The sequence below is a fragment of the Stenella coeruleoalba genome (assembly GCF_951394435.1).
Source record: "Stenella coeruleoalba genome assembly, chromosome: 1".
Lineage (NCBI taxonomy): Eukaryota > Metazoa > Chordata > Mammalia > Artiodactyla > Delphinidae > Stenella > Stenella coeruleoalba.
In genome coordinates this window covers 104613444-104891565 of record NC_137169.1, presented here as the reverse complement: position 1 = coordinate 104891565, position 278122 = coordinate 104613444, and the positions used below count along the sequence as shown (strand labels likewise).

General features: G+C 40.9%; 1 protein-coding gene and 1 long non-coding RNA gene across 5 annotated transcripts; one reads left to right on the top strand and one right to left on the bottom strand.

Moving 5' to 3' along the window:
- Positions 1 to 40105: 40105 nt before the first annotated feature.
- Positions 40106 to 185962, bottom strand: LOC307194656. The gene is made up of 4 exons (XR_013830602.1): positions 185880 to 185962; positions 185299 to 185362; positions 113043 to 113130; positions 40106 to 40234 (listed from the first exon to the last, which is right to left on the bottom strand). It is a non-coding gene; the product is annotated as an uncharacterized lncRNA (long non-coding RNA).
- Positions 185963 to 186160: 198 nt separating this feature from the next.
- WARS2 (tryptophanyl tRNA synthetase 2, mitochondrial) lies at positions 186161 to 275926 on the top strand. Of its 4 annotated transcripts, XR_013828015.1 has the most exons (7): positions 186161 to 186263; positions 227793 to 228050; positions 252673 to 252753; positions 256417 to 256502; positions 270434 to 270552; positions 272156 to 272899; positions 273330 to 275926. XR_013828015.1 is itself a non-coding variant. In XM_079919489.1 (6 exons), the coding sequence occupies exons 1-6, from the start codon at positions 186174 to 186176 to the stop codon at positions 272602 to 272604; spliced, it is 1083 nt and encodes a 360-aa protein (XP_079775615.1). In that variant the 5' UTR covers positions 186161 to 186173; the 3' UTR covers positions 272605 to 275926. The 4 variants fall into 4 exon arrangements, 3 of the variants coding, with proteins under 3 accessions (XP_079775615.1, XP_079775617.1, XP_079775616.1); XM_079919489.1 differs by having other exon boundaries at positions 272156 to 275926; XM_079919491.1 differs by lacking the exon at positions 186161 to 186263 and adding an exon at positions 186468 to 186605 and having other exon boundaries at positions 272156 to 275926.
- Positions 275927 to 278122: the final 2196 nt, after the last annotated feature.

Genomic DNA, 278122 nt, shown 5'->3' with positions numbered 1-278122 from the left:
AGCTTCTGGGTATGGAGGTGAGCTAGGTAGCAAGAGCTGGGACTATGAACCTTACCAAGATCATGGAGAAAGTCGGGCACTGGGTACAGACAAGAGTTCAGGATCCCAGAATCTGCTGGGTGTCTGGGGTCACCGGCATGGCTGTCCACATGGGAGATGATGTGGGATCCAACAGCCCATTGATATGAGAGCCACTGGCATCTTGGGGACAATTTGTATTCTTCAGAAGGTTTATGTGGATCCAGGATCAAACATAGCTTATATATGAGTTAGGTGACAAGGGAGGGACGGTTGGCACAGGAGAGAAATCAGTAATGTCCTCCCTAAAGACACCTCATTCATGACATGGCTTTGCTCAGACACCAGGGTGTGTTACAGCTGCCCTGTGATAAGGTGTGTAAAGGGCCTCTCACTGTGCTCAGTAGCAATAAGTGCTCAATAAATGGTAGTCAGTATTATCCTCAACAATAAATAATAACATTTAGAGGACATTTACTATATGCCAAAGTGTTCTAAGGGCTTTGCATATATTAACTCATGAGGTAGGGATCATCTTTATTCCCGTTTTACAGATAAGGAAACTGAGGCACACAGAGGAAAAGCAACTTGTCCAAGATCACACAGATGGCTACCAGCAGAGTCAGGATTCAAAGGCAGGCAATCTGGCCCCAGAGTCTACACTGTTAACTATTATACTATTAATTCATACTTCAGAGAGCAGCTTATAGGAGACCAGAGGAGGAAGAGATTGGGGTGACCAAGGAAGTGGGGGACCTGAATATACAGCTGTTTCAGCTGGCCCTTCAGCATAAATTCAACTCTATTTTCTGCCCTCAAACCCAGTCCTTGGGTCTGAAATTCAGCCCACAGGTCCTGCTCCTACATGGACGGGGGTAGGGTATTCAGCTGAGGCCCCAGACTTGCTGAACCCAGAGCCAGTGGGCCAGCTAATGAGGGACTCCTAGGGAGTATCTGTGCCTTCCCAGCTCACTGGTTGACCTTTGCCCCTGCTTGCACCAAAACACGATGTTTTCATGCCTCTGCCTGTACTTGCTGTTCCTTCTTCCTGGAATAATCTTATCACTCCTGACTTGTCCTTATGATTCAGTTGCTGTGTCTTCCCAACCATGAAGCCTCCCCCAGTGCTGTCAGGCAGAGCCGGCAGTGAGTGTGTGTGTGTGTGAGAAACACGTCCCACTGTATTCCTGTTGGTCCATTATGGTGGTGGCTTTTGCAGGACCTTCAGTTCCTTGAGGCCAGGAACTGTGTTGTATCCACTCTTGAAACCCACTGCCCAGCAGACCCTGGTGCCTAGTAGGCCCATGACTAGTATTTGTTGTAGAATTAGAGAACAGATACTGATATTAAAATCTGCAATCTCAGACGGAGAAGCAGGTATAGAATGCAGTCAGCATCATCCCTTCCCATCTCTACCCAGTGTCTCCCTCCTCTCTCCTTTCCATCATCTGTCTTACCGGAAGAGCACGGCCAATTTAATGCAAAGGTCAGGACAACTTTGGTTCCTGGACTGTTGACTGACGTTCACATTTCTGAAGCTGCAATGACCTCAGTAGATCTAGGGCCAAACTCCACGTGAACACCCTGGGTTATGTTGGGACAACCGGCTTCACGAGGTGGTAGCTTTATTTGGTCCTAAGATTCTGATCAGCCCTCCAGCCCCTTGCCCACAGACAGTACCGCTGACTCCCGTTAGAGCCCGACGTTTTGGTTGCCAAATGAGCTGCACCAGGTCCAAATGGACTAACTAGCCTGCTATGTCACTATGGGTAAGAGGAGTCCCTAGAGCCTCTGAAAGCAGCAGCCTGAATCTGCCCTTCTCCTTCCCCCTTCGTACACTGAGTTTGTAGGTTCTCCTTCCCTGAAAGTCTTCAGCACGTGCTCAGGACTCATTCCTTGAACAAGGCATATTCAGGACAGGCATATTCAGGTTCCCTGAATGGGCTGCCTGGTTGTTCTTATATTTTGCTGGGAGGTGGCAGCAATCACTTGCTGTGCTTCAGAAATATCTGATCTTTGAATGGATAAAGACGATGTGGTACATATATACAATGGAATACGACTCAGCCATAAAAAAGAATGAAATAATGCTATTTGCAGCAACATGGATGGACCTTGAGATTATCATACTAAGTGAAGTAAGCCAGACAAATATCATGATATCCCTTATATGTAAAGCCAAAAAAAATGATACAAATGAACTTATTTACAAAACAGAAAGAGACTCACAGACACAGAAAACAAACTTATGGTTATCCAAGGGGAAAGTCGGGGGAGGGATAAATTAGGAGTTTGGGATTAACATATACACACTACTACGTATAAAGTAGATAACCAACAAGGACCTACTGTATAGCACTATACTTAATATTTTGTAATAACTTATCAGGGAAAAGAATCTGAAAAAGAATATATACGTGTGTGTGTGTGTGTGTGTGTGTATGTATATATATAACTGAATCACTTTGTTGCACACCTGAAACCAACACAACATTATAAATTAACTCTACTCCAGTAAAAAAAATCAGACCCACAAGCTGCTGAACCTACTTCCTAGAATCATGGGTTGACTATCACTTTAACCACGAGACTACAGCTGACCCCATTGTCCCAGCCCCCCCCCCCAATTATTTCTACTAAGGATTGACTGTATGATTCTTGATGATTTAAGACCTAAGGCATAAAAAAAAAGAAGTGGAAGAGAAGGCAGGAGTGGAAACCGAACACAGTTATGGTCTCCCAGTAGCTGAAACAATCTTAGGTTTCATTTTTTAAAAAATTAGAATATAGTTTACACACAATAAAACAAACTCGTTTTAAGTGTACAGTGTGATGGGTTTTGACACAACTGGTGTAACCCCTGCCAGTGTCAAGATATTGAACATTTTCATCACCACAGAAAATGTCCTTGTTTCTTTCCAGTCAATGCCCTCTCACCCACAGCAGAGATCACTGCTCTTATTTCTATCACTGTAGCTTAGTTTTGCCTGTTCTAGAACTTTAAATTATTGGAATCAATTAAATGATTGTTTATGGATGGATAGCTTCTTTTACTCAACAAAGTGCTGTTGAGATACATTTATGTTGTTGCTTGTAATGAGTAGCTTATTCTTTTTTTTACTGCCAAGTATTGCTCTTTTGTATTAATATAATACAAATTTGCTTATCCATTCACCTGTTGGTGGGCATTCGAGCTGCTCCCAGTTTTGGGATTATTATGAATAGAATTGCTGAGAATGTTCTTTTACAATCCTTTTTGTGAACATGTTTTCATTTCTCTTGGAAAGATGCCCAGGAGTAAAACTGCTGAATAACAGAGTGGGTGCATTTTTAACTTTGTAAGAAAAAGTTCTCCAGAGGGGTCATGCCCTTTCACACTCCCACCGCCAGATATGAGAGTTTTGGTTACCACCTAGTCTTCATTCTATTAGCTTGTAGTCACTACTCAGAGAAACAGGTCAAAGAACCATAACACTGGTTCTTACAAACAGATTTCAGAGAGTGTTCTGTTCCCAAGAACTTGAATACCCTCGATAAGAAAAAGGTCTTCCACTCATTGGGACCTTAGACCCAGCATGCAAACTTAGGAAGGATGCTCAAGGAGCAGTGAAAGGGGAAGGTCATAGAGCTCAGCCCACCATGCAGGATCAACCCAGCAATCAATCTGATGACAGATGTTCAAGCCAGATCACCCTCATCTCCAAGAGTGATCTTTGTAACAAGTTACTCTCCCATCCCTGCGTAATCAGAGAATTTATTTGTAATCTGTTAGCTAATTGTTCCCATACTGAGCACAGATCTTAACTAAATGCCAAAGTGACGTTTAAATTTCTGGTCTCCATTATGAAACAGCTGATAAATTACCATGCTTATATCCTGCCAGTAGCGTTTAATTTGATTTGCTTAAGATTGCAACTGATTTCTAAGATCCCTAAACAAGATATGAAGTAAATATCCCAAGATACGATGTAAAAGCTATAGGAGATATGGATTTGCAGCAAGGACAGGGGCATTGCACTCCAGATGCAGAGTATTTAGCAAGTCACATCACTTCTGTTGGCTTCAGTTCCCTCAAAAGCAAAGTGGAAACAATTCCTATTTCTACCCACCTACCTGGTAGGTGTGGGTTTGAGATTCAAATGAGATACAGCTGCATCCCTGTAAAGTGAGTTTGATCAATCAATCCCTTACAGAGTTGTTATAAGAATTAGGTCATGTACATAAAGCACCTATGGGTAATGAGAGCCCCAATATTAAGCAGACTACTTGTTTGAGTTGTCCATCAACCAGATGGTAGTTTTCTCAAATGGCAGATTTACTCATTTGCCAATCAACCCTTGTTGAACTAGGCACCACGTCCTGCTGATAAAGCTCACACAGTGCCAGCAACAGTACCTGGGCTGTGATTTGTAACCCAGTTTCAGCTGTTTCCCTTTTTGTTTATTCTTCATTGACCCAAATGTAAAACACATCTTTTCTCTTTCATTAAGGTCATTTCCTCTTATCTTGTATCATATACAAATAATCAGGGTGGTCTGTTATTACTTATCTGAATAAAAGGGTTTATTCTAGTCTCTACCTGTACTTTTATATTTCTGCACTACTTGGTCAGAGTGGCTTCTGATAGTTTTACTTTTCTTAAATTCACACAATCATTTTGTGTAAGTGCAAACATGTGACCCAATTACCTGTTCTACTTTGTTCATGTGCGAATATATACATATTGAAACACATTAAAAAAATCACTGTTTTAAATATAGATCAATGGAACAGGAAAGAAAGCCCAGAGATAAACCCATGCACATATGGTCACCTTATTTTTGATAAAGGAGGCAAGAATATACAATGGAGAAAAGACAGCCTCTTCAGTAAGTGGTGCTGGGAAAACTGGACAGCTACATGTAAAAGAATGAAATGAGGGCTTCCCTGGTGGTGCAGTGGTTGAGAGTCCGCCTGCCAATGCAGGGGACATGGGTTCGTGCCCCGGTCTGGGAAGATCCCACATGCCGCGGAGAGGCTAGGCCCGTGAGCCATGGCCGCTGAGCCTGCGCATCCGGAGCCTGTGCTCCGCAACGGGAGAGGCCACAACAGTGCGAGGCCCACGTACTAAAAAAAAAAAAAAAAGCCAAAAAGGATTGAAATGAGAACACTCCCTAACACCATACACAAAAATAAACTCAAAATGGATTAAAGACCTAAATGTAAGGCCAGATACTATCAAACTCTTAGAGGAAAACATAGGCAGAACACTCTATGACATAAATCACAGCAAGATCCTTTTTGACCCACCTCCTAGAGAAATGGAAATAAAGACAAAAATAAACAAATGGGACCTGATGAAATTTAAAAACTTTTGCACAGCAAAGGAAACCATAAACAAAACGAAAAGACAACCCTCAGAATGGGAGAAAATATTTGCAAATGAAGCAACTGACAAAGGATTAATCTCCAAAATTTACAAGCAGCTCATGCAGCTCAATATCAAAAAAACAAACAACCTAATCCAAAAATGGGCAGAAGACCTAAACAGATATTTCTCCAAAGAAGATATACAGATTGCCAACAGACACATGAAAGGATGCTCAACATCACTAACCATTAGAGAAATGCAAATCAAAACTACAATGAAGTATCACCTCACACCAGTCAGAATGACCATCATCAAATAGTTTACAGACAGTAAATGCTGGAGAGGGTGTGGAGAAAAGGGAACCCTCTTGCTCTGTTGGTGGGAATGTAAATTGATAGAGCCACTATGGAGAACAGTATGGAGGTTCCTTAAAAATCTAAAAATAGAACTACTATATGACCGAGCAATCCCACTACAGGGCATATACCCTGAGAAAACCATAATTCAAAAAGAGTCATGTACCACAATGTTCACTGCAGCTCTATTTATAATAGCCAGGACATGGAAGCAACCTGAGTGTCCATTGACAGATGAATGGATAAAGAAGATGTGGCACATATATACAATAGAATATTACTCAGCCATAAAAAGAAATGAAATTGAGTTATTTGTAGTGAGGTGGATGGACCTAGGGTCTGTCATACAGAGTGAAGTAAGTCAGAAAGAGAAAAACAAATATCGTATGCTAACACATATATGTGGAATCTAAAAAAAAAAAAAAAAAAACAGGTTCTGAAGAACCTAGGGGCAGGACAGGAATAAAGACACAGACATAGAGAATGACTTGAGGACATGGGGAGGAGGAATGGTAAGCTGGGACAAAGTGAAAGAGTGACATTGACATATATACACTACCAAACGTAAAATAGATAGTTAGTGGGAAGCAGCCACATAGCACAGGGAGATCAGCTCGGTGCTTTGTGACCACCTAGAGGGGTGGGATAGGGAGGGTGGGAGGGAGACGCAAGAGGGAGGAGATATGGGGACATATGTATATGTATAGCTGATTCACTTTGTTATACAGCAGAAACTAGCACACCATTGTAAAGCAATTATACTCCAATAAAGATGTTAAAAAAATAATAAAAAATAATAAATTAATTAAAAATCAATGGAGATAAAAATAAAAAGTAAACAATCACCGTTTTCACCTTTATATTACAGTTAGGACATTATATTGATTCTCATAATAATGTGCATAACTGATTTTCTTGTCAATGAATTTAAGTTTAGAGTAGTAAAGGGGGCAAAAACTAATGTAATACAAAGAGGGCATTGGGTCTGGCGGTGCTGAGAACCTATGTTGTGGGTGAATTGGAGCGTCGTCTTTTCATTCCCATGGCTTCTCTTTTTGCAGGCACCACTCTCTTTAGAGCAGGGGCTATTGGATGCAAACCCTGCAGTACAGAGTGGGGTCTGCTTGGGACCCTCCCTCTGTCGGTGAGACCCATACAGTATTTGTATGCCAGCCACTGCCCTGTCTTTCCACTAGATGCCAGCAGTGTCCCAGGAGACTGGCTGGCTGTGCTGTGCCTCCATGGGAGTTTACAAAACAGCACAAAGTGGCTCCAAGTGCACCGCAGCCCTCCTGGAGTCGGAGGGCTGCTGAGGGCATCTTGATCACTTGGTTCCCTACCTGCTCTGATTTCAGAACAACAACAGGTCAAGTGTAGGCACATAACGACGTACCAGGTGAGATCCACAGCGTAACCACGGATGAGATCCCAGCTCCTGTGCTAAGGGCCTCTCTGACCCACCCACTCACCCACCCACCCACAGAGTACATCTGCTGGAGACTGACCGTAAATATTGACCTTTCATTAAACATGTCATCACTGCCATTCACTTAGTCTCAAGAGCACCAGCACAGAAGCCAGGGGGGCTGGAGCTCAAGATGGGAAAGAGCGAACCTGTGAATTTCCAACCCCTGGAAAACAGTGCTCTGCACTCTGCCCTGAGAGCCCAGGATAAGGCTCTGTCTGTGCTGAGAACTATCTTGGTCTTGGGTTTTGCTGAACAGACTTGAAAACAAATGAGCACTCTCTCGAAGGAAAACTATGTCTCCTCTGAATTCGCAAGGATCTGATGATAACATGTAGAGACACAGAAAGACACTGGCAAGTGATATAGGGGAGCGCCGCCCTGTGGTGCTTTAGTGATGTTCCTACAGAATACAGTAGCCACCAGTCACATGCGGCTACTGAGCAACTGAAATGTGCGATTAGGAAGTGAATTTTAAGTCTTACCTGATATTAATTAGTTAACATTTAAATTTAAATAGACATATAGGACTAGTGGCTACTGTACTGAACCAGTAGATAGAGAATACGAGACAAAGGCATTAATCAAAGGCCTCCGGAGTGTCAAGCCCTGCACTAGATGTGTTTATGTGTATGATACATAGATAACTCACACAGATGCGTAATACAGGTGTGATTACATGTAATTTAAATATATGTAAATGAGTAACAATCTCAGAGAGGTAGTTGAGGTTGGAAGTGGAACTAGAGGCTGTTGTTTTTGGGAAAGGATGAGTGGACAAAGGGGAGAACTTGCCATAAGAGAATAAGATGAGCCAACTGATTGGGGCCAGAGGTTTTCTAAGACAAAGACATGAAAAGGAGTCGCTTTCCACCAAGACGAAGAAGTCAAGGTGTAAGTGCCGAAGTAGTAATGAAAGGAGGGTGACCAAGGAAAGACTATGGAGGTTATCAAGGCCCTTTCTCTCCATCAGGAAGGGGAGGGGCAAGCACCCTGCAAAAGACCTGGTGGTGGTCAGTCCAGGAAAGGAAGAGGAACTTCTTCAGCCTGGTGGGAGGCGGGTGCAGTGCGAGTGGCTGGGAGCCAGGATCGCTGGCACAGACACCCGTGGAAGCTGCAGCATGAAGGTGTCCACTCCTCTGGCCCATGAGCGAGGAGAAAGGCATGCAGCTTGGAAGCCGGTGAGCAAGCTGACACCTGGACAGCGAGAGGAATTTTCGAAGACCATTGGAATCTGCTGGTTTAATACTTTTCCCATGCAATTTCCTTTTAATTTTTACTTACTTAAATAATTTTTATTAAGAGGGTAAGCAAGGCATTTGGGTCGCACCTCTTCCAAATTGTATCTAAGGTGCCCTGGGAGAGAATCCTTCAGTGTGGTCAGAGGAGACAGCTCATTCAAATGTCACATGCATTGTGTTACTTGATCTCCAGATCAACATTTTGTGGTTGGTATTATGGGTTTTACAGCCGAGGGAACTGAATCTGAGTGGAAGGCCCGCACCTTCCATGCGCCATTCTGCAGCATGGCTACTTATCAAATACTAATAATGATGATATTTAACTAATAATAACATAACCTTCGACAGGCCTACATCCTGATTAGACAGGTGCAGCTGTGGCCTCTACCGAACCAAAGCAGAAATGCTGTTGTGTGTACTTGGCTTTTGCTTTAACGAGGAAGTTGCTTACAGCCTTATCGCTGACGGTGAAGCAAAGAAACAAGGAGAATGGTAAGGTGAGCTCTTCATCCGACAGGTTTCTAGTGAATGCCTCATGTGTGCCAGGCACTGTTGCGGGTGTCATCCATACTCTGGTCACTCCAGGGCTCAGTGGTTCCTCAGGGCGTCCTGGGAATTTCAGAATTTCAGACTCACTAACTTGACATTTAAGGTTCTTCTATATCTAGCCTCATTCTGCCTGTGAGGGCAGCCACGTCTGTCCCTGTACACACGATCCTGGCTGAGCTGGTGTTGCTAGCTGGCTACGTGGCCGTCCCTCACTGCTTCACAGGCAGCCCTCCAAACCTGTGCAAACATCCCAGAGAGCAGGAGACCACTCTTGCATCCAGGGTGTACACGTACAAGGGTCTCACACGCAGAATTCTTTTATGACACCAAGTGGCTCTGCCTGTGGCAAAGCCTCCGGGAAACGAAACTGAGGGAAATTCCATGAAGTCTGTTGGAACTATCACAGGCAACATGAATGGCTATAAATCCTATCGGTAGCTAACAGAAACGAGAATTTGGTACCTGCTTTTTGGCAAATTGATCACTTAACAAATCAATGATTTTATAAAGCTGCATTTTTGGTTGATATGTTTTCAGCCGATTGGTTTTTGTGAATTGCTTTTTGGCAAGCTGGTTTTGCTTCCAAGTTCCTAACGTTCTCCAGTCTTCCTATCCCCTTAAATCTCCCTGCTTCCCCTCAGCCTAACCATCCTGCCACCACCAGACATGGACTATGTATCTAGGAATATACATTCCCTCTTCCTCTCCAGGGAAGCCCCTTCAGGCCTAAGGAGGAAGCATTTCATTGTCAGACTAGCTGCCTGGGACGGTGACAGTGATGGGCTGTTCCTGGTTTCATCATGGTGAGCCTGGACGCACCTGAAGATTTGGCTTCAATCTGATTGGTTGAGGTTTGTACCTTAATGGTTATGAAAAATTTTGAGTATCATCTCTGGTGACCACCATGTTGATAGCACATCCTCTTTTAAAGAGATAATCCCTGTTGTTGGTAAACGGATACTGTTTGCAGAAGCTTCCTACACTCTGCTCCCTTCTGACTGTGAGTGCCTTAGGGCAAACCCCATGTCTATATTTTTCACTGTTGCATCTCTAGTGACTGGCCCAGTGTCAGACACACAGAGGTCTAGTGGTTAAAAGTGAACTACGGCAGGTATAAAAAGAAACGAAATTGAGCTATTTGTAATGAGGTGGATGGACCTAGAGTCTGTCCTACAGAGTGAAGTAAGTCAGAAAGAGAAAGACAAATACCGTATGCTAACACATATATATGGAATTTAAGAAAAAAAAATGTCATGAAGAACCTAGGGGTAAGACAGGAATAAAGACACAGACCTACTAGAGAATGGACTTGAGGATATGGGGAGGGGGAAGGGTAAGCTGTGACAAAGCGAGAGAGAGGCATGGACATATATACACTACCAAACGTAAAATAGACAGCTAGTGGGAAGCAGCCGCATAGCACAGGGAGATCAGCTCGGTGCTCTGCAACCACCTAGAGGGGTGGGATAGGGAGGGTGGGAGGGAGGAAGACGCAAGAGGGAGGAGATATGGGAACATATGTATATGTATAACTGATTCACTTTGTTATAAAGCAGAAACTAACACACCATTGTAAATCAATTATACTCCAATAAAGATGTAAAAAAAAAAAAGTGAACTAGGACAGGTCTGGATACAAAGCCCACTAGATATGTGACATTGGTGAGTCCTTCCACCTCTCTGAGGTGTCTATCAACTGGGGAAAATGACAACAACCATCTATCTCATCAGGATGCTGGGGGAAGGCATGTCAAGTGATTTGAAAAGAGTGTGACGCAGAGTGAGCACTCAGTAAGTGTTAACTATCACTGCTGAATGCATGAATGAGAGAATGAGTGAATGCATGAATGAGTGAATGAGTGAATGAGAGCTGATTTGATCCTCACCACTATCCTGCCAGGTCAGCATGATTTATTTTTATTATTTTTTTAAATTATTATTTTTTTTTGGCTGTGCTGCGCAGCACGGGGGATCCCAGTTCCCCAACCAGGGATTGAACCTGTGCCCCCTGCAGTGAAAGTGCACAGTCTCAACTGCTGGACCACCAGGGAATTCCCCAGGTCGGCATTATTATATGCAGATAACCCATGCGTCACTTGAGCCTCCATGCCCTTTGGAGATTTAAGTAAACTGTGACTTATACCTCAATTCCAGAACTGAGTAAGCTTGATCTCTCCATAGAATTTCCTTGCTTCTTGTCCTTATATTCTTACTGTTTTCTTTTCCTGACCCTCTTGATTCCCCTCCAAGAACCCCATATCAGATCCATATTTCCATAAGAAATCCAACCATACTTAGCCTTTTCAGAAGTGGGTCATTTTACTGAAATTTTACATCAAGTCAATAGCACCCACTCACCTCCCCTGCCTGCCCCCCAAGTGTCCACCACATTTCCTGGACTTTTTGGACTCCAACACTTTTTCCACTTGACCCTCCTCCTAACACCACAACCCTGGAAAGTGCCGTCCAGTTCCCGCTCTCTGGCTGCATCATTTCTCATGGGGAGAGGTCTTGCTGGGACAGTCTGCTACTCCTCAGCCTTTCTCTCCCTCTGTCTTAGCTTCCACCCAGAATTCTGGTGAAAAATGTCCTCAATCTCAAGTCCATCTTGTTTTGAGAAAAAGATTTCTAGCTTGTTTCAGATCACATAAACAAATCCCCTTGTGCAGAGCTTAGTGAGAAGACAGTATCTGTTTTTTTTGTTTTGTTTTGTTTTAAATTTTTATTGGAGTAGAGTTGATTTACAACGTTGTGTTAGTTTCTGCTGTACGGCAAAGTGAATCAGTTTTAAATATACATATATCCACTCTTTATTAGATTCTTCTCTCATATAGATCGCTACAGAGTATTGAGTAGAGTTCCCTGTGCTATACAGTAGGTCCTTATTAGTTATTTACTTTATATATAGTGGTGTGTATGTGTCAATCCCAATCTCCCAGTTTATACCCCCCGCCTCCGCTTTCCCCCCTGGTAACCGTAAGTTTGTTTTCTACATCTGTGACTCTATTTCTGTTTTGTAAATAAGTTCATTTGTACCATTTTTTAAGATTCCACATATAAGTGATATCATGTGATATTTGTCTTTCTCTGACAGCATCTGTTTACTTGCGGCATCCAGGTTGTCAACTCACTCCTCAAGAGGTTGCTGACATGGAGAGGGTCCCTTTCACTGCCGGCTGAGACCCTAGTTCCCCACACTGGCTTCATCCAATCCCAGTCAGGCAGCAGTCCTGGGAGAATCCTGGATGGTCAGGGAACTGATCAAACATGGTGGCACGGAGGGTGAAAGGTGACCTGGATGATGGGCAGAATTCTCAGCTACATCTGCTGCTGCTCTTCCTATATCCCAACGGGGAACTCAATTAGGTGGTGGTAGGGGGATACCCCTAAAAGTCTCTGTATTCTGTAGAGAAGAGAAATGGTGCACTTTCAAGCTTTTTTGCTCTAGGGTCGGATAGCTCCTCACTCTGGCTTCTCTATTTTCCATCTGTAACTTCAGGAGGGCTCATGGATAACGTCAGTCACAAGAAGCCCATCTTACTGCAACTAAAACAATGGGTAGGCATTTCCATCTCAGAGTTTTGAGCAATTGTTTGTCTTTCTGGAATCTACCCACCTCTACCGGGGCCTGCTAGGTACTGAGGCTGGGCAGCAGGTGGTCCTACCTGAGTGGTCCCATGCAACCTGTGGGTCCTCCTGACCACAGATGGGCAAACTGGATAGGACCCAGGTCAGATAGGCTTTGATGGAGAGGGAAGAAAACATGTAGGAAGGCCCACCAGAACCACCAGAACTCCAGTCTCTGCAGGCTGAGCCCCGCATGCAACTGGCCCTCCAGCCTGCACTGGCTTCTCTTGTCTCCACACAGCCGATGGGCCTTGTTCCTATACCGACAACTTCTCCTTTCTCCCAGTCTCTGGGGAAGACTGAACCACTTCCAGAAGCTCATGTCCCACCAGACCTTGCTCCAGGAGGCCCAATTTTCCAAGGTGGCCTCTTGAACCATGTCATGTGGCTTACTCTTTGATCTTATTTATGAAAATCCTTTCTTCTTTCTAGTATTGCTTATGCTCTGCATTTTCTCCTTTTCTGAAGCTGGGTCTGGTTGAGGAGCCTTCTCTCACTCTTTTTCCCAGAAAGTCACGGCCCAGCTAGTGGGGAGGTGGAGGAGAGCTTCCCCTACCATCACTCCCAGCTTGGCTGACTTGCGGATGCACTCTCTGTTATCAGTTCATTTCCCAGGTCTCTTGAGATCACAACCCTAACTTGAGTCTCCCCCTCCTCTGCCATTGGACATACTTCAGTAGAAACATCTGAAAAGGACTGGCCCAGGAGAAAGGGGCTCACCTGGCCTGCTTTGCTCCTAAGTCTTAGGCCAGAAGCACGAACAAGACTTTGGTGCTCACACATGTTCTACCTCACCAGGAAACTTCACAGAGATGTGCGGCCCAAAGCCTCAGATCATAACAAAGTACTTTTTCAGCTGAGGCTCTGTCCCTAAATATCCCTTAGAGACTTGGACCTTGTGGGAAGGTTACAGTCATAATCTGCAGCCAACAGAATTCTCCCTCTGCTACTCACTAGCCATGGAACCCATGGCAAGTTACCCAACTTCTCTGAGCCTTGATTGCTTTATCTGTAAAAGGAGAATTATAGTTTGTATTTCAGAAGGACTCTTATGAGGATTACATAGGACAATGTGTGTGGATAACCTAATACAGCACCCACTACGTAGTAGGTCTTCTGCATTGGCTTCCTGTTTGTCTCTCGTTAGACATCACACTGCATTGTGGGCAGCAGGGCAATGCCTCATGCTCCCAGCCTCTCCTACATGTTCTCTTCCCTCCCTCGTCAAAGCCTATCTGACCTGGGACCTATCCCCTCACAGCTCTGTTCCCAGAACTGATGAAATAATTCAAGCTAGGGTGAGATGAAATTCAATGGACATCACTTTCCTGTGTTATTTTATCAGACACTGTAGGCTGCACACACCGAATTCATCTTCCCACCGCTCCCACCCCCAACTTCTTTCTTGCTAATAGAGCCCTGATTTTTTTCAGGTGTCCGTGCTCTTTCACGTAGCAGTGTGTCCAGATCCCATGCCCAGCTCAAGGGTAAAAGCTGATTAGTCTAATCAGGGGAATTCCATTCTCTAAGCCAGTGCTTAGTTTGGAGGTGGACATATAATCCTGTTCCAGTCAATGAGTGTGAGGTGATGCTTGCTGGGGGAGCTTTTTTTTTTTACAATTTTATTTATTTTTGAATTTTATTTTATTTTATTTTTTTATACAGCAGATTCTTATTAATCTATTTTATATACATCAGTGTATACATGTCAATCCCAGTCTCCCAATTCATCCCACCAGCACCACCCCGCCCCGCCACTTTCCCCCCTTGGTGTCCATACGTTTGTTCTCTACATCTGTGTCTCTATTTCTGCCTTGCAAACAGGTTCATCTGTACCACTTTTTTAGATTCCACATATATGCATTAATATACGATATTTGTTTTTCTCTTTCTGACTTACTTCACTCTGTATGACAGTCCCTAGGTCCATCCACGTCTCTACAAATGACCCAATTTCGTTCCTTCTTATGGCTGGGTAATATTCCATTGTATATATGTAGCACATCGTTTTATCCATTCGTCTGTCAACGGGCATTTAGGTTGCTTCCATGACCTGGCTATTGTAAATAGTGCTGCAATGAACCTCTCTGTGCTTCCGTTTCCTCTTCTGTGTAAGGGCTTTAATGATAGCAGTTACTTTAAAGAGCTAGAAGGATCCAATAAATGAAAAAATGTGTGTACAAGATTACAAGGGTGCCTGGCTCTGAGTTGGAGTGCAATCAACGTTAACCACTGTTGTTCTAGGAAACTGCAAACCTACTGGACTGGAGGGAGGTGATTATTCTGTACCATCAAAATGATCAGGTAATTGAGAACTTAACCTTTCAAACACTGAAAGCCTTCTTTATGTTCAAGGATTTCTTTTCAAAAGAGATGTCTATAATCATTGTCTCTACTTTTCCTTCTTTTCCAATCAGGCTCTCGTTTCTCCTCCTGCAGTTCAAATCCAAGGTTGAATTCTCAGGTCTCCTCTTGAGCTGTCAGCGGCCTTGAGGTAGGAGGTCACTAATTTCTTTAAACTCCTTCTTCCTTCTTCCTTTAGAACATAATTCACTCGCAGGTTTCCTCTTACCTCTCTGGCTACTCTTTCTCAGTCCCCTTTGCTGGTCTGTCCTCATTTTCCTGATGTTTCCATGTTGGAGCATCCCAGGAATCAACCCCGCAAATTCATCCCAGAGATGGAAATTCCATGTTTCCAGTTTCTCAGGCCACTTTCATCAGGGCTATTCCAACAATCAGTCCAAACAAGAGGAACTGACCACCGACCCATGCCCACACGTCCTCTGGATGCATGGGGCCTTTTTGTGGCTGTTCACTCTGCCTGGGCTTCATCGGGTTGCAGTGCTAGAGGAGAAGTGGGTAGCAATTGTGATGGTGTGTGGAGAAAGAGGCAACTAAACCAAGGACAGTGAGAAACACCACAAGGAGGCATGTTTAATCTCCCCTCCGCTTCCTCCTTTTCTACTTCTTTTTCTGTTCCGTATCCATCCTCTTCTGTCCTGTGGATGGACTCCTTACATACGTGCTGTGAGTTCATCTCTGAATCCCTACAACACTCACACCACTGCCTTGAGCAGAACGGTATCTGCTGAATAAATAGATGGAGATTCTTCTTCAAGGATCCATTCTTACCTAAGGCATCCAGCCCGAAAGTTTTATTTTGGTGGAAACGACAAAAGAGGCTTGGGTGAAATGACTAAACCACATCAGTCTTCTTTCAAGAAGGCATAAATGTGAAGAGGAAAAGAGATTTGAGAAGGCAGACATATGGCTTCTCTTCCTGACTCTAATCTGGTTCCACATTCTGGAAAATAACCCCAAAGTTCCTTGCCTTTATTTTTGTTTATCATGAAGAATGAAACTGAGTTTAAGTGGGTCAGGACCTCACATACCAAGTAAACAGGGAATCGGAATTAGAATGCTTGGTATTTGGGCAGGGAGATGGGGGAGGGGGGGTGTAGAGTGAGAGATCTAATGCTTACCTTTTTTTCTTTTTAATTATGAATATCACAAAGTCAGATAAAAACCCTTGCTTCTGTCCTCTTCCCAATGAAGATTTATGAGATTATCCTAGTGGTTGCTTACTGGAGCTCTGCAGAGAGAAATATTAGTTTTATAAATAGATACGATGCCCACAATTCCATATGAAAATGAATTTAAGGACCAACCGGGACAGGCCCCAAAGCTGCACAGAGCCTGATGAGTGAACAGAACCACATAATAAGGTTCTCCAGAGAGTGGGGCAAAAGGAACCGATTGTCTTCCTAAAATATACCAGCAAGAATGCAAGCCTTAATTAACAAAGCCCAAGGTTGATTTTTCTTGCTGCCTTTTTCTCCAAGAGACAAATAATAAGAAATGAATGAGGTTGAAAGCAAATGAGAACCATATTTGGAAAGCAAAGCATAGTCTAACTTTTGGCTGCGCTGGTTGCAAAGACCTAAAGTTCTTTAATCATCTCAGTGGAGATGTAGCCAAAAAATGCAATTTGACACACACACATACACACACACACATATTTCCACACCATGCCCTCCTCCTTTTTCACTGTAGATGAATCAAGATGGTGGAGACAGGATATGATGAGAACCATTCCTGCTCTCCACCTACTTTATAAAAGGCTTTGGCAATCGGTAATCTTTGCTGCCTAGGTCTGGGGAATCCATCTATCAATTCTTATTCTTTAAATGTTCATTGTGCACCATGCATTGGCTGCAAGGAGCAAACAAGCAGCTGGAATAGGTAATGTACTGTGAATATGCCAAGATGGCAAACTATTTAAGATCCAGATTCTTCTAACATGATTCTTCTAGAAGAAGATGAACCAGTTTGGCCTAAAAGAACATTACTACAATCGAAGGTGGGGACAGACTGGGAGGGGAAATGACAACTTTATGAGAAAATAGTCTCTTATTAGCTAACAAACTGAGGAAACACAGAGGGCTTTCCTTGTGTCTGGGTTAGCCAGTTCACCTTCACACAGATGCAGAACTCGTGGTTGAATATAGTGGTGTGATTTCAAGATGGTTCAGTATACAGTCCATTTCACTTCACCTCACAGTACCTCAGAGTCTGCTTTAAGGCTTGAAAAATTACTCTCATCTTTGTTAACACAGAGACAGAAGACATACCTATCTGGCTTTATGGAAGTGGGCTAAATGAGATATGGGCTTTTCTAATGAAGGCTTAGGTAAATATTAAATAAATCTGGCATATTGTAGGACCATTTTTACCCAACTCATGATGTTTCTGTTTGTTAAAGGGAGCTCATTTAGTGTAACTTTTGGCCCCGTCCTCTCAATTACTCATATTTCCCCAGGGGAGGATGGAGTATCTTAACTGACTGAAACATCTGGGCGTGCTCAGCTCAGCTCCACCCTTCTTCCTCTCAGGAGTGAGTGGCTCACATAGAGGAAGGAATCTCTTCCAATCTTCTAAGGGAGGGATCTTTTTCCTCACTGGGGTACAGGGTTGGCAGGTCTACTTGGCTAACAGGGAGCCACATCCTCCACCCTGGCCTCTATTAGAAATGAAGGATATTTTTGTCTCCATTTGCCAGACTTTCATTTTATTTGTCAATTTGTACAGAACATGGGCAGGAAAGAGGGGTGTTATATATTGGGCTCCCTCAGACACCCCAACATGTTTTAAATATAAAGAGATCTGAATGGAGAACTTAAAAATGTTAGTTCTGATCCTGGCTTTGTCTTTCCTCAGGTGTTTAAAATTAGGAAGAAAAATAACTTCTTTATACTTCAGTTTTCTTGAATGTCAAACTAGTCCATAAAATCATTACCTTATAATTATATGTGTAATAGGATGTCACCCCAAGACTTACGTCTATATAACACAGTGTACTGTTAGAGACTTTTTTTCAGCCGGAGAAGATTTCAGGGCTCTGTAAAGGCACCTCCTGAGGAATCTCTGTTAGTTACAAGAGTTTGCTGATCAGGTTATAATTTTCCAGAGAAGGATATAATTGGACCTCCTGGCTTTTCAGCCTTCATAAAACTGCCCATCTCCTTGAGAAGGGGAACTCTGGCAAGGGGTTATGAATTATTTGCAAAAGGATCCCCAGGGCCTTCTGGGAAAACATGGTCTGAGATCTCAACCTTGTGTCCCAAGAATCAAAGTTATGGTGATCCACTGGAGGTGGATCAGGCTAATCCTAACCTAGGCCAGGGATAGGGAAGATCCATGAAGTCCCTGAAAATGAAATTATCTTGAGGAAAGCGGGAATTGAAGTTGATGGCCTGAGCTCAACACAGAGCTGATGGTCCATGGGTCAGCTAACAATAACCACACTAATGCTGCGTAACAAACAACCACACACATGAGTGGCAAAACCAATAAGCACTATTTAGGTCAGGAGTCTGCTAGTCGACTATGGGTTAGTGATCTCTGCTGGGCTCAGCTGCATGGTTGTGCTGATCTCCAACAGGCTTGTTCAAGTATATATGGGTCTGTTGGAGCTCAGCTATTCTAGTCTGGCCTTGGCTGAGGTAGCCCAACTCAGTCCACAAGTGAAAATGCATGAGGCTTCTTAAGGCCTCGTCTTAGAATTGACACACTGAGATTTCCCTGGTGGTCCAGTGGTCAAGACTCTGCCCTCCCAATGCAGGGGGCCTGGGTTTGATCCCTGGTCAGGGAACTAGATCCCGCATGCCTCAACTAAGAGTTCGCATGCTGCAACGAAGATCCTGCACGTGGCAACTAAGACCTGGCACAGCCTAAACAAACAAATAAACAAGTAAATAAATAAATATTAACAAAAAAGAATTGACACACTGTCACCTCCTCCTTTTTCTGTCAGTCACGGCAAGTCACATGGACAAATCCAAATTTAAGAAGGAGGGAAATATATTCTACCCCTTTAGTGGGGCAATGACAAAGACATATGGCAAAGGATCCGGATGTAGGGAGGGGTGAAGAATTGAGACCAACGATGTGATCTGTCAGAGTGGGGTAGGAGTGCGTTTAGGCATAGTTTCATGCTGGGAGCTCCTCCAGACACAAGCACTTAGCCACCAATGTTTGCGCCCTGGAGGTTAGTGGCTGAGCTGGGACATGTGAGCTCAAAAGAGTTGTGATGGGCTTCCCTGGTGGCACAGTGGTTGAGAGTCCGCCTGCCGATGCAGGGGACACAGGTTCGTGCCCCGGTCCGGGAAGACCCCACATGCCACGGAGTGGCTGGGCTCCTGAGCCATGGCCGCTCAGCCTGCACGTCCAGAGCCTGTGCTCCGCAACGGGAGAGGCCAACAACAGTAAGAGGCCTGCGTACCACAAAAAAAAAACCCCAAAAAACAAAACAACAACAACAAAAAAGAGTTGTGATCTTTGCATGGAGGACTATAGTGACCTAGGCAAGGGCATCACAACAACAGAAGTCAAGAGTAGCCGTCAAGTCGTGAAGGACCAACAGTGATTGAGGGGGATGCTCAGTTCTTTCTCTAGAAGATAATCATAAACCTTCTTACAGCCATGTAACCTCCTGGAACTCATGGACAACCTGAGGGTGTAGGCAAGATGCTGGGGAGAGGATTAAAAAAATGAAATTCTGGACCCCCCAATAATACAACTTGCATGAGCTACTGGAAACTTAATAGAGATATAGCCATAAATGTACCCTGAATTGATGACACAAATAATTTCATGTACAAATGAAAACCACTCACACATGGATTTCTCTCTCTGCCACTCTCCTCTTCTTCCCTTCATTTTCCTTTTTATTTTCTTCTTAATTTTCCAAAGTTTATAGTTACAGATACTGAGGAAAGGGAAATCATGATTCCTATTTGGAAAATGGTCAGTGGTGTGGATCAGAGGAATTACAAGTATCATTCTTTTTCTTCTCTTCCTAAAATCTGTTTTGGAATAATCCTTTCACCTCCACTTCCAACAGTTAGGTGTGTGATGAAAATCTAACCTACAAGGCTTCATTCAACCAGGGCAATGATTTCATGTTTCCCGTCTCTTGTTCAGATGAAGTATCCTTTCTTCCTACAAGGCCATAAACAATCTGACAGGAGACCCTGGTGCTGGCTGGCTATGTGTTTGGAAAAGAGCAGAGATTTGAGAGCAGAGGATACTCTTCTGCCTGCGCTGCCCCCCCGCTTCCCCTAGTACATGGGGTCTTCCAGTACATACCTCTCCCATGTCACCACATTGTCCAAAGTCTGGAGTCACAAAGGTTAATGAGCAAACATTTTTAATGAACAAAGAAAGAATTACAGGTCTTGTTTGCTGACCAGGGCACAAGGCCATCTCAGCCTACACTGCCTGCTCATCTCTATTAAAGGAAAGGACAGCTCTGCTGCCCAGCTGAAGACTGGTTCTCAGGGGTCAGTGCTTTATTGACACTCGTAAAGAAGAGATGGAAAAGGAATTCAATGGTTTGTGAACATCAATGTGCTTTCATACAGGGAGGATACGAAGACTGGGATGAGGTATTGTAGAAAAAATATTTGCTTTACATGGACATAGAGAACAGACTTGTGATTGCCAAGGGGGAAGGGGTTGGGGAGAGGAATGGAGTGGGAGGTTGGGGTCAGCAGATGTAAGCTATCATATATAGAATGGATACACAACAAGGTCCTATTGTATAACACAGGGAATTAATAGCCTATGATAAACCATAATGGAAAAAAATATAAAAAAAGAATGTATATATGTATAACTGAATCACTTTGATATATAGCAGAAATTAACACAACATTGTAAATCAACTATACTTCAATAAACAATCATTAACAAACATTAACTTTAGTTTTGTTGTTTTAATTGTATTTATTATTACATAGGTAACAATATCGTTACATGGTTTAAAATTCAAAGGTACAAATGTTAGCCTTGATAAATTCTTCCCTCTAATCCCAAGAATGTATGTTTTAAAGTCATATAAATACAGATACAAATCCTGGCTTTACTGATGATTAGTAGGGTGAACAGGGTAGGGAACTTAATCTCTCTGGCCTTATGTAGTGGGAATAGAAACACATACATCATAGAGTTGTTATGATCAAATGAGATGACATGAATAAAGTACTTGGCATGATGTTGACACTGGATAACCATAAACAATAGCTAATGTAACAACTATTCACTTCACAAAACACAGACTCGGGTGGGCAAAAAAAAAGGACTTTTATTTTTCCTATTTCTAGGCTTACTTTCTATCTTGAGTCCTCAATCAAACTGTTACAGAAATGTTAGTGTAATTATTTTTGTGTAAAACCAGTTAAATTCAGTGATTTCCAAGCCATCCTGCGTTACAACTGAGTCACAGGTGAGATTTCCTTCTCCCTCTTTCACCTTCTCCCTGCTTGGTCTTTGTGCCAGTAGGGAGAGGGCTACCCAACCACTGCGTGGCTGCTGTCATACTTGCCAACATGGTGTTGAGGGCTGGGGAGGGGTGGAGTCTGTGCACCTACTTCTCAGCCTTGATTTGCCTTGGTGCTCTGATGGCTGGCTGCTTCAGATGGACCCTGTCCTGTAACCATCCAAGATACACTCGCACACATCAATCGTCCTCTGAGATGCAACTGCACCCTCCCAGAACTTCACAGCAGTCCTGTTCATGGGTTGCATGCTCCTGATGTGGCGTTCCTCCCATGGGCTTCCTCTCTCCCAGATATCTTTTGTATCTCCCTCAGGAGCCTTGGGTATTTTCAGATGGTCATCCACAGCCCTTCAGGGATACAGAAAACTCAGAGTAGCCTCTCACTCCATTATGTTATGCCACCATTTCTACCTCACTGTTGATACTTAACAATGGGTCATGCTTGCAGTCTCTCTCTGGACTTCATGCAGGTTGTAAGACATAGGTCCTCTCCATTCTCAGACCCCCAGTAGAGAGCATGCTGTCCAGTAATCCTGGTGAGGAGGAGTTTTTTTTTTGTTCTAACAAGGCATCTGTGGGTTAAGGAGAAGAGAATTGGCCTTGACACGAGATGACCTGGGTGAAGTCCGGACACTGCCTCTTCATTGCCTGGTCACTGAATCCCTTTGAGTCAGGGTTTTTTCATTTCAAATTAGGAACAAGGCTCATAAAAATACCTTTCTCTTAAGTTTGCTACAAAAATTGTCAGGTAATGTTTCTGAAAGTGGTTTAGTATCTGTAAAGTTGACTAAAATCTCAACTATAGTTTTCCCCAATCGTCCACCCAACTAAACTACCTTACTGTTGAAGGTCATGCAAATAAAATGGGAGGAGAAAAGTTACCAGACATTCTGATAAGATTACTCAAGCAATTATAGATGTTGAAACAAAAGCTGATCATGAAGCCAACATAAACAGGTAATTTACAAGGAGAAGAGTCTGTGAACTTCTGGTGTTTAAAGCTAAATTAAATAGGATTTCAATAATAATAGCAATCCCTTAAAGAAACTTAGAGACACTTAGCTGTGATCTGATATTTGACAAAATAATTTTATATACCTGCTACGGACTTAACTGCATCCTCCTGAAATTCGTGTGTTGAAGTCCTAAGCCCCATGTGATGATCTTTGGAGATGGGGCCTTTGGGAGATAATTAGGTTTAGATGAGGTCATGAGGGTGGGAATTAGTGCCCTTATAAGAAGAGACATTAGAGGGCCAATACGGTTATTTCTAGAAAGAATGTAGGTAAGCTTCTGCCAGTTTTCAAATATGCATATGGTAAAGAGGTGACTTTCTTCGATCTTTCTGAGAAACTCAACCAGTTCTTTTCTCATCCTCTCTAGTAAGTCATCCATTTTTTGAAAACAGCAACAATATCATCCTTCTTTTTGAACGATATGCAGACCCTAGATGAGACCTATCTAGGTTTCCATTGTTGTCTTTCAGCTATTGTTCTCTCACTCCGTATCTGCGTGACTTGGGTTTTTACCTAACTCCCCTGAGCCACCCAGTTTTCTCATCCATAAAGTAGGGAATGTGCCTGCAGGGTTGCTGTGAGTATTAAAGAGAATGTGGGAACATCTTTACCACATTGCTTGATTCTCAGTACATGCAGAAGGTATTGTTAATTTACGCAAAAGAAAATGGAGCCTCAAAGAAGTTAATCATCTGTGGCTGGTGAGAGGGAGCTGGGTTCTCCCAGGGTCTGGGAGGATCTGAACCTGTGCAGACACAGACCTGAGACTTCCAGGAACACAGCCACTTCCAGGGAAGCTCAGGGCAGTTCAGAGACGCTCAAGGACCAGCGGGACCTTGAGTCAGGGAGATAAGCAGGAAGTTGTCCTGAAGCTGTGAGCCAGTTCTCTTCTAAGACCTCTCGAGTAAAAAGGAAGGTGGTCTCATATCAGGACTCTGACTCCAGAGCCTAGAGGTCCCTCTCCTGTCCCGTACATGTCCCGAGCCCTGGTTCTGTGCACCCAGACAAGAGGCTCAGTGCTGGGACATGGCCACAAAGGAGGAAAATGAAGGCACAGATTCCTAGGAGTGTGTATGTGTGTGTTAGAGGGTGATTTCAAACCTAAGACCTTGAGAACAAAAAGAGGAGGAGGGAAACCCCAGCACAAACACCAATACCAAGGCCAAGGGCAGGAGAAGCAGCCTGAAACGAGGAGCAGTTTGCAACTGGAGGGGAGTAGGAACAGCTCTAGAATGAGGATGGGAAGGTCCCTGGCAGCTGCTGAAGGTACCACTATAGCCTTCAGGTTCCTGAGAGGTCAGCTGGAGCACAGGACACGCATATGCAGGGCTGGTTCATGCACAGGCTGAAGCCAAAATTTCATCTCTTTAGCTATCCTCATGCTGTTCCTTCTCATCTTGGCTCCTCTGTAAAACATCCAGCAGAGCAGTGCCCTGCACTTCGAAGGGATTAAGCCTTTGCTGACATGAATTGAAAGTCGTTGTTCATGGGGCTGGGGTGGGGAGGGGGGCTGGGCTTCACCTGGAGCCTCCATGGAAGGTCTGCTTTACCTTAAATTATATTCAGAACAGTAAATAATTCTTAGAATGTGTTTCACAGGAGCAGGACACTCATTTTAGTGTCCTGGACATGGTCCAAGGGATTGTAGTCCAAATCTCCACTTCATGTGTTCATGTTTCTAACATTGCTCGGAAAGGTCATTCCCGGGTTGCAATGGATTGTGAGGTAGGAAATAAGAACTCATTCTCAGCTCCACCACTGACTCCTCCTGTGGTTCTTGGTCTCTGAGCAAGTGATCTCCTGACGCTGCTCTCAGTCACTCCATCTGGGAAATGGGAAAAATAAACTCCCTCTTGAAAACATGAAGATGGATTAGAGATAATATTTTCAAAGTGATTTCCCAGATAGGAAAAAGAATGCTGCATATTTCATAGATGCTCCCAGGGACAAAAACACACACATGTAAAAGCCATCTTCTTTCCTCTGGAACTGAGAAGAATCATAGAACTTGAACTGGGCAATTTATTTCTAATGTTTGAGAGGGTGTGGCTGAGTAATCTAAACAGTTGGTCATTCCCAGTTACTATCCATAGGGGGTAAATACTAGTGGAATCAGCTGGCTTTAGAAGGAGGCAGTAAATCCCCTGATGAAATAGTTCACTCACCCCTAGTCTTGATTCTGGCTCAAGTCCCTCTGCTAGGGCTTTAAAGTCTGATGGGAAGCTTTTGGTGTTATACCTCGCACCAACACCACCTTGGGGTCCAACAGACCTTATAAAACTCTCTCACCTATGCACAAGCCTGCTTCTGCTCACCATGCAGGGAAAGCACCCACTGTGTGCTCTTCTGGTGAGCCCAGGGCTCAGTCGAGCTGGAGGTTCCATGTAACATGGTCTCCCCAAAGCCTAGCTCGAGGCTTGGTACATTGTGGGTACCCAGTGGTAACTGTTAAATGAATGAATGAATGTGCCCGCTTTGGGTAGCTGAAGGTTGGGTGAGCTCCACTTACCCTCCCCTGAGCAAAGAGACGACTGAGGGCATACTAAAGGGACACTTGGTGGGTGCCCAAAGCTGAGGAGGGGCCCTTGATAATAATGCTAACACATGTTTAGCACTTGCCGAATGTGCCATTTTTTATGTTTTAGCTCCCTTAATATTCACAACAATCCTAAGAGGTATGTACTATGAGTATGATTCCCACTTTACAGATGAGGTCAATGAGGCCCAAAGGAGGCTTGTAACTTGCCTAATGGTTCAGATAGTGGGAGAGTTTATCTGAATGTAGACATTCTCACTCCAGACCCCACCCCCTTAACCACTCAGTTCCGGTGAACATGGACCCACAGCTCTTACTGGGGAGCAGACTCCTGGAGATGACATGGTCCTGCACCGTGTCACTGCCCTCTGCGACCAGCTAGCACAAGAACAGAACTGAGCGCCACCACTCAGCTTTACGACACCCCAGGGTAAGCTGGACCTGGTGTTTCTGTTTTCAAATGGGGACCTGAGGCTGCAGAGCAATCAGATGTCTCATTCAGAGTCACCGGGTTTGGTGCGGCAGAGCCGTGATCAGAAAACAAATCTTCTGGCCTCTGACACGCAGCTCCGATCTCTGCAGTCAACCACTGGCACCAGAGATGCCCACCTGGGGCACCTCTCAGCCCCACCATCAGCAGGCCGCTCGGCCCAAAGGTGACAACCGCTGCCACACTTGGTAATCAATCGATAAACACCTGCTATGAGGGAAGGACCTCAGGCACCAGAATAAAAAGTCAGACGTGGAAGAGACTTAAGCAACGTTTAATCCAACCCTCCATTTTACCAAAAACTGCAGCAATGGAGGCCGCTTGCTCAAAGTCCCAAACTACTCGGTAGTGTGGAGAGTGGAGCCCAGGTCTCCTGACGAGATGCCTCACGTGCCTTTGCTACTCTGCCGTGCTGTGCCGGGCAGTAGCAACGGACTCTGCCAAGGGCCTCTCCTTACTGCCTGGGGAGCCGCTCTGGTCTGGGAGCAACTCCTCACCACACCCTGTGGCTGTCAGCGCACAGATCGTAAGCCCTGCCTTGTGGAGTAAGGCAACCAGCCTTAGAGAGTCTCCCCAGGCCTGTGTATAAAAATGATCCTCGGGCTTCCCTGGTGGCGCAGTGGTTGAGAGTCCGCCTGCCGATGCAGGGGACACGGGTTCGTGCCCCGGTCCGGGAAAGATCCCACATGCCGTGGAGCGGGTAGGCCCGTGAGCCATGGCCGCTGAGCCTGCGCGTCCGGAGCCTGTGCTCCGCAACGGGAGAGGCCACAGCAGTGAGAGGCCCGCGTACCGCAAAAAAAAAAAAAAATCCTCAGCAAGCCATCCGTCCCGACCATCCCCCTCCCACTCCTCACATGAAACTTAATTAATCATGTTTGCATCTGGATCCAGACAAGACAATAGCAGGGATGTGTTTTTGGTTAGGAACTGAAGCTGCATTCACAAAGGAATGTTGATTAGTTAGTGGTCGGTATCATTTTTCATGCCTTTTTAACTTACAGAAAATTTTAATATCAAAGCATTTCTCCCTGCACCGCACATATCTATTTCTCATAAGTGCATTCTGCTGGCATAATTTTCTTTTTCTTCCTGCGGGCTCTGTTTATGAGATGATCCATCAGGTTGTCTCAGAGTCTCCATCCAGCCCTTCATCAACGGGAGGCGTGCCAGGTGAGCCGTGAGCTACAGCCCACAGCCTTCCCCCATGTGGAAGGGGGAGGAGAAAGCCGGGCTTAGGCCAGGGTTGCTCCGGGAGATGACCGCCATCCACGGCAGGGACAGCAAGCTCTCCTTCTGGCCTGTCTCGGGCCAGACTGAGGCCTTATTATAAATGCTGCTGCTCTTTAGAACAGGGATGGACCCCTAAAGGGAAGAAGATGTTCCAGACTTACTCTAGACCCCCAGACGTTGAGATCAATCTGAATACCTCAATCCAGTCTTCACTGCAGCAGGAAAATATCCTCAATCCGGGAGAATCTCCTAATGCAGGAAGCGTGTCTTAGTGTGTACAACATGCCCACATGTGTGGGGCATGTCAAGTCGCAGATGATAAGTCATGGCAGCAAGTAATGTTGGAAATATGTGGCAGAGTGGGAAATCTGTCTGTCCCAGCAGCCCTCAAGCTAGATGTGCCTTTCAGGCAAAGGTGATGGAGGAGTCATGGGAGATGTGAGGCACCTCTTCCTTTTGTTAAGTGGCCTTTTCTGCTCAGTTCCAAACCTGGCTCAGGGGCCAAGAGTACAGTTGTGACAGGACTGACCAGTGGGGGCAAAAAGAATAAGATGTTCTAAGATGCTCAGATGCAGACAGACCCTCCATCTGTTTTAGAAACCATCAGCATCATATGGTCACTGATTCCCCAAATGCCATTGGCCCCAGGGGATGGGAGAGGGCTTGTCCCAGGGAAGGTTCATGGCAAGAAGATCAGGAAACTCAGTATGTGTCTGGAGCACATTGGTCCCCGAAGCAGCTGGGTTTGCTATTTGAATTGATCAGATAATAGCTCCCAGTAGTAATTGCTCTTACTACTGACTTTGGCAAAGAAGGTTGATCGTGAGGTCGGACATTGAAGCTGGTGACTGACCTGGAGACTGAGGGTACTCTTGGATAAACAAACGGCAAACTCACATTCCCAGAAATCAACCAATTAATTAAATTACTGTTTATTCAGAAAATAAATCTAAGTGCCAATTGTGTGCCAGGCATCGTGCTAGAGGTGGACCACACTGGTCCCATCTACCCCAAGGCATCTTCCTAAGGCATAACCCTGGGGTTGGACAGGGACAAGGGTGGGTGTGGAGTTGGAGCCAGCCTCAGCCATAGGAAATATTTCAGTACGTCTGTTTTTATACTAAGAGGCGCAGATGGTATGAAGCAGAGGTCTGCAAACTATAGCCCTTGAGCCAAATCTGGCCTGCTGCCTATTTTGGTAACTCGTTTTATTGGAACAAGGCCACATCCATTTGCTGTAATATCGTCGGGGCTGCTCTCACGCTACCCCAACTGAGTTGAGTAGTTGAGACAGAGACTGTGTGGCCTACGAGCCCTAAAATATTTATGATCTGGCCCTTTACAGAAAAAGATCTGCTGTTTCCATGCAGAGAATCAGTGGTTCAAGAGGAAGTATGCTCGGCTTTCCTGAGCTCCAGATCCAAACCACAGACTGGCCTCCTCATTAGAAAGTCCTTTCGTCTTTGATATTTTAAATGTCCGTGATTCCAGCCCCCTGCTGGAAAATGCCTAAAATATCAAGTGGCTGTGATAGGAAGCAAAGAAGGATAAATGTCTTAAAGTTTCTGACCCCACAATATAGTTTAGAAGCCAGGGGAAGAGTGCAGGCTCTCAAACTGCATGGGGCCTGATCTGAATTCAGAACTGTGACCCTCCTCGGTTACTGACTTAAAGACAAAGGGTAGACACTGGGGGAGGTTTGCATGGAGTCTAGACTGCATCTGTGGAACACACCAACATCAGGTAACCTACACTCATTTATCTTAGAATTTGTAAGTATTTATGTATTTGTTGATTGATTTTGACCACAGATAGAGGTAAAGCCTGCAAAAACAAAACACACATTTGGGGTATTGTGAAAATCTAAAAATGTCCTTGTGGGAAAATTAAGCATTATGTGAATACTCACTTTTATTAGCATCTGGGTAAAAAAGTAAATATTTTTTTGTGGTACTTTTGGGTCCCTGGGGCAGGTGAATAGATGAAGAATGAAGGTCAGAGGTGTTAATTTTCTTGCACAGGGTCACACCACCGTGAGTCTGGTTACCCCAAGTAAGCCTCACTTAAAAGGCCACGTCTCAAACGTTCTACTCTCAGCTTTGCTTTTCAGGAGGAAGTTTGGTGTGCTGGAAGGTTGGGTTCAGAAGGTGGCCCCAGGACGCTGCTTAGAGCTGGGCTCATGAAGACTCTCCCAGGCCACCCTCCCAGATGCCTGTGTCCTCAAATCACACATGAGGCCATTCCTGGGACTCTTCTCTGGCCCCCAGATCTTTTTCCATTCTTGCTGGGATGCTAAGTCAGAGTTTCAGAGTATCCAAGAACTTGCCAATACTGAGTGTGCCGCGGCACCTTCTCTTGGATCTCTGCCTTCTTGGACTGTACATGCCATGGTCCAGGAGGGATGGGCTGGACAAAGATGAGGAAGGTTGTGGTGTTCACACAACTCATGAAAGTCAAAGAAGAGGCAGCACCTAAATTTTCTGGGAAGATTTCCAAGCTGCCAGTGGGGTCTGCAGTAGAGTGGAGGACCGTGAGGGAACACTGACATCCCCCAAGGCTACAGTGCCACTCAGCCCAGCCCAGCACAGGTTACTGAGGGCCTGCTTGGTGACAAGCCCATGTGAGTGCTGACTGATGGGGAATTTGGGAGGAACAAGACCCCGCCTTGCCTTAGAGGCTCTCAGTGGGGACCGCTGGCCTGGCCAGCGGAGGGGCGGATGTTGCAGTGAAGCCTGTAGTAGGGGGATTTGAGGCGACACCGGAGCTCCAGTGGGCACCCACGGAGAAGTCCTGCCATTGGCAAGGCCTGACCACCTGGTATCCAATCACCCCTTCCTCACTCTTAAAGCCCCTTCCGACTCAAAGTCTTGGAATTATCTCCTAATCCTCAATCTTATAAAATGGGATTATCAATAGAAACATGAGGGGGTGGGCCTAGAATACCCAGATTATCCCTCAGAGTTATCTCTCAGAGTCAGAGTTCCCTCACAAAAGCCTTGGGAGAGAGGCAACCCTATGCCCATTTTACAAAAGGGGAAAGGAACTCAGGAAGGTGAACTGATGGGCCCCAAATCACACAGATTAGAAATGGTGGAGCTGGGAATCCCCTGGCTCTGGACCCTAGGTGTCCACAAGGAGCCCCAGGGAGGCCTGGAAGGGGAAGGCTGATCACAGAAGAGCAGCTTGGGGGCTGGGTCTCCCTCACAGTTGACCAGGATGACCCCTGTAGACAGGATCCCTCCAGCAGAGGGAACTGGTAGGGGCTGAAATTCAGACTGTGTTCTAATCCCTAAACCATGGGTCCCAGCATCCCGGGCCCTCTGGGGAAGGGCCTCTTCTCTAACATGCACAAGAGGGACACCGGGGGCTGGTGCTCGTCCCTGCTTGTGGGTGGACACATAGTGAGGTCAGGTGTGGGGAGGGATAGCAGATCCACCCCAGCGTGTAATGCAGGGAGGGCTGTGGACTGATCTCGTGCAAACCTATTTCGTTTTAGAGCTTTTCTTGTTGTGGCTTTACCTGCTTCAGTCACTTCCTCTCTTCATCACACGCCTAGATGAAGTCATCCAGCGGAACATTTACCCATAAAATATTTTTTCCAAAACCAAGGCAGGAGATGAAAAAGAGGGAAGATGAGTGACAAGCATAAAGCAGGTTGTCAATTTAGACATGTAACAAGATTGTCGCAAACACAATTTAGAATTATCCCCTTTCTACAGTTGAGGGCAGGATGAAGTTCTAGGGAAGAAGCACCCACAAGTATTTCTTGAGCATTGCGGGCTGAGTATTCATTAAGCCTGTACTCTTAAGTGACGACAGAACAATTAGTGATGAAACCACTGGAATTCATCAAAATCATAAATTTGTTTTCACCAACCTGAGGTCCCAATGAAGTTTAATATCTTTTCTTTTTCAAGTCCCTCCCACCTACTCTGTGAACAGTGAAATCCAATGTCCTCTTCTTTGCCCCCATCCTCATCCTCAATTGTCTGAGAATGCTGAGGACTCATAGTTTAAAGACAGAAGACCTGATCACTTGACTACTGCTGTTCATCTTGTTGCTTTTGACGATTCTCCAAGCTTAGGAGCTAACTTGGGTTAGGCTGGTGGTGTTCCCCCACGTGCCTGTCCTGATTATAGAGATTTTAGGTTCACATTCTCGTGTTCAGCCATCTTTCCCTTAAACGTGGCTGCTGTGTCAAGAAGTTGATTCTGGAGAAGCTTCTAGCATCAATCACACCATGCCATGTCAACACCAGACCTCCGCTGTAATTCTTTTGGCTCTTATATTGAGCAGGCTTCCCTTTTTCTTAAGTTAATTTTATTTCTGGGGCCCAAGTGTGTCTCTCTGTCCCTGGACCTTAGTTGGGGGCACCCCAGTCCCCCTCTCAGGTCTTCCTGTTTTCAAATCTTGGGAAGCAGGAGTTGGCAGCCTTAGCATCTTCTCTCCCAGAAGGTTCTTGAGCTCCTTTTACAAATGGATACAGCTCCACTTCAGGGTTGGATTTGCATGGCAGAGGATGAAGGGACTTGCAACCTTGCCCTAGTAACAGAAAGTTCTCTTATCTCCCAAGGTCAGAACATGGTAGGCCTCCAGGTTTACATAACTGAGGAAGACCTTCGAATGCCTTTTTTTCCCAGAAAAACTAAATCCCCTAGATGACCCGGAGTCTCTACTCCTAGAAATGAGAAAGTCAATTTTACCTCTGTTTTCAGAGAAGCCCTGCTACGTATACTAATAGAATACTGTGGCAAATTGGGGGACAGGACAATTGGGTGACAGTAAAATCCATACCCTGGGCTCCCAGCCTCAACTTCGCTTCCTAGCCACACCCACACTGTTCTTCTTGCCCCTTTTCCTGGCCTCTTCCTAGTAACATCATCCTTCAGAGCTGGGTTGGAACTTTACCTCCTAAATAAATCATTGCCCCACCACATTCAGTGTGTGTTATCATCATTCCCATTTTACAGATGAGGGCGCAGATCCAGGGCAATTAAGTCACTTGCTTAGCATGCCTCCGTCTAACGTGTACTAGGTCCAGGACTCCCACGCAGCTCCGAGCTCTTAAGTCCCCAGCGCCAGATGTGATTGTGAGAGACTTCAGACTGGTGTAAGGACCAGAGCGCCCAGTGTAAGGCGCCACCAGCCCCCATCCCGGCGTCGCGCTGGGGGAGGCGGGGGTGCGGGGGTGTTGCAGAGGGACCGCCGGGTCCTCAGAATCTCAGGGCACTCGGCGAAATAAAGCCCGGGCTAAGACGGCTGGGGACACCCTCGCCCGGCTCGGGCTGCCAGCCACGGGAGAGAAGGCGCTGGCAATGGCCCAGAGAGGATCCCCCGCAAGAAATATATCGCGTGCTGACATTTTTATGACCTGGGCCCGCTTACAAAACACAGCCCGGTGCACAGCTCCTCTTTCCCTGCCCAGCTTGAGATCACATGCTCGGCCCGCGGCTGCCACTTGGAGTCAGGAAAGCCCATATATTTCCCTCCTCAGATAGGCCTAGTGGTTCTCGTCAGGTGCAGAAAGCCAATAAATCACCAGCGAGGTCTCCGTGTATCTATCAGTCAGGAGGCTTGTCATCTTCCCGACCTTGATCCACAGGAAAGCCGCCAGCAGGCGGGGCGGGGCCGGGGTGCAGTGGGGGCGGAGCGAGCAGGGCCGCGGATACCTGGTGGGAGCGGGCGGGGCCCCACGAATGTTCTCAGCTCCCAGGGGCGGCGGAGATTTACACCTCCTCCCTCTCCGCACGCGCTTCCTTTGGCTTTGAAGTTCCACGGCTCCGGGTGGCGGGTAGGGAGGCCAGTCCCCCAGGCGGGGGCTTTAATATTCCCATCACGTCCTCAGTGCAGCTCCTTTGGGAGGAATGGAAGCTGTAAGGGAAGTTCTGGGCGACCTCCCCTCAAGGCTGGGGGCGTCTCACACCCACTGCCCTGTCCTGACATCCCTGCCGGACCCAGTGCGGACTGGCCAAAAACACAATGAAACAGGAGCAAAGGGCTGGAGTGCCAGGACCTCTAGCAGAGGGCCCCCTTGGGGAAGTCCCTTTCCTGTGTTCAGGTTCTTCCAGAAAGCTGTAGAGTGGATGTGGAATCTGAGGGACCTTGATTCAGATCCCACCTCTGCCACTTCCCTCTTTGGGACTTTAGCAAATGTACTTACGTGCTGTACTTTCACTTTCCTCGGTGTGTGAGTGGGAATACAAACACCTACCTCACACGGTTGCCGGCAGTTAAATGGGGCAATACATGCAAATTGCTTAGTCTGTGACCACACGTCGTAGAGCCACAAAAAGATGAGAGTTGCCTTTTTATTATTTTCTTTGCCTATAAGATGTTGATTTTGGACTACATGCACTCTAAGACCGCTTCTAGCTGTAAGTTGCACACCTGGTACTGCTCAAGCAAAGGGGGTGTTGGGCAGGGCTGCTGACCAATCCCACCCAGCCAGGAGCCGGCTCAGGCCCCCGGGATCCCCAGTTCCCACGCTGACATTTACCGTGAGGATCCCAGAGCCATAGGTCTGGGAAGTCTGACTACGTTTGATGAAGGCCTTACTTGGGAGGCATTTGGAAGGCTCCTTGTACGTCCTCATCACCTCTGGGTGAGGGGCACCACCCGGTGCTGGATGGGAGACCCTGAGTTTTGGAGGTGAACAGGGAACTGCTCTTGGCCATGTGGTCAGCTGGGCATCACAGACTGGAACCCAGTGGTGTTTTTCCTCCCAAGGCCAAACCAACATGTTCAGGGACCACATTCACCAGGTAGAGGAGTAAAAGCAGTTTTTGATCATCTCCCATGTGAAAGCCATGGAGAACCAGTCATTTAACCATTCTAGGTCTCAGTTTTTTCAACTGCAAATTGAAGAGGTAGGAATATCAGTATTTTTCAACAGGAAACTGTTGGCATCTGGGGCCAGGACTGTCCTGCACTTAGAGAATGTTTAGTACCCCAGGCTGGCCATTAGATGCCAGCAGAACCTCCAGGCACCCAGGGACAATCAAAATGCCCTCATGTTTCCAGATGCCCTGCATTGAGAACCACTGGGTGATCCCATTTCCCCTCTAGTCCTAATATTGTATCAGTTTAGGAGTTCTGCTTCAGGTACTAACCAGTTACGCCACTGTGACTTTGGCCAAACTAGTCAATTTTTTATGAAGTCAGTATTATAGGAACAATCAAACTTGTCCTGTACTGTCTATGTCACAGAGCTATGGTGAGGATATGATTTAAAAAAAAAAAGGGGTGTGAAAACACTGAAGTGGTCTCTGAAGGTAAGGAACTATTATTATTATGAGAAAATAATGATAATAGTACCTTATCAATAGGTTCTAGACACTGCATGTGTATCTATTTAATTCTAAAAGGAGTCTCTGAGGTAGGTTTTAGTATTTTCATTTTACATATGAAGAAAACAGATTAAAAGGGTAAGTGATTTGCCCAAGGCCATGCAGCTAGAATTTGAAGCCAGACTGTCTGAACACAAAACTCGTGCACTAAATAATGTCCTCTACCTCCTGTTCAGGTGGGTCAGAAAGAGCTTGTCCCAAGATCAGCAACGTTCTCTGTCCATGAGCAGTTACATAGGAGCTAGGTTGTTAGATTGTTGCTTCCAGGGATGGAATGAGAACAAGGGGAGCCAGTGATCTTAAGAAGGTCTCTCTTATAAGTCACCCTGCCCTCCTGCCTCCCTTTAGTGTGACCCTCCATTTTTTGTCTTTTGTGCCCTCCTTGCCTCCTCTGTGAGAATGAAGCTTCCTTAAAGTCACTTTAATCTTTTGTATAGCCCATCACTTCCCCACAGCTCTGTTCCTGCTGTCTACTGTACACACACACACACACACACACACACACACACCCCACAACTAGGGTTGCTAGATTTGCCAAAGAAAAATATAGGATGCCCAGTTAAATCTGCATTTCATATAGACAGTGATTTTTAAAAAATATGTGTCCCAAATATTGCACAGGTCATACTTATACTAAAATATTATTCATTGTTTATAGGAAATTCAAACTGAATTTGGTGTCCTCAATTTGTCTGACAACTCTAACCAAAATCCATCATATTCCAATGCTCCCCAGCCTTCAAGTCTGTCAGCACAGAGAGCCAGAGAGGAACAGGACTCTGCACAAGACAGGCAGAGAGACCCCAGAACACCGAAGTCTGTGTCCTAAGGGCCTTCTTGGTCTAGCTAAAAACAGAGAAATCACGAAAGTTGATCTCAGGTGGCCTCGGCCTGCAGCAGCTTGAAGCAGGATTTCGGTTCCCAGCCAGAGGCTGAGGTTGTGTCGTGGCAGTGACAGCATTGAATCCTAGCCACTAGATCACCAGGGACCCTCCGGCTTTGCAGAAAAGAATTCCCACAAAGACGGAGAATAGTGAAACAAGTAAAGTGTTTATTAGGAGGAAAAAGAGTACAGTACATGTGGATAGACACATGGGTGGTCTTAGATAGACAGTTGCACCCTTGTGGTAGTTTGAATCACGTTTATGGGGCATTTCTTCCAGGTTTCCTTTGACCAATCACCTTGCTTTGCCTGGTTCTGAGTCCGTATTTGGTATATCTCAGGGTCCTCCCCTGTGTGCGTGCTCATCTCTTAGCCAAGATGGATTCTAGCAAAGAGGCCTATGGGTAGTTGACATCATTTACTATGAGGTGGCAACCCCTCCCTTCTTGACCTCCAGGGGCCTTTTCTGCACACGTGTAGTCGGGGAAGTCTCCTTGATTTCGAGAATGAGGAATATGTGGTCCTTTATCTCTTATTTGGTCAGGGCCCAGCCTCCTCCATCATCCTGCTTTTATGGAATTTCTGCTATTATGGAATTTCTGTCCACAGGGGAGAAACTGTTCAGCCTGGGGCCCATATATCTCCTGCCTCAGAATCAGCTGTTAGACACTTGTCTTGAGTCTCAAGTCAGCACCCTCTGGAGAGTCATGCTGGACGCCGTCCTCTCTGGCCACCTGATATCCACTCATTTCCCTCCCCAGTCCGTCCTTTTCACGTTCTCTCAGGTACCCTCACTTGCCTCCATCTCCAACGTTGATCCATTTTCTCAACAATTTGCGTCTGAAGGACTGCAACAACCTCCTACCTGGGCTTTCCGTTTCCATTCTTGATTTTGACTGTCCATCCTCCACACTGATACCAGAGTGAAACTGCTTTCTTTTGAAATGAATGTTTCCTCTGATGAGCATAGTAATCCATGTTCATTGCAGAAATATTAGAAAATTCCCACAGGAATAAAGGAAAAAATTCTAATCTTCCCTGGTTATTCTTCCACTCAAAATTTGTGCCAGGTTCTCATTTTCTACGCCATATGATCCGAACTCCAATATTGAGTAATCAAGTAAGACCCTTGTGATTTAGCATCACCTGCTTCTCCTGATTCTGCCTGACACAGTCCAGCTCATACCCCAAACTCCAGCCATACAACAGCCTTCCAGTCCCCTACACAGTGACCCATGCTCTTTGTCTAGGCCTTTGCAAAACCTTTTAATTCTCCTTCCTGTAAGTGGCTTCTTCTGCTATGAACTAGCGAACTCCTATTTGTACTTCAGAACCCAGCTCCAATGTTACTTCTTGGAGCTTCGCCTCCCAAGGCAGACCTAGAAATAATCTCCTTAGTGCTCCCATAGTCATCTATGCTTTCACAGTACTTGTCAACACCTTTCTTATGGGTTTTTTAAAAAATGGTATGTTGAAATTATTTCTTTACACATATGTCATCCCATCTAAACTGTGAGGTTCTTAAGAGTAGAGACTGGACTTACCTGGTGGCGCAGTGGTTAAGAATCTGCCTGCCAGTGCAGGGACACGGGTTCCATCCCTGGTCAGGGAAGATCCCACATGCCATGGAGCAACTAAGCCCGCGTGCCACAACTACTAAGCTGGTGCTCTAGAGCCCATGAGCCACAACTACTGAGCCTGCATGCCACAACTACTGAAGCCCTTGCGCCTAGAGCCTGTGCTCAGCAACAAGAGGAGCCACCGCAATGAGAAGCCCGCACACGGCAATGAAGAGTAGCCCCCGCTCGCCGCCACTAGAGAGAGCCCACGTGCAGCAACAAAGACCCAACGCAGCCAAAAATAAACAAATGAATAAATTAATTAAAAAAAAAAAAGAAAGAGTAGAGACCTTGTATCTCTGAAGCCTAGTAAAATGCCTGACCCAATTAGGAGCTCAATAAAATGCTTGTTAATCATTAAATTACTTAATTAGTGGTGCCCTTTCCTTTCTCACATCCTTCATGCATTCCACCAATGGCCTCATACAAATTGTTCTACCAATTAAATAGCTGATTTAAAGGCTGTTGTTGCTTAACTCTTGCCAATCCAAATACAGTATAAACATTTGTAATTTTCCACAGTGGCTATTTCAGGGCTAGGCATAAATATTTGCTGAATGACTGAATAAGCTTCCCACAGACCTAGTAGGGGATGCAGCTCACAATAAATGGTAAAACATCCTGGTTAGGGATTCAGGGGTCTGGATTCCAGTCTCTGCTTTTCCAAGCTGTGTGAGTTACCATGGCTCACTGGGTCTTAGTGTCCTTGCCTATAAAATGTGGAGGTGGGTCCAGGGGTTCTCCTGGTCTTTTACATCTTTAAAGGGTAGTGAACTTATAAATAATCTTACCAGCTGGGACTGAACATGTTAGTGATGATGGCTAACATTCATTAACTAAGGGCTGTAAATGAATGCTTTCATTTGATCCCCCCAAAACCCTACTGGTTGACCACTATTATTAGCCCTGTTTTACAGGTGATACAATTAAAGCACATAGAATTTAAATACCTCTCAAGATTAATCAGTTAGTGATACTGCTGAGTATGAACTCAGTAAATCTGATTCCAGTCCTGGCTTCTTGAACAGATCTCAAAAGTCCCCGACATTCCCCAAGTCTCTAAACTCATTAACACAAAAGCATAAGTTGGGCTTCCCTGGTGGCGCAGGGGTTGAGAGTCCGCCTGCCGATGCAGGGGACACGGGTTCGCGCCCCGGTCCGGGAAGATCCCACATGCTGCGGAGCGGCTGGGCCCGTGAGCCACGACCGCTGAGCCTGCACGTCCGGAGTCTGTGCTCAGCAACGGGAGAGGCCACAGCAGTGAGAGGCCCGCGTGCCTCAAAAAAAAAAAAAAAAAAAGCATAAGTTGCCAGCCTCCACAGCTCTGTATTAGGCATGTAGGGTGTCTAAGCCCCATACTGCTGCTAGCAGGTTTCAGAGGTTACATGAGCATGACAGAGTGGGAGGAGCTTGGACCAGGAACTACAAAACCTGAAAGTGAGCCCCAGGTCTGTGTCGGGCCAGCTGTGGGAAGCTGGAGCCCCAAACTCAGTGAGTCTCAGTATTCTCCTCTCTAAAATGGTAACAATCCTAATCATGTCTGTACCTCCCACCCCACAGCACTGTTCTGAGGATCAAAAGAACAAGAGTACGTGAGAGTGCTTTGTAAATTGCAAAGTGCCACACAAATAGGAGTTATTATTATTTCCAGCTGGGGTTGTCTGGGACTACTTCAATAAGGGCATTATGAATGATTGATAAGACCTTATGTGGTATTTGTGCTTTAAGAGAGAACAAGTCTGAAGTCAAATGACTGAAACTCTGGTATGGAATGTTGGTTGCAGCATCTAGACAGCGGGATTTGGGCAAGTGAATAGGGGGTTTGGGCCCAAATCCAAAAGACCAGTCGGCTTAACTTGGATTCCAAGGTTAGGAATTGCTATTAAATGTTGATTACTATTTATTCATTGAACAGGTCAAAGAAAGTAATAATACTAGCAAATATTTATTTGAATGCTTACCTTGTATCAGGCATTATTGTAAATATTTTATATCTCTATATATTTAATTCTTAATCCAGTGAGATAAATATCTCTATGGGGAATATGACTATCCCATTTTTCCATATGAGAAAAATAAGGCTCAGAGAAGTTATGAAGCTTTTCTAGGGTCACACAGCTAATAAGTGGTGGAACTTGGATTTGAACCCAGGCTTTCTGACCCCTAAGCCAGAAGGAACAAGGAAGGGATGGAAAGAGGGAAGGAAAAAGGAAAGGAAAGAAGGAAGAAAGGAAGGATGGAAAGAAGGAAGTCTATATACTGAGTACTCCTCGGGTATATTTTTCTGAGACCCTACTAGACAGAGATCTAGAACCCAGTAATGTCCAAATGAAACATGTCCTGACGGAGTCAAAGAAAGATCTTTGGGCCTATCCTTGCCATAAGGTAGAGCGTGTTCATCTTCACATCTATGGACTGCAATGCAACCACTACCACCGTGATGAAAATACAAACTGAGCGCTGTGGAAACGCGGGGGCGGGGGCAGGCAAGGGTTGGGGACTTGGCAGAGGTGATGTCTGGGTGAGTCTTCGAGAATTCATAGGATCCAGCCAGGCAGAGCTGGGGGAGGAGGCGGGAGACCACATAACGTGGGTGGCGCTACAAGTAATCCAGTAGTATTACATGGAAAAGACAGTGGGGGAGAGGCAAGGTATGAGGCTAAAAGTGCAAGTGAGATCCAGGTCATGTGTGCCAGGAAGACTCCCTGACAAGTCAAGAAGCTTGCGCTCCATCCTGTAAATGACAGAGAGCCACAAATGTCTTAAGCAGAGTTAGGTTTTTAATTTTGATATTCACTCTGCCTAGAGTAGGGAGGCTGGATATGATGGGTAGAGGGCAGGGCAGGAGATAGCAAGAGCGTTCAAGATTCGATTCCACTACTCCAGAAAAGAGATTATGAGCTCTATAACTAGGGAAGTCACAATACAGCTGACGAAGGGACTTCCCTGGTGGTCCAGTGGGTAAGACTCCATGCTCCCAATGCAGAGGGCTTGGGTTCGATCCCTGGCTGGGGAACTAGATCCCACATGCATGCCTCAACTAAGAGTTCACATGCCACAACTAAGAAGTCCACATGCTGCAACTAAGACCTGGCACAGCCAAAATCAATCAATAAATTATAAAATAAATAGAGCTGATGAAGAGACTGAAGAGATATTTAGGAGGTAATTTTAGACGCATTTAGTGATTGGACTGGAGTGGCTGGCGCTGGAAATGTCTCCGTTGATACCTGTGTTTCTTGATTCAATGACTGGAGAAACCATGGCACTGCCAGCAGGAGTTTGGAGTGCTGGAAGAGGGGCAATTCAGAGAAGTGGATTTGTCCAGTAGCAGACTGGAAGGAATAAACGTGAAACAGTGGGAAGCAGTCTGGGCTAGAGAGATTCATTTGATTCGTTAAAAAATTATTTATTAACTACAGTGTGTCAACATTTGGCTAGGTGTTAGACTTGGAAGTCAGGCTAGAACAGGTTATGTCGCAGTGACAAATAATCCCACATCTCCGTGGCTTAAGAAAAAAAACAAAAGTTTATTTCTCAGTCATACTACATGTCAAACATGTGTTGTTCAGGGGCTGTGTTCTGCATCCTCATCCAGGGACCCAAGCTGACAAAGCTGTAGCATCTTGTAACTTCAGCTTCTAGAACACGAGTCCTCCTCAGTCACCCTGGCAAGAGAAGAGAGAGACTAAAGAATCCCACATGGCCTTCTACCCCCTGAGCTGGAAGCGACATACATCACATCTGCTCACATATCACTGCCAGAGATGGTGTCATGGCCCCACCTAAATGCAGGGGCTGGGAAATGTAAAGGAACAAATATTATTTGTGGTGAGCATGACTGTCTCTGCCACGACAGTGAGAGGCCCGCGTACCGCAAAAAAAAAAAAAGATACGAGCTAGGAGCCGATAGCCTCACTGAAACCAAAGGTCTGCAAGGAGGTCCAGGGTGACACATGTGCAGAGCAGCCGTGGGATAAAGACTGATGCTTCCTCTACATTTGGCGATCAAGAGGGGTCTGGAGAACATTTCAATAGACATGTTTCTGTGGAGTGAATATTTAACCAGATTATTGTTGTAGAAAACATGGTGACTCTAGAACTATGTGGGAAAGGGCTGTGTTCCCATAGCCCCTAGATGTATTCTAAAAGTAATGGTGGCAACTCAGGGAGTCCATCTGTATCTTGCAATATTATTTAACATGCTTGATAAATTTTTAATTGATGACTATCTAACTGGCTAAGATAAGACCTGTAAAAGTACAAGCCATGATCACTGAAACGGCCCTCAAGCTTTGTAAACTGTCAAACGAAAAGATATGTTTACCTATTATTCATTAATATCCTTGTGGAGTAGCAATATCAGCACTTGAGGAGTTTATCCAAAGTACAGTTATTGCTAACTAATAATCCCTTGGATCTAATTGGGAGCTCACATTTGTGGTTTCTTACTGTCCCAGGAGAAGAGGGTCTCATTACTTCCTTTCCTCTTAAGAAAACTGACCTAAGGAATAAATGACTAGTCCACGATTTTTTGTTGTTGTTGTACGCGGGCCTCTCACTGCTGTGGCCTCTCCCGTTGTGGAGCACAGGCTCCGGACGGGCAGGCTCAGTGGCCATGGCTCACGGGCCCAGCCGCTCCGCGGCATGTGGCATCTTCCCGGACCGGGGCACGAACCCGTGTCCTCTGCATCGGCAGGCGGACTCTCAACTACTGTGCCACCAGGGAAGCCCCATGATATTTTGACCATACAGCTGTTGAGAACTTCTGGGAAAGAGGAGCATTGAAGAGACATTTGTTGAGTACCTGTTACATGCCAGGCAATTCCCATACATAATTTCCCTCAATCTTCACAACCACTCAGGAAAAGAGATCTCTTTTAGCCTTATTTTATAGAAGTGGCAAAATTGAATAGAAGGCCCCAGTTTGCAGACTCCAGGGGCTCTGCCCCATTTGCTATCAGCTGAGTGGAGCCTGAAAGTGGGCCCCCATTTCTATTTCTCGCAGGATTTCTCAGTTCCCATCAGTCCAAAGCCAAGAGGAGGCAGATGAAAGGCATCCCGGACCTGTGGACAGCTGCTATGCCTTCCGAGGGATGGACTTGCAGCTTCTAGCCACATGCACGAAAGGGGCTGTTTCCATCTGCCCACCTGTCAGGCTTCCCCTTTGTTGGGCTTCTTTCCTCCTTCCTTGGAGTTTCTTCAATAAAACATTTCACTCCCTTGAAAAGTATCTCTCCTGGGCTTCCCTGGTGGCACAGTGGTTGAGAGTCCGCCTGCCGATTCAGGGGACACGGGTTCGTGCCCTGGTCCAGGAAGATCCCACATGCCACGGAGCGGCTGGGCCCGTGAGCCATGGCCGCTGGGCCTGCGCGCCCGGAGCCTGTGCTCCGCAACAGGAGAGGCCACAACAGAGAGGGGCCCGCGTACCGAAAAAAAAAGAAAAGAAAAGAAAAAAAGAAAAGTATCTCTCCTGTGTGGCATGAGGAGGGCCCAGTATGGTTCCATTTAGCTCACCGGGGATGAGGAGGCATCCTCCCTTCACATAACTCTCAGAGCAAGTGGTATCTGTTTCCTCTACCTCAAAACTATGAAAAAAAAAAAAAAAAAAAAAACAAGTTCTGGTTAACCTAGTCTTCCAACCCACAGATCTCTTGAGTCCCACTCCCACAGTCTCTGCATCACCCTGGATCCTTAGACTCCTGACTCCCAGAAAGGCTGAAGGGAGGGACCGAGTGTGGAGCCACCTTCTGGCCATGCATTAAATCGCACGTTTCTTAGTAGATGCTTCAGGGAGGCAAGAGGCTCCGGCCTTTCTCTCCAGCGGGCTGCTGTCACCTCCCCACAAATACTCCTGGAAGAAGCAGAATCAACTCTGCCCAAGAACCTCTGGGGTGAACGGACACATCAGTAAATCCACACGTGGGGAGGGACAGTGCCCAAGGCTGGATCCTCTCCCTGTGCCTGTTTTAGTCTTTCTTCTTTAAACTCCACCAAAGGACTGACCAGAGTCATCTGGGAGGCTGAGAAAGCACAGATTGTTGGGGCCCATGCCCAGAGTCTCTGATTTGCATTTCACTGAGAATTTACATCTTACTGAATTTCCATTGGTTCTTAACACCGGTTGCAAATTTGAATCACTGTTTAAAACTATATATATATATATATATATATATATGGCGTATATCTGTGTGTTAGGGGGGATTTCGCAGACCAATTAACACCCCCGCCCAAACCCAGGGCGATTCTAAAATGCAGTCAGGCTGAGAACCTCTGTAAATTCACACCAGATCTTCAACTCCCAGGGGTTTTTCATCCTGAATAAAGAGATTTAAGAAAATTTTCATCATAAACCAGCTAGACCATAAGAAATACATCTCTAAAGTTAAAATTTCAGGTACTTGTGCAGACTGGGGGAAAGGGTGGAAATTTATCAAAAGAAGTCAACCTCCCTGGTATCCCTCATATTACATTGCCTGCTTAAGCTGCCAGAATAATGGAGTGGTAACCAGCATGGAGCTCTGAAGACAGGTTCCAGCTCCAATCCTTCACTCACTATGTGACCTGGGCCAGCTATTTAACTTCTCTACACCTCAGTTTTCACATCTGTGAAATGGAGACAATAAGCACACTATTATATAAGGTTGTTACGAGGAATAAATGAAACAATTCAGGCTCTCACACATAATTAGAATTTCATCAAAAACAACTACTATATTACAATTACTATTGTTATCACTATTGTTCTTTTTATAACTCTTTGGAGCAGCCATGCAAGAGCTAGTAGATTCTTATCCTGACTCCAAGCCTGAGGACCCTGCTCTGTGAGTTGTAAGATGTGTGGATTTGGTGCCTGAGAACCTTTCCACTTCCAATTTCAACTCCATAACTTGTTACTGGTCTGTGATCCAACCCAACTACCATCCTTGTCAGAATGTCCACCATAATCCTTAAACGCTACCTGTCCAGACCTAACACATGACCTTGTTCCCTCACCTGCCCTCACATCCTGTGGGACCTCTCTCTAGGAATGGTACCTCCATCTACCACCTACTCAACTGCCCAAGCTAAAAACCTGGGAGTCATTTTAGGCTCCTCCCTCTTGTTCACTGCCCACCACCCACTACCAAAGCACCAACTAACCAAACAAACAATTACTTACCAGGTCCTGCCAGTTCTTCTCATTCTTAAACCAATCTTTTGTGCATGTCCTCTGCTGCTGCCCCTGTTCAGGCTCTCACACCTGGACTATTCTAACAGTCCCTTACTGGTCTCTATCACTAATTCTTAGTTCTCCTATCTCATGTACCATGTTACCACTAGGGAAAAACAAATATAATCATGCTATGCCCCTGCTCAAAACTCTCCAGTGGTTTTCTATCATCCATCAGGTTGAACTGGGCTTTCAACACAGACATCTACAGGCAACACAAACTCAGGGTATGGACCATTGGTAAAACAATATACACTCAGCTGTTTGCACTGTGACCTGCCTAGGTATGTGGCTTTTCAAACCTCTGTGCACACCAAACAAAACATCTCTTAGCTGCGAAGCCCTCAGGCCACCAGTCTGAACCACTCCTGGTCTATCATACGAATTCTAATTTCTTTGGTATGTCCTGCAAGGCCTTTCCTGGTGTGGGTCTTGTTACCTTTCTAGCCTTGTCCCAACTTCTCTCTCCTTGCACCTTATGCATGTGTAATCCTGAATTACTAGTAGTTCCCTGAATAGGTCATGTGCTCTTGCACCTCATGTTTTTGCTCATACTGTGCCTTCTAATAGAATTCCCTTCTTCTTGGTATCCTGGGCAAATCTAGTTTATATAAGATAGTTCAGTTCAAAGGTTAGCTATGCATGGTTCCCCAGACTAACTTAGTCCTCCCTCTCCTGCTCCTATCTGCTAATCTGACAATGACCACATGCGTTGAAATTACTTGTTTCATTTCATATTGATTCCCTCCACTAGTCTCATAAACACCTTAAAGCCAGGGGCTGTCTTTTAATTTAAGTATCCCCAGCTCTCAGTATGGTGCTTGGCATAGAGTCTAGTGAGTACACAAATGGAGGAATGGCATCAGCTAACATTTCAAGTGCTTCCTGAATTCCAGGTACTGACCTAAGCATCTTACATACATTATTTTGTAATCCCTGTATTGAGTATACCTAAATGGAGAGAAAAGAGGCAGGTCTAGGATGGGTTTATCTGTGTAATGTACACATGGGCTGTTCCTAAGAGCTTCATGCTCAGATGAAAGTGATTAAAAATGTCTGCAAGGGCAATGTTTGAGCATTTGGGATGCTCCAGAGTGATATATGATTACCCTCTCCTACTATATTGAAATTATTAATTTTATTCCCTATAAGGGAGTAAAGTCCATGAGGGCAAGTACTGCAGTTTCTGTCTCAAAATTCTCAGCACCTCATATCATACCTGGACACAGTGGGGCCTGTGTAAATGTTAGATAAATGAATGAATGGAAGTTCTGGTAGATCTCTTACTACATGTGTTCGGGAAGCTCTGAAATCCTGGATACAGGACTCTGGCAGGCTCAGTGTTTTCTCTGACTTTTCCCTTCAGAAATGTGCTGGGTACCTTGGGTATGTATATAGGTTATGTATTATTGATCATAAATAAATGCTGAATCTGAGAAAAAGGGAAAAAGAGAAAGATGGGCTAGAGAAAATGATATTAAATATGGCAAAGAAAGTAATAAATAGAAGAATAAGGAAATTAGAAAGCAATTGCAAACATGATTTGAAGATCAATCTTCACATTTCACTTGCCACACCAAAAAATATTCCTGCAATTAAGCTACATGGCCACGAGATGTCAGTAAAGTAATAACGTGTCTCATCAAGATTTACCAATCTCTGGAATTCCAGACTACAACATTAGGCTCAACCTCCTACAGAGGTTTATAATTACAAAGTTCCTTTGTTATAGTGATGGGGAAAAAAGTTTATTAAAACAGATAACATTAAGTAAACAAAGTAAGAATCAAACATATTACACTTTTCAAGGAAAATATAAAAGTACACAAATTCTACAAATACCTAAATGTATTTCTTGATTATGGTATAATAGCTAAAATTCCTAGCTCGAACTTCAACTGTTGTAGTCCTTTTAGCAATTTCTGTCTAAGATTAAATAGAGATATTAAAGTTGGTTCACTCACCTATTCAAACTATTATCAATTCTTTCCTTCCCACTTGTCATCCTGGCCCCCTTACCCCCAACCTCCATCCTACCCCTCACTATACACACACAGCTGCATGACACTCAGAGTTTGTTGTAGAACCTTCTGTGTAGAACATAATAAATTAATGCTTACTTCTATAGCTAATTCTCATGCAATTCCCTGAGTGAATCTCTTTTAAGTATGTCTAATTTACATCTTCTTCACATGAGGAAAATAAGATAATCCAGGTAAAGTGTTATAATTTCATTCCCCAACTGTCTGATCAATCATATTAGGCTCCCTCTCTGTCCTTCCCCAACCCCATTATGTTTTAACAACATCTTCATGCTTTAATTTTTTGGAAGCTGTACAGTGCTGAATTTTACTCATCAGCCCTAGTTCAAGGTTTGGCTTTAGTAATCCCCTTGCAGTTGACAGTGAGGTAGTGGCCAAGCTTTGACCTCTGAGCCAGACAGAACTGAATTTACGTCTTAGTTCCATCGTTTCTTTCTGCCTTTGTGAAAGGTAAGTGTATCCTTCAGAATAGGAAAGGTTATGTTGCATAACAAGCAGCTCTAAAATTTCAGTGGCTTGAAACAAAAGGGTATTTCTCACTCACACTGCATGTCCAGATCAGGTTGGCAGAAAACCTCTGCTCATTCTAGGCACTCAGGGACCCAGGTTTTTGCAGCCTCCTTCCTCTACATGGCATAAGATGTCTCAAGTTATCCACAGTCATCTCAGTTGGCAAGGAGCTGAGTCAGAGGGTTTTGTATTGTCATCTAAATACTCTGGCTCACGGTTGTTCTGGACACAATTCATTGGTCAGGGCTTATCATATGGCCGTGTCTAGCTTCGAGGGTGTGAGGAAGTACAATGTTCTATGTCTCCAAAGGAAAGGTGAGCTGAATATTGGCCAGCAGTAGAAATACCTGCTAGCGTCTGGCTTCAGTCTCCAAAATTAGTGCTGCCTTCTTAATAGGGCAGAACATACTCATCCCCTCCCCAAGGAGGCAGCTGAAATATCCCAGGTCAGGTATTAAATTCAAAGTCTAGGATCTCTGAATGAAGCATAGAAGTCCCTTCCTCATGGTATCTTACATTTTAATTTTTACGTCAGGTCTGGATGTGGCATCTTTTTATCTCAAGAGGTATGAACTAAAAATCCAAGTGATCTGTCCCCACTCCTCAATTCATAGTGATAGACTAGGGGCATGGTAACCTCAATAAACACCTCATTCAGAAAAGAAGGAAGAATGGAGACACACAGCAAATACTGGCCTGCAAAAATTCTGAACTCTATTGGGTTAACCTTTTGAGGCTCCCTGCTTGGAGTGGAAATGTACTTTGATTAATCTTTGATTCATCAGGTTGAAAGAGCTCCCCCATCCATTTTTCTCTATCCCTTCTGTATCCACCCTATGGGATGTTCTTCTTGTTCTTTTATCCCTCTGACTACATCTAAAATAGGCATTAGGGAATATGATTTCTTAGGGAACTAAGAATTTATCCCAGTCTACTTCCTGCCCTAGATGACTAGAAGCCCAGGTCTTAACAGTCACCATCTTTTTAGTCAAAGCCCATGATTCCTTGATGTATAACTCTCAAAACCTCACTGGCCTGAAACTCCCCATTTATTGGATTTCAGTTAGCTTTATGTGCTGCTAACCACACCCTCAGTCCTTTCTGAAAGATGGCTTCCATATTTGCTCTTTCTTTTCTTTCTAACTCCCATGTCTATCCCTAGACTTAAGTGTCACATCTTTATTTTTTATTTACTGGGTACCCCACCCTTCACTGAATTTTTAAGACACTCTACTCCATTCAGAGGTTTTAACAACTGTGTATCATGACCATACCTTCTATTTGATCCTTCCCATAAGGCTGAATTTTAATTAGCCTTTGTTGATCACAGACTTTCTTATCCTTATCTTTTATGGTTAAGAATTGAGAAGCAGTTGATTTTGCAACCCTCCTAGTCCCTGAAGTTTTAAGTTTTCTCTAGCACCCTGCTACATATTGCCAACTAAAACCAGCACACACTACAATATTCTGTTTTCCAACCTCTCCTCATGGATCTGAAATTAATTAGGTGCATGATATGCCTCCAAAATGACTGAAGGTGACAGTTTTATCAAATGCTTTCCCATTAAATAACATGGATTGTCAACTTCCCAGCCTCCAACATCAGTTTTCTTACCACCTACCACCTGGTCTATAAATTAGCCAATGCCACACATTTTGGGGGTCGCATTGGAGGGTTTTTTTTATTGTTGTTGTTACAATATCACCCTTCTTCCAGCTCTAACATCTATATCAGTCATAATAGTCTAGGCTATGCTTTGGTAAACAACAACCCTAGAATTTTAGTGGTTTGAAACAACAAGGTTGTGGTTACTCATATACGTTCAATGCAGATTGGCAGGGAAGCTCTGCTCATTGTAATCCCATAGAAAACCAGCTGATGGAGGCTCTGCCACCACTCCCGAAACATGGGAGGCCCTTACCCTGGGTCATAAATGCTCCAACCTAGAAGTAACTCACATGACTCCCCCCTGCAACTCAATGGACAGAAGTAGGCACGTAACCAAACTACACTCAAAGGGTCATATCCTTAATCCATTCAGTGGTTTTTGCTTTTTACTTTCTTACCATATACACAAAGCAGGGCACTGGTGACAGTGTCTGCCGTACTACATGGCTCCTCTATGCACTTCAGTTTATTCATTTATGAAAAAAGCAAGGTGATATCGCATTTGTGTTTTGGAGAGGTTCCTGCTGACTTTAGTAAGGGGAAGGGATTGGGTGTGGAATGGGGAGTGGAGCACAGGATGGAAGTAAGGAGGCCAGCTAGCTAGGAAGCTGCTGTGGTAGTCCAGACGAGAGAGGATAATACACATGAATCAATGGATTTGAAGATTATGAAGATCAGTCAAGATCGACAGCGACTAGAATAGGATAAGCTCCAACTCATAAAACAATTCCAACTGCAGGTCAACAGAAGAAGCTTATATTTTTCAGCATTGTAAGGATATCATACTCTGAATGACACCCAGGCTAAAACTGAACCACCAACCCAGAAAAAAGCAGCTTGACACACTCTAACACCAAAGAGTGAATATTTCAGACTGTGGAGAACAGCTAAAATTTTTTGTCAACTGCTCCCATTTAGTCTTGCTCATTGGGTTCTCGTTTAAACCATAGTTTGTAACCTCAGACTCCAAACCTTGCAGCTAGCTACTCATGGCTGTAATTTTTACCCTAAATTTACAGGAACAGATGCTGGATATATTTTTCTATCTCTCTATCCTTACACTGTGCTTCTTTCATTTTCCCCTCAAGGTCTCCTTTTGGGATTAATGAAAACTCTGTGTGCTGGGAAAGGAGGCCCTTTCCATTTTCTTACCCAAATTCCTCCCCTGTCAAGTTCTCTAGTTTCCTGTGAAAGAGTTATTGCCACAGAATCTTCAGATTTCATTATTAGGTTTGGTTTTGGTTAATGTCTGTTAATGGTCTTGAGAGAGGTGATAACTGCATATTAATGAGATTCACAAAGGAGCCAAATTGAAAGCTGTTGCAAACTCCAGTGGTGACAGCAATAAACTGGAGAGAACTGACAACCAGGGACAACAAAATGTGGTGAAACACACATTGTGGTACAGATACTTCAGGGGAAAGAAGTGGGAGTTCAGACATTTTTTTTTTTTTCTTTAAAGGAAAGAAGCAATGTAGAAAGCAGCAGTCAATAGAAGGTCTTAAGGATGAAATGAAAAAAACAAATGCCAAAGTTGCAAAAACTTGTCACTGAGAGGGGAAGTTGAGAAGGTTGTGGTAATTCCGCTGATATCCATCTCTGTCCTCCACCTTACATTTCTCCCCCATCAATGATGGTCACATGACCCAGGTCTAGCAAGTCAGTGTATCCTAGAACACAGTTTCTGGTTCTGGTGTAGATATGTAACTTCACTTAGTCTAACGAGACTCACTTCTGGGATAATTTTTGTTTAACTGTAAGTGATACAGGTAATATAAACCTGTAGCTGTCAGGGTACACCTAATGGAGAAGCCCTGGCTGTGACTGAAACCACAAAGAAAAAAAGCAGGGATGACAGTGGGTGTGGTGTGGGGGGAAGAAAGTGAATGAGCTTTCTGGAACCAGTCATGCCTGAAGCTGTAAACCTTGTTCAGTTATTTGTATTAACAAAGTCCTTTCTATACGGAAGCCAGAAGCCAGTTTCAATTCGTTTCTTCATCTGCAAATGAAAGGGTACTAACCCAAGATATGTTTTCAAACATATTGCCTTTCTTCCTTTATATCATTTACTCTCTAGCCATACTGGATAACTCCAATTTCCAGAGTATTTTGGAGAAGTTATTCTTTTGAGGGCTTGCTTCAAGCAGTTTCCTTCTCTTGAAATGGAATAACACCCATCTTACTAGGTTTATTTGTAGAAAACCTCCCAACTTTATGATCCAAGTAAGACCATTTCTTTTTGGACATCCCTCCTGAACACTCAGCAGAATGTCACCTTTTCTTTCTTTGCTTTACTATATGAACAGAGTAAGAGACTTTGAAAAAGAAGAACAAAGTTGGAGAATTAAAATTATTTGATTGAAAGATTTACTATAAAGCTACAGTAATCGTGTCGGTCAGGGTTCTCTAGGGAAACAAAACCAATAGGGGGACATACCTATAGATAGATAGACAGATAGATTTATACAGGAGAGAACCCTGACTGATACATATATTTTAAGGAATTAGCTCACATGATTGTGGGGACTGCAAGTATGAAATCTAAAGGGCAGGCTGGCAATTCGGGCAGGAGTTAATATTAAGTCTTGAGGCAGAATTTCCTATCCAGGAAACCTCAGTTTTTGCTCTTCAGGCCTTTCAAATGATTGGATGAGATCCACCCACATTACTGAGGGTAGTCTCCTTTACTTAAAGTCAACTGATTGTAGATGTTAACCACATCTACAAAATACCTTCACAAAAAAAAAAATCTAAAAAAAAAACCAAGAAAACAAAAAACCTTCACAGCGCCATCTAGATTAGGGTTTGTTTATATAACTGAGTACTATAGTCTAGCCAAACTGGCATGTAAAAGTAACTATCACAGTAATCAAGACAATGTGGTATTGACATGAAAACAAACAAATGGATTAATGGAATAGAACAGAGAGTCTGGAAATAGAAGTATACACATATGGATAACTGATTTTGATAGAGTTCAGGGGCAAACACAGTAGACCAATACACAAAAAATGAACCTCTCACCACATAAAAATTTAACTCAAAATGGATCATGGACCTAAATGTAAATCCTAAAACTATAAAATCATAGGAGAAATCCTTTCTTACCTTGGGTTAGGTAACTATTTCTCAGATATAATACCAAAAGAACAATCCATAAAAGGATAAGTTGATAAATTAGAGTTAATATAAAAATTTTAGACCCTATTAAGAGAATGAAAAGCTAAGTCACAGACTGCAACTGTCTGCAAAGCACAAATCTGAAAATGACTTGTGTCTAGTATTTAGAGAGAACTCTCAAAATTTAAGAATAAGAAAACAACCAACACAATTAAAAAATGGGCAAAAGGTGTTAATAGATACTTTGCCAAAGAAGATATTTAGATGGCAAATAAGCACATGAAAAGATGTTCAACATTGTTAGTCCTTAAGGAAATACAAATTAAACCCCAAACGAGATATTACCACATACCTATCAGATTGAGGAAATAAAAAGACTGATCCTACCAGTGCTGGAAAGGATGGGGAGGAACTTGAACTCTCCTACACTGCTGGTGGGATGTAATATGGCCCATCCTCTTTGGAAACAAATTTGGGAGTTTCACAGATGGTTAAACATACACCTAGCATATAATGTAAACATTCTACTCTTACATACTGGCCCAGGAGAAATGAAGTCATTTGTCTAGATAAAGAGTTGTACATGAATGTTCATAGGAGCTTTATTTGTAGTAGCCCAACACTGCTGCAAACAACCCGAATATTTATCAGCAGGTGAATGGATAAACAAACTGTGGTGTAACCATAGAACAGAATCCTTTGCAGGAAAAAAGAAAAAAAAAGAAAAAAAATATACTACAACATGAATGAATCTTATGCCAAATAAAAGAAGCCAAATTTTTAAAAAAAGTGCATTCTGTATGATCCTATTTATATAAAATTTCTAACAAATGCAAACTAATGGATTGTGACAGAAAAGCAGATCAGTGGTTGCCTGGGAGTGGTAGGGAGGAACGAAAAGGAACGGTTACAATGAAGCCCAAGGAAACTTTTGGGGGGCGATGAATAAGCTCATTATCTCAATTATAGCGCTGATTTCATGGGTATACACATATGTCAGAACGTATCAAGTTGTACACTTTAAATATGTGCAGTTTATTGTGTGTCAATTATACCTCAATAAAGACGTTAAATAGAAAGTCAATGCAGGCTAATGACAGAGAATTTCAAACAAAGTAACTAAAGAACTCTTGGAGCTGAAGCCACATATTTTTCAGCCTGCAAATTCTTTAGAGGAATTTGCAATCTCAGGTTCTGACTGTGCCACTTTTAACTCTTCTGAGTCCCATATCTATCATTTGTAAACTGGGAGTAATAATGCTTTTTACTCTGCTGCCTACCTCAAGGGGGTCATCGTGAGGGCCAAAAGCGATAACGCACGTGAAAGTGCTTTGCAAACGACAGCACACTACACAAGTGTTAGCTATTCATTTAGTTCTTATGTAGCATCTGCATGCTACATAAGCCCAATATATACGCTTCATGCCAACTCAAGTCCTAATTGCCCGTATATAAAGTGTAATTAATTGTACAAGTTACTCCAATAGCACTGAAACCCAGTATTCAGGGCATGACACACCCTAAATACATAACAGATTTTGGAAAAATTCAGTTTCAGCCTAAACTAGGATGAAGGAAACAGACAGATGCCTTCACATGTATGCCAATCAAGGGAGGCCCACCCAAACAGGATGGAGTCCAGGGCAAGGGAACACAGCCAGTATACAAGCGTTTTTTGTTTCCTGCCAGAGGCTGTTACAGGGAGCAGTGACCCCATAACACAGATGGCCCTGATGTGCTGAGAGGCTCTCTTGTATTTAGAGCCAAGCTGACAGGGAGATTAACTGCTTTATCCTTGGCTCCTCACAGTAACCAGCCAGGATAATGGGGCCACAAATCACAGTCATTTAGCTGAAGTTAAAGGATGACCATAGAAATAGATAAATAGGACTTCCCTGGTGGCGCAGTGGTTAAGAATCCGCCTGCCAATGCAGGGGACACGGGTTTGAGCCCTGGTCCAGGAAGATCGCATATGCTGAGGAGCAACTAAGCCCGTGCGTCACAACTACTGAGCCTGCGCTCTAGAGCCCGTGAGCCACAACTACTGAGCCCATGTGCCGCAACTACTGAAGACCCAGCGCCTAGAGCCCGTGCTCCACAACAAGAGAAGTCACCGCAATGAGAAGCCCACATGCATCGCAAAGAAGAGTAGCCCCCGCTCGCCGCAACTAGAGGAAGCCCGCGTGCAGCCACGAAGACCCAAGGCAGCCAAAATAAATAAATAAATAAAATTTAAAAATAAAAATAAATAGGTAAATATTCTCAGTGTCACCCTCTTATTCTCCCCCTTGGCATTGTTATTTATCTGATCTTAAATCACAGCTGGTGCTTTCCCCATAATTTGAATTCATTTGCAATTATTGAAATTTTCTCCCTAATCCTCTGCAGGGACCTTGAACATGCTGGACCCACTATTTGAGCCCAGCTTTCCACTGCCGACCGAGGGAGGGGGAAACGCTGTGGGGCTGGACTACTTGTGGGCAGGGCTGCGTAGGATCCCGCACAAAAGCAGGGTGAGCATTTCCCAAGTGAGCTAGGCCTGAAAGGAGCACCTGGGAAATAAAGCAGGAAGTTTGAGACATGACTAGATGGGAGGAAGGACGGTATGGTGGAGGTATTGTGTGTATAGAGGGGACGAGAACAGAATTAGAGGAAAAAGTGGGAAGAAATCAGAGAATTAAGTGGCCTCGAAAGCTGGGTGGCCAGTAATAAGTCAAGGAATAGACGGATGAGAAATCTTACCAACAAATGTCTCAGACTGGCACGGCCTTTTGTTTTTTGGGGGGACTCCATGAAGCTCACTGGCTGGGGCTGGTTTACTAGGAGATCAAGGGCATCCATCACCAAGGACCCCAGAGGTCCTTCAGCAGAGGCTTCTCTGGCTGGGGATTTCCTCATCCAGCCCTGAGGCTAGGAGGTTTGGGCAGGCAGTGTGTGGAAATTCATGGGTATCTTTACAAGCTCTAGTCATTGCAGCAATGACTGCATCTTGAAAGAGTAGAACTTGGCCCAAGGGATCCCTTCTGGGATTTGGAAATACATTTCTCCATCTCCTGAAATATGAATCCTGATTCAACTGAGCAATGCTGGGAGCTTGGAATGCCCGAGCAGATTTTGCTGTCAGGAAGTCCTAAAGCCCACTGAAGGGGTTCCTGGTAGGACTTGCCTTTTCCATAGGCAGAATGATGATTTGAGGGGTGCTGGGAAGGCCCACTGTAAAACAAAACAAAACAAACTCCTCTGTAGGTGCTTCAGAGTTTATCATTAAAGATTTATTTATTAGTGTTAAGTCTGCCATCCTTCTGTAATCTTCTTCTGGCAAATTTCTAAGAGGACGAAGCCACCAAGTCTGAGACCCTCAGTGTACATTCACTGTTGTTGGAGGGGTGACTGTAGGTCTGAATCACCAAAGCCCTGTGTCCAGGGAACTCCTGTGGGGGACAAAGACGTAGCTAGTGGAGGGGACAGGGAAGTAGTCAAAGACCAAGCCCACTTAGGGTACCTTTTTGCTCAGTATCAGGAGTCCATTGCCTGCCTTCATTAACTGGAAGTTATTATTGTTTAGTAAATGTGATATCATTAAGCTTCAGACAAAGGAGCACAGAGAATAAGGATACTCATAACCAGATGGGAGGCTCTTTCTGTGATGACTGGTAAAGGCATGGATTCCAGGCTTTGGCAATGAGAAGCGCTTTCCTGGCTAAGGCAGCCCCTGCAGGGCCCCAAAAGGGTGAGCTCAGCTTAGCCAAGCCAGGCGCACCTCCACTGGCAACAAACACCCTTTCTCGTGTTTCTCCAGTGCCTCTCACAAAGCCAGCCTGGGGATGCTGGTCCTGCCAGATGTCAGTGCACTGTTCGGGGACTGGCTAAGAAGCCCAGCCTTGAAGGAATGCAATTGGAGACATAAAATGCATGAAAACCTTCCAGATACTGGAGATTCCTTTTTGTCCCATGCCGTGAGGAGGCCTTCCTTTGAGCCAGAGCCGCTCCCGCGAGCTCCACGATAAATGAGTGAAAGTGGGCTTCTCCAGCTGGGGTACATGTACCGTGGGTCCATGTGACAGCTGGCTAAGTGGTATGGGGACCTCAGGATAATCATCTGCATCCTCCTATGGGGACAATTTTACTCCATAGGAAATAGTTGAAAACATTCTTCTGTGTGCAATATAATCAAAACTGTATATGAGATCTCAAAAAAGTAATTTCAAGCTTTCTTCCTGCTGCTCCAAGCCTTTCAGACTCCCAGGAGTCAACCCTCACAGAGTGACAGCCTAACCCTCAAGCCCACCACGGTTTAAAGGGGCTTCTCAGAGATCCTCTGGGTCCCTACTAGCCATTTCTGAAATGAATTCTACTGATAGAATATAATTCTTTAACTTTAAGGATTTGAATCCCAGTAACAGGAAGACAGTGACCTCCATCCCCAAATACCTTGGGTCAATAATCAGCCACGTCTACTTCAGCGTGAACATAATCCACCAGGCTCTAAAACCAAAGGCAAGACTTGGTGAAGGGGAGGGAGAGGAAGACTGCATGAGAAGCTCACCGTCAGAAAGGCTGGTGGTATCAGAATGTATTTCCTTAATTTCATGACTTTGCTGAAGACCCATCTTAGAGTCACATGATGCACTAGCTCTGCCTGCACAGCCCAACCCAGTATTTGCCCACAGCCTTGCCCAGAGAGGTGGCCTGAAAGGGTTTGAGCCTAACTTCATTATATACAGCTTGAAGGGATTATTCCAACAGTTACAAGAGCTAGGAAGAGAGGTTCTTATTTAGCAGAACGACCACCAATATTGTCACGGATTTGCCATCGGACATTTCAGCCTGCCCAAGGGAAGATGTGGGTTTTGTGCAGCATGAAGCTCGTACAGTTGGGGGGACGGCGTCCTACTTAAGAAAAAGGATGCAAGAGTAGCTTACCTTTGCAAATTTACAAAAACATATGAAGAACACATTGTTAGGCTCTCCCAAGGCCTTGGAAGGGTTCTGCACAATTGAGGGACTGAAGTTTGAGCCTTGCTTGTTTGACAATAATCTACCCCTGCTCCTAGGCTTGCATATATTTATGTATTTGCTGGGGTTGGGTGGGGTGGTGGTGGTGCAGGGATCGCTGGTGATATATTATTCTCTCTCCCAGATGTAACAATCTGTATTTTTCCAAGCTGCATCTCATTTTATAGCTTCCTGCCCAAATTTTCCAGTCTCTTTGGATCTGTATCTATTTCTCCTTCTGGCCAGGCTTGAGAGCAGCTCCTCGGGAGATGTTCAGGGGCATTCAAACAATGGGCTTGGCCCAGGAGCATGGAATTTCCTGAAAGACAGCAGGCGTCTCTGGTGGGTTGTTGGGACAGACTGATCAACAATGTTTAATGCTGGAGATGGAGTTGTACCAGTCCATGCCAAGAGGCTTTCAGCTCATATGGAAACCATCAGTTCTAGTCCCACCCATTAGCTCACTTGAAGGCAGCCAAGCCTGGGGACCAGAGCTGCCATGGCCAAGAACAAAAGTACCACATGCCCTAAACCAGCCAAGAGTGCTGATGGGAGTTTCACACTCCCAAAGACTCTCCATTCTCCCATCCAGTTACCAAAAAAATGGGTATAATAAAAGTGGCTGGATTGGTTAGTACTCACACACATTACACTGCAGTCATGATGGAACTTATCACAAATTAGTTTATGTTGCTTCAGGTTTACAATCCTTCAAAGGCCTTCCTTCTGATAATTTCCAAATTCTAAATACTACTGTCTTCCTCTCTTCTTAGTCCTCTGCCAAGATCAGATTGCGTGAAAATTATGTCGGCTTCTTAGATGTGCCCTGCACTCTTTCTTTCTCACCTTCACACATGCCTTTGCCGCTCTCTGGAATACTCAAATCTCCTTTTCAGTGAGTTAACTCTTACTCTTCCTAAGCTCTCAACTTGGGGATATACTCTATACTCCCATAGTACCCTGCGTACTCATCACTTTTTACTATTGTCTCCTATTTAATGCTTACCTTCTCCACTCAACTAGAAGCTTTATGTTTCAGCTACCTACTCCAGCATAACAAACCACCCAAACCTCAGTGGCTGAAAACAGCAGTGATTTTATTAACTCTTACGATGCTGCAGGATGGCTGGCCTCAGCTGGATGATGCTTCTGCTCTAAATGGTGTCAACAGGAGTTTCAGTCACCTGGGGCCTGGACCAGGTGGACATAGCTAAGGGAGCTTATCCACACAGCTATAGTTGGTGCAGGATGTCAGCTAGACTCTCAACTGGAGCTGTTGATGGGAGTGCCTACATGTGGCCTCTCTATGGGACTTGGACTTCTCACAGCATAGTTGCTAGATTCTACAAGGAAGAAAGTAGAAATGGCAAGCCTTCTCAAAGCCTGAGCTCAAAAGCTCCAGGATATTGCTTCTTCTGCATTCTATTGGTCTATGCAGACAAAAATTCAAGGGGAGGAAAAATAAACACTCATCAATAAAGGAGTGGTATGTACATATAGAAAGTGGGAAAAATTGGTGGTAGCCATCTTTGGAAATTCTCTAGCACACTCTGAGAGCAGTGACTAGGTCTGTCTTGGTCTCCAGCATTTAGCCCAGAGCTTAACCACTAAGAGTCGGCACCTCGTCCATTTGGTCAAAGCCTCTCTTCTTTGCTAATGCTTACATTTAGTCTCTGTGTTTGATGTATGCCTTACTCTCCAGACCATGTGGGTTGACTTTCTCTCTTGATGGTTTGTCAAAAGTCAAAGTAACAACCTCAATGATCTATTACTTAAATAAGAGATTTATTACTCATAACTGAAAGGGTACCTGATGCAAAAGGAACACATATGCATTAACTGAAAGTAAGGTTCTGATTGCTGTTCAGCAGATTATTACAGCCTCCAGGAATAAATCCTCTTCCACAATCATCCCCATTTGTCTTGCTATTACCTCTGACCACCAGAGTATAGCCAAGAATAAGGAACCAGAAATTGAGGTTCTGCACCCAGATGACATACACCTAGAACCTGGCCACTACAGGTTTCTTTGGGCCAACTTCATGGTTTCTACATGGTTTCCACAACTTGGTGAGTGTGATTAGAAATGTTTCCTGGCCTCTCTCTCATTGGTTACAAGGACATGAGATGCCTTTCATCACTAGGAAGGAAGAGGAAGTGGTGAAGTCAGTTATTGGTGGAAGTACAGGCAGCAGATTAAGTATGGGGTTGGCTGCCACCATAACAAACCTAGCTGGTCTCACAGCTGGTACAGGGGTAACAAGGAATTGAGATCACATATATCATCCTAGGAACAGAGTGTTTGGGGGAACAAAGACTTTGCTTTTCCTCATACCTTCTGCTGCAATACCGACTCAGGCTTAAACTTTTCATGCTTCCTCTCACCCAACTCAAGATACACAAATGAGGTGAACATACTCCTCAGTTCAGGACACCCTCTTCAGGTCATCGCAGACCATAAAATTTTGGGTTTAAGGTTCTCTCCCTTCCACGTTTTAAAGATGTTAATTACCCCTTTGGCTTCTTATTTTCAGTGTTGAGAAGTCTGATGTCAAGTAGGTACTAATTCTTTCATTGACAATCTTCCTTTCTCCCTAGAAGCTGAGTTTGGTATTGTTAATTTGCAGTATACTGTGTTTTAGAGACAGTTTTCTTTTTCCTTATCAATCCTGTTCAGAGTTCAAGGCTGAGGATCAAGGCATTTACCAATACATGAAGTCCCACTAACTGGTACAGAGGGCAGATGGACAAGAACATCCTGTGTATTCAAAATTGCAAATGCTAAACTTTTTGGAATGTATGGATACATACATATGGTAAGCATTTTAAAACAGGCTTTACAGTCTACTATAGGTACTCAGTAAACACTGGTGAGTGAGCAAATGATTGAATGAATGAGGAGCACATCGCCTAGCATGCAGTAAATTCAACGTAGCTAATTACTATTAACAGAAGTGCCGTATAAGGAAAGCAAGACACAAAAGACTTGATCCCTGCCTTGAGGAGTGCTTAGTCTAGCTGAAACAGGTAGATAAATGTGCAGTACTTATCACATCATAATATATATTTGAAATTCTGGAGCATCACAGAAGAGGGAGCTACTAACTCTCAGAGAAGCCCTCCAACAGAAAATAGAGCTGAGTTTTGAGGATAGGATAGGATAGGATCGGATAGGAAGGAAGTCCGGTAAATGCATTCCAGCCAAAGAGAAAAGCTTAATCCAAGGCCCAAATGGGTATGTCATCTTTAGTTTGTTGTGAGTAGAGAGAAAATGAGAGAGAGAGAGAGAGAGAGGAAAAAGTGGAAGAGGAGTGAGAGGTTATCTTCAGTAGGGAAGTGAAGGCTACCTCGGTCCCCTCAATCCCCAAACAGTGCTCTGAGTAGGTTTTATAGGTGAGGAGTCTGGGCTGAGATTGGTTAAGAGAGACACCAAGGTCACCTGGATGTGAGAGACAGAGACAGGGTATAAGCCTGACACCCACCGAATGGTGTTAAGGACCAGTCTCCCATTTTGCAGAGGATGAGTTTAGTCATGAGGCGAGACGAATCCAGGGATTTGCCCAAGTCCTCCATCTGGCCTGGGAAGTGAGCAGATCTAACTCGCGAAAGTCTTGGTTTTTCCATTAAAAGGGTTTCCCATAGCAAATTCTGAATGCAGTCTGAAATCAAGCAGTGCTAAGAAACATGCTCCTTTGGGGCACAAGTGCAGCTTGTGCAGTTTAAACCATTTGTCTTATGAACAGGAGAAAACTTATGGTTAAATATTTTCTCTGGAGAGAAGCTAATTGGAGTTTGTACTCTGGTTCTTCCAATAGCACTAGCAAATCTAGGGCCATTAGCCAGAGCTCACCTAACTCGGCCCAAGGAAAATCCAGGGCTTGCCATCAGCTGAGGTTGCAAAAGCTGTTTTAGAGAGAGGGCTCTCTCAGCTGAAAACGATGTGTGTTTCAAACCCAAACTTGCCCCTTTTCATACCTGCTTGAAGCTCCAAAATTTGACATTAGGAAGGCATATGAAGTCACAATGCAGAATCAGGCCTGTTTTGACAGAAAAGTGAGCTTCAAGAGAAGCCTCAAAACGCAAAGCAGTTTAGGGCAAGAAAAAATATTTACACTCCAATTTCTTTATCTGTATAATTTTCTAATGGGTCTTAAGGGAGCTGAGGATCACTGCAATTTCCAGCCGAACGAAGCTGGTTTTAGCCAGGTTAAAACGGCTTGGTCGCCCTGACCTCTAGGAAGCTTAATATCAGGTCTAATGAAATGCAACACGCCTCTGACATCAGAGCCTGTCTGACCACACATCAAAGGGGAGGAAGTAACTGCTTTGATCCTCTAAGTCACTGCTCTCTACAGAATGTTCTAACAAAAGGAGGAGGGGGCTGCGGGTGGGTGTTGGGCTCGGGGATTTTGTTTTTAATTTCTGCTGTTAAAGTTCTTCCTGTTATGGAGAACTGGGCAGACAGGGCGTAGGGAATGTGGAAATCAAGCTTTGAGGGATTCTCCGAGTGTGATTTCTACGGACCGAGGTCTCAATCTATCTTCTCCAAATGCCTCTCCTTCCAGTACTATGACTCCTGAATTCTAATATTAATGAGTTTCATTTATGTAGCTTGAGTCCTAACTTTCATTAGAATATAAACCTCTCCTGGGAAAGGCAATAATGTAAGCCATATTATCCTACTAAAAAGTGTCATTTTTACAAGCCATTTCAGATCTTGTCACTGTACTAGTTACAACTGTTTTGGCTCCTGGTGACCACAGGGTGAAGACTGAATGCCTTATAGTGGGACACACGTTCCCTCCATGACCTGGCCCTGGTCCAGCCCCTGGTCTGTGTGTCTGCCTCTCCTTGCCTGACACATTAATCTCCAGCAGTCCCAAACTGCCTTGTGGCATTTCACTCACATCTGTACGATTGCTGGCCCCTGCCTTAGGACAGGCTGTTCCGCATCCCTGTGGATTCAAGCAACCAGGGATGGTGTACAGTTGACCCTTGAACAACACGGGTTTGAACGGCGGGGATGGGGGTCGGTGGGGGGCTGTGGAGGGAGACCTTCTGCAGTTCAAACCCGTGTTGTTCAAGCTTCAACTGTATAAATGAACGAATTTTTAAAAGTTTCATCATTGCGTATCTGCTTTCTTTCTGTTCTGCAGGTTTTTAGGGAAGGGGGAATGTGAAGAAAAGAGAAGAGAGGGGCTAGGGCCTCGCCACCGGGGAGGGCAGCTGGAAGAGGCAAGTCGTGATATTTTCCGGCACGCTGGCTGGAGTTTGGCTACGTTGGGATGATTCCGATTCTGAGGTAGCAGGGATATGACTCAGGGCTGATGTTCTAATGTTCTGAGGGACAGGCCTGGCACTTTACTGGGGTGAGGAGGAGAGAAAGAGGAGGCAGGAGCCACAAGAGGGTGTTAGAGCTGAGGAGGGAGAATACAGCTTAGGAAACCCAGCCTAGGGGTGGGGGAGAAGGGGCTGGAAGGGTGCTGCCCACCTGCAGTAGTATCAAAGGCAGACAGCAGTTGCCTGTGAACTTTTTAGAATCCAAGATGCTGAGGATGTTTCTCCTCAGTAACTAAAGAGTCTACATAAAATGGGAGGAAGTAATCTGCTAAAAACTTGAAACATGAGGAGGTGGAAGGTTAAATTCTGGTTGAAGGTGTGTGTGCTGGGGAATGAGGCTAGTTACAGGGTGGGGAGAGGATAACTAGTGTTGAGCAGGTAGCGCTCCCCTTCTCTCCCCTGAGCTTTCCAGGATCCATTAAGGGAAGGAAATGCTCCCCAGGTGCCCCTCCTTCCCACCGGTTTCTGAGGAAGGATGTGTTAGTGGCCAAGGTTTCTCCAGGACCTAGACTTTGAGCATCTGCCACAGAGGGATATAAGTATGGTAGCTGGATGGATAGGAGTGGAAAACTGAGACAAGGGACCTGAGGGCAGGGTGGGGCTTCCTCTGCTTCTTCTGTTCCTGTAGCATGGGCTGTTTTCACCACTCACCCTGGGAGCACCTATGTCCCTCATCCACAGACTGAGAACGGCAGCTATCCAGCACCCTGAATGAAACAGCTGGATGGGGAGGCGTTCTGTGCAGTGGGCAGAGAGCAAGCACTTTGTGATCAGGCAAACGTGGCTTTGCTTCTTCCACAGGCCTTGTGACTGTGGATGTACCTAAGCAATCTGAACTTGGATTCCCACCCGGAAAGTGGGAGTAGCAATAATATCTATGTCTTGGATCACTGTAAGAAGTAATTAAATGAAGGCATATAAAGCACACAGAACAGTGCCTGGCACAAGTCTGTGTATAACATGTTGTACAGGAGGGAGCTGGACCTCCTTCCAAGGCTCTGAGAGGCTTTGCGTGGACACCTTGGATTTTGGCTTCTCTGTATTGCCCATAGTAATGAAGACCGAATGCATGTTTTCACCATAAAAAAAGTGCAGAGAAATATTTCAAATGTACCAAAAGCCTATTTCCGAAAAAATAAAGCATCCCATATATCTGTCTTTCTCTGTGCTTTTCTTAGTTCAGCATTGCAGCAGCCACCAAAAAGAGGATCAGAACCTTGATTTTATTCTACTGAAGACCTAATCATGCTCATTGAAGTCTATACAGATAAGAATTCCTCAGAGGTAATATTCTCCCTTCTCAGACTGGGATGCATTAGTACCATTTAAAATGCATATGTGTTTACCCTTTAAAGTGAACTCTCTAGGAAGGGGAATAGTTCACCGTCAGAAAGAAGTGGTGGGGGGTAGGGGGAGAGAGAGGAGAGAGAGAGAGAGAAAGAGAGATACTGATTTTTAGAAAATAGGGCTCAAGGCAAGCTTTGAGTACTAACACTTTATTGGATGGTGTAATCCCAGATCCCAGAGCAATAAGAGCGAGGGAAAAAGGGAAGTGAGGATGGAAAAGTTGGCAATTGGAACGCTGGCATTAAAATCATCAGTTTCTTTTTAAACTTTAAGGTTTCAAGCATTATCTTAGGTATTTTTAGCTTCATATTTGTTGTTGCTGTACTTCTAACTGGGAGAGCCTCTGTGTGGTTGGTTTTAGCAGTAGAAGCTTTAATAGAGAACTGGGTCCTGATCCTGTTTGGGTCAAGATGTCACCTTGCCTTTCTCTTGGACTAGAAGAGTGGTTCTTAATTTGGAGGGGATTTTAGGTAAACTAGGAGTTCTGACAGCACACCTGAAGGAATGAAAAGCCTCCAAATCCCACTAATGACACCATAATCATATCACTACAACAACGTCTCAAAATGCCTATAATGCTGTCCTATGGGGGCTCTAAGCACACAGTCTCCCTTTAGTTCTGGGTGGCTGTTAATAGAAGCAATTACTGCCCTGGTTTTGACTTCTCCTACCTACCCCCAACACTCTGTGTGTTCTGGTAAAGGTCACAGGCTTAGCTCTTGCTCTCAGTGATCACGTCTTACAAGATCACATGCCCTGTTCAGTTCAGTATTCTGTTGATAGCATTGCCATAAAACCCACTCACATATAGCAGAAATAGAATTCACATCTTAGTGAACACTGGCAGCTCATCTCTGAAGGGTGTGCATAACCCTGTTGAGTTGTGACACACGGTTGAAAAATACCAGACTAAACAGTAGACCAACTCCCTTCTAGACCTAACATCTATTTTTATAATTGCAATAGCAGAGAGTATGACAAAGCAAGTTCATGAAGAACAACCCTAAAATCCAGAAGTCTCCTAGTCAAGGTTTAATCTGGTGGAAACCCTGTCTCCTATTTAAGGAGCACATGTTTCAATGAACAGTTGGGTTTCAATTCCTACATGTCCTTGTCTGAGAACCACATCCTTCGACATTAACCATTCTTTTTTTTTTTTTTTTTTTTTTGCGGTATGCGGGCCTCTCACTGTTGTGGCCTCTCCCGTGTGGAGCACAGGCTCCGGACACGCAGGCTCAGCGTCCATGTCTCACGGGCCCAGCCGCTCAGCGGCATGTGGGATCTTCCCGGACCGGGGCACGAACCCACGTCCCCTGCATCGGCAGGCGGACCCTCAACCACTGCGCCACCAGGGAAGCCCGACATTAACCATTCTTGACATGCCCAAGTTATCTTTTTCAGGGAAAAAAAAAGTGGGATAATTAGTAGACTATTATTTAGTTTGGATCCTGTTTCCCATAATCTCTCTGCTACCAAGTAGCCACGTGATTTTGAGCAAGTCATTCAAATTCCTTCCCTTCAAGCCTTCAATCACACAATGTGACAGTTATGGTAGCTGCTCTAGCTTCCTTTCTGGTCCATTCTGAAGCTATGATTCATCACTGTCATAGTCTTGGACTTGGCCCTCATCATCTCACACTTAATTAATCCTACTCTCCCAACCACAGGCTCCCCCTGTGCCAAGTGTGTCCCTGGTCCAGCCTCCCCCACCTGCTGCCAAGGTCTCTTTCTAACCATAGATCTAAGCATGCCTTTTACTGCAAAAACTTTATGATAATACCCCTTCAATAGCTTCCAGTTGATCATGGGGTAAAGATTAAACTGCTAGTTTGGCCTTCCAGGACCCCTAATCTTGCCCCTCCCCAGCTTCATTTCTCATCACTCTTACCCTCACCCCTGTCCTCCAGGCACCTCAGCATTCTTTCAGTTTCTCTACCTCAGGACCTCTGTACATGCTTTTCCCTCCATCTATAAAGCTCTCCTCCACTCAACCCCACCCAATTCCTCTTTACCTGGTCTTTAACTTCTTTTCCTTTAGATATCATTTGAAATGGTCCTTTCTCCAATGAAGACTTCTCTGACCATCCTTCCTCAGACTTGATCAGACCTCTTGTTATGCTACTTACATTCCTGTATAGGTGCCTACACTTATTTCCTATAACTCACTGCCACTTGTCTTTATATGATTTTATTGATTAATGCCTAGAATGCATGTTGCTTAAGGGCAAGGACTACGTCTGTTTTGCTCACTATATTCTTCCCAGGGCTTAGTACAGTGCCAATTGCTCAGGAGATATTTGTTGGTTGAATAAGGCAAAGATGGATGGGTGACAGACAGATGATGACCTTTCCCAACCTGGCCTGGTCCACCTTTCCCAGCTCTATTTCCCATACTCTCTGCCTGTACTTTTCTTGGTGTCGCCATGTCTTTTGCATTCCAGTCACTTCAAACTACTCATATTATTATAAGACGATGCTGTGTTAATGACCTCTACAGCTGTTTATCTAAGACCAAAATCCCTTTCTATGTTACATCAATCAGTTGCTAGAAAGATGATTCTAGTGTTACAATGAAAAGATTACAGTCTGTTTCAGGGAATGAGCAATAAGGAAGAGATTTTGGTTTGGAAAACTGAAGACACTTAAGAAGCATGTTAGCTCTTTACAAATACTTGAAGGACTCTCATGATGATTAGGCTCATTGCCCACAACTTTAGAGAACAGAATCAGAAATAAAAGGTGGAATCTACAGGGGAACAAATTTTGGCTCAATATAAAGGAAGAATTTTATGATAAATATATGTGGCAGAAAGGAAATGGGCCACCTCAAGTGTTCATGAGCTCTTTATCACTAGAAGGGTATAAACCAAGGTTAGAAGACCACTTTGAGATGGCTGGATTTAATGACCTCCAAGGCTGCCCACCCTTGGTTCACACATTCTTCCTGTGGAGTAATGTTCCTGTTAAACCAGCATCTGAATGGGACCTCCAGGAACTCTATGGGTGTAATGGAGACCAATCAGTGACTTAAATGCATAAGCCTTTTATTTTAAATTTTGACAAAGGGCTTAGGTGGAATGGAGAAATGATCTCTCAATTCAATTCAAGTGATCTCTCTGCAGGCAGAGACCAATATAGACAATGTTATCTCCCACAATGCCACTCCATCCTTTTTTTTCCTTTTTAATCTCCCAGGGAACCCAGTTCTCATGCAAGGTGTGCACAGGCTTCTGGAGCCCTCGACACTCTTCCTTCTGCTAAAATCTTGGCTGCACCTAGTGGTAAGGCTTGATGTTTTGTACACAATGGGTGCGGGGTTGGGGTTGGAATGAGTGACTGATGGGGATGTTCTTGTCGCTTGAATGGCTTTCCTTGCTCTTTGACTTGATGTCGCTCCCCAGTCTTGCTCTGTTGACTAGGAGCTATTGGCTTGAGTTGGTGATGGCATCATTCCACTTTGCACCTTTAAGAGGTCTGCCTATACCAACCCACATGGTATTAGCAAGGAAGGGATTTACTGCTTCTCAAACTGTGCATCATGGAGGCCAAGGGCTTCCAAAGAGGTGTTCTGGGAGTCGCTACAGGCAGCGAAGTAAGACAGGCTGAGTTGTCAAGGATCCGACTCCCTCTGCCCACTCACTGATCCCCATTTTCCTATAAACTCTTCAACACTGTATCTACACAACTTTTTCTTTCTTATAGATTTTGTGTAAAGTTTACAAAAGAAAAATTTATGTTACTAAAAACAATAGGAAATCTCTTCTACTTCCCCTCATTTTACAGCAAATCAAGACTGGATAGTGCAAGTTGCCCCAAAGTTTACAGAGCCGGCTCTGTTAGAACCATAACCCACACCTCCTGATGGTCACACTGGGGCTCTGTCATCCCAAAGGAGTGTAGTCTTCACCCATGGGTACCTTAGTGGTCAGGCCAGAGTTTCCTGCCCCATTCCCTCTTTACTTATGGAGAAATAGGATTGCAGTGATTCCAGAAATCATATTGTGTATTGTTGCCTCATTCTTGTAAAAGAGTTAGTTTTATAAACAGGACAACTGAATCCTGGAGAAAGCAAGTAATTTATTAAAAGTACATGAATTGTCCAGTGATGACCAACAAAAAGAAACACCAGTCACTCTCTTCCCTCTTTTCCCATGCTAAATTTAGTGTTCTGTGCTTAAGACATTAATGTTACAGGAATACGTGATGAGTGAACACTTGAAGAGAAGTAAACATTTGACCATCGTCTGAGTGATGTCTGCAGTGTAATGCTCAAAGATGACAATCTTGGAATTCTGATTCAAGTGAAATGAAAGCACAGACACCTATTACCCTAATTGTATTAATTAAATAATTATTTATTTGGTTGCTTAACTTTTCACTAAAATGTAAGTGCCTTGAAGGCAGTGACTATGTCTGTTTTGTTTATTACTGTATTCCAACATCCAGCTCACTGATGGCACAAAGCACACACTCAATAAATAATTGCTATATGAATAAAAATATATTTCTCTACCAGCAGCCTTGAATCTTAAAAGTGCCTAATTATATCAGTTAATTATATCAGTTAATAATATCCCATATGCTGTGCGAGGTTTTGCTTCTCAACAACAGAGGGTGTTATTATTATTATTAGTGCATAACCATATAAGCTATAAATAGACAACAGAAAAAAAGAAGTAGTTGTTCTAGGCCCGTATTCACTCTACAGTTGCTTTATTGGTGATTGCTAACTTCAGTAATGAAATGTTTTTTCTATTTAATAATAAACTGTTAACAATTCTCTGAGTTTCTGTCCTGCTACCCAGGAGACTCCTAGTCTAAGTATATTTAGTCAAATGTAACCCAGATTTCCTGAACTAGTGTCCAAATCTGCAGCTCAACCTGTCATTTATCACAGAAAAACAAGTCTACAGAAGGTGATAACAGTTACTGAAATGAATAGTGTAGTGGAAATGTGCACTCCAGTTACTCATTTATTGAATGTTAATAGTGAACTAGTAACTGCAAGAAGGTATGGAACACAAAGTTCCTGCCTAGTGTATGATAATTCTCTGATGACATAAGAAATAAGCAGATTTCATGGTTCTCTGGGGAGACTGGGAGAACATAGTTTAAGGAGACCACACAGAAACATCGTCCAGTCATCAACATAGCTCCTCAGAAGGAGATATTATTATTCCCACACTATGACCATATGAGGTTAGGAATTAGAAAGCCATTCCTAGGATTTGCAGGAGGATTTCAGAGAAGTAGATCCTCAAGTCCAATTTCCACCATTACTGGATAAATGTAGCCCCCAAGTTATCTACAAAAAATTGAGAACCCTAATTATATAGGTTACATACAGGTCAAATACCATTGGGTTGTGGCTCAGCTTGATCTATGTAGAGCTAGCCTACTTCAAAATTTAAGCTCCTGATGAAAAAGTCCAGTTATGTACTTTCAGTGTGTATTTTTTTAAGGATTATGATGTCTTGACAACTGTATTTGCCTGGAGTGTTATTTGGTCTGGTGGTGGAAAACCACTGAAACCTCAGGAAACCTGTACTGATAGGGTGTGGAGGTACCCCATCTCAAATGCCTGGGCAAAAAATGGATGGTCTCTTTAAGGGTTGGTGCCTTTTCAAAATTAGTTATACTGAAGAGACAGAGATGAGGAGAGATGCAGGGAGAGATAGAGAGAGATATCCTCTAATGCTCATGTCAGTTCTTAGAGTGATGTGTTTCAATGTAACATGTGTGCCAATTTTGTGCCCTTCTCAGCCACTTCTCTTAGGCACTCTGGGTGGGTACTCTGGAGTCGGGAGCCCCTTAAATTCTATCTTATTCTGTAGTACACATAGAGGCAGGGTCAAGTGTGGCTGGGAAATATCTACCTGCCAAGTTGCTCCTACAATTGGAGATGAGTCTTCTGGCTAGTTTCAAGCTGATCATTCTACCTGATTCTTCTTTGGAAACCAGAAGACAAATCTGCCCAGTTGCTCACATTGTATGTGGATCCTTCTGACTAAAAGTTCCAAAGGCACAGACCTCTTTGGATATGGACTATTGGCTTGGACAGTTTTAACCAGGGTGAGGGCTGAACTGTCCTCCCCAGAGAGTGCTGAATGCTGGTGGTTTGGGCTGGGTAAGGGCTCTTCTTCTACACTGGTGTTGGAAATTCTTGTCCTGTCCTGTAATCTGTAGAGATATAGAGCTTTATGGAAAGAAGAGAAATTTAAAAAGAGGCATAATGGTTAAGTGGAAAGACAAAAAGAAAGAGAGAGTGTTTCCAAAAATCAGAGAGATTGGGAAGAGAGAATAAAGGGTTAGTTTGATCAAGGAAATTCTGCCGTGTAAATCTTAGTATAGCCTAGCAATTTAGAGTTCTCACAATATAATTGGCTCTAAGACCAGAGAACTTACTAGCAGGAAAATATCGATCTTTCTTTAATATCATCATTCATAGGAGCCAAATCTAAGTATCCTTATCCTAAAATAAGAATTATAATATCTTCCTTGCAGGGATGTTAGGTGAATTAAGCTGTATAATGCATGTGAATTGTGAAATAATCTATAGGTACTATGCGAGTATTATACAATCTAAAACGTCATCAAAAATATTGTTTTTGGGCTTCCCTGGTGGCGCAGTGGTTGAGAGTCTGCCTGCCGGTGCAGGGGACACGAGTTCATGCCCCGGTCCGGGAAGATCCCACATGCTGCGGAGCAGCTGAGCCTGTGAGACATGGCCGCTGAGCCTGCGCGTCCGGAGCCTGTGCTCCGCAACGGGAGAGGCCACAACAGTGAGAGGCCCCAAAAAATTGTTTTTGTTGAGATCTAGATTATGATGTAATGGTCATGGTAGGGGTGAGTGACAACATGTGTATTTCCTATAGATGACAAAATGTCTAACATGAAAATTCAAATGTCTCTGGAATTAAAATTTTCAATTTATAGCGAACATATCATATATATATGAATTATATAATTTAATTATAATATAATATTTATTTGTATTATATATCATAAAATATTTAAGTTAATATAATTATATACATATATAACTTCAATTTTTTCCAACAGGTCCCAGATCTTAAAGATCATGACTATTGAAGATATCTTTCTATCACACTCCTGAAATAAGTATTTCTATATGAACTGTATACCATAAGTTGCTAATCTGTTCCTTTCAGTGTTTTTTTTCTGATGATACCTACCATGATTTGATCATAGTTCAAGCTTATCTTTGATGAGTCTATCTCAGTGTTAACATAATTCAAGTACTAGCCAATGTTCATGAAAGAAAACTTGTTAGGCATAGATTTACTTTCTTTTAGCCATGTTTTAGTCCTATGAAATAATTCTGGTCAACTACCTTCTCCTCCCTGCAACCCTCATAATCACATTCCTCTGCCTCTCTGGAGCAATGTCCTATGAGCAAAGGTTCCCGATATTATTCCCATCGGAATGACAAATGGTGGTTACATCAAAAAGGCTTTTTGGAAAGGGAATTCCAAGCACTGAACATAGACCGCACACAAGAGGAATTTCCTTGATTCACAAGGACTGGGTGGGCTATGCTACCCAACACATATTCCACTATCTGCGGCAATAGGTCCAGGGAAGCATTCTACTGTTAGATAACTTTGCACAACTTTTTCATTGCAGCTCATGAAGACAAGATCATTTTTCTGCTTTGCATTTCACATTGTATACATTTAATGTTTTAGCCTTCTGCCCATGCTATCTCATTATCATCATTATCAAAACTTGTGATAATTCTACCCATTGTCATGGTATCTATGATGCATCTATTTTTATTCTGCTAGGCTTCCCACAGAGTGGGCTGGAGCTCATGGCTTTCCACACTATCTGGCCTCCCACCCACAGCAATCAAGCCATTATCTTAGAAATTAATATGGTTCACTCACTGGCAGATTTGGAGAGATAAAAATGGGAGTCCAGAGGATGAGTCCTCTAATGCAAAGGGGAGACAAAGGGTGTGGTTAAAAAAAAAATAAGTGAGTATTGTGCCCCAATCCTACCCAACTTATAAAGCCCTGTGCCAGTGTGTTCTCCTCTGAGAAGCTCACCTTAGAATTTGCTCCATGAAAATCACATTTCTTTTAACCTCCTGAAATCTCTACCTTTCATGCATATCTTATTTCCTATTTCCATATTTCCTACTCTCTGAGCTCATCAAGTTCATTAAGGGACATGGTAAATCATCATCTGCCAGGAAAAACGTGTTGAGCATCTAGGCGCTGTGCAAAGCACTGGGAGTATAACAGTGAACAAGGCAGCTGAGATCCCTGCCCTCAGGGAGCTCACAGTCTAATGGGGAAGGAAACCCAACAACTCGACAGGCAACTGCTGTAACATGGTGTACACTTTGATGTGATGAAATGACTGTAGAACAGAAGAAAATCATGCAAAAGCCCTGACAAGTCTCTTGGGATTCAAGATTAGATTTCCCTCCCTTCATTTAAAGCAAGAATGGCAAACCCAAATGTCTGCAGGAGCCAGGTAGATAACATTAATAAGACAGGAGAGGGGAGTGGACTGTACAGACCTGGAGAGTCCACACTCCATCTCCAGGGCTTGGGAGCTACTCAGCTCCAGCCAATTGTCATGCAGGCCTGGATACTGGCCCAGCGTTGCCATATCTAATTTTTTTCCTAGGAAGCAAGCAATTTGGACTTTTTATGTGAAATCTCCTGATTTTTAAATGTTGACAACTAATTTTCTGTTTTGTAGGCTCAGATCTGGCCTGGGATCTACCAGTTTGCACCTCTGATTCAGGGCTTCCATTGAAGCCGTGCCTCTCAGGAGGACCCTGTGTGCCATGCCTCCTGTGCTTGAATCCCAGAGCCCAGGCTACCATCTCTCCCTCTCTCAGCCCCCTCTCCTCTCTCCATCTCCCTTTCACACCCTATTCCAGTAAGTGCCAAAGGCTCTCAATCAAAACTATTTGGGGCAGAGTTGACACCTACACCTCATGGGAAAATGGGTTAACCTTTGAGAAAAGTCAGAGATACAGGGTCCCTGGGAGGTGAGGATGTAAGTGGAGTGGAAGAGACCGGTAGGGAAGTCTCTTGAGTTTTGCATCATGGGCAATGCTTTCCTTTAAAAAGCATTAACCAAGGTCAGATTAACAAGTCAACACTGAAACTGTAGCCAAACAAGTCTCCCTAATTGTGGGGAGAAAGCAGAGAAGGGGCCAGAGGAAAGAGACCAGCGGACGAGACTGACTCCAAAGCCTTCCCTTCTCCGTCCCCTGGCAGGCTTGGGGCATATTTGATAAGGTGAAGGGAAATTGCAAAATTAGAACTGGCAACTTATACAGAGAGGCCCAGTGCAAGGCCGTGGGCCTCAGGCGGGCTGAGAAAGTTGAGGAATTGGGGGGGAAAGAGGATTTGGCAGCCTGACTTCCTGTGGCTATATCCAAGGCTAATTAGTTTGCAGTGTTCTGTGTGTGCCTGAATGGAAATGATCCCAGTACTGAGAGGCACGGGGGTGAGGAAATCAAAACCACATGCACCAAGAAAGAAAGGGGAAGGGATTGGTGGGAGAGGAAGGCAAAGGGGGAAAACCTGTCCTTTCGGCTACATTTTCTTTTTTTCAGGAGAGGGCTCTCATCATTCTGTTTCATGACCAGTAAATCACCACCACAGCCCTGTCTATCACATCGCCCATCTGCTGCAGAACTCATTAAACATCAAAAGATGGCCTATCATTTCTGCTTAGTTAGAAGTCTGACTTACTAGAGGTCTAACCAGGTAGGGGTTTGCATGTTTTTAATAATAGCTTAAGGAACTTCTTAACACCCCATAAATTACTTAATGCAACAAACTCTTCCTGTAGTCCAGCCGGCATTTGAAAGTTGCTGAACCAACCCAGACCAACCCCATGGCAATGGCGTTTTGGCAGACACATTCCAGGAGACAGCAGAGTTAATGCTTTAACTTACAATTCTGAGCCCGTTATTAAAGACGAGTTACCTTGCTGTGTATGTCCTCCCCGGAAAGTGCAACTCAGAATTCCATTGTCTTTGTATTTCTGACTCACCGTCTAAAACGATACCTTGGCTGGGCTCCTACATGTATGTGCTGTGGAGTCACATTGCCAGGCACCTCACAGCAACAGGAAATGGTCGAGTTGAGGGATGGATTCAGAACTAGGGGCAATAAAAGCAGAACCCTACCCCGACTTTCAGGGTACAGGCTCGGCAGATACTTAAATCAATAAATGTTTATTGAGTGCCTACACTGGGTTAGATCTGAGACATACAAAAAATGAATTTGGACATTTTGACTTCCCTTAAAGAGTCCACAGCATTACAGAGAGGCATAAACATTTTGAGGTTTAAAAAAAAAATGGGAGGATGACATTTCCTCCACCAGCACCCTTTAGAAGTTCCTTGGGCGCTGGGCGCATCTTGCTGTCACTGCTTGAGGCCACCTAGCCTCCTATGTGCTCAGCCCTGTGAGGAACACAGCCTGAGTAATACAACAGCATCTGCACAAGAGAAACTTCAAAGAGGTGGAACTCTGGGAATCATGTCTTCTCTAAGAAAATACAGGGTCAGGAACTCAGCCCATACCTTCTGACTCCATTTTATTTCCTACCCACTGGACGAGGACACAGAAGAAATTTCAACACAGGTCTAAGCATTATTCCCTCTACAGAGCAGTCTGTCTGGCATGAGGCTAATATTGAAACAAGTATCAATAGGGATGGATACCATGCTATTATTCTACTGTTTATGGCATGCCTGCATTGTGCCAAGAACTGAGCCATGCTGGCAAAGATTATTAGGACACAATCCCTCACCTCAGAGAACTCCCCTGCCTGTGGTGAGACAAATCCCACCCCGGTAAGAGAAATGACCAAAGTATTAAGAGGATTCTACGGTAACAGGAGAAGGTGCTCAACTCAGACACGTGTGTGAGCAGGAAAGGCCTTCTTAGCAAAGATGACGCATCAGCTGCGTCCTAAGGAACCAGCTTGCCTGAGGTAGGGAAATGGACCACTGTAGCACCAATGGTGTGGCTGTTTGCAATCATCTGTCTCCCAACGCCTCAGATGACTTCAGTATCATTGTCTTTACCAGACAATTAATGAACAATTACTGTGTGCAGAAAACTGTGCTAGGTACCCTAGATTCTAAGATGACCTCTATTCCTAAGTGACACACAATTTAGGAGTGATTAATGGATAAATAGATAGGTAGATAGATAGATAGAGATTATAGATAGATAGATGATAGATAATGGATATATAGATGACAAAGACAGAGACATGACGGTGATACCTAGCCTGCACTTTACTTTCATGTGGCAGTACCAGTTTCAAGGGGCTTTAAACAGTGCCTCATTTTACCCTCACTTTCTCGAAAGGGAGCTAGGAAAGACATTACTTTATCCACTCAGAAAATGGAGAGACTCGTGGTAATGCATACTTCAGGTGACGAGTACACAGGACTCATTGCTTGAAGGAAGAAGGAAAGGGAGGATACATGTGGATAAAGTGATGGAGAAACAGGCCAGGATAGTGATGTTTCCAGGGGAAGCAGATGAACTGGTCAAGCTGAGGTGGGGAGAGAAAGCCATCGTTCTGAGCACCTGGACCAAGCGCAGCTGTCAGTCTTGGAGCACACTCTCACGTCTGGCGGAGGCAGTCCCTCTTGTGAAGGCTTGGAGGCCTGGGTAAGGGGCCAGGGACACACCATTAACAGTTACGTTGAGAGACACAGAGGTGGAAACACTGTAAGTAGAAATGGTCTGTGAGAGGCTGCCCTGGGCTGGCCCCTTACACTGCGACTGACAAGGTCAGAAGCTGCTCCAGGTGAGGTCAGCATGGGCCAGGGGCCAGGACATCACTGCAATGACTTTCCTGCCATCTCTCCTCTTCACCCTTACATGCCAAGTCCCACAAGGTTTAACTCTAGACCCTGCTTCATGCTCCTCCTCCAGCAAGCTTTCCTTGACTTCAACAGCTGGGTCAGAGGCCCATCTGACAGTCACCACAGGGTCCTGAAGCTCTCGGTGTCTCTGTCTCTCCCTCTAGACTGTGGGCCTCCTGAGGGCAAGGATTATGTTCTTATAGTCCCAGTACTTTCTACAGTGACTGGCAAAGGGTAAGTACTCAAAGTCTGTTGAATGACTAAATGAATGAATGAGTTTGTGTACCTAAGAAGAATATCACCAGATCTTCCAGACAATGACATCTGTGCCTTCTGCATAAATCGTCTAGTTCCTGGAGTCTACGGGATACCTTTTTTTTTTTTTTTTTGAATCTAAAAGCTCTTCTCTTTAGAAATAGGCTAGGTTCCAAAACACGATTTGTGATGGTCTTTTTGATATGTCAGCTTAGCTAGACTCTGGTACTTAGTGATTTAATGAAACACTAATCTAGGTGTTGCTGTGAAGGTGTTTTGTAAATGGAATTGAAGTTCATAACGGGTAGATTTTTAAATAAGGGAGATTCTTTCAGATACTCTCAGTGGGCCTGATTTATTCAGTTAAAAGTCCTTAAAAGCAGAGCTGAGGCTTCTCTGAAGAAGAAATTCCACCTGTGGACAGCAGCTTCAGCCTGGCAGCTGCCCTCCTGACAGCCTGCCCTATGGACTTGGGACTTGCCTAGCGTACCCCCCCAATCACGTAAGCTAATTCCTTACAGTAAATCTCTTAATATTTATGTCCTACTTGTTCTGCTTCTCTGATTGAATCCTGACTGATACACTATAAATTCAAAAGGTCTGAAAGGGTTTGAGCTTGCATTTCCCCAACGTGTTTTCAGTAAATAAGAAGATGTCAGGCTTTCACAGCTTTAAATCATTCTTGCTGATACAAGAATGTATCAGCACTCTCCTTTTCCTTCTTGCTGATACATTCTATCATGTATCTTTGCCTAACAGGGACCTGTTTGATCTCTGGTAAATCCATTGATCTAACCCATTCTCTCAATCATTTCTGCAGGTGTGGTGAGAAACAGATCTCCTTAGCATCAGACCGGGCTGCTTTGCCACCTTGAAGTAGTACAGATTTGAACTGGTTTTAAGGCTACAGAACTGTCCATGACTCTTGAGTTTTCAGACCCAATTCCAATGTGTGTATGTGGAGGGTTCCCCGTACAAACAAGCAAGTCTGGGACACCAGCAGGGTGTCCAAGAATTCATCTCAATCCTGACAACTATCTACCCGGAGATAGAATCAGATTCCACAGGTGAGAGCTCAATCCCACAAGACCGCCCTCCATTTCAGATGCCAGCCACAAGCCCAGGTTTTTACCTGTACTTTGGACCAAGTAACTATAAATCAGAAGTTCTCACAACCTCCTCCCCAGCTTCGGTTACTGTGCTAGAGTGGCTCACAGAACTCAGGGAAACAGTTTATTTACTGGATTACTTGTTTATTATAAAAGGATATGATAATGGATACTGATAAACATTGGAAGATATGCATACGGCAAGGCATGGGGAAAGTGCGTGGAGCTTCCATGCCTTCTCTGAGTGCCACTCTCCCCAAATCTCCACATGTTCACTAACCTGGAAGCTCCCTGAACGCTGTCCTTTTAGGTTTTTATGAAGGTTTCATTACATAGGCATGATTGATCAAATCATTGGCCACTGACAGTTGATTCGATCTCCAGACCCTCTCCCCTCCGCGGAGATCAGGGGTGTGGGGCTGAAAGTTCTAACCCTCTAATGACATGGCTGGTTCTCCTGACAACCTGCCCCTACCCTTGGGTGGGATCCCCAAATCCCCTTCCCTGAGGCATTTTCAGAAACTGAGGACCAGAGACCAAATATTATGCCATTGTTCTTATTGCTCGGGAAATTCCAAGGGTTTGGGGAGCTGTGAGCCAGGAACATCTGAATGACCAAATATATATTTTTCCTATAAATCACAATATCGCAATGACCTACTCCAGGAGTTTAAGTAGCAGAACTTTGACCATGCTTAGTTCCAAGTTCTGGAAAAACACGCCCAGACTTCCCCAGAATTAAAAACAACCTAATTGACACTGTTTGGTTTGGGCCAGCTGAATGATACTGGAAGGAAAGAAAGAGCTTGGATGGCTGGTGGCAGATAAAGCACCACGTTCTGTAATTCTCTAGCTGCACACTGTAAGTTTTCCATTTCATCCGTCTCTGCATCTCTTGCTTATTATTGTCAATTGCGTAGGCACAGCCCCTTTCTCAAGCTTTATGATTCACTCTGCCCTTTGGGATTGTTTCTACTATCTAAAAAACTAATTCCGTATGCATGTATAACCTTCTATTTATTTTCTTACCACCTTCTACTTTTTAAAATTATCTCTACTTGCATTTTGTCGTATTTGTACTCCTCTTCTCAGTAGACATTTTAATAGTCTCATCGCTTTCGCACTTCTGAGTTATATGGAGTCAAAAATGTTTATAAAACATCTCCAAATCATGCACAAATGCAGCAACTCTACTAAATATTAAAGAATGAATGGTTGGCAGAGACCTAAATGGCAGGGCATTGGCCAATAGCGCCATCTGTTGGTCCTGGGTAGAGTTGGCGTCTATTCAGCTTTGTTCTTATTTATAAAGCATTACAGTTGACCCTTGAACAATGCGGGGGGTTAGGGGTGCTAATTGCCCCCCTTGCTGTCAAGAATCCACGTAGAACTTCACAGTGGGCCCTCCATACCCTTGGCTCTGCATCCATGGGTCCAGCTAACCATGGGTTGTATAGTACTGGGGTATATATTTATTGAACAATCTGGACTCTCGCAGTTCAAACCGGTGTTGTTCACGGGTCAACTGTATTCCTGTGACAGCTCATAGGAGGGGGAACTTCTGTCCTGATTTCACAAACCCTAGAAATACCTGCTTCCTGTGAATGTTCAAGTTCTTATGGTAAGCTCCACAATGGTCACCAAGCGATGAGAGCTGGGCCTTTTCGGAGGCCAGGGGAGCTACACAAGGCAGAGCTGCATGAGTTACTCACTGCCCCCCAATGCTGAGGCTCTTTTCAAGTGACCTCATGGTGACCGGGATGAGGGCCACCACCCAGACCGGAGGTTCTCTACTCTGGCTGCACATCAGAACTTCTGGGGTGAGGCACAGACTTTGGTATTGTCTCTAAGCTCCTGCAGTTGATGTTGGTGCATAGTTGGGACTGAAAACCACTTACCTAAAGGCTTAAGAGAAAGACATGGAAGAGTTGATGTTCCACACATTTGTCCACATTCCTCACCCCAGAGTCCAATCTTTTTAGCCACACTGCCATTTCCCAAATCCACTCCCAGGAGATATTAGAGACCAAAATTGTAAACATATTATAAATTTAGCTATGTAAAACAAAATTTATATATAAATATATAAAAAAGACAAGAAAGTTCACCAAAGGATTTAGTTAGATACGAATAATTGTGTTTTGTATTTGTCCGTATTACTTATTTACTAAAAGGATCATTATTACCTTTATTATCAGAAAAAATATATGTAAGTTCAAAAAAGTATAAACCAATCATTCTGTTACTAAAATATAGGCAAATTAAAGAAAAAGAGATAGAATAGCTCAGGGAGAAAGGGGTGAATGAAGCAGACTGTCTCTACTGAATATACTCACTTCTACTTTCCATTCTTTGCTTTATCTCTGCACCACGCATGACTGTGTTTTCTTTTAGTTATTGATTACTTATCATGCTGAAAGAATGCTGTATACTCAGACCAGGCCTCTCCATGACTGCACCTGGGATGAAAGCTATTCCCTAGAATAACAAATTGGAGCTAAAATTTGGTGAGTAGACCTCTTAGAACACATTGGTCCGCGCATGGAAAGGGGCAGTGGAATAGGCACATTGTTTGATGTTAAGATGGTCACTTATTTGCTGCACCTTTTATGTCTAAAAATTAGACCTAAAGAGTAGTGTTGCTTTAGACCTGCATTTTCTCTGCCTCAAAAAAAATAAGTACACCACAGGTGAACTTCATATCCCTTTTAGAGAAAGGAGAAACCAGGGATGGCTTTTGCACCCTGGCATGACAAGGTAGCTTTCCACAATCTCAGGAAGGACCATGGGTCTTGGCCACAGCAGCATGCCAGCTCAAGGTCGAGACAGGAAGCTGAATGCAAGTTGTCCAGTTCTTAGAAACTTCCTGAGAATTTCATTAAGGGCTTTTTTCATGAGATGTTCAAGCTTAACGTTTAGCAATGTTTTAGTATGTATAAACACAAAGCTTCAATCAATGGAAGAAAATATTGCATTGACAAATCTATCTACCAAACATTTCTGTGCCCATAGATTGCACCCTACGTTGATTGATATGCCATCTCCTGACACATTCCTCCAGACTTCTGTGACCATTAGAATCTTGAGTTGAATGGACCTAGGATTGGATCCAGCTCAGCAGTTCCTTAAACCAGGAAAATAACCTCAGATGTTAAATGGCTCTGAGCAAGTGCCTTAATCTTCCTGAACCTGGGTCTTTCTGCAAGAAATGGAGTTGCTGTGATCATCAAATAAGATAGAGTATGAGAAAGAGCTTTGTAAACTATAATGAGCTTTGTAAACTATAAGGTGAGGCGATATTATGAGAACTGTTCCTCACTCTCCAAAAAGAAAGTGTTCCCCCAAGCAAGACCCTTCTTTTTCAACACAGCATGCTCATGCCCACCCTTACTCAGACTGCCCCTCTGCCTTGCCCTCTCTTCCTGTCCAAATTCTACCATTATTCAACACCCAAATAAATTTCTACCTAGTCCAAGAAAACACTTTCTGACCAGTCTAGTTGTCAGTGATTTCTCTCTTTCTAAATTTCCCTAGCACTTGCCACTGATGCCAAAGAATGTATCAATTCAGATAATTTGTCTTGCCTCCTGTTCTTTCATGTCTTTCCATCCTGTCTTTTAACCGAATTTTTTTTAAAAGGTGTTTTATAGATATAAAACATACATACAGAAAAGTGCCCATGTAGCACAAAGTAATCCATGTAAACACCACCCAAATCACTCATGGGACCATCACAAAGATTCATAAACAGAACCTTACCAGACACGGCCCCTACTCTTCTCTCCTGACTTCTAGTGCCAGAGATTAATTTCACCTATTTTTGAATTTTCTATGATGTATGTATTCTTTGATGTCCGGCTTCTTTTGCTCAACATTGTGTTTTGATAATTATCCATGCTGCTGTATGTGGCAGTAGTTTCTCCATTTTCATGGCTGTATATTTCTCATTGCAATGGATATACCACGATTTACTTCTCCATTCTACTGTTTGAAGACATTTGAGTTGTTTCCTAATTTGGCTATTTGAAAAAACACTGCTATGGACTTTCTAAGATTTGGTTTTTTGTAAACACTTGCATGAATTTGCTTGGAGTGTATGTATATAGGAATGGGATGACTAGGTCACAGGATATGTGTATGTTCAAGGTTAGTATATATGAACAGTTTCTCAATGTGGTTGCACCAATTTATACTCTCAGTAGCAACAACATGTGTCCAATTACTCTACAGTCTCACCAGCTGGTATTATCTATCATTCTTTTAAATGGTAGACAACCTGTTGGTATATCATATATTTCATTGTCATTTCGATTTGCATTATCCTGATAACTAATGAGGCTGAGTAATTTTTCATGTGTTTATTTGCCATGTGGACATTCTCTTTTGTGAAAAAATAATGTCCAGTTTTTACTAGGTTTTCTGACTTTTTCTCATTAAACTGTAGGGAATTTTTATGATATATATATAATACAAGTATGTCTGCCCATTCCATGGCTTTCCTTTTCATTCTCATAAAGGTGTCTTTTGATAACAGAAGTTACCAATATTTCAGTATTTTCCTTTATGGATAGTGCTTTTTGTGTCTTGTTTAAAAAAATCCTTGCCTATTCTAGGATCATGAAAATATTCTTCTATGTTATTTTTTAGAAGCGTTATTGCTTTATATTTCACATCTAGATTTAAAATCACCTGGAATTGATTTTTATGTGTGAGGTAGGGGTCAAGACAGTTTTTTCTCATATGAATTATCTAATTGTGCATCATTGATTAAAAGGAGCACAGTTTCCCACTGCTTTGCCAGTGATGCCCATGTATGTGTGTGTCTGATTCCAGACTCCCTGTTCTGTTCCATTCGTCCACTTGTCTATCCATGTGCCACCATTCACACTAATTATTATAGCTTTATAATAATTCTTACATGTGGTAGAATAAGTGTTCCAACCCTAATCTTAAAGATTTTCTTAGCTATTCCTGTCCCTCCACATTTCCATATAAAATTCCCTATAAATTTTGTCTACTCCTAAAAAGAAAATCTGTTGGAATTTCAGTTGAGATTGCATTGAATCTATAGATGAATTTTGGGGGAGAACTGGTATCTTTACAATATTAAGTCTTCTAATCCTCGAGTCCGTTTTAGCTCTTCTTTAATTTCTTTCAATATTGCTTTATAGTTTTCTGTGTAAGGTAATATACATGTTTCACTATATTTATTCCAAGGTAGTTGATGTTCTTCTCTTCTAAGAATTTTGTTTAAATTTCATTTTCTATTTGTTTGTTGCTACCATACATACACTTACTTTTTGTTTATTGTCCTTGAATCCAGTAAGTTTGCTAAATTAACTGATTAACTCTAAAAGTTTATCTATAGATTCCTTTGGGATTTTCTAGGTACACAATTATGTTATCTGCAAATAATAAATTTTACTTCTTTCTTCCCTGTGCTTATATGTTTTCCTTTTCTTATTGCACAGTTGCATCATTTGACTTGTAGTACCATGATAATTAGGAGTGATTGAGAGCAGGGTTCCTTGTCTCATTCTAGGCTTGAGGAAATCCACAATATTTCACCATTTGGTATGATATTCGTTGTAGATTTCTGATAGATGCCCTTTATCAGGTTAAGGACAGTCCCGTTCATTTCTATTCCTAGTTTTCAAGGAGGTATGTTTGTTTTCTTTTTGCTTTTTTTCATGTATTTTTAATCATGAATGGGTTTCAATTTTACCACATAATTTGTGTCTACTGAATACACAGGAAATTATCTCTATCCTGTATTATGTTAACAGAGTAAATTCAAGTTTTATTCATATTTTGTTGTTAGCAATATGGACTGGAAGGGATGGAATACCTTTGTTAGGTTTTAGTATATACATGGGTTATACCGTTCTCATAAAAATGAGTTGGGAATTGATTCCACCAACTCTATTGGTATAATTTCTTCCTTAAATATTTGATATAATTCACTAGTGAAACCATGTGGGCCTGGAGTTTACTTTGTGAGAAGATTTTTTTAACTAACAAATTCAATTTATTTAAAAGATAGAGGGCTATTTGGGTTTTTAAATTTTATTTAGTGCTCAGATTGGTTAATTGTGCTTTTCAAGGAATTTGTCCATTTCATTTAAGTTGTCAAATTTATTTACATAAAGTTGTTCGTAATATTCCCTTATTATATTTGAATGACTGTAGGATTTGTAGTGACATCTTCTCTTTTATTCTTGATATTAATTTGTGTGTATTTTTTTCTACCAGTGGTGTCAGGGGTTTATAAATTTTGTGATTCTTTTCAAAGAAGCAAATTTGATCTTTGTTAAGTTTCTCTATTATCTGTTTTGTATTTTACGGTTTTACCTCTTTTTATTTTTCTTATGTCTACTTACTTTGGGTTTAACTTATGTTTTTCTAGCTTCTTAGAGTAGAAATATAGATCATTGAATTTAATCTTTTCTTCTTTTCTCACATAAGCATTTAATGCTCTAGATTTCCTTCTACATTCTGCTAAGTTCAGTTACATCTCTCCAATTTTGATATGTTGTATTTTTATTATCATTCAAATAAAAATTAGTTTAGTTCCTCTTGTGAGTACTTCTTTAATTTTGGGCTATTTAGAAATATGATTTTAAATTTCAGAGTATTTGGACTTTTTTAGAAATTTTATTGTTGATTTCTAATTTAATATTCTTTTACTAGGTAATATATTCTGTAAAATTTCAGTTTTTAAAAAATTTGCTGAGCTTGTTTAATGGTCTATTTTGTGTGTGTGTACGAACATTCCATTTATACTTGCATATGTATTGTGTAGTTGAATATAGTGTTTTATAAATATCAATTATGTCAAGATGGTTGATAATGGTTTTCAAATCTCTATTACTACGAATCTTTTTGTCTAGTTGTTCTACCAATTACTGAGAGAGGAGTATTAAAATCTTGAATTATGATTGTGGGCTTCTCTATTTCTTTCTTTTGTTCTGTCCATTTTTGCTTCATGAATTGCAGAGCTCTCTGGTTAGGTGCATACACATGTATGATTGAATGTTTTCCTCAACATGACACTTTTTATCAGATTGATAAGATGCTCTTTTTTATCTCTGGTAACACTCCTGGTCTTGAGGTATATTTTATTTGATATTAATATAGCCAATCCAGCTTTATTAGGCTTAATGTCTGAATAAACATCATTTTCCTTCTACTTTGAACCTATCTGTGTTTTTATGTTTAAAGTGCATTTCTTGTAGACAGCATATAGTCCGGTCTTACCTTTTTACAGAGTCTGACAATCTATGTTTTTAAATGGAGTGCTTAGCTCACTAATATTTAGTGTAATTAGTGATAGGGTAGGATTTAGGTCTATCTTTTTTTGTCCTGTCTGTTTTTGTTTCTTTTTTGTCCCTTTTTTTTTTTTTTTCAGGAGTAGGGGTTAATTCAATATTTTTAGCACTTCTTTATAATCTCTTTGTTGGCTTTTTAGCTGCACCTCTCTGAATTGCTTTTATTTATTTACTTTTATTGAACTATAGTTGAACTATAGCTGATTTACAATATTGTGTTACTTTCTGGTGTACCACAAAGTGATATATGTGTATGTGTGTATATATATATATTTTTTTCAGATTCTTTTCCATTACAGGTTATTACAAGATATTGAATATAGTTCCCTGTGCTATACAGTAAATCCTCACTGCTTATCTATTTTATATATAGTAGTGTTTATTTGTTAATTCTATACTCCTAATTTATCCCTCCCCCCACCCCTTTCCCCTTTGGTTAAGTTTGTTTTCTATGTCCGTGGGTCTGTTTCTGTCTTGTAAACAAGTTCATTTGTATTATATTTTAGATTCCACATATAAGTGAAATCATATAATATTTGTCTTTCTCTAACTTACTTCACTTGGTATGAGATATAGATATATATATATATATATATATGTATATCTCACATCTTCTTTATCCATTCATCTATTGATGGACACTTAGGTTGCTTCCATGTCTTGGCTGTTGTAAGTAGTGCTGCTATGAACATTGGGGTGCATGTATCCTTTTGAATTAGGGTTCTTGTCTTTTCCAGATATATGCCCAGGACTGAGACTGCTGGATCATATGGCAACTCTATTTTTAGTTTTTAAAGGAACCTCCATACTTTTTTCCATAGTGGCTGCACCAATTTACATTCCCACCAACAGAGTAGGAGGGTTCCCTTTTCTCCACACCCTCTCCAGCATTTACTGTTTGTAGACATTTTGATGATGGCTCTTCTGGCCAGTGTGAGGTGATACCTCATTGTAGTTCTGATTAGCATTTCTCTAATAATTAGCAATGTTGAGCATCTTTTCATGTGTCTATTGGCCACCTGTATGTCTTCTTTGGAGAAATGTCTATTTAGGTCTTCTGACCATATTTTGATTGGGTTGTTTGTTTTTTTGATAATGAGTTGTGTGAGCTGTTTGTATATTTAGGAAAGTAAGCCTTTGTCATTTGCACAGTTTGCAAATATTTTCTCCCAGTTTGCAGATATTTTCTTTTCGTTTTGTTTATGGTTGCCTTCGGTGTCTACATTGTTTTTATTGATTGCTTTAGGAATTACTATATTCCTCTATAACTTACAGAGTTTTTTTAAAATTTTATTTTATTTTTTTATACAGCAGGTTCTTATTAGTTATCCATTTTATACATATTAGTGTATATGTGTCAATCCCAATCTCCCAATTCATCCCACCATCACCACCACCCCCACCCCTGCCACTTTCCCCGCTTGGTGTCCATACATTTGTTCTCTACATCTGTGTCTCTATTTCTGCCTTGCAAACCAGTTCATCTGGACCATTTCTCTAGATTCCACATATATGCATTAATATACGATATTTGTTTTCCTCCTTCTGACTTACTTCACTCTGTATGACAGTCTCCAGGTCCACCCACGTCTCTACAAATGACCCGATTTTGTTCCTTTTTATGGCTGAGTAATGTTCCGTTGTATATATGTACCACATCTTCTTTAACCATTCGTCTGTTGATGGGCATTTAGGTTGCTTCCATGACCTGGCTATTGTAAATAGTACTGCAGTGAACATTGGGGTGCATGTGTCTTTTTGAATTATGGTTTTCTCTGGGTATATGCCTAGTAGTGGGATTGCTGGGGCATATGATAGTTCTATGTTTAGTTTTTTAAGGAAACTCCATACTGTTCTTGATAGTGGCTGTATCAATTTATATTCCCACCAATAGTGCAAGAGGGTTCCCTTTTCTCCACACCCTCTCCAGCGTTTGTTGTTTGTGGATTTTCTGCATATTCATTTCTGATGTTTTTCTTTTCAGGTCTAGAATTTCCATTTAGCACTTTTTAAATAGTTACCATCTCTCTGCTGAGATTCCACATTTCTTCATTAATTATACTCATGCTTTAAGTCTTTGGAAATATCTATAGAGCTACTTTAAAGTCTTTGTTAATGGCAATATCTGGATCATGTTAGTGTAAGTTTCTATTGATTACTATTTCTCTTAATCACATTTTCCTGTGTGTCTAACAGTCTTTCATCACACTGTAGAGAATGGATATTGTTATCTTCCTCTGAAGAGTTTTTATTGTTGTTTGGTTTTGGTTTTTTCCTATCAAGGAATTAACTTGGCTGGACTCAAACTCCAAACTCTCTCCCTTATGATGTGTAGTAGCTAAAGTCTCTGCTAAATTCTTTCAGACTTCCATTGTTGCTTTTCACTGGGCTCCTTGGAGTCTGCCCCACACATGGAAAATTCAGGGGTCATCCAGGGATTTGAGCAGAGTTTAAATGCACATTTTGGGGCTCCTCTCTTTGCTATCACTTTTTTGAGATGTCCTTTCTCTCTAGCTGCTCTAGTAGTCCCAAACTCCATTTAATGACTCTTCAGACTAGTAAGATTAATGTTCCCTTATTGGATTCTTGTTGCCCTATACTGGATGGACTGAAGAATACCCTCAGGCAAAAAGCATATAAAGGCAAATCTCCTCCAGAAAAAAATGCTATCTGGAAAGGACTGTTTCCATTCCAGTTTTTGTCTGCTTTTGGTCACTATCCAGTGCCTTCAAGTAGGGTTTTTTTTCCTCCATAATTTATCATTGTTTTCTATAGAAAGATTTATTTAATATGTTACTCCAAAATTATTGGAGTAGAACTAAGGGAAAGGTTTCAAATTATGGACTATATTTCTTTTTTGGGTACAGGACTATCTAGATTTCTTATTTTTTCTTATCTCACATTTGATAAATCATGTTACTCAAAGAATTTAAATTGAAAATTTCAAATTTATTGGCATAAAGTTGTTTGTAATATCTCTTATTACAAATAAGAGATAAAATAGATTTTATCTATTAGATTAAATATTTTGAATTAGATTAAATATTAGATTAAATAATAAATATTTTGAATTTGTATGTAACTGAGATTAAATATTAAATATTTAGATTAAAATTAGATTAAATATTTTGAATTTATATGTAACTGAGTAGGAAACTAGAGAAAATTGCATAATACTGCCCAAATCTAAATCTAAAAGCTCTTTTAAAAATAGTGTCTGTGACGTTTATTTATATTTTTTTTATCCATTTCACTTCAACTTGATAAAATTTAAATGACAAAGAATGTTAATTATATATTTTTCAAATTGTAAAAGTTTTGGCTGTTTAAAATTTCTAATATTTAAAAATATTATTATCTATAAGTCAAAATATGGTTGGATTGCCCTCTTCATAAATTATATATCCTTAAAATTACCTAAGCCTTGTACTTTTCTCTTTAGTAATAAAGAAAGTCCTTTGAAAATGGTACTATAGTTCAATTATAAATGAACTAGAGTATATTACCTAAAAAGTAGTTTTCTTGTAAAATCTAGATTCCAGTTTTTCTAGCCAAAAGGAAAAATAGCAAAAAGATGTTGATTTAAAATCAAATAAAAGTTTAAAAGGCTAGTTCTGTGAATTTTAATTCTCAAGTTACAATCCATGGTAACCTCATCTGGGAGGTAAACTTTACTTGATACTCAATAAGAGAAAGTTTTCATACACTTCTCAAGTATCTTTTGTTCATTCCCTTGTCATTACCCATAATTCAGTTATCACAATGAATCCTTAATTCATTATTTGAAACTTATACTTAGTTTTCTACACTTAAAATAACTTCATGTTTTCTTTTCCATTCAGCAAATATCAATTTCACCATTCCTGTTTTCTATCAAGGGGTGAGGTCAAATAGGAAGAATGAGGTTAGGTCTGTGTCTTCTTCAGTCTAATGAAAAAATTGCTTTACTTTATCACAAAGGACATTACTCTATTTTCTTTTTTTGTAAGTCAGGTTTATTGAAGAGTAATTTGCATTACTCTTCAATAAAGGTAGTAAAATCCACCTTTTTTAGGTACAATAAATTTTAACAAACTCAGACAGTCCAGTAGCCACACTACAATCAAGATACAGAACATTTGTCTCAACCTAAAAGTTCCCTTATGCTCCTTTGTTGTCAAATCCCTCCCTACATTTCCAGTCCACAAATAACCACTAATCTGGTTTTTAACCCTATAATAGTTTGCCTCTTCCAGAATGTCATGAAAATGCAATCATGTAATTTGTAGCATTCTGAGCCTAGCTTCTTTCACTTATAATGCATTTGAGATTGATTCATGTTGTTGCATCTATCAGTAGTTCATTCTATGTTACTGTTGAGTAATATTCCACTGTATGGATGTACCACATTTTGTTTATTCATTCACTAGTTAATGGACATTTGAATAATTTCCAGTTTTGGGCAATGATGGATAAAGCCCCTATAAACACCTATGCATATGTTTGTGTATGGACATACAGTTTCATTTCTCTTAGGTAAATACCTAGGATTGGGATTGCTGAGTCATATGGTAATTGCATATTTTGTTTTATGAAAACTGCTAGCCTGTCTGCCAAAGTAGCTGTACAATTTGCAGCAATGTATGAGAGTTCCATTGTTATGCATTCTTGCCAGCCCCTTTTCTAATAGGTGCTTATCTGATTGTTGTTCAAGTTTGCATTTCCCTTATTACTAATGTTGTTGAGTACATTTTTCTGTGCTTTTTTTGCCATTCTTATATTGTCTTTATTGAAATGTTTGTTCAAATGTTCTGCTCAGTTTTGTGTTGTTTGTTTTCTTATTACTGAGTTGTAAGGGTCCTTCATATATTTTAAATATGTGTTTTGAAAGTATTTTCTCCTAGTCTATATTTCATATTTAAAATTTTTTAAAGTATTCAAATATGATACATTTTTAATTTTGATAAAGTCCATTTTATCAGTTTTTTCATTTATGGGTTGTGCTTTTTGTATCCTAACTAATAAATATTATCTGACCCAAGGTCACAGAGATTTTCTCCTATGTTTTCTTCTGGAATTTTTCAACTTTTAGGTTTTACATTTCAGTCTGTGATCCATTTTCCAGTTAAGTTTTGTATATAGTTTAATGTATGGGTCAACATACATTTTATTTCATAGGGGTGTCCAACTGTTCCAGCATCCTTTGCTGAAAAGACAATTCTTTCACCACTGAATTGCCTTGGCCTACTTCTGAATTCTTCACTGATTTTTATGTATTTCATTTCACTAATACCCCACTGTCTTGATTAATGTAGTTTCCTAGTAAGTCTTGAAAACGTGTAATGTGAGTCCTCTAACTTTTTCTTTTTCAAAATTGCTTTGACGATTTTAGTTCCTTTGATTTTTCTCATAAATTTCAGAGTCAGCTTATGGAGTTCTACAAAAGACCTGCTGGAATTTTGACTAGAATTGCATTGACTCTGTAGATCAATTTGGAGAAAATCTGACATCTTAACAATATTGAGTCTTCCAATCAATGAACACAATATATCTTTCCATTAAAAAATTTTTTTAACATCTTTATTGGAGTATAATTGCTTTACAATGTTGTGTTCGTTTCTGCTATTTAACAAAGTGAATCAGCTATATGTATATATTCCCATATCCCCTCCCTCTTGCATCTCCCTCCCACCCTCCCTATCCCACCCCTCTACGTGGTCGCAAAGCACAGAGCTGATCTCCCTGTGCTATGCAGCTGCTTCCCACTACCTATTTTACATTTGGTAGTGTATATATGTCAATGCTACTCTCTCACTTCGTCCCAGCTTACCCTTCCATTTATTTTAAGTATTTTGTTTCTCTCATAATACTTTTAGGCTTTCAGCATACAAATCCTGCACATATTTTGTTAGATTTTTCCCTAAGTATTTCAAGTTTCTATGCAGGCTCTGCATAAGCAATCATGTTATCTGTGATTAGAGATAGTTTTTTTTTCTTATTTGTATGCCTTTTATTTCATTTTCTTGCCTTAATGCACTGATAAGGACTTTCAGTATGATGTTGCATCAAAGTGATGAGAGTGGGCATATTTACCTTGTTCCTGATATTAGTATCGGCATTCAGTCTTTCACCATTAAGTATGATTTTAGCTGTAGGTTTTCCATAGATGCCCTTTATCAACTTGAGGAAATTACCTGTAATTCCTGGTTTACGTAGAGTTTTCATCATGAATGGTTGTTAAATTTTGTCAAATGATCTTTGCATCTAGTGAATGATCATATGGTTTTTTCCCTTTAATCTGCTGATATGGTAAATTATATTTGCGTGACTTTCAAATATTGAACAATTTTGCATTCCAATGACAAACCCCACTTGGTCATGGTGTATTATCATTTTAATATATTGCTGGATTTGATTTGTTAATATTTTGTAGAAGTTTCTTACATCTGTATTCATGAGGAATATTAGTTTGTAGTTTTATTTTCTTATAATGTCTTTGTCTGATTTTGATATCAGGGTAATGCTGGCCTCATAAAATGAGTTGGGAAGTTTTTCTTCCCACTATGTTTATTTTTCTTTTTAGAACTTATATGACATCTTGCTTAAACACAGAATTCACCAGTGAGGTATCTGGGCCAGGAGTTGTCTTTTGGGAAGGTTTTTAACTATGAATTCAAAATTTTTAAGTAAGTATAGGACTGTACAGTTTATCTTGAGTAAGTTTTGCTGATTTGCATCTTTCAAGGAATTAGTTCATTTATCTAATTTGTCAAATTTATTGGTGTAAAAGTGTGCATCATATTTCCTTACTATCCTTTTAATGTTTCCCACGTTGAGGGTAACCGCTCAAATCTCAGTTCAGCTCTTCTAGCTTTGCTAGGTGGCCTGGTGTCTGCCCTATGTAAGTGTGGTTCAAAGTTCAGTCAGAGTTGTAGGCAGTTGGGGTTCCCCCTCTTGGTCTCTGCCCTTTTGGGGATTCCCCTTAACTTTTTACTGCTGTGCTTGCCCCATATTCTGGTTCTTCTCCAGTAAGACTGTGGGTTTCATAATGGAGTTTTAGCCACTCTGCCTGGTGCAGACTAAAGTCTGAAAACTATAAAATCTGGAAACTCTTCTTCCATGTATTAACTCTCTCCAGTAGCTTCTTGCTTATAATAGCTCTCCAGTGCCTTTAGATAGCATTTTTTAAAACACATTTTGACATGTTGTGTGTGTGTGCGCGCATGTGCATGAGTGTGTGTGTATGCATGCGTGTGCACATAGGTTGGTCTGTTAATAAATACTCAGATATTACTGGAGGTGGAGCCTGTACTCTTTTTTTTTAAAATCACTGGTACTATAACCCCAATTATTAAGTCTGTTCCATATAAAGTATAATCCTTTCCTAAAGGATCAAGACGGTGAGAGAAGTCTTCCCTAGATTCTATAAATCAAAGATAAATCATCCCAATAATTTCAGATTCTGCAGCATTTTCTTGAGTCATTAAAAAACTGTGGACCTCAAGTAATGATCCAGGAACCTCTCTTTCTAGCTTTAAAGGGAATAAAGTTTGAGTCCTCACTTTATTGCTCTTTGCATCATGCTTTCATAGGAAACAGTACGAGAAATACTCCAGTCACATGGAAACTTATTCCAGAGAGAGGCTTTTGCCCTGAATCCTGCCTCCTTTCCTGTCCTTCCCTGCTGGGCTAAGCTGGGAAACCTAAAAGGATATTTGAAGATCCCTTTGTTCACTTTTCCTTAAGCCCAGAAGGAATTCTACACAATCAGAGACTTGTTTCTTTACTCCAGGTCCATCTGGTTTGCTCTACCTTCCTGGCCACCAAAAGGTCCCAGAACGTTTACATTTCTAAATATCTCCAAATAAGATAAGGAGGAGAATGGTAAATTGATTAACAGTGGGGCTTCACTCTACATCTGTAATACCCGTCTATTCTTCCTTCCTTCATCAATAAACAAAATGCTTATTCATGCACCAGACATCTTGATAGGCAAAGAAGGGTCAATGACAGTTAAGACATAGTCCTTGCCCCCAGGTGCCTTTTGTTTAGCCATGTAAACAAAAAGTACAGCAACATGTTACAAGCTTTGTGCTGGAGGGGTGGACAGTATTGGGAGTCACAAAGGAAAGAGTGGACAATTCCATTTGGGGGGTTCGGGTGAGACTCTGAGTACGCATTGGCAAGGGGAACAGAGATGAGGATGGGAAAACTAGCCATTTAGGTATAGAGATCACATGCCTGAACCCATCTGGTGTTTTCAGAAAAACTGCAGAGATGTTGGTGCCATTGCAGCATGAGTGAGAGGTGTGGCAGGGGAGGAGGCTGGGGAGGTAGGAAAGAGTCCCAACAAGGAGGGCTTTGTTGCATGATTAAAGAGTTTGGACTTCATCTTGCAGAGTGTACTAAGCCATTAAAGTGTCTTAATCAGGGGGATAGCAGGACCATGTATGTGTTCTAGGAAAATCCGATGTCCATTCCTGTATGTTCTTGATGTCTGTCAGGGTCCCTCCCTGAGGAGGTGGTCTGATGGGGATAAGAAGCAGGGTCAACAGAGAAGAAACATGGTCTTGAGAACCATCTGGTCTAAAATTAGACTACAGTCATCTATTGTGCACTGCACTGAACCTCTTTTCATGCCAGATACGGTCTGGGGACCAGACCTGTTTGGACATGGCTTGGGTGAGAAACCGGTTGTCTTTTCCAAAGACAATTTGGATTTCAGGAGGAAAATCACAGCATCAGAGTTCCAAGCAAAGGGGCATTACAGGCCAGTCAGATTGCACAAAAATTACTGCTGCGAAATAACCATAATTAAGTCTTTCTGCCAGCATAACTGGGAAGGGAGTTGAGGCCATAGGTTGCTGGGAGTAAAATTTGGAAGTGTTATCAAATACTATTACTGTTTGGAAATTAGAAAGAAAAGAATGAAAATAGAATTCATTTTTCTTTTGGGAAGCAGGACTAAGAGGTTCAGGCAAGTTCTCTGGAGCTCTGAAATGAACAAAAAAAAAGGAAAATAGGGAGCTGCATGTAATGGCACAGGAAAAGTGTCTCTCCACAAGCTTTGCTTTTCTTCCCAGAATCAGAAGGTGCCCAGTGAGAGTTGGCGCAGCTGACATGACATTTATAATGTGGCAGTGTCTGCCTAAACCATTTGACCTACATTAATTGTAACATGATAGTGAAGTAAAACTAAGAGGTACCTCCCTGGAGTCTTCAGAAGCAACCCCACCTGTTCCACATTGTGCTGAGGTTCCCTGCAGGAATGGCAGTACCTGGTGCATTGGGAAACAGGAGACTTAAACAACACCTGGTTTCAAGTCCTAGCTCGACTACTTACTAGCTTGAAATTAAGCCTGCTTCTTCAACTATAAATTGGAAATAATGGCACTTATCAACATGCTCATTACTAATTAGTTAATAAAAGTAAGGATTCTTTGTTAAGCGTTGCTCAGATGTTAATTAATAATAATATTGACTAGATATTGATAGTATCTCGAGCTAAACTGTTGAACACAGTAGCCACAAACCATATGTAGCTATGTGAAATGTGGTGAGTCTGAATTGAGATATGTTGCTAGAGTTGGCACCAAAAAAAAAAAAACCTCAATGATTTTTACATAACTTATATGTAAAATCATAATATTTTAGATATATAGTTACATGAAATATAATTAAAATTAATCTCTTCTGTCTCTTTTTACTTATTTTAATGTAGCTACTAGAAAATTTAAAAGTATGACTGTGGCTTGCATTGGGGATTTGTGTTACATTTCCAATAGGCAGTATTGAACTAGGGTGTTTCCTGTCCATGAAACAAGTGATATGGAATGTGAGGATTCTGAGAACCATCTTTCAAAGTCAAGTCAGGATATATACGACACATTAATCTATCTCACGAATTCATCCACTTTTAAAATTCATTTCACTTACACGCTTTGAGCATCTACCTTATGCCAAGGACTGGATACAGCCTAGTTGTGCCCTTTGGGAGCTCACACTGTGACTATGAATGAGGCTGGGGAATTCCTATGCAGCCTACAGCATTCCACAGTCGTCAGTTTGTTTTGTTCTCCTCCTACACTGTTGGTGGGAATGTAAGTTGGTGCAGCTACTGTGGAAAACAGTATGAAGGTTCCTCAAAAAACTAAAGATAGAATTACTATCCAACCCAGCAATTCCACTCCGGGTATATATACCAAAAAAACCCCAGAAATACTAAGTTGAAAAGATATATGCACCCCAATGTTCATAGCAGCACTATTTACAATTGCCAAGACATGGAAACAACCTAAGTGTCTATCAACAGATGAATGGATAAAGAAAATATGGTATATATATATATATATATATATATATATATATATATATATATATATAATGGAATACTACTCAGCCATAAAAAAGAACGAAATTTTGCCATTTGCAGCAACATGGATGGACTTGGAGGGCATTATGTTTAGTGAAATATGTCAGATAGAGACAAATACTGTATGGTGTCACTTATATGTGGAATCTAAAAAATACAACAAACTAGTGAATAAAACAAAAATAAGCAGACTCACAGATATAGAGAACTAGTTGTTACCACTGGGGAGAGGGAATGGGGGAGGGGTGACATAGGAGTAGGGGAGTAAGAGGTACAAACTATTGGGTGTAAGACAGGCTCAAGGATGTACTGTACAACATGGGGATTATAGACAATATTTTGTAATAACTGTAAATGTAAAGTAACCTTTAAAAATTGTATAAAAATTAAAAAAAAAGAATGTGTTTGGTTCTGACAGGGTAGCACCCCAATATATCCTCAAGGTAAGAGGACACAACGTGATGCTAGGAAATCTATCTTGGTCTGAATGTTCTCCTTCTTGCTGCAGCCAGCGGCCTTTGAGTGTTTCAACGTTGCATATGGACCTGAGTGAAGGGTGGGCTTTCAGGAGGCACTGTTAGCTGAGTCTGTAAGGATACTGTGCTTGAGAGGCCAAGGTCATAGGTTTGTTCCCTATACGGGTCACTTCACTTTGCTCTGATCCATGCCTCAGACTTGCCCCTGCAAACCCCATCCAGCTGCCTTGTAAATATCTTTGAATCACTTGGGGGACAGGATGAGAGCACGTAAAGGGAGCAGGGCAAATCTCTCACCATGGCTGGAGCAACAGCTGAAAACATTCTTGACCAACAGTGAGGACTCTTGGGAGGAGGGCCCATGTAACTTAGTGTATCACTGCACAGTGGACCCAATTTAAACCATTTTTCCCCTTCACATCTCTACGTGAAATCATTGACCAGGGTGGAGCTAGTAGGACAAGGCTCCTGGAGATCACAGCTCCTGGACAGAGCAGAACACATGCAGCATTCACTGGGAATTCAGATTTTTTCCTAAAGATGATATTGCCAACAAGCACATGGGGTCTTCGTGTCTGACTGACAGAGATCGTTTAGACTTGGAAATATGGACACCTATCTCTTGAGTGACCTGCTGGTAATATTTACATCCACATTCACACAGAAAGGTGGTGTGTTTTAATTCCAGGCTAAGGTTCAGCCCCGTACACCTCACTGAAGCATCGCTGACAGAAAGGCTGGTCTGGGAACTCCAGCTACACAAATAAATACTGGAGCAGGGCCTAACAGGAAGACCCTCACTACCCAATTTTTTCCAGATGGCAGTGATGGATGGCTGTATGTTTATGTTTCCTTGGTTTCCCAGGTGACTGGTGTCCTGGTTTCTACTGGTCACTGCTTGATGAGCTTTTCTTCGAAGATGTGAGCCACCTACCCCAACAGCCCAGCTCTTGGCCTGCAGGTCTACACCGCACTCAACATCGTCAAGAGGTCATTGTGTTTCTTGGATGGCTAGTTAACTCTTTTCTCACCACTGCTTCCCTGAGCCTCTCCTTGTAAATTTTCAGAACTAGTACAGCAAGATTCAAATCTAAAATCATGTAAAGAAACTTGCGGTAGGCAGAATAATGGTCCTTCAAAGATGTCTACATCCTAATCCTCAGAAGCTGTGAATGTGTTCTGTTTCATGGCCAAGGGGAATTAAGGTGGCAGATTAAATTAAGGTTGCTAATCACTTGACCTTAAAATGGGGAGACTAGCCTGGATTAACCAGGTGGGTTCAGTGTAACCAGAAGGCTTCTTAAAAGTGGAACAGAGAGGCAGGAGGAAAGATCAGAACCATGTGATATGAAGACTGGACTTGTCACTGCTGGAGGAGGGGGGCCACGAACAAAGTGGTGGCTTCTAAGAAACTGGAAAAAGCAAGGAAAGAATTAATCCCTAAAGGCTCCAGAAAAAAACTCAGCCCTGCTGACACCTTGATCTTAGCCCAGTGAGACCCTTGTTGAACTTCTAACCTACAGAACTGTAAGATGAAAAGGTCATACTGTTTTAAGCCACTACATTTATGACAATTTGTTACAGCAGCAATAATAGAAAACTAATACAGACCTAGACAGGGTGAACACTGGCTGGGCCTCCAAATTCCACTTGATCTAAGAAGTCCTCCCTCCTTCAGCATGATGTAATCTAACAGAATACATTCTTCCCTGGGCATGCTGGAGGCTGGTGCACACACACTGCTTCCCACAAAGTTTTGGAAAGTGAGGGATGATGGAACCCTAATCACCAAGTCCTTTTGATTCCTTGTGAGTAGGGAGAATGAGCATGGACTATGGGATCCAGCAGACCTTGGTTCAGGTCCTGGCTCTGCTATTTCATGCCTCTGTGACCTTGAGTGAGACAGCCTCTCTGTTGTTCAGTTTCTTGAGGGAGACGTTACACCCTCACAGGGTTGCTGTAAAGAGTAAATGAAATAGTGTGTGAAGTATCTCAGGGCATAGGGGGAAGGTAGAAATACAATAAATCGTTTCCTCTCCTATCCTCTTTGTAATTCTTTCTCAGATCTCTCCTGTCCTCTCTAATCCTGTGGCCCTGGATTGCATTTACTTTCTTAATATCTCTTACTAGGACTGTTTTGACAGCTCCCAAAGGGCTAATGGCAGACTTCACTCCTTCTCGACAGCCCTCTAGAATTTTTTTTCTAGAACACAGATTTTCTAGAACACGACACCTCTCCTGCTGCCAATCAGTAGCTCCCTGTTGCCTATGGATTGAAAACTTTGAAGTCGTTTGAATGGCTTGTGTGCATCCTTCACAATTTCATCTCTGCTCCCTTCTGCGTGACAGCCCTCTAGCCTAGCTTCTCTCCTTGTCATGATTTTACTTACTTCTGTCCCTGTGTGGCTCAGTTGTTGTTTTCTATCTCTGGAATGCCAGCCTCCTCTCCTTCACCTAGAGAGCTCCTTTTATCTTTTGAGGTCTGGTTCAAATGTCCCACTGTTGCAGAGACTTTTCTGATTCCTCTAAGAATTTAGCACGGCCTCCACTGTTTCCATCATGCTATGTACATTATGGAACTTATCAGAGCACATTTTGATTAGTTAATGCACCTGCCTTTCCCTCTATCTTTGATGACAGAGACAGTGCATTTCGCACCTTTGTTCTCAGAATTTTGCATATAACATATATTCAATAAAATATATACTCTGTTTTTATGGGTATGGACGAATTAGTGAATGAAAAAATATGTGAACAGCCCATATCTTTAAAGCCGTTGCCATAGAATTCAATGTTACCTTTCACATCCCAGGTTAGGTGGCCCCAGGATGGCCTTTCTGTGATGTTACACACACAGTGAGTCGTCTAAAACAATAAGATTATTGAACAACTTTGCATTTGTTCCTTTTGCTTTGGCTCCCCAAAGGATGTTACTCTTAAATTCATAGGAAATATGTTTTTGAGTGCCAATGAAACAGTAAGCCAGTAATTCCAATATAATGGTTGTGGAAAGATATGAAATGTTTTTGTCTACCTGGTCAACTAACTCCCTCTTTTCTGGGAAAGTACCTTCTTTCTCTTAGGAATTGCTTCCCCCGCCGCCCACACCAACTATCACCGTGGAACTTGAGTGAGGACTGCCTGTCACACTGGAGAGGTAGGGACAGAACTCAAAGCTATCCAATCAGAAACTTCTCTGCAATTTTAAAACATTGAAGCTGGAAGGCCTCTTTTCCCCTTCCAAAATGCACTTTAATACAATAAGAATATCATATAATATATTGTTCATTATCTGATTCCCCTGCCATAAGGCAGAGTTTCTGTGTTTGTACAGAAGGTCTTGACGAATATTTGTTAAATGAATAAACAAATGCTGGGAATGTATGAGCTAAGGACTTCCAGGAGCCGTGAAACCTGCCATCTCAAAGAAACTGGTAGAGAACACGCAGAAGGAAGCAAAGAAGTAAGACAGGGTCCCAGTAGGTTCAAGTGTCCTAGTTCTGGTCCTTGAGGTTCTTGGAGCTTCTGTGGCTCATACCTTCCATTCATCCCTTTCTTTTGGCTTATGTTAGTTTAACTTGGGGTCCTGTCACTTGCAACTAAGAGAGTCCCGACTGATCTAAAAGTTTTATTGTAAAAAACTGAACTGGGACAGTCCAGGAAAGTGACCTGTGGAGCTGACTTGGGGTAGGATATGAATGCATAGCAGTCAAACTCCTGGGTGTCTGAGTAAAGGGACATTTGAGCAAGATTCATGCTGCCCAGGAAGAGAGAAAAAAACTACAGTCAATGAAGATTTACTGGGTGAGATCACATACGTGTTTCCCTTTCCCTGTTAATTCTATTTACCCCATCCTCGGACACCCTATCAGGGTCCCACCAGAGAAACAGAACCAGCAGGAGATACATATTAAGAGACTTATTGCAAGGAATTGGCTTCTGCAATTGTGGGACCTGGCTAGGCAAGTCCGAAATCCATGGTGCAGGTCATCAGCAATTTCAACTGATTGAATCAGGCCCACCCAGATTATCTACGGTGATAGCCCTTACTTAAAGTCGGCTGACTGTAGACTTAAATTACATTTACAAAATATATTCACAGCAATATATATATATATTATATTCAAAAAGATAATATATATTATCTTTTTTCTGAGAACTCCCTGTTTATAAATACACACACATACACACTCACACACACACACACATTTATTTATTGATGTTTATCTTTTTCTGAGAACTCCCTGTTTATAACTTAATTAATTGTCTCTTTGAAGTAAGAAAATTAACAATTCATCTGTCATGTTTGTTTTGAATATTTTTACCAAAGTATTATTTGTCCTTGGACTTTGGCTATGAATTATATATAAATGTTTTAAAGTTCTCAAGTGTAATATACTAGTTTCCTTTATGGCTTCTGGGTACACTGTGTGCTGCAAGTCTATTTTCTTGGCAGGAAAAGCAGACCTGGGATTCAAAAGGTAAAATCAGGGGCTTCCCTGGTGGCGCAGTGGTTGAAAATCTGCCTGCTAATGCAGGGAACACGGGTTCGAGCCCTGGTCTGGAAGGATCCCACATGCTGTGGAGCAACTAGGCCTGTGAGCCACAACTACTGAGCCTGCGCGTCTGGAGCCTGTGCTCCGCAACAAGAGAGGCCGTGACAGTGAGAGGCCAGCGCACCGCGATGAAGAGTGGCCCCCGCTTGCCACAACTAGAGAAAGCCCTTGCACAGAAACGAAGACCCAACACAGCAAAAATTAATTAATGAATTAATAAATTCCTACCCCTAACATAAAAAAAAAAGAAGGTAAAATCACCCTTCATGCTAAAGAATTATTTTAAGAACCATGGAGAAATGAAAATGTATAAGGAATTTTATTACAAAATGCTTCTGTTCTGGGTCCTAAGGAGATCCTGTCTCAGCTCCTAAAAGCTGGCAGGGTGAAGGGGGCCAGGCAGTCTTAACTGAGGATTTCTTAACTTAATTGAGGTTGGGTTTCAATTCCAGCCTTGGGAGAAGCCGTATCTCTCTAACCATCTCCCTTGTCAATGCACGGATCTCACCCAGCCTGCTTGCTGAGAAGTCTGAGAAGAGGAAAGGTCCCTAGCTATGTGGAGCCACAATTCTGACTCACACTGGATGGTTCAAAAGAAAGTTAAGTTCACTCCTGGAATCTTCCCACATGTTCTGTGTCATGAAATGAAAAATAAATAAGGATCATCATTTGGAGAAGACAGTGTCCAGGCAAGTTAAAAGGGATAGACTGGCTCAAGCTGCTGGCCTTCCATCTCCCTCTACACAGTCATAACTTACAAAACACACACCACCTTAGGGACATTGCTCCCAAAGTGTTGGGGGCTGTTAGAAACAACAGCACTGTGACTCCAGCATGATCATTCCCACTGATTTCCTATCATCTCATTAAGAACCACATGTGAAGTTAAGGACAGCTTCTTCCCAGACAGCAAGTGTCCCAAGTGCCCCATATGTACAGTTATCGTGAGTTATCATGTCTTTGCTGGTGACATCAGTGTTGAGACAGGATGACAGAGTTAAAAGTAGGGTTAGAAGAGGATTAGGTCCTGGAAGCAAGCGTGAAGAAATTGCCCAAATCCAGCCCCTGAAGAAAACCCGAGTCATGGAATTGGCCAGAATTGGACAGTAGGTTACCATAAGAGAAGACACAAGATTGGAGCAGAGGAAGAATCAGAATCTGTGGTCAAATCCAAGGTCAAAGCCACAAGGAGTTAATACAAAAACAAAGTGCAGAAGTCAAGGAGCAGGGATAGTCCAGTTAAATTCTCAGGAACAGAACAGTCTCTCTTAGAAGCCTCAGTGCTTTGCCCCATGGGCACGACTCTTAATTTCGAAGGCATTTGCTGCAACCTTCAATTTCAGAAATAGGAAAACTGCTGGCAGCACTGCAGTAGGAACGGCAACTATGCAGACACAGACCGACTCTGCCAGCAGAGCACCACAAGTCCAGGAGGGCAGGCGTGGTCCTGAAACATCAGTGGTCAGGTGTGTGTGGGAACGGCTACTGGGGAGACCCCAGGCATGTGGTTCTCTGGGCTCTGTGCCCCTGCTTCTGTTCCTTGGCCTTACTCCTACCGTTGGCTAGAGCTCTTTAATTATATTTTATTCTATTTTCCCTAGCTTAAATATTGGTTTAACTTTTCTTTTTTGATTTCTAGTTGTGTTTTTAAAATTACAAAAGTAATGCCTGGTCATTATAAAATATTCAAGTAACATAAAAGTATGTAAAGCAAAAAGTGAAGTCTCTTCCTTACATTCTACTCACTCTCTCCAGTGGAAATCAATGTTAAAAGTTAGATTTGTATATGTTTAGACTCTTTCTAGGTACATATATATACCTAGGTTATTTTAAAAACATATGGTCACACTGTTTATACTGTACTGCAGCTTGCTTTTTGTAACTCAATCATACCTTACAGACAGCCATTCCATTTCAGTATATATATATATATATATATATATATATATACACACACACACACACACACATATATATATGTATATACACACATCTACTTCATTTTTGTTAATGCTGCATAGCCGTCATAACAAGAATATGCACTAATTTTATATTGTATTTTATAGTATAAGTAATGTTGCCTTGAAAATTCTTTTAGTTTTTTTTTTTAGGCCACACCAAGTGGCACGTGGGATCTTAGTTTCCCGACCAGGGATTGAACTTGTGCCCCCTGCAGTGGAAGCACAGAGTCTTAACCACTGGACCACCAGGGAAGTCCGCCTTGAACATTCTTGTACAGGTATTCTTGCTCACTATAGAGTGTTTCCATCGGATAAATTCCTAGAAGGGAATTGCTGAGTGCATATTTAAAACTTTGATAGGTACTGCTGACGTGACTTTGTTCCAATTTATATTTTCACCAACAACGTGTGTGAGACTCTTTCCCTCCACCCTAATTATCCCTGGATATTATTATTTTATTTCCCAAACCAGAGTCTAATTTGATGTGCACTCCAGGCTTCGATGTACACTCCAGGTTATGGGTGTTCTGAACCTGGCACTGATCTTTAGGTTGTGAATGCTGCTTTGGCAGGCTAGAAACTCCAGGTTTGGGCCTCTTGGGTTCTTCTACTACTACTTCTACTCTTTTTTTTTTTTTTTTTTTTTTTTGCGGTACGCGTGCCTCTCACTGCTGTGGCCTCTCCCGTTGCGGAGCACAGGCTCCGGACGCGCAGGCTCAGCGGCCACGGCTCACGGGCCCAGCCACTCCGCGGCATGTGGGATCCTCCCGGACTGGGGCACAAACCTGTGTCCCCTGCATCGGCAGGCGGACTCTCAACCACTGCACCACCAGGGAAGCCCTGGGGTGTATAAAAATTTGATATTAACCATTCCATACATTTTACAGTTTACCTAGTATCTTCCCCACCTTATTTTATTTAATCTGCACAAAGTTTCAATGGGGGATGTAGGGAGAGAATTTTTATTTTGGGGACTCAGAGCTGTTAATGACTTTTTTAAGTTCACACAGTTAATAAAGGAAAGAACTAGGACTCGAATACAAGTCTCTTAAGTTCAAAATCCATGTTCTAGCCACCATTTCCCCTTCCGGCTCTCTAGGACAGACAGCCATCAGAGTTTGTGTTTCCGATCAGTAGCTTTCTATCCTTTTGTTATGTGTACTATCTCTAGAGAAACTTAAGTTTGTTTGTTGGTTGGTTAGATGTGGGGTTGCTGTAATTTGTGACTTAGGGGTATCAATTTTGCTCATAAAATGTTTTTTCAATTTGAATATTCTGGTATGTGGCCCAAGGTGACCCAGGGTGACATCTCCAGGAGAAGATAACTGGCGGGGTGCCAAGAGGCCTCGTGGTGACCTTACCTAGCAAGTGTCAGTGCCAGAATTGGAAGCAGGCCTGTCTGACTCCAAAGCTGAAACCTTTTAAAATTTACTCTAGCTACTACCTCATATAGAGCAAGATGCTCAGGGCAGAAGATCAATGCATTCTTTCTTTATAGGCAAATTACATGGGAAGCCAGATTCTCACAAGGTTGCATGCTGAGCATGGAATCAGAACAAGGAGGGTTCAGGGTCTTAAGAAGCTAATTTCAGCTCAGGTAGCTGAAGGCCAACTTACCCACTAGGCGGGTCACACACTCAAAACCCAAGAGGCTCAAAAGACTGAAACATAGATGAGTCGAGCAGGTCGGGGAGCAGGTATGATAGGGAATAGTGGAGACTGTGGCAATCTGGAGAGTGAACCCTCTTCTAAAGGGAGCAGCTGCTGCTTTAGAGCTCCAGCCCATTGTGGACAGTTTAGCTAAGCCAGGTCTTCCCAATTTTTCAATAAAAGCTACAATCCTATATTTTCCTATGTGAAACTAATTGACCACTTTTAAAAATACTGTAACTCGATACAGTGTAGACAAAGCAAAATTTGTATGTGGGCCAGACTTGGCCTATCAGGTGCCAGTCTGCGAGCTTTCACTATAGGAAAATGAAAGATTTTCTTTTACCAAGAAAATCATAAAGCTCAGAGCCATTTAGAAAGGCTTCTTTGCCTCTAAAAGATTAAGATCGGCACTCTTTAGATTTTCCTTTTTATCCTCTGGGATCAATCTCTGTTTATAGTCGATCCCCAGATAGGACAGAGTATATTCCATTCCCTTTCCTCTTACTAAATTACACCTACATTTCAGCCATGTCTCCTTGGGAGGATTCTTGGCTCAACTTTTGGTTGGATTGACACGTATATAGTCAGTCCCTTGCATTCTTATTACTGCCATTATTTTTTTGGGAGTTGTCATTATTCTTATATGACACAGCTAATCACTGCGACTGAGTATGAATTTTACTAATTCAACTCTCAGAGGACAACCCAATTTTCAAATTCTTAAAGGGTCCTTTACTGCTGCCAAATTATAGGGACAAAAAAGCTGTTTTCACCTTTTTCAGACATTAAAAAATGTTTTTAAGTCCATAAATATAACTTCATTGGCTTACAGACATTTTTTAGTGAGTGATTTATTCTTCTAAGAAGATTTGGGGGAGTTGCAGCTTATAGGAGATGGAGGAAGAAATAGAGACACTCTTCTAGATACCAAAAAAAGCAAGAGGAATTGATTGGATTTTAATTCAAAATGAAGACTGAAGTTTGCTTCTAGATCTCAGTGATGTTAGCATTGACCCTCCTTCCCTTCAGTTGAAGAGACAACTACTCCTGCCTCATGACACACAGCAGCTTCAAGACCAGTTAAACTATCACTGGAAAGCGGAGGAGGAGAAACACCTCCCAGAAATGGAAGGCAGCTCCGCCCTTTAGGCATAGCATGCCAATCAGAAAGACACTATAATGCATCAAGCACATTTCCGGCAGAAAAGAACATGTGAATTTAATGGCATTCGGGTACAGGGGATTCTATCAGCATCTTTCCTTCATAACAGAACTATTAACAAGACACTAATTCAAGATTTACTAATCAGACTTCCCCGCTATACATTATGTTGCCTTTAGTGTTGAGACATGACATGTGGTGACACATTACAAAATAAATGACATTTAGCCAGAACCTAAATAGCTAGGAATCTAAAATAACCAGATCTCATCTCCCACCCCATAGTCTTGTAAAATGATAATGATGCCAACCCAAAAAAGCCTGACATTTTGAAAGTTTCTAAAGTTTCTCCAAATCATCATAAACACTTATTTCTTCTCTTGTGAAATGTGTGTTCATTGTTTTTATGGTAAGCGGATTCTTCGAAAATTAATAATCTGAAATATGAGACTTCCAAGGCAGCTTTAGCAAGAAAATTTCCCATATTTGCTTCTTGACTATCCCACCAGATTACTGAAGGATTTTGTGGGTTTCCACTTCTTAAACTTGGGTGGTGAAGAGCATAGTTAAACAGACATGGGCTTGAATCCTGTGCACTTAACCCTATGATCTTGGGCAAGTTCATTCACACTCTGAGCTCAGTTTCCTCAAGAATAACAATGCTTACATCACGAGGGTATTTGTGTGGGGACTGAATGAAATAACGTATAATGATAACATACCATAGAGTAATTCTTTAATAAATGGGACTGCTAATGGCTTCAACTCAACCACCTGTTTAGAGGGCAATCCATGGCAATGAGGCATATAAAAATGCATGCTGCTCTGAAGGAACCCTCTCTGCTGGGGACAAACTGCAACCACCCAGGAAACCCTGAGAGATCAGTCTAAGACCACTTATAGAAAAGGGCTAAGTGACCACCATACGACATCAGTTTGGAAATTGAGAGACATTGTAAACGCAAGAGGGAGGAGATATGGGGATGTATGTACATGTATAGCTGATTCACTTCGTTATATAGCAGAAACTGACACACCATTGTAAAGCAATTATACTCCAATAAAGATGTTAAAACAAAGAAACAAACAAAAAAGCACACACATGGCAGGGCATTCTTACTTCCCCATTCTCACCTGGTCCCAATACTGAGGAGCAGAGCTGGGCAGAGGGAAACCAAGACCAAGCTCCCCACCTTCCTGCCCAATGCGCTTTACAACCTGCGAGCTGCAGGCCGAGGCATCACAGCCAGGCTGAGGATGGTGGATGCAATTATCTCCCAGCCCTTTGAAGCTTCAGCCAGGAATATTTGTTGTCACTATCACATGTGATTATGACAGCAACGTCCTCCTGCAGAAGACAGAACTCTTTGTCCACCACCCTCCCTCTGTCACTGCCAGAGAGCAGGAAGTGGGGAGAGGGGCTGGCGCCCCTCTCCTCTTGGTCCAATTTCACACATTGGTTTTTCGGCATTAATAAATTGGTTACATTTGCCCCACATTTGGCAGGCGAGGTTTCTAATAACACTCTGATCCCTTCAGAGAACATGAATCACTGGCATGCGGGGGGCTCTGGTTACCTTCCCCCACTCTCTGCTGCTAAAGGTCCCACACATTAGCAGGGGTCAGGCGCTCACCTGGGCCGGGGCAGAGTCTAGGACAAGGGCCATGGCTTCGAGGCACTGTCACGGAGCTCAAAGATTTTCCCTCAGAGGGAGAACAGATAACTTTGAGCCCAGGCAATGTGCAGCTTTCTTCAGCTGTCAATCCTACCTGGTTTGCATATAGATTGAGAAAACGTGTGAGATTTTACCACAAGAATCAGTCCAGAGAATTCGAGGCGGGGAGTGGGGGGTGGGTAGTGGGTGGAGAGGGGATGGGAGAGAAAAAAATGTGGGATGCAGATGTCTGAGAGTTATGTGCTGCCCCAGCACCACTTCCTTTGTGAAGCCGGGAATCTTGAGGGATGGATAGCCTTGAAAGAGGACAGTGTACGTTTCTCAGAGGCAGCTTTTCTTCTTGAAGAGCAAGTAGGTGTGCAAAAGTTCCATGACCAAGGGGAAGTCGTGAGAAGAGGTCCAGAATTAGGAGGCAGCCACAACTGCAGCCTTGGCAGGACAAACAAAGGGATAAAAGAAGGGGAAAGAAAGAAGCTAAACAGAGCATGGGCAGGCCTGGGACAAACACAGGGAACAAACTAGGGGGAACCGAAGGAGAGAACAATGGAAAAAGAGAAAAAGAGAATCGAGAAGAGATGGAGAGGAAAGCAACTCTATTGAATCTGATAGATATTTTACGCTAACCTCCAGCTGGGGGAAAGAAGTGTTTTTACATAACAATTATACATCAAATCCAGTTCCTGCCCCCCAAAGAGCTTACAGATCAGTTAAAAATATCGGCCACAAAACTCATCCTGGAACAGAATATGTCAGGATGTAAAACAGGCATCAGTGCCATGAGAAAGAAGGGCAGAGGTTATCGTGGGGACGCTTAGTAGACGAGGTGGGTCTTGAGAGTCTTCTAGAAGGCAGGTGAGTTAGGCACAGGTGTGGGGTGGGGATTCCTGGAAGTACAGAGAGAGGAGAGGATGAGAGGGAGGAGGGGAACAGCGGGTAATGAAAAGACAAATAGAAAGGAAAGGAAAATGAAGTCTGCCACCCACAGCTGCCTTAGTTACCACACAAGCCACAACTACCTTAACACTTTTATTCAAAGGAATTAGAATTAGAAACTTCCTATGGGATCCAGTAAACTCACCCCCAGCAGCTCAGCTCCAGGCCTGGAGGGAAGGAAGGGAAGCAGCTCAGTGCACCCTAAGCAAAAACAGGCAACTATTCTCTCCTGAAGGCACCAGGCTGGCCTCAGACAGAGGTTCCCAGTCAACCCACCTAAGGTCACGGACACATCCCAGTCTCACCTGGTAGATTCCCAAGCGCCCTCTCTCTGTGCCATATCCTTCACTCTGTGATTTTCACATTCCCAGGAAGGAAGATCTTTTCCTTTTCTGTTTTTCCCAACTTTTTATTTTGAAAATTTTAAAATCTTCACGAAGGTTGAAAGAATACCATACTGAACACAAGGGACACTTGAATTGTTTCACCAGTTATTAAAATTTGATTCCATATTCAGTGGTGTGCTGATAAACCTGGTCTCTGGGGGCAGGGGAGGAAGCCCGAGTTGTAGCATGTGCCAGTTTCTGTGGTGTAAAAAACTCTCACCATGACTGATTTCAAGCTAATTTTAAACCATTAGTTTAGCAAATGGCTTGCAAAACTCCTGAATATTTATCTGCTCTCAGGAGCTGGTAAGAGCCGGTTCCAGTATACCATATTTTTCCTGAACTATTTTAAATAACTTGCAGATATCATGGCACTGAACCAAATAATTTCAGCATGTGTCTCCTAAGAATAAGGACATTCTCAAACATAATCACAACATCATTATCACACTTAAGGGAAAAATTAGCAACATATTGCATAGTATTATCTAATATGCATTTCCTACTAAAATTTTCCAAATTGTTTCCCAAATGTCTTTCATAGCATTTTTTAAAAAATCAAGAATCCAATGAAGCCTCCATATTGCGTATGGTGTTTGTTTGTTTCTTTTAATCTAATCCGACTGCTTTTTCAGCTACAGTTTTTTTATGACCTTAACTTTTTTGAAGAGTCCAAACCAACGGTCTATAGAATGTGCCACAGTCTGGGTTTATAAGGTTGTTTCTTATGGTTAGATTTAAGTTAAATATTTTTTAGTAAAAATAATCCAAAGGTGGGCTTCATATCAAAAGGTTCGAATAACGTCAGATTGTTCCACTATTGGCGATGCTCAGTTTGATCACTTAAAGTAATAACCACCAAATCTCTCCAAACCAAACCTTCTCCCCTTTGTAATTAATAATCTGTGAGGAAATATACTGATTCTGTGTGAACATCTTGTTACTCAAGAACTTTTTACTCAGTGGTTAGCATCTGCTGATGATACTTGCCTGAACCTATTATCACAGTAGGGGTTGAAATATAATGATTCTCTAATTCTATCACTCTTTCTGCATTTATTAGGTAGAATCCTTTTTTTTTTAAGTTCTTTGTTTTTCAGTATGACTGTGGACCCATGGGTTTTTTCAAAAAAATTCAATGGATTTTAATCCATTACTGTCATTTTCTTTTTGATGTTCAAATTATTCCAAAGTTGGCCAGTGGGAACCACTTCAAGCAAGATCCTGTGTCCTTTTGACATGACCTCATTAATCTTTAAGTATTTCCTTTCTTTCTGGCACACCAAGATTCCCCAGGCTCACTTGTATTTGCCCTGCACCAGAATCAGAAGCAGTTAGTTCTTCAAAGAGCCCTGATTTCTTTAGTGGGAAATGATATTTAGAAATCAAGATCTGGGTGCAAGGTGTGCTCATTGCTGCAGTGGTGTTACTGCTTTTAGATCCTTTTGGTTGACATGGTCAGGGGGAAATACATACAGATATATATATATGTATCTGTGTGTAATTTATAAACAAAATATAATTTGTATATACATAATTTACAAATATATATATATATATATATACACACACATACATATATACATATACACACATATTGAGTTCCCTAACCCCCAGTATCTCAGAATGTGATCTTATTTGGAGATAGGGTCTTTACAGAGGTAATGAAGCTAAAATGAAGTCATTAAGGTGGGCTCTAATGCACTATGACTGGTGCCCTTATGAAAAGGTGAAACTTGGATACAAAGGCACATACAGAGGGAACATGATGTGAACACATAGGGAGAAGACGGTCATCTACAGGCCCAGGAGAGAGACCTGGAACAGATCCTTCTCTCATAGCCCCCAGAAGGCACTAAGCCTGGGACACCTTGACTTTGGACACGGCTGCCAGATTTTCTGTTGTTCAAGTCACCCAGTTTGTGGTACACTGTTATGGCAGCCCAAGCAAACCAATACACTACCACAAAAACTACCACAAATTTAGCAGCTTAAAACAACACATATTTGTTCTCTCACACTTCTGTCAAAGGCTGGTTATGAATCTCATCAGCGTAAAATCAAGGTATCAGCAGGGCTTTCTGGAATCTCTATGGAAGAATCTGTTTTCTTGCTCATTCAGGTTGTGAGCAGTATTCAGTTCCTTGTGGCTGGAGCATTAAGGTCCCTATTTCCTTACTGACTGTCAACTGAGGGCTGTTCCCAGCTTCTGGAGGCCGACTGCATGCCTTTGCCCATGACCCCTTTTCTCCAACTTCAAGACCAGCAGTGGCAGGTTGAGTCTTTCTCATAACTTGACTCTCTCCTGCCTCTCCCCCCCTTACCTGCTCTTCTGCCTTTCTCTTTTACGTTTAAGGGCCCCTGCAATTTCACTGAGCCCACTCAAGATAATCTGGAATAATCTCCCTAAATTAAGAATTAATCTTAATTCTATCTGCAAAGTTTCTTTTACCATGTAAACACAGGTTCCAGATGTGGACAACTTGGGAAGGGGGGCGTTATTTTGCCTACTACATGATGACACCAATACATTTAGTTATTTGCTTTGTCCAACAATATGCATAGAATAGTTTTAGGATTCCAATAGCATTATAATTATTAACAAACAACCAACTAAGTAAAATTAAAATTTCTTTGGAGTCCTTTTTATCCCTACACTGAGAAACGGCACATAGAGCACTATGTTCAGAATTTTACTTGAATCCTTTTCTCTGTGTGGTTAGATTGTCAATTTTTTTTTTTTTTTTTTTTTTTTGCGGTACGTGGGCCTCTCACTGTTGTGGCCTCTCCCGTTGCGGAGCACAGGCTCCGGACGCGCAGGCTTAGCGGCCATGGCTCACGGGCCCAGCCGCTCCGTGGCATGTGGGATCTTCCCGGACCGGGGCACGAACCCGCGTCCCCTGCATCGGCAGGTGGACTCTCAACCACTGCGCCACCAGGGAAGCCCTAAATTGTCAATTTGATAAACAATTTGATGCATTTGTTTCTGTTTGTATTAAAATGTAAAGTTTATTTTATTTTTTATCTTTTCACACAATTTTTTTTTGTCAATAAGTAAAACATTTATACCACTTAGAAGCCAAAACTATTCGGAAAGATATACCTAGAGAAGGCTCATTTGCATCCCTAATCCAACTCCTAAATTCCAAGGACTGGTGTGCTGGGAGCCGGCTTCTCTGATTGCTGTCACTGATGCTATGTAAGTCAAATCTTTGACATATTGATAGCAAATATCCAAGTACAAATCCATCATCATTTTCATCAATTACAACCACTTATTGCAGATCAGTTACTGAGAACAAAAAAGAACAGAGCAGTCCCTGTCCCAAGGTATGAGAGTCTCCTTGAATAAACCTGGAATGCTGCAGAACAGGTGAGGGAGGCTCAGTACCTGATGAAAGGTTTAACTACATGCGGGTTAGGGCCTCAGGATGATCCCCCATTGATTAGGGTCCTGGAGAAAGGCTTCATGGAGGACGTAAGACTTGATTCAGAGCACTTTAAGAAAGGAGAATGGCATGAGCAAAGGCAAAGAGGTATGTTCCAGACTGGGGAACAATTAGCCAACCAGCTTGGAGGAGTGGAACAAACACTTGAGCTGCAACTTGGTAAAAGGCATCCAGGTTTAAATGCTGCCATGTGACCATAGGCAAGTCATCACTCAACCTTTACATTTCTCAGTTTCCTCAACTAAAAATGGAAATAAGGCTAAGTAGTAAGCCATTCTCAGAATAATTTGATAGTAACAGAGTTTCTTTATGGATATACTGGGGGTGGGGAGCATGGAGCTGGAGAATCAGGTCTGAAGCAGATAACGAAGGACCTTCATTACCAGGCTAAGAAGTTTTAATTCTATATTATAGGAGCCAGTGGGAGGATATTCTTTTCATAAGTAATAAATGAATTTATTGTTTTTAAACAATATAAACTGTGGTTAATAATATGATAGATATTTATTTCTGCAAATTACTGGGTTGGCTAAAAAATTCATTCAGGTTTTTCTGTAAGATCTTACGGAAAAACCCGAATGAGCTTTTTGTCCAACCCAATACTTTTCTAAAAAATTAAGCCATATGTACTAATGATCCTTCCATGCTAATACATTTTCTCCTTAACCAATGCATAAGTATTTCACAGGATAAATTAATAAAACCTATTTAGCAATTTCCCTACTGAATACATAGGGGTTTTTTTGTTTGCTTTTTAAAGATTTTTTTGATGTGGACCATTTTTAAAGTCATTACTGAATTTGTTACAATATTGCTCTGTTTTATGTTTTGGTTTTTTGGCTGCGAGGCATATGGGATCTTAGCTCCCTGACCAGAGATCAAACCTGCACCCCCTGCCTTTGAAGGTGAAGTCTTAACCACTGGACCACCAGGGAAGTCCCCATAGGTTGTTTTTAATTTTACAACATTACAAATAAGGTAGTAATGTATATCATTGTACAGTAACCCTTGTGCCTTTGTTCACACAAAGGTACCTCCTTAGGAAGGGTATTTCTTGTAGTGGCTCTAAAGTCTCAACATGCATCAGAATCACCTCTCCAGGCGATTTGTTGAACCACAGATCCTGGATGCCACTCCCATAGTTTCTGATTTAGTAGCTTAGGGGTTGCACCTGAAAATTGCTCAGGTGATGCTACTGTTGTTGGCCTAGCTCAGACTTTGAGAACTGTCTTTCTATACGATTGATTCCTAAAATTAGAGCTGTTGGGTAAAAGCATATGCAAATTTTTCACTTTAATGAATCCTGCACATTATCTTCCACAAAAATTGTGTCAGTTTACTTCCCCACCTACAGTGCATGAGCATGCCCTTTCTCACACCCCTGGAAACACAGGCTATTGTAACTCTTTTACTTTTTTTGCTAATTGAACGGTAAAAAAAAATGGAATCTTGGGAGATAAGATTGATGTTGTTTAAGGGTACAAACTTACAATGAGTAGCAAATAAGCCACAGTGATCAAATGCAAGTATAATGAATATAGACAACAATATTGTACTATAATTATGTAATGATAAATATAGCTACAAAGGTAATCATACTACAATATATAAATGTATCAAAGTAACATGTTTTAAATTTACACAATGCTATGTCAAATATATTCAATTTAAAAAAATGGAATAGAATCTCATTATTGTTCTCTTTTACACTATCCTGAATACCTTTTCATTATTTTTTACTGTAACTTCTAGTTTTTTATCTTATAAGAATAATGTTTATTGCCAAAAACTTAAAAGCTCTGAATAAGCAAAAAGAAAATAAAGTCATCCATGATTCCACCACACATAGATCACCCATAGTAACACTGGGTGTATGTTGTAACTTTTTTTTTCATTTAATAACATACTGTGATCATTTTTTCCATATCATGTCCAACACCAGCTTAAATGGATGCATCATACCAATGGAATGTTTCTGAATGGGAACTGACACTTACAAAATGACTCTGGGAAGACTGATCTAGGAGCAAGATTTAGAATGGGAAAAGCCTGGAGGCAAGGAGAAGTTAGGAAATTATTGAAATAATACAGGAGACTGGTGACAGTGCAATTAGACGACAAGGAATGAATACAGGAAACATTAGGAAGAAAGAGTCAACAATCTTGTGAGCATCCACGGTGGAGTGTGAGGAACAATTCAAAGCTAAGTCCAGCAGGAGTACCCTGGCTTCAGAATCATAAACGTGAGAGATGCCTTGAAAGGCACAGAGATCATCTTTCCTATCTTTGATCCATTAATTTATCTCAGTGTAAAGGTTTAGGGGATGGAAGTTAACTTTATAGAGGACGAAATTCATTTAGGAGTGCAGCAGTCTTGAAATCCCAGAGCCCAGTCTTCACGCCTCATTTCAATGTAGAGAATAATTATTTGAGAGACTATGGTGAGGTGGAAAGACCACATTCTTGAGTATTAAAAAGAGGGCATAGGGCTTCCCTGGTGGCGCAGTGGTTGAGAGTCCGCCTGCCAATGCAGGGGACGCGGGTTCGTGCCCCGGTCCGGGAAGATCCCACGTGCCGCGGAGCGGCTGGGCCCGTGAGCCATGGCCGCTGAGCCTGCGCGTCCGGAGCCTATGCTCCGCAACGGGAGAGGCCACAACAGTGAGAGGCCCGCGTACCGCAAAAAAAAAAAAAGAGGGTATTGTGCAGCCTCTTAACCTCCTTGAATTTTTTTGTCTATAAAATGAGAATGATAATATTTACTTCATTGAGTTGTTGTCAGAATTAAAAGAGAGGATATATGTGAAATGCTGGTCCACAGCCAGCAAATGTTTAAGAAGTGGTGGTTTCTTTCATCACTGTAAGAATAGCAATAATGTTAAGTAACAACATCCCTATAAATCACCCCACAACTTGGCTCCTAAATGAAGGAGTGTTCGTGGACAACCTAGGCAAGTCTGTTTGACAATGAAATGAAACTCATCAATGAAATGAAGTTAACTCTGTAACAGTCCCTTTTGTAAGTAGCCCTCTGCAGTGGTATGCAGAGTGGGCTGCGGCTTACCTCTTGAGCTGAAGCTCTGGGGATGTGCTGCGGGGTGGCTGGAGATATTCCGTGTGTGCTGGATTCCTCCAGAGGTTGCCTGAGAACACTGCAGAGATGTGCACAACAGAAGCAATGAAGAGTTTAAATCAATACTGACAGACTTGGTCCTTTTTCTTCTCTCCTTCCCCTTCTACCAGCTCACAAGGAACTCAGGCTCAATATTTAGCTCTAGCCTCCGGGTACGGGTGCTGATTGTAGTAAGTCTGCGGGCAAATCAATCTCTCTCAGCTCTGATCTCCCTTCCTTAAAGTGGGGATGTTACTTCCTAGAGTAAGTCTGAGAAGCAAATGGGGTATTGCATTTGAAAGTGCTTAGCAGGGTATCTAAGAGGAGTGGACACTTACTGTTGAGTTTCTTCTGGGAACCTCTCTAAGGCTACCTCTCTATAGGCCAGCAGTAAGTAAACCATGCCAGAAAATGTAGCTGTTTCAGCTGCCTGGCAACCACTTAGTGTATGATTAACAGAGGCACCAGAAAAGCCATCACCCTCCCCACTCCCCAACCGCCCCCCCCCAGCAAACTCTCTGACACAGCAAGAAACACGAAATATCTACCCTCCTAACTTAACTCTTGTCCCTCGAGGTTGAGGAAAAGAAAACTTAAGCTCAATCACCAACACCCCATTTGCCTTAGGTGACATGAAACGCATTTCTGCATGGCAGTCAACAAATGTTTCACCAGAGAACGTGGTGCTCTGCCAGAGAAAGTGAACCAACATTGATGCATCCACTATCTACTCCCATAGGTCAAGCCCTCTCATATGAGCTGTATAATCTTATTTACACAAGCCCATGGGCATTATTATCCTAATTTATCAGATGAGGAAACAAAGACTCAGAAAGATTGAGATGCACAGCATAATAGGTGGTAGCTACCTCCCCCTTTTCCATATTTCTTTTAATTTAGTTTCCCAACATATGTTCCTATCATCTTGGTTACTTTACAGACCAACAGTCTTCCAGCCCACGTGAAAGAAGAAACAATAAAGACCATATTTCCATCTTTGGATCTGTCCAGTTTCATCCAATCCTAAACTAGTCATAAGTTAAATTCAACACATGCAGTGTTAAATTCTACTAACCACTATAGTATTAAACTCTGTAGCTTTACTATGTACTATCAAGCCTACATTGATGAGACAGTGAACAGGAGAGAATTATATTTTTTAAGTTAAAACCTGACTTGTTTACTCACTTGCTAAAGACAAATTTTCATACAGGATGAACCAGTTCCTGAATTTTTTTTTTAAAAGACCATTATGTTTTTAAGATGAAATGAATGGAAATGTGCTGTTTCCTGCTGCCCTGTCTCCCTGCTCCTTTTCTCTTTCTCACCGTGTGTGCGTCTGTCACGGGTTTCTTCTGTCCAGAGATGCTCACAGCTGTTTCCCTTCCTGTCTCTTAAGCTCTCTAGGGCAGCTTTCATTCTTCTACCTCAGCACGCCTGGGGCCACGTGGAAACTCCCCCACGGTATGATTGCTTCCACACTTTTCTAGGCTTTAAAGAGTATCAGCTGAGAACAGCTTATTGATCCCAAGTGGGGAATCCTCCCTGGCAGAGCAATTTGCAGTTGATGAAGGAATGTTGAGGCAGCCTTCTCTTCTTCTGGCCCCCACCTCCACACCCCACCTGCAGGCTGACACCCTCCAGCCCAGAGCTCAGCCTAGCTAGTGCCTCCTTTTCTAAGTATTTCTGTGGAATCTGACTTTTCTTTCTCAAACACTGATCAATTTTTTTCTTATTGAAGTATAGTTGATTTAAAAGATTGTTAATTTTAGACATACAGCAAAGTGACTCATTTATTTTTTTCATATTATATTCCATTATAGGTTATCACAAGATATTGAATATAATTCCGTGTGCTACATATAGTAAATCCTTGTTGCTTATCTATTTTATGTATAGTAGTTTGTATCTATTAATCCCATACTCCCAATTTGTCCCTCCCTCTCTCCCTCCCTCCCTCTCCCCTTTGGTAACCATAAGTTTATTTTCTATGTCTGTGAGTCTGCTTCTGTCTTGTATAGAAATTCATTTGTACTATTTTTAGATTCTACATATAAGTGATATCATATAGTATTGCAATATTTATCTTTCTCTCTGACACGTCACTAAGTATAATATTCTCTAGGTCCATCCATGTTGCTGCAAATGGCAATATTTCATTCTTTTTTACAAATGAGTAATATTCCATACACACACACACACACACACACACACACACACACACACACACACATCTTCTTAAGCCAATTGTCTGTCGATGGGTATTTAGGTTGTTTCCATGTCTTGGCTATGGTAAATAGCAGACACTGATCATTTGAACCACTTGATCATTCCAGTTTTAAATTAGACCTCTATCTAGTTTAGAAGTTTTATTTTGAAACCCGAATATGGAGAAGAATCAGTTGCTTCCCAAGTGCTTAAGTCCCAGGAGACATGGATTATACATGCTCAGGTAGCATCATACCTTCTGCTACCCACCAACAGAAAAGCGGTGGCGGGGCTAAGGCAGAGCAGCAGATGCTGTTGAACATGTTATTCTCGGTTAACAGGGACCTGCTGTGGTCTTAGTGCTCAGCACCGGGTGAAGGAATGAGGAAGGTAGCAAGCAGTGTTGGAGTGCTCACTTTGCTCCAGGCACTCTGCTAGTCATGGTCAAACATGGGGATTTATTAATACTGTCCATAACCTCTCTAGAAGATTCAGCCTCACGCTCCTAGAAAATGAAGACTTTCCAAGGACCTTTCTCCTATCATCACTATTTTATCAATGAAAAAACTGAGCTCAGAGAAGTTAAATGGTTTGCACAAGCCCACGCAGCAAACAAGTGGCAGCAACACAGGCAACCCAGTCCTCTGCCTCCAGGTTCAATGCTCTTTCCGTTTCTCCACCACTGGCAAGGGTTCCATTGGCTCAAAATTCACACTGGAAATAAAGTCAGTGTGTTGGATTTTCCATTTTGGTACTGCGATGTCTGCCATTATTTTATTTGGTCAACATTCCAAAGGTGACGCTCCTTTTCAGCCCAGGTACTGACTATGAATGCAGCTGCCTGGTTTGCAGCCTCAATATTCAAACCCTCTGGATCCCCTTAGCCCACTTTCATAATGACAGGCTTTCCCTTCACAAAATAGAACTTTCATTAAGCAGCAAAACTACAGATTTACTTATATTAGCATAAGTTCACATTTTAAAAGGCTAATAAAATTTGGAGCAAGATTTTAAAAAAATGAGTTAAAAACAAAGATGAGTTAACCTCAAACTTAAGCCTTTCCCTCTTTCCATACTCCGCTTCAAAAAGGAATGGTTAACTGTTCTTTTCAGCTACAGTATTAAGGTCATAAATTATTCTTCTTCCTGACACTCAAAGTCTGCTGCAGGATTTTTCCTCTAAGGAAATATGTCACTGCTAGTCAACAAGAAAGACTGTTCTTTGCTTTTCAGTGTGTGCCCTTTCTACTTTATATAAAAGGCTTTTTGTTATTATTAAAAGTGGAACCAAAAATCCTAACCTATAACAGAATTAAATTTTACAATACATTGAAATAAATCATCATACAGATTTTAGAGACATTATATAATTCATTCACAAGTATACAGACCATCTAAAATAGCCTCCCTCCCATGAATGTTTTATCAATACCTCTGTTCCAGTATCTTTTCATCTCTTTGGTGAGTAATTTCTAAAGCATTGTTTATTCACTCTTCCAGAACAATGGCCCCAGAACCAAATGGCAGACCAAAGAATACAGTGAAATCAGTAAAGTGTAGTAGGTGGTGCTCAGGGTGAAAACATCTAGAGAAGTGATAAAAGATACACCAACTGGCCAGTCATCCTGCAAGAATTTACTGTGTGCTTGTTTGATCTAGGCTATTTGATTGCAGGACCAGCTAGTTTAAATAAAGAAGGAGACAGTTGTAAGGATATCAAGATCTCAGGTGAATTGGAGCTGGAAATTGGAAGGCCACTGGGGGCTAAGACAGCCCTTCGCCCACCTTGCTCTCTGTGGGACAGCACAGTGAGGCGCAACAAGCATGACAGCATAGATACGACTTTCAAGTCCACGGTCTGCCACTTCCTAATTCATCTGGACAAGCTAACTCTCAATGTTGATTTCCTAATCTGTAGAATGGGGATAATAACTACCTCAAAGGGTGACAGTGAAGATTAAACGAGACGATGTTTGCCAAGTGTTTGGCACAGGACCGTACTCAGAAGATGCTAGTTTCCTATTGCCCTCGTTTGTGCGAGGCTGTATACCAAGTTTAGAAGCATCACATCTAAAAACAGTTTTCATGGCACGTGGAAAGCAAACCATTAGCATTTACACTGCTGAAAATCCAAGAATTCTCTACAACACAGAGAGACGATATTAAACAAACAGACACTTTCCCAGCATCTCCCTTTTTTCTGGCACCAAATAACAATATTATTAATTAACATTTACACAGTGCTTAACAGTATAGAAACCATTTTTATCTAGTGTCTCCTTCTGTTCTCATAATGACCTTGTAAGGCTGATATACTTATTAGCCTCCTCTTACAGCTGAGGTTAAATAAGCTGGTCAAGGCCACATGGCTTATAGTCAACACACTGGGATTCAAGCCTGGCCCTTCAACTCTAAAATCTGTTATGCTTTTCAATGCAGTCACCAGAATCTAATTAAGTTCAGTATTGACTATTTCAGGAACTGATCGCCCAATTTATTACCTGATTCCCCACCCCCTTCCCACCACTGCACAAGGTAAAGTCCAAACAATGTACTATGGCTATTAAAAGTCCTTCACAGCTTGGTTCCAGCTTCTCTTTCCAGCCTGGTAGAGCGTATTAACCAAGCACACTGTACTCTTCTGTACCTCTGCGGGTTTGCTCACCTTTTCCTGTCCTAAAAGTGTCCCTTCTAGTCCAGTGATGTCCCACAAAACTTTCAAGGTCCAGTTCAACTGCTGCTCCCTCTAGAAAGCCTTCCTCTTAGCCCCACACCAGGCAGAATTATTCCTTCCCTCCTCTGGCTTCCCTAGAATGTGTTCACACAGCTTCAAACTAGAGTAACGATAGATGGTGACAGGAACAAAAGTTTTTTCACCTTTCCATCCTCAGAATCTATCACAGCACCTGGCACATAGTAGATATTCAATAACTGTTTATTGAATTGAATTTGTTGAACGTTCCAAAAATTGTGTAACCACAACAGAATTGGTCCTGGAAGAACGTATTTTGGTCATGACGATTATTTGCATACACTCTGCCTACCTCAGAGCACTGTAAATGAGGTCAGAGTCCTTTTCTTAATCATCACTGTACCCCTGACAGCACTCACCATGCTTTGTTCTTAATAAACACACAATAACATTCAAGAAATGGGAATTCTTTAATATAATATAAAGATATGCAATAATTACATGAAGAGGATTGTGAAGTATAATAATTAAATTTCATGTCTTCTGGTCAAAGGGCATATGTACTTTGAAGGCTTACCTTGTAGAGTGTGCCCAGGTAAGAAACACCTGGGCACACAATCCCAATTGTGGAATGCAAAGCGCAGGGAGCTTGGTAGCTCTGCAGCTCACCATCCCAAATCCCCCACTATGCCAGGAAAGAAGCAATGCTCTGATCAGGCACTAGTTTCAAATAATTTCTCCAAGATGGCGCAAGGTACCTAAGAACAAGTGGTAACAATAATTAAAAGCAAAACCAAACAAAGTACGTGTGAGCTGGGCCCTGCTATTATATTACACAGTGATCATCCTACTGCTAATTTATAAGAGGCAGGGAAAGCAGTGGTTAAAGCAGGAACTGCCTCTGCTCCAGTTTCCTCACCTAAAAAAGGAGAATAATGCTTGTAACTACGTCATCAGGTTGACGTGAAAATTAAATGAGTTAATATACTGAAAGAGCTTAAAACAGTGTCTGCCACATAGAGTAAGAGTTTGCTTTTCATTATTATTGTTGTTGCTGCTGCTGCTGTTATTAATGACAGAACAACAGGGCAATTTCAGGGGGAAGATGCAAAATGTTCGCCAACCTCAACCAAATTCTAGGCCAAAGTCACTTTGTTTTACTGACCTAGATTTCATTACCAGACCTGGATACTAAAGGAAATCATTAGGTATCGGTCACTTTGCCCTTGAGTGGATCTGAAGCCTCAGAAGTAGTTGGAGATCTTTCCACATCTCCAATGGGCTTTCTGGATTGGATAAAGTGAAAGATTAAAAATTGAGCCCTCCCCCTTTCTTTCCCATCCATCTCCACTCTACCTCAGCAGTGCCTGAGAGCACTCTGTGCCTCTCTGACCATTGTCACCCTCATTCTTCCCCTGCCAATTGTATCCCACTTGTCCTTGGGTCCTTTAGCCCTTTCCCTGTGACCATGAACCTCATTTATCACTCATTTGTCTGCATCCGTATGGCACGCATCATCTGGCTTATACAGGTCCCTGTACTTTCCTGTGTGTTAATCTTATTTCTCAGAGAGCAATGAACTCTGCAAAGGCAGGCCAAGCACCTGCCTGGTGCACCAGGTTAATCTGCGCTCTGAATTCCTGCTGCCTGTCTGTAAGGAGGTGCATGATTTTACTCTGATATTTCGCTCTCTTTAGAAAAAAATTATAGTGCCTGTGATGGGTTGAGAGAATCTAGTCATGTTTTACAAAAGACCTTAAAAGAAAATGTAGAGTAACACGTACCAGGTATTGTCCAGATGTTTATTTTAAATAACTTTTTCCTAGGTGTTAATTTTAAACCCTCTTCTGTTTTCACAGAGGGTACTGCTCCTTTGACATATGTCTTAGAAAGGAAGAGTTCTTCCTTCCCAGGTAGCTGCACGGCCCAGTCCTACCCAGTTTTGAAACCAGTCTGACAAAGACCAATGTTTTCCCAGGGGCTCAGACCCTTACCTGGTAGGTCTGGAACCTGTCTTGTCGCTACCCATCTGCACCATATCTGGTGTACTTGATGCTGAGCCTGACAGGCCATAGCTATCTCTTTCTCCCATCAGAAGGCCCAATTTGTGTGACGGGGCTTCTCCCTCTGTTTCCTACAAAATACTTCCCTTGTGCGCTGGCATGTTTCCTGGTGCCCCAGCTCACTTAGTTAGCCAGCCTGACTCTGTTCATTCCCCCTCCATGGCAGGGGAGCAAGGCACTGCCAGACAAAAGGCTTCAACTTTCAGTGCTCTTATGGGACAAGTTAAGATTACCGAACATTAAGGCCAAGATCAAGGCTAATTCACTGCAGGGAAATGCTTATGATGGAATAGTAACCCAGAACCAGGAACTCAGAACCAAGCTTAACTATATGTTACTATGCTATACTGACTGCTGCCAGATTGATTCATTGCACTGGACCTTCTTAGAAAGCAATGGCTTGAGTCAAGTATGAATTCACTGACCCCTGCAGTGGGCAGCTGGGCATCCTTCTGATGACCTCCTGAGCCAGAGCTGATTCTAGCTTCTCAACTTTCACCTCCAGCCCCTACCACAGAATCCTGCACAGCTTAATGCCAATCCCTCTGAGACAAGATTTTCTAAGGTTTTCCTTCACGGGAACTAGAGCTCAAAAATAAATCTAGGGGTAGGAGGATACACCAGTCCTCGCGTGCTACCTGGAGGCTCCCGCCTTAGCACCGCACCAAGTTAAGAGTCCTTTAACGGAGTTCCAGGAGCTGCCACCGGCTCATCAAAACAGGGTGCCCTGGTATGGTTCTCCAGCCCTCGTCCCCCTAATGCTGTCATTTCCAACTAAGAAAGTTTTTATTCGCCGGGCCTGTTTGCCAAAACTCATATAAATCAGAGTGCACCACTTTGCAAGACTTAGATTTGATTAATCTTAAAAAATTTAGAAGCTGCATGAGTGGGGTTTGAGATTAAGTGTGCAAAGATGTCTAGGAGCAGCCTCCCCACAGCCTTCGGATTGAGATGGATGAGGCGCAATACTGGCTTTGAGTTGCCCATAATTGGAAAAGCGTGTGCCCAAAATATCACATTTATCCTTCCTTTCTCCAAGAGCCATAACTCTAAGGCCTTCCGTTAGAACCTCAATAAAGTGAGTGTCTTCAACTTTAAGGGTCCCAGATACTCTCGGCGTTTATGATACTTACAGAACAGGGTTAGGAATGCTGCGGATAAAAGGTATTGTGCAGGGAGAGGGGGGTCAGTTTCCTAAAGGGATCTGGCCACTAGGCTTCCCTGAGAAAGCAGCACAAAACTGTAGATGAGCAGCATTTGTGAGTGAGTGAACAATAGGAGGGAGTGTGAACACACACAGCCAATTTGCTAACTCCGGGAGGGAGGCTGTGCCCATAGCGGTCACGGCATCCTCCCAGAAGGCACCCAGGGCACAGTGAGAGTTGCTAGGGGCCAAATTCTAGGGCCTCCATTCACACTCTGTTCTACATAAGTGGACGCGGTTCCTGAAGCTTTGCCAACGTGGTGGCTTGCGAGCAGCAGAAGCCAAAGGAGAGACCAAAATGTGAGCCCCAGGGGCAGGTTCATACGTCTGCCCTCTCGAAGCCCTGAAATTGTGCCAGTGGCATCCGCCTAAGAAGCTGAGGGATGACATTCATATAAGCATTCAGCAAATGCCAAGCACCTGCTCTGTGGCAAGTCTTGGGCACGGTGTTGTGAGGAATGCAAATATGTACAAGAAACATTCACCCATCTGAAGAAGCATGCGGGGTCTCTTACCTGGCCACGACTCCACTGCCTGACTACGACTTCAGTGTGCCAACACCTAACCTGCTATTTGCTCCCTGACCACCTGTCCCCATCCTTTTCCATTTCACCCACCCCTGCTTCCTTAACTCTTCTTATTTTAAATGACATAATGCAGACCCCAAAACAGAAACAACTGTAGATTAGACCTTGGACTTCAAATCTCTCCAGAAAATTAACTTTGTTCTTTGCTCCCTTTGGAATACTTAAATGTTGACATTTAAAAGTTCTACTGGGGCTTCCCTGGTGGCGCAGTGGTTGAGAGTCCACCTGCCGATGCAGGGGACACGGGTTCGTGCCCCGGTCCGGGAGGATCCCACATGCCGCCGAGCGGCTGGGCCCGTGAGCCATGGCCGCTGAGCCTGCATGTCCGGAGCCTGTGCTCCGCAACGGGAGAGGCCACAACAGTGAGAGGCCCACGTACCAAAAAAAAAATAGTAATAAATAAATAAATAAAAGTTCTACTAGTGTTTTGTGTGAGTGTGTCTGTATTCACACCCATCACCCATACACAAATAATTCATAGGGGATGTTTCTAGTTAAGCACAGGCCCAGTGCTATAAAACCAACTTTCAATGTGAATCATATATTAAACTTAAGTATTAAAAAGTTGGCAAGAACCTTAACACGAGATTTTATTTTCATTACAAGTCTGTTGAGTTTGAATAAGGGTCATGCGTAGTAGCTAAGCGGAAGAGTGCCATGTCAGAAAAGGAAAAGGGGCTGATTCCTCTTGTTTATATTTTCGAAGGTATAATGCAGGGTCTAAAGAGATGGTATCAATTAGTACAATATTCTGACCACTCATTGGAGCTAGTGGAGTTGGTAACACAAAGAATGAAGGGGCAGGGACTTCCCTGGTGGCGCAGTGGTTAAGAATCCGCCTGCCAATGGAGGGGACACGGGTTCGAGCCCTGGTCCGGGAAGATCCCACATGCCGTGGAGCAACTAAGCCCATGCGCCACAACTACTGAGCCTGCGCTCTAGAGCCCACGAGTCACAGCTACTGAGCCCACACGCCACAGCTTTTGAAGCCCGCGCGCCTAGAACCTGTGCTCCGCAACAAGAGAAGCCAAGCAATGAGAAGCCCGTGCACCGCAACGAAGAGTAGCCCCCGCTTGCTGCAACTAGAGAAAGCCCACGTGCGGCAACAAAGACCCAACGTAGACAAAAAAGAATGAAGAAGGGGCAAGTTAACAGACACCTGAGGATCACAACAGGGCAGTTCACAGGTACCAGCCTATCAACACTCCCTGGGGAACTGCGCAGAGTGCAGCATCCCAGGCTGCCCTGAGGTCCTGAGTGAAGAGGTCTGGGGGTGATTCTGATGTAGGTGGTCAGGGGACCATAATGAGAAACTCACATGCTTAGTGAAAACCTGCTCACCAATCCTCCGTCTATATGAAGGGCACACGGGTTCATGTGATTATTCTTGCAATTTATTCTTAGGTTTAAATTTTTGTAAAATAAAAAGTAAAACAAAAAACCCATCCTCTCACTGTGTGCCTAATTCTCCAAACACCTCCACATCTCAGAAACATAAGCAAATAAGACAAAGGGGAGCTGGAATTTACCTCCAGCCCCTAGTTCTTGGCTCAGGCCAGATATATGTGTGCCTTGAAATTCTTCTACACTTGTTGAAAAGCCACATAGGGGATGCTTAGTCAGAAGCCTGGCCACTTTAGATCAGACCAGATGACAGACTGACAGCGTATACTAAGGGGTACTTTTGTGCCGGACCCTCCAGAGGACAGAAGAGGGGCCCTGCCAGATCCACAGGTGTAGATGCCTTTTCCCCACTGGGTGAGGAGCCGCAGTCAGAAATTCTTTTCCTAGGGGCTAAGAACCCAACATATGTGACTGATTAGAGCTAATATCTCATTTCTAATTCCATTGATTCCTTGAAAAGAGCATGTCTCAAAGACCATGGCTATTCTTAGCAATTTCAACTCCTCCCCCACGGTGCTCACTGCCTCCGAGACAGGGAGAAGGTGGCCAGCAGGGACTCTTTTTTTTTTTTTTTTTTCCGGTACGCGGGCCTCTCACTGTTGTGGCCTCTCTCGTTGCGGAGCACAGGCTCCGGACGCGCAGGCTCACGGGCCCAGCCACTCCGCGGCATGTGGGATCTTCCCGGACCGGGGCACGAACCCGTGTCCCCTGCATCGGCAGGCGGACTCTCAACCACTGCGCCACCAGGGAAGCCCAGGGACTCTTGTCAGACGTGGGCAGCGAGGATTCCTGCCCCTTTCCAAGCGCCGGTGGGACACGGTGTCCAAAGCGCATGTCTGCAGTCAGAGACACAGACCCATACGTGGGTCTCTTCCGCCTCCTGTCTTTCCCGTTTCCAAGCCACAGCTGTGGTAGAGCCACCATTAATAACGAGAAGGCTCCTTTCTGGGCTCAAGAACTCTCCGACTACCTCATCCAAAATGCATTCCTTCTCCCTGGCCCTTTAATCTTCCTGTGGTTTGGTAGGAAATCCTCCCCATGGCCTTCCTTTTTGTTACCGCAGGGAATAAAGGAAAAGCTTGGGTCCCATCCATCCGAACAAAAGATTTTAGTCTTCAGAGTGAATTTCTCAATGTAGACATAGCAGCATTTCAGGAGGCCTGACCCTTGTACCCCTCGGACAGAACTGAGGAACAAATAGAGTTGGACTTGCCCAGTCAGCCCTTTCGAGCTGTGTGGGGTTCCACACAACACCTCGCTGGTTTTCCCTGTGGTGGCCTCAGTGAGTGTTTATTGAGCTGAGTTAATCACATGGAATCCCCCTCAGCATTCTTCATAGCCAGCCCTTGTTTTTGAGAGGTCCTGTGGTTTCACAGACAACACCTCAGACCCAGAACAAATGACCTGATACCTAGTTCCAGCACTGCCACCAAGCAGCTGTGTGATCTCAGGCAAGTCTCCTGACTTCTCTGAGTCTCACTTTCTGCATCGGTGAGAACAAGAGCCTTGAATCAGAGCTACTCAATGTTTTCTATGACCTCTTCAAGGTCTAAAGAGGGACAAATAAAGATCTGAGTCAATGCCGTAAGTAGACATTTCCACCAAGTTGCCAAAGGCCACCATGTATTTCTATGTTCTGGTCTCTATTCTTCTGGCTTTGAAATAGACCAAGTTGAATGCAACCTCATGGTTCACATTTGTACGGCAAAAATCAGAGCCCCCAAAGCCAGCACTGGGGATAAAATGATGATAAATGGAAACTAACTCTATCATCCAAAAGTACCCCCTCAAACTCTGAAGAAATATTGATAATAACTCTCCATCTGCTGAATAAATCAGAACAAGACTGGAGATCCTACCCGACATTGTTTGAGCATGGAGGACAGCCAGTAAAGTACTAGGGTTTCATGAAAACTGATCTCAGGAGGACTGACATAAATAAAACATGTCAAAGTTTTAAAGAGGAAAATGAAAATAAAAGGGATAGCAGAAGTGTTTTCTGTTTATTATTATCCTCATTGTAAAGAACTTTTGTAGAAACAGCACAGGTCTAGGAATCAAGACGCTTGCCTTCCAATATAGTCTGTACCACTGTTTCCCACCTAAACTTTAAGATCATTTCACCTCTAGCCAGGCTACTTCGCCTGGTGATTGTGAGGCGCGAATAAAAAATTAAATAAAACATATAAAAGTTCTTTGAGAAAAAAAGTGCCTAAGACCTAAGATAATATGTGAATAAACTGCATGGTTAATTACAAATAACAGTAGTGGAATAACTCCTCCAAGTACTGGAGTGAAAGAGCTGTGGAAGGCAGAGCCTGTAGGGCGCCCCCTGCAGGTTGTCCCAGATGCTGGCACCAGGCTACAGCCCAAGATTTCCAGCCCTACGGGACCCTCAGGGGATCAGAGCTCAGCTTGTGCTAAGCAGCGAGACCTGTGGTGAGGATGAGTGGGGGGGAGCTGAGTGAGAAAGCTCAGCTTAGTCTTTACTGCCAAGATTCCTACAATGCTATTAAGGCCCACCGGGGTCCCCTCCCCACCAAGTCCCAGATCTGTTGGAAAGGGCCCAGATTTTTAAAAGTGAGGCTGTTAGTTATCCTGGCCTCTTGCTCTCTTTGATCTAAATGCTCTGGGGGAGAGCCCAGGTTCTCCCAAAGTCCTCTCAAAGCGCCAGGTAGCCCTGGGTGACTGATGGTCAGTTACTACTTGGAGTGTGAGAGGGGTTAGGGAACCTCTACCAGTCTGCAGACCTGTTGGCTTATATAGAGATTTTTGGTGCCTCCAGTGAATATCTGTTATGTTCCCCACCCCCAAACAATGTAAATGTAGTCTACAGTCTAAATGACTAATCAGCCATATAATGGACCAAAATATCTTCTTAGGCTAAAGTAAGAACAGCTGTAATGATTGTAGTACATAGCTGGAAACTCAAACTGGGATAAGGCCAATAATTTATAGTTATCTCTGCATGTTTACATAAATGTGGTCAAATGCCAGGACTGCTAGCATGTACCATATGGAAAATAAACTCATTCTTTTGGGGGAAGAGAGGGGTGCTCTCTTAGATATTCTAGCTGAGAAAGAGCTTGAAAATACATGGCATAGAAAGTAGGGTGTGCAATCTGAGATACAGATAATAAACTTCGGGAGTTCAACACCACAAAAAAATTTCTCCTTTTTAAAAGTTGTGTTTTCCAAATTTCTCCTTTTCTTTCTCCTTCTTTCCCAGATCCTGAGCTGCTGATGCTGATAGAATGTCTGAAGCTGCTGCCTCAGGGGCACACGCTATTCTTCTCAGGCTTCTTGGTTCGTGGGTGGGGTCACAGGAGTGTCAGAGATTGTGTTTGACTTTCTAATATTGACGCAGGGTAAAGTGATTCCCCAAAGAGAAAGAAAAGGGGATTGAATTATCACGTGCCTTGTCAGCCATGATATGGTCCATTTCCACAGCTTTTAGGGCAAGAAAGTTGTGTTACTTGAACAAAATAGGTATTCCAAAGAATCACAGAAGTTTAGCATTTGAGGGAAATTTAAGAATCGTTACATTTTACTGACAAAAACTGTTCCCCAAAGAGGTACAGTGGCTGATTTGAAATGATTAGTATCAGAGCCATGACTTCCACTTGAAAATACGTATAAAGAGGAAAAGTAAGTGAAAGAGGAAAAGGCAAAGGAAGGAAGTTGTTGGTTTTGCAGAGAGAGAGAGTCAGAGACAGAAAGAGACAGAGACGGAGACAGAGAGAGAGAGAGAGAGAGAGAGAGAGAGAATAAAGAAAAAACTAAGAGACTTGAGAGAAAGAAGAGGCAGCCTTGTAAGAGGGCAGAGGCAGAGCGGTTATTGCACAAATAGGAGGAAAAGGCCATGGTGTATATTAACAATATCCCACGCTTCCCCTCTTTGACTTCCTTTGTGTGTTAACCAACCCTCCAACTTGCCAGATGGCATATCTCAGAAGAATCCAGATTTCTGGGCAATCCCAAGCGTTGGAAAGCCTGCCACCAGCTTTAACAAATAGATCTTAACAAACAGTCTAATTTGGACCGAGTCTAGAAGAGACCTGAGAAATCATCTTTTCATTTTTTGATTTTTGTGGGTTTTTTCCCCCCAGCCACACCTAAACCATTCCAGAGAGATGAAACTCTCTAGTGATTCTATTCCCAGAAGGAAGCGGACTGTCTTAAAGCATCTGGCCTGGTGCCCTCATGTTGTCACAGTTCATAGCTCATCTTTCTCTGTGCCCTGGGCAGATGATCTGAATATAGAGTTTACGTGAACTTCAAAGAAAGCTGGCAGGATGGAGTTGGGGCCTCACTGCTTTAATCAAGATGGATTCAAAACCTTTGCTTATCAAGTAGAAAACTAAAACCAGCAATGGAGAATTAATTGACACTGACTAGAAAGGAAATGGCAATTGAAATTGAGGCACGAGGAGTGTGGGAAAATGTGCAACAGCTCAAAAACATTGTTTCCGCCTGCATGTCAGGATAATGATAGTCCTCCCTCCTTGACTTGAGTCTCCCTGTTCAAGCTTCTTTGGTTTATGGCGGGAGCTGCACCAACTGGCCACTCCCCCGTGACTCTGCATCTCAGTGGGACATCACTCAACCCTCCACCTGCTTCTTCTCTTCTCAGGCTCTTCTTCACATGGGGACCATCCACATGGAATGCATCAAACGTTGACTTGGGTTCTAAGTTGTTTTTCCCCAAGTTGGTCTCCTTCGGGAAAGCACCAAGTCGGGCACATAGTAGGCGCTCAAAGATGCTTCTTGAGTAAACGAGGGAAAAAGAAACTATCACTCCTGTAACCTCACCCCAGCGCCCAGCACCATGTTAAGCACACAGATAATATCTGAGCCTTGTTCACAACATGGGGACAAGATGGAGCCCCTACCGCTCTAGACTAAGAAGCTTACCGAGTCCCTGGCTGAGAAGACACTGAAAGCCACTTGGAAGTCTTTCAGTGCCAGAGCAGGAAGAAGAGTTGGGGAAGAAAGAAGGCAGACAGGGGAAGAGGCGCCTGGAGCCAGTCCTGGCCACGAATGTCTCACCAACTTCTTCACGGACTATTTTTTGTTGTTGTTGTTCTCCTCTTCTTCTAAAACAAAGAAACGATTTCTAAGACCTCTACTTCCCTCAGCATCTTACAGACATCAAAGGGGGACTTTGTTCAAAAATAGGACCCAAAAAGAAAGATAAGCACTAACATATTGAATGTTTTTCACTCTCCCTTAGGGAGTTTTTTCAAATGACACAAAGAACATCACCCCCTTTCCCCAACCTACTCCCACTCCGAGTCTGCTGCTGCTTTTGCTGTTCAGTCCTCTCCAAGTAAAGATGCGATCAAGGGGAAGATATGCACAATATGCTAGGACTTTCCTCTCATGTTCTAAGGGGCAGCGGAGAGGCAAAAGAAGAAACTAGACAGAGCTAGTAAAGGCAAATCCCTCTAGGAACATGCACAGTATTTTAAAAAATATTTTTCAAAGAAGATAAGCGGTCCGTAAGCACATGAAGAGATGTTCAGCATCGTTAGTCATTAGAGAAATGCAAATCACAACCACAATGAGATATCACTTCCCACTCACCAGGATAGCTAAAGTAAAAATGACAGAAAATAACAAGTGTTGATGAGGATCCAGGGACACCGGAACCCTTCTACATGGCTAGTTGGAATATAAAATCGTGCAGCTTCTTTGGAAAACAGTTTCGCAGTTTCTTAAAAAATTAAACACAGACTTATATGACCCAGCAATTCCATTAAGTTTATACCCAAGAGAACTGAAAACATATGTGCACACAGAAATTTGTATACAAATGTTCACAGAAGCCCTATTCATAATAACCACAAGATGGAAACAACCAAAAGATGGACCAAATGTCCACCATCTGATGAATAGATAAGATGTTCTATATCCATACAATGAAATATTATTTAGCCATAAAAGGAATGAAGTACTAATACATGCTACAACAGGGATGAACCTTGAACAGATGATAAGTGAAAGAAGCCAGATACAGAAGTCCACATACTCTATGATCCATTTATATGAAATATCCAGATAGGAAAACACAGGGACAGAAAGTAAATTAGTGATTGCCAGGGGTTGGGGAGAGGTGATAATGCAGAATGACTGCTAAGGGGTCAGGGTTTCTTTCAGGAGTAATGAAAATTTCCTAGAATTAGATAGTAGCAATAGTTGCACAACCTTTTGAATATATTTTTAAAAAAACATTGAATTGTACACTTTAAAAGGGTAAATTGTATGGTATGTGAATTATATATCAATAAAAAAGATATTTGAAAAGATCCTGGTATTTCTTTTTTTTTTTGGCGGTACATGGGCCTCTCACTGCTGTGGCCCCTCCCGTTGCGGAGCACAGGCTCCAGACGCGCAGGCTCAGCAGCCATGGCTCACGGGCCCCAGCCGCTCTGCGGCATGTGGGATCTTCCTGGACCGGGGCACGAACCCGTGTCCCCTGCATCGGCAGGCGGACTCTCAACCACTGTGCCACCAGGGAAGCCCAATTCTGGTATTTCTTAAAGGACATTAAGGACTCTGCTGGGAACTCTAATATCAACTTGAAAAGTCTTTCTAGTTCCAGTGAGCACCAGCCTCCTCACCCCTCATCTCCCAACTCCAATCCCAATGCAGCCCAGATCCATAATCCCTAGCTATCTACCCCTAAAGGAAAAAAACAGGAGGACAGATAGCAATCAGCAATTGGAGGTGAATTCAGACTCATCTGACTTTTGCAGACATTCCCTGTGCGGAGGTGGGGAGGAGGCTGGACAGAGGAAGAGGAATAATGGAAGGTGAACTGCCATATCCCTAGAAGTGGCCACACAATGAGTGTGAAAGGAAGGCAGTGTCTCCAGAGAGGCCTCTCTTGAATCCCTCTCCGAGTGTTGACTCTACATTAGCGCGGCCAGCATAATCCGCTTTAGACACAAAAGTAGTTGACGGAAGATGGGAGGTCAGCTCTGAGCAAATGTGAGGCTTGTCTGCCTGCTGGGCTCCTGCCTGGGTTCCCACTTTGCTGGCCTAACTTCTCCCTTTCTCTCTCCTAGGATGTGTGACATCCTCTGAAGGGATGCCAGTGTATCGCATGATTAGTTGCTTATTTAACTGTTTTTAAAGTTCAACTCTAAAAAACCAAAATGATATCTTTAGAAGAGGCTAGGGGACAAAGTGAGAGAGTGACATGGACATATATTCACTACCAAACGTAAGGTAGATAGCTAGTGGGAAGCAGACGCATAGCACAGGCAGATCAGCTCGGTGCTTTGTGACCACCTAGAGGGGTGGGATAGAGAGGGTGGGAGGGAGGGAGACGCAAGAGGGAGGAGATATGGGGATATATGTATATGTATATCTGATTCACTTTGTTATAAAGCAGAAACTAACACACCGTTGTAAAGCAATTATACGCCAATAAAGATGTTAAAAAAAAAAAAAGAAGAGGCTAGGGAACATTTTTACTTTTTTTTTTTTTTAAATAGCTTTTATCTTGCGTTTCCTATGCAAATCATACCACTAAAGAAAACAAAACTATCTGGGTACTTAATTAGAATATTTTAACAAATTCACAAAGAAAGAATAATAGAATTGGAAAGTCAGTGTAATCTTAATGAACTAACAAATAGAGTGTTGGACATCAATGACTACTAATACCACAAGGATAGACATTGAGATGTATATGCCTCCTGATGAAGAACATATCACCCACGAGGTTGTCATGACCAAAAGGTTAGAAGAAAAAAAGAGAGAACCTGGATTGGATAAGTGGAAACATAGAAGAGGAACAGACTAAGCTTTGCTCTGGGGAAGCAATCAGTAAAATTCAGACTGTAGGAAACTGCAGAAAAGTGATCCAATTTCTTCATTAAGTGAATTGTAAGGAAAAATAAGGTCATGGTGGGGAAAACCTATGCATTAAAAGATGTTTAAAAGATAATTTAGGGGAATTCCCTGGCGATCCAGTGGTTAAGACTTTGCCTTCCAATTCAGGGGTGTGCGGGTTCGACCCCTGGTCAGGGAGCTAAGATCTCACATGCCTCGCGGCCAAAAAACCAAAACATATAACAGAAGCAATATTGTACCAAATTCAATGAAGACTTTAAAAATGGTCCACATTAAAAAAAAATCTTAAAAAAAAAGATAATTTAAAAAACAGGTAAAATGAAACTAGTGTTTAGGAACATACACTTAGGTGATAAGACTAAAGAAAAGTGGTAAGTGGTTGCAGTGAAAGTTAGGTGGGCTGGTGGTTACTCTAGCAGGGAGAGAGGCCATGGTTGAGGGGGAGCATTTAGGGGGCTTCTGGGGTGACTGGAAAAATTCTCTTATCATGGGTAGTGTTTATAAGAGTCCCAGCCTTAAAGCAGTGATTTTAACCTGCACGTTTGCTTTTTATGGTTTTCTGATACTTATTATAACAGGAACAAAGAGTTTTAAATAAAATTTAAATGAATTAAAGTCAGCTATGATGGGAGAGATGGGAAAGAAAACCCAGAAAATGGAAAGAATGATACTAAGAGCCACATTTCTGTGACACCATTACTTTTTATGGCAAAAGTGAGAACTCATTTCTTTACTACAAAGGGGACTGTTGGTGGGGGCTTCCCTCTTTGAAATGCACACTTGTTTAGCCACCTAGAATTCTTGCAATGGAGTTAAGGTGGAGATGGAAGGGTTAGTAGGGAAGAGACTGAAACAGAGACTGGCTAGGTGATCGTTTGTGTGGGCTGGGGGAACGGGAAACATCTTGAGACCACCATTTGGTGGAGGCCTGGGCAGCAGCATGGAAGGCATATGGCATAGTATCTGCAGTGACCCCCACCAGTGAGACACCAGCTTCCCCAGGAGCAGCTGGGGAAGTCAGGACCCGTGCGGGGAAATGTCAGCCGTGTCACAACCTTGGCAGCACAGAAGCGAGGCCTCTGTGTCTGCCTGTCCGCATGTCTGTCAGCATGATATTTTGGGTCAATAAATATTCACTAGGATGCACCATTTCAGCTGACCTATGCTACCCCCTCTGCTGCAGGAGAAAATAAACAGGGCTGGTAGGTGCAGAGGACTCCTGCCCCCTTCAGAGCTGCCATTGTGCTCTGTGTGTGAGCCAAGAGCTCAGGCAAATGTTTGCCTCCTTGAGTCCGTTGGGACTTGTGCATCTAATATCTGGCAAGAACCCAACTCCTTCCCTGTGTGTTAAATGGTAACATAGTGCCATCGACATGTCAACTCTGAGAGAATAACATTCAAGGGGAGGTTAGTTCATCAGTGAGCAACTCTCTGTAACGTGCCAGTGGGAGGATTACCCTGGCATAGTTTCTTTTTTCCTCCTCTGTGCCCTCAACATCTATGTCCATATATCTGTTTGCATTTTTCCTTTCATTGCTATTGTCTAGGTATCTGTGTTCACAGCCAGACTGGGAGCCATTCAGTAAACAGTAAATGTTCAATAAACATTTACTGAGCATTCTTATGTGCAAAGCATGATGCTAGATAAAGTGGCAAACAAAATAGTACCTCACAGACCTAAGAGATATTAAACAAATATACAAATAAATGCATCATTACACATGTTGCGAATGCTGAGAAGGAAGGAAAAAAAGGTAAGATGAATGATTACATAAGGAGATCCGTTTGATATTGCCACATCAGGGAAAACTTCAGTGAGAAAGAATAAGTAGGGATTGGTCAGCCTAGGGATGCAGACTGTGCTGCTGGGCAGGGAGTGTGTCCAGAGCATGAGGGTGAGAGGGACAACGGTGCAAGCCAGGGATGGAGAGGGATGGTGCAGGGTCATGATGTGAAGAGCCTGGTAGACCTCGATAAGGTCTTAGATTGTTTACCTAAGGTCAAGGGGAAGGAGCACACGTTTAGAACTGGAGGACTGGTTAGGTAACTAGCACCGTGGACAAAAAGAGTGATGATGGAGGTATGGACCACAGTGGAGAAGGTAGTGATGGAGAAAAGTCAGCAGATCTGAGACGTATCTGGGAGGCAGGTTTGTTAGGAATCTTTGGTGGATGTGAGTGGTAAGGGTTCATTTCACAACTTTGGGAAAAAGCACCCAGGTAGGTGAAGGTAGCATTTACTAGCAAAACACAATATCCAAACAATACAAGACTAGCACATAAACGCACAAATGCTAAAACATGACTAAACGCATTTCTGAATATCAATACAAACGCTCCAAGTAAAAAATTAGCAAATTGCATACTAGTGTAATACGAGTAGCTAACATGTATTAAGCATATAAATTTACCATGGGCCAAACACTGTTCTAGCTATATTAACACATTTATCTCCACAACCACAACATAAGTACTATTATTGTCCTCATTTTACTGACGGGTAAATTGTGGTTCAGAATAATGAGCTACTTTACCTGTATCAACATGGATGACTCTCCCAGACATAATGGTAAGTAGAAGAAGCCAGAGACTTTTTTCTGTGTACTTGTTTCTACATATGATTCCATTTAGTATATGAAGTTCAAAAACGGGCAATACTTGAACGGGCAATCCTATGGTGTCAGGATAGGGGTTACTCTGTAGGGAAGTACTGACCGGAAAGGAACATGAGGGAGCCTTCCTGGGAGCTGGAAATGTTATTTTTCTACATCTAGGGGATTGTTGTGTGATATACACAAACCAGTCTGTAAACTTAAGATCTGTGCACTTTACTATATATGTTTTACCACGATTTTAATAAAAGGCAATGACAACCTTGGAAAAGATATTTGGAGGACATGTAGAAGATAAAAATAATAATATCTTTATACAGAGCCCTAAAAATTAATAAAGTTAAAAAATCAATCTATTTGTAGACAAAGGACATAAACACACAGTTTAAAAATAAAGAACTATAAGTGAAAATAAATATATATAAAATATGTTTAAGTAGTAAACTAAAAAATACAAGGTAAACATTGAGATATTTTTCTCCTAACAAATGACTAAAATAAAAACGGTTGATATTATCAAGTATTGTGACAATGTGAGGAAATTCATACTCAATGCTGCACATGGAAGTACAAATTATTACTAATTTTTTGAAGCCAATTTCACTGCATGTATCAAAATTCCTTCCACTAAATATACTTGAAACAAATTTTATTTCCCTAAATTAGGTAGTTAGTGAAAAAATAGATAATTTGTGAATAGGTGATTAGTGAAAAAATTGCGTATTTATATAACGGTATGCAACCTTTATTGTTTTTGTTTTTGATTTTTTGCGGTACGTGGGCCTCTCACTGTTGTGGCCTCTCCCGTTGCGGGGCACAGGCTCCGCACGAGCAGACTCAGCAGCCATGGCTCACGGGCCCAGCCGCTCCGCGGCATGTGGGATCCTCCCGGACCGGGGCACGAACCCATATCCCCTGCATCGGCAGGCGGACTCTCAACCACTGCGCCACCAGGGAAGCCCGGTATGCAGCCTTTAAAAATAATAATGATCAGCATTTATTAGCATGAAAAGATACCCAAAACATATTGTTTAAAATTTTTTAATTGGGTACAAAATCATATATAATTATTATGTGTATCTACATACAAATTTGTGTGTATATATATCTATATATGATAATACATATACATGAATAATGTACATATTATATAACTATAACTCTTATTAGATGAATGGATGAGTATGAACCAAAATGGTAAGAGTAGTTATCTGCTGGTAGAATTATTGGATGATTCTTATTTCTTCCCTAGATTTTGTCTGTATTTCATGAACTTTTTATAATGAGAATATATTTCACAATCATATTTATGTGAATACATATATATATTCACAATAAAAAGGAAAGCACATCTGGCTAGATTTCCTTGCAATTTTCATTTCCAAGCTCCATCTGCCTTATTTTTCTTTCTATTCAGTAGGTAACAATTCATACAGTGCAGGGGTTCTTACCTGGGGCACTGATTTTTCTCCTAGGTAGTAGTTGGAGGCTTCCCAATATCTTCTGAACATAATTTCTGAGCTCTGGAGAGTTTCCCACATTGTAACCACCAAGACACAGCCAGAAGTCACTGTCCTAGGCTCCCTCGTTGCTGACACCAGACATGTGATAGGTGTTGCCAACCAGATGCACCCACGTGAGTCCTCAGCTTGGAGGCTAATGCTACAAGGAGGCTGACATGAATGTCATCTATCCCAGGTGAACAGGACCACAGGGGCTCAATGGTTGAGTTCCTGGCATTATCAATGCAAACGGAAATGTCTCTCTGAGAAGCAGAGTTGTTGCCAAGTGTTGGCAGCAATGGTGTTTTCACTGGAGCAAATTCTACAGCGTAATTTGGTGTGGTTTCTGGCCTCACTATTCCTAAGTCTGGCTCTCTTGGCCTCGAGAGGATTCTGTGAGTTGCTTAATATTTTGAACAAATTCTTTTTCTGCCTAAACTAGCAAAGTGGATTCTATTATTTGCAACAAAGAACTGTGTCTAACAGTATTACCTTCACCTCATTTTACAGATGAAGAAATTGAGTCTTTAAAAATGGAGAAAATTTCCCAAGATTACACAGCTAGTAAATAATGAGACAAGACAGAAGTCCAAGACTTTTGAGTCAACTTCTAGGCTCTTTAGGATTCTAAAATTAAGATATTCCAATATTCACCATGAAGGAAGCTCATCAATAAAAATAAATTTTACCATTTAATGAATGATTTCTATGCCAAAATTGCAAATCAGCTGTGAGAGGGATCCTAAAGATCATCTAACCACCCTAATTTACAGATGAGGAGACCAGGGCTCAAAATATGATGGAATTTGCCCAGTGGCACTCAGGGAGGTAATGGCAGAGCAAGGAGAGACAACCAGGTTTGTTGATTCCCATTGCCCTTATATCAGTGAAGGGTGAAGCCATTTATTAACCTACAGAGAAATGCTTATATCACATAAGTCCAATGCTTAAATGAAAATCTTGTTTAAAGAAGATTAAATATGTAAAAGGAAGTAAGTATTAAATTTATGATGAATAACCACATTGAAAATATTGCCAACCCGTTACATGGATACCCTGGACTATACCACCATCACCCCCTTTGGGGTGTGTAACTTAGAACCCTGAAGTAGCTTTTGAGAGAAACCTTATGAAACTGGGAAACTGAGATCCCATTTCCACTTGGTTATGAAATGAGAATTTAATCGATCAGGTTTGATGTAAGAAAATTGTCCTTCGTGAAGAAATTGGGAAAGCTGTTAGATCCCTTGTTGATTCAATATAAAATTGTAAGATTGAGCGTCTAAATATTTTAAAATAAAAATATTTGGGGACAGATATTACTATCTGCACATGCATAAATAATATTTTTTGTTTCAATAAAATCTAAGATTTTACCCTATGGGCTATTTCTATTGCCTCTGGGGGTGGGGGGAAGTCTTGCTGCATACAAGGAAAACTGAAACTTTAAACTTGTGATTCATTTCCCTTTAAATCATCCAAATATTACTTTTTATGGGCTATGTAATAGCGAAACAGTCTCTAAGGGGTATTAAAGTATTTCAAGCCTTGCTTCCCTTTAAATAAAACAATAAAATAAATGTTAAAATGGAGGAGGTAGGCTCCAAATGATTCTACTTTGTCTACAGAAATTCTCATCAGTACAAGATCTAAAATGTCTAAGTGGTTCTGAATTTTCTAAATTCTCCTTTTCTTGTTAAGAATTGACCCTTGTTGTGGAGACTGCCTTGAGTGCTTAAAATCTCTTCTTATCAGAAGAATAAACTTCGTCCCTGAAAACAGAACACCCTGTTTTTCTCCATCAGAAATTACCTTGAGGTGTTTTAAGGTGAAAGTATTATACCAATCTAAACCATATGCTTGTTTACATCCAATCTAAGAGATTGGATATAAACAATCCAAGAGACAATTATTAAAAAATTGTACCTAAGAGAGTCTACTTTTACAAAGCCATCAAGTGGTTTAAATAGTGAAGTGTGCAGTTTATTAAAGGCCAAATTAAGTAAAATCACACGTTAATACAATGTGGACTCCTTCCCTTCTTTATCACTATTTTTGAGATGAACACCTCTGAATGGTTGAAAGAAATCAGGTCACTTTTGCCTTAAACCCTCCTTTATCTTAGCTCTCCCATAACTTGGGTAATTCGGAAAGAAGTTTAAGAAGTCTAAGATTGAAGAAGCCTTTTTTCAAACAACAGTTTAAGACATTGTGCCAGTTTCTATAGCAGAAGAAATCACCATAGGGACGTCCCTGGTGGTGCAGTGGTTAAGAATCCGCCTGTCAATGTAGGGGACACTGGCTTGATCCTTGGTCCGGGAAGATCCCACATGCCGTGGAACAACTAAGCCCATGCACCACAACTACTGAGCCTGCGCACTACAGCCCGCAAGCCACAACTACTGAACCCATGCACCACAACTACTGAAGTCTGCGCACCTAGAGCCTGTGCACCGCAACAAGAGAAGACACTGCAATGTGAAGCCCGCGCACCGTGACAAAGAGTAGCCCCCGCTTGCCACAACTAGAGAAAGCCCATGCACAGCAAGGAAGACCCAACGCAGCCAAAAAATAAATTAAAAAAAAATTATGAAGACAATAACATTTACTTATATATACATAAAAAAAGAAATCACCGTAAGTTCTCCATTTCTAGGCTATTGGAGAACTGATCATTAGGATTTTGGGCTGGATTTTGAATCTGAAGACAGACTGGCAGAGGTAACAACACAACATCTTAAGCAGAAGTCAGAGGAAACCACTCAGAAATTAACTAGTTCATTCCATTAATATTTATTCAGTGCCAAATATGGACAGGCAATATATTTGGCACTGATGATACGACAGCAAACCAGAGAGACATGTGTTTTCAAAGAAATTGGATGACTAGAGATTTGTTCGATTTGGTAGTAACAAACACTGATTCTGGGACCTTTAGTGGCATGTTTCATATTTTCAGAGAAAGGAAACATGGAAGTACAAATAGCCATTGATGAACCTTCACTCTTAGTCCTGAGATATTCAGTCAATGTTTTATATACCCATAGTGCTTTCCTTATCTGGGATCCAATAACCTCATTTATAGTAAATATGATTCACTCAAATTTCCACTGCCCTACTCACTCCCAACTTGTCTTTGCCTCGTACTTCACCATGAAAATTAAAGTCATTGAACTTGTACTCTCCTGACTCTTCACTTTGCTACCTTCGAATTTGTCTAGATCATACATTTTTAATGCAATCCCAATAAATAACATATATAATATATCAGAAGAAACTTGAAAATGATACTAAAGTTCAAGTATAAAAATAACATGTGTGGATACTCAAGGAAATCTTGAAAATAAAAAGAAATAAGAAATAATTAGCTCTACTAGATAATGCAATATATTTTGAAACTTCAACAAGTAAAAAGGTTTGCTATTCAATAAAATGGAAAATCAAAGGGACAGAATAAAGAGTTCAGAAACGGACTTAAGTATCTATGAAAGTTTGGCTTATGATAAAGGTGACATTTCCAACTGGGTAAGGAGGGAAGGGAAGAATTCAAAAAATGATTTTGGGCAACTGGCTAACCATTGGAAAAAATATTAAAACTATATTTCTCTCAATAAAAAAATAAATTCCAGATGGATTAAAGATATAAATGCATAAAACAAAAGATTTGGAAGAAAGCATGAGGAATAACAGAGACTTTACCTTATCTCCTGAAACACTGAAAAAAAAAAAAGACAAATATAGGAAACAATGATTTTAAAACACTGGCTATCAGGCAACAAAAGACAGCAGTCTCTGAGATGGAAACAAATGAGTCCCAAGATTGCCCCAGCTCACTGCATTAAGGGAGTTTCAAGGCTGCAGAATAAGGAAGGGGAAGCCAGTTATAGTCCAGTGATCTCTCTGAATTGAAAAGATGCAGCTGGGAGTCCAGGGAGGCCAAGGTAGTTAGAGTTTAAGGGTGGAGTACTACAGAGAAAAGAGCTGCACAGCGAGAGCTCTGGAGATCGTCAGAGGGTCCCCTTGCAGGTAAAGACCTAGTAAAAAGACACAAATCAAATTTCTAGGGGTGAAAACTACTACACACATCACATCTTCTTTATCCATTCATCTGTTGAAGGCCACTCAGCTTGCTTCCATTACCTTGGCTATTGTAAATAATGCTGCTATGAACATTGGGATGCATATATCTTTTCTAATCAGTGTTTTCACTTTCTTTGGCTATATACCCAGGAGTGTAATTGCTGGATCATGTGGTAGTTCTATACTTAATTTATTGAGAAACCTCCATACTGGTTTCCATAATAGCTGCACCAGTTTTCATTCCCACCAACAGTGTTCTAGGGTTCCCTTGTCATGTGCCAGTTGGCCATCTGTATGTCTTCTTTGGAAACATGTCTATTCAGGAATATTGTAAATCAACTATACTTCAATCCAAAAAAAAAAAAAAAGTAAAAAAAACCCAAAGAACAAAACAAAAATGTCTATTCAGGCCTTTTGCCCATTTTTAATCAGGTTATTTGTTTTTTTATGTTAAGTTATATGAGCTGTTTATATATTTGGGATATTAACCCCTTATCAGACATATCATTTGCAAATATTTTCTCTCATTTAGTAGGTTGTCATTTTGTTTTGTCAATGTTTTTCTCCTTTGCTGTACAAAGGTTTTTAAGTTTAATTAGGTCCCATTTGTTTATTTTTGCTTTTTTCCCCTTTGCCTAAGGAGACAGATCCAAAAAAAAAAACCCACTATGACTTATGTCAGAATGTTTTGCTTATGTTTTATTCTAGGAGTTTTATCACTTCTGGTCTAACATTTAGGTCTTTAGTCCATTTTGAGTTATTTTTGTATTTAGGGTGGGAAATGTTCTAATTTCATTCTTTTACAGAGAGCTGTTCAGTTTTCCAAGCACCACTTATTGAAAAGACTATCTTTCCCCCATTGTATATTTTTGTCTCCTTTGTCCTAGATTAATCGATCATATGTGTGTGGGTTTATGTCTGGGCTCTCTACCCTGTTCCATTGATCTATGGGTTAGTTTCTGTACCAGTACCATGCTGTTTTGACTGCTGTAGGTTTGTAGTATAGTCTGAAGTGAGGCAAGGTGATACCTCCAGCTTTGTTCTTTTTTATCAAGATTGCTATGGCTACTCGGGGTCTTCTGTGGTTCCATATAAACTTTAGGATTGTTTGTTCTAGTGAAAAGTGTCATGGATATTTTGATAGGGATTGCATTAAATCTGTTGATTTCTTTGGGTAGTATGGATATTTTAACAATATTAATTCTTCCAATCCATGAACATGGGATATCTTTCCATTTATTTGTATCACCTTCAACTGCCTTCTAGTTTTCATAGTATAGGTCTTTCACCTCCTTGGTTAAGTTTATTACTAGGTATTTTATTCTTTTTGATACAATTTTAAACAGGATTATTTTCTTGCCTTCTCTTTCTGAGAGTTCATTATTGGTGTACAGAAAAGCAACAGATATCTGTTTCCCCCTTTCTCTTCTGTGTCCCCTGCTAGGGGTGCAATCCCAACCTGACCGCTCTCCTCTTTTCCCACTTGACTCCATGTGAATCTTTCTTTACAGCCTTGGTTACAGAAGAGCCTTTCTGCCAGTCTTCAGTTTGTTTTCAGCAAGTGTTGCTCCACATGTAGATGTATTTTTGATGTGTTTGTGGGGGAAGGTGAGTTCAGCATCCTCCTACTGCATCATCTTGATTTCTCCTCTGAAGAAAAAAATTTTAAAAACACATAACAAAATGTGTTGAAAATACACACAATGTATTTAAGAATTAAAGGGTTAGCCTAAAATGATAAAGTTTCTTAATATCAGTAAGGAAAAAAAATGAGCAATTTATGGAAAAATTGGGGGGAAATGTTATATTAGTTATACATTGCTGTACTATGGATTACCCCAAAATTTAGCAGCTTAAAACAACCTACAAACATCTACTATCTCACAACTTCTCTGGGTTGAGGACCTGGAGTGCCTTATCTGGGAGGTTCCAGCTCTGTGTTTCTTGTGAAGTTGCAGTCAGGCTGTCAGCAGGACCATAGTCTCTGTAGGCCTGACTGGGGGAGGATCTGCTTCAAGCTCACTCATAGCATTGTTGTCAGGCCTTAGTTCCTTGGTGGCTGCTGGCCAGAAACTTCTTCCCATATGGGCCTCTCTCTAAGCTGCCTGGGTGTCCTCATGACATGGAAGCTTCTCCCAACGTGAGTGATGAGGGAGAGACAGACAGACAGAGAAAGAGAGAGAGAGATCTCAAGACAAAAGCCACAATGTGTTTTTTAACCTAATCTTGGAAGTGACACACCATTACTTCCACCATATTCTTTCTTTTAGTCACACAGACCTATTCTGGTACATTGTGGGAAGTACTATACAAGGGTCTGAATACTAGGAGTTGAGGATCTTAAGGCCATTTTAGAAGCTGCACAGCACAAATATGAACACATAGTTCATAGATCAAGAAATACAACCAGCCAATAAACATATTAAAAGCTGCCTAGGGGGCTTCCCTGGTGGCGCAGCGGTTGAGAGTCCGCCTGCCGATGCGGGGGACGCGGGTTCGTGCCCCGGTCTGGGAGGATCCCACATGCCGCGGAGCGGCTGGGCCCGTGAGCCATGGCCGCTGAGCCTGCGCATCCGGAGCCTGTGCCCCGCAGGGACAGAGGCCACAACAGTGAGAGGCCCGCGTACCGCAAAAAAAAAAAAAGCTGCCTGATCTCACACATCATTAAAGAAGTATGAATTAAAACAACAATAAAGATATTTTTCATAGATTAGACTGACAAGGATTAAAAAGTCTGGTTTTAACAGTGTTCAAAGGATGTGAAGAAAGAGGCATATAGATACACTCACTCTAAGATAGGAGTATAAACTTTGGAGGGGTAATTACTGATAACTTGCACCTAGATATTCAACCTCTAAAATTTTATCCTATGCATCTATTTGTACAAGTACACATACACACAGTACTGTTCATTACAGTATTATTTGTAAAAGCAAATAACTGGACACAGCTTCAATGCCTCTTCCTTGAGTACTACACTCAAATGAATTATGATAACCCATTCATTGACACATTAGCCAGCTATTAAAAGAGAATTCTAAGATATATTATTAGGTTAGAAAAACAAGGTATAAATTGTAAGAATGGCATGCTGCCATATATACTATATATGCACACATACATATATATACACATTCAGCTCTGCTTTCTTCTGTCTTTACAGGGTCAACTTCTCCACCTTTTCTCCTCATTCCACAAACGCACTCCCCCTTTGGACTCTAATCCCTAATTACCCACTCTATTGTGTCATTTCTTTTTCTCTTCTGGCCATTTTCATCTACCTACAAATGTGCTCATCCAAAAGTACTGCCCTCCTTTCTGTCCCCACCCTGTCATCCCAAGCTGTTGACTTACTGCTTTCTTTTTCACCACTTCACTTCTTGATGGAATGATAATAGCTACAGCCAATTGAACACCCACTGTGTGCCAGGCAGTAAATTCTTAATGTATAAGTCACTTAACCCTCAAAACAACTCGATGAGATAGGTACTATATTTTATAGATATGGAGACTAAGGAAAAGGGAGGTTAAGTCCCTTTTAACTCTAAGATCACAGAGTTAGTAAACAATGGAGCTGGGATGCTAATGCTAGCAGTCTTATTCTAGGGTCTGTGCTTTTAACTACTGTTTCCCCTAAATAGGTTTTTATTTGTCCCCCACTTCTTCCCATTAATTTCTCAGACCTTGCAATCTGGCTTCTACTCTCTAGCTCAATCAACGAAATAGTACAAAAGTTTGTTTTCAAACTTTAGCCTACTAAATCTCTTTGTGGCATTAATTCTGATAACTCCCTCCCTCTTAAAGTGCTTTCGTTTATTTTTATAAGACACTCTTTTGTTTCTCTTCCCACTTCGTTTACTAGCCTTTTATCATTTCCTTTGCAGATTCTTCTTTCTTCAGTCACCCTTTCCAAAGGGCTGTTCCTGAAGATTCCATCAGTGATCCTCTTCTCCATCTCCATGCCCCTCCTGAAGTGAGGTCCCATTCCATGCCACTCATCTCTAACCCTGCTTATTCTGTGAACTCTAGGTTTATACTCTCTTCAGTGGATATCTACAAAGGGGTGTTTCCTGGTCACCAAACCAGTAACTCCAAAAATCTCAAACCATATCCATCTTCCAGCTCCTGTTATTGTCTTCCTTATACTTGTATTTTTATCAATTAGGTCGCTCTAATAGAAACTGCAGAGTCATCTTTTAATATCATTCTCCTCCTTCTTATCCACTTGCTTTAGTTCAGGTTGTCTGACTATACAACTATACTATGACAGTACCTTCATGATTATCTTCCAGTCTGTCTCACTTCCAAGATATACTTCACACTGGTGCTAGAATATTCTTAAAAAAAATCTGTTCCCTCTACTTCCATATTTAAAGTCCCTTGATGTCTATTCATAGTTAACAATGACAATAAAAACCCAACCTCCCTAGCTTATCATTCAAAGAATTAAATTATCTGCTTCTACATACCTTTCCAGCCTCATCTCCCATCAGTCCCTCTCACCTACCCTAAGCTGCAGGTTCCTAGAACTACTTCCTTGTCGCCAAGCACATGTCCCCATGTTTTCACACCACTAGGCTCTTGCACTTGTTATTCCCTCTGCCATGAGTTGCTTCCATTCTTTTCATGGTTGGAAAATACCTGATAATATTTTAAGACTGGGTCAAATGGTGCTTCCCTCATGAAGACTTCTTTAGATTTATTCGTCATTTTATTCTTTCATGTCGACCTGACATTATATACATTTATCTATTATAACATTTGTTATAGTTTACTTAAATTACCTGTTTACATGTCCATCTCCCCACTAAACTCTGGACCCATTGTTGCTAGGCCCATATCTTATTTAATTTTATATTCTCAGAACCAGGCACACAAACTTCTGTCTGTGATTTTGCAGAAATGGTAAATATCTTTGGAAAATATTCTAATTGCATCTTAGGTATGTTTGCTAAAATATGGGCTCAAGTCATACTCTATCCAATTTGTAAAAACACACAGCCAAAACCTATTCATCCCCTAGAAGTGAGAGATCCATAAGTTCATTGGATTTTGAGTGAGATTTTTCCTCAGTTCCTATTTTATCTGGATCATTTTACTCAATAACCCACACTAACAAGCAAGTAATAAGCAATAAACTTGGCTTTGTCTATCAACAGGTTATTTTAGGTAGTCTTTGCAGGGAGGTAAAATTGGCAAAGGTTTAACGATAGATTAAACACAGCTGAAGAGAGTATTACAATGAAATAGAATCAGGGTCAGCAAATCTTTTTAATAAAAGGCCAGATAGTAAATATTTTAGGTTATGCAGGTTCAGGGTTCTTCATAAGTAGTATTCAACTCTGCTGATGTAGCACAAAAAGAACCATGGACAATACAAACACAAGTGAGTGTGGCTAGGTACTAATAAAATCTTTATTTATAGGTGCTAAAATTTGAATTCTATGTATTTTTCATGCATCACAAAACATTATCTTCTTAAAAGTTTTTTCAACCATTTAAAAATATAAAAGTCAGTCTTCATTCATGGGCTGTAAAGAGGCAGTGATTCAGGTTTGGCCATTGGGCCATAGTTCACTGACTCCTGAACTAGAAAAAAAAAATGGTTCTGTGCACAATTATCTAGAAATACAAATGGAGAGACAAAATGAAAAAATACACAAGAGATGGTAAGATACATAGAGAATATAGTGAGAAGGTCCAAAAGACGTTAATTGTGAGGCCCATAAGGAAAGGAACGAGATGACTAAGATTTTTCTAGAACTGATAAAAACACCATCCACAGGTTCAAAAAGTCCAACGCTTCCTTAATGAAATAAGTTTTAAGTTTATATATAATGTTGATATATCATACTGGAACTCTGGACCATCAAAAAATAATGAAAGAAATCATTAAAGCACCAGAGAAAGACTTAGACTTACAGCTGATATTTCAACAGCAATAACAGAAACCAGAAACCAGTGAAATGATAACTTTAATAGGAGAAAACCAAATAACTGCCCACCTAAAATTATTTAGCCCCCAAATCCATCCCTTGAGAATGAAAAATAAATGAATTTTTAGACAAAACCAGAGTCTATCACAAGTTTTATATTTATATAAAACTATAAAGAAAAACAAGGAGGGGGAGGATTGTGATGAGAAAGGTATACACTGTTCTGCGGGCTGGTAATGTGCCATTTCTTAATCTGAGCAGAGGTTACCCATTATGTGCTTATTTTTATACATTTAAGTTTTGTACATGGTTCTATATGTGTGTGGCATCCCAAAACTTGAAAAGGACTTTAACAAAAAATAAGCCAGTCCAGCTAAATAACACTATCACTGAATTCTGCTTCACTTCATAAAAACATGATTCAGAACAAATTTTGCCCCTTTGCATCGTATATTATTCTATAGTCAACACTGAATTCCATATACAGGAATCACCCACAAAGCTGACTGATAAGGCCCAGACTATTTAGATTCTCAAAGAGTCTACATCCAATAAATAAGAAATGATGGGAACGGATGTTTCCTACAAAAATATCTGACTTTCAATAGTATCAAGCCAGTCTTTTCAACCTGTTTTCCAGTATTTCAATCAATACTTTAAATTTTGTAATAGATGATTTAGATTAATTTTAGTCTTAATTTTTCAGATAAAGAACTTGAATTCACATAATAATAATGAAGATAATAGCTATCACATACTGAGTGCCTGAGTTTTTAATGAGAGTTTAAAATGCATTGTGTTCTTGCTATGTTCTTGTTGCATCGTATATGTGATCTCATCTAATCACCACTGCAACCCTACAATGTAATATTCGTAACTGTTTTGCGAATGACATTTACAGAGATTAGGTAACTTGTGTATATATAGCTAATAATCTAATGACTATTAACTAGGATTTGAATACAGATCTTTTATATTTCAAACACTCTGTCACGAACCCAGCACAATTGTACATATTGTAGAAAATGTAAAAATGGCACAACACAGTTGAGAGTGTTAAGAGGGTTACAGACATGATGCCATGCCTTGAGGAACATGTCGATATCCCTTCAAGCCTGAGATGCTATTACTCAAGCCAGTGGAGAAGATGGTGATCACACCACTGAACAGCTAGAGAACATGCCAGACACCATACAATGAAAATCGAAGGTGTGTGATACAGAAGCAATAGATTCCGCCTCCTTCTCTTTATTACTTTTATTTTTTTTTTTTTCTGGCTGCACCACGCAGCTAGTGGAATTTTAGTTCCTCGACCAGGGACTGAACCCGGGCCCTCGGCAGTGAGAGCACAGAGTCCTAACCACAGGACTGCAAGGAATTCCCTACTTTCAACTTTTAAATTCATGAGATTTCTATCTGTGACTGACTTCCACATGTAGCTTGGCCATGAACTATGAATAATCATCACTTCCATGGCTACCTCTAGGCATTGTTTGTCCCTGTAACAGAACTAACAGAACATTGGGCTTTAGCTATTTCCATTGTTGTGATTAGACCCAATAGTGTCTAACAGAGCAGTGGGTTGGGAGCAGGTGGAAATAATGAAGACCTTCCTTGGATTATGGACGAAAACAATGCTTCTTAATCAGAGGCAACCAGGAGAGGTAAAGAATGCTGCTAAACATCCTACAATGCACACGACAAGACCTCCATCCCCACCTCCCCACCACCCCAGCAATGAGAATTATCTGGCTCAAAATGCCAATAATGCAGAGAGGAGAAACCCTGGCCAAGAAGAACCTCTGAGAGAAACTCAGACAGAAGAGAATTTGGGAATGTGCCTAGTGATTACAAAATTAATCAGGAGAAAGCAAAAGCACATACACACACAATTGGTTAGAAGAGATGATAAAAGATCTCAATTTATAGTGGCAACCAGAAAGATAAAAAATTACCAAGAAATGGGCACAATTTTTTTTTTTTTTTTTTTTGCGGTACACGGGCCTCTCCCTGCTGCAGCCTCTCCCGTTGCGGAGCACAGGCTCCGGACGCGCAGGCTCAGCGGCCATGGCTCACAGGCCTAGCCGCTCCGCGGCATGTGGGATCCTCCCGGACCGGGGCACGAACCCGCATCCCCCGCATCGGCAGGTGGACTCTCAACCACGGCGCCACCAGGGAAGCCCAAAATGGGCACAATTTATAAAAATAAAACTTTAAAGTCCTACTGAGAGACACACACACAATGAAAAAGTATATCATGTTCTTGGAAAGTAGCAAGCAATATCGTAAACATGCCTACTTTACCTAAATTAATCTATAAATTTAACATGCCCCTGATTTTTTAAATGCCAAAATGATTTGTTTAACAACTCTATTGGAGTATAATTGCTTTACAATGGTGTGCTAGTTTCTGCTTTATAACAAAGTCAATCAGCTATACATATACATATATCCCCATATCTCCTCCCTCTTGCGTCTCCCTCCCACCCTCCCTATCTCACCCCTCTAGGTGGTCACAAAGCAACAAGCTGATTTCCCTATGCTATGCGGCTGCTTCCCACTAGCTATCTATTTTACATTTGGTAGCATATATAACTCCATGCCACTCTCTCACTTCGTCTCGGCTTACCCTTCCCCCTCCCCTGTCCTCAAGTCCATTCTCTACGTCTGCGTCTATTGCTGGCCTGCCCCTAGGTTCTTCACAACCATTTTTTTTTTCAGATTCCATATACGTGTGTTAGCATACGGTATTTATTTTTCTCTTTCTGACTTACTTCACACTGTATGACAGTCTCTAGGTCCATCCACCTCACTACAAATAACTCAATTTCGTTTCTTTTTATGGCTGAGTAATATGCCATTGTATATATGTGCCACATTTTCTTTATCCATTCATCTGTCGATGGACACTTAAGTTGCTTCCATGTCATGGCTATTGTAAATAGAGCTGCAATGAACATTGTGGTACATGACTCTTTTTGAATTATGGACTTCTCAGGGTGTATGCCCAGTAGTGGGATTGCTGGGTCGTATGGTAGTTCTATTTTTAGTTTTTTAAGGAACCTCCTGTTCTCCATAGTGGCTCTATCAATTTACATTCTCACCAACAGTGCAAGAGCGTTCCCTTTTCTTCACACCCTCTCCAGCATTTATTGTTCATAGATTTTTTGATGGCCATTCTGACTGGTGTGAGGTGATACCTCATTGTAGTTTTGATTTGCATTTCTCTAATGATTAGTGATGTTGAGCATCCTTTCATTTGTTTGTTGGCAATCTGTATATCTTCTCTGCAGAAATGTCTATTTAGGTCTTCTGCCATTTTTGCATTGGGTTGTTTGCTTTTTAATATTGAGCTGCATGAGCTGCTTATAAGCTGCATGAGGTGCTTGTAAATTTTGGAAATTAATCCTTTGTCAGTTGCTTCATTTGCAAATATTTTCTCCCATTCTGAGGATTTTCTTTTTGTCTTCTTTATGGTTTCCTTTGATGTGCAAAAGCTTTTAAGTTTCATTAGGTCCCATTTGTTTATTTTTGTTTTTATTTTCTTTTCTCTAGGAGGTGGGTCAAAAAGGATCTTGCTGTGATATAAGTCATAGTGTTCTGCCTATGTTTTCCACTAAGAATTTGAGAGGGTCTGGCCTTAAATTTAGGTCTTTAATCCATTTTTAGTTTATTTTTGTGTATGGTGTTAGGGAGTGTTCTAACTTCAATCTTTTACATGTAGCTGTCCAGTTTTCCCAGCACCACTTATTGAAGAGGCTGTCCTTTCTCCATTGTATATTCTTGCCTCCTTTATCAAAAGTAAGGTGACCATATGTGTGTGGGTATATCCCTGGGCTTTCTATCCTGTTCTATTCATCTATATTTCTGTTTTGGGGCCAGTACCATACTGTCTTGATTACTGTAGCTTTGTAGTATAGTCAGATGTCCAGGAGCCCAATTCCTCCAGCTCCGTTTTTCTTTCTCAAGACTGCTTTGGCTATTCGGGGTCTTTTGTGTTTCCATACAAATTGTGAAATTTTTTGTTCTAGTTCTGTGAAAAATGCCATTGGTAGTTTGACAGGGATTGCATTGAATCTGTAGATTGCTTTGGGTAGTAGAGTCATTTTCACAATGTTGATTCTTCCAATCCAAGAATATGGTATATCCCTCCATCTATTGGCATCATCTTTAATTTCTTTCATCAGTGTCTTATAATTTTCTCCATACAGGTCTTTTGTCTCCTTAGGTAGGTTTATTCCTAGGTATTTTATTCTTTTTGTTGCAGTGGTAAATGGGAGTGTTTCCTTAATTTCTCTTTCAGATTTTTCATCATTAGTGTATAGGAATACAAGAGATTTCCGTGCATTAATTTTGTATCCGGCTACTTAACCAAATTCATTGATTAGCTCTAATAGCTTTCTGGTGGCATCTTAGGATTCTCTATGTATACTATCATGTCATCTGCAAACAATGACAGCTTTACTTCTTCTTTTTCGATTTGGATTCATTTTATTTCTTTTTCTTCTCTGATTGCTGGGGCTAAAACTTCCAAAACTATGTTGAATAATAGTGGTGAGAGTGGACAACCTTGTATTGTTCCTGATCTTAAAGGAAATGGTTTCAGTTCTTCACCATTGAGAACGATGTTGGCTGTGGGTTTGTCATATGTGGCCTTTATTATGTTGAGGTAAGTTCCTCTATGCCTACTTTCTGGAGGTTTTTTGTCATAAATGGGTGTTGAATTTCGTTGAAAGCTTTTTCTGCAACTATTGAGATGATCATATGGTTTTTCTCCTTCAATTTGTTAATACAGTTTATCACATTGATTGATTTGTGTATATTGAAGAATCCTTGCATTCCTGGGATAAACTCCAATTGATCATGTTGTATGACCCTTCTAATGTGCTGTTGGATTCTGTTTGCTAGTATTTTGTTGAGGGTTTTTGCATCTATGTTCATCAGTGATATTGGCCTGTAGTTCTCTTTCTTTGTGACATCTTTGTCTGGTTTTGGTATCAGGGTGATGGTGGTCTTGTAGAATGAGTTTGGGAGTGTTCCTCCCTGTGCTATATTTTGGAAGAGTTTGAGAAGGATAGGTGTTAGCTCTTCTCTAAATGTTTGATAGAATTCTCCTGTGAAGCCATCTGGTCCTGGGCTTTTGTTTGTTGGAAGATTTTTAAGCACAGTCTCAATTTCAGTGCTTGTGATTGGCTTGTTTATATTTTCTATTGGCTTCTATTTTTATTTTCTTCTTCTACTTGTATTTTCTTTCTCTTGGTTTATATTTTCTATTGGCAGGTTGTGCATTTCTAAGAATTTGTCCATTTCTTCCAGGTTTTCCATTTTATTGGCATATAGTTGCTTGTAGTAATCTCTCATGATCCTTTGTCCTTCTGCAGAGTCAGTTGTTACTTCCCCTTTTTCATTTCTAATTCTGTTGATTTGAGTCCTCTCCCTTTTTTTCATGATGAATCTGGCTAATGGTTTATCAATTTTGTTTATCTTCTCAAAGAACCAGCTTTTAGTTTTATTGATCTTTGCTATTGTTTCCTTCACTTTTTCATTTATTTCTGATCTGATCTTTATGATTTCTTTCCTTCTGCTAACTTTGTGGGTTTTTTTGTTCTTCTTTCTCTAATTGCTTTATGTGTAAGGTTAGGTTGTTTATTTGAGATGTTTTTTGTTTCTTGAGGCAGGACTGTATTGCTATAAACTTCCCTCTTAGAACTGCTTGTGCTGCATCCCATAGGTTTTGGGTCATCATGTTTTGTCATTTGTTTCTAGGTATTTTTTAACTTCCTCTTTGATTTCTTCAGTGATCTCTTAAGTAGTATATTGTTTAGCCTCCATGTGTTTCTATTTTTTACAGATTTTTTCCTGTAATTGATATGTAGTCTCATAGCATTGTGGTCGGAAAAGATACTTGATATGATTTCAATTTTCTTAAATCTACCAAGGCTTGATTTGTGACCCAAGATATGATCTATTCTGGAGAATGTTCCATGAGCACTTGAGAAGAATGTGTATTCTGTTGTTTTTGGATGCAGTGTCCTATAAATATCAATTAAGTCCATCTTGTTTAATGTATCTTTTAAAGCTTGTGTTTCCTTATTTATTTTCATTTTGGATGATCTGTCTACTGGTGAAAGTGGGGTGTTAAAGTCCCCTACTATGATTGTGTTACTGTCGATTTCCCCGTTTATGGCTGTTAGCATTTGCCTTATGTACTGACGTGCTCCTATGTTCGGTGCATAAATATTTACAATTGTTATATCTTCTTCTTGGATTGATCCCTTGATCATTATGTAGTATCCTTCTTTGTCTCTTGTAATAGTCTTTATTTTAAAGTCTATTTTGTTTGATATGAGAATTGCTACTCCAGCTTTCTTTTGATTTCCATTTGCATGGAATATCTTTTTCCATCTCCTCCCTTTCAGTCTGTATGTGTCCCTAGGTCTGAAGTGGGTCTCTTTTAGACAGCATATATATGGGTCTTGTTTTTGTATCCATTCAGCCAGTCTATGTCTTTTGGTGGGAGCATTTAATCCATTTACATTTAAGGTAATTATCAATATGTATGTTCCTATTACCATTTTATTAATTGTTTTGGGTTTGTTATTGTAGGTCTTTTCCTTCTCTTGTTGTCTCCTGCCTAGAGAAGTTCCTTTAGCATTTGTTGTAAAGCTGGTTTGGTGGTGCTGAATTCTCTTAGCTTTTGCTTATCTTTAAAGGTTTTAATTTCTCCATCAAATCTGAGTGAGATCCTTGCTGGGTGGAGTAATATTTGTTTTAGATTTTTCCCTTTCATCATTTTAGTTTTATTTTATTTTTTTAATATAAATTTATTTATTTATTTTTAACATCTTTATTGGAGTATAATTGCTTTACAATGGTGTGTTAGTTTCTGTTTTACAACAAAATGCCTTTCATCATTTTAAATATGTCTTGCCACTCCCTTCTGGCTTACAGAGTTTCTGCTGAAAGATCAGCTGTTAACCTTATGCAGATTTCCTTGTATGTTATTTGTTGTTTTTCCCTTGATGCTTTTAATATTTTCTCTTTGTATTTAATTTTTCATAGTTTGATTAATATGTCTTGGCATGTTTCTCCTTGGATTTATCCTGTATGGGAATCTCTGAGCTTCCTGGACTTGATTATTTCCATTCCCATATTAAGGAAGTTTTTAACTATAATCTCTTCAAATATTTTCTCAGTTCCTTTCTTTTTCTCTTCTTCTTCTGGGACCCCTATAATTTGAATGTTGCTGCATTTAAAGTTGTCCCAGAGGTCTCTAAAACTGTCCTCTGTTCTTTGCATTCTGCTGTCTTTATTCTGCTCTGCTGTAGTTATTTCCACTATTTTATTTTCCAGGTCACTTATCTGTTATTCTGCCTCAGTTATTCTGCTATTGATTCCTTCTAGTGAATTTTTAATTTCATTTATTGTGTTGTTCATCATTGTTTGTTTGCTCTTTAGTTTTTCTAGGTCCTTGTTAAACGTTTCTTGTATTATCTCCCTTCTATTGCCAAGATTTTGGATCATTTTTAGTATCATAACTCTGAATTCTTTTTCAGGTAGACTGCCTATTTCCTCTTCATTTGTTTGGTCTGGTGGGTTTTTACCTTGCGCCTTCATCTGCTGTGTGTTTCTCTGTCTTCTCATTTTGCTTAACTTACTGTGTTTGGGGTCTCCTTTTCAAAGTCTGCAGGTTTGTAGTTCCCGTTGTTTTTGGTGTCTGCCCCCAGTGGCTAAGGTTGGTTCAGTGCTGTGTGTAGGCTTCCTGGTGCAGGGGACTAGTGCCGGTGTTCTGGTGGATGAGGCTGGATTTTGTCTTTCTCATGGGCAGGACCGTGTCCGGTGGTGTGTTTTGGGGTGTCTGTGACCTTATTATGATTTTAGGCAGCCTCTCTGTTAATGGGTGGGGTTGTGTTCCTGTCTTCCTAGTTGTTTGGCATAGGGTGTCCAGCACTGTAGCTTGCTGGTTGTTGAGTGGAGGTGGGTCTTAGCATTGAGATGGAGATCTCTGGGAGAGCTTTCGCTGTTTGATAATACGTGGAGCTGGGAGGTCTCGGGTGGACCAATGTCCTGAACTCGGTTCTCCCACCTCAGAGGGACAGGCTTGACACCCGCCCAGAGCACCAAGACCCTGTCAGCCACACAGCTTTTGGGAAGTCTGAGGTCTTCTGCCAGCATTCAGTACGTGTTCCGTGGGAGTTGCTCCACATGCAGATGTATTTCTGATGTATTTGTGGGGAGAAAGGTGATCTGCACGTCTTACTCCTCTGCCATCTTGAAGGTTTCCTCCAGATTTTTTTTTGAAATAGACAACCTGATTCTAAAATTCATTTAAAAACCAACAAGGAAAACAGGAAAATTCTGAAAGAGAAGACTAATGAAGAAGAACTATTTCTATTAGATAATAAAACAATTTTTAAAAGCTACGGACAATTAAAATAATGTGATACTGGCATGACATAAATGGTACGGACTAGGAATATCAAAAAGGACACAAATGTCATGGAGATTTTATATAATGTAAAAGTAACATTCAAATCTGTGAATAAAAGATATCTATTAGGGCTTCCCTGGTGGCGCAGTGGTTGAGAGTCCGCCTGTCGATGCAGGGGACACAGGTTTGTGCCCCAGTCCGGAAAGATCCCACATGCCATGGAGCGGCTAGGCCCATGAGCCATGGCCGCTGAGCCTGCACGTCCGGAGCCTGTGCTCCGCAACGGGAGAGACCACAACAGTGAGAGGCCCGCATAACACACACACACACACACACACACAAAAAGATATCTATTCGTATTGGTAAATTTTCTATGTGCCCTTGAAAATAATGGTATATGTAGTTTGGAATACAGTGTTTTATATATGTCAGTTAGCTAAAGTGTGCTACATAAGTTTAAATACTCTCTTTTTCTGGATTTTTTCTACTTACTCTTTCAGTTATAAGGAGATGTATATTAAAATTTTTCACACTAAAAAAAAAAAGATATGCATTCAATAAACAACATTGGGACAACTGGGTAGCCATCTGGAAAAACAGAGCTTGATTTACTTGTCATTTATATGAGTACCAGAAGAAACCATGGAATTTCTTAAAAACAATATCAAAGTGGGAAAAACTTATGTAAGTATGTCACAAAACCAAAACCCAGAAATCATGAAATAAAAGGTGAATATATTAATATATGTAAATAGAAAAGAATGACAAATAGGAAAATATATTTGCAAATTATGTCACATGGATCTAATCTCCCTAATTTATAAAGGAAATTCAAATGGCTCTTAAATTTGTGACAAGAAACCAACCTCACTTGCAATAAGGGAAATATACAAAAATGATTTACCTTTCCCGCCATCAGATTGTCAAAGTTCTAAAATTTCTGTATTTATGTGGGTATGGAAAAACGGGATTCATGTGGGTATGGAGAAACACCCATTTATAGTGATGGGTGTATAAACCAACAAATCGGCCGGCTTTGAGCTAGACAGCCTGATGCATGTACCTTTTAACCAGGGAAGTTCACTCTACGTATCTACTCCCACATGTGTAAAACGTTTTAAGTTATTCAGTGAGTCACTGTTGGCAATTTAAAAGAATGGTAAGATCTCTAAATGTTCATTGATAGTAACCATAAAAAATCAGAGAGAATATAAATGTTCATTAATTGTGGTCTACAAAATTAGAGCACATTAGAGTAAAGATACTTTGTAGCCATAAAAAGTACTTAAGGAGCTATTTATGTGTGAATATGGACCAATCTCCAAATCTCCAACATATACTGTTAAGAAAACACACAGAGGAGAGCAATGTGTGTAGTATATCACCATTTGTCTAAAAATGGAGGTGGAGAGATACATGGACACACAGATATATATTTGATCGCGTGCATACAATATCTCTGGAATTATACGTATAGAAACAAATAACTTTGGTTGTTTCTTCAGGGTTGGTGACTAGGTAACAGGAATAGGAGCAATACTTTCCATTCATTTTATATACTTTTATACCTTCTAGATTCTGAACCAAATGTGACTATCACCTATAAACAATCAACCAACGAATCAGTCAGTCAATAAGAAAATTTAAAAACAAATCCAGCACAATCAGCATGGTCTTCCACTGTGGCCAGCAAAGTTTCTTGCCCCTTTTTCCTACCTCCCCTGGCCTTTTCCAGGCTGTCACTGCTGAGGAAAACTGGGAATAGAGAGTTTAAAACATGGGCTTATCTTTCCTCTGTACGTACCAAACCCAGGCTAGAACTCTGCATGGGTTTGCAACAGCCTGCTTTTAAATCCACAGGGGTGGAGAATTTAGCTTATTTTTAAATTGGGTGGAATTCAGAAAAGAACTGCCAAAATGATTAAATAGACTGGAGAGACTGGTTCATAAAGAAAGATGAAAAGACCTAAATGTGTGTAATTTGGCTAAAGGACAGCAGGGCCAGGCCGTGGTTAGAGCATACAAGTATCCAAAGCGTTCAATCACCAGGAAACGAGAGGAATAGTTGAGGATGTTAATAGGAGAAGGACGAAAATATGAAAAGAAAAACAAAGTGTCTCCGTCTTTCTGTCTATCTCCAGAGCAGCCTCTCCAGGAAAGCCATGGATGTTCCTTGGATAACATCCTAGGAAAGCTTTTCCTTTGCAGAGTTACAGGCCCACACCAGCTCCCAGACCAGAGGTTGAGATGTCACCGCAGAAGCGTTTTATCTCTACCTAAGCTCCCCTTCCCCACTACCCATCTCCTTGAACCGCTGCTGTCCTGGATCCAAGTGGGCACTTTGCTTGCTTTTACTCTCTTCCCCATGCATACTCAATGAGGGTCAGTCTTTGGGGTGGGGTGGGGGGTCTGTGCAAAGTATATTAATCATTCATTCATATTTCAAAATCTTGCTGGGTGCCTATAATTAGGCTGGAGAGCAAGATTGCCATTCGTTGCTACTCTCAGGGAGTTCACGACAGCTTATGAGAATTCTGCCAAGAACTGACCAGTGAGATAACCAGGTTGACACAGACCAACTTAGCAACAGCACTGGGCTGTGCATTAAGCCCATCTCCTTAATCAGCCTCTTACTAAGCCTATCGCTGGAGTATATACAAAATTTACTTTACTGCAATGCCATTAAAAATAAGTACCATGGGGGTTGCTTTGCTCTTTTGTCACCTCCCTGCCTAGCCTTTTTAGCTGCTATATCTACTGCATTCCTTACCTTTCCTATTAACTAAACTTCAATCCATATTCCTTTGAGCTTGTGTATCAGTGTGTCAGGTGTATGTTTAAGGGTGTATATATTGATGAGGGAGTATATACAAGCATCTATGTGTGCATGTATACTCATGCACCAGTCTGTGTGTGCATTTCTGGGCTCATATTCATGTATGGCTGTGTATCTAAGAAAATGCACGTATGGGTAGGAAGAGCCAAAAATAAGATGAGTCAAAAATAAAATTTAAGAAGCACTCTGGTAGGGATCCCGAAACTAATACCTAAGAGGATATTTTAAAACCACTTGTGGTTTATATTTATTTTAAATGTTCCCCATTTATCAGATGAAGGAATTGAGCTGTGGCTGAAATGTGAGCCCGATGTGCTTATTACTGGCAGAAGCAGGCGAGGCCACACCCCTGTGGGCAGAAAGTAGGGTCTGGGGGAATAATCATTATAACTCAATTATCCTAGGAAAGAGGCAGCTTCTGCATCAGGAGATGAAAAATTGGCAGTTGGGCCCTTCACTGTGGGTAAGGAGTTCTCTCTGGGCTCTGGTTCTCTTGGGAAGAGGCTCTGAAAAGTCTAGAAGTGCTGAAGCGTGTTCCTAAACAATGGAGAGAAACTGGACTCTGCCACATGCAACCAGGTCAGCGGCTAAGCAGCCTCGTAGCACGGGAGGAAGCAGGCTCATCACTGCTGTGCCATGATTAGGGTTGCCTGTAGATTACAGAAAACCCCCACACACACAAAGAAGTACAGAACTAATTATTCCGAGGATTCTGTGGTGACTTCACCAAGTAACTGGTGACTCCACCTCCTTCTCTCTGCTCTACCATCCTCAGCATTTGCTTCCAGCCTCAAGACCACCTCATGTTCCAAAATGACTGCTATCAATTCTGTCCTCACATACTCAATTTCAGGTATTAGGAAAGGCAAAAAGGAAGCATCTCCTAGTTGTATCAGCTCCAGCAAGAAGCCTTTCCAGAATTCCACCTCTGTTGCATTAGCTAGAACTTAGTCTTGTGACCATACCTAGCTGCAAGAGAGGCTGAGAAAGATATCCTTTTAGTCTGGTTCATCACCATCTCAAATGAAATTGCTTTTCTACAGTGAAAGAAGAGGAGAGAATGGATATTGGATGGAGTTTTTCTGCAGTAGCTGGGCAGAAATGTGGCCTGTAGCAAACTGCATGAGGATGTATAGTTGCCAGCTAAAGGACGCTTTTGGTGTATGCTTCCTTTTGGTTATACCTGAGCCTGTACAAAAAAAAGTAATATTAAGTTCTGTTCTTGGCTGCTCTGTGGGGTGTTAAAGAGAGTTTCTGTGTCCACTCTTGCGCAGAGGGGAGAGCAGCACTCAGATGCTTTGGTGGTGGCTGCAGTGGCCACAGAGAGCTTTCTGGAGCAGCAGAGCCACTTCACACTCAGAGACACTGTGTCTACGCTGTTATTACTGATGGCAGTGGGGGGGCGGGGACACAAGCTAGACATCTCCTGGAGACTCCCTGAGACATACCAGAGGGTATACCACCTCAGAAGTCAGCTGGGGTCCTACTGTCCCACAGGTGAGGGTTACCTGGTCAATGAACTTTGTGCTGAACCACATATGTGACCTCATTTACAACCATGAGCAGGTGAGACCTGGAGGATATTTGAGTGACTTGAAGTAAAAGACATACTCCAAAATCATATGTTTTGTAAAGAAGGAATTGGTTAACAAAATGTGGAGGCATGCATTTTAGACTAAGTTCCGCCTTTTTTAAGTGAGCGCTAGTTGGTGCTCACTTTGGCGATTGGTAAACTTGGTGACTTTCAAAGCACATTTCATGGAACCCTTGTTTCATGGAATACCTCAGAGGCCTGAGTGAGGCCAAATGAGCTAGGTATTGGTCCCCAGCTCCTACCGCTTACATGATATTCATGTTTTTGCATTCCACATAACTTTATATTTGAAAAACAATTTCCACTGCTCAAAAAATTAGAAACTACTGGCTTAAGTATTAAACTTATTAATAGTGATCATCAGTAGAGCTGGTCTAATGATCTTAAACGCAGCAGTATTGCAGAAAAACTGAATAAAAGGACATGAATATACCTACTCTTCTAAGAAAAAAAACCCAGCCTATAGCAACATTAACTGAGATAAGCAATACCAGTCACCATGATTTAAGTACTAAAATAGGTTCTGAACATCATGAACTAAAATATTTAGAAGGAGAGAAAGGGATTCTCCATGAATTCAAGTTTTGAAAATTCCTGTTTATCCATCTGAGAAGATGAAAGTGGTCGTGGGGGGAATGGACAGATGAGTGGAATATATAATAAAAATCTGATTAAAGTTTTCCAAGTCATGAAGGATACAGAAATGGGGAACCATAGATTCTTTAACCAAATCCTGGAATATGAGAAGCTGATGAAACTCCTTGAGTTTGAAAGAAGCAGATACACCACAAAGAAGAAGAAGTACTACCCTATGAAGCAGGTGGCGAATTTGTGAATCCTATTATTTCAAGTGAGCACACAAGGTGAAAGTAGAAATTGGATACAGAAAAGATTTAGATACACGATGGGCCACATCAGTTCTTCAGGTCCTGACTTCAGTGAATTGCTCTTGGAAACCTGAAATAGGAATTTGAGATAAGCTAGAAATGTCTTGAAGTCTATTTTAACCTTTTGGGGCCAGTATTTTGTAGGGTAATCATTACTTTCCACACACAATCCCATAATTCTACCTTCAGACTCAGATACTGGTCGGGGTGGACCACAGACTGGCATGGATTCTTATGAGTGTTTATATAATGGGAAGTACTGGCATTTCCTCCATAGCCAGGTTTTGCTAAAGCAGTGGGGTATAACATCAATCAAAAACACAATTTATAATATACTGCTGTTACTCTCAGTGTAAGAATATATGCCTGATTTGTTTGATTGGCTTTGTGCTTTGTTTATCATAACATGGATGATAATTACGACAAGCAAGTGTTTATGTCACACTATGTTAATAAGAGCGCTTTTAGTAATCACCATAGGCAGGTCATTCCTCCTGATTAAAAGTGAAATGTCACTGAATGCTGGCTTTGTACAATGAATTAAAATATTATAGCTATATACATATAGTTTTTATTAAAACTACTTTTGTTACTGAAATTCCAGCAGGAAAAAGATGAATTTTGTTACTGCAAATCCAAGCCTCTATCTTCTAGCACTGCATTTCCTTCTGAAACAATGGTATCTGGGACACACGAGGTTACTTAAGACTATAATTATTGCATGACAACAGAGCTGCCTGCAATTGGGACTTCGAGTAGGTAGCATATCATAATCAGCAGCAAGAGATAATGATTCATGAAAGAGAAGAGCAGGCTGTGATTCAGGATCCTCTGGAGAGACATGAGTAAATCCCCTTAAGACGGACTTTGCTCCAACACTGGGAGAAGTGTGGCCCTTCACAGAAAAGAAGGGGATGGCTGCTGAATTTAAAAGCTGCAAGTGACCTTCCAAGGTCATCTAGTTCATCCCCTTCAGGCAGAAACCCTTAGATGCCATAGTAATTCGAGGATAAGGCAGCCTGAGAGAGAGAGGGCGCCTGCATTCCAGAATCACTCCAACATTAAGAACTTCACTGCCAAGAAATTCTTCTTGGATTTAAACATAATTCTTCATTTCTATGGCTAATTTGCTTTTGTTTTCTCTTTTCTTCTCCTGAGAGACAAATAAGCTGGTCAGGTAAGAGTAAAGAACCAAAGAAGGACAACCTGCCTAGAGATGGTGAATTCAAAACTAGAGAACTCGTTATGTATCCATTCTTTCCCTCAGGTCTGAAGAACAGCAGATGCTTTTCTTGGCAGGCAGAGGGCACTGGCAGGGGGCAGCTGGTCTACCTGTTTCTAGATAACTAAAATTCTTTAAGGCTCAGGGTACAACACACCAGGAAATCATTTGCTAGTGCCTACCAAAAAGAAAAAGAAAGAAAAGTAGACAGAAGGGGAAGGAGAGCAGCAATGTAAAAGTCTATAAAAATACTGAGCTCCATGGGTCTGAGCCTGGTGCTCGAGCATGGGGGTGAGCAGGAGGTCTCTTTTTCACCCAGGTAATGACTGTATAGGCCCCATAAGGAGATGGTTAAATCAAACACTGAGATGCCTGCTCTTAAGAGGGGAAAAATATGTCAATCACACTTTGCCTTTGACACAAGGAAATTCCTTGAAACTGAGAATGGAGAGTGGAAGGGAGGGAGAATGTCTCCTGATGTGGGTGGCCAGGAAACCAGGGGCCAGGAAAGCATGAGAGGAGAGAGGGAGAGAGAGAGACAGAGAGGGGAAAAAAACACAAGATTGAATTCTAATCAAAATGCTATGAGGCGTTCACACCAGGCCTTGAGAGAATATTAACAAGGTTACCCGAGGGGGGGCCTTTAGCCCCAGGAATTATTAGTGAATATGGAATTATATTTGCACAAACATTACCAGATGCAAGGAGCTAAATGTCCTGCAGATGTGGAAGGAGCCAGCGTATGTTCCAAATAGGCAGCAACTTTATTTGCTTTACCCTTCTTATGAGAGCCTGGGCAGCACATTTCTAAGGGGTGACATTTCTGGAATGACCACCACGCCACTAGGCCCTGTTTTCGAATGGCTGCTTGCACCAGCCTTGAAAATACCTCTGCCCGGGACCACGTGGAGTGGCCCTGAGGTACAGCATGCCTCCACCACCTCCACGTATCACAGGGCTCCAAGGGGGTCATGGGGCTCTAAGAACGGATTTTCTGAAAGAGGGCAGAGTTCAGAGTCAGGTAAATCACAGCAATTTCAAAGAGGAGCTCTGAAATCAAATGTAACCAGCTGACATTGGGGTGAAAAAACAGCAAAATTCAAGAGGAACAAAGAGCTCCTTCTCATGCGCTGCCATCAGATCCTCAGGACTCTGTTGAATTTCGATTTCTCCACTGCTGAAGGGGACACGTCCCACATCTGTGGGTGGACAAGCTGCTGCCTTCAGGGAGTCTCCTGAATTTGTTACCCCAAATCCCCACCACCATCTTGCTCACTTCGAGGAAGAGTTGCCAGTAGGGGGGACAGAATTGTTCTGCACGTTGCTATCACACGTAGGGGCAGTTGACCACGAAGCTAATGGCACGAGACCCTTCCAAGGCCCTGCTAGGGGCTCTATCAGTGTGTGGGCATGGTTATATGTTTTTATAAAGTTTACAAAATTAAGGTATTTAACGCCAACTAGTTAATACTGCTCTGACGTCCCCTCTGTCACACTTGCTTTTGTGTAAGTTGGCTTCAGAGTTGAGTTGAAGATACATTCAGTTTGAGTAGAGTGGCATGTATTACGTGTGATACGCATTGCTTCTGTGTATAATGGACCCTAGCCACCCAGTTATAGGAGTGGAGTCCAGAAACACTCCTACCATTGTCTGTTCACTCAAGGAGCTGAGACCGAGGTATGTCATGCTGAGGTGTGAATGCATCCCATAATGACCAGCCTCCAAATTAGGAGGATAATGGAGGAGAAACAAGATTTGACATGTATAGTCAGAAGCTAGTCCGGGAAGACTAAATCTTACAACACTTTCATGAAAAACCTTTGTAGAAGTTTTCCCAAATTTGACAACAACTGTAAAATTTTGCAGGACAGTAGAAGCAACAAGTTGTGCTGAAAAAACTTTTCCTAAACTATCGGTAGTTAAAAACAAATTTTGATGAATCATAATAGAGGTAAGTTGAAATGTTTCCATTCTCTCTATACAACGTATTACAAAATTTTGGTCATATGAAGAGGCCATCAAAATATATACACAGACATACACACACACACACATAGCAAATAGAGATATTTGAGGTAGTTAATAAGTTAAAACATCATGATGTAATGTTTGTGGATTCTGTGATATTTGTGGTATTTATTGGTTTGCTGGGGTTTTTAAAAGTGTGATTTCTTTTCTCATTCTAAATAAATATTTGCTTTAATTTGATAACCAGAATTGTGTATTCTTTTTCTTAAAGAAGGCCTCCAATATTGTAAAAGCTTCAGACTCAGTATAACCCAGATTTGCCTCTGGTGCCATGTACCATGTAAACATACTTTCTTTTATTTCACTCATCAACTTATAAGGTAGTCCTTGTTTGTACCATTTTAAAAAGGAGGAACCGGAGACTTTTAGTCATGCAGCTTCTAAATAGATTTGAATCCAAGGTCTGTCTTATGCCAAAGGAAGTAATGAATGCTAGTCCTAACCATATTCCCCACCCGGGGGCACACTGCTTCCTGAAGTCGCCATTCTGGGCTTTATCTAGTCTGGTTTAAATGGGCTCTACTGACGCCTCCCCTGCCACCCTAACCATCTGCCCCTGAACTACCTCATTGTTAATAGATCTGAAAGATCTCACTGTCAGAAAACGTTTCTTCATTTCCTTTCCATTACTCTGAAACGTGCCCTTGTGGACCCCTCAGTCGATTCCTCCTTCTTCTGATATTTGACAATTTTTTGGTAGTGTTTATGCTCCTTGGAAAGAGACAAGAAAGATATTTCAAAGCTTCTGGTCTGAAGGGCATATTGTCTTTGAAATCTTTTTTTTTAATTGAAATTCAAAACACCGCCCCCCCTCCAGGAAGCCCACCAGATTAATTCCAGGCAGCAAAATTCCCCTGCTAACCTCTCACAGTCCCTTTATAACTTGCTATTGGCTAAACGCAACCACACTGGACGTGTTTGCTTATATTTTTTCTTATTAGAAAACTCAAGATTAGCAATGCCTTACAATCTTTACAACTTAAACGTAAATGCATATTTGGTTTCCAAATTTTTTGTAGGAACTCAGTAAAATGTTTACACTATATTAGGTAAGGAAGTAAAGCCTGTTTTTTTTCTTCAGCACACCTCAGTATCCATCATGTTGCTTTCAAAATGAAAACTATGCAAATTCGTTTTGTGTAAAAACAGAAAACCTCACTTCTATGGTGGAACAAAAGTTCATCAAACTCCCCGTCTGGTTTTCCCAAATTCTAATGGATGGCTTTAGCTCTTTCAGTGTGTACTAGTGACACTAGTGCTTCAGTATCTCTCTCTGCAAAACAAGAATTGTGTTATTTCTTTCCCATTTACTTCACAAAAGTCTCATGGGGAGCAAGAGTTAAATGATTAATGACCGAAAGCTCTTGGACAAACACAAAATGCTCAATAAAAATAATCCCTCATTGCCACAGTGATAGGCACCCATGACCTGATGCTAAGCCTTGACCGAGATTGAAGGCAATTCAGATAAATTGTGGGCCCTGTCCATGAATCCAGGTTCCTTTTCCCCTTGTGAGGACACTCTGGGGTCATGTTCTTTGATCTCCTCCACGAACAGGCCCCTGTTCATGACCCTCCCAAGCTCAAACCCAACCCCCAAGTAACATGAAATCTGGCTTCCTGGTCGTGGAGAAGTAACATGTGGGGAACTGTAAAATGCACCATTGTGAGGGCGATATAATTTTATCCTCCCTTTCTCGGGGAACGCGCCTGCTCAGCCCACACCACAATATTATTAGGAAAACGATTTGAGATCAGAACTCAATTTTTTGTCTAGTTTAGGCCCTTCCTGAGAGAAGCCTTTGCGTAGCTACGGAGTCTCTAGGTGAAACAATGTTCCCTGTCGTGACTGAAAGAACTGGGGTGTGCTTGAAGAGTAAATACATCTCTATGGGTAGAAACTGCAAAGGTTATTTTACAAGGGAACAAGGGATTCTGGCATATTCCTAGTTTATTGTCTTGAATGAACGTAATCTATTCCTGGTCTGCAGGTGTAATACAGTCATGTGAAATCGCCCTGGACTCAAATCTGATCCCTGAGAAATTCAGAAAACTCAAGATGCATACTTACTCAACTGCCTTGTCCTAAAACAACTTTCTTTTTATTCCCTTCCGTAAGAGAATGAAAGAAAAATAAGAGAGTTCCTGTTAGAGAAATGAACCACTAAGCTTCGTTATGCGTTATGAAACAGCATAAGTAATATGAAGTAATACAAGGAGCTTTGGCTTTGGAATCAGATAGAACTGAGTTTGGAATCTCAGTAGTGTCAGTTACTAGCCGTGGGATCCTGAACAAGTTATTTACACTCCCCTGAATCCATTTCCTTGTCTATAAAGAGAGACTAAAAATCTCTCTATCACAGAGCAATAGTGAAGACTGGATTAGATATTATATAAAGTGCCTGGCAGAGAGCCTAACGTAGAGTAGACAGTTAATACACAATAGCTAGTCATAATCGTAACAGTGAAAATAATACTATATTCCTGTACTACCAACAAATCTATTATAAAATTCAACAAATGATTTGGAAGATCTATGTGCCGGGCACTACAGGGGAGGAAATAAAATGACTCACACAAAATGAAACCTACCCTCAAAGATCTGACCAGTTAGTTTCAGTTTTGAAAATGTTAGTAAAAACATATCTTTTTGTATTTTCTGCTTTTGCTTAAGGTATATGCCAACCATAGCATATGTCCTTAAATTGTATAGGTTATAACTGTTATACTACAATACACTCATTCCTCAGAAACACTGTATACCATAAAATTGCAGGTTAAAATAGAAGGGAGATAGAGAAATAACATATTCAACTTTGTAACTAACAAAAACAGTAACAGTCATGTGGGAGATAACTTGAACAGCTCAGGAAAAGCCAATCAGCTGGAGGTTGCCTCAGGGGAAATTTTAAAATGCATACAATGCATACAAATTTCTCCTGCTTCTGCCAAGATGGAGTGTCAGGGACTAGGTTTGCTCTGCTGTGTAAAAAACAGCAACAACAATAACAACAAAAGGCTTGGACAAATATACGAATCAAACAATAGCTCTCAAGATATTGGAAATAAGCAATGAAGGTCAGTGATCTCTGAGAAAGCCCTATGATTGCCTAGCTTACTGTCTGAACAGAGTTTCCAGTCTGCGATGCAGAGAGAAGAGTTGAGGAGATAGAGCTGGGAGTTCAGGTAAGCCAATGTGGCTAGAATTCTCAGAGCAGAGAACTGGAGAGGAGAGAACTACACAGAGAACTGAGAACTACAGTGTCCCTTTCGAGGTTTCAGTAGGTAACTGATTAAACATGTCAGTGAGTAAACTACCTGAGACTAGGAAATGAACCGCCTTATGAAATAAGAGCAAACTATTCAGGGGTTCATACAGGGTCAGGAGAGTGGCCATTCCCATCATCCAGAGTGGAAAATGTCATAATTCGTGAAGCTGAGGTTAGTAATAAGATTCTTGACTCAGGAATGGGCAAGAATTAAATATTGTTCTGGTCCCACCAAACAAAGCCTAGAAGCAAGACCCAAAAGTATCAACTGTTTCCAAATAACTTAACCATATCCCAGAACAAAGAAGGACAAATACCGTACGCTAACACATATATATGGAATCTAAGAAAAACAAACAAAAAAATGTCATGAAGAACCTAGGGGTAAGATGGGAATAAAGACACAGACCTACTAGAGAATGGACTTGAGGATATGGGGAGGGGGAAGGGTAAGCTGTGACAAAGTGAGAGAGTGGCATGGACATATATACACTACCAAATGTAAAATACATAGCTAGTGGGAAGCAGCTGCATAGCACAGGGAGATCAACTCGGTGCTTTGTGACCACCTAGAGGGGTGGGATAGGGAGGGTGCGAGGGAGGGAGATGCAAGAGGGAAGAGATATGGGAACATATGCATATGTATAACTGATTCACTTTGTTATAAAGCAGAAACTAACACACCATTGTAAAGCAATTATACTCCAATAAAGACGTAAAAAAAAAAAAAGAATATAAAAATATCCGACATCACGCAAGATAAAATTCATAATGTTCATTATCTAATCAAAAATGTCCGGACATGCAAAAAATCAGAAAAATAAAATCCATAATTAAGAGGAAAAACCAATTAATCAAAATATACTACAAAATGACATAGATGATAGCACTAAATAAATAAGGACAGTAAAACAGTTATAACTGTATTCCATATGTTCAAAAAATCTAAAAGAAAGATTGAACATATTAAAGACATGGAAGTTTTTTTTTAATTGAATTTCTACAGATAAAAACTAAAATGTCTAAAATGAAAAATACCCTGGATGGGATTAACAGCAGATTAGACTTCATGGAAGGAAAGTAAGTGGACTTGGAAACAGCAATAGAGACTATCTAAAATGAAGCATAGAATTTTTTTTTTTTTAAAGAAGAAAAAAATAAACCATGGGACAACTTCAAAATGCCAACTATGTGTGAAATTGGAGTTATTAAAGGAAAGAAGGCAAGGAGGAAATACAAAATATCTGAAAAAGTAATGTCTCACGTATTTTTAACTTCGATGAAAAATATAAACCCATAGTTCCAGGAAACTCAATGGACTTCAAACACAAGAAACATGAAGAAAACTACACCAAGGCACATAATCAAATTGTTAAAACTAGTGATAAAGGGAAAATGTTAAAAGAATCCTGAGAAAAATGATTCTTTACATTCAGAGAAACAGCAATAAGGATGACATAGATTTTTAGATAATGTAGAGCATCTTTAAAGTATTCAAAGGAACAAAAAACCTGTTAAACTGGAATTCTGTAGTCCATAAAAATTCCTTTAAAAATTAAAGTAAAATACTTTTTCAGACATATAGAGGCAAAAAAAAAAAAAAAAAAGACTAAAAAATGATCTATCGGCGCTTCCCTGGTGGCGCAGTGGTTGAGAATCCGCCTGCCAATGCAGGGGACACGGGTTCGAGCCCTGGTCTGGGAAGATCCCACATGCCGCGGAGCAACTGGGCCCGTGAGCCACAACTGCTGAGCCTGCGCATCTGGAGCCTGTGCTCCTCAACAAGAGAGGCCGTGATAGTGAGAGGCCCGCGCACCGCCATGAAGAGTGGTCCCTACTCGCCGCAACTAGAGAAAGCCCACGCACAGAAACGAAGACCCAACACAGCCAAAAATAAATAAATAAATACATTTATTTTAAAAAAAAATTAGGAATCTGAGCTAATGTTTTAAAAAAAAATGATCTATCTATGATTACCTCAAAAGATAGAAGGAAAAAACATTTCACAAAATGCAATGTCCATCACTGATCAAAAAAAAAAAGTTTCAGCAAACTAGAAGAAAAGAAAACTTTCTTAACTTGATAAATAGCATCCACAAAAACCTACAGCTAATATCATACTTAACGGTGAAAGACTAAATACTGCTCCTCTAAAATCAGTAAAAAAGTCAAAGATGTCTGGGCCATCACTTCTGTTCAGCATCATACTGGAGGTTCTAACTAGTACCATAGGGAGGGAGGGAGGAAGGGAAGGAGGGAGGGAGGGAGGGAGGAAGGAAGGAAGGAAGGAGGGAGGGAGGGGCGCTCCCTTGGGAAGAAGTAAAACTGCCTTTATTCACAGATGACATGATCATCTACGTAGAAAATCCTAGGGAAGCTACAAGAAAGCTACTAGAACAAATGAGTTTAGTAAGCTTGCAAGATACAAGATCAATACACAAAAATCAATTGTACTTCTATGTACTAGCAACAATTAGAAATTTTAAAATACCATTTAATATAAATACAAAATAGTAATAAACCTGACAAACGATGTTTAATATTTATATACTGCAAACTACAAAATATTGCTGAGAGAAGTTTTTAAAGACCTAAATAAATGGAGCAATACACAGAATTCATGGTCACAAGATTCAATATTGTCAAGATGTCAAACAACAAGGTCCTACTGTATAACACAGAGAACTATACTTGATATCTTGTGATAAACCATAATGGAAAATAATATTTTTTAAAAAAAGAATGTATAACTGAATCACTGTGCTGCACAGCAGTAATTAACACAACACTGTAAATTAACTATACTTCAATTTTAAAAATGTAGGAAAAAATGTCATTTCTCTGCAAATTGATCTATAGATTCAATGCTCTCCCAATCAAAATACCCACAGGCTTTTCTGTAGAAATTGATAAGCTGATTACAAAATTTATGTGAAGTTGTACACCTGAAACTAACATAATATTGTAAGTCAACTATACTTAAATGAAAAATATAATAAAAGTTAGGTGAAATGACAAGGCCCTAGAATACTTAAAACACTTGGAAAGGCAGAACAAAGTTGGAGAACTTATGCTACCTGACTTTAAGACATCTTGCAAAGCTGTAGTAATCAAGACAGCGTGGTACTGGTGTCAAGGAAGATAGATAGGTCTATGCAACAAAATAGAAAGGCCAGAAATAGACCTACACGCATATGGTCCACTGATTTTTAAAGGTACAAAGGCAATTAAGCATAGAAAGACAGTCTTTCCATAAAAGCTGCTGAAACACTTTTATAGTCACATGCAAAAAAGTGAAACTCAATCCATAACTCACACCATATACTAAAAAATAACTCAGTATGGATTATACATCTAAATGTAAAACATAAAATTATAAAACTGCAAGAGGTTATTTATTCGCTGAACCATTTAAGTTACAGACACAAATCATGACAATCCAACCCTAAGTACTTCAGCAGGTATCAGAGAAATTAGGTGATTATTCTATGGGTTGGCCAAAAGTTCGTGCGGGTTTTCTATGTTAAAGAAAAACCCGAACGACCTTTTTGGCCAACCCAATATCCTTCCATGTTGTTATCACACCAATAAAATTAACCCTGACACAATAATATTATCTAATATACATCCCATATTGAAATTTCCTTAATTGACCTAATAATGTCTTTATCTTGCTATTTTTTTTTAATCTAGGAAATCTAGGGTTTCAAATCAAGTCTTATGCACTGCATTTAGTTTTCATTTAGTTTTCATCTCCTATGATCTGAAAGAGTCCCCCTCCCCCAAGTCTTTAAAAATTTTTATGGCATTGACCTTTTTCAACAATCCATGCCAGCATCTTGAAGGATATTCAACACTCTGGATTTGTCTGACTGGTTCCTCAAGTTTGTATACAGGTTGGATATTTTTGGCATGTATCCTACATAGGTGATATACACTTCCCACTGTAGCATGGTAGATATACCTAATGTCATTTGTCCCATTGGGCATGGTAAGTTTAATCATTTGGTTAAGAGGCATTTGCTGAATTTCTTCATTGTAAAGATATCTTTTTCCTTTTGTAATTAATAAGCAATCTGTGATGTAATATTTTGAGTTGTATGGATACTCTGCTCTCCAATAACAGTTTACCATTGGTGATCTCTTTTTGCCTATTTTTAAAATTGAGATATAACTGACATACAACATCATATTAGTTTCTGAGGTACAAAACAATGATTTGATGTATGTATATATACCGAAATGATCTTCACAATAAGTCTAGTTAACATCCACCATTGATGAGCTTCACCTGATTCAATTATTGCACTGATGGTTGCAAAATGATAAATTTGTACTCTTATCATCCCTTCTGTATAACTTTCCTCCCACCTCCTGTCTTGCTTTTTTGTAGTATCACTATGGACATAAGGATTTTAAAAAATTCAATGTGTTACATTATTATATTAATGTGTTGTCTGTTATTCTTTGGGATGCTCAAATTGTCTCAACTGTGGCCATTAGCAGTCCCTTCAAGACCTCGTCTGTGTCCTTCAGACATGTAATTTTTAGTCTTTGAGCACTCCCTTGATTTCTGGTACTATATATTCTGGGGTTATCTTATGCTTTCCCTGCTCCAAACCTAGACCTGACCATCTGCCCAAGAAGCCTTGTTGTTTTTTGACAAATGGTATTTAGAAACTAAGACCTAATTTCTAGGTGTGCTAGACACAGAGTTCATAACGGTGTCCTCCAATTTCAGGGTTCTTTCTTGTCTTTCTTCACTGCATATTTCGAGTTCCCAAGTATCTCTACACTTTTTTCTTGCTCTGTCCTACAATGCAAATAAAATTATTTCAGTACTCCAATACCAATGCTAACAACAAACCTACTAAGTTCCAGATTTTGTTAAAGATCTTTAGACTGCATCCCATTCAGGTTACTGTGTTCAAAAGTTACCTTAATTCTTTTTAGCTGCATGGTTATGTTTATCAACTTGATAAACAGGTTTATTTTTTTCTGATGGTATTCAATTTTAGGGTTAACTTCTTTCAGGCTTTTCTTTTTTTATTAATTTTTATTGGAGTACAGTTGTTTTACAATCTTGTGTTAGCCTCCACTGCACAACAAAATGAATCAGCCATACACATACAGTTCTCCCCTCCATTTTGGACTTCCCTCCCACTTAGGTTAGTACAGTGCATTAGGTAGAGTTCCCTGTGCTACACAGTATGTTCCCATCAGTTGTCTATTTTATACATAGTATCAATAATGGATAGGTGTCAATCCCAGTCTCCCAATTCTTCCCACCCCTCCCCCTTTCCCCCCGGTATCCATACATCTATTCTCTACATTTGTGTCTCTATTTCTGCCTTGCAAATAAGACTTTCAATCTTTTCAAATTAATTTACTTTTGAATTTGTAAAACACCTATGTAATTTAAAAATTCAAACTACACGAAACATATACTCAGGGATATCACACTCCCCATCCCTATCTTATTGAGCTCATTACCTACCCCTTACCCTATATCAAGTACCACTGCCATTTTTTAAAATCTTTCCTCCGTGTCTGTTTTGTGCAAAAATAAGCAAATACATATATTTTTATTTCTCCTTTCTTCTAACACAAAACGTAATATACTACATATACTCAGATACACCTTGATTTTTTTTTGTTCGTTTCACTTAAGCGTATATCCTGGAAATCACTTCATACCAGTTCACAGAGGTCTTCCTCACGGTCCTTTATGGCTGCATCATACTCCATTGTATGGATATACCATAGCTTACCAGTCTCTTGTGGAAGGAAATTATGACGTTTCCATTTTTTTTTTGCTATCATAAATATTATCACAATGAATAACTGTAATTATATATTGTTTCTTTTTTTGGGGCAGTATATCTCCAGAGTAGACATCCAAGAGTGTATTAGTTTGCTAGGGCTGCCATAAAAAAATACTACAGACTAGGTAGCTTAAACAACAGAAATTAATTTTTTCACAGTTCTGGAGGCTAGAAATCCAACATCAAGGTTTCCATAAGTTTGGTTTCTTCTGAGGCCTCTCTCCTTGGCTTGCAGATAGCCACTTTCTTGCTGTGTGCTCACATGGTCTTTCCTCTTTCCGTTTGTTGTCTGTGTCCTAATCTCCTCTTCTTACAAAGATACCAGTTGTATCGGATTGGGGTGCACCTATAGAACCTCATTTTGCCTTAATTACCTCTTTAAAGGTCCTTTCTGCAAATACAGTCACATTCTGAAGTACTGGGGGTAAGAACGTTAATATATGAATTTGGGAGGGGACACTATTTGGCCTAAAATCAAGACTAAATGCTAGGTGCTGTTAAATTGCACTTCATTGGTTTATACAATTTTGTACTACCACCAGCAATCAAGCACTTATTTTTAAATTTCTTAAAATACAGCTGAAAGAACTACTGCTTAGCAGTAGCCACACTAAAATTTTTTTCTTTCATACCGAAGGTTATAATTTTATTCCAGCTATTCTAGCTCTCCTTCCCTAGGAAAATCAAGTTTGAGTTCTACAAATTCCACGTTATTTTCTTATTTATCAATTGCATATGAGATACTTGATGTTGTAGAAACATCTTTGGTAGCAGACCAGATTGGGCTTTAAATTGTTATGACTCAGATATTTTACCCTGAATCTGGATACTGTTTTACAAAGAATTCTTGCCCTGAAAAAAAAAAAAAAAAAAAAAAAAAAACTCTTCTACTACAGTAATGATTCTGAGAGTGGGACATGTGGATTTTCTAAACTAAAGAAAATTTGTAAAGCTGGGGATAGAGCCAAGTTTTCCAGTCTATGTGAGGAAAAGAGGAACTGAGCAGACTCTATTCCCAAAAAACTTAAAATGAGAAGCATAGATTGTATTGTCCTTAGACTTGTCCTTTGCATTATAGGTGTAGCTTGTAAAAATAAGCCCTCATTCCAGGGATTATGACCTCATGGGAAAGATAGTAACATTGCAAGAGATTTACAGCTATCTCTGGGCTCCTACATCTTGATACCACAGAGTTACGTCCTCTAGTTCTCACAGGTGAGTAGCCTATAAGGTGTATTCCCTTCCCCTCCATCAGTCTGCTCGTATCAAACAGAACTCTGCCTCTGACTGCTCCCTCCCATGGTCTTCTTTTGAGAATGGTCTCATATTCTGGGCTTTACTTTACAAGTGAAATTTTATCGCCAAACAGTTACAACCAAGTGTTCTGAATCTTTAATCTTTTTTAATTACAAAAGAAAACATCATCACTGTATCAAATTTACATAGTTCAGATGTCTATGAAAGCAAAAAGTAAAAGTCCTTTCTTGAACCCCAGATGTAACCTATGATAGTGTTTATATAGTTATTTCTAAAAACAAATTTCTAGTGATGAGAGCAGGTGGGAAACGCACTCTCATGCACTGTTGCTGTGTGTACATATAGGTTAACATCTTTGGAGATAAATGAGGAGATAGTTCTCAAGATGCAAATACACATAACCTCAGAATTCACTTTTGGAAATTAACCCTGTAGATATTAGATTTATTTTGTCACGTGTACAAATACTTACTTACAAAAGTGTTCACTGAAGTGATGTTTGAAATAGTAACGATCTAAAAGCAATCCAAAATGTCTACCAAAAAGAGATCGTATAAACAAATAACGATACTCTCATTTAATGGAATACTATGAAGCATATCATTTTCTTTAAAACTGAGTTATACACGTTTGCTGATACGTTAAGATGCTCATGACACAATAAGGGAAAAAATGAAGTTGTAGAGTTTGTAGGGAAGAAAAGCATGCGGGTTTTGTGACATCTTTGTCATATGCACAGAATACTTCCGGAAGGATGCATAACAAATGACTAACAGTTCTTCTTTGGGCAGCAGGATTCAGGATCTGGGATAGGATATTGGAGAAGAGAATTTTTACTTCTTGTTTTGTATTTTCCTTACAATTTGAATTATTTTTGTTTACCATGTGCATGCATTCCTTTTAAAATTGAAAAAAAAAGATATTTTCAAGAAGCCATTTCCATGTTCTTGTGCATGACTCTTACCCACAGTTCTCTGTTAAGTAGATCATGATGCATTTGTTTCTCACTGTTTCCTGAAAGTTTTCTTTTTTCTACATCTTTCCTTTTCAGTAGCCATTCTACATAATGGAAGAAAATGGCTGAGTTTTGTCTAAATTATAGTAGGACTGGAAGGGAAAAGAAAAGCAAGTTGGGCTTTGTCTCATGTAATTTTTTTGTGTTATAATAAAACATCTAAACTCTCAGGCAACACACCAAGATAAGCTTAAGCAAAAAGTAAAAAAGAGCAAGAAATCTGAGGTGGAGAGCTTGGGATGGAGATGCACAGAATGTCTGCCTCCCCAACCATGATTCTAACATTCCTAATTGTTTGTTATATGTTTACTTTCTATACCCTGGAGACCAGGAAATAGTTTTCTCATACCAAAAATTACATTACAATTGTAAAATGTGCTTAGTTATTTTGTTATTGGAGAAGAGTTGACGATTATTTGAGAAAGATTAAGAATTACTAGAACTCACTAGAACAAGGCTTTATGAAATAATATCTGACCATCTTGGACCTATAAAATTTTTTACAGCCACACGGAAAGATAAATATTGGTTAACTCGCACACTAGCCAAGGTGAAAATCGGACAGCACTGGACACAGGGCCATCAGCATCTTATTCCGAGAACTCACAGCTGTGTTTCAGAGCTGAAACATATGATGGTTGGCCATGTCATTCCACAGTACTGACATCTTCTAAAAGTACTGGATGGCATATGTAAATTAAAATAAAATGAATATTTAATTTCATTTTTAGAATATTTAAAAGTATTTTGCAATTCCCCTGGAGAAACTGCAGGCTCTCTGGACTGTTGCAAAGCCAGGGCTAGCGATCCCTGCCAGGGAAGACGACTGACGCCAGCTGCTTCTGAGAAGTCAGGGATGGTATGAAATGGCACCAAGACGCGTCACTGTCACTTGTTTGATTGGAAAAAAACGAATCAAGCAGTTGACTTCTCCAAGTAGGTACCCGAGCAGTGTTGTTGTTCAAAGATTTCTTGAAGGCCTGCATTGCCAATTCAGTGAAAGCCATGCCTAAGCGCTTCCCCCACCATCCCTGACCAATTCCAGCAATGGAAAACCATCTGCATCCTGGCTAAGCCCAGAACAATTGAATTCTCTGTGCAAAAAGTAACCATTCCTCCCACCATTCCTGTGTCCCATCCAAACACTGATGTCTGCTTCAGTCTGCAAGGGACTGAGGGCATAGGCGGTTTCTGCTTTAGTTGTGTGAAAGCATAAACTAACATCTGCAACTCACTTTAGAGTTTTCAAAGCATTTTTCCCTCATATATCCTATGTTTATTCTTTATACACAGCCAAAAGTTAGAGGGCAATTAAAATATAATTTTTATATGTACGCAACCTACATTCCCTCCTCAGCCTCTCAAATCAAGTTGAAAATGTCACTGGTGAATATTAATTTGAGAATTGTGGGAACATTTTTGTTTTCTTAGAAATAATAAATTAAAATTGAAAATGATTTTTCAGCCTTCCAAAATGACAGCTTGACTTCAGATATTTCAAAATTTGCCCAAACTAGTACCTACACTGTTTTATAGTATTCAGTGCAATTAAGCAAATATTTATTGAGCACCCCCTGTGTGCAGGGCATGTGCCATACAACCTCAGGCAAGGCTGGTGGATGCTCTAGAAGGATCTTAGGAGTCCTTCGGAGAACACAGACAGTCTTGCGATTGGGGTAGGGTATGAGAGACTCTATAAAATATGGGCGCACATGGCGCTGAAGGAAGCACCAGGAGGGGTGCTAACCCCATCTTGGGAGAAAAACATGTCTCATGCGGCTTTACAATAGATAGCCACCACATCTTCACAGTACGTTAAGGAGAAACATACTGTTTGAATTATGGAAAGTGGTGTGAAAGCATCTTGTTTGGGGAAAGCAAATGAAAACATGCATATTTCCCCCTTGGCTTTGTCCACGTTCATCATGTTTTCTTCCAAGTCCCTCCCTTATCTCACCATGAGCTGTGACTCCTCTTGAGCTGTACAGGGTGCTGGCTCTAAACAGATTCATGGGAAAGGGCCTGAAAATGCCTGTGTCATGCCAGGGCATGGGAGGCAGTGAGTGAAGGGACCAGGCAGGGACAGCAGGACAGTGTGGAGAAGGCATCCACAAAACAGCTGGCTCTGGTTAGCAAAACACCCGACGCCAGGGATAGGCAAACCTTGATAAGGATCAGACTACTCAACTGAGATATTACTTTTGGGATTCTCTACTCACCACCCCTCCACTGCAACGCTGTCCTCCAGGCAGGGTTAGATTCCCCTCTCTGGGCCTCCACCGAAACCCTGCTTCCCTCCCTGGTGACATTTGCTTGAGGTGGGGCAATCTGATTCTCTGTTCACTTGTCACCCCTATAAAACTTTAAGTGTGTGTAGTTCAAGACTTTTCTTTCTTTCTTTTTTTTTTTCGGTACGTGGGTCTCTCACTGCTGTGGCCTCTCCCGTTGCGGAGCACAGGCTCCGCACGCGCAGGCTCAGCGGCCATGGCTCATGGGCCCAGCCGCTCCGCGACATGTGGGATCTTCCCGGACCGGGTCACGAACCCGTGTCCCCTGCATCGGCAGGCGGACTCCCAACCACTGCGCCACCAGGGAAGCCCCGCAAGACTTTTCTTTTATCTCCAGTATCTACCACAGTGTGTGGCTCAGAGTATCTCGCAGAAAATATCTTTTTTCTATCTTTTAAATTAAAAAACACTAGAAATCCCCAAAGTAAAATTCCATGGCTTAAAAAACACTACATAGAGATGTAAAAGTTACCCTTTCATATCCTCATTTTTCTTCTGCTAAAACAGATCTATCAATATATATAGTAAATATTGGTTGAGTGAATAAATGAGTGAATAAATAAATCTAAGAGTTGAAGAGGCTGAGGGAAGGAATGTCAGAAGTTAAGCCAACAATCCGAAGGATCTCCCCATCTCAAGATCCTTAACTTCATCACATCTGCGAAGTCCCTTTTGCCATATGTTTCTGGGCTTTAGGATGTAGACATCTCTGGAGTCCATTATTCTGTCTACCATAGAGTCTGTGGAACAGAGAGACAGAAGATCTAAGTCTTACTAAGTCCAGACTCTCCTTCTAAGGAGCACTTTGACCTCATTCACTTTCTTTCTTTGGATCTTAGTTTCCTAAGCCACAAACTGGAGAAATTCATTTAGCAAGTATGTTATTAGTCATGCACTTTCTAAGTTTTAGATACAGGATAAAACAGACAAAAGTCCCTGTTTTTATGATGCTTACATTCTAGAGAATGAGAAAGTAAATTAAGTAAAATATGTTAGATGGTGATAAGCATTGAGGGCTGGTGAGGAGACCAGAGTGTCCAGAGCAGAGCAAGGTAAAAGGAAGGCAATAGGCAAAGGAGTCAGAAAGGGAGGCTGGGATGGAGAATACAGATCATCTGGGCCTTATAGGTCTTGGGAAGGACTTGGGAAGCCACTGGAGGGTTTGAGCAGAGGAGTGACCATGATTTACAATAACACACTTTTTTTTTTTTTTTTTTTTTTTTTTTTTGTGGTACACGGGCCTCTCACTGTTGTGGCCTCTCCCATTGCAGAGCACAGGCTCTGGACGCACAGGCTCAGTGGGCCCAGCCGCTCCGCGGCATGTGGGATCCTCCCAGACCGGGGCACGAACCTGTGTCCCCTGCATCGGCAGGCGGACTCTCAACCACTGCACCACCAGGGAAGCCCAATAACACACATTTTAATGGGTTGCTCTGGCTGCTGGTTGAGAATAAACTGAAGGGGACAAGAACAGATGCAGGGAGACGTGTTAATACCTTATTCCCCTATCTTCACTCCTCTGTACGCCTTTCTATTTGCATATCCATGCTTCCTTTACGCGTGTAGTTATCCCTCTTAAGAGCATCCTGCTCCTCTTTCCAATTTGAAATTCCATTCACCAGTCAGCTCAGTGCTCCTCTCAGAGCTGTCGGGGCACTTGGGGAACTTGGCATCTTTGGGTGAGGAAAGTGGGGCAAATACCCTTCGGAAGCCTGTCCAAGGTCATCCAAATAGTAAATAGTGGACCCAGGGCTGTCCCTAACGTGTGATTTGAAGGAAATTAAAAGATCTTCTTGCTATAAAGACACTTTCCCTGGAATAGTTTGTGTTTGCAGTTTCCCTCATTAAATTGTGATCTGGAAGAGCACAGATAGTATCTTATTCGGCTTTGTGTACTTAGTGCTTAGCGTGGTGGCTGGCACGGGATAGACACCCAGTAAGTTTCTGCCAGATGAGTAAATAACAGAATGTCAGGCCCTGAAGAGTGTGTGTTATTAGCATCATGTTGTCAAACTTCACCCCACCGCCTCCTGGTGTTGAGTGTCAGACAAACGGAAATGTCTAAGAATCTATGAGACCTAGGCTGAGTGTTCTAGGAAGAGAGACTTATTAACAAACGGAGCCACAGCAGGATTGGAGAGGGATCCTCCTAACCCAGTACAGATCAGAGCCAGAGGCCCCCTTCTTTACCTTCCCTCCTTGATTCCCTAGTGGTTCTAAGACAAGAGGGATAAAATAAGTTCTAAAGGGGTGTTATTCTCTGAGGAGGAACCACAGTCCTATTTTGTGTGACCTGTGCCCTAGGCATGTGGATTTTGTTTTTATTTAGGTGACTACAGTGACAATAGAATTGACAGGTGTAGCCGGGGCTGGTGTGGGAGCTGTGCATGTCGACCAGAAGGGATGTCCCAAGAAGTGCATCCTTGTTCTGTCAGGGGCTTTGTGGACTCATATTGAGTGATCTGGTTGCCACTTTTTAGAAATTGGGGGACCTGAGTTTACACTACCATGTCCATGCTCTAGAATGGCACCTATACTATTGTATTTTAGCAAGTTTATAAGAAATCTTCCCTGCAATACTCAAGCTTCTCCATGGTGGAATCCATGTCTTTATCCTCCATGGTTTCCCAGTAACTTAGACAGTCTCAGGTTAACAGTTGGTCAATAAGTGTGGGAAGAAGGTAGGAAGGAAGGGTGGGAGAGAGGCAGGGAAAAATGCTGGCATTCCAAGTCCTCTGTCTCTGAGGTTTCAGAGTGGGAACTAAGAAACTACAGCCAAGAAAAGAAGGCGGTACATGGGATAACATAGAAGAAGCATTGCATGGTACCTGTAGTGACACAAAGATTACACTTCTAGTCCTTCAGTTTCATGGGCATGCAGTAAGCATACGTTAAATGATTTTTGAATGAGTGAACAGTATGAATCAATAAAAGTAACAGCACATTTGCTGGACAACCTTTACAGTTAAATGATCTCCCATCTCCTCCAGTTCTTACTCTGCCTCTAGGTTCTCTCCCTGGCACCAAATTCCAAACGCCATCTCCCCCTACTCCAATGCATGTGATAATATCAGAAGACTCGTTTTTCCACCTTTGTTTTGGATTTATCATCTAATGATTTTCTCACTAACAACACCCTTCAAGTTAGTCAGTTTGGTTCGATTCCTCCAACACGCTACTCAAGACACAGTTTCTGGATCTTTCACAGATTTAGAATGAAATGATTAAATAGTCACCGAGGTCCCAGTGGGACCATCTGTCAAAACGTGAAGATAGTTCAGCCTATCAGCCTATAGATGTATTTCCAAAGCACTGGGAGATCTTTGGGTTAAACATGTAACACCTGCTTGAGTGTAAGCTTATATAGTTAAGGGCAGGAAGAAACCTTGAACATCATCTGCTTCAACCACTCCCATTTTTTCAGATAAAAAGCAAGTTGAGAGGTTAAGGACTCTTCAGTGTCACTTTACAAGTTATGGCAGAGCTGGGACTGGGAATAAAGTTCAGTACACCCATTGCCTCTTGGGACACAATCTCTTCTCACATAATCTTTCCTCTCTTGCTTCCGGTTGCTTCAACCCTCCTGACGGAAGTTTATCCTCTGAGATGCAAAACTGATATCGACAAATCCTTAAAAAGAGATGCCAGCAAACAGAGAACTTGATGATAAATAGGGAGATGACGCAAGCACAAGGACTGAATCCAGAAATAAATCATATCTTCACATAGTGTTTACTGAAGTTGCATTTTGAATAATTTCCATAGAAATTATTTTACCCACCACAGGAATGTTACTCCCTCCCACAGGGATTTGACCAGACAGAAAGAGAAGCAGAAGGGAAGAAGAGCGGTAATTTAGATTTATATATAAAACATTAGCTGGAACCTAAGTAATAAGCCTCAACTAATCAGAATATTTTATGCACTCTGCCTGTTAGTGGAAAAAGCAAACCACAAGAAAGCAAGCATATATCAGAGATTTAAAAAATGCTTCTAGGGCTTATTTTAGGCTTTACATTTTTTTCCTAATTCCCTGCACTATCTTTAAAATATCCCACTGCACACCTCCCTCCTTCTCCTCACGTGTTCATTTGTTCATTTAATCAATCTGTCAATATTTATTGAGCCCTTTTCTGATGTCCCAAGTACTCTGCTAAGTTAGAGATGAAAACATGGTTTTCCATCAAGTTTAATGCCTGCTTAAAAGTTATCCTAAAAAAAAAAAAAGTTATCCTAAGAAGACTGGGAGTTTTTTCACTTTTTTTTTTGTTTTACAGTTATATTTCTAGTTCTATAAATGGATAGTTCTGTACTGAATATTTCCATTTGGCCGTCCAGGTGCACTGTGTACCATTTTGCAACCTGTCGTGTACTTCTTGGGGAGTAGGGGTAAGGACTGACCCTTATGGAGCAGATAAATCATGTTCCTTTGCCCTGGAGTTCAGCAAATGAGAGGAACCGACAGGTCAGAAGATCAGAGTGTGGGAGGAGAGACAGGCAGGGCTATTCCCATTCCCCATACCTGCCAAGCTGTGGATGGACAGTGGCTACATTCCTCTCCTAAAGATCACAGCATCTGTTAGGGAACCCTTCCTAAAACACTTGGATTAGCAACTGTCCTATAAATCATTGTGATTGACAATTACAAAATAATGAGTATATTTCTGAGAAACAACAAAAAGCAGTGTAGTTGGGAGGTAAGCAAACTGCTACCTAAAGTAGCTACAGAGGATGAAAACAGGTCAAGATACTCTTCCCACCTACCCTTTGAAAAGTGATCTTCGAAAAGCCACTTCATGTTCACAGTTGGGTGAGAAAAGGTTCATATTCTCTGTTTTTCGTAAACCTAACCCTGCCGTGCCAGGATGACAAGTAGGCCCAGTTTTATTCGGTTGAGAGTAGCTGCCTGGGGCACAGTCTTGAAAAACTTGTGAGGCCTGTTCTCAATATCTGTATGTCAGTATCTGCCAGGGACACGGGTCAGGGCATATGCTTGAAATATGGATCCTGACTCTAATACCCATCTCTACACTTCTAAATGAGTCTGATTTGGGACAGTTAGATTCTGGGACAAAAACTAGTTTCTAGAATCACAAGAGTTACAATTTATGTCATTTAGCCCTCCTACTTTTTACTCATTTTACACAAGGAAAAGAGGCATATGAAGATTAAACGGTTCACTGAGATCAGGAATGGAACCACCATACAAATTTTCTCCAAATTCATGCTCGTTTCTACTTATTAAGGACAAAAAGTGAAAAAAAAAAAAATCACTGATTGCAACTGTCAGTTGAGTTTTGGAAAGTCCAAGAGAATCTAACTGGTTAGAGATGGGATTTGACAGAGACAGTGAGGGTAACACCCTCCCTGTTTTTAGAGAGATTAAGCTATCTTTTGGTGTTGTTTTTAGAAAGATCAAGACCTAAGGATTATGTCTGACTTTCAGTGGTCACAGCTAGGATCCTAGAATCACACCAGACAGGTACAGAGTGGGCAGGAATCTGATGTAGTTTGATTACATAGACAAAATAGAAAACAGCTTATCTAAAGACACTCCAGGAAGCTTTTTGGAGACCTTGCTATAGTTCTTTTTGTAAAACATAAATCCAGAAGAGGGAAGCCTACTCACCCTAGTTTTGAAGTAGCTGAGAGCAAAGGGTGGTAATTTAAAAATAGCATGAGTGTGCAGATAACATATGGATCTTGTCTTTAGGGCCATACCACCTGGAAAAGATATGGCATGCAAAGAGAGATAACAAAGTAAGATGTTCCTTCAAAACTTTAATTTGCTCATTGCTAAGCTCCATTCCTCCATGGAACATATGTCCTAAGACTGTGGGTGGACAGTGGGGATGGGGACATTGGGAAAAACCTCTTACATTCCTCCAAAATTATGCTCTTCATTCTAGATCCATACTTAAATAAGGCAGCAATTCTCTGTCTTCTTTTAAGATCTGTATTCTAATGTTGAAAAGCAGTTTGAAAAAGAGTATGGAGAGAAAACATGAAAAATGAACAGGAATCCCAGGGCCTGCAACACCCCCATATAATCAGTCTTCTTCCTGGTACTGCACACGAAGGATTCTACAAGTAATGGAGTCAGTTGTCTGAAGATCAACAACTGTAAATTATTCACTTATGTCTGCTCTGGCTCTCCCCATCCTCACCACCCTCTCCCAACCCTGATCAAAATGTCTTCATTGTTGTGGAGTAGGAAAGAGTCCTTAAGGTAAGAAGGCGAATCTAGAAAAGACTATGGCATTGGCCCTTAATTTTAAGAAAAAGGTACTCCGAGAAAAATTCTACTTTGCTATCCACATCACCCAGCCTCTCCCTTGATTTTATTTTTTTACCTTCCAGGAAAAAAGTGATAGTAATGCTACCCTTCAAGCACCAAAGCAGCCTTCCCAAAGACCAGATAAGCCTCCTGATTACTACCCTCATACAAAGAAGAAGCTACAATTTGCGCTTCCCCAAAAATTACTAGGGAAAAACAGCATCTTTTAATGTCAGGGGTGGAGAGATGAGAGCATCAACCCTTTAAAACTCAGCCATTTAGTTGCTCTGACTTTGAAGCATGACAAGGATGTGCCCTCAGGTCAAACTGTTCCTTGCTTGGACCAGCCCCAGCCTTAGCTCCTCCAGCTTTACCGTGGTGTCACTTAAAGGAGAGCACTCATCTGGGGATCAAAGTCCTTCCTATTCCTGCTCTTATTTGTTGTGTGATTTTTCATTAAGGTACTTAATATCTCTGGACCAGTTTCATCAAATATAAAATGAGGGGTAGAACTAGAATTACGCCAAAGGTGTAAAAGAACAATCTCCAAATCATTATTTTTGTTTCCCATGTATTTTAGTGACTCTTGGAAACTATCTCACTCTAAGGGAGACTCTGCCTCAGTGTGATTTAGGTCACAATGAGTCCAGCATAAGACAGTATGGCCAGAGAACTGTGGCTGTACCCCAGATTATGAAGCAAAAGGTTTGCCTTCATTGTGGAATCTCTCCCTCTGTATTTGAAAAACATATTCAATATAAATGAAAGGTCAGAGGTGAATGGATTGTGCTTCAAGTAAGTTTTGAACATAGATGCCATCTAGTCTTTGCATTCTGCAAAATTCTTCTTTAAGTGAATAAATGTGTAGGGTAACTCTCCATTACCTTGATCAGCATCTAATACCAACCTGACACTTAGAATTAAATTAGAGAAACAAAATTGGATACTTTGAGACTGGAGGGCTGATTATACTACCAGAGCTAAGAGTGGATTTAAACTCTTTCCTTATCCCATTTAAATCTAACTAGATATAAACTCTCCATTACTGAGGAACAGAGGTGTGTCTGCAGAGGTGGAGGTTCCCCTTGATGTTCTTGGTCAAGGAAACCTAATCCTTTCTTCTGACACACATGGTTGCAATAGAAAGCGTTCCCCAACTGCCAGTCTGGTTTTAATCTATTGTTTCAAGTAAGATGGGATTTTCAGGGAATGTTAAGGAAAGAGCAAAATTACTAGAACTTACTATAAAATAAAACTGTTGATGAGAAATCAAATTTTAAACAAGTGTTCAAAATTCTAAGCATGAACATATGCAGACATACAGTGCATGCTACAAGTATACAAAAATAAAAGGTTTTAATTTTAAGTATATCTAAAGTCTGCTTTCAATACAACATTTACATCTCATTTTACTAAAGCTCTTTGGCTTACCAAATGAGAGCCATGGTAAAATATTGCCAATAAATACAGTGGTGCTTCATTTAAACAACAATGTTGGACAATGAAATATTCCATAAGTGAACTTCCCATGTAATCAAACTAACCCTGCATTATACAAACCTTTAAAATGTTAACCATTTTATATGGAAACTTCTCAAAAGTTACAAATTTTTTCTTTAAAAGGTACACTGAAGAACATCTTTTCCTGAAGATTCAGGGTTAACATTTACAATACTCATTAAAATATGCTGAATATACTGCACTTCTTAGAAGAGCAGAAGATGGTGAGCTTAGATGATGGTGAGCTTTTTCGTGATACTTTTGCCAACACCAAAAGGTTTCGGACCGCCATTGTAAAAAAGTGCAAAAGCAGACAAAACTAGCTTGCTTTTAATAGGTCTAGTGTCTTTTCTGCTGTCAGCTGTCCCTTCTGGCTAAAAGCATACCAACCTGTCAATTAATTGCTTACTGTGTCAAAATAAAATTTAGATTTAAAAGATGTGCCTACTTTGTGCAAGGTACTGTACTAGGTGCTAGGGAAATGTAAGAAACGCAAGAGAAATCATCATGCTGGCTGAATGACAAGAGTCACCAGGTCACCACTGTGGTGGGAAACACAATTTATTCTAAGTTTGAAAATAACTTTTTTTTTTGAAGTACAGTTGATTTACAATGTTGTGTTAGTTCCAGGTGTGCAGCAAAGTGATTCAGTGTTATACATATATATATACACACTTTTTCAGATTTTTTCCCTTATAGGTTATTTAAAAATATTGAGTATAGTTCCCTGTGCTATACAGTAGTACCCTGTGAAAATAACTTACTTTAAAAAATATAGATATTGAAGTGATTACACACAGCTGTCCTGATATACATTCTTCGATGGGAGTGTCTTGGAAATATCTCCCATGAAAATATTAGCAGTCATGTATGTGAGTCTTCGGAGATAAAAGACTAAACTTACTGCTTGAGTAAATAAAGTGCGCAGGCCCTGTGACAGCTTTCTGTCAAAACCCTCATATCATTGCTAGGCTTTATCTTATAATCCAGGTGGCTGAGGATGTCAGAAGTCTAATCTTGCTAATTCCTAGGGTCATCAAATCTAATTAATATATCTGTAAAAAACTATTTTAATGCTTTGCTGTATATATGAGTGCAAAACATTTAGGCATTTATAAAACTGCATGTTTACAAGAGATACCTTGTATCTTTATAAAGATCAATCATCACTTCCACTGGCAGGGTCTCTTTCCTGGATTTCAGTAATACCTCATTTTGGGGGCTTTTAAACATTATTTGGCTACTCCTTTCAATTTCCATCATCCGACTACTTTTATTCCACAAACTGTACCTTGTAGTCTCAAAAGATTTCCTTGGATTCAGTTACCATCTGTTTTGTAGCTCAGACCTCTCTCCTGAGGTCCAGACTTATCTAATTAGTGTCATATTTGGAAGTACTACAAGCACCTCAAATTTAAAAGAGACAAAACCAAACTGATTAGTTTTGTTGAAGAATGGCATTTGATTTCCTTAGTTTTATCCTTAGTTTTGTCCTCATTCCTACAATTCCTTCCCTGCTTATTTCTGTATTACATCACTTATGCTTGAACTTCACCAGTACTATGTGCCACTCTTAAGAGACTTTTACTGTATGTTTTTAATTGATAAATTGATAAGTTTTGTCTTACCTTGTTAGATTTCAATTCCATTAAGAGTAACAGCATCCTTACTGCATTTATCTCCTACCTCTTCCTAATGAATAAATACAACAAAACACATAAAGGAATTCTGACGAATCTCTCCCAATTATATTTTTACTGATAGATTTTTGGGTGCACTAACAGAAGTAGGAGTACCATGTTAACTCTTCTCATAATTTAAGGCAAAACTCTGAACAGTTTCTTCTATCAAGTGTCATCTTCTTTCTGAAGCCTTCCTTGGACCAGGCTGAAGCACCACAGTCACAACCACCCCACCTCCCCAGTCTCGGCATTTGCTTCTTTTAACACCTCAAACAGTGCATCATTTATTTATCTGCTATCCCATTAGCCCGTGCACAACTTGAAGGCAAGATATACCTTTCTTTGCACCTTCAGTACCTAGCAGATGGCAGGGTTCAACAAACGTTTGCAGATAGAATGCATTAAAGAGGCCACATAGGTCTCAAAAGACCACTTACTGCCCTCTAACAGGATTGGGGAGGTCCCACTCCTAGAGAAACTTCTTAAAAGCTTGCCTCAGGACGGCCAGGATACGAAAGGCAACTCACTTGACTTTCTTCCAGTTTAAAAAACACTGCTACTAATATCCTCGTAGGAGACTGTCCCTTCACGAAACCTGCGCAAATATTAGGTCTCCAGGGCAAATACTAAAGCCAAGCCCCACCCAGTTCCTGACCCCGCGACCCGCGCGGCGAAGACCGGACGCCCCCAGGCACTGGCACAAAGGCCCGCCCCCCCCCCGAGGGCAAGTGCGCATGCGCAACAAGCAAAACCGCTGCCAATCTGGGACGTCCTCTCTGAGCAGATGTCACTCAAGACTAGACGGCTCCGCCCTTCTCAAGATGGCGCTGCACTCAATGCGGAAGGCGCGTGAGTGCTGGAACTTCATCCGGGCACTTCATCAAGGACCCGAAGCTGCTCCCGCTCCCCAGGTAACCGAAGCTGGCCCTTCTTCCACTAGTTTCCCATCCCGCTAGGTCCTTCTCATCCCTCTTTCCTTCCTCCGTTTGCTTCTCCCTTCCCGTTTCCTCTGGAGACTACCAAACCCTTCGGCTCCTAAGGTCGATTTGCCTAAGACTGCCTTCCTACTCGGAGCGTGGCGACGTTGCAAGGATTCGCGGTGACGTAACGCGCCCCTGGTGGGAGGAACGCGCCGCCGCTTACCCACTTAGTCTCAGCCCCTCCCCCTCTGAGCACCCTGGGAGCGCCGCACCTCCGCTCTTGCCCGGCAACGCGGGGAGCCCAGCAGTGTGTGAAGTTATACGATACCAGAGGTTCGGTCCCTCCGGCACTGCACACCTTGTCTTGATCCCGTTGCTGCTTTTACTCTCCTTTGCCTAATAGCAAGCCAAGGGTCCAGCGGAGAAATTAGAGAAGATGTCTCGTTAGGAATCGACCCGTTTAAGTAGGTGCACCCTCTTGACGTCCTCCCTCAGGCAGTGCGGTACTTGAGCAAGTGTCAGTGCATCTTCCACTCTGATTTCTCCTCATTACCGCGAAGTAGACCTGTATCTAGGAGGTTCTATGAAAGAATTTCAGCAAGCTGCCAAAGGCGTCGTCCTGTCCTGGCAGCACTCCTGTTACCATTACTCTGTAGTGTTGAGAGCATGGACACGGCCTTTAACCCATCCCGTCAGTATTTAGAATTTTACCCTCATAGCAAAAGGGAAAAACAAACAAAACAAATATATATATATTTGTTTATATATATAATATATATATATTATATAATATATATTATATATAATATATATATATGTGTATATATATACACTCTTTCACTTATGCAGATTTTTACTTCACCCAGACATTTACTAAACGTCTTGCAAGTGCAATCTCAGTGGTAGGCACTTTGCCATACATCTCTTGGGAGATAGCTCCTGGGAACTAGGGAGATCTTAGGGATTCTGTGACTATTAGGTGATTTCCTGGATTTTGTATGGTAACTGGTGTATTAGAGCACTAGACTGAAAGTTAGGAAACTAAAAGTCCAGGGATTTGTCTGCCACTTGCTAGCTGTGTGGCATGACAAGTCATTTAATCTCGCTGGACTTATTTTCTTTAGCAAAATGGGTTGGACTGATTGACAGTGTTCCTTCAAGCTTTGGAAAATCTATGGCTTCATGATTGTGAAGCCAAAGTAAAGCAGTGAGATTAATTATGAAAAACAAGATTTAAGTTCAACTTGTTATTTTAATCATCCCATAAATTACTTAACTTTATGTACCTAAGTGTCCTTCACTGATATGGGCCTCACAAGATTCTTGTAAGGATAGAGGATATTACGCTTGAAAGTTATTTGTCAAAACAACTATTTAAATGTTGTTTGAAATTTCAGGCAGCATTGTTAGGTAAAAATTGATTCAAAATTAGATAAATACATCAAATACTCCTCTCTTTGAAGTTTGAGGTTGGATTCTACAGAACCAGAATTGGTTATTATATTTATGGCTAATAGTAGCATATTAGAACCTGTGGATTCAGAGTAACTAAGTCTTATTTTTTTATTTTTTATTTTTTTGCGGTACGCGGGCCTCTCACTGCTGTGGCCTGTCCCGTTGTGGAGCACAGGCTCCGGACACGCAGGCCCAGCAGCCATGGTTCACAGGCCTAGCCGCTCCGCGGCATGTGGGATCCTCCCGGACCGGGGCACGAACCCATGTCCCCTGCATCAGCAGGTGGACTCTCAACCACTGCGACACCAGGGAAGCCTTATTTTTTTTTAATTGGAGTATAATTGCTTTACAATGTTGTGTTAGTTTCTGCTGTAGAACAAAGTGAATCAACTCTATGTGTGTATATATATATATATATATATATATATATATATATATATATATATATATATATCCCCTCTGTCTTGAGTCCCCCCCACACACAAAGTAACTAAGTCTTAGACCCAAACTTCCTCTTGTAACAAACTCAAGAGTTGAGGATGTCATAAGAAGTAGAGAATCAAAAAGAAAAGAAAAACAAACTACAGCCCACTAATGCTTGTCCTAGGAAGTTTAGGGCATTAAATCATTATAAATGCTAAAGAATAGAATTCTTAAATCTCTACTGTTGTTTCAGTGGCATTTATGAATACAGTTATCTTAAGCAACTGTTAATCTAGATGGTATCAAGTTGTAGAATTTCCAGAACAGATTAGTGTTTCAAAACCTTTAATTTAGCTTTGAGTAGAATATGAATTAAATGTAAGCAAGAGCACTTCTTAAAGCATAGTTCTACATATAAATTAAAATTTTTTTTTTATTGAAGTATAGTTGATTTACAATGTTGTGTTAGTTTCTGGTGTACAGCAAAGTGATTCAGTTATATATGTATATATATTATTTTCATGTTCTTTTCCCTTATAGATTATTGCAAAATATTGAGTATAGTGCCGTGTGTTACACAATAGGACCCTGTTGTTTATCTGTTTTATATATAGTAGTTCGTATCTGCAATCCCAAACTCCTAATTTATCCCTCCCCCACCCCCTATAATTTTCAGTCATTAAAAATGATGGTTTGAAAGACTAGTGCAGTCTTTTGAAAGACCAATTGAGAAAAGATATAAAATTGCATTCATAGTGTAACTATAATATTATATTTGCAAATAAATATTTATATAACTATATGTACAAGAGAAAAAAAGACTGGAAGGAAACAACTATTCTTAACATTTTTTGTTTCTCTTTGGTTTTCCTAAATAGTGGATTAAAAGTGATTTAAGTTTTCTTCTTTAAGCTTGCTGTATTTTTCACATGTTCTAAGTTGAAGATATATCACTTTCAGACCCAGAATAAAGTTCTAAAACATAAATCTTCAGATAAATGTATAGTCATTATATCATCTGTGATATTGTAGCTCTCTGAGAGAGATATTTACTTTCCCACAGTGCTATTATTAAAATGGCCTTAGAAAAGTTATTAAAATGGCTTTGGAAAACTAAAAATTTATGGCCATTTTTCCTGTATGTATCTTCTTTTTCTCTTGAAAAGCTTCCTTTGAAGTCAAAGAGATTTTGTGAACAGATGCAGAAATATGTGAAGGAAGAATTGGATCCTTAAACCAGATGCATTAGACATTTTTATGATATCTCATAACCTTTGTAGAAAACAAAAATTATTTTGCAGGGGTGGAAAGAAATGTATATTTATCACATGAGTGATTCTATCAAAAACTAACAAATAGCAATTTGCTTGTTATTAGTTTTGGCTGCACCAGTTACTCCCTGAGGTGAAAAGCAAAAGCGTATGAGCCACAGCAGTACTTTGCTAGAGTAATGCAATTCCTAGGTGGTTTTCATGTTTCCTTAAAAAAGCAAAATCTTGGGTAATAAGCTTGGCATTGGGGACCTTTAGTTATCTCAAGAGCAGGCTTTTGCCCCTCAAGGCTAAATGTAGAATCAAGTTTAAAATAAAAACTAGAGAGAAAACAGAAATAAAAGTGTATCAAGGCATACTCATTATGAGATGTCTACAATTTATATGAAAGTGATTTATTTTGCCAGGTGTTACCTCACAGAAAACCGCTGAGGTCTGACAAGACGAGAGTAGTCACAGAGTCAGAGGAATGAAGATCTGACATGTTATGTTTAAACGATAATGGCGTTAGGTAAATTTAAGCCTGTCATCATTGACCAAACACAGAATCCAGACTTCTTTAAGCACTAACTCATGATTGTATTGTGCAAAGAGTGAAATATTGACGATTAGAAGACTTTTGCAAGAATATTTGTAATCATTCAGGTGCAGTGTAAAGTGTCCACATTTTTATCACAGTTGGACAACACACTTCATTATTAGCTGCCCCAACCTGGGTTTGGCCAGTATTAACATACTGTGTCTACTGTTTATGGCCGCAAAATGTAGCCATTCAACGAAGGAATTGTGCCTGCAAAAAAATAGGCAATGTATTAAATTTTTTATCTTGTATTTAGTTCTCACAACAAGGCTTTTTAAAAAATTGCTCTCTTTTTTATAGCATTGTTTTAATTTTAAAATAATTTGAGATACACAAAATTGCAAAATTAGTACAGAGTATTCCTGTATACCCTTCACCAAGCAGCTTCTTCTTGCGCAATATAATACAATTATCAAAGCCAAGAAATTAACTTGGGACAATTTCAAATTTCTCCAGTTTTTCCACTAGTCTCCTCCTGGTTTATGATGAAATCTGGGATCCCATATTGCATTTAGTTGTCACGTCTCCTCCAATCTATGGCAATTCCTCAGTCTTTCATGACCTTGGCCTTTTTGAAGAGAATTGGTCCGTTATTTTATAGAATGTCTCTCAATTTGGGTTTGTCTGATGTTTTCTCATGATTAGACTGAGGTTATGGATTTTGGCAAGAATACTCCAGCAGAGATACTGTTCACAACACGGCTTTAAGGCAGGTATTAAGGCCTATTTTAAACATACGGGAAAAAAGTAAAAGACCTTATTTTAAACATATGGAAAAAAAGTAAAAACATATTTTACCTTTTAGTTAAGTGAAAGCTAATTAATTATGGAATTAGATGGGAAAATTTACTGTTGGCATTTCACTCCATATTTTGCAATTATAATGTGTTATTATAGGTTTCTGTGATCTTACTGCATTAAACTGGGGTAATGTTCCCAGTGACTTTTCCCTTAGCTTTTCTCTGTCTTGTATTGTTCATCCAACGTGCAACATGAGCTACTCAGCCTGGAAGGCTATCAGGAGCTGCTATGGCCATCTGGGAATTTTACTAGTTGCTAACTGTGCCAGTTTGATCAGGCTACCTCATCTCTCTGTGCTTTTCTTAAATAAGGTTGTTGCGTGGATCCACTCTAAAGCTCCTTTTAAGCTTAGTCTATGAGTCCATTTGTTTAAAATGCTTTTTAGGTTGATCTTTCCTTGTGAACTGACTTAGCTCATTCAAAACAATGATTATTTCAATTTGGAAATCTCTTTGCGTAGCTGATGGAAACTACTGATGGTAACTGCTGAAAATATAGAGGAGGAACAGTCGATAAATGCTGAGCATTTATGCTAGCAAGTCTTATGGCAGCCACAGCCAGGAAATTAGGAAGAGGGTGAGGCTGCTGACCCCCAGATCCTTTCTCAGTATACCTGTTGCATGGCTGCAGGTTACAGAACAGTCCGCGGAGGCTTACGCATATATATAGGACATATATATTTGTATATTTAAGCCTGTATGCATGCATATCCCTGTGTCTTTCGAGAAGGAGCTAACATTTAGCTAAGGCTTGTTATGTGCTAAGGCTTCTTGCTATGTACTATACACACTTTATCTTATTTACTTCTCACAAAAATCCTGTGAATATTATTCTATCCATTGTATAAAACAGGAAACAAAGGCTCTGAGAGATTATTTAGTAATTATAAATTATTCTGGTAATTCTCCCAAGTCAGAGAGCTAGTAAATGGCAGTGCCAGGATTCACACTCAGCCTTGCCTGTGCTTTTCCCACTCGACCAGTAGTAGTCTCTTATCAAATAAAATCCTATGTGAATCCCTCTTAGATAAAACAGATAAAAGTAGAGCTTTTCTGATTTAAGGAATAGAAAAGTAGCTACAGCCCTGCTTGCTTGGCCCCTCCCAGCCCCGCCTACCACCTTCCCTCCACATACAACCAGGGACCACCGAGATGGTGCCGCACAGTGTTGGCCTTCTTAAGATGAAGTTTGAAAAATACTTCAGCTTCCTTAACATCCTAGTGAGTTTGTTGGCTTAGGACCACGTATGATGGATGGATTATTTTTAAGGAGCTACTCTGTAAATGAGTAGTTTGGGAGTACTTACTTTGGTATGTATGTATTTTATCAATAAAATGCAACCTTTCTTCGTTTATCTTAAGCTATGAGAGAACTTGAGATAATAGCAATCAGTTTTCTTTCCTTCCTTCCTTCCTTTCTAACTTCTTTCTTTCATTCCAAACACAGCTTACTTCTGCATAATATGCTGATGTTTGTGCACAAAGATGATGCTATGGACCACTCCGTCACTATTGTGGCGAACCCGGCCTCGAGTCTCCTCCCAGAGAGCACTTACTCCAGTTCTGCTCTTGACTCTGTTTTACCACCACCAATCAGGGGTTCAGGAATTTCTCTTCTAGAGACTGCAGCATGAGGCCTGAGCCTTCTTCCTGAATTTCCACAGGAGAAATGTACTCGCTTAGGATAGAAGCTGCTCTGGCCACGTGAGACACTAGAGGCAGAGAGTTAATTTATAGGCACAGAGATGATACACCGACTCCAGCTTGACTGAATTTAACTCTGCTCAGCCATTTACAGTTTTCTCTATATATCATTTCTTAGCAATACCCTATCTTTTATTCCTAGTCAAAGGCTTAACACTTTTTCTTAACTTCCCTGCTTACTGAACAAAGCAAGGTCATACCTAGGTTCGTACCGCCCCATCACCTGACTTCTAATGGTCCTGTAATCATTTATCAAAATTCGTCTACAACTCTCTTTTTTCTTGGCACTCAGCCTTCCTTGCGTTGAACCTACTTCTGGTTGGCTAAGAACTGCCTTTTTTGTTTGTTTTATTTTGTTTTGTTTTATTGGAGTATAGTTGCTTTATAATGCTGTGTTAGTTTCTGCTGTATAGCAAAGTGAATCAGCTATACATATACATATATCCCCTCTTTTTTGGATTTCCTTCTCATTTAGGTCACCAAAGAGCACTGAGTAGAGTTCCCTGTGCTATACAGTAGGTTCTCATCAGTTATCTGTTTTATACATAGTGGTGTATATATGTCAATCCCAATCTCCCAATTCATCCCACCCCCCTTCCCCCCATGGTATACATACGTTTGTTCTCTACATCTGTGTCTCTATTTCTGCTTTGCAAATAAGTTCATCTGTACCATTTTTTCTAGATTCCACATATATATGTTAATATATGACATTTGTTTTTCTTTTTCTGACTTACTTCACTCTGCATAACAGTCTCTGCATCCATCCATGTCTCTGCAAATGGCACAGTTTCGTTCCTTTTTATGGCTGAGTAATATTCCATTGTATGTATGTACCATATCTTCTTTATCTGTTCCTCTGCTGATGGGCATTTAGGAGAATTGCCTTTTTGATTGCCCTTTTGTCTCTTCAAAAGCACAGTCGAGCTACCCTGATTTCTAACCAACAGAGGTTCTCACAACTTCCACTTTTACATTCCCTGCCCTCTAGGCTGGGACACCAACCTGGGGACAGACAGAGATGTCAGTTTCTCCACCACATTCCTGTCCTGGTGTTCTGGCTGTGACTCTATAGTGCCAGGCAGCTCCATCATGGATGGAGCCCTAAATGACCTTGTTTAAGGTTCTTGGGATAATAGTTGTAGATTTTTCATCAAGGCATTCAAAAACATAAAATAAAATAACAAATCTCACCTTGTAAAACATTTTCAAGTGGAATCTATTATTTCCATTAATAATAATATTCTGTTTTAATAAAACACTTTGTAGTTTTCAGAATGCTTCACATATTCTCATTTAATCCCGAGGACACAGTGTTTCACTGTTTAGCCATCTAAAATTTTTACTCATTGATTAAGTTTTCATTATATCTTCCCATTTTTTTTACCAATTTTATAGTGATGATGAATCTAAATAAGTAAATATCACTATTCTTTAAAGTTTTAGTTCAGTGGATATTATTTTCTTATTTGTACTAAAATTGAATTAATGTTTAATTCATTTTTGGGCCCTGATCTGATAGGACTGTGATAATTTCAGTTATTACTAAATACGATGATGACAGGGGGAGATGGTACCAGCACATATTTGTAGGATGCTTACCATGTACCAAGCACGGTTTGAAGCACTTGACATGCATTAGCTTATTTAATCCTAACAGCCCAATGAGGTGAGTGTTAATATTAGCCCCATTTTGGGCTTCCCTGGTGGCGCAGGGGTTGAGAGTCCGCCTGCTGATGCAGGGGACACGGGTTCGTGCCCTGGTCCGGGAAGATCCCACATGCCGCGGAGTGGCTGGGCCCGTGAGCCATGGCCGCTGAGCCTGCGCGTCCGGAGCCTGTGCTCCGCAACGGGAGAGGCCACAACAGTGAGAGGCCCGCATACTGCCAAAAAAACAAACAAACAAATATTAGCCCCATTTTATAGATGAGGATACTGAGAGGTTAAATAACTCACCCAAGGTCACATAGCAAGTATTAGAGCCGAGATGTAACCCCAGGTAGTCTGATTCCAAACTCTGTGTATTAAGTGTAATAAAATACGTTAAATTCCGAAACAAATTACCCATGTTAATATGCTGATAACTGCCATGCAAACTTTCAAATCTGTTCCATGAAAGCCATTTATATATCTTGCCATGGTGACATGCAGAGTAGAAATTAGAAATCATCCTTTGTTGTTGCTGTTCCTACAGTCTTGTTTGGCTCAATGAATTATGAGAAAGGAGCAAAGCTGCCTTGTAAATTTATCTCCGTGTCTTTATTTGGCTACTGCCACTAGGATTACCCTGTGTAAAATAAGGGCTTTTAACACATAAGTCCCAAGGTGCATGCAGGAAGTTGTATTTATACACAGTCTATAGCTAAAAGGTCAACCTGTGCACCGCTTTGCAGGCAGAGGGAAGGTGGTGAGTGCTGAAGCTTACGGATAGCCAGGGGACCACTATCTAGGGTCTAGTTGGGATATATAGCTAGAGTACTTTCTTCAAAAGTAACAGAGGTGCAAAGTGAGAAGATGGGAAAGATTAAATTAATTAGTGTTGTGGGCCATTTCAACAAGGGATAAGTAAGAATTTTATTCTAAAAGATTCTCATTCCAAAAGGTCTTAGACGAGTCTGTAATTAATTGAGTTAAAGTGAATTATTACCAATTACTACATTAATTGGGATGCTGTTGAGCCTTTACAATTAGCAACAATGAACACTGAGTTTATTTTATACTCCAGACAAAGGGCTTCTCATGAACATTTCCTATACTCCCATGAACATTTCCTATACTCCCATGAACTTTGCATAGACCATGCTATTTTATATTCATTCAGCCTCACTCTTACTATATTACTTTGGGCCCCTTTTGGGAAAATAGGAGAATGTAATTGTGAAGGGAAATGGAGCTGTTTACTTAAATCCCTGATTTGAATTCCTGTCCTCCCATGGGGAGAATGTTCTGAGCAGCCAGTTAATAAATTTGCTGGAAGAGAGAAGAGCCTCTTGGGCTGGGGGTAAGTGTGTAGCATGAAAGTGGAGTCCCGAGGGAGATGTTAAGGACCAGACTACGTGGAGCCCTTGCCAAATCCGGGGAGAGAGCCAGGTTGGCCCTCTGTGGTTACTGGGTACCTGGCCATCTTTGTTGTGAAGGGAAGTCCTTCTGTGCAGGCAACGTTGGCTTCTCCCATGGCTGGCATGTTTCCAGACACCCTCATGCCACCAAGCTGTGAAACTCAGTAAACTAGAGAAGCAAGTGTCTAGAGGATCAACAGTCACATCAACATCATACTTGTCTTTTTATTTATTTATTTATTTATTTTGGCTATGTTGGGTCTTCGTTGCTGCGCGCGGGCTTTTGCTAGTTGCGGTGAGCGGGGGCTACTGTTCGTTGCGGTGCGCGGGCTTCTCATTGCGGTGGCTTCACTTGTTGTGGAGCATGAGCTCTAGGCACGCGGGCTTCAGTAGTTGTGGCATGCGGGCTCAGTAGTTGTGGCGCGTGGGCTAAATTGCTCTGCGGCATGTGGGATCTTCCCAGACCAGGGCTTGAACCCATGTCCCCTGCGTTGGCAGGTGGATTCTTAACCACTGTGCCACCCGGGAAGCCCTGTACTTGTCATCTTAAAGTTGACTGACTTCTTACTAAGAGAAAGTATGGTAGAGCAGATGGGGCATGGCTTTTGGGATCAGTCAGGCCTGGCTCCACTACATGCTTTCTTGTCTGTACAGTATTAATAGTAATACTCACATGGTAAGAACTTAATGTGGATTCGAGATTCTGCCATATGTGTAAAGGCCCTTGGCCAGTGCACAGCACCTAGTGAGTCCTCTGTGCTTGATGACGATTATTTCTTCAATAACACATAATTCTCCTCAGCAGCCTTTCTTTCCTCTACCCTTATCAATCTTAATAACTTTTGATTCCTCCCATGCCCACACTATCCTCCCCCCAACCTGCAAAATAAAATCAGTCTGACCAGATGAACCTCCCAAAAGCAGTGTGCTAATTATGTTGTTCCCTTGCTCAGAACCTTTGGGGGCTTCTCATAAAGCTTAGACTCCTTATGCCCCCACCTTCAAGACCTTCCACAGCCCAGATCCAAAATACCTCTCTAGGCCATTGCTGTCCTACATGGATCCTATGCCCTGGAGTTAAGAGAATTTCCAAGTTTGCTCCGAGCTGTTTCCTTTTGCTTCTTTGTTAACGTCACTGTCTCTTCTTGGAAAGACCTTTCTTCCCATTCTAATTGGTCTGTATGCCACCATTCTTTAAAATAAAAAACAAGCAAACAACAAAAACAAAACTCATAGGTTCCAGAAAACTTTGTTCTTAAGCTGGAAATGATTGCTCCCATTTTGAAATTTTACAGGGCTTTGTACCTTTCTTATAGAAATTAACAAATCCTGCCTTATATTCTCTCTGTTTATAGACATTTGCTTTAGCACAGATGGAGAGCCTGGGTTTTTTTTGTTTTGTTTTGTTTTTTTGTTTTTTACTTAGACCTTTTGTGAACACTGCAGCAGGAAATAGTTTATGATACACACGTTGTTCCACAGGTGCAGCCTCAGGCTGCCACTCAGCAGGCCGACCTTACCAGGGGAATGTTCCTGGAGGCCACCCCCAGTTGTGAAAGACGGAACAGGAAGAATTCTTCCTGTTGAGCCCCGGCTATGATAACGAAATGTGAGAGAAAATGAGTTATCACTTAAACCTTTGGCATAATAATTCCTGTAATAGAAAGAGGTCAATAAGTATCTATTGAGTGAATGAATTCAGTGAAAAATAAATCTAATAAGGCATGAGAAAGTTCATACCATTGGCATTTAGCCTATTGTTAATTTAAACCACACACTTTTGTGTATATTTTTATGTATTCAAATACAGAAGATTTTCAATGTTCGCTGCAGTTAGTAAGTGATCTTCTTATTGCCTAAAGTATCCAGATGTTTATAAGTGACTGGGAGATAATACTGGTTTCATTTCAATAATTTTCCAAGTAGGCTGTGAATTTCCAACTTGTTGCTATAACTGACTTTTACAGTCACTCTGGCCCTAATTGTATTTTTCATAGGTGTATCTAACTATACTGGGGTTTGCTACCTCTATATATTATACTAAAGTTTGTAGACTGAGGATTAAGATGAGAAGTTTTTAGTTTGACCTTAGTTTTGCCTCAAGAGGCTGTCTGGGTCAATAAATGTGCATATTATCTATACAACAACCGACATCGTGCTTTATCCAGAGTGTGCTTTCAACGCATGAAGGAAGTAAAAGGCTCATTTATTGTGGCAACATTGCCTTTTTTCTTAGTTGTTCATTTTAAGTCCCTTTAAAGCAACCTGTGAAGGCATGCCTAGGACCTTTGCTCTATAGATTTTGGTATGCTCTGCAGAGATATAGAAAACAGCCCTAAGTCTCACTGCACTGTTCTACTGTGTAGACAGGCCATTTGTAAGCTTCCCATCTAGTGCTATTTCATTTTTCTTTGCACCATGATAAGAGAAGAGTAGTATGATTGAAGAATTTATGTCTACAGTACAAAGAACTTACATTTTCTTCTTTTAAAGTGGCCTAGTGGCATTTTAGTAGTTAAGGAAAGTTTATTGTCATGCTTGCTTACCAATTTATCATTTACATGTTTAATAAAACCCGAAATCAACCTAGCCTAATCATAGAACGGTTATAGAATGTCATGTCTGTTAGACGGGATTTGATTGCAGCATCTTCCTGGTAAGTCCGTGACTATAGTGGCCAAACATCTTGTTAAACCCAGAACCAGTTGTACCCATCAATCTTTAAAATGTCTTGGAAATTCCAATGTTTCAGCATCCACATGACATCTCCCACATTGTTTTTCACATTCTAAAATGGAACAGAAATTCTTTAGCAGACCATGTGTCCTTAATTTTGATTGAGAATATATTAACATATCTATGACTCAAAATAGACACACAGCTTATCCCTTCATCTTATTTTTCTGTCTAAATAGCAGACTTTTGGTCAGTCTTCCATGACTCCTGTCTTCCTGAGAGTCAGATGCCTGCCTTTACACGGACTGTGGAGGTAGGGTCATCCAGCTTCCATGTGGACCACATGTTAGAAGGTATGGGGAGAGAGAGGAGTGGCTCTTCCAAAAAAAGTAACAAAGCCAAGACCACTGAGGGGATTACTGTCAGCTGAGTAGCACTTAAATTTATGTCTTTAGAGAGATCATCAAGAAAAGCCTGTAAAGTGGGAACTTTTTTTAAAAATCAGGGAGTTTTAACCCTTTGTAGTCTCAAATTGAGAGAGAGACCAGAGTTGAAAAATCCAACAAAGAGACGAGAGAAGAATCATTAGAGTGTGGATCTAAGGATCAAAGGGCTAGAGAATTTCAAAGAGAAAATGAAGAGCAAGATAGTGCTATGGCGGGCGGCGGGGGAGGGGTGATGAATTGGGAGATTGGGATTGACATATATACACTAATATGTATAAAATGGATAACTAATAACCTGCTGTATAAAAAAATAAAATAAAATTCAAAAATTCAAAAAAAAGATAGTGCTATAGTATGATAAAGACTAAAAATTATCCCTTAGAGTTTATAATTGGTGTATCACTAATGACATTAGCAACAACAACAGCTTTAGAAGAGTTATTGGTGCAGATTAATGATGGTGAGATGAGAGGTGAGGAAGTTTGAGGAGCCTGAATGAGAAGGAAGTGCCCAGAGAGGGAGAAGGGAGCTTTAAAGAATGGCCTGACCAAGACAAGTTTTTGGAGGTAGGGTCTTTTAGGATGGATCAGACTTGAGCATGACTATAGGAGCCAGTGAAGATGGAGAGACTGAAGATACAGGAAGAGATGGAAAGAAATGCAATCCAGAGCAAACACTAGGCGAGACAGATCAACTCTGAGACTAGGAGAAATGGCTGTGGGTCTAGATGAGTTTGCTGGGAATGGGAGGGGAAGTTCAGGAACTCTAAAACCTGATGGATATAATTCTCTCAGGAGGCTTCAGTCCTGAGATGATGGAATAAGTTAGTGCTTTAGTAGATGGGTACTAAAGTCAGACTGCCTGGGTTCAAAGTCAGGTTCTTCTACTTGGTTACTGGAAGTCGTTGGGCAAGTTACTGAACATCTCTACCTCATTTTCTTCATCTGTAAGATGAGTTAAAAGCTTGACCTCTGTAGGCAGACTGCCAGATTTGGAGCTAGTAAGCTCCCCCACTAGCTAGCAACATGGCCTTGGCAAGTCACGTAACCTTTCTGTGCCTTAATTTCTTCATCTGTAAAACGGAGACAATAATAGTGTCTACCTCACAGAATTACGGTGAGCATTAAATGAGTTAATATTTATAAGTGTCTAGAACAGTACCAGGCACATTGTGAGTACTATAAGTTTTTAAAAATTGTTCAATAAGCAGTGTTGAGAGTTGAGGGCCTAAGGAACTATAACTTAAATTTATAGGTAGATTCTGCATTGTTTTAAGATTTTTCACCTAAAGTGCTCAGCTACCAAAGTATATAAGTGAAGAATGAGCTTTCTAGCCTTGATCCAGGACTGGAGTTTTTTCATGGCTGTCAGGACATTATTTATGACAAGGGGAGTTGAGGTTGCTAATGAGAGCATAGTCCATGTGATTGACCTTGGGGCCAGGCTGGGTAGGGAAGAAGAGAGATCAGATGGGGACTGCTGCACCAGGAGAGAATGGAAAAATCAAAGGCTCTGATTTCTAAGTGAGCTTGGAGAGCAAGTATAGTGGGAATAAAAGCATGAAAGAGTTGAACGGTGGAAGGTCGTAGACTGAGTAGAATATTGACATTTATGATTTCAAAAACAGAGGTATTCTGGGTGATGACAAGGTCCAGGGTGTGACCATGGGACCAGGTAGTTGAGGTTGAAGAGTGCAAACAAATGTTTTGAATGCTAGAATATTGGATGGGTAATCTCCCTGATAATTGAACTCTTTCAGATGATGGAAGTTAGGGTAGAAAGAGAGCCAGCTTGCTAAGCCTTTAATCAATTTAGGAGGTGGGGAGAATACAACAAAGTGCTGAGTAAGTGTAAACATCTGTTCTTCTCCCATTTATATAGTCATGTCAGACATTTTGGACCATTTGTACCAATGTTTCCTGAACTATTAAAAGATTCTGTTCAGTATATTATTTGGATATGTCACCTGGTGAAGTATGTCCTCATTTCTAATTCATGGAAGTAATAAGGTCATGAATATTGTACATATATTGATATCTTAACAAATATTGAGCACTTACTATGTGCTAAGTGTTGGAGATAGACCAATGAAGAACACAGACAAAATCTTACATTCTGGAGAGAGAGACAAGTAATTAAAATATATAGTATGTTAGATGATAGTAGCCGATATGGAGAAAACTAAAGCAGGGGCAGGAGATGGTAACTGCCACAGGGTATTACAGTTTTAAATTGGGAAGTCAGCAAAGGTTTCTAAGAAGGTGAGATCTGAGAAAAGACCTGAAGGTGGTGAGAACATATACAAGGTAGATATCTGTGGGAAGATGGTGCCAGGCAGAGGAAACAAAAATGGAAAGGCCATGAGGTGGGAGACTTACCTGGCATGTTTGAAGACCAGCAAGGAGACCAGTGTGGCTTAAGAAAAATGAGCATTTTCTTTATTTTATGAATACTATATAGTACTTACTATGTTGGACACTTTTCTGATTACTTTGTACATATTAACTCATATAATGCTCAGAACAACCTTATAAAGCAGCGCTATTATTGGCCCCATTTTACAGATGACGATCTGTAAAACAGATGTTAAGTAACTTGTCACACTGACAACAAAATGCAGATAGTTAAAAAGAGAAAGGAGACAGGGTCCTAACTTCAGGTTGGTTTTGCATTATGCTGTCCATTATAGTAGTAGGACATGGAGTCACATGGCTAATAGGAAGGTGGAAGTAGAGAAGTCAACTGTATAGAATCTTAGAAGCAACTGGAAAGACTTTGTCTTTTACTAGTATTGAGTTGCAAAGCCATTGGAAGGCTTTGTTTGGAGAAAGAACGTGGGCTGACACAAGTTTTTAAACTTCACCCTGGCTGTTATGTTAAAAATAGAAGCACACAATAGAAGCAACGTCTTGTAATTAGACGTTAGCACAAGATCCGAGAAAGGGATGATGGTGGCTTGGACAAGGATGAGTAGTAAAGATGGTTTCATCAAAGATGAGAAGTGGTCACATTCTTGATATTTATTTTAAAGAATATAGAGCCAATGAGATTTTTTTTTTGTTACTGATTAGATGTAGGATGGGAGGAAAGAGTCAAGATTGATTCCAAGGTTTTTGGCTAGAGCAACTGGAAGAATGAATTTGCCACTTACAAAGATGGTAAAGACAGCAAGAGGAGTAAGACTTTGGGGGTGGGAGGGAAGAGCAGGAGTTGAGTTTTAGACGTGTGGAGTTTAGATGCCTAGTGAGCATTTAAGTGGAGAAGTCAGGTAGGCAGTTGGATGTATGAGACCAAACCTCAAGAGATGTCTAGATAGAGTTATAAATTTGTAAGTCTTCAGACTGCTTAAAGCTATGAGATTGGGTGTGATCATTTAGGCAGTGTTTTTGGAAAGAGAAAGGATGTCCAAGTACTGAGCCTTGAGCATTTCAACATTAAGAGATTGGGATGATGAGAATAACCAGCCAAGATAGTAGTAGCCAGGTAGGTAGGAGTCCAATTCACATGCGTCTGTGCATATGTGCACATGTGCACACACACGTGCTTGCAGATGCATACATGCACACCATGTATCATATATGAAGATAGAATGATCAGGAGTACCAGCTACTTTTCTTCACTGATTACTTGCAGGAAAATTTAATTTCTCTACGTGCAGGAAAATTTAATTGGGAAGCCACATTATTAAATAAGGTAGCTTGATGGGTGTGGAATCAGAACAAGGTGTGGGAGGGTGTTCTTTGGATCACCTCATTGGCTAGTGTAAGTAAGCTATGATAACCCAAAGCTCCATCCCCATTTTGGAACATACATGCTCCTTGGGCAATATATTCCTGGCTGTGGTCATAGCACCATTTCCCTTGGACATCGCTTTAAAACACATGGCCAAAGTTTTCCCAAAAGAACTGCTTTTTCTAAGCTTCCACCCCTCCAGGAGGCATATTCTTTCTTTAGATATGTTAATGTACCTCATCTTGTTTCCATTAAGTCTTGTCCTCAGAGTTCTTCTGCTTTTGGGGGAGCGTCACTATTTCCTTTCATTAAAATATGGACCTTCTGGGCTTCCCTGGTGGCGAAGTGGTTGAGAATCCGCCTGCCGATGCAGGGGACACGGATTTGTGCCCCGGTCCGGGAAGATCCCACATGCCGCGGAGCGGCAGGGCCCGTGAACCATGGCCGCTGGGCCTGCGCGTCCGGAGCCTGTGCTCCGTAACGGGAGAGGCCACAACAGTGAGAGGCCCGCGTACAGCAAAAAAATATATATATATGGACCTTCTACCTAGCAAAATATGTACATAAATTCTCAAAACTTTGTGTACAGTTTTACAAGGCCATGAACCCAGGTTAAGAACTCCTACTTTAAGTTGACCTATCTGTTTTGTTGACTCATGGAAGGTAAACTTATTCTCTTCTTTCATAGCCTGCTTCCAGATTGTCTCCTCTACCACTTACTAATTACAAAGTTGGTCTTATGATCTACACCATAGGACTTTTGTGTGAAATTGTTTCATAATGAAGTATTTCTGGTACTTCAGCAAGTGAAATCTCTTGTCTCTTCTTGTCTGAAGAGGGAGGTAGACTGTCATACCATATGCCTACGTGTTTAAATGGCTTCATAGTGAGGTTCTAGTGTATGCTTATACAATAACACAAATGTGTAAGGCTCACGATAGCCAATTCTGAAATTCAGCCTTTAGTGGAGGGTGTGTGAATCTTACTATAAAATGCTGCTGCTTAAACATTTAAGTATATATATATATATATAAAATTAAAGTTTGAAGGAAATAGAGGAAGATTGAAAATATTTGCTTGAAAGGTAAAAAAAAAACCAAAAAACAACTGTCTAGAATATTAAGAGCAACACCCATCTGAACTTCACAGAAAGTGTCATGAGAGTGCCAGTGATTAGAACTGATCAGATATTTGGCTGTCCTTTTCAACCAGAAGATGGATTTAAACCAGATTACCACATCCACGGTTTAGTTTTGAAGAGAGGAAAAAAAAAAAAAAGCCAATTATTTGTCTCTTTTTTCAAAGGCCTTTTTTGTATTGTAGATCCCTGAAAAGCTGGTAGAGAAGCCAGCCTTTCACATCCATTAAGGTTAGCTCTGAAACTGTTGAATTTGATCTCTTCCATTTGCCATCTGGATACAGTAGAGAAAAAGCTGTTCTGCACTGGGTTGCTGGACACCATCCAGAAAATAATATGTCAGGGGCATCAAAGGCTTGAGGCACTTGGTCCAGTCTGTCTAATGATCACAGGCAGGATCTGCTCTCCAGTTTTGTAGTATGTTTTATTTTTGCAGTGACAATATATATCCCAGTAAGATAGATCACAAGGATTACTGCCAACTTGTCAAAGCCAGGATTCTTCCATCAGACACTTCAAAAAAAGGGCCAGTTTTAACTGGGCAAAGCTTGATTCCCAAAACTGAGGAAGCGCCATCTCATCACAACCTATACCCTTTCTTATGGAGAGCACTTAATGCAAGGAGGATTTTAATTCCTAGATTGTTTCATCTCACACCCAAATGCCAAATTTAAAGTCTCCTTAAAATTGACCTCATTTAAAGTTGTATTCCTTACCCTTTTTATATGTGGGCCCAGTATCTGGCCAGCTAATGACCATGCTGGCAGCTTTCCAGGATTCTGACAACCACATCTCATTATTCACACCAACTGGAGCCAATTGTGGCTGGATTTTTTTTTTCTTTTTATTCTGTTATTTAAAAATGTGGATAGGAAGCAACAGCAAGCAATGGCATGTCGTTTGGTCTCCTCTGGGATTGGGGAGGAGCCTTGCATAATAGAACCTGTAATATCAGGGAGCATATGGCTGTGTTTTAAGGTAGCTGCAGGCCATCTAACTCTAAGCTCTGATACAGCAAGCTTAGTTTGGGTCTTTGCAGGATGTACTTAGGGATGAATTTATAGCTTCTACAGTAGGTAAAATCGTAGAGCAATTGCCGTTTTGCCTCTTACGCCAGGAAGGGGTGGCAGGAGGAGTTTCAGAGCCCTAACCATGGACATTACTTTTCTTTGTGGACAGGAATGGTCGACAAGCTGACCCTAAATACTAGGGCCACTCCCAAGTCTCCCACGCTGACCTAGGAAGCTGGAGAATCCCTGTCTGGGTTCTGGCCAGCTACTGAAGGGGGTGTCGTGGACAGCAACACTCTGGTTGTGTGCCTTGTGCCAAAGTTATTATTTATTCTGCTCCAAACTAGTACTGTCCGCACGCTCATCTCATCATCCAGGGGCTTTACTCTCAGAATCTTCCTGTTCTTCTTTGCTCTCTTCAGATATGGTATTGAGAACAACAAATAGTTCTCCTACGCTAAGAACCACAGACGCAATCTCCAAACCATACATCAAGCAAAGCAGTGTTGATGACTCTTAGCAGCATTATCCCTGCTAAGCTCTGTGCACATGCTCACAACTTCTCGGCTTCCATGTGGTCACTCCCAGGCTGGACTGTCCCTTTCTGCAGTTGGCGAGTTGTTTTTCCTATACTTTTTGCCTGCTCTCAGATCCCCTTCCTGGCTTAAAAACAAAATAAGGGAAAGGCTGTGATGTCAAGTCATTATTAGAGCCAGACTTCTGGCTCTAATAATGACTTGACATCACAGTTATTTACCCGCTCTGTGCCTTAGTCACCTTACCTGTAAAATGGGACTAGTCATAGCACCTACTATTTTGTTGTTATAGGTTTGTTGTGACAGTTAAGCAAAGAATGTGAAGAAAAGAGCCTGGCACAGCAGAGTGCTCAATATACATTACTACTGTCGTTGTTATTGTTATTATTATTTGATGTACTTTAGTATGAATGGATTTCATCATGTTTACCTCAACCAAGTATTTAGCATTTTGAGCTCTTTGTTATTTATTGAACATGAAAAGATTTTTGAGTTCTGCCAAAAGAATTTCAGGGATTTGCAAGCAGGACAGATTGGAGCAAGGGAGGTCCTTCAGGTCACATTTATTGCCCTGGTGGCTTTAAAGCTGCAGCAGAGTATAGTGTGTTGGAGGAGCTGAGTGGCCCCATTCCCTGCTGGAAGGTAAGCTCCAGGGTGCAGGGATTACATCTTTTCCTTCACCGTTGTCTTACCAGCATCTAGAATAGTGCCTGATCTCAGCTCAGGCCCTCACAGACTCCAGTGATTTTTTTTTTAAAGATATTTATTTATGTTTGTCCTTAAAAAAATTTTTTTTACTACCATTATCTGTCTGGACCCCTTCTTAGTTTTAAAGAATCCCCTCTGAGTGAGCTTTGGTGGATATGATGGCCTATGAGAATTCAAATACTGTTTTATTATCAACTTAGCATGAGCCTGATACCCCAGTGTGTAGCTCTGGTAAACTTGATTAGGCCCGAGACTCTTTACCTAAATCCAAACCCAAAAGTTGGGATGTGAGTTACCAGCTGCCCATGATAGAGGGTGCAAGAGATCAACTTGATCTACCGAATGAGGGAAGAGAGAGTCTGGGGAGCCAGACTTGGCCCCCAGGCAGGCTTATAGGGATGACAGAAAGGGCAGGATTCATCTGGTAACAAACATGACCCAGGCACAGTCCTTGAAGCTGATCAATTCAATGAGCCGTTCTTTGACCCAAGTAGGGAACAAGAACAGGGGAAGAAGGGAGGCTCTCCTTTCAGTGAGCATTACCTGTCATAGCAGAAATAAGTTGAAACCCGCTGCTATGTGGTAGGACCCCATTCAGCAGGTAAGAATAGAAAATCAGGAACCAACAGAGACAAAATTGGAGATACCAGATAGGCTAAAATGTAAGCAACACTGTAGTTTTGTGGAAATCAAGGAGTGTTTTTAACATATGATAATAAAGAGCGTCAGTTGGTAGATTCAGAGAGATCATTGAAGAACAAGATGGAAGGGGCTGTTGGAGTGAAAGATTAAGGGACCATTACTGGTTTTAGAAAAGCTTTAGTAACTTGGTGGGTGAGAAACCAGATTATGGGGAGTTAAAGTGGTGGTGGCAACAGGGTTCTCATGGCAATATTGGGGAAGAGTAGGGAAGGGAGAAATAACTCCAGATAGGGCTAGACCTCTTTTTATATTTCTACACGATAGGAAAGAATGTGTAAAGAGATAAAGATTTAAGATGGAAGAAAGCAAAAGAAAACTGGATGGAGAAATAGTCTTAAGAACACAAGAAGGGATAAAATCAGCACAGTGGGAGAAGGTTAATCTTAGAGGGATTTTCCTCTCTAAAACAAAAGAGGATAGAAGATGGTTATCTACATGGAACTATTTGGCAGTACAGCGTAGAGAAGATGATGCCACATATTGAACTCAGTAAAGAACAGGAGTCATCTGATAAAAGGAAGGAAGCTCCTGGGGCTTAAGTAGACTAGAGGTTTAAAATCAGCTCTAAATAAAATGGACCAGTGAATTGCGAGGCGTGGGATGACAGTCATTGTACTGCAGAATTCTCAAGGGCAGGGACTGTATTTTATTGCTCTTGTATCCCCACCGCATAGCACAATGTTTGGTGCGTGGTTAGTGCTCAGTAACTGTTTGAATGGATGGGTGCAAGGATGGATGGGTGGATGGTTGGCAGGAAGGAAGGAAGGAGAGATGGTTTGTTATCTAGATGTGCTTATTGAAAGTTTATTTTAATTGAATTTAAACTACTCTTGACCCCTAATGAGGGCCTAGATGAAATTAAGTATAATCATTAGACTAAGCCCATAACAGTTTGCAGTTTGGAAACAGGACTGAATAGACGGAACCTTTTCCCTAAGCCCCCAGTTTTTTGTGTTGGTTTTCCTTAGGATGAGGGATGGCAGTGGTATTTTGTTTTGGCAATGCTGGCTGATAGGGTGAGTTGCTAGATGTAGCACACATTATTCTGCTGCTTGTAGCTTCTGGCCCAAGTTCAGAAATGTCATATTTGGGCCCATATTTGCAGTTTCAGTGGCCCCCAAGGAACCTGCACCTTCCTGCTTTTGCCTCCTCATCCAAGTTACTAAATTCTGGTAACTTAGATAGTTCAGATGTCCTTACTTAAAACTGAATGACTAGCATGTGTGTTAGGGAGGCTTGGAACCCATGTTAGGAATCCTGTATCAGATGTAATAAGGGAAGATCCAGATTTCACATTTAATGGCTTGTGCCTTTACTTCAGTAGAAGACTGAAGGGAAAGGAAGACAGGGACAGACAGCACTTGAAAAAGAAAAGAAAAAAGACTTCCAGTCTTTTATTTTTCTAAGAGAATAAGAAAGAAACTGGTGATGACATTCTCATGTAGTCAGAAATTATATATGGAGCACCTGTGGTATGCAGAGGCCGTCTCCTTCAGATGAGGCTAGTAAAAGGTAACTTGTTCACTGGGAAAATTGTTTTATTATCCTTTATAAAAAGTAGCATGGGCTTGTTTTGATTTTAAATCAGTGAGCTAATATTCCAAATTGATTATTTCCTAATAAAGGGAGGTTGAAATGATTCTGAAACATAACATTTCTCCTCCGCTTGCCAGTTAACATTAGGAGTTTGCTATTTCATTACTACCAGGGACACTAGTAGGACCAAAGCATTTTTCTCCACGTTGCTTTTGGTTGTTCGGAAGTGTCGCAGTGGAAGCCCTGGCCCCTTGAACCATAGCAGCAGCAGGTCAGCAAAGGAGGAACTAGGTTTCAAAATATTTTGTTTTAAGAGGTTATTTGTCGTGTTGAAGTCATCATACAACATCTGATGTTGATTTTGAGATTGTTAATTTATCCTTTTTAAGGATTCAGATTAAAAAACATAGCCACATTTCCCCTCAGTTTTCCCATAAACCCCATCCCCTAATTCAACTCAAAACATCCTGATCCTGCAGCGTTCTGCTGTGTTTGTGCCCCTGCTGGATTAGGTGTGCTCCTGGGTGCCTGGTGGGGTGCACACAGTGCTTGTCTTCCAGAAAAAGGAAATAGTGCTGTATTATAGGTTAGACACACTCTACCTAAGGGCAGAACTAGTCAAAAATCAAATTGAATTTACACTATGAGCTCCCTGTATACTTGTGAATGCCTTCTAACTGCACCTTGTTAAAATAAAATGTCAGGAAATTATCACATAAAATCTACTCTCAACCTTAAGGTAAGATTGCTCGCATTCTGAGGAGAGTTGAACAACTTTATAAGAGGTTCATAAAAATAGTTTTATCAGCACATTTTATTCTAATAGTATTTTATTATAGATTCAACTAAAATTACAATACGTTAAGAATTTGGAGAGGTGTTCTGATGGTTGTAGGTATTGTTGACTAAAAGATGCCTGGCATTTACCTAGGTAACCTGGGAGGGGATAATTTGAAAATGCCCTGCTAGTCTTGTAAACATCCCTTCCTCATCCTCTTCTTCCCTGGGGCTACTGAGTGCCAGGGAAGGTGAGACCAGACTTCCAGCTCCTGCATTCTATAAGTGGCATATAGTTAGTATTCATTTCTACCTCATTTATATACATGTATAAAACCTCCACCCTGTTGATGTTAAGAATGTTAGGAAACATGGATCTTGCCCTTGAGGATCTCACTGACTGGTGAGGGTAGTAGACTTGCAGGAAAAGTAAATTACAGTACAACCACATGCTGTAATAGAGGGAGAACAAAGCATTGTAGGTACTTATAGGAACAAGTAACTCAACTTACCGTGGGAAGATGGAGAAGACTTCATAAATGTGGTGACATCTGAACTGGGTCTTAAAAGATAAATTGAAATTTGGCAGGTGGAGAAAGGCACACCAGGCAGAGAGGAGTGAATGGGCAAAGGGTTAGAGGTTAGAAAGAATATGGCTTCTTTAGGTAACTAAAAGGAGTATACAATTCATGGAGTAGAGCGGTGGAAGAAAAAGGCTGAAAAAGTACACTTGGGTCTTATTAACTCAGCAGAGCTGGTGGGATAGGGACCAGCAAAAAAGGCAAAATTGCTCGAAACATGAGAGAACTTGCAAAATACTTTGTTATGTAAATCATCTGATAGGTCATTGGGCTATTTTTTCTGCAACAATACTTTATTTTTTTTTTTTTGCGGTACGTGGGCCTCTCACTGTTGTGGCCTCTCCCTTTGCTCAGCACAGGCTCCAGACGCGCAGGCTCAGCGGCCATGGCTCACGGGCCCAGACGCTCCGCGGCATGTGGGATCCTCCCGGACCGGGGCAGGAACCCATGTCCCCTGCATCGGCAGGCAGACCCTCAACCACTGTGCCACCAGGGAAGCCCCCCAACAGTACTTTAAAAAAAAAAAAATTGTTGGACTTCCCTGGCCGCACAGTGGTTAAGAATGTGCCTGCCAATGTAGGGGACACGGGTTCGAGCCCTGGGCCAGGAAGATCCCACATGCCACAGAGCAACTAAGTCTGTGCGCCACGACTGCTGAGCCTGCATTCTAGAGCCTGCGAGCCACAACTACTGAGCCCATGTGCCACAACTACTGAGGCCCGCGCACCTGGAGCCCGTGCTCCGCAACAAGAGAGGCCACCGCAATGAGAAGCCCGTGCACCTCAAGGAGGAGTAGTCCCTGCTGTCCGCAACTAGAGAAAGCCCACACGCAACAATGAAGACCCATTGCAGCCCAAAATAAATAAATTAATAAATTTATATTAAAAAAATTGTCATCAAGATAGAAAATAAAAAAAGAAAATCATATATATATATATATATATATATATATATGTAATACTTTAGTATAACTCAACTGATGACATTTCAATAGCATCATTTTTACCCAGTTGGAGTTCTGCCTGTCTACACAAAACAGCTCCGTTTCACTTGGTACATAGATTTCTTGCTCTTCTTCATTATTTGATGGTTAAGACACAAGCATTTGCAATTACTTTCTCAGTAACTATGATTATTTAATAGTAATATCAAAAAATAAGTCAGTGTTATTTTTCACAAAAATGTACAAGAGTTGAGGCAAGCAATAATGTCACTTGTGGTAGCAAGTATTTTATCATTAATCATTATTCAATATATAGTAATTTGTCATCTAAGTAGTTGAAAAATAGTGTACTACTTTCAAGATGTACTACTTTCAAGCCATATGATTGAAATTATTGAAGGTAAGAGCAGTACTCTGTTATTTACACTAATTATCTTACCTACTAATATTTAGTCATAAAGGAGAATTATGTACAACATAAAAAATTTCCAGTTGGAGAGGAAAAAGGAGTCTCAAAAATGCAGAGGTAAAGTGCATTTAAAATCATTACAGTTTGAATGTAAGTGCTGATTTTGTGGTGAAGTTGTTGAAAATTTTTCATTTTTGATCAAGGCATGTTTATCAAAATAGAATATACCCATATAAAGAGATAAAATATATAAAAATAAAATCAGACTTGAAAGTTTATTGGAAAACAGTGTTTACTGTAAAAGGGACGTGATAAATAGTCATTGGTAGATAAAGGCAGGTTTTTGGAATTGGAAATCGAACTAAAATATAAAAGAGAATAATTATTTTGGTTTATATATTCACAACTTGATCAACACAAAAAAGCACAAATTCCAAATGAAGCAATTGGAATTAGAGAAATGAAACAGTGATGCGGCTTTACCTTATAAATGAGATAACTGTTTCTTCAGCTTATTCAACAATAAATGATGAGACAATTTAAAGCAGAATCAAAAACTGTCATCAATTTGTATAAACAAATCAGAAAAAGCAAGGCTCCCTTAAATAAAGAAATATTCTTGAATTTTGTTATGCACAATGGGAAAACTGACTAAGGAATGTAGAATTATTTTGTACATGTATACACACACACACAGTGAGTGCAAATCAGAACTATGATGTTTCCATTAAACATGAATAGAAAATCGAATGTGGGGTGGTGAAGTTTTAGAGGAAGAGCTAAGTACTCGACTGTGCAAAATTCTAAGATTTATTAACAAGTGTGAGGAATTGGAAACTCTGAAATGACCCCCATACTGACACTTCTTTGACAACAATCTCTGCATCTACATAAGTTACCAGTTTTTTCAGAACTTATATAAGAGGCCCAAAGATGTGACAACCAGAAAACTGTGTGGCATGTCAAAAATACGTTGGACTGTTTGTTCTCTGACATTGTGGGCTATCATCTATAACTTCTAGAGATCTTTCAAATATAAAGAGGGATGGTGATTTAATGATCAGCTGACACTGGTTTCCCAATGTGAATTTTTCCCATTTTTTCCCCAAGCTTATTTCATACAAAGCATTATAAGAATTCTTTCTAGGGAATTCCCTGGCAGTCCAGTGGTTCGGACTCCGCGCTTTCACTGCCAAGGGCCTGGGTTCAATCCCTGGTCGGGGAACTGAGATCCCACAAGCCGTGTGGCACAGCCTGCCCCCCCCAAAAAAAATTATTTCTAAAGAGCTTCAAAGAAAAATTATAGACACGTTTTCTTGGTTTTTAAAATAAATAGTTCACTGTTTATTATCTGAGAAAATCTATATCTCAAAACCATTTGGACTGGGGTAATTATGCCAAAAAATAATCTCTTAAGGTTTCAAAGAAAAAAAAGTCCTTTCAGAGGAGAACAACAATAGATCACGGCAGTTCAAATAGTGTGTATCATACTACTTCATCAGAAAAATGGTGCACAATCAATATTTTTTTGACCAAAGGAAATGGTATTTGCTGAGTGTAAATTTACATTTTTTTTGAGTGATTACAGCACAGGGAAAATTTCAGAGGTACTTTTTAAATGGAAGGAATAAATGGAGCAAAGCTAACTATGTACAGTAATTTTATGGAATCAGTGCAAATATGATCCTAGAATTTTGTTTCTCCCAGAACAAAGTAACAGCATCTCATTTAGGATTACATCCCTGTAGTTGATCTTAGCTGTTTGTTTATTTGATGTGCTCTACCCAATAATGCTTCCTGCACCTCAGCACACTACCTATGTATTATATGTGAGGTTGTGGTTTGGCCAGTCATCATAGCCAATGCAGAATGCTCATGTTCTACTCTGCCTTGCCCCAGCATGGGCTTGTGCTGCTCTGGAGAAGATGCTCAGTAACCTGGCAAGTTACAGATTCTGAAAGACTCACCGTATCAGTTTACCACATTAGCCAAGTGTATTCTCTAAGGCTGCCATAACTAAGTACCACAAACCAGATGGCTTAAAACAACAGAAATTTATTCTCTCACATTTGTGGTGGCTAGGAGTCTGAAATCAAGGTGTCAGCAAGTCCATGCTCTTCTGCAGGGGCTCTAAGGAAGAATCCTTCCTGGATTCTTCCTGGACTCCTTCCAAACATTGGCATTCCTTGACTCGTAGCTACGTCACTCGTCACTCCAATCTCTGCTTCCTTCGGCATGACCTTTTTTCCCTCTATGTCTCTATTGTGTCTTCTCCTCTCCTTATAAAGACACTAGTCATTGGATTTAGGGCCCACTCTGATCGAGTATGACCTCATCTTAACTGATTACATCTGCAAAGACCCCATTTCCAAGTAAGGTCGCATTCTGAGGTTCTAGATAGACATGAATTTGGGGGGCACATATTCAAGCCGCTATACCCAGCAATGGAAATGCTGTAAATTTAATCTGACCTAGAATAATATCAGTTGATATATAAATTTTTTTTACATTTTGGGTTTTAAATTATAGATCCTAAAGATAACTCTTGTGGTTTTAGTTGAATATGATATTGGCTCTAATGCTAGGATGATGAATGAAAAATAGCATGTTATAAAATATTAAACATAAGGGGCAGTGGTTGAGAGTCTGCCTGCCGATGCAGGGGACACGGGTTCGTGCCCCGGCCCGGGAAGATCCCACATGCCGCGGAGCGGCTGGGCCCGTGAGCCATTTCCGCTGAGCCTGCGCATCCGGAGCCTGTGCTCCGCAACGGGAGAGGCCACAACAGTGAGAGGCCCGCGTACCAAAAAAAAAAAAAAAGATCGTTCAGGTAGTGGTATGGAGGATATAGAAGCTACTGATACAGCACAGGTGAGGTGATTGGGGATTAGACTATGTTGATAGAGAGGGAGAAGTGAAATTTTGTTGGATAACATCCCTGAAGATTTAGCAATTGATTAATGTTAATAATAATAGCTAATTTTTTCCAGCTTAAGATATAATTGACATTTTGTACATTTAAAGTGAACAACCTAATGGTTTGTTACATGTGTGTATTGTGAAGTGGTTACCTCAATGAAGTTAGTTAACACACCCACCACCCCGTATAATTATATATATATATATATTTGTATATATGTGTGTGTGTATATATACATGGTGAGCACATTTAAGATCAATCTTAGCTAATATTTATTGAGCACTTTCTATGTGCCAGGCACTACTCTAAGCACTTTTTATGTACTAATATACAGTAAGTCCCCTACATAGGAACGGATCCCGTTCTGAGAGCGTGCTAAGTCCAATTTGTTTTTAAGTCCAACAAAGTTAGCCTAGGTACCCAACTAACACAATCAGCTATGTAGTACTGTACTGTAGTAGGTTTATAATACTTTTCACACAAATAATACATAAAAGACAGACACACAAAATAAAGAACACATTTTAAATCTTACAGTACAATACCTTGAAAAGTACAGTAGTACCAGCTCTATCACAGCTGCTTCTACGCTTGCTTCCAGACATCCTGGGCTTGAAATAAAGATACTGTACAGTACTGTAATCTATACAGTACTGTACAGTAAAGTACACAAAAGCACAACCACTTGTAGAGGATGCACGCACGTGACTACTCCAGACACACAAACTAACTTACGTGATTGGACACGCAAACGCATGTTCACATCTTTGAAAGTTCATGACTTGAAGGTTTGTATGTAGGGGACTTAGTGTATTTCATTCTTATAATAATCCTATGAAATAGTACTATTAAAATGTTGATTTCAGATGAAGAAACTGAAGCACAAATACTTGCCAAAGATCACATATCTAGTGATTGAAGGAGGCAGGATTTTAACTCACAGAATCTGGTGAGGGTAAGGAAAGAATCTGGGGTGACTCCTACAGTTGGGAGACTGAGTGGATGGTTCTCTCATTAGCCAGGATTGAAAATACAGACCAGCTGGTTTGTGGGGAGCAGACTGGAAGGTTATGAGTCAATAGATTTGGTTTTGGATATAGTATTAAGTTTGAAGAGCTGCTGGTGGGAAATCCAAATGGATGTGCCTTGTAAGTAGTTAATAATAAGTACTAGAAATAATATTTAGTGTTAAAATTTATCTTTTCTCAAAAAGAAAATACTGTGTTTTAATGTATACATTGTGCAGCTGCGGTAAAACATGAAAAATTGGTGATACGATCTCCGAGCTCTAAAAAACTAAATGAGTGCTTTTATCCGGGTGAAAAATCTTTTTGGGTGTATTCTCATGTCCTTTTTACACTGTTAGGTAAGTAAGTAGCTATTTTACCTGGAATTTTATGGCATTTTTCAGCCAAGCAGAAAGAGGAGAGGAATTCATTTGTTATGATTTGTACCCACCGATCACAAGTGAATTTACTTCATTACAAACTCCCCTTACCCTCTCACCCTTTGCTCCACACATTCCACCAAATACACCCCTGCCTGCTCTAACCACGGGATATTCCAGTTCAAACCCAGCAGTTTATGGGAACTGCTTTTGTTGAAATCATTAAAGAAAGAAAGGCCTGTGAGTTCTCCTTCCGAAGCACTGCCTGTTTTCTGTGTCATTTCAGTCTCATTAATCAGCGTTGCAGCAAGGTAGACATTGTGCTGTGTATTTTACTGTCCCCAGCACAGCAGCTCCTGCGTCTCTGCCCCCAGGCCGACGCATTGGGGAAAAAGAGAGAGGGAAACCATCAATCTTCCCAGTTGCACATGTCAGCAGTGATTCTTTCCGCCTTCCTGTTGGCTGTCTCTCTCACCACCTGTGTTTAGAATTAGCACTGAAGCTGCTGCCCAGATGAATAAGAACCACTGTCCCTGTCACCTGCCCTGTACGGGCTACCACTTCTAAATGAAAATAAGAAGTACACAGGGCAATTATCTTTACTGTGAATGGTGCAAGAGAAAGAATCACATATCTCCTTAGAAGTTCATTATAACATAAAATTAAAGCAGATTTGAGGTCGTACATTCTAGGAGGTAGCATCATTTATTAGATCAGAGGGGTGAAAGCAAATAATTTCTTGAGTGCCTTGCTGTATTCTCATAGTCTCCCTCTGAAGTATCTACAGAGAGTCTGGCCTCGAGGGGAGGCTGCATGCTGGCTCCAGGCATCCACTCTGTCCTGCAGTGGATCCCTTGCCTTCACTCACCCACACCAGCTCTCTGGACCAAATGAAGTATATACAGCTGAATTTGATCTATTTATGTTCAAGTCCTGACCCCACTATTTATTAGCCATGCACTACTCACTGAACCCCTCTGTGCCTCAGTTTCCTCATCTATAAAGCAGAGTTGATAATACTACCTACCTTATAAGGCTTTTTGTGAGGATTAAATGAGATAATGCATTCGTAGCTCTTGCTAGAGTACTTTGTACATAGTAAGCACTCAATAAATATTAGCCATTACTATTGTTAACCTCATTGTTCAAATAATAAAACTGAGGTTCAGAGAGATTAAATAATTTGTGAGGTGCTAGGAGATGTAGAAGGAACTTGAACCTACCACTGTCTGATCCGCAAAACGGATGTCTTTTCTATTACACTATATTGTTTCCGTTCTAGTTCCATCTTACAAATAACTTCATGTGTGAGCTTAATAAATCACTTCACTTTTTCATGTCTTTATTTCCCATTATGTAAAATGAAAATGATAATAACTGACTGACATTCCTGCTGGTATGAGACTCTTGTAATTATATGTCAATTAATTATCATCAAGTCATATGCAGTAAAACTAGGCATATTTTTTAAGTTTGGCTGCAAAAAATGTTCATGCCCTTAAAAAAAAGTTAAATAGTACAAAAGTGTCGAAAAGGTAGTCATTGTGTATTCCCAATCCTTGGGGTAAGTTAAATGTGTATTCTTCTTCCTTGTCAGCAGTCATCTGTTTAACCAATGTTTATATAGAACCACTGTGGGCTAAGCATTGTTCTCAGGCCTTGAGGAGGGTGCTATTATTATACCCATTTTACAGACAAGGAGGTTCTGTGACTTGCACAAGGAAACACAGCTAGTATGTGCAGAGCTGGTTTTGGACTTGGTGCTCTGACTCCAGAGTTGGGACTCTTCACCTCCACTCTGCTCTCACTACTTACAGTCTTCTTATCTGCTGCATGGTATTCCATCATATAAAAAATAAAATTACTATTTATTTTATATGTTCCCTACTAATGGACATTTAGTTGCTTGTAGTTCTTTTGTTATTAAAGAGTCATATGGGGAATGCCAGGTGTCCTTACATTCTAGTATGATTATTTCTGTAGGACAGATTTCTGTATGTTGGATGGTTGGGTCACAATATTTAAGCACTTAAAATTTTGACCCCCATAAATGATCAGATAATTTATGGAGAACATGCTAGGCACTAAGCACTTTACACGAATAAACTCATCACAATACCCCCCCATCTACCCTGTGAGATTGGTATATTATTATCCCCATTTTGTAGATGCTCAAGAACATATAAGTAATAGAGCCAGGACTTCAACCCAGGCAACCTGGTGCTAAATCCTGCTGCTTAACCATGGTAAATAACCAGACAAGTTATCACAGTCATATTTTACTGCTTGACTTTGTCATTTTTCTAACTTATTCTAAAGTTGACTTAACAATATGAGCTGACAGGAGGGTCTGAACAGAAGCAAATGCTTCAGTTGAAACAACCCTGGGGGTTGTGTCAGTCTACAGGTTGGATGATGAGAAAGAGAGCCATGGTTCACTGGAAAATGAGACTTCTTTCTCCTAGTAGTGGTCAGGATAGTCAACAAGATTTTTTTGGTGAAATATCTTTATGCCTGGAAAATAACTTTAGAATCTTTTTCTCTGATTTTAGTATTAGTACCTTGTAAGAAATTCACACTGACTCTCAAAGGTTCAGAACACTTGAGAAGTCATGGAGTTATTTCATTTGTTGGGTATAAAAATTTCTGGCAGGGCTTCCCTGGTGGCGCAGTGGGTGAGAGTCTGCCTGCCGATGCAGGGGACACGGGTTCGTGCCCCGGTCCGGGAAGATCCCACATACCGCGGAGTGTCTGGCCCGTGAGCCATGGCCGCTGGGCCTGCGTGTCCGGAGCCTGTGCTCCGCAACGGGAGAGGCCGCAACAGTGAGAGGCCCGTGTACTGAAAAAAAAAAAAAAAAATTTCTGGCATCTCGGCTTTGCTTAGCCAAGGCCACCAGTTGTTAGTCCAGGTTTTCCTCAACCAGCTGAGCTGACCATGAGACCTGCCTACAGCTGCTTGAGTGTTGGATTCAGACTCTCTGTAGGGATTGGAGGGAGTTAGAGAGTTTGCCACACAGGGAGATGGGTAGAAAAGAGCATCCTATGCAGAGAGAATTTTGTATTTTATCCATGACAATTCTGATGTCAAAACCTTCTTAGTGGGATCATTTTCTTAGTGCTGTCTGGGCTACCCGTGCTTCTTAAATCCCTGAGCCATAAGGATTTATGGAACTGGGCATTGTTAAGTCAATTTACCTAACGGTGGAAGATGGTGTGCTTACTTGTCGCAGGTGTCTTTTCTCACCAATGTAGACGCACTAGCCACATCTTCATATGCTGTTGACCATAATAATCTGCTGACCTTCATGTGATACTAGAACTGCCTGAAGTCAAAGGGGTCTCTGACCATGCATTAATACATAAATGCTCAGGGATTTTATTACCTTGAAATGTAAATTATAAGCAAGTGAACTTTTCAAATTTTTACACTCTATTTGTGTGTGTGTGTGTGTGTGTGTGTGTGTGTGTTTGTGTGTGTGTGTGTGTGTGTTCCCATGTTTCCAGTCAGATTGGCAGTTTTGGAGAATAATTATGTAGTAGTTGGCTTGGAACAGTGGTTTTTCAATCCTGGACACACAAAAAATCCCGATGCTCACGCCAAATCCCAAACTGATTAAATCAGAATTTCTGAGGATGGGACCCAGGCATCGGTATTTTTTTAAAGCTCCCAGGTGATCGCTGTACAGATAAGATTGAGAACTGGTGGCTTAGAAGGTATCTTCTATTTTTTATTCATAGTGTTTTCATCTGTACCTCATTTTATATAGTTGAAGTGAACTTTAAGACTAGATATTGGTGTCCCGAAGCCCGTCTCAAACTGGAGCAGGCATCAGAACCCCCTGGAAGGCTTGTCAAAGGACAGATTGCAAAACTCTTGTCATTTCTTTTCCTGGGATAAGTCCACCCATAGAATTTCTGAGTCAGTAGGTCTGGGTCGGGGCCCAGGAATCTGCATTCCTAACAAGGTCCTTGTTTGGGTGATGTTGCAGGTACGGAGACACGCTGTGGGAACCCCTGCTCCAATGCCTTCCTTCCACCTTCCTTCTGCGCCTTTGTTGCCAACAATGGCGGCTGGGGCAGCCGCCTCCAGGACAGTCCATATACACACAATTCGGTGTTAGGAGTGCTAATCATGCTGAAGGACGTGCCCACGTGTTGCCTCACCTCCAGATTATCATACCTCTAATTTTAAAAGTCTGTATGCAAATACAAGCTGCTCTTCCTACCAGATTGCTCCCCTTAAACACTTTCTGCTTTAAAATCAGAGCCACCACAGGGTAGGTAATTCTCTAGTATCCCAAAATAGAACTTGGATTTCACTTTCCCACAGAAACAATTTTATGAATGGTGTTTAGGTGCAGCTGAAATGGTGCTGTTAAAACCATTCTTCAGAAATACTGTGGGTTCAATGAGGCTTCCACGGGCGGCCTTCCAGGACCGTAACTGCCATTTAAAGAATTGAGTGTCTGAGTTTCAGAAAACCAATTTTCAAACGAGCTCTCAGAACATAACTTGTTTAGGAACTGCCTATAACTGGAACATCTGGTTCATTTTGTGTATAGTTATTTCGCCCTTTACATGGAGCCAAAGTGGGGAGTAGGAGTGGGAGATTTGTCATTTATTCCACTAACATTTATTAGATCCTCACAATGTACCTGACACTGCTATATACTGGGGATATAAAGATGAAAAAGGCAGCCCCAGCCCTAGAGAGCTCATATTCTAGGTGGGAAAATATTTCCTAAGCAAATAAGAAAATATTTACCAAGTTACCCGTGTGATATGTGCAATAATGAAGAACCGATGAAAGAGGGATCTGTTCTGCTTGGAGAGAGAGACTGACTCAGTATGTGTGTGTGTGTGTGTGTGTGTGTGTGTGTGTGTTTGGTAGGTAGAAGGTATGTTTAAGAGGTTTAGAATCAAGGAGAGATTGTTAGGCCTTGAAGACCACGGGGAGTTCTCCAGGTCAGAGAAGGGGGCGAAGGACATCCAGGATGAGGGAACAGTCTGAGTGCAGAGGGGAATGAGCGATACAAGAATGGCAAGTAACTAGGTCAGCTTCTCGTGGAGGATGATGGAGGACAGCTGGGAAGGGGATTAACTGCCACATAAACTTTGAACCCTAACCCAGAGGAAGAAATGAGAAGACTTAATGCACAGAGCTAAGTCTGTGCGTGTGGTATGTGCATTGTTGTCCCAGACTTTTCCTTTTGAGAACTTTCTTCTGTATATTTCCCACTACCCTGAGGAAGAACATTTTTTTTTCAACAAACTATTAATATTTTTTAAATGTCCTGAATCAAGTTGTTTTCAAACCTGTGCTCCAGGAAGCCCCTCAGAGGCTGGCAGGGGTGAGGGCGGACAAGCCCGCAGGGGGCTGCCTACTGGGGCTCCCTCACTGACTCCTGTTATCCATACACCAAGCATTTCTTTGGGCTCGTCTACATATTAGACATGTCTGGTAAGAATATTACATTTGAAAATGGGCATGTAACTAAAAAAGAGACATCTTAAAACCACACCTTTAGTAACAGTCTGAGGACTTCGGTGTGGAGAGCCAAATCTCTCAGCGGCTGTAAAAGGAGGAATGTTCTCAGATAGTCAGCTGAAGACGGGACCACCAGACAGGCATGGATCTGTGACCAAAGATAATGGGTAGGATATACCTTTATTTGGCCACAAAAGGCAATGATAAAATCATATCTTTCCAGCATGATCTCTCTAACACTTTGAGATCAATGTTCATATTTTCTTATGAGGAAAAACTAGTATTTTCATAAGCATTTCAGATCATTCTTTATACTTTAAAAATGTTAGCACTTCTTGATCTCTTGCCTCTATTTACTGTTCCATCCAATATAAAAATAAATTATGTAGTGGTGGTTAAGATGTTTATGTCAAGAATTTGACCCTGGATGGTTTGGTTTAGGAAGCAGTATTGTCATTAGAAATTAAAAGTGTTTCTCACTACATATCATATTATAATTATTTATGTTGTGTTTAGATAATATATTAATCTAGTTTTAGTCACTTTTCCAATAAAAACTAAAAGGACTTGCCAGTTTATTCTGTACCTACATATAAGCTTTGCATTTAAACATAACTTAGCTGCCCTGAGGTGACAATGCAGTCTTTCCTAGGAGGCAAAGTCCCCAGATTTTGTATTTCATCATCTCTGTGTGATGGGGAGACATTCACTGAGGTGCTATTTGACAAGTAAGAAAGAAAACCGGAAAAAAAGGCCTGAAGAAAATAAGCCCACAGAGATGCTGAGGTACAAAAGAAATAGCTGCAGAAGAAAAGAACGTGATAAATATGCAAAAGAGTCATGTGGTCTGGTGAGCAGAGCTCTGGAGGTCTGGATTCTGGCCCCAGGTGTGCCACCAGCTGTGTGCCTGGGCCTTTCAGGAAACGACTCTGTGGCACACCTTCCCTTTCTGAGAGCGTGTGTGTGGAGGGGAGGTGCGGGCGGGAGTGAGGATACTTAAAGGCCAGACCAACCATGAGGTCAAGAAGTTCTAAACTGGATGCAGCCCTGTGCACAGGAAAGGGACAGAGCTCGGTGTCCAGGGCTGAGAGGTGGGTTCCAAATCTAACCACCTGCCTGTGATCTTGTGAGGGTTACTTAACCTTGCAGTGTCCTTCCCTGGAAAGTAAGGCCAGTAATTCCTACCTCCTTCACATCCGATGAGGTCCATGCAAGTGCCAGGGAATGTTTCTGATAGCTAAAGTTCAGCACAAGAATGAAAATCCATCTGCAAAAGCATTCTACTGCATGATAGAAGGACAGCTCAGTGCACCGAGGGAAAATAGATGCACAGCTCTTAAAATCTGGAAGCGGCTTAAATAAGTCTGTAAAAAACATTTTTAAAAAACCAAGTTTATTCCTTTCAACTTATTTCACTGACCTAATAATACGTTGCTAAGTACTTCTCATCTATGCTTTTATGGAACTCACGGTCTAGTAGATTAGTCACTCCTTTCTCCTTTTTTCTTTTTAAAAATAATTTTTTCCTGCAGTTTTAATTGTTGGCCGACATATTGCTTCTTGTTTGAGGGTGACATAAGACCTGCTTTCTCTTACATTGAATTAATATTTACTATGTTGATTCCTAGGTCTGAGCATCTGGTTTCATTTCTAAGCAGAAATGAACCCAGTTTTTTTTTTTTTTTTTCCTTGGTGCTGAGTCAGCTTTTTCTCTCCAGACCCAGAGCCCTCTGTACTTTCTGGAAGAAAGAGCTGACTGTAGCAGAACAATGCTGAGCTGTGGCCAAAGAAAGCTTCAGAGAAGCACCTGGATCCTCCCAGCCAGGACCGAAGTGCTAATTTTCTATGCCGGGTCTCCTATGTTTCAGCTCTTATATCACTAACTGGTGGTATAGACATTTTCAAGAAAGTGTTGAAGACAGATGCGAGGGGCCTAGGATTGAAATAGTAGGGTGACATACATGATAGAATTGAGAAGCACCAACAGAGAGCTTCTTAAGCTGTATTTTTTATTTAGAAGAATAAATAGACTTACAAAAAGAAATTTTCAACCAAATTAGTTGTTAATGTTGTTGATTCCTTTTTTATCGCAATCCATGATAACATGCCTTTCATGGAACCAATTAGACATAGTGCTTGCTCAGCCAAGTTTTTGGTCTGCCGTCGAGTATAGTTAAAACAGGTGTGATGAGTGCACAATTGATGCTACAGCTGGACACAAGCAGGACTTTGTAATAAGAATCTTGAAATCTTTAGTTGAAGTCTTTGGTTCCCACCACCATACCAAAGTTGAAAGTGTTTCAAAGCTAGTAGGCAGCCTTCTTTTGATGTATTTTATTCACTTGGGATTAAAATCAGAAGCTCTCTTTAGTTAATCACAAAAAATATCTTTTGCCATGATTAGCAGCTTGGGAGTTTTTAATTGCTTTTGGGTGCAATAATTGAAATTATGATAATTATGAACTTGGGATATGCTCAGTACCTTATGACAGGAGCGCTTTTAGCTACATCTGTCAGATTGATAAGTTCTCTCTTTGATACAAACTCCCACCCTGTCTTCTGGAATATATCAAATCCCAGGGCTGAAGCTGCCCATTGGTAATGCTGATTCTGTTACAAATTGAGCCAATGCATGTATTGATTGGAAGTGGCGTTTGCTAAGGAAATACACCTGAAATAAAAATGAAGACCTATTTTGTAAAATGCGCCTTTTTTTATTCTCTGTGCATTGCGATGGGATTCAAGGTTGATGCTCTAGACTTCCCCATGAGCGAATGCCTGTGGGCTAGTCTTGAAGCTGTTTTCTTTGTGGTTTGCCTCCTGTCCACTGGGAAGCCCATGCTCCTTTCATTTTCATTCTTTTCCAACTCTAGTGCTTTTGAACACAGAACCCCCATCCTCCCACCACCCAAACTCCACATTCCAGCCCCATGATTTCATGGTACCAGGCATATCTCCCCTGCCATGCTGTCAGGCTGCCTGCTGACTCTTGCAGGGGGAACAGACGGGAACATAAACTCACCGCAGAAGTGCAAGACACTCTCTGTATATTTTTAAGACCAGGAATCCAGTTCTCATTTAGATCCTGTATTTTTTTAATAGCTCCTTGAAAATTGAACAAAACATTTCTTGTTGCTCTTACTTCTTGATAACATCATTCCCTCTGCCTGGATATATAGAATCACAGAAACTAGAGAACGAAAAAGATGTATTAGATCATGTCTAGTTCATTCCCACCGGTCACAATTCTTTTTTCTCATAGTCTGTCCTCTAGTGCTTTTCTCTTCTAGTTTTCCCAAGAACTAGTTTCTCCATTTCTCTCAGGGAATAATTCCTTAGTTTGAACATGGACGAATTTGTGTGGAAATATTCGTATTTTTTTCTCAGCTTGATATTATTGGCCCTTATAATCCTTTATATGACCATAAACAGTCCCCTTTCATCCTAGGTCAAGCATTTCTGGACGGCATTTTTTTTCCTCTTCATTTATTAAGTTCAGAGCTTGTTTTTCTGCTTTGCTTTCTCTCTTCATCAATCAGTCCCAAAAGCCCATTAATCATTTTTTACCTCACTGAAAGCTCCTTTGCTTATTCCCATTTCAGGGACCCAGGGCTGGTTAAGGGCCTAAGGTACTGAAGGAAGCCTCACTGATATGTACTTATTTTATGCTAATGCTTCTCTCTCCCTTTCTTTCTCTTTCTCTCTCTCTCTCTCCCTCCCTCAGCCTCAGTTCTCAGCTACAAACTATTTTTAAAGTAATGTCTCTAAATTATGATTTGGGGAGTTAGTCATTTGACAGCCTCATATGTGTGTATGTACATGTGTATGATTTTAAGTGGTAATATTATATTCTCAGTTACTTAAAAGGTATTTTTCATATTCTCAGAGCCACAAACCTCTTAGGTCTCCTGAGTGCTTATATCAAGTACAATTCTAGATCGTGGAACTATGGTGTAGCCTTCTATTTTAGGGCTGTTATCTCAGAAATAGAGAGGAAAATAAGCAGATATAGGAAAATAGACTGTAGGATTTGAAATTCTTGGGAAAAGGGAAGGGCAAAATATAAGTAGTCTTGGCACTCACACATCTAAAGTAGATTAGCTCTTAGGAGCTAATATTAGATATAAAGATAAAGACATTTTTAAATGTTATTCTTTTTTAAAAAAAATTCAACTTTATTGATGTATAATCGACACATAAATTGTAAGATATTTAAAGTGTACATATACCATGGTGATTTGATATACATTATGAAAAGATCCCCCCCACCTAGTTAATTATTAACACAACCAACACCTCACATATTTGTCTTTGTGTGTGTGAGAGAGCATTTGAGTTCTACTCTCTTAGCAAATTTCAGTTATACAATGCAATGTTATCCTGTAGTCATCGTGTTTTACATTAGATCCTCATAAACTATATGGTTTTCTAGATGAGAGGACCCAGTATTATAAAGATGTTGGTTCTCCCCAAAGCAATCTATGGACTCAATGTAATCCCAATCAAAAACCCCAACAGGTTGCTTTTTTTTTTTCTCTTGGAACTTGGCAAGATGACTGTAAAATGTATTGAGAAGTATAAAGGACCAAGGGTGGGTTAGATACTCTTGAAGAAGAAGAAGAAGAAGAAGGTAGAAAGACTTGCTCCACCAGGTCCCAAGACTTATTAAAAAGGCAGCTGCGGTACCGGTGCAGACATAGACAAATAGACCATGGACCAATGAGACAGAATAGAAAGACCAGATACAGACTCAGACATATAGAGATAATTGGTTTATGCTGAAGTGGCATTCCAGAGAGCAGTGGGGAAAGGATCTTTTCAATAAATGGTGATGGAAAAATTAGGTATCCATATAGGGGGAAAAAAAGGAGAGAAAATAAAGTAGATGTCTACCTCACACCATATGCAAAAAACTCCAAATGGATACAGACTTAAATGTGAAAGATAAAACTTTAAAGCATGCACATACATGTGCTTTATATATGTATGTATGTATATACACACACGTATCTTCATGAACTCAGGATATTAAAAGATTTCTTCTATGACATAAAAATCTGGTCAAAAATTATATATTTGAAGAACATCTCTTCATCAAAAGGTAACATAAAGGCAAATAGCCACATAATGAGAGAATACATTGGCCACACATGTAACTGACAAAATATTAGGATCCAGAATATACAAAAATTCTTAAATCATTGGAAAGATAATCCAAGCTGAGAAAACTAGGCAAAATAACTTGAATAGCCTCTCCACAGAAGAGGAAATAAAAATACCAAAAGCCATGAGTTCTCAACTTCTCTAATAAATAATCAGAGAAATGCAGTTAAACCATAATGAGATTCTACCCTATATCGTCAGTTAGCTAAAAATAGAACTACGGGCAAAGTGTTGGTGAGGATGTGGAACAATAGGAATTGGTGGTAGAAACTGCAAATTGTTACGTACTGATACTTAGGAATAGTTTAGCATGCTGTAGTACAACTGAAGTTACATATGCATACCTTATGATCCAGCAATTCAACTCCTAGCTACGTACACTGGAGAGACTTGGCACTAATACACAAATATATGTGTAGAGAATATTCTTTTTTTTCCCCCATAACTTTTTTTTTGCAACAGAAACGTTGCAAAATAATGCAGTGAATGTAATGAAGTCTTAATAGATGGTGTTTAAGCAAAACATGGTAGCTAGTGGAAGGAGCGTACATGAGCTTTGAAGTCAGTAATACCTGACTTGAAATTTCAGTTCCACCTATTAGTTGTGTGGCCAAAGGCAATCTATTAATATTTGTGAGCCTCAGTTTTCTTATCTGTAAATTAGAGGTAATCATATGCCTACCATATTATATATTATAAGGAATAAATACATTAATGCATTAAAGCACTGAGCATAAATGCCTGAAACATAGTAGTTGTCCAGTAAATTATGGTTGTTATTAGTAATTTTTTATTATTGTTAAAAATGATAATGATGTATTTTATCATTTATCTGTATTAAAGACAGAAAATATTTTTTAAAAATTTGTTGCACTGGGCTTCCCTGGTGGCGCAGTGGTTGAGAGTCCGCCTGCCGATGCAGGGGACGCGGGTTCATGCCCCGGTCTGGGAGGATCCCACATGCCGCGGAGAGGCTGGGCCCGTGAGCCATGGCCGCTGAGCCTGCCCGTCTGGAGCCTGTGCTCCGCAAGGGGAGAGGCCCCAACAGTGAGAGGCCCGCGTACCACAAAAAAAAAAAAAAAAAAAAAAATTTGTTGTGCTCAAAAGCTTACAAATACAGAGGCACATTTTTTTTCTTCTCATTTTCTATTATAACTTCAATAATAGACAGTATAGACCAATGGGATAGCATGACCATGTCAAAAATGATTTTATAATTTAAAAAATTATGCAGAATTAAAAACTTCGTTTGAAGAAATAAAAAACCAACTATGATTTTATCAAAAGTAAATGGATACTGAAGCATGAAAAAGTTAAATAACTTTATCAAGAAGCAATATCAGAAATAGAGTATAGGTTTCCTAATTTTTAGCCCAGATCCTGCACATTAAATTATAATATCAGCAATTATTTTTACTTTTTTATTTTATATTGGAGTACAGTTGATTAACAATGTTGTGTTAGTTTCAGGTGTACAGCGTAGTGATTCAGTTATACATATACATGTATCTATTCTTTTTCAAATTCTTTTATTTTTAAAGAAAACTGAATTAAGTAAGAGTAGCCTTTAGCCCTAATGCTAAGGCCTTCATTGCCTTAACTGCAAAATGAATGAAGTCATGTGAAAAACCCCTGGAGCCCCTTTAATCTCCAGTGAAATTTGATTCTATGTCTGAAGTCTCTGCAACTGACCACCAGAACCACAGTCATCTTTTCCCCTTGGGAACTCTTTTCTGTACCCCACTATTTACCTTTCCAAACCAGTCACAATTGTGTTGTAATACTGTACGGTTACTTTTATTTTCATAAGCATATCCTCTATCTCCAGTTAGATTGGAGATACAGACCTTTTCTTACGTGCCTTTGTGTTTATAAGCTTTTGAGTGCAAAAAAAGATTTTTTTAATATAATTTCTGTCTCCTAATAGCACCTAACATAGTGCTTTACAAAATAAATGCATTTAAGGATGATGACTGTCAGATTGCAGTTAAAAAAAATTGCGTAGCCATCAAACATGGGCATAGGATTCATGGATTCTGCTTCAAAAGCAATGTTGTTTGTTTTCCTTTGTTCCAGAAAGATTCCGTGAAGCGCATATTTTCTGGCATTCAGCCTACAGGAATCCCCCACCTTGGCAATTACCTGGGAGCCATTGAGAGCTGGGTGAGATTACAGGACGAGCATGACTCCGTGCTGTACAGCATTGTTGACCTACATTCCATCACTGTCCCCCAAGACCCAGCCGTCCTCCGGCAGAGCATCTTGGACATGACGGCTGCTCTTCTCGCCTGTGGCGTAAACCCAGAGAAGAGCATCCTTTTCCAGCAATCTCAGGTCAGCTTCTCAGATTAGAACCGAGAAAACATTTATTTTCAGATTGAGGAAAAAATCGAATGGTTTATATAACTCCTGTTTTTGATTTTTTTTTTTGACCCTTCAAGTGTGACTTCATCAAATGCGACTGTTTCATTTTCATGTTTTCCCTATATTCATATCATTGAGTATTATTATAATGCAATAGTATTTTCAACTTTCCCTCCACTGTACTAGGTAAGTTTATAATGCTTCATAAACCAAAAAGTTGTATCCCATTAGTACTTCTAACCCTGGAATTGTTTTTCTGTACTGGGTTGCATTCAAACAGATGAATTCATGCTGTTGACTAGTCTGGTGATGAGGGATAGAATTTAGCGACTGATGGTTTTACGTAACTCCAATGTTGCTTTATTGGGTATTGCATTTGGAAGGTCTATTGGATAATTCCCATTGTTCATTCTTCGTATAATAACTTTTGAGAAGATTTGAGAGAACTAGCTGGGAAATTGGAAGACAATGTCCAGTGTCTTGAGTCCAAGCCAAGAAAGGCTTTAGAACAAAGCCAAAATATTTGACTCATATCTTTACTATGGATGAATCAGTTTACTCTTGGACAGGCGGATAACCTGGACTAGAGACAAGGCGCTTAAGAGACTCCCTAGCAAAGAAGGTGAAAATTTTAACTGGATCATGCCCTTATCACATGTCTGCTTTAACCTGGTGACAGAGCCCCAGCCAAGGAATGGTATGTTATACATGTTTTGGCACATGTTAACATGTATGCACGTATGGAACGTGTTATACATGTGATCCTTTCTTGATCATAAACTTCTGACAATCATTATTTTTGTATATATTTAATCACCCACAGAACTTAATGTAATGATTCACACAGAGCAACCATTTAAAAATATGTAATCAATGAAAAGAGTATCTTCAAAAAATAAATGCAGTTATCAACTTAAACTTGTTACCAGCTTAGAGATAATGTGATAGAATAATAGATTCTAATCATTAAAATGACCATAAAGGCAATTTACCTCAATTTCCTTTTTTACAGTTGGTCAGGAAGCATTTCCTTACGTATGGCTTTTCAGATTCAATCCTGGACAGATGTAATTGTTATCAAGTACTTGCTTATATTGAGCAAACACCCACCTCCCTGTAACTTCTAGCCACTCATTTAACTCCTCGCTAAAAATACATATAAATCAACTCTGTCTTCCACATGACTGCTCTTCCAAACTTGGAGACATTAATTGTGCACCATCCTTACCCTCCAGGTCCTTGTTCCATAGGCCTTACCTTCTTCAAATTAGCTTACCCTAGATCTCTCACCCTCTTGGTTGTCCTACCTCAGAAGCACTCCTACCTTCTCTCTGAAAGGAAGGTGCCTCTCATATTTCATGAAGCAATGTTTATCTAAACTCTTCACATCCATCTCTGAAATTATAATGCTGGTCATCTTTAGAGCCAGTTTTGGAGTCACCTAATGCATTTTCCAAAGCATACCATCTTCACTCCATCTTAGCTGTTTTTGATACTAGCTCTCTTTTGATCCTTATGTGATATTCTTTTTAAAAATTGTATTCTCAGTACTTATTTCCATACTTCTTGTAGGTGAAAATGTCTAATCTCCACAAAGTAACCACTTGTCAGTTGCTTTTTAAAGTGACCTTTAAAATTAAAGGCTTATTTACAGTCACATCCAGTACTTGCACTTTGAGCTCATAGCCCCAGAAATGATTACCATATTCTAAAAATGTTCTCCTTTGTAAAGGATTTTTGGCAGTGACCTCCATAACTGTATAAAATTTGCAGTAATTGAGGTATCTTCTTCCACATGGTACATTGTTGTTCAAAATAGCAATTGAAAGAGTAACTCACAATATGGGAGACTTTGTAAGAACATTCTCATAAGTGAGGGATAAAAAAATTCACCTCCCTTTTGTTTTTTTTATGTTACAAAATGAGCTCACTGGTTCCCAAACTAGTGAGCTCATTATGTGGGCCTAGGTCAGAGAGTGGAGGCAACTGGTATTGCCTGTTTCCTCAGTGGTCTCTAAATTGGCTCCCAGTTCCCCCTCCTACCATCCCTGACTTCAGCTCCCTTGGGGGAATTTCGATAGTTTGCCAGTAAAATTTGAAGGAAGTACTCATCAGCCCACATTCCACAATTTGTCCCACAAAGACAGTATTAAAGACTTCCTCAGGTGTCTTTCTGTCCTCAAGACATGCTTGGTCTGGGCCATTTCCTTCTTTAACTCGGGCAACCAACCTTATTACAACTCAGTGGATGGACTGGATATTTTATCAGATTTTCTTTCCTTTTTAAAATATTTAATAAAGAAAACTTTAAATATATGCAGAAGAGTAGAGAGAAGAGTATACTCTACCCCCATCATTTACTCACATTTTGTGATTTGTCTCGCCAATGTTGTTTTCTCTGTTGAAGTATTTTATAGCAGATACCACACATCATGACATTTCATGCCCTAAATATTTCAGCATGCCTCTCTATAAACTAAGGAAATTTTCTTACATAACCACAATACTGTCATCACACCTAACAAGTTAATGATAATTCCATATTATCTTCTAATACCCAGTCCATGTTCAAATTATGCTGATTCTTCCAAAATGTCTTCCAAAATGTTGTCTTGTTGGAATGATGATCCAACCAAGGTCTATGCATCACATTTGATTATGGATCTTAAAGTCTCTTTTTATTTCATGCCTTTTGATTTGTTGATCAAGTTTTATTTCCTGGGAAGTTAATCCTTCTGCACTTAAAAAAAAATTTTAAACTTTGGTTTTTATGCTCCCACTTTTTTCTTTTTTTTTTTTCCTGATGTGGTATGTATTTTTTTAATTGAAGTATAGTTGATTTACAGTGTTGTGTTAATATCTGCTGTACAGCAAAGTGATTCAGTTATACATATATATACATTCTTTTTTATATTCTTTTCCATTATCGTTTATTACATAAATATTGAATATAGTTCCCTGTGCTGTACCATAGCACCTTGTTGTTTATGCATTCTGTATATACTAGTTTGCATCTGCTAACCCCAAACTCTCACTCCATCCCTCCCCCACTCCCCTTCCCCATTGGCAACCACAAGTCTGTTCTCTGTGTCTGTGAGTCTGTCTCTGTTTTGTAGATAAGTTCATTTGTACGCTTCCACTTTTTTCATGCCTTTGATATGTTAATCAGGCTTTCATTTATTTGCTATAAAATTAGCTCTTTTGGACATAAAAATAAACCTTAATTTTTTGTGCTTCCTCTTTTCACTAATCTGTGTTAGCTGATGTTTAATGGCTATAAACTGCCATCCTACATAGTTGCTTGTCACCATTTATAATAGTTTGACTAGAAACGATGCTTACTTAGTGCCTACAGAGTGCCTAGAAAGGAGTGCCTAGATATCAGTTCCTCTAGAATGCTGTAAAGCTTCAAGCGGTTCATGGAGGATGATGGGAAGTTCTTCCTGATGCTTTATCTTGAAACTGTGAAGGCATGTATTGGCTTTTGCTTCTTAGGACCATTCTCAAGTAGAAGTATATTAACTAAGCTAGTCGCCTTGAAACAATGATTATTTTAAAGACCTGACCCCATATTTGCCTTGTTCTAGTAGGTGAAAGAATCATCATGGTGTTTGTATTTTATGTCTTGCTATCCAAAAGCCAATTAATTAACAACTGTCTTTATCAACCTGTGGAGTTTTCAGTAGAGGGGGATTGAGAAGAAAATAGAGCATCTTTAAACGTGGAAGATTTACCAGCCGTTTCATGTATATGACCTCTCTTTTAATCTTCAAAGCAGTGCATGAGTTAGGCATTACTGTTTTTTCACAGATGAATAAATTAAGGTATAAAGAGATTAAGTAATCAGAAAATCTCTGAGGGTGCCTGGTACTTAGTAAATGCTTAATAATATCTTCTTAATTAGCTACCTGAGGTCATAACAGCTTGTAGGTGGCAAATCCAGGACTCTTTTTTCTTCCTAAGGCACTACTTTTAGAAGCTATATAGACAGTTTCTGACTTACAGTGGTTCAACTTATGATGGTTTGAAAGCAATATGCATTCAGTAGAAGCTGTACTTTGAATTTTGGATGTTGATCTTTTTCCAGGCTGGCAATATGTAGTACGATATTCTCTTGTGGTACTGGGCAGCAGCAGGGAGCTGCAGCTCCAGGTCAGCCGCGAGATCACCAAGGTAAACAACCGAGACACTCACAACCGTTCTGTTTTTCACTTTCAGTACAGTATTCAATAAATTACATGAGATATTCAACACTTTATTATAATATAGGCTTTGTGCTGGATGATTTTGCCCAACTATAGGGCTATTGTAAGTGTTCTGAGCACGGTGAAGCTATGATGTTCGGTAGGTTAGGTGTATTATATGCATTTTCAACTTAGAATATTTTCAGCTTAACCATGTGTTTATCAAGACGTAACCCCATTGTAAGTTGAGGAAGATCTGTACTCATGGGGAGAGAATATTTTTCGGTCTCCCACCATGCCTTTGCCTCAGGAGCTGATGGCAGAGGGGCAGTGCAGAGCCAGAGCTGACCTGAAGACCCTGGACTACTAAATTACCCTCTCACTCCTGCTTCAGTCTCACAAATCGATGGTCCATTCCCCACATTGTAGCCACGGTCATCTTTCTACTTAAAATACATCAGCACCTCTCTCCTACCCTCAAGGTAAAAATTTAAACTCAGTTTCTAGAAAGCCCTTCAAGCAGGAGGCCGCTGAGAACATCAGGTCAGTGTTTCTTCCACTCCATCACTTTTTATCACAGGTTATTTTGTGTTCAAATGATCTGATTAACTTTTACCAATAATTCTTTAAAGCAGAAGTTAGAGTATTTTCTTCTGTTTTTTTTGTTTGTTTGTTTATTTTTATATATTTATTTTATTTATTTATTTTTGGCTGTGTTGGGTCTTCGTTGCTGCGCGTGGGCTTTCTCTAGTTGCGGCGAGCAGGGGCTACTCTTTGTTGCGGTGCGCGGGCTTCTCATTGCAGTGGCTTCTCTTGTTGCGGAGCACGGGCTCTAGGTGCATGGGCTTAGTTGCTCCGTGGCATGTGGGATCTTCCCGGACCAGGGCTCAAACCTGTGTCCCCTGCATTGGCAGGCAGATTCCTAACCACTGTGCCACCAGGGAAGCCCCTCTTCTGGTTTTATTTTGAGAAAATTTGATAAATCAATTCTTAACTTATAAAACATAAATTAGAGGTTATTTGTGTAATTTTAACAAGGTTTTCTTTGTTAATTTCTTTATATTGGGAATTTTGCAATACATTTATGCATTTAGTTGATCACTGAATATGATAGGAATTTAGAAAATAATTAGAATTAAAGTGTTGGGAGCCAATACCAGTTAAAATTAGTTATAACTACATCTCCTCACAGACAATTATTTCCAAGTAAAATGAAGAATTTTTGAAATTGTGAGTTAGAGAAAAATACTTTTTATATTATGTAAGGGCTCTTTTCATGTATATCCATTGTGTTAAGCAAAGTACTTACAGATAAATATAAAGACTAGTTCCCCAGGTGCCATTGTTGGACACCAGAGTAAGTTCTAGTAATTATTTGAAATAGGGAAAGAGTTTAGCTATGTTATAATGCTGATTTTACCAATAATTTTTATCTCCAGTCCTTTGCATTCTTTCTCAGCGGTCTGACTGGAACGATTTAGACTTACTGAAGATTTTTCTCATTATTTTCTTTTTCTTTCTTTCCCACCGGCCTCTAGTCATGGTGCTTTCCCTACAATATGTTTGCCATATGTGGGGAATTTTACAGAGCCTCTCCTCTGAAAGGTGTGTGTGTGCACGTGCGCATGTGTGTGTGTGTGTGAGTGAGAGAGAGAGAGTGGGAGGGAGAGGGAGAGGGATCGCCTGCTTATGTGTGTGCTTGGCAGAGGTTTCCATGCCAATGCCAAAGTCAGTGGTCTCTTATTTCTAGCAGGCCCGAGTGCAGATCCAGTCTGATTCCCACAGCTGCCTCTGAGGTGCACGTTTCCACATCTTTAGTTGTTACTTTGCTTGGGATTGAATCACCCTGCAGATGGAAGATAAAAGCTGGAGTTCATAGCTTTAGGCACTGGCTTTCTGCCAAGGCTGGGAGAAAAGGACAGTTTTCGACCATCAGACATCATGTTACAGAGGGTCCAAAACAGTCCAGGGAAGAGTCGAGGGAGAAGAATGGAATCTGCAGCTTTGGAATGTGGCCTCATTCTCTAATTAGAGGTAGGTTTTGTTTCCCAGGAAACTAAAATCAATAATAACAATAAAGGAAAGGGGGCTATGGAGGAACCAATTTCCGAATAAGGGCCAAAGGAACTGACTACATGAATCTTGGCTCACTGAATACAAACAAAAGTGGTACCTGACCCATTCGTTGTCCCTTATCTTAGAGGTAAAAAGCCAAAGCCTAAAGTAGGACAGAGAATCTTTTGTGTTTTCACTTATCCTAGTAATTTTGGAAGCATATTTGAGTACATACTTGTATTCGTTAAACTCTCAAGTTGTTAGGCTACCAACAACAGGTGTACATTCAACTCGTAATAGGAAGGAAGCAAACAGACCTCTATATAGGTTAATGGTCTTGAGGAATCTATTTGTAAAATTGGTGTCACCTCCAAAGTTTCCAGGGAGAGACAAAAGTTCTAAATGGCCCATGGCATAAATAATAAAGAGAAGTTAGGAGAATTATTATATAACTCAAACTCCTCATGTTATATTTCCTTCTCTAAAAAGTTTCCACTAGTACCACTTCCTTGCCTAGATCTATACTCATGTGTGACTTGATGAGAAGCTGTAGTATTTGTGCTGCTTGCATCCTGGACTACAGGGTTAGGTCATATCTTAATGACACCTCCAAGAAGAGTTATTTTTTACTATTAGGGCAGTAGTGGAAAGAGTATGAGCTTTGAAGCCAGATACAGTTTGAATCTCACTGTGATCTCTTCTTGTAGTGACACACTGGGCAAGTTACTGAAGCTCTCTGAACCCCCTTTTTAATGTCTATAATAGGGATATTTAAATAATATGATGTATAATTCCTGGCAGATGTTAACTTTCTCTCTCACCCTACATCACCAGACACATATTGTCCCCACCCTAGGCTCCTTGATTTGTTTAAGGGTAGAGCAGATTTGGAAGGTGCGGATCAAATTAATGACAGTGCCTGTCTTTATACTCAATAACAAACTATTTTCACAGGCGTTTGTTGTCAAAGGTTTTTCAGGACTTTTTAAGAAATATTTCAGACATTCAGAAAAATATGAAGGCGAATGACTGCTTTTTGAAATGCTAACCTTTTGGCATAGTTGCTGCATGTAGTTTCTGGGTTTTTTTAAAATTAATTTTTATTGGAGTACAGTTGCTTTACAATGTTGTGTTAGTTTCTACTGTATAGCAAAGTGAATCAGCTATACGTATACATATATCCCCTCTTTTTTGGATTTCCTTCCCATTTAGGTCACCACAGAGCACTGAGTAGAGTTCCCTGTGCTCTACAGTAGGTTCTCATTAGTTGTCTGTTTTATGCATAGTGTCAATAGTGTATATGTGTCTATCAAACGTTACAAGTACAGTCGAAACTTTCTGTTTAGCTCTCTCTAACCCCATTATGTTTCCTGCCTCCCCAGAGGTAACCACTATACTGAATTTAATACTCATCATTCCCATGTACGTGTTTCTATTTGTATTGCATATAATTTGGCCATAACAATCCATATCATTTATTTTGTATGTTTTAAAACTTTATGTAAATAGCATCATGCTGCACAAATCTTCCTGCATCTATATTTTTGTGTGCAACATTAGTTATGTGTTCGAGATTTATTCGTTTTGACTGCTCTACAATATTCCATTGTCTGGCTCTATCACAATTTATTTATCTATTTTCCTGACAAAGCGTATTTAGATTTTTTCCAACTTTTTTGTTACTGAAAATAATACTACAGTGGGCATACTTCTATATGCTTTTTGTGTACATCTGAAAGGCTTTTCTAGGTGTACATACATAAGAGTGGAATCATGAGGATATATGACATGTATATATATCATAAGTGTTAGTGGCTATTGCTAGATTGCTCTCCAAATTGGTATTCCAATTTACATTCCCAACAAGTGAAGAGTTTCTTTTGGTCTATGGCAATATTTGGTATAATTAGACATTTTACTTTTGCCATTGTAAAGGGTAGAATATGCTATCTTGTTTTAATTTGCATTTTTGGTTTTGTGAGCCTCTCTATCATACCTTTCTTTTCTATTTCATTAGTTTCATTGTTTCCTCTCTTGCTTCTGTTTTCTTTGAAATTACTTTGTTGTTATTTTTCTAACTTCTTAAGTGGACCTCATTAATTTTTAGCCATTCTTCTTTTCTAATATAATTATAAATACTCATTTCCTTCTAAGTACTGTTTTATCAGCATCTACAAAGTTGTGATATGTAGTATTTTCACTATAACTCATTTGTAAATGATTTCTAATTTCTATTATTTCTTGTTTGATCTGTGATTTATTTAGAAATATGTGTTTTAATTTCCAAATACATGACTCTTTTTCTAAAACCCATTTTACCCACTTGAATGACTAAAATTAAAAATACTGATAGTGCTAAGTTTTGGTAAGGATGTGGAACAACATGAACTCATACATTGCTGTTAAGAGTATAAAATGACAATTTCTTATAAAATTAAACATATACTTACCAAGTGACACAGCAGTTTCACTCCTAGGTATTTACCAAAGAGAAATGCAAACATTGCCTGCAAAATGACTTATACGTAAGTGTTCATAGTGTTTTTGCTCACAATAGTTCCAAACTAAAAACAACCCAAACGTCCATCAATGAATAAATAAATAATGGTAGAATATTCAATCAATGGAATATTATTAAACAGTGAAAAGGAGTCTGTAACAACATGAAGGAATAGCAGAAACATTATGCTGAAAGAAGCCAAGAACAGAAGAATTCATATTATATACTAACATTTATATGATATTCTAGAACAGGCAGAACTAATCCATAATAACAAAAAACAGATCAGTGGTTCCCAGGAGCAGGGATGAGGGAAGGGTGAGGAATAAACTGCAAAACTGTGTGAGGGAACTTTTGGGGGACATTGAACTGTTCTATATCTTGACTGGTGTGATGGTTACACATGTATAGATTTGTCAGAACTCTGTGGACTGAGCAGCTAAAGTGGGTCCATCTTATTGTTTGTACTTTATGCCTCACTAAAGTTGACTTAGTATTAAAAAAATTTTTTTAATGAGTAGGCACTTAGGATATATAAGTCAAAAGAAAAGAAGAACCCACAGAACTGTGTGAGAACACTACAGGTTTTTCAATATAGTTGTCATTCAAGCATTTAAAATAACAAAGGCAAAATAAATATGGCATAAAAATTTCATCTGAGCTTTGAGTCACCCATTCACAATGAAACCAAGAAACAACCTGCTCACAAGTTTAGTCAGTAAACTAATTATTTTGTTTGCTGTTGTAACATGTTCCCTAAACTTCTTGTAAAACCAGCAAAAAGCCCCATGAAACCAAGTGTTGCAGCTGTTGACCCCACTACAAGGAAAGTATAAAAAGAGAGTAGCTCTGGGACTTCCCTGGTGGCACAGTGGTTAAGAATCTGCCTGCCAATGCAGGGGACATGGGTTTGAGCCCGGGTCCGGGAAGATCCCACATATCACGGAGCAACTAAGCCCGTGTGCCACAACTACTGAGCCCGTGTGCCACAACTACTGAAGCCCACGCGCCTAGAGCCCGTGCTCCACAACAAAAGAAGCCACCGCAATGAGAAGCCCGCGCACCACAATGAAGAGTAGCCCCCACTTGCCGCAACTAGAGAAAGCCCGTGCACAGCAACGAAGACACAACGCAGCCAAAAATAAAAATAAATTAATTTTTTAAATAAAGAGAGCAGCTTTGCCGAGGACAGTGCTTTGAATTAGACTGAAGGGATCTTTACTGCCAAGAACTTTAGGGAATTTTAGTCAAGAGTTGAAAAGAGTTTAAAATAAGAATATGAAAATCATCTTATGATTTAAGACTTTCATCATTTTTGTTTGTTTTTAGATGATTTTTTAATTCATGTTTTTCCTTGTTTAAACATTATTTATCCAAATCAAAACAATAACAAATATATGTAGGGAGAGACATCATTTACAAACATATTTTGTACTTATTTGTTATATACTACAGGATAAAGAACACAACCCAGGGTTGTGTTGTTGTTTTTTTTTTTTAATGAAGCACAATGTGACCTCTAATTTACCTGTGCTTAGTCTTTTCTTCTTATACTTCTTTACTATTCTGATTCATTGATATATTAACTGCTCATTCCTTTTAATCTCCAGAATTCTGTCCTGAGCTAGGTAGGTAGGTAGATAGGTAGATAGACAGATACCTAGATAGATACATAGATAGATCTATTCCATATTTTTTATTTTTTCTGCCCTCTTGAAGTCTCATCTACTTCTATAACTTTCAGCCATTTTCTCTCAAATCTTGTCTCTTTCCCTGACCTTTCTTCCTAGTTTTTTGTGTTTCTAGCAGTCTTCTAGACTTCTATCTCTGGATATCTTTCCAAAATCTCAATTTCAACATATCTGAAACCAGATCTTTCCTTTTTACCTCTAACCAGCCCCTCCACTTGAATTTTTAAAATAATTTGGGATGAAATTCACATAACATAACATTAACTACTTTTTCCCAACCTTAGATATATGTTTATATTTTTTCTTTACACAGACTTTTTTTTAAAACTGAGGTAAAATACATGAATATAAAATGTACCATCTTAACCATTTTTTAAGTGTACAATTCAGTAGTGTTAAATATATTCATGTTACTGTGCAACCGATCTCCAGAACTGTTTCATCTTGCAAAACTGAAATTCTGTACCCATTAAACAGCTATTTCCTCCCCTCCCCGCAACCTCCAGACCCTGGCAACCACCATTCTGCTTTCTGTCTCTATGAGTCTGACTGTTCTAGATAATTCATATGAGTAAAATCATACAGTATTTGTCTTTTTGTGACTGGGCTCATTTCACCTAACATACTGTCCTCCAGGTTCATCTATGCTATAGCATGTGTCTTAATTGCCTTCCTTTTTAAAGCTGAATAATATTCCATTGTGTGTATATATCACATTTTGTTTATCCATTCATTCATCTGTCAATGGCTATTCGGGTTGCTTCCCCCTTTTGGCTATGTTTAATAATGCTGTTGTGAACATGTGTATACAAATAGCTCTTTAAGATCCTGCTTTGTATTCTTTTTTTTTTTTAATCAAAGTATAGTTGATTTACACTATTGTGTTAGTTTCAGGTGTACAGCAAAGTGATTCAGTTATATTAATTCTTTTCCATTATAGTTTATTACAAGATATTGAATATAGTTCCCTGTGCTATACAGTGAATTCTTGTTGTTTCTTTTGTGTATAAACCCAGAAGTGATATTGCTGGATCACATGGTAATTCTATTTTTAATTTTTTTAGGAATCACCATACTGTTTTCCATAGCAGTTGGACCATTTTACTTTCTGACCAACAGTGCACAAGGGTTCCAATTTCTCCATCCTCATCAACAGTTGTTATTTTCTTTTTTGTATGTGTGGGTTTTCTTGGGGTTTGTGGGGTTTTTGTAATAGTAGCCTTCCTAATGGATATGAGGCGATATCTCATTTTATAGTTTTAATTTGCATTTCCCTAATCACTAGTGATGTTGAGCATCTTTTCATATGCTTGTTGGCCATTTGTATAACTTCCTTAGAGAAACGACTCTTCAAGTCCTTTGCCCATTTTTTAATCAGGTTGTTTTTGTTGTTGTTGAGTTGTGGTAGTTAGTCTTTATTTTCTCCCACTTCACAGGTTGCCTTTTCACTTTGTTATGCCCTTTGATGAACAAAAGTATTTAATTTAATGTAGTCCCCAAAATCTTCAATATTTTTTAGGACCTAAGTTTTGGGGTCTATCATATATACACACATGAAAATTTCACATAAAATTTACTCAAGAAATAAATTTTATAAAAACAACAATAAACTGTCTGCCGTCTTGTCCTCTACAGAATAGCCCTCTTATTCTTCCTCAAGGTAGGAATTGCTGGTGGGGGGGGAGGGGCATGTTTATGGTAGATTGTTATCATTCCTAATTATTCATGTTCATTCCTGTAAGGACAATGATCAGCAGACTTTTTCTGCAAGAGCGTAGATAGTAAATAGTTTAGGCTTTGCAGGCCCCATGTGCTGTCATCACCCTCTTCACCACCACCTCTCCTCCTCCTCCTATTCTTTTTCCTTCTCCTTCTTCTCTTTTTTTATATTTGACTACCCTTTAAAAATATAAAAACCATCCTTAACCCATGGGCTGAATAAAAACAATCCACAGGTCAGATTTGGCCTGTGAGCAGCAGTTTGCTAACCCATGTGTATGAGGATTATATGTCCTCATCCATTGCCACATGACTGACAGTGCCTTCGACAGGAGAAGCATCTGTTCCTACTCCACTCATGTTGGGCTTGTCCACATGACTTGCTTTAGCCAATGGAAAGCAAGTGAGCATGTGATACACCGTGCCCAAGCAGGATCTTTGCAAGCCATTCCATGTTTGTTCTGACTCTCTTGCTCTTCCTTCCTTCTGACTCCTTCAGTTTGGGTCCTGGAATGAGAAGGTATGTAAAGCAGAGGAAAAGCCAGCCTACAGCTACTAATATGTGATGTGAATGAGAAAGAAACCATTGCTGTGGGCCGCTTATTTAGGGTTGTTACCCAGCCTAGCCTAGAAAAAGCTGACTAATATACTGCTCTAGGTAAAGAGGTACATATGTGTACACATACACACACATATACACACTAAGCAATAGGACTTAGACGGAGGTGGCTTTTAAGTCTGGAGCAGGCTTATAGAAGCTACTTATTTAGCTTTGTAAATATTGAACTAAGAAAAAAGTATAGAAGAATCCAAACGTGTACAGATAGATATTCATTGGCAAACATAAATACTGACAGGAGGCAGACCAGTTGAAGAGAGTGAGTGAGAGTTTATCACTGATAACAGAGTTCTTTTAATTTAAATTGATCCCCAAACAAGGTTCCTGTTAAGGGGATTTGTGATGAGGATGATAAGAGTCTAATAAAAATAACTCAGCATGAAATTGCTAGTTTCCGAGAGGAAATGATCAATGGGAATTTGTGAGTCTGAACAGTCTTCCAGGTGTCCTAACCAAAACTTATAGTACCTGATTCCTGGGAAGATAACATTTATATAGGAAGTAGTAAAATCCTAAGGGACACTTAGACATTTGATCTAAGATTTACTGAATCAGCTAATTGCTTGAATGGCTTTGATTGATACCTAAGGGACACTTAGACACTTAGACATTGGATCTAAGATTTACTGAATCAGCTAATTGCTTGAATGGCTTTCATTGATACCTAGCAGCTATATTTTTTTGGAATCATGCTATCCTGTACTCTCCCTGCTAATTAAATGTTTCTGAAAAAAGTTTAAATTCAGCAAAACACAGGGGCTACTATAACAGACATTCATGTTCCCAACACCAAGGATGAATATTGTTGACATTTTGTCATATTTGCTTGACTTCCTATATTAAACAAAGTTGAAGGACCCTTTAATTCTTTCCTTGCCCACTCCTTTCACCCCTTCTCCCTACATCCCTTTTCTCGATCCCCAAGCAACCAAATCTTGGACTTGACCTATATCAATCCAGCCAATTTTTCACACTTGTTTTCATGTGTAATCCCATGAATAAATATAATATTTTTAATTGTGTGGTTTAAAAACAAAATGATACAAGTGGTGCCGTATTGTAGAACTTTTCTGCAATTTTCTTTTTTCACACAGCGGTATGTTTTTGTGATCTCATGTTCATACATCTAACTCTAGTTCATTTCTTCTATTTGTTGTATAGTGTGCCATTATATAAATAGGCCACACTTTATTTAGACATCACCCTATTAATAAACCTTTAATTTCATTCATGCATTCATTTAATAAATATTTATTGAGCGCTTACCATGTCCTAGGTCCTGTGTTATGTACTCATGTTACATCAGTGAAGAAAACAGACAAAAATCTTTGCCACCATAGTACTTACATTCTGTTGGGGTAACACAACATAAATAATAACTATAATGAATAAGCCAAACATAAAGTATATTAGAAGGTGATAGGTTATATAGAAAAAGATTAAGGGGAATTGGGAGTGGCACTGAGGGAAACATGTTGCTATTGTAAACAGCGTGGCTTGGTGAACCCCCTTGATAAGATAATATTAGAGCAAAGACTTAATGTGAGGGAGTTAGTGACGTGAATATCTGGGGGAAGAGAATTCCTATCAGAGAAAAGAGTCAGTGCAAAGCCCCTAAGGTGGGAGTATGCCTGGTGTATTCAGGGAACACAAGGAAGTCAGCATGTCTGGAGAAGGGGGAACAAAGCGGGTGAGGAGGAGGGTTGGAATCCAGACGTCACAGGGTTGAAAGGGAGGAGATGATCATGATAGGCCATTGTAAGGACTTCGGCTTCTACTCTGAGGAAATGGGAAGTGCAGGATTTGGAACAGAGAAGTGACACAGTCTATGTTTTTGTTTTTTTTGTGGTACGCGGGCCTCTCACTGTTGTGGCCTCTCCCGTTGCGGAGCACAGGCTCCGGACGCGCAGGCTCAGCGGCCATGGCTCACGGACCCAGCCGCTCCGCGGCATGTGGGATCTTCCCAGACCGGGGCATGAACCTGCGTCCCCTGCATCGGCAGGCGGACTCTCAACCGCTGCACCACCAGGGAAGCCCACAGTCTATGTTTTAAAAGGGTCGCTTTGGCTATTGTTAAGAATAGACCGCATTGTAGCTAGGTTGGAAGCAGGGAGACCAGTTAGCAATCCAGGTGAGAGTTGATCGTGCCTCAGACCAGAGTGGTAACAGCAGAAGAGGTGAAAGTGCTAAGAGATTCTGAATATATTTTGAAGGTAGAAGCAACAAGATTTGCAGATGGATTAGGCATAGAGTATGAGAGAAATAGAGGAGTGAAGAATGACTCCAAGGTTTTCGCCTAAGTAACTGCAAGGGTAGAGTTGCCACCAACAGAAAGGACAGCTGTGGTAGAGCAGGTTTGGGAAGGAAGGGTCAGGAGCTCAGTTCTGGGTAGACTGAATTTGAGATGTCCATTGGATATCCACACGAATATGCTGAATGGAGAGTTGGATATATGAATCTGGAGTTCAGCAAAGAGGTCTGGCTAGAGTTATACGTTTAGAAGTCATCAGTTACACAAATCGTAGTTAAAGCCATGAGATGAGATGAAATCGCAAAGAGAGTGAGTGTAAAAAAGAATGTAAATAAAGAAACAAGGACTAAAACCTGGGTGTCTGCAATATTAAGGTCAGGGAGAAGAGAGGGAACCACACAAAGAGACTGAGAAGAAAAAGTATTGAAACTGGGAGAAAAACTACAATAATGCAGTGTCTGGGGAGCCAAGTGAAGAAAGTGAATCAAGGTGGAAGAAGTAACTAGTTGTGTCAAATGCTGTTTACTATGTCAGTAAGATAACAACTTTATCTTAACCATTAGCATTGCTGACTGGTGAGCGGTTGTAGTGGAGCCGTGGAGGTGAAACCTGATTGGAGTGGGCTTAAGTGAGAAGGGGAGGCTCGTCAAACACAGCAGCAGCTCTGGCATCTTTTTCTTCATTGATGAGAACCCATTCTCCCCACTCACGTTTTGAAAGGATCTGGAGTTGGCTTTGATTTGAGGGCCATCTATTCCTGTGGGGAGAAAAATTCCTGTCTGGAGGAAAGTGGAAATCATGCCAAAGATCAGAAAATCAGGACTACTCAAACTACATTATCTTTATTGCCACGGAATAAGTAATGGATGATGCATCAGAGAACAGTTGTGATGAATTCCACCTGCATAGATTTTTAAATAGCCTTATTGAGATAAAATTCATACACCATACAATTCACTCATTTAAAGTGTACAATTTAATGACTTTTGGTATATTCACAGAGTTGTGTATCCGTCGCCATAATCAAGTTTAGAGCATTTTCATCACTCCGTGATGAAACCCAGTACCCATTGCCCCTCTCCCCTCTCCACGGCAACCTCCGATCCACTTTGTCTCCTATGGGTTTGCCTTTTCTGAACATTTCATACAAGTGGATTTTGTGATTGGCTTCTTTCACTTAACATAACGTTTTCAGGGTTCGTCTATGCTGTAATATTTATCAGTACTTCATTTGTTTTTATTGTGGAGTAGTATTCCATTGTATGGCTATACCACATTTTGTTCATTCATTCAGGATGAGTCAGTGAACATTTGGGTTGTTTCCACTTTTCCAGATGTTTTCCACATGAAGATGCTACTCTGAACTTGTGTATAAAGTTTTTGTATAGTTACATGTTCTGGGTTATCTTGGTATACATCTAGGAATGGGATTGCTGGGTTATATGGTGACTCTATATTTAACATTTTGAAGGACTGTTAAAGGGTTTTGAAAGTGGCTGCACTACTTTGTATGAGAGTTCTACCACCAATGTACAGAGGGTCCCTGACTTAGGATGGTTCAAACATACGATTTTTCGACTTTACAATGGTGCAAGAGCAATAAACATTCAGCAGAAACGGTAGCTCGAACTTTGAATTTTCCTTTTTATTTTCCTGGGCTAGCGATACGCAGTTTGATACTCTCTAATGATGCTGGGCATCAGCGGCGAGCCACAGCTCCCAGTCAGCCACAAGATTACGAGGGCAGACAACTGACAGACACACGTATGACAGTTGTGTACCCATACAACCAGTCTGCTTTTCGCTTTTAGTACAGTATTCAATAAATTACATGAGATGTTCAACACTTTATTATAAAACAGACTCTGTGCTAATTTTGCCCAACTGTAGCTGATGTAAGTGTTTTGAGCATGTTTAAGGTAGGCTAGGCTAAGCTATGATGTTGTGTATGTTAGATGTATTAAATGCATTTTCAACTTAGGATATTTTCAACTCAATGATGGGTTTATCAGGAAGTATCCCCATTGTAAGTTGAGAAAGATCTGTATAAAGGTTCCAAGTTTTTCATTTCTTTCCCCAAATTTTTTTGTTGTCAGTCTTTTTTTAAGTATCCTAATGAGTATAAAGTGGTATCTCAATGTGTTGTTTTCTCAATGTGGTTTTGATTTGCAATTTCCTAATGACTAATGATGTTGAGCATTTTTTCATGTGCTTATTAGTTATTTGTATATCTTCTTTGAAGAAGTGTCTTTTCAAATCCTTTGCCTATTTTAAATTGGTTTATCTGTCTTTTCATTGTTGAATTATGAGTTTTTTACGTAGTCTGGATACAGCTACCTTATCAGACATGATTTGCAAGTAACTTCTCCTACTTTGTGAACAGTCTTTCACTTTCTTGATGGTGTCCTTGAAACACAACATTTAAAAAAAAAATTTTTAACATCTTTATTGGAGTATAATTGCTTTACAATGGTGTGTTAGTTTCTGCTTTATAACATAGTGAATCAGTTATACATATACATATGTTCCCATATCTCTTCCCTCTTGCATCTCCCTCCCTCCCACCCTCCCTATCCCACCCCTCTAGGTGGTCACAAAGCACTGAGCTGATCTCCCTGTGCTATGCGGCTGCTTCCCACTAGCTATCTATTTTACGTTTGGTAGTGTATATATTTCCATGCCACTCTCTCACTTTGTCACAGCTTACCCTTCCCCCTCCCCATATCCTCAAGTCATTCTCTAGTAGGTCTGTTTCTTTATTGACATCTTACCCCTACGTACTTCATGACCTTTTTTTTTTTTCTTAGATTCCATATATATGTGTTAGCATACGGTATTTGTTTTTCTCTTTCTGACTTACTTCACTCTGTATGACAGACTCTAGGTCCATCCACATCACTACAAATAACTCAATTTCGTTTCTTTTTATGGCTGAGTAATAGTCCATTGTATATATGTGCCACATCTTCTTTATCCATTCATCCGACGATGGGCACTTAGGTTGCTTCCATCTCCGGGCTATTGTAAATAGAGCTGCAGTGAACATTTTGGTACATGACTCTTTTTGAATTATGGTTTTCTCAGGGTATATGCCCAGTAGTGGGATTGCTGGGTCATATGGTAGTTCTATTTGTAGTTTTTAAGGAACCTCCATACTGTTCTCCATAGTGGCTGTATCAATTTACATTCCCACCAACAGTGCAAGAGTGTTCCCTTTTCTCCACACCCTCCCCAGCATTTATTGTGAAACACAACATTTTAAAATTTTGATGAAGACCAGTTTATCTGTTTTTTCCTTTTGTTGCTTGTGCTATTGGTGTCATATGGACTAACAAATCACTGCTTAACCAAGGTCGTGAATACCTACTCCTATTTTTTTTCTAAGCAGTTTATAGTTTTGGCTGTTATACTGAGGTCTGTGATCCATCTTGAGTTAAGTTTTATGTATAGTGAGAGGTAGGGCTACAACATCATGCTTTTGCTTGTAGATATGTGCCTGTAGATGTTCAGTTGCCCTAGCATTATTTGTTGAAGAGACTATTCTTTCCCCCAATGAATTGTCTTGGCATCTTTGTTGAAAACCAATTGACCATAAAGGTAAGAATGTAATTCTGAACTCTCACTTCTTTTCCATTGATCTATATGTTCTATCCTTATACCATACATTTTCTAAATTACTGTAGTACTGGATATTAAACCAAGCTTGCATTTCTGGAATAAATCCCACTTGATTATGTTGTGTAATACTTTATATATGTTGCTGGATTTAATTTGCTAGTATTTTGTTAAGGGTCTTTGCATCTATATTCATGTCATTGGCCTATAGTTATTTTTGTTGTGATGTCTTTGCCTGGTTTTGGTTTCAGTATAATACACGCCTCCTAGAATGAGTAAGAAAGTGTGCCCTCATCTTTTATTTTTCCGGAAGAGATTGTGAAGAATCCGTATTAATTTTTTCAATGTTTATGAGAATTCACTAGTGAAATCTGCCCTCCACCCACCACCTAGGGTTCATTTTTGTTGTTGCTATGTTTACTTAGTGACTTTTCTGCCGCAATTCTGTAAAGTCTGTCTTCATAGTCATGTGTGGCCACTGCAGTCTCTGCTGGGTTAGCTTAGTACTCAGATAATGATTGAGCAGAAATGTCTAAATGCTTTGGTCCTATATTTTCAACCCTTTGCTGAGGGGCTTACACAGGGCCTCAAGGTGAGCTAGAGGTAAGAGATTAGGGTCTTCTTAGATCTTTCCTGGACGTGTGCACAGCCCTGCACATACTTGTGGCCTGCTGGAGGCCCAGGAATGTGTCAGGTCTTTTAAAAGTACTCTATACGCATATCATTTCCCAGCTTTTCTCCTTAAGTTTTCTAGACAGCCTCTTGTTTTCTCCTACTGGTATCAGCACCTCAGGCAGCTGTAATATTAAATCATTGCTGATGATTATATTTGAAAAGCGTCTTAGGGCTGGGGCTTTTCCCACTGAGTGAGCGCTAATCAGGTCAAATAATAGCCGGCCCTGCAAATGGGGCTTTTCCCCATTTTCCAAATGGAGAGCTGTCAGACAGGTCGAGTAGTGATAATTCTCTGGGGCTGGATCTTTATGAGGAGCTCCAAACCCTCACATTCCCTTCCAGTGGCTGCTCTGCTGCTGTTTTCATGGCTACCACAGATATGGGGAGAGGCTAATGGGAATCGGGCAAGTTAAAATGCCACAAAGCTCTCTGTTTTTACTGGGATTTGGATGTTTTTCTTAAATAAATACTCTTCAGATTATTGCAAGCCTTTGGCTAATTTTCCAGAGTTTTGTAAAAGTTGACTTTGACAGTTTTTGCTTGTGTTCTCATTGCTTTTATGGAAGAACAGATTTTCAGAGGTCGTCGCTCTGCTATTCCAGAAGTGCCTCCACCTCATTTTAAACACCAGAAATGTTTTAACTTTTATTCAAGGCCAAGTATAGTTAGATTTACAAGCCTTTTACCTATTTTCACAAACTGAACACACCCATGTACAAGTTACATGGGTAACTTGCATTGCTCTTTATGCCCCTTTCCAATCACTAAACATCCCTTCCCTAAGATAACCTGGTTTTAAACTTAATATAATTTGAACCATTTAGTATACACTCTTTTATGTCTGTCTTCTTTCATTCAACATTAAGTTTGTGAGATTCTTTCCTGTTAAATGTAATTCAGTCTTCCTCATTGCCGTAGTATTCCGTTGAGTGAATATACCACAATTTATACATTCTCTGTAGGTGGACATTCGGATTACTTACAATATGGTGCTGTTACAGCATACTCTTGCACAGGTATTTTTGTGAACGTATGTAAACATTTCTGTTAGGTATATACCTAGAAATGGAATACCTGGGTCATACGTTACATGAATGCTGAGCATTAGTGGATACAGTCCGTTTTCAAAGTTGGTGGACCAATTTACATTCCCACAGCACTGTATAAGAGTTCTGTTTACTCAATATCCTTGCCATACTTGGTAGTATTTTGGGTTTTTCATTTTAATCATTCTGGTGAGAGTGTAGTGGTATCACAGTATGACTTTAATTTGCATTTAATGCACTTGGCCAATTTGTATAAGGTTATCTGCTTTTTTCTTATTAATTTGTAGGTATTCTTTTTTTTTTTTTTTTTTTTTTTTTTTTTTTTTTAACGGTACGCGGGCCTCTCACAGTTGTGGCCTCTCCCGTTGTGGAGCACAGGCTCCGGACGCACAGGCTCAGCGGCCATGACTCACGGGCCCAGCCACTCCGCAGCATGTGGGATCTTTCCGGACCGGGGCACGAACCCGTGTCCCCTGCATCGGTAGGCGGACTCTCAACCACTGCGCCACCAGGGACGCCCTGTAGGTAATTCTTTACATAGTCTGTGTACCAGTATAATCTGTATAGGTTTGCAGATAGCTCCTCCCACTCTGACTTGCCTTTTTTCCCTCTTTTAATGGTGGTGTTTGATAAAGAGACATCATTAATTTTAATGTAGTTTCATTTATCAAGATTTTTGCTTTATGTTTAGTACTTTTTAGATCGTATTAAAAATCCTTACTGACCAAAGGAAAGATGCAATCAACTGATTTAATTTTTTCTGCAAATTTTTAAAAATTTTAAAATATTTAGGCAGAACATTTTAGTCTACCCTGAAGAATACCAGTGTTTCCCCATGAGTGTATTTTACAGATGATTGTCCTCTTTCATTCACAAAATCACCAGCAAAGCATCAAGTCTTAGACAGCTCTATTCCAAAATATCTTTTATTCCTTCCTTTCAAACCCAGCAATTCCACTGAGTATATTTCTTACCCCATTTATTTCTAATCACCCTGTCTTCTGTTTTCAGAGATAACAGAACTCATTAGAGTTGAAGTTCTCTCACTTTCTGCTCTCCACTCCTATCCCACAAGATAGATCCTCATCTATATTTATTTCTCCTCCTCCTATTTCAGTGGAAGATGTAGGTCTCTCCCACCTTAAAAAACAAAACAAGGGCTTCCCTGGTGGCGCAGTGGTTGAGAGTCCGCCTGCCGATGCAGGGGACACGGGTTCATGCCCCGGTCCGGGAGGATCCCACCTGCCGCGGAGCGGCTGGGCCCGTGAGCCATGGCCGCTGGGCCTGCGCGTCCGGAACCTGTGCTCCGCAACGGGAGAGGCCACAACAGTGAGAGGCCCGCGTACCGCAAAACAAAACAAAACAAAACAAAATTTTTATTCTTAATCCCTACTAGTTACCTTTATTTCTATACTCCTTAAAAAAGAAATGTCTTACACATGTGATAAAATTGCATTGAACTAAATACACCCACACAATGAGTACATGTAAAACTGATGAAATCTAAATAGGGTGGATGGATTGTATCAAATTCAGTTTCCTGGTTGTGATATTGCACTATATTTATGCAAGGTGCTGCCACTGGGGGAACCTGGGTGAAGGGTGTACTGGATCTCTCAGTATTATTTCTTACAACTGTATGCAAATCTATAATTATCTCAGAATAAAAAGTTAAAAGAGTCTTTCTAAAAGTTATCTATAGTCATAATAACTACCATTTATTGAGTGCTTACTGTGTGCTAGGTACTGTACTAAGCACTGTCAGGTGGATACTGTTGTTAATCTCATTTTATAAATGATGAAACTGAGGCACAGAGAGGTTAAGTCATTTACACAGGGTTACCCAGCTACTGAGTGGCAGAACTAGCATTCAGATCTGGTAGCCTAAGCTCAGAGAGAGAGTTCTTATCCACTCTGCTATACTTCTTGTACATCTGCCTTCATATTCTGCCTCCTAGTCACGCTTCAACCCACCCCTCTATAATAGATTTAGCATTCATCCCAATCACTCCCCTGAACCTGCTTTTGCCTGGATCACCAACAAGTCCATTGCTAAATCTAATGGATTCTTTTTGGTCCTAACCATTCTTTCTGCAGCCTTTGTTATTGTTCATACATTCAACAGATATTTATTGAGCACCTACAGTGTGCCAGATTCTTGTTTTACAACAGTGAACAAGATGAGCAAAACTGCTGTTAACTGAAGAATACATGTCTTTACTTGTTATAATTAGGAGGTCAGAAACCTTTAATCACTGCTGACTTATTTGTGGACAGTCAACAGACCACCTTATTGTTCCATGCTTTTGTTTCTCTGTGGCTAAACCAGATTATATTGTTATTTTGTTTGTGATTTCACAACATAAGGCAGAATGTACTATATTTAATACCATTTTCACTTTTCTCCAGATTGAAATCTGACCTTTTCCAAGCAGTTGCCATGAATATGAATAAATTAAGAGAGCTAAATCCTAAAGTATACTACCTTCTTGTGTAATTATTAATGATATATTAATTTATGTTATAAATTATAATATTATAGATAAATTGTGAAAATTAATTGCCTTTGACCGTTTACTTAACTTTTTCCAAATAGGGATAATTGAATTAATTAATGCCACATTATTTGGAAACACCAGGAAGATCTCTGCAGAATATTCAATAAGTTTCATTCCATATAGCCAAATAAAAAGCTACTGGAAAATACTTGACTTCATGGAGACATCATGGTAGCTGTTTGCATATCACCAAAGCTGAGCTCTTGAGCCCTAGTTGAAGGAAAGGAATCATCTTGTCTCTTTCCACGTGTCCATGGTTATCTTCTGTGTTTTTATTCCTTTCCCCAATTCAGTAAAGAAGCAAAAAAAAAAATCTCTCCTACTTCTTCATGTCAAAAAACAGCTCTTGTTTTATTAGTTCTAATGGGAATGTGTTTTGCTTGGTGATTGGAAGCAACTATAATCCTCTTGCTTCCATCCAGGGTTACTGTTTCTGTCTGATAGCTGTTTGTTTACAGCAGCAGTTAGCAATTTGCATGGACAGTGCTGTCAAAGTCACTGCCCTCAATGAATCCCAAATGCCTCTTGGAAGAAAGATGACAGATTCAACCCAGCGACTTGCAAAACTTTAAAAGCGATTCCTTGTCAAACATGTGAAAAACAGCTCTTCCCTCTCCATGACTTGAGGAAAAAAAACGAGAAATTATCTTATGCCAGATGGCGATTCCTTGCTAGTAAAATAGGCCTGGGCTGATTCAGCTTCATTCCTTTATGTTCCATTTGCAAAACCCACAAAGAACACATTTGGGGCCACTTTTCAGAGCTGGCAACAGCCTCTGCTTTTTAAGGAAATCAGATGGGCACACACACAAAAAGCCACAATGGATGAAGGGCTCGGAATCCCCAGGGTCCAGAAACAGGATGCATAGGCCTTAAATTCTAGGTCACCAATTAGAACCTGGCCTGGACCCAAGAATCATCCCAATTGTTGCCAGATTTGGTGACTTGATTGAATTTGGTTAAAACAAAAACAAATTGGGAAAAGGTTATATTTTCTTGTTGACTAAACCTCTTCTTAAAAGAAAAAAAAAAAGGAAGAAATAGAAACTATCTAAAAACATGCTTTCAGATGATAAGTGATTCCTAAATTTCAAATTTCTGTGGGTCTAAAGGACTCAGTCTTTAAGTCCAGTACCTTTCTTTGCCATTTACATGTAAGATATTACGACTGCTTTCATATATTTAGAATTCGTTTAGAGAGGATTTGACCAGTGTGCATGCGTGCATGTGTGTGTGTGTGCATGTGTGTGTGTCTTCTTAATTACATTGGCTTGTTAAATTGACATATAGTTGACTTATTATATTAGTTTCAGGTGTACAACATAGTGATTCAACATTTTTATAGATTACACATCATACAAAGTTATTATAAAATATTGACTAGATGCCCTGTGCTGAAATAGATGCCTCAGGACATAATGAAACCCTCTCACTGTCAGCTGCTAGCTAGGGATGTTGTGAAGAGAATTTAAACACTAGAATAGTAATGGTATTGGGTAGTTTTGAAGATGTCTTCTTCATCTAAAATTCTATGCATCATGAATTAGCCCCCCTAATTTTTTTAATTACCTTCATTTGCGGTATTTTTAGCCAAGGTAATACCTGTTGTCTGTTTGGTTTTGCCTTATATGCAAGAAGATATTGACCACCTTTGTTAATGTTCTGTTTTATTTCTTCAGGTGTCTGAACACACACAATTAAGTTGGATCCTTACCTGCATGGTCAGACTACCCCGATTACAACATTTACACCAGTGGAAGGTAAATGCCAGTGATCTGATTAATAAACAGAAAGAAGTTCAGTTCCCAGTGCAGCTATTTTTCCTCTTTCTGTTTATTTTTGTGTTAGGCTCTGGGAATCCTGAGTTTGCTGGCCTCCCTGGTCTGTTACTCTAGCAGCTAGCTAGACCAGCATCTTTAACCTCACCGCCTCAGGGTATGAAACAGATAGTAAGAGGGTTCTCTAAGATTCTTTCCAACTGAAAAACTGGATGAAAATATCCAGCTTATTAATTATTTGATTTTATCTGTGCATGGTCGGTCCTGAGTGACCTTTACATAGACTTGGTAATGACTTTGAACATGCCACATTCTAATTAACAATCACCATTTCTGGATTACTGGACTCTGAAGTTGCCTCCACCGGAATTAACTGGCATTAAGGCCAGAACGTTTTCATTGTGGGGAGAAGAGACAGCATATTTTATTTAATATTTAAACAAGTTGAGTCCAAGCAACAGTTCAAACCCACAGAAAAATTAAGCCTGTTCTTTTTCTAAGAAGTTCAGCAGAGAAATATAAATTGGGTAATTCAAAGTACTTTACTCCCATGTATTTTTGCAATTGGATAACCTGAGGGTAGGTGGCCCACCACTATGTCAACACTGATATCAGTATCAAGCATCTTTCCAGCATATTTTCAGGGCCATTAATTTCCTCAAAAGGCTTTGATTTCCTATTTAGAAGGCTTCACATATGCTGCAGAGAGAAACAGACAGAGCTTTAACATGGCAGTGTCTAAATAGGAGGTACTGGCGATGCTGCAGAATCGTTACCTGCCAGGAGTTAAAAACAAAATTTTGTAATGTTCTCTACCGTCTTTTGGTTTGGGGCAAGACTTTCCCATTTTATCGTAATATGGCAATGCTAAGCTGAACACTGAACGCTGAAATCCTTTTATAAGAACTGATTTAATGGGAAATGCTCCCACTTTTTTTTTTTTTTTTAATTGGCTGCATTAGGTCTTCGTAGCTGCGCACAGGCTTTCTCTAGTTGGGGCAAGCAGGGGCTACTCCTTGTGGTGGTGTGCGGGCTTCTCATTGCGGTGGCTTCTCTTGTGGAGCATGGGCTGTAGGCACCTAGGCTCAGTAATTGTGGCTCGCGGGCTCAGTAGTTGTGGCGCACGGGCTTAGCTGCTCCGCGGCATGTGGGATCTTCCTGGACCAGGGATCGAACCTGTATTCCCTGCATTGGCAGGTGGATTCCTAACCACTGCACCACCAGAGAAGTCCCTCCCACTTTAAAATAGTGTCTAAGGACCTCCTGGTAACACGTTACTAGTGAATGATTCTGAAGAAGGCTTCTACTAGTCCATGATTTCTTATCTTTGGGGAAAACATAGCTTTCAAAGCCAGTCTTAACTGTAGAGCATGGTATACTGCCTTCTATGGTCATTCCTTCATTAACAAATACTGGTGATGCCTTCTGCTAGTCTCATATCACACTAAGGCCTGGAGGTATTACAGTTACCAAGATGGATGGATGCAGCCCCTTTCATGAGGCTTATAGTTTATTTGGGAACAGACAGGTAAACAAACAATCAAAGTGTAAAAAGTTTTAGGAGGGAAAGGTTCCAGTTCTATGGGAAGAGCTAAGAACCCCTAGGTTGGTTTTGATTGGGGCAGTGAGGGACAAAACAGGGGGGAGGAAGGGTAGGGTCAGGGCTGGAGAGGTCAGGGTTATTTGGAGGATTGATGAGATAGCACAGATGTGAGGCATCTGGGGCCCATAATAGGCATCCAATAAGTAATAGAGCTCTCCACACCTCCCCACTTCCTTTGTAGTTTCAAGGTCCAGTATTCTAATATAAAAAGACTATAAATCTAATACAGTAGCAATTTTTTAAATTTTTTTTGAGGTACGCGGGCCTCTCACTGTTGTGGCCTCTCCCGTTGCGGAGCACAGGCTCCGGACACGCAGGTTCAGCGGCCATGGCTCATGGGCCTAGCCGCTCCACGGCATGTGGGATCTTCCCGGACCGGGACACGAACCCGTGTCCCCTGCATTGGCAGGCGGACTCTCAACCACTGCACCACCAGGGAAGCCCGACAGTAGCAATTTTTAAAGACTGGGTTCTTTTCCCATTTGCTCATTTCCAAATTAAATTTTTTTAAGGGAATTCCTTTACTTTTATTTATTTATTTTTGGCTGTGTTGTGTCTTCGTTTCTGTGCAAGGGCTTTCTCTAGCTGCGGCAAGCGGTGGCCACTCTTCATCTCAGGCCTCTCACTATCGCGACCTCTCTTGTTGCGCAGCACAGGCTCCAGATGCGCAGGCTCAGTAGTTGTGGCTCATGGGCCTAGTTGCTCCGCAGCATGTGGGATCTTCCAAGACCAGGGCTCAAACCCGTGTCCTCTGCATTGGCAGGCAGACTCTCAACCACTGTGCCACCAGGGAAGCCCCCCAAATTAAATTTTTATTATAATTACCCTATGATCATTGCAAACTGGCCTTTATCATGAACGTAGTAATAAGGTGTACTGAAGGAATTGTATGATCAAACTTTCAAATTTCCTATGAATGGCCTATAGCATTAGTAGTGCTGTAAGCCGGAAACTACTTGAAGTAACTAGAAAAATTTGTAACTAAATTATGGAACATTAAGATGATTAAAGAGAGAAGCTGTTGTTTTCAGACCCAGTCTCAAAGGGTGTGTCTGCATTTTGGTTGGGGAACCCCGAGTTGTGAGCACGTGAGTTTGGTCCTCAGAATCATGCAGATTTATAAATTGAGTTGTTCATTTCATTCAGGAATCTTTGGATTTCAGGGAAGTGATTCATATTAACTCAACAAATAAAACTTATCTACACACCAAAATATACCAAAATATCCATTTATCATTTTACAAGATATGATATACCTAGGCCTTAGAAGCAATTACCAGTGAACTGCACACAATAGTCCCTGCTAATAAGTAGCTCTGCTCAAAAAGCCAGATTCCCTGCAGCAAGGGAGTTAGTATCACTAGGGCTCACATTCAGCACCCAGTGCTCGCCAGTTGTTAAATATTTCTAGTATCACCTCCAGTGTTTCCATCAGCTTCCCTGTTAAGGAAATATTTTGATTTATACCACCTGTACTGTTTATTGGATCACTTTACTCTCAGGACAGATAATTAGGATTGGTTAGATGAAATTTTCTCTTAGTTTCATTGTTTTTAATGCCATGATTTTCTGGGTTTTTGTTTTGTTTTAATGTGATTTTAAGGGAACATTACAGTTTTGTCAATAGCAGAGTGTGAGACTTTCTGGGAAGTTTCCACAAACAATTTGATGTTAACTAATGTTAATTTATAAAAATTTAATTTCATGGTTTTTTCTGACCTTCCCTGTGAAATCTAGAATTTATCTGATTTGGAACCTAGAAAATCTTATGTCCTTACTTTAATAAAATGAAAAAGATATAGTGGCAGTGCAGGATCGTTTCAAGGGGCAGTGGGGAAGCAGATTCACCTTATTCCTGCCCAAGGCTGGAGCATGGAGACAAGCCAGCCAGAAGATGGCCAGAGTTACTAACAGGAACTGAGATAGAATGTTGTTACAGGTGGCTTCAAATCACCCCTTGCTTGCTTTAAAGATTTCCTAATTTAGCATTATAATTAGGTTCATGTCGGATTTGTTTCCCTCCTCTCTTTCCACCCCCGCAGGCAAAGACTGCCAAGGAGAAGCAGAATGGAACCATGGGCCTGCTCACCTACCCAGTACTCCAGGCAGCTGACGTTCTGCTGTACAAGTAAGGAGCAGAGTTCACCCCTCGTCCTAGATGTAGTCATGCTGACAAGAGAATGTCTCACCTATCTCAAAAAGATTCGGTTCACGGGGAAAGATGGGTACAGAAAGGATCAGACACATGAATCTATTTGTGTCTATTCCCTGGTAATAATACTAAATTATAGAAGTATGTTTTAATGTGAAACTAATAATATTAAGAAGTAGCCCTTAGGGCTTCCCTGGTGGCGCAGTGGTTGAGAGTCCACCTGCCGCTGCAGGGGACACGGGTTCGTGCCCCGGTCCGGGAAGATCCCACATGCCACGGAGCGGCTGGGCCCGTGAGCCATGGCCGCTGAGCCTGCGCATCCGGAGCCTGTGCTCCGCAACGGGAGAGGCCACAACAGTGAGAGGCCCGCGTACCGCAAAAAAAAAAAGAGAAGTAGCCCTTAAATAGCACTTGCCATGTGTTGGAAAGAATTATAAGTGCTTTACATACATTAACCCATTTAATCCTCACAACAACCTTGTAAAACTATACCATCATCATCCTTAGTTTACAGATATGCAAACTTAGGCTCAGAGTGGTTAGTAACTTGCTCGAGGTCATGTGCTAGCGAGGCTTGGACCCAGGATTTGAGTCTAGAAAGTTTGGGTACAAAATCTGTGCTCTTAACCACTATAGAATATATCCTTCCCTAGTAATAATTACACTTCAAGAGTTTTAAATGTTGATTTCTTGTATAATCTAGACTCTCAAGCAATGCTGTCCCATAGAACTTGCTGCAGTTATGGAAATGTTCTCTACCTGCGTGAAGACCATAGCCGGTAGTCACATGTGGCTATTGAGCGCTTGAAATGTTGACAGAGGAACTGAATTTTAACTTGTATTTAACTTTCATTAATTTCAATTTAAATAGCTGCCTGTTGTAGTGGCTACTATATTGGACCTGCAGGTTGAGATCAAGTTTTTCAACATGGTATAGGGTGCCCTCACTTTTCTTGGACCCATAATCTATAAGTCAGCTACTGCTGCTACTTACAGGTCTCAAAACTATACAACTAGAGGATACGTGCGCTCTCTGGAGGGCTGGCCAGGGCTTCTGACCCCATTCCTCTCCCGATTCTTCCCTCCGATCCCCACATCACCTCCCTTGGCCCCCATTTGGCCTTCTAGAGATAAAGCCTCCCAGTCAGCATACAGTCATGGCCAAACCTTGCTACTGTGAAAGCTTCTGAGGAAAAAGAGAAACTATATGGGTCTTTTTTACCCCTTTCCCCTAAAACCTTGACCCCATAAAAGTGATTCTTCTGGGCTTTCCTGGTGACGCAGTGGTTAAGAATCCGCCTGCCAATGCAAGGGACATGGGTTCGAGCCCTGGTCCGGGAAGATCCCACATGCCGCGAAGCAACTAAGCCCGTATGCCACAACTACTGAGCCTGTGCTCTAGAGCCCGTGAGTCACAACTACTGAAGCCCACGTGCCTAGAGCCTGTGCTCTGCAACAAGAGAAGCCACCACAATGAGAAGCCCATGCACTACAACGAAGAGTAGACCCCGCTCACCGCAGCTAGAGAAGGCCCGCGCGCAGCAATGAAGACCCAACACAGCCAAAAATAAATAAAAATAAAATAAATTTATAAAAACAAAATAGTGATTCTTCTGTGGTAAAACTAGAATTCTTTGCATGTAAATGTGATAATAGCATGGAGATGACAGTATATGTACCTTGTGACATGACCTCAGAGCCCTCGTGCAATTATGATGGAAACAGCTAGAAGAATAGCTGCTTAACTTTACATATAAGGAATGTCCATTAGTACATGCAATCTATCTTTAATTCTGATTCAAACTTACGTGTTAGGATTATGTGTCTGTTTGATATATTAACTTGAATGCTGGACCCCTGATAGCATTTATTATTTATAATAAGTAACTTTTGACTTATCCTGGGAAATCTAGAACACTTTTCTCCAGGAGCAGCAAATGAAAGTCTAATGAGGGTCTAATAATATATTTCCCAGTGAAGTAGCATATTTACTTAGAAACGTTCTGTAAAGAACTTTGATTTTGTCACCTGTAAAGATGAGAAAAATCATTATTAAAGGATTAAAATGAAATCTGTCACTTGGCTATGATTGATGATGATGTCTTTGACTATTACAAGCTTATGTCTAGTTTCGTTTTCAAGGGCTACTTCTCCATAGAACCAAAGGCTGATTTTTCAGCACCAGGATTTGGAAGCACACAGAACAACAGATTTCTTCAACAGTTCAAGAGCTATAATGGGGGAGTCCTGTGAGTTCAGGGCTGTGAAAAAGAGTAAACTTGAACAAGAATGACTGCCCTCTGTGATACCATGGAGCACAGAGTGGGAAGGAACTTTAAAGGGCCTCTTCTTCGACTCCCTTGCTTTACAAATGCGGCCCAGGCAGGTTAAGCAATCTGCCCAAGCCATGCAGCCAGACAGTGGACAGAGGAGCCTCAGAGCGTGACTATGGTCTCCGGAGGCCAGTGCTCACCTTCCTTAAGGAGCCAGTCGTTGTGTCAGGAAACAAGGTCATCACATGAACAACCAGAGCAATATAGATAACACATAACAAAGTGATGATGAATTTATTTTTATCAGGAGCCTGAAAATACAATTGTCAGAATGATAAAAATCCTGCAGTTTCTTTCATTCATAAAGTGCATTAATGGGACATAGCTCAGGGGGTTATTAAACAGATTATGTATGCATTGATATCACCTAGTGTATACTCGATACAAACATTTTAAGAGTGCAAGCAACATTTTAAAAGGCTGATATTGGCAGAAATATCTCCTTAACATCCCCAAATCGGTCATATCATCTACCTTTCTTTCAACCCAAGCCTGAAGTTGAGAATGTCCTCTTTTCTTACACAAAACAGTAATTATTTCAGAGGGGGCAGGTAAACACCAAGAGCTTTCCGATAGCTTCCTGTCTGTCTTACTCTGCCCAACATCAGCAGGTTCTCACAGTCGGTTAAGGGTTCCAAGGATAAGTACTTCTCCAGCCTCAGTAACCCCAGCCTACTCCCAGTAGCAAAAAAATTCCCATACTATAAATATTCCTTCTTTAACGCTTATTGATCTATTTGGTGGTTAGAATATGTACTAAGAATGCCATAAGATGCCTTTCTTTTTCCTATTTTCTGAAAAGAAAATTTTCATGGCATATGTTTTTCTATCCCCATCAGGCTTCTGATATTTTATATATAACTTGTTAAACAGACAAAAGTATTTTTCTACAAAACTAGGTAATTATCAGTATTCAAGATGATTGTCTCCTACCTTAGCCTAGAAACTAGAAACTGTCTCCCTGTAATGCCACGATTAGATCAAAGATGCGGAGCTGGTACCTGCATGCTCCTTTTCTAAAGAGAGATAGCCCTACGTTTCTTTCCTGTCTGGTCTTAGGCTGGACATACTGCCACCAGCCACCATGCTCCATCCCATAGACTCTGTTCCTTTGAGCTTTTTCCTCCTGCCATCTTCCTTCAGACTATTCCCCAGGGCGCCATTGCCACACCAGGGCATATGTGTCATTTGGACCACTGCAAAGTGTGCAGACAAGTACAATAAAATCAGCTCTGTCTACTACAACGTTTATTCTGCTAACATACAGTTCTCATCTGTATCACTGTGCTTCTTTCCAAGTTTAGAAATTTCCTAATTGCTTGATAATAAGTCGCAGAGGCAGGACTCAAACCCAGGTCTGATTTTTAGCCTGTACCATTGTTTTGCCTATAACAGAGCTCAAGCACTTGGGGTTACTTTTTGTTTGGTTTTGCTTCAGATATTTCTGGATTTTGAAAAATATCATAACTAGAATGTCCATGAATATATACATTATAAACATAGATAAATACAAAAAATAAAAATAGATACAAAAAACATTCATATTTTCTCTCACCAGAAAATGTGTATGTGGCCTCTTCATAAAATGTTGATGTGCAGGGCAGTTATAGATTTCATGTTTGCTTTTGTCAAAATCAGCATGAGAATTGAGTGGTACATGGTGGGGTGGAGAACAAACAAGAGGGAAGGGAATGGAAGAGGAGCCTTCCAGATAAGTGTTTGAGAGATTAATGTAATTGTTTTGGCAGAACTTCGTAAGGAACCCAGGAATGGAGACCTGAGACCATCTTAAGCTTGAGAGCATAGTAAAATAGCAGGTATCTGAAGAGAGACAAATACTCAAAAAAAATGTTTATAATTTTTTATTTTATATCTACATTATTATTCTGAATATCTAAGTTCCAATAGCTAGATATATATATTAAGTAAATATTTCTCTCTCTCTCTCTCTCTCTCTCTATATATATATCTATATATATACACACACACATATATATATACACACATACATAGTTTTTATTAACATACAGCAAATACTTGTTAAGTAACTGTAAGGCCACTAATCTAGAAAAATGCACTGTGCATGGACTTGAGGGAAAGGGAAGAAGGAATTCACATGTGAGCATTATTTGCTAGGTGCCATACTGGCTGCTACACATACGTTATCTATTCAGATTCTCACAACAGCTCTGTAAGACAGTTAAGTGGTGTTATTCCCATTTTACAGATAAAAAAATGGAGTTTGGGCTTCCCTGGTGGTGCAGTGGTTGAGAGTCCGCCTGCCGATGCAGGGGACACGGGTTCGTGCCCCGGTCCGGGAGGATCCCACGTGCTGCGGAGCGGCTGGGCCCGTGAGCCATGGCCGCTGAGTCTGCGCGTCCGGAGCCTGTGCTCCGCAACGGGAGAGACCACAACAGTGAGAGGCCCGTGTACAAAAAAAAAAAAAAGAAGTTTTAGAGAGGTACCACTAAGTCTGCTCAACTAGAGATGAGAGTGATTACCTGGGCTACTGAGTTTCTCTTTCTCAAGAACTAGAACAGAGAAATACAGGAAGAGGATAAGAAGATAGTGAAAGCAAAAGCTGAAATGACAAAGGAAAATGTGGAAACAGAGGCCTCAAGGAACTATGAGTAAGCAGAACCAAAACCAACCCCAAGCCAAGAGTACAGAGAGTAAGATGTTTGGTCGGAAACGTCAGACTTGGTAATTCCAGAGAGAAGCTGAGTTGCTGTAATGTCTGAGGATCAGACCACTGCCATTGAGAACAGTTGAGATAATTCATTCCTAAAACTGCTTTGGAGACATCTAGTTTTTGCATTACATTCTTTCTTTGTGAAGTCAGTGTGTCCTGAATGTTTATGAGATTCTGAAAGCTGCTGGCCAAATGTCATTTCAGTACTCTGCTGAGGTTCACATACTTACCCACAACAGCCAAAGCAATCATTTCTTCTCTTTCTCTTTCACTTTTGAGCTTTCAGACAAGCGCCTACAGTAAACCAGAACCCTACTGGAAAGCAGTCTGAGAAATGTAGCTTACAGGCTGCTAGCCCCTGAAAATCAAGAAATAACGTAGAAGGAAACAATGATGCTGAGAGGTCAAGAGACAATCCAGTACACTCTCCTAAAAGCAGGGGGAAGCTATTTGCGCGCTTTTAAGGACAGAGTGAAATGATTTGATTTGTACTTTTAAAAGAACTAATTAAAATACACAGAATGAGTTATAGGGGCACAAGAGCAGCCAGGGTAGTCTATTAAGAGGCTCTTTCATTAGCCTATTTAGACCATGATGATGACAGTGAAGATGAAGAGAAGAGACAAATTTAAGAGATTTTAGGATGTAAAGTGGATAAGATTTCGTAATGGATTGGATGTGTATGAGAAAGAGCTATCAGGGATGTCCCCAGGTTCCTGACTTATGCAGCTAGATTGATGGTGTTGCCATTCATTGAGATAGGGAATACTGTAAGAGGACTAGCCAGAAGAATTTATAGCTGCAGTTAGTGTTCTCTCTCCTCTTGGAAGCTAACTCCCTAGAAGTTAAAACCTTCTTTATATCTCTCATAGTACTGGCACCAGGCCTTGCATAGCATAGGTCTTCAATAAATAATTGCTAAATTAAAGAGTCATTACAATATAGCCAACAAGCAACCAGTGGTGGTGAATTCATCCTTTACAAAAGGAAAAACGGCACCAAACTCCTATCGCAGCCAGGCTGGTTAAAGGCAGTAGCGCCGAAAATGCATAAACACAGCCAAAGAAGTAGGAAAAAAAATAAGAGAACAAATCTCTGTGAGCAGATATTTGTAGGCAATGATTATTCATCTGGACACTAATTCTGCCAGAGGGGTGGGGTGGATCCCAAGTAAACGTAGATGCCACAAGGAACTAAGCAAAAGAAAAATGGTTTAGTCACCAAGGAAGATGATCAGACGCATTATTGTGTGACAGAAGTTGTAACAATCAAAATTATGAAAGACTTTTGTTTTATGTTGTGTCTAAGAAAGTACAGTCAGGGTAAGTAAAAAAAAAAAAAGAAAATGGGGAAAAAGAGAAGACATATTAATATGGAGATCATTATGTAGGGTATAAATTTTAAAAGAACAGCACTAAATTATTTGAAGTGAGAGGAAGAGTGTGAGTAGAGAGGTTGAAATGTGAAGAGAATCAGCCCCATAAGTGAGCAGAATCAAAGACAGACTGAATTAATGTAGAGTGTAAACTCAATGGATGAGAAGTAAGGGCCAAGATAAATTACAGGAGGTGAAAGGACCAGCTGGAGCAGAGGGAGGAAAGACTAGAAACAAACAAACTAAAATCAGATGAAAAAGCCAAGTGGAGCAATAGGTCCAGGTGAAAAAAATTAAAATTTTTTTAATCCTTTTTTGAAAAAGAAAAACCTCACAGAATTGTAAGAAAAGAGGCTAGGATCCGACATAAGGCAAAGACACATGCAGAGTCATTATGAAAACTAAATGTGTTTTCTGTTTAGTTTGGTTGCTTGGTGAATCTGGAACCATTTTGACATGTGGAAATATTCATTTTGATGTGCTTAAAGTGTATTGATTATGGTAATTGTTTTTTCTGTGTTAGTTGCAGTCCATTGTGATTTCCTATGGGCTACTGTAATTGCTTTTTAACCTGCCCTGTTGGCTAATTTGGTTTGGGGGAGTCAAGGTAACCTCTGCGTGTCAGCCTCACTATAATTACAAGACAGGAGTGCAAAGTCCAGTCAAAGGACAGGAATTTAGGAAGGTGGGCGTGTGCACGTACATCTCAGAGAGGAGCACGTACAGGGTTGTGGACAGGAGGGAAACATAAAAAGGAACATTTTTGTTTTCGCCACTTGTCAAGCCAGTGACTTTCTTCTCCAGGCTGTGTGGAAGAGAGCACTGGACATGGCCTAACAATCATTTTGTAGAATTTCCTAAATTTATTTACTGACCTTAGAAGAAGAGAAACTACTTTCTGATCCTTTGTCATGGTCCCTGGATTTTCCCTTTGCCTTCATTATCCTGTCTCTGTTTTCCTTAAATTAAAAGACTCCTTAGAATTCCTATAACATACCATTTATATTTGGGTATAACCTAATCAGATATATAAACTATCAGTTTGAAATATTTCTTCTTCCCAAATCAGGATTGCTGCCCAGGTCTGTGACTGTCTCTGGGATTTTATGTTGATATTTATGTTCGTGGTATGAGTCAGCTATCAAAAAGGAAAATGGTCCTGGTTTGAAAAAGGCCACAAGGTACCTCACATCAAGGTCCCTAATATACCTTTCTTGTATCATTTTGTCCTTCATGGTATCAGATATTAATGACTATATGTTATAGCCAGTGTTGATTGAGCTCTTACTATCAAGTATTGTGCTATGCTTGGTTAGCTCATCTAATCTTTGAAACAACAGTAAGAGGTACACACCATTCTGATCCTCATTTTGTAGAGGAAATGGAGGCTTAGGAACAGTAAGACACTTGGCTATGGTAACTCGCTAGTAGCTGTTGGAGCTATGATTTAGATTCAGTCTGATCATAAGCTGATTTTATTATAATTTTTCTCTTGGTATATAACTATATACATTATACTTACTTCCTCTTAAGATCATTCATTTATTTTTTTTTTTTTTTTTTTTTTTGCGGTACGCGGGCCTCTCTCTGCTGTGGCCCCTCCCGTTGCGGAGCACAGGCTCCGGACGCGCAGGCTCAGCGGCCATGGCTCACGGGCCCAGCCGCTCCGCGGCATGTGGGATCTTCCCAGACCCGGGCACGATCCCATGTCCCCTGCATCGGCAGGCAGACTCTCAACCACTGCGCCACCAGGGAAGCCCAAAATCATTCATTTATTGAAGAAATATTTGTTGAGTTTCTCGTACCTACCAGGCAAATCTAGTAGGCGTTGGAAATAGATTGAAAAGCAAGACAAGTTCTCAAAAAGCTTATTTGATAGCAGGAGAGAAAATAACATACAATTAAATAAACAAACAAATGAAGTAAAATAATTAGACTAGGGTTAATACTATAAAGAAAATAAATAAGATACTGTGAAAAAGAATAAGAGGGGGAAGCCAACTGTGGAGGTGGTAGTTAGGGATGTCTTCTCCAAAGAGGTGATATTTAAGCTTAGACCTGAAATCAAGGCAACAATAGGCAGGATTTAAGGGAGGAACATTCTGGTAGGATAGAAGAGCAATATGTTCAATAGATCCAGCTCCCTGCCTTAAACACTTGAATTGTAAACTTTCCAGGATACACCATTTTGTTTTCTGTCTTCTGTAGACCTATAGGGTCTAGTAGTAGGAGAGTCAATGGTCTCTCACAGGTTCATTTCAATGTTCTACTATAATTTAAGCATTCTCTATTCAACAGGAAAAAATTAAAAATCACTGCTACTGTTTCTGTTCTTTTTAACATATTGGTGCATTTCCTCCAAACCAGTTTTTGAAGTTAACATTCCGTGTTTGCACACTGTCTACCAGGCACCAAACTGTGAGCTTTGCATGCATTATTTTACTCACTCATCAAGCAACCCCATGAGTAGGAACTTATTATTAGTCAGCTTTAAAAATGAAACAGATTTAGGTTGAATACCTCTCCCAGGAACACGCAACTGGTGAGTGGCAGAGCGGGAATCTGACCCCAGAACTGCCTGACAGCAGAGCGCCCCCTCTAACCGCTATGGCCTCTCCTTTATCTGAATGTACATTATATGTATTTTCCAAAAAGCTTGCATCCTGGGTTTTTGTTTTTTTTTTTTTGGCTTATATTTTCCCACATCATTAAATGTTTTCTGTTTTTATTGATTTTAATGTCTTCTTTGTTTTCTGCCTTTTGCTATATAGATTGTGTTTTTTTTGCTTTTATGTATTCCAATGGTTTGGAAGGTGTGCTTTCTGTTTTTAATTCTAGCAGTGACCATCTTTAAACAAAGACCACCCAAATGAGAAAACAGCCTTTCAGAACTTGTCACAGCAAGAGACTCAGCCACCATCACTTGTGTTCCGCAGGCAAGCAGGGGAGTACAGAGGCCTTATAGGAAAGAAAGTCTTCAGGGATGCTCTGTTTAGAGGTTGTTGCCACGGGGAAGCTGGAGGCTGACTAACTAGAAACGAGGCATCTTATGTGATTGGTTTGGGAAGCATATTTGACTTTCTCTGGTTGGTCCTGAGTTGGACAAAGCTAGGACAAAGAACTGGGACGTTGGCAGTCATTGACCAAGTCTTGACCATGCTGGGCCCATTGCTGCAGAGACTGTGGCTTGGCCTCCTGAGCTAGTTGCTCCAGAGGTTTTGGGTCAGTTTTTTTGGCCATATAATGTCTGGCCATTGTCCATTTCTATGCCAGTTTCTCTCTTTTCAAAAATGTGTTTTTGAATCTTTTGCTGATCATTCCAAATAAAAATGTTATCATGATATCATGTGGTAAGATGGGTTATTAATCACACTTGTAGATCCTCAGTCAATACTCACACTTCGTTTTGATTTTGTAAACTAACCTGGGATTTTCAATAGATTGTTGTTATTTAAATGGCTTGATTTTAGACTACATCATTTTCTATTTCAAATTGTAACCAAAATTTAGACTTTATGTTTTTTAGTCTTTACAGCCAGTCCTTATACCTTGGCATCTCCATTTCTGAGTTCTTTAGTCTGTAGATTTGCTTCAAATTTTTTTCCAGTCCTTTACATGCCTGAGAATTTCTTTCTGTTCAGCTTGCCTCATCAGTAAAATGGGATTAAGTACAATAACAATACATTAAAAGTGCTTAAGAAAGTGTACAGCATATAGGAAGTGTTCAGTAGCTATTAGCTACTTTATTATCATCATCATCATTATTATTATAGTTCACATATAAAACACAGCTTGGCTAGGTTTTTAATACTTTTTTCTCACAACCCTATAAACATTGTTCCATTGTATTATCAACTTGATTTCTCTTATTTTTGTCTTTATTTTCTGACTGTGGCCTATAGGATTTTTTTCTTTACCTTGTCATTTAAAATTTCTTCTGGTTGTGTTTTGGTGTGATTCTCCAGTGTTTTTTTCCTGAAACTTGTTGAGTTCCTTCGATACTCAGTTTTGTTTGCTTACTTGTTTATTCTTAGTTCAGTAAATCCTCCTTCTGTCTGAGGTTATTGCTTCGTTCAGATGATCTTGATGTCTTCCTGAGGAGGACCATAATCTTAGATCAGAGCATGGTCCTCCAACCTGTCATTTGCTCATCACACTTCTTTTTTTCCTCTTGCTCTGAGTTCCTGAAGAGCCTCAAGTTTCTTATCCATGTCACTGCTATGACCTGTCCTTAGGATTCTGCTCCTACTTCTCCCATTTCTTCTATTATGTGTTTGGTTTTATTTCATCATTTCACTTTCCCTTCATTTTATTGTTTTCTGTCACCACCTATGTTTTTCTCCTTTTGTGATTTCTTGCTCATGTCTCATAACAGCCATGCATTTTTTAATCCTATTGAGGTTACCCAGCAATTTTCTTTAAAAAACAAGACAGAACTAGGGGCTTCCCTGGTGGCGCAGTGGTTGAGAGTCCGCCTGCCGATGCAGTGGACACGGGTTCGTGCCCCGGTCCGGGAGGATCCTCCATGCCGCGGAGCGGCTGGGCCCGTGAGCCATGGCCGCTGGGCCTGCGCGTCCAGAGCCTGTGCTCTGCAACGGGAGAGGCCACAGCAGTGAGAGGCCCGCGTACCGCAAAAAAAAAAAAAAAAAAAAAAACAAGACAGAACTGTTTCTTGTAAAAGTGCTTTTCAAATGTTTGACCTTCCTCAGGGTCTGAAGGGTAAAGTTCCCCTTCCTTTGTTCCATGATATTTTTCATAGGCCCTGTTATTGGGGCCTTTTACTTGTCTGTTTGATCAATTGATTTTTATGTGTTGGGTTTTTAAAATCCATATTGGAACAAGAAAACTATATTCAAATAGTGTCTGCCCATAGACAAAATCTATGAAAGGCCCTTGTGTCCACCTTCTGTCTACCTGGACGCTAGTTGAATTCGCTGCTCAGAATTCAACAGGAGAGCAGAATAGTGCACTGTGCACCTAGCGCAATTGTTTGTGTTGCTCAACTAAGCAACACAACAATACTATCTAAGGTTAGTATTTCTGCCTTAGATTTTCTCCTACTCCTGTCTGCCTGGCTCTTTCATTCTCTGAGCAGATGTATCACATGAAAAAGAATAGTCACCAGGATACACTGCTACCAGGTCTCATCCTGCTTCATTCTCTCACCTTCAGCACTTTACTTTTTAATTCTTTCACAAAGAAGCCTTTTAGGAGGCTTCCCTGGTGGCGCAGTGGTTGAGAGTCCGCCTGCCGATGCAGGGAACACAGGTTCGTGCCCCGGTCTGGGAAGATCCCACATGCCGCGGAGCAGCTGGGCCCGTGAGCCTGCGCATCCGGAGATTGTGCTCCGCAGGGGAGAGGCCACAACAATGAAAGGCCCGCGTACCGCAAAAAAACAAACAAAAAAAAGAAAGTCAATGAAAAAGAAGCCTTTTAGTTTGATGCAGTCCCATTTGTTTATTTTTGCTTTTGTTGTCCTTGCCTGTGTCCTTGCCAGATCCAAAATAAATATCCCTAAGACGAATGTAAAGAAGATCACCACCTATGTTTTCTTCTAGGAATTTTATGGTTTCAAGTCTTTAATCCCATTTTGAGTTAATTTTTGTATATGGTGTAAGTTACTGGTCCAGTTTCATTCTTTTGCACGTAGCCTTCCATTTTTCCCAACACCATTTATTGAGGAGAGTTTTTTTTCTCAGTTGTATATTCTTGCCTCCTTTGTCATAGATTAATTAACTGTACATGCATGTGTTTATTTCTGGGCTCTCTATTCTGTTCCATTGATCTGTGTGTCTGTTTTTCTGCCAGTATAATCTGCTTTGATGGTTGTAGCTTTGTAGTATAGCTTTAAATCAGGGATAAAGTAGCTAGTCTTTATGATAGTCAAAACTATCTTCACTTCCTCATGCTCTACACAACTATTTTCAATAAACCAGTAGCTTGTGGACAGTAATTCACAAGGAAAATAATATCTCTTCCAGTTTTTCAAGGACCACTAATTAACCACAAGGCTAGGAGGTTCTCTGTATAACAAAGTACCATAGTTTTCTAGCAGTTTTTCTTTTCTGTGGTTGTTTTGAAAAGTTGCTATTCTACTCATATGTACAATTGTCATTTAAATATTCAAGTTTACTTTAAGACTGCTGCTTTCACAGGCAGAATATTAAACTTCCTTGATCAAGATACTACAGCACTTTATTAACTATACTATCAAATGTCAACTCCCAGCCAAACATTAAATACTTAAAGTCACCTGCCTCCTTCCCCACTAATATTTCAGTATAACATTTTCCCCATCAAGACTTCTCTATAATGGTTAATTCTTCCCTTGTTTGATGTACCTCGTCATGATCCAACACTGCAATCTTTATATATGGGACTAAACTAATTATAAATAAAGTCCTTATATGTTGATAATTTTCATTTTACATCTTCATTTTTTTTTTCTTTTTTTTTTGCGGTACGCGGGCCTCTCACCGTTGGGGCCTCTCCCCTGCGGAGCACAATCTCCGGATGCGCAGGCTCAGCGGCCATGGCTCACGGGCCCAGCCGCTCTGTGGCATGTGGGATCCTCCCGGACCGGGGCACAAACCTGCGTCCCCTGCATCGGCAGGCAGACTCCCAACCACTGCGCCACCAGGGAAGCCCCATCTTCATTTTTTAATAAAATAAAATATTGCAGCTAAAATCAAGGTCTCCTTTGTTCCTTTCCCCAGACCCATTCTCTTTCCTTCTTTAGAGGCAGCTATGATCATGAATTTGTAGAGGAGCTTCCAGTATGTTTTTATACTTATGTATGCATCTATAAACAATATATAATATTGTCATATGTACTTTTAAGATAAATGTTCATGTACCCTACACGTCTTCTGCGACTTGCTTTTTTTCATTCAACATTGTTTTGGAGATCCATCAACATTGTACTAATAGATATTGTTCATTTAAGTTCCCTGCAGTATATTAATTGTTCTGTGATTACAATTTACTTGAAAACGAAAGAGCATATTCCAAAAAGATCTTGAGTTACTCGCTGTGTGACAGGGAAGGAAAACTCTTGCCCCAAGAGCTTTCTGCCATCTTTGATGTGAAGAGTGGGCTGGAGTGTCTTTCAAGTGTGAGTGCAAGCTCTGAAGTAAAAAGCATCTGGTCAAAGCTAGGATAATATGTGCTAACTGGGTGAGGGAAAGAGGAGTGGTTTAAAATACACTTATGCTTGGAACATATGCTATATAAGATACCATTCGTCCCTCCCAGCAAGATCCTGTCACCCTGCTGTTGAAGGCTGTATTCTTCTGCTGTGGAAGAAACAGAACTAGAGTAGACAAATGTCTCCTTGCCATTTGTCTGATACACAGATAAAGACTTGGGTCTCAACACTCCCTCCGTAGCTGGTGAACATTTGTTGAACATGAGCAGTGAAATAGGCATGGGAAATGCATCTGCTTGCAATATCATTTTAGTATAAGCAGGAGCCTTGCTGAGTTTCTCTGTCTGTCTTTTATTAAAGGTCCACACACGTTCCTGTTGGGGAGGATCAAGTCCAGCACATGGAGCTAGTTCAGGATCTAGCACAGGGGTTTAACAAGAAGTACGGGGAGTTCTTCCCAGTACCCAGGTCCATTCTGAGTAAGTAACAAACATACGATTTTTCAATCAGGATGCATTTTGAAGAGAGGATTGGATAACGGACTGAGAAGCTTGGAACTTTCTTGGGACTAAACTTGGCTTCGTCGTGCACAGATTTCAGGATTTATAATGAGAATCCCATCTTTTTCTGTAATGTAGGACTAGTAGACCTCATTGGATTATTGACTAAAATAACCAAAAGTTTGAAAAGTATGGGAGAGACTAGAAACTACAAATAATCATTTTCATTATAGAGTATCATATATATATATATATATACACACACATATATATATATGTGTGTATATATATAAACATATCTCATTGGTAGAGCAGGTATCTTTCCCTATTTCATAGATGAGTAAACTAAGGATTGGCAAGCCTGACTTTGTATCCAAGTCGCGTATCTAGCTGGTGGCAAAGCTGGGCCCTACATTGAGCTCTTCCGGTTCCAAAGCCAGCTGACCTTGCCTTCTCTATTCACAGTAGAACAAAAGTCATAAGAGTGAGAACTGCTGGATCATAATCTAGATAAAACAAGAGGGCATTGATCATCCTCGCACTTTGCCTTCTTAAATACACAACTGAGATAGAATGTACAATCTACCTACTGAATCCAAAACCTCATCTGCTTGCAAGGCTATGCTAGTCTGGAATCTTCTCAAGAGAAAAAGCTGTAAATCTCTATCAACATTTTGGTAGCAGTGTAAACTTGTGGCAGGGGCGGAGATCACTGAACCTAAGCTCTGCCCATCTTTATTAAGGTGGCTGCATTTTAAAGAATATAACACGTGCCTAGTGTCAATTTAGAAGCATAAGGTGGATATAAATTACTAAGTTATTCCAACAGTTCACACAAATAAATTCAGGGCACCCCATGCATTGAAATCAACCTTCTTTTAGCAACGAGGACTATTTTAATGCTTTGGCTAATTGTTATTTTACCTATTTCAACTTTATATGTTTCTGTAATAGCCATAAATTAGGCAATTATTAATAACACAGGTTTTGTGAAGCACAGCTTAACATCTTGATTCTATCAGAGCAATAAACAAGTCACTTCTGTCACTCTTGCGTGTGTGTGTGTGTGTGTGTGTGTGTGTGTGTGTGTGTGTGTTGGTAATTACTTATATAATCATGGGTAAAGACATGGAAGGATGCCGCAGGTTGTGAAAACTGGCATGGGGGTAGGAAGGGCAGTGGTTGTGGGCAGGGGGTGATTAGCCAATAAGGAAGAGCAGAGAAGAAGGAAATAGACAATACTTTTTTTAATAGGTATGCACAGCAAAAACAGTATGATTGATACAATTTCATTTGTGTAAGATTATATGTTTTTATGTTTATATATGCATTAACAGATGCATGAAAATATGATCAAAATATTAACATTTTATTACACATTTCAGACACCTTTACTTTCATGCTTATAGAAATTGCTAATTTATTACAATGAGTATAATCAGATAAAAATAATAAAGTTATTTGGTGTTCTTGGCACTTTTTAAGATCTAGACACTGACATTCCTATTGGTGTTTACTCTTTTGTTTTGTTTTTTTGTTTGATTTTTGTTTCTCGTACGTGTGTGTTGGTGTTTTTACCTAGCATCAATGAAGAAGGTAAAATCCCTGCGTGATCCGTCTGCCAAGATGTCAAAATCAGACCCTGATAAACTGGCCACTGTCAGAATAACAGACAGCCCGGAGGAGATAGTGCAGAAGTTCCGCAAGGCTGTGACGGACTTCACCTCGGAGGTCACCTATGAGCCAGCCAGCCGAGGGGGCGTGTCCAACCTGGTGGCCATCCATGCAGCAGTGACAGGGCTCCCTGTGGAGGAGGTGGTCTGCCGCAGCGCTGGCATCGACACCGCTCGCTACAAGCTAGTGGTGGCAGATGCTGTGATTGAGAAATTTGCTCCAATTAAGAGGGAAATTGAAAAACTGAAGACGAACAAGGACCACTTAGAGAAGGTTTTACAAGCTGGGTCAGCAAAAGCCAAAGAATTAGCATATCCCGTGTGCCAGGAGGTGAAGAAATTGGTGGGGTTTCTATAGGAAGTTTCAACGAGTCACAAAAAGTCTTTTCTATCTTGTGGTCCACGCACTCCTATTAAGGCAGCTTTCCTCGCAAGGGAACGATTATAGTTTGGGGACACACAATTTGGTATACCTGATCATTGGCTTCATCTGATGAATAATGATTTGTAGCCTTCAAATAGAGCAATGTTCTAAATCCCATCAGCGAAATTCTGTGGGGAAAAAAAAGAGCAAACAAAGAAGGCATAGCTATCTGAATCCTCAATTATGTGAGGCACACTCGGCCTCATTTATTCACACAAATGTGATTGAGGTAAGTAGCAATTTGGCAAGTGGGTGTTTCATTTGTGTCTCTCTCTGAAGTCCTTACTGTCACAGGTGCTCACTTCATCTATCCCACCCCTTTTAAAAAGTAATATGTAGACGTTTTAGGCTTATAATCCTTGGGATGCCATTTGAACCAATTTGTGTTCAGATCTCCTAAAAATAGGTTGATGATTATCATTCATTTGTCACTGAGATGGTACCTGCTTTATTGTGTTTAATCTATTTATTTCCCAAGAGACCACACTGACTATTCTAGCAAGTGTTATTTGGGTTTTTTGCTTGTTTTTTAAATTCAGAGGTACATGGTATGACCTTCTGAGAAGGTTGCATTATTTCAGCTTGATTTATTTATTGTACAAAAGCCCGAGTCCATACATTATGTTCTTAATAAGTACTTCCTTGCATTTGTCTCTCAGTGTAATATCACCAACCCACTGTGAAATCTAGAGGAGAGGAATTGCCGTTTTACACCTGAGGAGCATGAAGCTTAGAGAGTACAATTAGCTTGTACAGTATCTCTCCGTGAGTAAGAAGCAAATCCAGGATCAAAACCATTACTCCTTATTCCTAAGAATAGTGCTTTTTTCGTCAGTACAGAAGTCAGAAGTCACAGAAGCCAGCATGTTTGAGACTACAAGCATTCTTGTTTTGAAAGTGGGTACTGGAAACATAAGACCTGAACTACTGACACTGTTTATATCAGCAAGTCAACCACTAGCTGCCAGCTTTAAACCTGGATTCAGCCAACCTTGGTCACATTTGTTACTCAGAATCCCCAAGGCCGGTCCCAGGTCCTGTCTCCTATGCTTGTTTCAGAGACACTTCAAAGTATATTCTGCCCGACTGCAAGAGTAGTTGGCCTGACAAGTCAGATTTTCCCAGTGAGCGGGAGCTTCTCATCTTACCTTTACCTCAGCCTAAGTAGTAGCAAGTCACTCTAAAAACTACCTTCTCCGCACATCCCTTTCCCACACCTGAAAGCGGAAATGATCATTGTGACTCAGCGCACCACGGCCTGATTGATTTTGTAACAGAAATTACTTGTAAGTTTTTTGCCAATTGTCACCATTTATATATGAGTGACGAGCATGTTGGGCAAAGAATTTTTCCTCGTTTCCTAAGAGAAGAAAGTAGAGTGGTCCTTTTATCAGAACAGATGGAAATACACCTAACACTGCATCCCAGAATCCAAATTAAAAGACCCTTTTTGGATCTCTTCTTGGAATGGGTTGTCTAGAGTGGGCTCTGAGGAGCCTCTTTGGCATTATTTTCTGCAAGCCTCTTTTTTTGTTGTTGTTTGGTTGGTTTTTTCCTTTCAAAGAAACCCTAGTATGAATACTGGAAAATGACTAAATTAAAGGTGGATCTATCAAACTGTCCGTGTGTTTTCTTTACCCCCTTGCCACACCTTTCATCCAAAGAACTAAAGGCACCATGGAAAGAATCTCAGAGGAGGAAAACTAGATGACGTGTGGTAACTTCTAAGGAGCAAATCCCTGTACAGAAGAGGTTGGGCTTGTGAGAATCCTGTTGTTGTATGAAAGTGACCTGAGGACTCATCAAGTCTAATACCCAAGTCCATAATGACTGAGAGAGGTGTCCCTTGATCTCAGGAAGCTGATAAAAGAGCCAAGGCTAGAACCTAGATTTGTTTTTACACCCTTCCACTTGCCATTTACAGGACTCAGCACAATCTTCTTATCGAGATGAAAAACTGGAGAGAAATCCAACTCGTGACTTACCCTCTAGGTGATTTTAATTGTTTTTTTCTGTATGTTTTGTGGAGAGTTGAAATGAAAAACACCTAGATGGTGGTAATAATGCTCAGGTAACTTGGTGCTCTGTAGCTCCACCTACTGACAAACCATACTTCAAACCCACCTTGACAGACTGTCACTCAAAATACAATGGAGGTATCTTGCCCGTTGTAGGTGCCTCACAAACATCTATCAAAATAATGTCAGAACAGGGGCTAGAGAGTCCTAATGAAGTATGGATTTTTTGGTAAGAAACCTTCTTGATGCAGACCATAAAAATGCTCATCATAAAACAATAACTAACACCTGAGTCCTCACTAGGTCTCAGGCACCATTACTCAATATCTTATAACAGTGTTTTTCAAAGTGTGGTCTCCAGACCAGCAACATGAGCATCACCTGGGAACTCATTAAGGATGCAGATTCTCTGGCTCTACCCCAGACCTACTGAAGCAAAACTTTGCAGATGAACCCAGCAATCCATTTTAACAGCCGTCCAGGTAATTCTAATGCATGCTAAATTTAAAGAACCACTGCTTTTATATATATTCTCTCATTTAGTCCTCATAACACAATAAAGTGAAAATATTATCAATCTCATGTTATTAAGGATGAAACCAAAGCTGCGGGGGTGGTGAGTAATTTGCCTAAGATAGTTCAGCTTCCAAGAGCTAGTCAGGTCGTCTGATCCAGAGTCCCACTAGGCCACAGTGGCTCCTGCACAATGTCTCCTGCTGTATGTGGGGTAATATGCTCTGAAGCTGCACTGTCCAGTATGGTATATGCCCATTTAAATTTGAATTAATTAAAACTAAATTAAAAACTCATTTCCTCAGCAGCACTTTCAAGTGCCCAGTGGCCTCAATAGCTATTGACTAGCGTATTGGACAGTACAGATGAGAGTATTTCAATCATCACAAATGTCTCTTGGACACTGCTGCTTTAAGGCATTCAGCTTATTGATTTTGCTTATAATAGGTCAAGCACATACAGTTGAGGAATCTCCCTGGAGAATTCTTTTTTTTTTTTTTTTTTGCGGTACGCGGGCCTCTCACTGTTGTGACCTCTCCCATTGCGGAGCACAGGCTCCGGACACGCAGGCTCAGCGGCCACGGCTCACGGGCCCAGCCGCTCCGCGGCATGTGGGATCTTCCCAGACCGGGGCACGAACCCATGTCCCCTGCATCGGCAGGCGGACTCGCAACCACTGCGCCACCAGGGAAGCCCTCCCTGGAGAATTCTTCAACTGGAGAATTTATGAAGGTAGTAAAAGGATTAGTTGAGAATGACAGACCTTATGGTTTCCCAAATTTAGTATCTATAGTTTCTTAGATAATAAGAGCACATATTACATACTTGCTATATGCCAGGTACTTTGTGTGTTTATATGTGATATTTACTATTTATATCATAAGATAGAAACTATTAGTGCTATTTCTTCAAAAAAGTAAAGAAAGACTCAGTAACTTGCCTAAAGACACACGTTATTATTAGTCTGTAGTTTCTCCTAGTTAGGAACCCAGTGGTATCTTAACTATAAGTGTGCCCAAGGAAATGGTGTGCCCCTTCTTGACTAGTCTAGATTCTGTTCCTCTCCTTCATGTCCCATTGTCTTAGCCCTCACATCTCCCTCCCTGCCTTCTGTCTTCCTTCAATGCTCTTATAATTATTCCCCCAAAGGTCTTGTTTCGTGCACACAGCACAGTCTTTAGGCTGCTTTCTCCCAGGCTTTGTTTCCTGCGGTTCACTCTGTCCAGCACTGTGTGCCTGTGTTACTAGGTAATGGGACTGTGCCATGGGATAGCGCTTGGTCTCCTCTTTAACATGATGACTGTGTCTGTTCTCATCGACTCTGTGTTTTCCCTGTGTGACCAACATTCTCTTTTCACTCTGTCAGCTGGAGGGGACTTTTGAAATATTTTTGGCTGGGAAGAGTCAATTCCTCTCTAAAATTGAGCTGAAAACAGATTGCCTATTGCTAGCACGTAACATTTTCAAACACCCCCCCTAGACAGACAAGCTAGAGGCTTCACCGTTAATCACTTAAGCCCTCATATGTTAACTTTCAACAGTTCTGTTATATTGGCTAGGCTGGGATTATCTTATTTCTCTAGGAAGGAAACTGGGGCTCAGAGCATTAGTGACTTATCCTCAGATATGTAATTCAGCATTATGACAAAAGTTTATGTAGGGCCTGCCTTGTGAAAAGCACAGGGGAAATGCAATATGCCTGTAACTTAGAGGAGAACACACAAGAGATACTAGCTAGCACATGTTGGTTGAGCACAGGAATGAGCACTTAACCAAGATGTTTAGGGAAGGAATAAGACAGATATAGGATAGGAGAAAGGGCTTTCTCCTATCCTAGGACACAGAAACATGAAATTTGCATTTAGGGCGAAGCAAATCCATACAGTATGTGAACAAATTGAGAATGGAAATATTAGATTGAACCATATGAAATTGTCAGTATTTGATTAGTACCTTTCTACCAACAAAGCTGGTCGTTCCATGTGGATCCACCCGATGTATCCAATGGACAAGCATTTTGTGGAGTACCTGTTTTGCAGGCACCATCTAAACACCAAGAATTAGAAATGAGACACAGTCCCCAGCCTCAGAATCCTCCCTGCCTGTGTGGAGATGAACATGGAAAGCCAGTGAGAGGTAGAGTAGCAACTGGAACCAAAGTCTTCTGGGTCTTGTACCTCCCCGGAATACATCAACTCAGGCATTCACTCTTAATTATTTGAAATACAGCTTCTAAATGTTGCACTCAGTGGCTCTCGAATAGAATACTTAGTATTGGGTATAACCATGTTGGCTCTGTGGAATGCAACTCGTTTCTTTTAAACGTTCCTTCCCCACTCCTACCCACGTACACACGGTAAAACAGGATGACAGTCATCATTTTCTAGAAGTGTTTCTGAAAAGCAGATGATGACGTGACTTTATGTGACTCTATAATAAAGTAATCTACTTTTACCTAGTCACTGTCTTACTCATCGTATCCGCCTTAATCCCTTTTTCAGTTAAGATGTTCAGATACAGAGTCTTCCTGGGAAGAAAGCCACATCCCATGTCCTATCTGTGAGTGCAGGACGAAGAAACACGTGCGCCTGGCATTTACCACCACATCTCCCTGCACTTGCCTGGCCCACGGGGAAGCTCACTGACAGCAATGGTTAGTTCAAACACATAGTTTGAGGATCAGTAGGAATAAGGGTGAAATCTTTCCTTGAGTGCTTGATCTGAGAAGAAGCCAGGCCTGTTCAAGGACCAGAGAGAGGAAGGCCCTCATTTCTCCACTCTACCCCCACCTTCTGAGTTAGACCCTACTGTTGGAATGCTTTCTGTTTGTTTATTCCTGTGGCTATCAGAATGACCTTGTCGTTTTTGTGCATGGCTATTTGTCTATCTAGTACATTGGCAACAAATAAATGCTCAATAAA

Bases quoted from the DNA above. Each gene is read 5' to 3' on its own strand.
- WARS2 (XM_079919489.1), top strand. From the start codon at position 186,174: ATGGCGCTGCACTCAATGCGGAAGGCGCGTGAGTGCTGGAACTTCATC. The intron at 186,264-227,792 runs GTAACCGAAGCT...CCTTTGTTCCAG, and splicing joins AAGCTGCTCCCGCTCCCCAG to AAAGATTCCGTGAAGCGCAT. The intron at 252,754-256,416 runs GTAAATGCCAGT...CCACCCCCGCAG, and splicing joins AACATTTACACCAGTGGAAG to GCAAAGACTGCCAAGGAGAA.